General features: G+C 38.7%; 9 protein-coding genes across 18 annotated transcripts; 4 read left to right on the top strand and 5 right to left on the bottom strand.

Annotated features, from left to right (window-relative positions):
* Nucleotides 1-1,455: 1,455 nt before the first annotated feature.
* Nucleotides 1,456-40,541, bottom strand: armc8.L (armadillo repeat containing 8 L homeolog). 2 transcript variants are annotated; one of them, XM_018234640.2, is made up of 23 exons: nucleotides 40,286-40,541; nucleotides 35,715-35,791; nucleotides 34,489-34,560; nucleotides 32,347-32,489; nucleotides 32,157-32,254; nucleotides 31,451-31,543; nucleotides 30,819-30,899; nucleotides 29,357-29,432; nucleotides 27,757-27,847; nucleotides 25,644-25,704; nucleotides 22,476-22,676; nucleotides 19,500-19,640; nucleotides 18,240-18,335; nucleotides 9,986-10,068; nucleotides 9,090-9,171; nucleotides 8,677-8,763; nucleotides 6,774-6,866; nucleotides 6,530-6,679; nucleotides 5,765-5,860; nucleotides 5,271-5,366; nucleotides 4,312-4,384; nucleotides 4,136-4,229; nucleotides 1,456-2,126 (listed from the first exon to the last, which is right to left on the bottom strand). In XM_018234640.2, exons 1-23 carry the CDS (start codon nucleotides 40,337-40,339, stop codon nucleotides 2,093-2,095), a joined length of 2,172 nt encoding a protein of 723 aa, XP_018090129.1. In that variant the 5' UTR covers nucleotides 40,340-40,541; the 3' UTR covers nucleotides 1,456-2,092. The 2 variants fall into 2 exon arrangements, with proteins under 2 accessions (XP_018090129.1, XP_018090130.1); XM_018234641.2 differs by lacking the exon at nucleotides 19,500-19,640 and having other exon boundaries at nucleotides 40,286-40,540.
* A 9,805-nt stretch (nucleotides 40,542-50,346) lies between these two features.
* On the top strand, nucleotides 50,347-63,593 carry rab5d.L (RAB5D, member RAS oncogene family L homeolog). Of its 2 annotated transcripts, none has more exon segments than NM_001368049.1 (6): nucleotides 50,347-50,370; nucleotides 53,275-53,525; nucleotides 54,087-54,238; nucleotides 57,504-57,626; nucleotides 59,420-59,513; nucleotides 62,652-63,593. In NM_001368049.1, coding segments are annotated over 5 exon segments (642 nt in total). In that variant the 5' UTR covers nucleotides 50,347-50,370; nucleotides 53,275-53,365; the 3' UTR covers nucleotides 62,765-63,593.
* Nucleotides 63,594-65,040: 1,447 nt separating this feature from the next.
* On the bottom strand, nucleotides 65,041-71,506 carry LOC108701428. The gene is made up of 5 exons (XM_018236091.2): nucleotides 71,348-71,506; nucleotides 68,585-69,138; nucleotides 67,464-67,542; nucleotides 66,314-66,403; nucleotides 65,041-66,155 (listed from the first exon to the last, which is right to left on the bottom strand). Exons 1-5 carry the CDS (start codon nucleotides 71,401-71,403, stop codon nucleotides 65,600-65,602), a joined length of 1,335 nt encoding a protein of 444 aa, XP_018091580.1. The 5' UTR covers nucleotides 71,404-71,506; the 3' UTR covers nucleotides 65,041-65,599.
* Nucleotides 71,507-71,597: 91 nt separating this feature from the next.
* nme9.L (NME/NM23 family member 9 L homeolog) lies at nucleotides 71,598-91,414 on the top strand (the record flags this gene model as incomplete). Its single annotated transcript, NM_001091578.1, is given in 17 exon segments — nucleotides 71,598-71,703; nucleotides 75,975-76,032; nucleotides 77,666-77,769; nucleotides 78,322-78,393; nucleotides 78,673-78,789; nucleotides 80,406-80,481; nucleotides 80,637-80,719; nucleotides 81,741-81,833; nucleotides 82,304-82,458; nucleotides 83,153-83,349; nucleotides 83,850-83,994; nucleotides 84,370-84,477; nucleotides 85,103-85,254; nucleotides 85,399-85,543; nucleotides 86,871-87,103; nucleotides 88,927-88,989; nucleotides 90,577-91,414. Coding segments are annotated over 17 exon segments (1,878 nt in total). The 3' UTR covers nucleotides 90,621-91,414.
* A 717-nt stretch (nucleotides 91,415-92,131) lies between these two features.
* On the bottom strand, nucleotides 92,132-103,019 carry dpepe.L (dipeptidase E L homeolog). Of its 3 annotated transcripts, none has more exons than XM_041575460.1 (9): nucleotides 102,807-103,019; nucleotides 99,387-99,525; nucleotides 98,947-99,035; nucleotides 97,351-97,425; nucleotides 96,213-96,292; nucleotides 94,832-95,005; nucleotides 94,331-94,390; nucleotides 93,750-93,832; nucleotides 92,132-92,280 (listed from the first exon to the last, which is right to left on the bottom strand). In XM_041575460.1, exons 2-9 carry the CDS (start codon nucleotides 99,488-99,490, stop codon nucleotides 92,217-92,219), a joined length of 729 nt encoding a protein of 242 aa, XP_041431394.1. In that variant the 5' UTR covers nucleotides 99,491-99,525; nucleotides 102,807-103,019; the 3' UTR covers nucleotides 92,132-92,216.
* acadl.L (acyl-CoA dehydrogenase long chain L homeolog) lies at nucleotides 102,083-120,317 on the top strand. The gene is given in 11 exon segments (NM_001093365.1): nucleotides 102,083-102,188; nucleotides 105,388-105,558; nucleotides 108,064-108,201; nucleotides 108,579-108,743; nucleotides 109,565-109,631; nucleotides 109,883-110,047; nucleotides 110,942-111,043; nucleotides 111,182-111,295; nucleotides 113,961-114,088; nucleotides 117,491-117,577; nucleotides 119,013-120,317. Coding segments are annotated over 11 exon segments (1,335 nt in total). The 5' UTR covers nucleotides 102,083-102,084; the 3' UTR covers nucleotides 119,107-120,317.
* Nucleotides 120,318-128,441: 8,124 nt separating this feature from the next.
* On the top strand, nucleotides 128,442-151,747 carry LOC108701427 (KAT8 regulatory NSL complex subunit 1-like protein). Its single transcript, XM_018236090.2, is given in 15 exon segments — nucleotides 128,442-128,538; nucleotides 128,541-129,495; nucleotides 135,136-135,271; nucleotides 136,368-136,559; nucleotides 139,741-139,841; nucleotides 140,910-141,093; nucleotides 141,481-141,643; nucleotides 141,751-141,864; nucleotides 143,682-143,779; nucleotides 144,063-144,220; nucleotides 145,134-145,182; nucleotides 147,037-147,146; nucleotides 147,838-148,000; nucleotides 150,253-150,446; nucleotides 151,105-151,747. Coding segments are annotated over 14 exon segments (2,628 nt in total). The 5' UTR covers nucleotides 128,442-128,471; the 3' UTR covers nucleotides 150,391-150,446; nucleotides 151,105-151,747.
* Nucleotides 151,748-162,824: 11,077 nt separating this feature from the next.
* On the bottom strand, nucleotides 162,825-174,684 carry myl1.L (myosin light chain 1 L homeolog). Of its 2 annotated transcripts, none has more exon segments than NM_001086783.1 (7): nucleotides 162,825-163,295; nucleotides 163,854-163,896; nucleotides 164,369-164,446; nucleotides 164,536-164,709; nucleotides 165,103-165,246; nucleotides 166,877-166,904; nucleotides 174,485-174,684. In NM_001086783.1, coding segments are annotated over 6 exon segments (573 nt in total). In that variant the 5' UTR covers nucleotides 174,605-174,684; the 3' UTR covers nucleotides 162,825-163,295; nucleotides 163,854-163,867.
* A 25,417-nt stretch (nucleotides 174,685-200,101) lies between these two features.
* Nucleotides 200,102-212,248, bottom strand: lancl1.L (LanC like 1 L homeolog). Of its 5 annotated transcripts, none has more exon segments than NM_001088911.1 (10): nucleotides 200,102-201,787; nucleotides 202,931-203,003; nucleotides 203,305-203,481; nucleotides 204,546-204,728; nucleotides 205,112-205,258; nucleotides 205,512-205,659; nucleotides 206,605-206,812; nucleotides 207,267-207,384; nucleotides 207,634-207,725; nucleotides 211,903-211,941. In NM_001088911.1, coding segments are annotated over 9 exon segments (1,209 nt in total). In that variant the 5' UTR covers nucleotides 207,712-207,725; nucleotides 211,903-211,941; the 3' UTR covers nucleotides 200,102-201,710.
* Between the last annotated feature and the right edge of the window lie 19,962 nt (nucleotides 212,249-232,210).

Here is a 232,210-nt window from a genome sequence, read left to right as displayed (position 1 = left end):
TAACCTCAGGCACAGGTACACTCACTTGACTAGCGGGGGAACTTAGCTGAAATATAGCTGTTGCTATATTTCAATTCAATCTTTGAATAAATGATGGCAGCAGGCAATTTCAGCCCCTTTTGCAGATGCTGCCTGCACTCAATCTCCAAATGTTCACCATAAATCTCCAAGTTCATTTGGTGAAATAATCATGGCCTAACTGCCGGGTGATGTTGTGATGGCTGATTCAGTTAATGCCTTTAAGAATGGCTTGGATGATTTTTTGGACAGACATAATATCAAAGGCTATTGTGATACTAAACTCTATAGTTAGTATAGGTATGGGTATATAGAATTTTAATTAAAAGTAGGGAGGGGTGTGTGTATGGATGATGGGTTTTCATTTGGAGGGGTTGAACTTGATGGACTTTGTCTTTTTTCAACCCAATTTAACTATGTAACTATGTAACTATGTAACTATGTAACTATCTTTCTGGGCAACTGTCCAGTTTAAACAGTTATCTGCAAAAAGATCAATAGAATGCGCAATGTTTTGGGAAACCTCTGACACAGCTAAATGTGCAACATTACATTGTAATGCATATTTCATTATGTTGAAAAAGCCAAGGGCACATATTCCAAACATAAACAAAAATGTTTGCAAACAAAAGCTGATTAAAAGACATGTAAAGAAACATGCAAGGCATTGTGGGAACTGGAGTGGTTTAGTATAACTGAGGAAAATTGCCTAATTTCTATGTAAAACAAACATCTTGGGAAAGTTTCATTACCAAAAATTGCACTTTCATGGGATACTCTAGGGCTGTAATTCAACCAGTGTTTTAAATAAGTCAGGGTAACCACTAATTAGATGGTAACAACAAGCTAGTTTTGTCCCTATTGGGACTCAGCAGCAGTGTATATATCATATCAGCATATGCAGGAAGTGGTTCAACATGGAGTCGAAAACCTCTCAAAATGAATCAATTTTCAGTCCTAAAATCCCATTCCCATGAGGGACCATGCAGCTGAAACTCACCCACTAGGTTTCTAAGTTTTTGTAAGGTAATTGGTTCAGCTAGAATCCACTTTGGAGATCCATAGTGGCATCTGTTATTGCTTTAAACTGAAATGAAACACTGCAAACTAATTAACTCGTGACAAATAAGTTACTATATTAACTTTTTTAGCACTACTGGATCACGATCCTGTTAATACAAGAAATAAATGCCAAAGATCAACAAATTCTTGATTAAAACATTATGCAAAAATCTTGATCAGCACAAGCCATTCTCGTGATGAACAAAGGGTTATGCTGACCTTCTAAAGTTAAGCTAGTTATTTGGTTCTTCCAGGCGTTCCAGAAAATTTTAAAAAATTCAGAGGAAAAAGAGAAAATGTAATGAAGTCAGTATCGTCTGAACAGGCAAGTCACCCATATATTTATAGAAAACCAAAAATATATACAAAGACTCATTTCAGAAAAGCATATATTTTACTTACAAATCTGTATGCTCAAAAATTGAGCATACATTTTAGGGGCACTTATCTTCCTGCACATGTATATATATATATATTTATATATTTATACATAGATTTTCTTTTTTAAATAACATTTTACAAACTGTATAGAAGTTATCTGTGTGGCAGATTCTTTGTCCTGTGATAGCGGAATTGTTTTTTTTAGGAAGGACCCACGCACTTGTGAGTATTCTATTAAATGTGTTTGCTACTAAGAAATGAAAAGAAGGGCTGAGGTATTTAGCCACAAACACGAAAAAGGTTGCAGCAACAGTGTAAGAAATCCATATTAGCTCAACTCCAAAAACAAGAAGAAAGAAAAAAACAGAAAAATAGATAGATAGATAGTAGATAGATAGATAGATAGATAGATAGATAGATAGATGATAGGAAAATAATACTAATAACCCCCTTTGGGCTAAAGAGGTTAGACAGAGTAGTCCTTTCTGCTGTGGCCGCTCATTGTCTGCACCAGATGCTGCGTGGAGCAAAGAAATTCCAAGGTGACTGTGTGCATTTAGTAGAAATCCAGGCTATTGTCCATCAGTGAGGAGAAAGTAGGGACAAGAGGGAAGTCAAGATGTGTCCAAGATTATGCAAAATATTGCTGCAGTGCTGTTTTTGCCCTGAAAGAATAAAACAATAAGAAAAAAAATGTTAAAGAGGGGAACCAGCAGAACTGTATTTAGTTCCAATGCTGCCCTAGGCACCAGCCAACAGACTGCTCCAAATGGCACATGCACAGATGGTACTGCGCATGTGTCAACTGCAGAAGAACCAGGTACCCCACCTCAGCTTGCAGTTAATCTGATTCTGGCCATACACAGTAAGATCTACTCCTTCTTAGTCTACATCCTGGGCCAGAGTAGGCCAGTCTGTAGATGACTGCATCAATGTGCCAACGTGACTCCTGCCCAACAATTTTAAACCTGCTTGATATTTGGACCAACAAACAAGGGAAAGTTGTGCTCACCACTATTTTTAAAACCATTAGGCGGGGGTGCAAAGAGGGTGTGACCTCAAAATACATATAGTCAACTACAAGAGGTCCTCTGCACTCAACCCATTAACAATATATTTAAGACAGAGACATTTTGTGCATACTGCTACTAAAAAATGCCTTACCCTTTAAGCAACACAGGGATTGTTTGTCCATATATTGCAATATATTTAAGCTGGCCAACTACGTCAAAGTCATCCCATAACTGGCCAGTCCTACGCTTAATTTTCATCTGATTCATTAAGAATTCAATTGCTTAATTATACATTTTACAAAGTGGTGAGCACAACTTTCCCTTGTTTGTTATAGTTATACAGGAGCAGTGACCAGCTCCATGTTGTAGCTCCCACCCTTCCCAGCTATAGTCAGGTGATCCCACTGGTGTCTAATAAAAGGGCAGCCAAGTTTGGGAGTTTGACTTTGAAAGCAGCTAGTAAGTTGCAGGTAAAACTTAGTCCCTTTGTAAAATGTATAATTAAGCAATTGAATTCTTAATGAATCAGATGAAAATTAAGCGTAGGACTGGCCAGTTATGGGATGACTTTGACGTAGTTGGCCAGCTTAAATATATTGCAATATATGGACAAACAATCCCTGTTTTGTTTAAAGGGTAAGGCATTTTTTAGTAGCAGTATGCACAAAATGTCTCTGTCTTAAATATATTGATAATGGGTTGAATGCAGAGGACCTCTTGTAGTTGTGTGTATATATATATATATATATATATATATATATATATATATATATATATATATATATATATATATATATATATCATTTTGATGGGGGTGCTCAATATCATCTTTTTTTAATGATAGCTCCCCCTTTAAAGAGGTTGTTCACCTTCCAAACACTTTTTTCAGTTAAATTGCTTTCAGATTGTTTACCAGAAATACAGACTTTTCAATTGCTTTCCAATTTTTTATTTTTGACTGTTTTTCCAAATTTGAGACTAAAACTTTAACGTTCCTGTCTGTGGAGTTTCAGTCTGACAGCCCAATAATTCAGATGTAACTATGGTTAAAATTTACTACATTATAGTTATGTGCGGGCCAGCCTGATAGCCGTGGGAGCCGCAGGTTTATACGTTCGGGTCTGTCGGGTTCAGGCCGACCCCGCACCCCCCTTTGTGGGTGGGTCTGGGTTGAGTTCTTCCTCCTGCTCCTGCCACCTTCAACTGCCGGCTTTCGATTTTATAGCCGCGCCTGCTCGCCCCGCCCCTTTTGAGACATCATCGGCACCCCAGGTCTGGTCTATAAAAGGAAGCCGGGCTTGGGCTGGCGCGGGTGGATGGAGGGTTGGTGCTGATTGGGTTTTTCACTACTACATTAGTTAATACATTTCTCAGCAGCATCTCTGGGAATATTAGCAACTATTGTATCAATAATATCAGCTACCTTTTAATGAAAATCAGGGATTCTGCTCAGCAGGGCCAAAGATAAGAAATGTATCAACTGATATAGCATTCTTAAAAGTATACAGAGTCAGTTACCCCCCCTCCCAGAGCTGCTTCCATAAGACATGAGAAAGTGAAAAATGAAACTTTAAACTTCAATTGCAAAAGCATTGGAAGGTGAACCACAGGTCATTACCAATTACAAATCACAAACAACTCCTCAACTGCTTGATACTCACTTATCACAGAGGTTTGGATCTGTTGACTGACTTAATTTGTGCAGGATGTCAACAATACCTATTTCCCGTAGCTTATCTTGACGTTCTTGGGAACCTTGGAAATCAATATATTAATTTGAGTATATTGCAAAGTGCTTTAGCTACTTATATCGTAATGAACTGAGTATCACTCTTACCTTCTTCTTCATTCCACGTGAGGTTTGCAATGCAGAACATGGCTGCTAGTTGAAGCTTTAGGTTGGAATGACCCTGTAATTAAGACAAATGAAGACAAAGTTGAAAGATGAAAGAGAAAATCATATGTTCTAAGTAAGCAACAGAGATTTGTTCTCAAAGTTAATGTACAAAACAAAAACAAATCACCAGCATTACCGTATGTACTGCAAAAGGCCAAACTATTTGAACTTAAACCCAAACTATGGCAGTATTATGCCTTTAAGTGGCTAGACTGATGTTGCTGACTTCCGACAACAGCCGAAGATTGGCCCTAGGTTTGTTGTTCTTTTATTATCAAAACCACAACCAACCATATTTAGTATTTTTGAAAAGAAATATGTTCTCTAATTACAAAAGTAAAATACAGTAGAACCCCCATTTTACATTTTTCAGGGGACCAGAAAAATGGTGTAAAACCCAGAAAAATTTAAAATAAGGGAAACCTATTATGCATAATATAAAGGTGGGGCCACAAAACAACAATGTAATATTAGGGAAAACCTAAAATCAGGGGATGTAAAACATTTTATTATGTTTTAATGGTCACTATAACCAAAATAGAATGCCTAGGGATTGCCTAGTCCTCCTGAGGGCCGATAGATAAATAACCAAACCAGGCCTCACCAACTCTAGGGCAGGATTTCAACAAATCTGTGCTATACTACCTGCCCTTTACGAATACAAAGCACGCAAAGGCCACTGATGCTTAGACCTGGGCAGCTATATAAGCAATAATAATAATAATCAGACAGGGCCTGTGATTGTCCTTACTTTTGCTTTCAGGTTTTTTTATTCAGAGATCTCAGTATTACAGAACAGTAAGGGCATCTAAAAACCAAGGACCTAACTAAAGTTTAATCTTGTATCATTGCAAGCATTAAAGGTTAGCAAAAGGTCACTAGTTCATATGTTCTCATACCACATAATACTTGATTTTCTGCAAGATGTCATCATTCGTCATGATGAGGTCTTTTGCGGTTGTTCCATCTGCTATATTTGCAAGAATGCACAGGGTCTATTGAAGAAAAAAACAACAACCATACCAACTGTTCGATCATCAAGCCCATGCAATGATTTATATAGTGTTTTAGATTGATACACATCAATCAAGTTTAACTTTTGTAGTACACTTAAATTAACCCATTTACCATCAGTAAATATAAATGTCTGCCCATGATCTGATTATGGCAGAGAATGGAATTATAACACAGTAGTAGACTGCAAGGAACACAAAACATTGAATATTAGGGAAATATTCAAATCCGTAAGAGGGAAATATTCAAATCCCTAAATTATGTCACTTATGTTTGTATCCAATGCCTCCTCCTGGAATGAGTCCTTCATTACTTGACATGCTAATTTGGTCACCTGGATTATAACTTTCTACTAGTAGTTAAGAAGACTGTAACATACCTGCTCCTTGACTTCTATATTATGCTCCCCTTCAAGGATGAAGGTCACAGCTTGCATGATCTGCTTTCCATGAGTGCTCATTATCTGGTCTATATGCTTCCAGAAAAATAAAAAATAAAAAGATAGTGAGAATGTTATGATTATAGTCAATAAAAGTCAGGATTTTTCTGCCCATTTTAAGATACGGTAGAGACATAATAGATTGAAAGGCCCTGAACAAAGCTAACCTGAATGTGATACACTTATTAGACAGGACTCTTTAAAGGGTGTCAACTGTAGCGCTGAGTAAAGTAAACACAGCCTATCTATCCCCAGTGTTGTGAGTCAAATTTACCTTCATGAAGCCAATAAATGGAGAATGCTACAGGACAGTTTTAAAGACTTAACACGTCAACTAGAAATCTCATCGCCCAATTAAGGGCAGGACTCGATGATGTGTTTTGACCGACACGTCGCAATGCGACTAAATGCATGCGACGTGTCGGATGTTTTACTGAAAACGGAAGTGAAGGAGAAATCGCATGTTACAATGTACTTGTAACATGCGATTTCTCCTTCACTTCCGTTTTCAGTAAAACATCCAACACGTCGCATGTGTTTAGTCGCATTGGGACGTGTCGGGACAAAACGAATCATCGAGTCCTGCTCTAAAGCTAGCTACATCCTCCATGGAAACATTGGACACAGCCCATTTGGACACAGTTTCACACAATTTACATTAACCATAAGAATTTCTAATATAAGTTTTGTAACTTAACAACTTACCGGGCGTGTTGAAAGCAGATTTCTAAGAAGCCCTAATGTTTTCATCAGCACATTGACATCGGAATCGGAGAGTAGCTGGAACAGCTGTTCTGTGCTCAGTCCTCTAAGTATATCTGACTTTATTTTCTGGTCTGCCTGAAATGCCATGTTCTTTAAAACATAAAAATAAGGCAAATATGGTCTTTAAACAAATAGATTATAAATACATGTAGTGGTTTTAACGTGGCAAACAGAAAATACTCACCATTAAAGCCCAGATGCCATTCACCCGTAGGGCTGGATTCTCACTTAATGTCAAACTACAGAGCAATTCTACAGCTCCAGATTCAAGAATAGGCTGTGGGGGAAAGTGATGTATGTACATTACTAAACCAGTGATAAATAAAAACAGGGTTTGGTCCAATATATATAACAGTGAATCATTAAAAGGAATATAAAAGAAAGCTCTTGCACTTCATGTAAAAGCTCTTAACAGCCCCAATGTAATTAAAGCCACAAGAGGACTATTCAGTGACAATCCTGCCTACTATAATTTTTACCACACTTAAATCAACCATCAGAAGAGCAGCTAGATTGATGTGCAAGGCTACTATCAGGCATGGCTGTATCTTGGTCTGCGTATAAATGCAGGCAAAAAACAACCAATACACTTGCCTCTGGTTCCTCTTCTTTTTGTGCTTCAGATACTTTGTCAGCCTAGGTGCAGACAAACAAAAGCAGATTGAAAGTTCATACTCTCGCATTTTTGCACTGAGCTGTGTTTGAGATACAGCCTCCAATGGAAGAAGAGTACATTTCTCCGGCTATTTAAATAACCTTTACCCTGGCGTCATCTTTTGAGAAAACAAAAACTGCATCTACATTTTATAAATGAGTTTCCTTAACACACAATTTAATTTCATGCTTTTGACCTTCTAGGCTGATAGCTGATGGGCCTTAATTCTAGTTGTGAAGCTCAAACAATATCAGTATTTTGCATTTGCCTAGCTTTTTCTGAAGATGAGGCATTGGCTTTTGGGAGCCAATACTAAAGCCATTTTCATATCAATGATCTTCCATAAAGATGTGTGGTTAAGTAGGGACTGACACACCCATCTCTTTAAACTAATGGTGGTCCTATGCTTTTAAAAATGGGCGTTAGTTTGGGCAATCTCTCCCTCTTAAAAGCCACATACTGGCGGGGGAGGATCTAGCCCTCAGACTGAAACCAAGGTTCAACAAGACACTGATTACAAGTAATGCTACTATACAGAGAAGTAAAAGTCTTTTTATACTATGACCAGAGGTAAACAAGTTAGGGACCACCGTATGGGGTTTACCTTGACGTGCTATGGTGGCTTATCAACTTTATGATCATAACTCTGTAACTAAAAAGCCTTGTTTTGTAAACACTTGCACTTATACTGAATTGCTTATGAGATGGGGGACCAGGGAATGTGCATTAAAAAGTAGCACTTCCATACTTAAATATAATTTAACTTAGCCTTTTGAGTGCTCCCACAACCCCCCTTTTTGTGGACTGACATATTTAAATAAGTATAGGATGCTCCCATGTACATGTGTATAACTATACACATGAGGTTTGCTATTAATCTGATCTCCATACTGAAAATATACATTTAAAAAATAAATGTACATGAATTCATTGCAGTTGGCTTGATGATCAGTTAGGACAGGGACATAGGCCATAAGCAGCAATACCAAATGCAATTACAAACATTAATGTGCAGCCTTTCATACACCTCCCACCTGCTCATAATGAATTAATGGTATTTGCCTTACCAACTATTGACCCACATATTTACAACTACCACTTAAGAGAAAATAGTTGGCATTGGACACTTCCTTGCAAAACCTTTTTGGTTGACAATATGCCTCACTTCAGGAACTGTTTAACTGCAAGTCTGCACAAACAATTCCCAAAGTATGCAGTTTTACCATTTTCTGGTTTCTGATGCACTGCTGAATGCATAGGAAAAGTTACTTTACTTGAAGATTTTCCGTAATTATATTTACAGTATACACACACAATCCATGCCCTATCCACTTAACACCTTTGTGTTAAATTAGCATGGCAGCCTTAACCTCAGAATTTTAAAGAAAGGCAGAGGAAGGCAGCAAGAATGAAAGGCAGATAATACACAAACCTCTTTGCTAGGAGAGAAGTCCAAGAGTAGATTGCATAATGTTGATGAAGCCACTACCAAGATGTCATCAGGAGCATTCTGCAACACCTGAAAAGGCAGAAAGCAAAGTCAATGGGTTTTGTGTGTTCTACTTTTTATTTAACCCCCCCCCCCCCAAAAAAAAAAAAACTTAGTAGGGAATGAGTTTAAGATCCATAGAAATGTATATACTCCACATAATTTAACTACACCATTACTTTGTTCTAGTGCAAAGCATTCACCAATTATTTTCTAATTAAATTCTGATACATAACTTTTACTCAACCAACCACCCCTTGTGTTTTCGGATACTATAGTCAACAGAATGCTTCATGGCTATTGCACAGCATGGATGCAACAGATAATGCTGAAAATGAATGTAAACCAATTTTTACCTTCATTAATGGCTTCCACACAGCGTGATCCTGAAAGCTGGTCCGGAGCTGCTGGACTGATCTGGACAAACTGTGTAAACATCTAGAGAGAAATACGTAATTAGGAACTCAGAAGGCAATAGTTATGTGCAATCTGACAGCTAGTCTAGATGTATGTAGAGTATATCTTGACATACGGGTTATTGAGTGGAGTTATTCATTCTAACATGGGGAGCACAAAGTTTAAAGATTCACCCTTAATTAATCTGATGTGATGGTATTCAAACATAATATGCAGTTGGCTTTAGTGTTTTAGTAGCTTAATTATAAAATAACTTTTTGCTTTGATGTTCTCTAATATACACCTATGTTCATTATATGGTCCTAATAAATGTTTTCTGTATTTTCAATTAACTTGAAATAATGGCTTCTTACAACACCCACACCCCATGTCCCACTTTAAGATATCAGTGGGCACAAGACAAAGACTTCCTTGGTGGGCCCAAACAGCCCAAAGAAATTTGCTATAGAAGAAACCTCAATTGAGTGAATTGGGTGAATAAGTGTAATAAGTACAAACTGTAACATTGTAGACCTCTTCAAGCTGATTGAAATGAATGTGGTGACCCTACCACACTCCTCAAAATAATCCATGTTTACTTAAACAGAGAATAATGATGAGAGAGAGAAGATCTGAATTTTAGGGACCTTCTCTTGGTCTCTCAAAAAGGAATCTCTACCCAAATTCAGTTTTTTTTTGCACAATAAAAGAAAATGTAATTCTGAACAATTTTCTAATATACATTCATAAAAAAATCAATAGCTTAAAAGTGATTTGTAAATGTAATCGCTGCTGAAAGCAGTACTGTTTTTTGGGACATGATATTGTGGGAAAATTACAGACTATAAATTCATACCTGACTGCAGCTAATCGCACCTTGACACTAGTCTCTGACAAGCCATTCACAATTCGGTCCATCATATGCTCAGCCTCAATGATCTGGAGAGAGATGTTAATGCAGCATAAATAACATCACGGAGCCCACGACCGCTTCCTGATTCCTGCTTACAACAGTATTGGTGAACAACTCTAATACTACAGTCAAAACACAAAGAAGCAGGCCTGACTTGCGAACTACATTTCTTGCATTTAACAAAACAAAGTGGCTCATTTATGACTCATATTGGCATGTCAGTATTATAACCTGGAGTTTTCGTTTGCAATGCAAAAAGGCAGTACCTGGCCTGAAAACTATGAAATTGCTAAGCAATGTTACTTAATGAAATCACAATATATTTAGTAATAAACATGAGCTGCAGAAAAAACCTGAAAGCATGACGACCCTTTCAATTTCAAGCCTCTTTCATTCCACCATCCACCCATTTTTGATCTTCTCTAATTTTGCACTTAACTGACACAGTCCAAAACCGTTCAGGAAACCCCTACCAAGGTAAATTGTAGAAACCATATCTTATAGACTCACTAAATACACTTAGAGACAGATTTATCAAAATTTGATAATTAGATGATTAGCATTTACAACAGAAAAACTCACCCAATTTCTATAATTTCTATGGGATTTTAAGAAGCGTATTTAACATATGGTAAATTCTGGCTTTCAACGTATGATAGATAAGTTCCTAAAATCCCATAGGAATGAATGGAAGGTGGAAGAGATTTTTTTTAAATCTGCCTATTACTATTTTGAATCTGCCTATTACTATTTTGAATCTGCTTGTTACTATTTTGAGATGTTCCCAGGACAGCTGCCAAATAAATGCAATGCTAGTCTTACGGCTCACACCAGTAAACATCATAACAGTTCTAATCACTTTGACTAAATCAAGTCTTTGAAGGGGATATTTTTCTTATCAAAACCTGAGGCCACTCCCAGCCAAATTAATAAATACATTTGCAAATATACATTGGAGAGTTAGGAAATGGTCCGGTGAGAAATTAGAAGTTTGTCCAGTTGGCATATTTACTGGAAATTAGCACAATACGATTTGACTCTGGTGCACTTTTAATGTCAGCACAAAATGTTTTAGTTTAAAGGAGCAATAAAATAAAGCTGAATCTATAAAACTTCTATAAATTCTATATGGCAGGCCATTCCAAAAAATAAGAATATTATAATAAATACATTTTAAAATGTGTTTACTTACTTTTAATCAAGAGAGTAAAAATAGGTGAAGAGGACACAGTGACCTTTATTATGTATCATATATTATGAAAAAAATCAAACTGGATGTATGCTTATACCATTGGTAACAGAGGATATGCCACACAGAGAAATCTAAAATTACATGTCAATTATGTGTAAAAAACAAAAGCTGCTTTAGCAAGAAAAATGTTGCCATTTTCATGCAAGGAAAAATGATACTATGTTGAACTCAATGAGTCCTAAGGCAAGTAAAATGTCCATCACTTAGGATTTGCCTTGTCACAGAAAACCTGAACAATATTACCCCCAATACCCAATTAGAGAAGAAGAAAAAACATCACTTAACATCTATACAGTCTTGCTTTCAAAGCCACAGCAAGAGCTTGTTAGGACTGTAGAACATCTTTATCTGATGTATGGTATTTCCTATAACTTCATAACCGAAATTGTAGAACAAGTGGAAAACAAGGGAAACTATGAAAGGGGGGAGCAATAAAATACAGCAAAAGTAATAGGTTTCAGAAAATAATAATGCCTTGACATTTAATACGGTGTTATTTAAACCTTGTTGTGGTTTATTGGTGATTAATGTTATTATTATTGAAGAAGCATTGAAGACTCTTTAGATAAAACCTGTATAGAATGTTAAGGGAATAACTTTAAAGACTGATGCTGATGTCATGTTGCTTTGACATTTACCTACAAAATATTAGCTGGTGATAATGGGAGTTGCAGGAAAGAGAAAAACTTATAAAATAACTGCCACTACAGCATCTAGTGTATGATGCATTCCTGACATTAAATGCATCTGTCTATTTTAAGGGATAGTGACCCTTTTTTAGGTGCCCTTATGCCTTTAGTAAGTTATTGGGTGCAAATCTTATGATTGTGCCCCTTGGGCTTGGGGGGGGTGAGGCTTGTCCGCATCCTATCGGGACTTACTCTTGCCCCCACGTAAGGTCCTTAAACAACCTCAGTTACCTGTGCCAGTAAGGCATGTGCTAAGAGACAGGGACACAAAACACATTTGCATAGGTACCCTAGTAAGGCATAATGACACCTTCTTGATGAAGGTGGAATATGTCACTTACCCTTTAAACGCAAGTTGACATTGTGGCAATACATGTAAACTGTTTAGCAACTTGCTAAAATTACATTTTCTACAATTTCCATTGTGTGCTTAAAAGTGGTTTCAGAAATAAAGGAAACATTCAGTTGTTTTTAAAGTGTGAATCTTTATTTGGAATGTTAGTGTTAGTGAAAAAAAGTGTACATCGCCAAAGCACACACAAAAAAAAAATATCAGTCATGATTATTTACAGATAGCAAAAGAACAAGCAAAATGCACAGAATTAATGAATTAAACATTTCCCAGTGTCCAGGACAAGTTTAGTTTACCTCAATGCATTTTAAAATGCACTAAAGTAGTATAACAGTAAAAAAACATGATCCACACTGTATCTTGTTGGTTGCAAGGCATGTATATACAGTATGTGTAGGAAATACCAATTGCCCTGCATTCATGTTTATATAGCAGAATATGACCGTATTCATGTAAGCAGAATTCACACCACAGTAACAAAAGGGTAACGTTTTCTACATAAATTTCAGTTTATTAGACCAGATTATGTATTTACAAAAGGCAACATACTGGTCAGACGAAAAGCAGTGCAAAGGAGAATGCTTAATACAAAAAAACCTGCATTTACTGCACAAAACTGCACTTTCTTCATATCACTGGTCCTTTAACCTTGTTATTAGACTACAGTGCAAAGAAAGCTTCAATTATAGTCAGTTAGGAAACACCAGACCAAAGAATAAGAAACTCATCTGTAATGTAACATTCATTTGGCCTCCATCTGAGCAATGCATATCTGTAGATATGAATATATATATATATATATATATATATATATATATATATATATATATATATATATATATATATATATTAGTAAATTACTCATAATGGAAATTTGCATCTCGCATTTTAGCACAGATAACAAAAATCAGGGAAGCAAGCAAATTTCAGTGTTTAACCAAGGACTTCAGATTTGCTACAGTTTTTATTATATACAAATCTTACAGAAGTCCTTCTGTAAAATGTGTGTATAATAAAAAACCAGTGCATCACAAAGGGAGTGCTGGTCCTGGAATAATTCCGTATTGGTTATATGCAAGATTTGATCACCCATTTGGCACTTATTATTATACAAGCACCTGAAACAGGTCCCACTGTCCTGCATGTAAATATCTTGCTGTTTAATGCAGATGGATGACAATAACTGTACTTCACATAAAAACACAAGGGGTCATTTACTTCCTATAACATTGTTGCATTCCTGTAACTTTCTTGCAGTCCATTGCACATTAAGCCCTATTCATTACAGAGGTCACTGTGTCAGAAAGTGCTCTTTGCACTTTTGAATAGTTGTGTTCAGTGCCACTCTGTCTATTCTGCCTCCTAATCAAGGACAGTTGATGCAGATCCTGGAGCTACCAGCACTTCTAGATAAGGTGGTAGCTCCAGGGTTCTCTCAGTGCTGTGCATCAATAGGAACAGCACGCTTGTGTCTAAAGATTAAAGTGCACGCATCACTCTTGCACTGAACACTAGAAATTACACCAACAAGACTTAGAGAACATTCAGCACAACTGTTTTCAATTTATAGCAAAGTGTGAATGCAATTGTGTTAATATTGATGCAACACCCCCCACTTGTGGCACAACAACGCTATTATGCTGCACTGCATTATGGGGGGGGGGGAGTCATGGGCTTGCCATCACAATTGCACTTTTCTCACTGCACTTGCAGATGTAAACAACCCCTATAGTATTTTCCCACTGCAGCCATATTTTAATGTATTTTTCCAGCAAAGTTTGTACACCCATGCTCTGGTGATAAAGATTATGGGAAGAAAATCGGTGACATGTTTAGACATGACAAGGTACTAGCAATCAACTAGACATGTTGATGTGAAGCTTATCTAACAATTTTAAAACAAAATGCCTTACCTCCCTACCTTTCTCCAGTCAATTCCCAAACTCCGTTACTTACCTGTATTGGACTGCTACTATGTTCTTGTTCAGAAGTGAGGTCTCACTTGGGGGTGGAGCAAACATGTTTGCCCTGCCCTTAAGCTCAACAGGACTTCTGGAGAAGGCACAGCATACTGTAAAAAAGTAGTGCAGTCTTTCTCTAAAAGTTTACAGTTGCCTTTGCATTCTCAACAACTCTGTGCTTTTATGTGCTGTGCATTTAAGTAATGTTTATAAAAAGCACAGGCAATATGATTACAGTATCTCACATGTGATTTCCTAATGCTGTGGAAAGGCACCATGCAGTCATCATAAACATCTACCAGCAAAGCTAAAAAGCAAAGTATGAGGGCAATAGTGAATAGTTTCTGCAATTCTTGTGCATTTTTTCACACTTGTAATGAGAAGTGCTGTCCTGCTGGCGTTGGTTGAGAAACACATTTCTGCTTCAGTTAAATAAAATTCACCTTTAAAATGGATCATGCTAAAAGTATATTTAGTCATTTTCTCCTACTGCCACCATTAATGTATAATGTATGTATCCATTTGAATGTTATCTTTCTTATCAAATAAATAGCTCAAAAAGGAAGATCACCTGACAATTCTATTTTAGTATAATGTAGAAAATGATAAAGACAATTGCAGTTGCAATTTACTTATGGTTTTGAGTGATCAAGCTTTACCATTAAAAATATAAAGTCATGTTGCTGCTCAAGTACGGTCAAGAAGCAACCATAAATTGGTGCCAATAATGTTGCCCCAATACCATGAATATGGGACAAACTGTAAATAAAATAAACCAAATCTAAACCTCCCAACTCATTGACAGCAGACCGAGATGTCTCTGACCAATGGGGCATGTCCCTTGCTGCTAATGTGAATGCAACACTAAGGGCAATTTGGTAACCTATGGCCTGATTCTTTAAAACATTTGTCCACAACTAATTATACAATCAAATGTGCAAGTGCAACAGAAATAACCTGGGCACTCTGTTTAGGACATCCCAGTACCCATTATATCTAGGTGATACAGTAAGGTACCATGCATACATAAAAGACAATTAGAGATCTATACAGGCTTCATTATGTGTACCTGTAGAATGGGTACTGTGAATCACATGAGGATACATGTGCAAGCTTTTGTACATGTTTAAATGCAAACTTACAAGAACATATGACAGCACTTTTCTCAACAGAATTAGCGTGGTGCACAGCTTGTTAAGCATGGTAGCATGGTAACACCGAACCAATCCCACAAAATATATGTATCCTTAAGCAAAAAGCTGTTTAAATACATGAGTGATAATTAAATATAAAATAAAGAGACCTGAATAGCAGGTTACATCCGGAGATGTTTTGGGCACGGAACATGCTCTTTATCAACCACTAAGGTATATCCTAAAGGCTTAGAAAATGGGTTATTAAAATTATTATGTAATACAAGATTTTGTTATATGGAAAAGGCATGCTTTATTTTATGTTTATTTCCTTAAAACCCTGGTGATGTCTCTTCATATATTCTACTTTTTAAGTCTTTAGGATAGACTTTTGTAAGCTTGATTAAGGGCATGTTGCATGTCCGAAATATATATATATATATATATATATATATATATATATATATATATATATATATATATATATATATATATATATATATCCAAAGAAATGGTGCACTCCGTAGACAAAATGAATACCTGGGTGCCAGCATGGGAAATAAGCAGTGAAAAAGGAATGCGGCACTCACAGGGTTTTAGTGAAAAAACAAAAAAATGTTTTATTATTAAGCCTCAACGTTTCCATCCCCGATCTTCGTCAGGTTTTTGCTCCTGATGAAGATCCCTGTGGGGGATCGAAACGTTGAGGCTTAATAAAACATTTTTTTGTTTTTTCACTAAAACCCTGTGAGTGCTGCAATCTTTTTTCACTATATATATATATATATATATATATATATATATATATATATATATATATATATATATATATTTTTTTTTTTTTTTAAGATGAATAATAATTATCTTTCGTTAGGGAACAGCAACGACATTTTGCATTTTATCTACAAAATTCCATTTTCAATGGAAACAAAACACACATTATTATACTACAGGTATAGGACCTGTTATCCAGAATGCTCAGGACCTGAGGTTTTCCAGATAACGGATCTTTCCATAATTTGGATCCTTGTACCTTAAGTCCACTAGAAAATCATGTAAACATTAAAAAAAAAAACCAATGGTTTTGCTTCCAATAAGGATTATTATATAATAAGGATTATTATATCTACTGTATGTTGGGATCAAGTACAAACTACCGTTTTATTATTACAGAGAAAAAGAATATCCTTAATTTGGATTATTGGATAAAATGGAGTCTACGGTAGATGGCCTTTCCGTAAATCGAGGGCTTTCTGGATAACTCATTTCTACAGGTATACGTTATCCAGAAACCAAAGCTTGGTCTTACCGTAATTCTTTTGAACATGCAAATAGAATGTTGATGTGTTCCTCTGGTCACACTAAACAAACCTGACCATTTTTGTGGTAACTAAAAACTCAAAGTGTGCAAATGATGGCTATTATGACTAGATGATCTGATGCTACACACACACAAAGAAGAATGATAAAATGTGATGTGTATTTAGTGTCACATAAAAGTCAGTAAGCCTGCATAATCACTGCCCATCAAACATTATTAACAATAAAGCTTTATTTGCACAAGAAATGAAAAAGGTTATATATATATATATATATATATATATATATATATATATATATATATATATATATATATAAATACATACATACATACATACACACATATCATTGTACAAAAGCAACACTCCAGACCAGCCCGGAAGCAAACTAATTTGTGCGGTTTATAGTCACATGGTGCATCTAGGCGCAATTCACAAGGAGAGCAATTCCAGAAATGTCTTATTAACAGGGCTGGCCAAATGGTAAAAAGCCATACATGACTCAGCACAGTGTTAAAATGCAACTTTAAATGCATTGTAGATTCATCCATCACTGAAAATACAATACCTATTAAATATTTGCGGCTCCAATTGGTAGAACCCACAAAAAAATATTTCTACTGTCCAAAGTGGCTTACACTTTATTCTGTGAGATGACATTGCTGTAACTAGCTCTAGTGTAACTAAATCCTACTATTTAAAGGCTGATGCAAATGGAGGGTTATTGCTTGACACATACAGAGTGCACTGAAACAAGCAGCTTTCAGAATGACTACATAACAACCAAAGCAATATATGATAAATATATGCTGGCTATTATATATCTGATGGGGCTGGCATGCACTCAAGCATGGCAGAATCTGACAAGCTGCAATCAGTTGTAAAACCTAACATTTTAAAGAAACCATGTTTTTGCCGTTTTTCTTACCAAAAGTTCTGGAGATTTTACAGTTCCATAAATACAGAAATAAATGCTTTCCTCATAAAATGATGATAAATAAGTGCTATTGGATAAGCATACTGAGGCCTCAGAATCATTTAAGAGATTGTAGCTACAATTAACTGACACCAGTTTATGCTCGCCATCAGGCTCTAAGAAAAGGATGATTTATTTATTTATCTATTTTAGAGATATCTGCGCTCAGGATAGCAGCTGCTTTGGACAGTTACAGAAATAAAGGCTTTTGATACTGGACTCCTGACTAAAAGACTGGAATTAAACTCATGCATATGGAATGTGCAAGGTTAGAGATAAGCACAAAAATGAATTCAATTTGTTGGACATCCTTTTTACTCCATCCTATGCTACATTTTAATGGCAAAGAGGCATAGCAACATTCATTCAATCTTCCATTAACCCTCTCAGTCTCTGCTTTTGGCTTTAAACAAGGCAGTCACTGTTAAATGTCTTCCTTGCGGTTTTTTTCAGGTGGGTGTCACACCCTGTCTGCTGGCGGACAGGACTGGAGGGCGCCCCTCTCCCAGACTCACCTTCTTCCGGATGTCTTCATCATTGGCTCCCAAAGAGGCATAAAGCTTGAAGGCCGCCTGGCGGAGTTCATGGGCGTGTTTTAAATCATGGTCAAGCTAAGGTGAGAACAAACAATGAGTTACAGGAATCTATTATATATTGATATTTCAACCGTTGTCAAGTAGAATCATATAGTTACAGTTACATAAGTGGAACGGTTATGCAGATATTTTATGCTTTTCCCAAATCGTCAGAAAGCACCAGTCAGCTGCCACAAGGACCTTATTCAAACAGGTAACCGCAAGATTTACTGACCTAAAATCTCTCCTCTGTACTTCGTACTCCACTAGAGATAAATTTAGTGTGTGCCAACTACATCTACCTAATGGAAACTTGAGTGAAAGTGGATCTTCTTTGTTTTCCAACAAGAATCAAATGGCTACAAAAACATAAGATAAAATTTACGCCACCACTAAACAGCAGTTATTTTTTCTGTGTTGTATAGACCTTAAAGGAACAGTAACAGCAAAAAATGTATTTTAAAGTAATGAAAATATGCCTGTTGCAATACACAGGTAAAACTGATCTGTTTGCTTCAGAAACTGCAATGGCAGAAATTGAAAAAAGGTTATATGGCACATGTTATATAGTGGATAACAGATAACACCATTATGTTCTACAGAGTTTATCTGATATCTGCTATGTAACATGAGCATTTTCTCATTATTGCTACACAGCAGCTTATTTCTAAAAACAATAGTAGTGTTTCTAAAGCAAACAACAATTTTACCAGTGCATGGCAACACTGCATTATATTTGTATTACTTTAAAACACTTACTTTTTTAATGGTATTGTTCCTTTAACCATAAGGAAGATAGTACAAGAAAGTAACTTCTCCCATTAATAAGCCTGCTGAAAAACATCAATCATTTTAAACAGCATACGAAAGCCACACAACAAGCTAGACCACAGTATTCTCTAGACTATATCTGTGCACATTCACACCTAGGACCCTTAGACCTTGTGTCTTTTTCTTGTTGTGTTTCTCTGTCTATATTATTATAAATAAATAATGTAAGGCTGACTCAAAGGAAGAGGAGTTGAAATCGCAATTGAAAGTGTGTGTAGGACTCTTTTTTTTTTAAAACAGTACAAGAGCAGGATCTGTCAAAATCAATCACTGTACACAGAAAATAAATCATTACTAGGTGAGGTAAAAAACAAAAACATCTCCGCAGTCACCTAAGAAGTGAAATATATAAAAACATTATGTCCTCACCTCTTCAGAAGTCAGGAGACAGTCATGTTGAATTTGCGAGACAGGATGGCTAATAGAGAGTGCAGTGCACTGAGATTCATCTCTAGTCCCTCTGGGCTCTGCCTCCTCTGGATCAATGCAAGGCTGCCCTGTTTCTTGGTGCTAGAGCGTTGAACACCAGGGGAAAAAAGAGGGGAGGGAAAGGACAGGTTTGTGCTGACCACAAATGGAGCAGAAACCCTGAGGAACTAGAGAGACTTATATGCAAACAGCCTCTTGGATATCACACACATGGCAAATAGAAAAGGGCTGCCCAGGGATTTAAAATCACAGCAGTACTGCAAACAGACAGATTTAGTTTTGTTTTTAAAGGAGGATGAATGCCTGACCATCACAGGCAAGTTTCTGTTATTCACAGTATGCTGTTTTTATAAAATGTGCTTTTATTTTCAAGCACATTTATAGCTCACAGAACACATAAGCACAAGCCTTGCAGCACTCCAGTATTGATGCTGAAAAAAAGATCAGATGTTTCTCTGAACAATGCACTGTTCTAAGCGAGTTCTAAGCAGTTTTTTGGGACCATCTCCCTGTATCTATTAAAGGAGACATTTTGTGTAAAAAATAAGAATGTACCAGTGTGTTACACTTATTTAGATATAGAAGAATTGTGCTTAAAAAAGTAGTGTTTCGGGCTGATTTATTGAATATGTTTACAAAAACCCTAATAATCCCTCCCTTCTCTTCCACTTCCTGCTCCCTGAATTCCCAGGCTGTGCAGGGCACTCAGCACACTGAACTGTAAGATATGAACCAATCAGCAGCTAGCAGGACCTGATAGGGAACTGAAGCCTGTCTGTATGACTACAGGGCTGTGATTGGCTGTCCCCCTCCTACTGTGCTTCTGGCAGGGACCGTTAGGACATACCCACCCCTCATTTGAAACACAGACAAGGACTGTATCAGATCTATAGGGAGCTCCAATAAAGGGGCTATTTTTAAAGATAATAATTTTTAGCACCATGTAAAAGCAACACCATATATTACTTATAATTGCCTACACAATTAGGTTTAATTCATTTATCCTATATGTCTCCTTTAATATATATCTACAAATATATGCACCTTTATATTTCTGCAAAATAGTCTTCTTAAAGAAGAACCAAACAAACAAATATGGCTAGAAATGCTGTGTTTTATATACTGAACTTAATTCACCAGCCCAGATTTTCCTTTTGTAGTGATATAGGCCTTCAAAGCTGTGCTCAGCAGAGTGCTATCTTAAATTTTCTTAGGCCGCCTTTTAAAGGTTAGTGACAAACATGCTTAATGTGCTGTGGACAGCATTTGAGAGGCTACAGTATGTTTAGGATTTGTTGTAAATTATCAAGCAGAAATTGAGGTTCATAGAAGCTGATGCTGCTGACCAGCTTATTAAATTCTGTTTCTAAGCAGCCAGCCATGCAATTAGAATCTGAATTTCTTATCAGTGTTTTTGCAACTTTTATATTTTATTTAGTGTATATTGGTAGTTATTCCATAAACTCAGGTACCAGACAAAAGAACAGAGCATTTGCTGTAAACATCTAAGAAAGATGATGGGAAGCTGCTGGGGGCATCTTCAGGGGAACAGACCTTTGCTGATGTGGTTACCTTAGGCTGGTACAGAACCCCAAAACATAATGTGGAGCATTTCTGCCCTACTTCTTTGTAAGTTTTTGTTCCCCTTGGCAAACGGCAAAATAATACCAAAAAACTGCTTTGTTCATCATTGGCCTTCATACATCGTCATACTTTGAGTAATGCAAGGTCTTATTTTCTTTCTACATGTACTCCCCTTGGGAGAAGGGCTCCCATGCTTGCACCCAGTGCATACAAAAGTAAACACAGCAGCTTTCTACTCTTTACGAGGGAACACATATATAGATTGAAACCCCCCCAAGTATTCTTTAACGTGCACCAGCAGCCCATCACCTCATGGGGCCACCCAGAACTTAAATACAGGGAGAATTCAGTGGATAAGAAATGCTCTGCTGATGCAGAAGGAATGGCAAACCTGTGCCAATGCAGATGAACACTGCATGCACTCCATCTCTGCATCTGACACAAGCATGCAGCTCATACTGGACCAGTAGTACATTCCGAATAGGTCAGATAAACACACTGCGTCACTCCAAGTTACACAAGATTTGAAAGAGCTGCAGGATATTTATCTTGAAGTTATATGTAGTTTATTGGCAGTGGGACCAGCAGCTTGCACCTGACACTACAACAACAAGGGACTGGTACAGTTGCCTTCAATACTTGTATATTCCTAATATGTCAGTATCCCAGGGACTTGTACTTCACAAAGTGGCTACAGTCACAGATAGGAACAATCCACTCATCTGTAGTGGATGTTTCTTTAATAAATACTCTTTATTATTATTTTTCCGTTCATTTGATTAGATATTTTAATTATTCATTTGCCTACAAATAACATGAACATGCTTATAGCCCTGGACAGATTTAACTTGCCCTAACTGCCAGCATGAGCCAGTCATCTGCAATAAACTACTGTCACACAACATGGTTGAGTGGTTTAAAATAAGATAAAATCTTAGATCTAGGAAGAACACTAATAAATCTTTTTTATCTCAATCCCTTTATGAAAAAATAAAAATGATCTGTGAAACAGAATTATTAAGCATGTTACCATTAATGACAGCTCCCCTTCAACAGGGAAAATACATGCATACACATGCATGTATACACAGAACTGCATGCATATACCCACATGCTTTATTTAAAAACAAAAACTGTACTATTAGAGTATTATTAACACTTTAAACATAATTTTTATGCAGATTAAGAGAATGCCCAGGTCAGATTTTTGTATCTTAAAGTAAGCATTTGCAATAGCAAACACATAAATTTTGAATTATACTATAATTCAAATTTGAGGTTAGCATTTAGGTATAATGAAGAAAACAAACAGAGATGATAAAGTGTACACACCCTCTTGATATCTGTAATGGCACTGACTGAGCTGGGATACTTGAAATAGTCAGCAAGCATGGAGATCAGATGATCTGTGATACTGGCAATTCTCTGAAGTTCAACATCTGGTTCGATCAGGTAAGCAAGGGTTTCAGCACCTTCCACCCGCACCTCTAGCAGGCGTTCTTTGCTGCACATACGTACCAGGCAGGGAAGGGTCTGAGAAATTGAGAAAACAGTCACCAATTTTATAAACTGATCTGATTAATTGTTTAATTTTGCCACCCCAACTGTATATAAGGTGCCTCGATTTCCTACTATATTCCAGGAATGTCGATTACATTTTTTGTCAGACCTGCCGTGTCACTAAATATGTAACTAAACAAAGCAGAAAAGGCTGACCATGTTCCTTCTTAAGTGTTGCTCGGCTCCTAGGCCTATACAAACTAGAAACAAATTTCGAATCTAACGGTGTCCAATAGTGCGTGATATTATATTGTAATTCAACAGTTCATTCAATGCATGTTCTTGGCACACAAAGTCTTTCTTCAGGCCATATTAATGAAATATATGAAAAAACCATGAGAACACACACAAAAAGATTTACAACTTAATTTAGAAAGTTTAAGTGACAATCACTAAACCTCAGCAACTACTCAGCGATAAAGGCTTTTGTGACAAAAGGGAGCACAACTCTTTTGCTATACTTTATATAAGAGCAATGGCCAGCTCCATGTTGTAGTTCCCACCCATCCCAGCAACAGTCAGGAAATCCCCGTGGTGGCCAATAAACGGCAACCATTTGGGAGTGTTACCCTTGCAAGTAAGCAAGGTGCAGATGATATTTAGTCCCTGTGCAAAATATACAGTATAATGAAGCAGTAGAATTTTTAATGAATTAGACGAAAGAGTGTAGGAATGGCCAGACCAGGGGTGACTTTAACTTAGTTGGCCAGCCTAAATATATCGCTCTATATGGACAAACAATCCCTGTTTTGTTTAAATGGGAGAGCATTTTTAGTAGCTTAATGCACAAAATGTCTTAATGTCCTTAATATATTGATAATGGGTTGAGTGCGGAAGACCTTGTTGTCTATATGAATTTTGTGGTTACAGCCTCATTGCACCCCCACCTAAAGGTTTAAAATTTAGTGGTGAGCACAACTTCCGGCCATTTTTTAGCTGAAGAAAAATGTCAGCTGACAACTGATCAACCTCAGCTGAAGAAAAAAGTTGAACTTGTAGAACTTTGTGAAAGTGTGATGTGACAAAAATATGCTCACTTGCGCAGAGCTGTTTCACTAAGGCAATACTGAGATGTGCCCAAAATACACTGAATGCTCTAGTAGAATGGGCCATGACCTTGAAAATTACCGGGTGATTTCTGAGTTGGTACACACTGGTTATATGGAGCTTAATCCATTGGCAGATGGAAGCCTTGGAACCTTTTGTACCACAGTGGGCTTCACCATAGAGGAGAAAAAGAGTCAAATATTTGAAATCTGTTGGCTCTATGGATGTGGAACTTGAGCACCCAGACCACATCAAGGGTATGAACAAGATGTTCTGGTCTGTTGATAGGATATGGCTAGACGGAAGGTAGCATAGTGTCTTGATTAATATGAAAGGAGGACATTTGTGTAGGTAGGAAACCTATGCTATGGTGTGCTATAGAACTTTATCTTGATGAAATATGCAGAAAAGGATTCTGCGGCTAAAGCCACCTATCTCGGATTCTCTCCTGGCTCAAGAGATACACCAGAAAGGCTACTTTCCAAGTGAACCGTTTTAAGTCTGGACAGAGTCCAGAAGTTTAAACAGTTGCATTGGGAGGGCTTGCAGCACAAGATTGAGATCCCATTGGGGTGTTGGGGGGGGGTTGATGTGAGCTGCTGCTTTCAGAAAGGTCTTGATGTCCTGGTAAAAGGAGAGGTACAGTATGTTTAAAAAAATCAGTAATAAAAAACTTTAAGTAAGTAAAATGCCTTTCTCAAGTTGGGGTGATCAGTAAGACTCATCCGAAATAGTTGTAGTCTGTGGAAAGTCTCCAATCAGGGAATTTCCATTCCTTCATAATGGTTTCCTGGACTGTGTCATGCACTGGCAAGCATGTTGTTTTTTTGTGTGGAGCCAAAAAGTATATCCAAAGTTATAAGCCCTTTTTGTTCTTCTTGGATAACCAGCGATAGGATTGTCAGCTACAAGGGCATTCGCAGCCTCAGACTAAGATTTGTGTGTATGCTCAACGGCGTGAGATTTACTACGTTCCCAGTTGCTAAATGACTCTTGCAACACAGCCGACGGAGTAGGGGTAACAACACCCGGTGTAGATGTAGTGGCAGGTGGCCTGTACCGTGGGGGTTCGCTTCACTGGAGGGAGGTCAGTTTGTCAAGTAATGTAGCCATAACTAATATGGTATGGAGTGCAAAGCCTGAAGCCAATCAGACATTTGTGGAGAAGGACTCCGGAGAACCAAGATAGTAGTTCAGTGATTAATTTTATTCATACAGTATGAATAAAATGAATCACTGAACTACTATCTTGGTTCTCCGGAGTCCTATGTTCTAATTGAGTAAGTCTGCAGGTCTGGCGGGGCCCTGACTCTGAAGTGGAACCAGACACAATAACGAAAAGGATTACATCATCCATAAGAATATATATTTGTGGAGAAGGGGCAGCTAAATACCCGGATTGGCTGGTGGTTTTGCAATTTTTGCAGTCTGGACCCTCTCTGTCTCTGTACTGTTCATAGGTCCTTTAAGTAGAGGCCCAGGTGTTTCTTTGCTGTTCTGCCCATCTGATATGTCTGTGGGCAGTGAAGTTGACTTTGACTGATAGGCTGCCATGCCAGGCCAGTTAGGGTGGGGAAAGCAGAAGAGAAAGGTGCCGAAAGGAAAAAAAAATATTTTTAAATTAAAATGGGTTTTAATTGAACCCCCGCCTCCAAAAAAAAAATAAAACAAGAGCCACAATAGGTTTATGACTCTTCAGGAAAGAAAAGAGGATGAATGGACGAACAAACCCTAGTCCCTGGACATGCGCCCATAGAAAAACAACTGCAAGTGTGGAAAAGAACCGGACCATTTGTATTTGAAAGCATGTAAAATGTGTTCCCTATAGTAACGTTGTACAATATTAGGTCTTTGTTAATACTGTACTAAAAATACCAAGGGTTTGATACCTACTTTTAACACAATGCAGTTATCATCAGTTCGAATAGATCCTGCGCGACACATGTACGTTAGACTGAAATACAGAGGAGAATTGCAAATTATACATATGTATACAGGGTAAACTTAATGTACATGATAAAGAAATAATTACCGTATATACTCGAGTATAAGCCGTCCCGAGTATAAGCCGAGGTACCTAATTTTACCTCCAAAAACTGGGAAAGCTTATTGACTCGAGTATAAGCCGAGGGTGAGAAATGCAGCAGCTTCTGGTAAGTTTCAATCTCGTTTTTGGATGACTATTCTTAGGCGCCGGCTACTATTCTAAGGCACTGGCTACTATTCTAAGGCACCGGCGAATATTCTTAGGCGCCGGCGACCGTTTTTGCGCTTGACCAGAGTATAAGCCGAGGTAGAGTTTTTCAGCATATTTTGGGGGCTGAAAAACTCGGCTTATACTCGAGTATATACGGTATGTTAAAAACTGTTGTTAAAACAACCAATGCTGCCAAAAGAACAATAGAAAAAGTTGACTGTATAAACATTTTGATACTGGTAGGTATGCATATTTACCTCACTTTTTATTGATTCATACAGATATTACCGTATATTACATTTCCCCTGTTTAAGTGTTAGCTTACAAATCTTATGAAACCCAAGAGAGCTTGTCATAAGGTTGTCAGTATCACTGTATAAACATTTGTGGCACTGTTCTGAACTTTTCAAACAAAAACCACAACTCCCTGCATACCAAGACTCCCTATTTTAATGAATGCAGACTGGGAAAATGTTTATTACAGCCAGTCCTAAAAGACTGGTAGGACTATAGTAGAAGGTAAATAATAAAAGTATTTATAAATTGAACAAATTGAGCATGTCAGTAGGATTTGTAATTCTCGGCTTCCCCAGTCCCTCTACCTACTTTGAGCCATGTGACAACAGACAATATCCATCAAAATAACTAACATGGAGTGTAAAAGGTTTATACCGATTATTTATTCTCCCTTCGACTTGTGAGAAAATATTCACATCGCTATAATCTGTTATAGCAGAGAATAAACTATTGAGTTAGACGGTTGATTTGCTGTTCAAAATAACTGCAAACATGCATCAATGCTATCAGTGAGAGAAGACTGCAACTAAGAAAGCTATTCATACCCACTACTGAAATCACACTTCTGTGAAATGTAGATAAAAGACACATAATGTCACCAGAATACTACTTTCACAGATAAAGAAAACTATAAAAATAAACAATTAGGGCAGAGCAAGTGACCAATTTTATTAGGGTCTGCTTTACTAAGTGTCAAAAGCTGCACCACGAGAGATTGCCCACAAGCGGTTTTCAGCTCAAGAGCGTATAATGTCCAAATGCCAGGGGCCCTCTTAAAGAGATACTGACACCAGAAATTAAACTCTTTTTTACATCTATCATAATATTGCTTTTGAAAGCTACTTATGACTTTGCCATAAAGTATTTGCACAATGCTTTTACATTATTTGTCAGATGCCCCATGTTCCTGTATGAGGGGGCTGCCATTGTGCATTTGTGCAGCAGGAATCCGTTAGCATTGGAAACTTTAACGGACAGTCTGGTTGGCAAAACAGTCAGGTTTAGGAACTTCAACTAACAATTACAAAAACAAACCTCTCAGCAAAAAACGATCAACATGACCTTTTAATATACTTTCATATTTTAAAAAGTTGTTTTTTAGTGTCAATATCACTTTAAGTTGTAACAAGGCAACATATATGAAAATATTGCTGTAACACACATTTGTAGTTCAAAAACTATCCATCCTCAGTCCTACAATGATGGACATTTACCCAATTGGAAATCAGTGCTTTACACAGATAATATTCTATATATCAACAAGTAGTCTAAAGAAAGAGGAGGTAGTTTAGCCATTCAGATATTTGATTCCAGAACAAGAGAGATACTCTGATCCTGCATAACATCAGTAAGACTAGTGCTTCAAAGCTGGCTACACAGAAGTGGACCAAGCTCATTTATCATAACAAAATAACTGTAGGTCTTATTAGGGGTACATTTTATACAATGGTATTGTAGTAAACATGTCATTGAAGTGTGCATGGTGCCAACAACATAATTATAGACTGTTACCATTTAGCAGCAGTCAGTTGCATTTCAATAGGTTTATCTCTTTGTAGCATCTTCGCAAAGATTTGTGGCAACAATTCTCCATCGACCAGCACTGTAGAAAAAAAAAATAGTAAGCATTGAGTAAAGCTAAACAGAGAATTTGTATAGGATTTATTATCTGGAAACTTGTTACCTAGAAAGCTCAAAAATACAGCAAAACGATTTTCCCATTGCATCTTATTTAAACAAATTCTTAATTTTTGATTGATTTGCTCTTTGATCTTCGGGTCCTTTTCCTTCCCTTCGTCAATTCACTGCACTTTTGGCGCATGCGCAGTTGCAACGAACAGGAAAATTACTCCAACTGCGAATGCACCAATATGGCGCTCCTTACAGATGAAGACTGAAAATCCGGAAGATGGCGCCCATGAGTTCCGCTGTGCTTACTCGGCACAGATATGAGAGCAATGTATTCAGGACACTTTCAGGGGTAATGAACAATGCAGGGAGAAGCAGGAAGGGGGATTATCTAAGGTAGTAGGTAGGGGCTTTTCTTATTGGTGGGGTTTAGTTCTTCTTTACACACCCTGATAAATATCTACTAAATATTATATGCAAAGGATATTAATGATAATAGGGCCCTAAAGGCAAGTCCAAGAACATTCTGCAATTTACAACTCTCCAGATAAACTTTCTACATAAAATGGGGCTCATTATTTACAGAGGGCATATTTGTATCAGTATTTACCCCTCATATAAAAGCACTCTGTCTGTGGATTTTATATGGCCATGACACATTGATGTCTTCTGACATCAACAGTAGTTTTAACAGTACTTTATTCTCAATATGTCAAACATGCCTTTAAGTCCAATCTTATTTTTTTTTTTTTTTTATATCACCGACAAAAATGGATGCCACTGAGATGGCAATTTATTGGAGTCTTGGTCCTCCCTTTATTCTCCCTTCCCTAACCCACACTTATGTGTTCAGCATTATTGCAGATTCTCACGATGCAAAGCATTATAGGAACATTCAGAGAAAATAATGAAAATTCTCAAAACCCTGCAAATAACATTCAAGCTTGCCTTGCCTATAGGTGCTGAATGGGTTAATCTAAAACAGTCAGCACAAATGAGGTCAATGGGAGATAATACAGATGCTTTACAAATCTGCAGAAATGCACTTTTTAAATACAGGTACTGGACCTGTTATTCAGAATGTCGGGACCTGGGTTTTCCGGACAACAGATCTTTCCGTAATTTGGATCTTCGTACCTTAACTCTACTACAAAATCATGAAAACATTAAATAAACCCAATAGGCTAGGTTGGCTTCCAATAAGAATTAATTATATCTTAGTTTGGATCAAGTACAATTTACTCTTATTATTACAGAAAAAAAGGAAATAATTTAAAAGAATTTAGATAAAATGGAGTCCATGGGATCTTTATGAATACTTTATAGCATCCTATCTCTCAGCAATTATGGCAGCATGTGATGGCACATGATTCCAGTTGCAAGCACTGCAGCCTATACAGGAGTACATTAGGTTTTAGCTGTATTCGAAGGTTTTATTACTTTACCCAAAGTGCATCAACAGAAAATATTTTTAAAAACATACCATTTGCAAGGGTCATAGACACCTGGGGATTGTCAAACGCTAGGACTGAAAAGCACTTTAATGCTTGCATACGTACCTAAGATGACAAAGAAATACCCATGTTACCAAGCTGTTTATTGTTATACTGAACAATGAAGTTGTAAAAAAAACAAAAAAAATAAAGATTACTACAAAAAAAATCACTGTATTTTATATAATGAACTTACTGTACCAGCCAAGAGGTTCAGCAGCCCTATACCAGTAATGTTCCATTCAAAGTTGTCCACAGCAGCTCTCCAGCTTTGATCTTGCCATAAGCTTAGGGGTTGTTGAAAATTATCAAAATATTAGCAGAAACATGCTAGGCTGATTATGAGTTCATTCTGTTGCACTCTGGTTTCTATGCTGCCATGTAATGAACAGATTATTAATTAGACTGCCACTGTGAATTTTATATTGAATACTGTATATACTGTATATTGTGGGTCTATGTCTAACCTAAGATAACAGAAAGCAGTCCAAAGCATGTGCTGTGTATCAATAAAAGTGCATGGGGTTCTACTGGTTGCATTTTCAGAGGCACTGGCATTCACCGCTAAAGGGCTGTGTGGCTTTGGGCTGTACAGAAGCCAAAAACAGAACATATAACATGTACAGGCTAATTGTTTTGTCTGAAAAGCATGGTTTTGCTTTCTAGTAGCCAAGAAAGGATGTTAACTATCTGTAACTTGGAGAGTTAAAATAGCCCAATTACAAGTGTGAAAATTTCAAAACCTCCCAGAGCCATTAAATTTGATGCATTCGGTTTCATGTTGTTTGATAACATTCTGCCTGTTGAGCTTCTTTATCCTTTCTCTTGTGCTATGGCATGTTTAGAATTAGTCGGTGCTCACCATTGATAACCACAGGTAAAGAAACTACAAAGTAACTGCTTGGCAGCAGTTTTGCACACCGTTTGCATCTGTCACACTGAAACCAATGATATATAGACCATATTGTCAAAACTTGTAGGAGCTGAGGACAAGCTTTTAGGACCTCTGACTATGGCAATGGGAAATTACATATGCTATGTCCCATGACTTCTGCTGCAGAGGAAGAAACAGGAAGCACAAATGACAGGAAACCAATGGAAACCAATATCTTATGGCAAATGAAATGCCCTGAGCGGTACAAAAATGTTGTCCACATAAGGAACCATCTTACTGTGAGCTCTAAACACCATGATTTTGTCTTTTATAAACATTCATAATAATTTTACTGAGAGGTAAGAGATCTACTTACTTTAGAAATCATTAAATAGTTACACAGGAAGTTAGGTTGAAAATATGACACGTAATTCCATTTCAATCTTTTATGCCTATATAAAACCTGCTTAAATGCTAGTTAATCCCATTTTTAACACATATTATGTTTAAAGCCACAACTACAGAATGCGCCAAAAAGCTTCCATGTCAGAAATCAGAAAAAAGGGTTATTGTCTTACTTTGTAGGACACCGATGTTAACAAATGAGCGATATTCTGGACCACACCATGATTAAACAATATTGTCTGATGGTCTGGACCCTGCAACAAATAAACTCACATCAGTTTTTTCCATTACATTTGAAACGCAAGCTGCCCCAGAAAGCATACAGGCATAGTGATGCTAATCCAGCACGCGTGGGAGTTGCTGCCACCTACTCCATTTGCAAAAGGTGCAGAATGCTTTGTATGGCTAAAGAGGCATATGATGGAGCCACATGGGCGAAACAAAGATAAGTGGAAAGTTTGCCAATCTTACGAATTTCTTCAACTTTAACTAAATGCCCCATGTTTTTCCTAAACTTCAACTAGTCCAGTGAGCAATGTTACCTCTAAGTTGTGCACTTGTATACAAAGTTTGAGGCCAGCACACACTATAAATTGTGGTGTACACAAAGAATTACATACTACATTTGTGACCTGAGCACACAGTATTTAAAAATGCACACACACACACACACAAGTGTGCGCAGAAAAGAATATTTCCTTTTTATTCTTTATTTCCTAAGAAGGAATTTGAGGGAACAGGGAGTATGAAATATACTATTTACATAGGTTTTTCTTATTTTAGTGGGGCATAAAGGTTTATTTACCTTGCAGCAGTGAGCATAAATCTGACATATATACTCCTGGGCATATATTGATCTGCTAAGCAACAACATGAGGTGTGGAATAACCGAAGCATCCTGAAGAGAAAGGGAGAATTTAGATATATAGGCACAATTACAGTTTTTCAATTCACAAATTATACTTTGATAATGCTGTAAATACAACTCTACATGCAATTCTATTATAAAGTTAAAAATGCAAGCCTTTACAACTATGACAGCACTGGTCATTAGCAAATACTGGAGTATTTTATAAGCACAGCAACCCTATATATTACAGACATTCCTTCCACATTAATTAAGCAAAAACAGAAGAAAAACACCATCGATATTTTGCTTATAACTTGGACTACATACCAGTAAAATTTCAATAATGTATACAGTAAATTCATATTTTGTTCAAGTTGCTAAGTCTTAGACCAGGAATAATGAATTGAATAAAAAATAGCAATAATTATAATTAACATGTATTTATAAAGCATCAAGATATTCCACAGTGTTGAACCAAAGATGGGGTACATAATAAAAAATACAGATAACATACAAATATCGACCAATACAGGAGTTAAACGCGTGCCCCGATTAAAAGAGCTTACAGTCTAAAAGAGGAGTTATAAGACACAAGGTTTAATACAAATAACCATGCAACTGAGCAAAATAAGCCACTACTGCAGTAGGAGCGATTGCTTACAGTGTATAAAAGTTCCACTGGAGTCACTGGACTGGTGAAAACTGTACGAAGACATCGAAGACAGGCTTCAATAAATTGTAGGTCTGATGACAACAGTCCTAAATAAGAACAGAATCAGTATAATAGAAATGAAGAAAATCTAGATAGTAACCTCAGTATGTAACAATTTGCTGTACTGATTCCGAGATACCTTGCAGCAGGGCTGGGATTATGTTACAATCTAGCAGGGATTTAACATTGTTTTCTGTGCCCATCGACAGGCTTCCTAGAACCACTGCACATTCAGTCTTCAGCTCTGTGCTTGAAGTCTCTTGTTGAAGCAAATACAATAATCTGTCAAAATAGATTTGAATGTTAGACAACAGCCTGGATAGATCCCAAAGTGTGATAAATGAAAGTATTTGATTTTTTTATATGTAAACCCCTATGTATTGTTGTAGAGCAGTGATCCCCAACCAGTAGCTCGTGTGCAACATGTTGCTCCCCAACCCCTTGGATGTTGCTCAGAGCAGGTGCTTATTTTTGAATTCCAGGCTTGGAGGCAAGTTTTGGTTGCATAAAAAACAGGCGTCCTACCAAACAGAGGCTCCTGTAGGCTGCCAGCCCACATAGGGGCTACCAATAGTTAATCAAAACCCTTACTTGGCACTAACCAGGAACATTCATGCTTGTGTTGCTCCCCAACTCGTTTTACATCTGAATGTTGCTCATGGGTGGAAAAAGGTTGGGGACCACTGTATTAGAGGAACCTCAAATCCAGGATTTGGTTCAGGATTCAGACGAATCAGGTCCTTTTTCAACAACATTCTGTTTGGACCAAATCACCAAGAGCCTGGCTGAACCTGAGCCCTACAAAGTGTTGTTAATTTGCCAATTTGTAAATGCGTATTGCACACACACACACATTTTCACCTGTAGGAAAGGATTTGGTAGAAGGATTTGTGATTCCGAAAAGTACGATTAGGTGCATTCCTAAAATTTGTAACCCAAAAAAAGCAAAAAGCTATGAAATTCAGGAAGTTCAGGAAGGATATATTTTATACAGTCTATTAAAAAGCAAATAACTTGTTTTTTATGATTCCCATTTTCTCTGTTATAATTAAGCAGTAGTGTACATCATACTTGATCTTAATAAGCTGCAAAAATCAATTCTTTAATTTGTAGATGTTTTAAGTAGATTTAAGGTGTGGTGATACAGTTTACAGTTTATCCAGAAAACCCCAAGTCCCAAGCATTCTGATTGATACAGGCTTTACCTGTACAGAATATCCTTGCATTGGCATCACTTATCAAGTGTTACACCTTCTTATTTCTGCAGTTTTTTTCTATCCCCATGTACAATGCCCTAGAATTGTGTATGCTAAAACTCTCTCACCATAGATGAATACAAAATATATTAGCACAGCAATCTTAGATGCTTCACCTCTGTATTTTCAGTACATACAAGATTGCTTAGTAAAATTATCAGATATCTAAATGGATGCCCTGGGGCAGGTTTTGCAGTGCTGGACCCCCATCACTTTCCTGTGCTTACCTTTCCACACAAATGCACAAGAAGAGACAAATTTCAGGTATAATAAATTTTACCAGAAGCTGCTTTTTTGGACCCTGGTCATTTGCCAGGCATTGCCTAAGAGCAGGAGTGGCCCTGCTGTAACATCAATGATATAGTTGGTAAAATAAATTGTTGCATTTTCCTGCTGACACATTAAGATATTTATATTTGAGGTAGAGGTTTATATGGCACTTTTTTCACTCAGCAAAAAATTATGTTGGTTTGTTTCAAAAGTAACATTAGATATGTATCACGTAGCTAGTTGGCGTAGAGAAGGAAAGTCCCAAAGTTGTGCCCGTTTGTGATCACACACGCCTGGGGGGTTATTTATTAGTCCGAATTTATCTCAATATTTTCTACTACAAACTCCGATCAAATCTCGGGTTCTTTACGCTTATTATTAAATTTTCCCGAAAATTTGCTTAGCGGGAAAAAACCAGTTTTTCCCGGATTTTTCCTCCGATTTTCACAATTTTTTCAGATTTTTCCCCCGAGAAGTTGCATATTGCACCAAGCCCTGCACACATCAAAAAATCATTGGGACATCTTCCATTGACTTATATGCAACCTTGACAGGTCTGAGATGCCGGATTTGCAGATTCGGACATTTCCATCTTCGGGGTTTAATAAATTCCAAAAATTTTTCATGATTTTTGCATTCGGAGTTTAGTAAATAACCCCCCTGGGGTTAAAAAAACCCTCAGCAACATATCCACATATTTCATTCTACCTCCAGAACAGCTGCTGTTCAAGTTTGCACAATTTAACTTAACTTACCTTGGCACAGCACCCAAAACAATAAGGTTTGCTTTCTGTTTATTGTTTCCAATAACTGCATTTTTCATGTCTCTGAAAAAAGGCAATGAAATAAAAATATTGTTTTTAAAACAGGATCAATTGCCTTTCACATAGTTAAGTTCAATACTTGAAATTATATACAGGGCAACTAGCATTATTTTAAAACTGTAAATGGCACACACAATGCAGAGGTTTTTACTAAGGTACCATTATTATTAACATTTATTTATAGCGCCATAATTTTTCGCAGCGCTGTACCATTACCATTACCAAGATACAATTGATAAAAGATTAAAGCAGTCATATTCGCTTTCGAAAATACAATTTTTTCTTTGGTATATGAAACTAAATCAGAACTATTCCTGGTCACAGAAAAAGTACATGGGAAAAAATGGGTTTTTTTTTCCAAAACACATCAGTTAATAGTACTGCTCCAGCAGAATTCTGCACTGCAATATGTTTCTCAAAAAAGCAAAGACTTTTTTTACATTTAATTTTGAAATCTAACATGGGGCTAGACATATTGTCAGTTTCCCATCTTCCCCAGTCATCTCCCCCCCCTCCCAGCAGCCTAACAACAGAACAATGGAAAAGTAACCAGATAGCAGCTACCAGACACTAGATAACAGCTGCCTGGTAGATGTAAAAAAAACACTCAGTAGTAAAATCCAGATCCCACTGCAACACATTCAGGTACATTGAGTAGGAGAAAAAACAGCCTACCAGAAAGCAGTTCCGTCCAGTGCTGGCTGTTTCTGAAAGCACATGACCAGGCAAAATGACCTGAGATGGCTGCCTACACACCAATATTATAACAAAACTAGACATTAAGCCCGTTAAATTAACGGGCGCTAGAACATATGTAAAAAATTCGCTAGAGACGGTCCGTGGGGCACATGCGCAGTAGCGCAATCCCACGGACACAGGGACTGGACGCAGAGACACTTCAACTTTATTATATAGGATATAGGATGAACTTGCTGCTTCAGGAATTAAATTTTATATTGTATACTGAATTCTTTGCAGTGTAATTTAAAAATAAAAACATTGTAAAAATCATAACAGAATCCCTTTAAAGTTGTGATCTTTCTCAGACAGATGGTTCAGCAGCTTCTCTTCTGCATAATATGTCCTTATGGGTATGAACCAAGCGAGGAGGAATGGATATGTGCATTTAATACACAAGGTTTGTGACCACAACTTACATGACTCCCTGTAAGACTTTCTGTGGATCTGGGTCAAAAAGGCGGTCAACATAATGACGACTGCTTGCAGTAACCTCCTGAAGATAGAAGGCAGGATGAATAATATCAGTTGATATTCAAAACACAAAAGCTTGCAAAAATCTAACATTTTGATGTGGAATAAAAGACACCGTCAACCCAAAAAAAGAATGTTTTGCCTACTAAAAGAAAACATGATGTTAAGCAACTCTGCAATATACATTCATTACAAATGTTCTATGGTTTTTCAAGTTATTTGTATATGTTAAGCTACTAAAAGCAGTGTTTCTTTGTCCCTTTCTATTCTCTGTCCTGATGGCTCAGACTGTTAATACAATGTAAGACAAGCCTGCTGATTAAAGGGGGTTGTTCACCTTCCAAACACTTTTTCCAGTTCAATTGCTTTTTTAAAAACATACAGTAACATATGTAAGTACCCACAAAATAAAGCCCTATTGAAAATAATGAAATACGCACTATAGCGAGGCGCTTGCAAGCCACCATAAGATGCAAGAATTTGTGTTTTTTAGCAGAAACACCAATACGCCAAGGAAATGCCATATCATTGAACTCTATGGGATCTGCAGGTTGGGAAATAAACTTCACTGAAATATGCTGCATATTTTCAAAATGGCGGCCAAATTGGCGAGCTATATTCTGCATGTAAACTGTTTTCCACGGCTTTTTTTCACAAAAGTTTACTAAACTTCTTCTGAGAGGAACCTTGCCCTAAAGTTTAATGTCCCGGTCTTTGCTGTTTCAGTCTGGCAGTAATTCAGGTGCCGATTCTAAAGTATTACAATTTTGCAACATTTATCAGCAGCATCTCTGGAGTACTAGCAACTATTGTAACAATTCTAACAGCTGCCTTTAATGAAACTCAGAAATTCTGCAACAGGGCCAAATATAAGAAATTATCAACTAAATGTATCAATTTACAACAGTTTATAGGGTCGGTGAACCCACCTCCCAGAGCTGCTTTACAAAGTGAGAATAACACTTTACACTTCAATATTAGAAAAAATGGTCACACAAAGAAAATAATCGGAAAAAGTCCTTATTTTTGGTAAACGATACAAAACCAACTAAATTGAAAAAAGGTGTTTAAAGGTGAACAACCCGTTTAACAGACCTGTCTTTGCTGGGGAACGCTGACTTTTGCAACATTGTTTAAAAAGTAACAACCATGAGTTAAGCAAATGCTGCTTTCAATAGCAATTGTTTTAAAAATAACTTTAAAATCACTCAACATATTTAATGTATACCTGAATTGGAAAGTTGCTTAGAATTAGGTTTTTTTTTATTGGGCAAATTTTTATTTTGGGGTTGACTTGTCCTTTAAGGCTGTCAAATGTAGTTGACAGATCCATGTTTATTTATGTAACACTACCTAAGAGGTATTGCAAAATTCTGAATGACTGAATCATTCTGCATGCTCAGCAGTTTATGACCTGTTTATAACCAGATAAATCAGAGAGGAGAGGCAACTTATAAGAACATCAGAAAAGAAAATATTTGAATTCAAGGAAAATGGTTCAAAGCTATTAACAATGGAGGGAAATACACTTTAATTTTCAAAACAATCAACATATACTATACATACATAAATAATCAACAACATTCAACTAAAACATTTTTTTTTTTCTTTAAAAACCCTTCCTGAACAAAATTCCTTGGAATTAGGAATAGCCAAAGTATTTATTTTGGCAAGGAAGCTAAACACTGGTACAAAGGAAACAAAAGACTACCCTTATTGCAAGACAAAGATACGTTTGCAATGAATTCCTATCAACTAGAGTTTCTCTCTAAAGCTGGCCATACACTACCAGATCCAATTTCGCCAAAGAGTGGCCCTGGGCCCGATTTGGCCACCCACACTGTGGAATAAAGTTTGTTTGGAGCCCCAAACGCAAGCAAATAAGATGTTGACTTAAGCTGGCCATAGATGTACAGATACAACAAATAAAAGTGAGTCACCCATTGATATTGTCTAAGTTTAAAATTTAATGTTCCTGTCTGGTGTTTCAGTCTGGCAGCTCAGTAATTCAGGCGCAGAATCGGTTACAAATTTGCAACATTTTGTTGCTACATTTTTCAGCAGCATCTCTGGAGTATTAGCAACTATTGTATCAATTCTAACAGCTGCCTTTCAAGAAACCCAGGGATTCTGCTCAGCAGGGACAAAAATAAGAAATGTATTAAATAAATTTATCAATTAAGAACAGTTTACAGGGTCAGCGACCCCCTCCCAGAGCTGCTTTAGAAGGTGAAAAATTAAACTTTACACTTCAATATTAGAAAAACTGTCACGCATAGAAAATAGAAATTGATTGGGAAAAAGTCTTTACTTCTAGTGAACTATCTTGCCATCCAAAACACTATAAGGGCAGAGACAGATGAGGAGTTTCGGGGAGATTAGTCGCCTGGCAACAAATTGCCTCGTTTTGGGGCGACTAATCTCCCCAAACTGCCTCCCCGCCGGGATGGCACTCGGATCGATTTGTTTCCAAAGTCGCCTGACGTTTCCTGCCCTAATAGTGTTTTGGATGGCAAGGTCACTGAATCGCCCCGAATCTTCTCATCTGTCTCTGCCCTTAGTCTGTGAGGTTAAAATATCCTTATCTTTCTATCCAGGCTCTTTTCTATTCATATTCCAGTCTTTCTGTCAAACCACTGCCTAGCTGCTAGGGTAAATTTGATGCAAGCAACCAGACAGCTGCTAAAATTTCAAACTGGGCAAGCTGCAGAAAACAAAGCAAAGTAAAAAATAAAATAAATAATAAAGAAATGAAGACCAAATGCAAACTGTCTCAGAATTTCACTACCTGCACCATGCTAAGACTTATTTTAGAAGTGAACTGTGGGAGACATACAGATATGTTGAAACAAGGGTGAGGATTTGATGGATCTGCCTTTAGAAACAGAAAAATAGAACTGGCCACTGGCAAAATGTAAATGCCATGCACAAAGATCAATTGGAGAAGTTACTAAACTGACTGATCAGTGCTATATATGGAAAACTATGTAGTGGGTCAAAATCAGGCTCATCTGATCATGTAGGGTCTATGGAGATCTGTTGGGAGAGGACCACATCAGTAGATTTTCTAACCTGCCCAATAGATATCCGGCTGATTTTTGAATAATTAGACAGGCCAATCACCCAGCTGCCAACTTCCATGGCCAGCTTTATATGAAATTCTTCTAATGACTTCATAACATTATCAATGCTGTTGACGGGAGTTCATAGAGCTTTGTAAATGTCTGTATACCACGCTATGCAAATTAGATACTTCTAGTGAGTGTCCACTGGGCATACTGTAACATTCTGCTCTGCTACAACCCCTACAAGTCTACTAACGGACTAGCTTCGGTTTGGACATCATAAAAATATTTACCACAGAAGATGCCTGGTACTAAGTGGGGTTCATTTCTCAGCACAATTGCACCTGTGTAGTAAACCATGGGAACCAATGCTTACACAGTTCTTACTGCAACTGGCTCAAAAGAACTACTAACTCATCTGTGGCTATAGGTTACAGTGCAAGTCCCCAGTGCTTATACAAAAGCACCAGCAACTTTACAGGGGACAGGGCATGAGGGCAAATCACTGTAAATATTAAAACAATTTTTAAGTTTAAAGGAATTTATATAGGATAAATGAAAAACCCCTAATTTTGTAGGCAATTATAAGTAATATATGGTGTTGCTAGTACATGGTGCTAAAAATGTATATTATCTTTAAAAACATCCCCTTTACTGGAGCTCCCTATAGCTGTTCTCTGTCCCCATCTGTGTTTCAAATTAGGGGTGGGCGTGTCCTAACGGTCCCTGCCAGAAGCACAGGAGGGGGACAGCCAATCACAGCCCAGCAGTCACACAAGCACAGACAGGCTTCAGTTCCCTATCAGGTCCTGCTAACTGCTGATTGGTTCCTGTCTTACAGTACAGTGAGCTGCGGGCTCCCCTGGACAGCCCGGGAATTCAGGGAGCAGGAAGAAGAGAACAGAGGAATTATTATGTTTTTTTGCAGAAATATTCAATAAATCAGCCTGAAACGCTACTTTTTTTAAGTGTAATTCTTCAATATCTAAATGAGTATAACTCGCTGGTTCGTTCTTATATTTTACACACAATGTGTCCTTTAAAAAGACTTCATATATTCTAATACAGGGTCTGTGATTGAAGACTGAACTATAATGGGTGAACTGTATAATCTGAAAGGGTTGGGGGTTGCTGGGAAGTACCATAACTGACCACCTGTGAACCCCCCCTGCCAGCAATGGCGAGTGCTAGAAAAACAGCTACTAAAGGCTCCCAAATAAAGCTCTAGTATTAGTCTCCGAGACGCTATAGACAATAGCGATAGTAAAGTTAATGTCAGAGCGTTAATGTGAGTACATGACAGTGAATACAGCCCGGCAGGCCTTTCTAGAAGAAGTTGCAAGAACTTCTGCCTTTCTGCCCTAACGCGTATGGGTAGGTGACCCTGGACTCTGGAGCGACGCCTCCTGCACAACTGCGCTGCCTGCAGCCTCCCCCAGGCCGGTACTTACAGATAACACGCTCATCCGGAGCGGAGGCTCCAACACGCACGCCATCTTGGTCATCCCGCCCACAACTGCACTTTCCTCATAAGAACAAATCCCTATGTAGGCCGCTAGTGTGGCCTACACGGGCAGGGAATACATCTAGCGCCGATATTAAATACGAATCATATTTATGGTGTTTAGAAGTCTGGTAGTTCTTGTGCTCGACAAACGACGGCTCGGGGGAAAGTGCCTCTGCGAAACGCCTGCTGTTTATAAGAACTGACAGCTTTGGTACTTGGTCATGTCGAAGGCGGAGCTATGATTGTTTGGGCAATTAGGCATCACCGTGCTGTCTGTATAAACTGGCAATGAGTGAAAAGTAGAAGGAAAATAGTAAGACTTCATGCACACACAAGTTTTATCTGCTTCTGGTGAAATGACAATCTATATGCGATGTATGGAATGCTAAATGTAAGCTGAGGGATCTCAGAGACTGTGGCTAGTTAACCTTCAAAGCCCTTCATTCCTCTGCACCTAACTAGATCTCATCTCTTGTCTCTCTATATGTTCCTGCCCAAAACCTCCGCTCCTCTCAGAGCAACCGCTTGGTTGTACCCCCCACTACTGCTGTTTCCCGTATCAAACCCCTCTCTTTTGTGACTCCTTATATTTGGAATGTCATTCCTGAATCTCTCAGGAGAGAATCCTCCTTCAGTGTTTTTAAAATGAAACTCAAAGACTACCTCTGGGAGCACCTGGATAACACCTGAACTGGCACTTATATAACAGTGTAACAAACTGTAACCTACAGCACTTAAACACACCTCCCAACTGTCCCTTTTGTAGAGGGACAGTCCCTCTTTTGACAGCTCAACCTGCAGTCCCTCATTAGTACTGGAAAGTCCTGTTTTTCTCTGCAAAAGAAACCAGATAAAGAAACAATGTTTGTAACTGAATTGGCTTTTGACAGAGAGCCTAGAACAGCCACCAAGGTGCACTTGGAAACTTTTGTAATAATTTCAGATAAGCAAATAAGTAATTGTAACAATATAAGATAACAGGTCTCTTTGGGAAGCCGTGACTCACAGCTTAAAGGACAATTGACCTTCATTAGCAAAACTGTAATAACGGGAAAAAAAATCAGAAATGTGTTCAAACTTTTTCGTCCCTCTTTTTATTTCCAAAATGTTGGGAGGTATGTTGTAATACCCCTCTGAATTGTGTCTGTATGTTATACTCCCATTTAGACTGTAAGCCCTTTTGTCTCCTTGACACTGAGCACTTAATCTGTATTGTAATTATATTTAATATTTATGTGAATTGTATTTCTAATAATGCACTTATTGTTACTTTTTATTTCAATGACGCCTTGTTTGCTACTACTAATTTATTGTTTTGCTGTACAGTGCTTTGCTCTCAAGCAGCGCTATACAAATAAAAATATACATACATATTAAGGGGCGGCCGGCCCTGGCACATTAGTGAACATATTTTATATATGTTCATTATATTTAATATGCAAATTAGAGCCAGGAAAGGAAAAAGTGGGAAAAATTCTTATTTTGTGTTGAAAAGTCATGTGATTTCCCTACATGATTTCCATACCCGCCCCTAATTTACATATGCAAATTAGGATTTGAGTTTGGTTCGGCTGAATCCGAATCCTGCTGAAAAAGGCTGAAACCTGGCCGAATCCCAAACCGAATCCTGGATTTGGTGCATCCCTACTGACATGCAACAGCATAGCTGAACTGTGGTAGGATGAACATTAACCCAGTACAAATAATTGGTAACCAAAAAATCTTCATATTTTGCTAAACTACACAGTAAATAAAACCTGATGTTGGTGATGGATATTGTAGTCCAGTAACATATAGACATTATCCAACTCTCAGGTAAAGTATTGTTTCTTATTCTTCAGAACATCACAGAAATGATTTTAGCCTCGATCATGGCATTAGGATTCAGAAGTGAAAACAAGTGGTGCAGCAGTAACAGGATCACCCGAGTGGTATTTCCACTCAGGTCTGTTGCCAGATAATATCTTAGCCAGCAATTTGTGATGCTGTTGCTGAGTAGGACAAAAGCTCAAAGCATACTGAAGGTATGTCGAATATCTGGCAGATTATATTTCTCAGTTAGGTGTAATGTCAACATGTTTCAAGCATGTGTCTTACTGAGCAACAGCACAGCAAATGACTGGCCAAGACTGTGACAGGAGGGATGCACCAACTCCGAGATCTGTGAAGGGATTTCTCCAAAGCTAAGCATGTTTTTCAGGATTCCATATTGGCTGAATCTTTAGTGCCTGACCAAACCAAAATCCAAGCCCTATTTGTGATGTGACTATAAATTCCGTGAATATACAGAGCCACAGACACTCAAATTTTGCAGTTGGGGGCTTACCCCATTTATTGCTTCACCAAAAGTATCAACGTTTTGGGGGTACACCCTCCCTTCATCAGGATACAAAATGCAGTCCTTTAATTAGTCGATAAAGTAATGGGGGAAATCCAGTGTCCATTAGAAGGCCAATCACATTTTAGTGAGCATGTCTTCGTTACATGCATTTATAGAATGCTTAAAGCAAATATTCTGAATCAAAAAAGTATACTTATTATTATTATAATTATTAACATGTATTTATATTACTTACTGCTAGAGGGCCTGTTAACCTTATATTTACTTTTTATATGGTCCCCCAGCATTTCTTATCTGTGAAATTAAAGAATTATAGAAAACATGTAATTTTGAATAAGGCCCTTAGGAAACAACATTTTTAACCACCACATGCAAATTCCAATATGCCTCTCGTCTTAACAAAGACCTTGTATTTACATTATCTGCCTCTCTATTGACCACCTCCAAAATCTGCCATCTAAGCTTACAGAATTCACCCTGAGGGCATTGAATGCTGTAGGGAATATTTATCCAGGGAAGAGCTGTCAATGCATAAAGTTAATTTACTATCTGATTATTTAGATTTTATTTTAACACGTAATTATTTCCGATTTGCTGCCAATTACTATATACAGGTGCAGGGCACAAGCATGGGCCTAACATGGCACCTGCATATGCAAATATATACATGCTTTTTTTGAACACACTTTTTTATTGAATCACCCAAGATTTAGGCAAAATATTTAGATTTGGCGCCGTTATGTGAATAATATGTTCTTGGGATGGACCGGTTCTTTGGAACTATTGTCGAAATCTTACGAATATCTTAATTTAATACATGACATCATTAAATTTACGATTAGCATCGTTCCACACTAACGGACAATTATTTTGATGTGCGGATGACATTTTGTGAGGGTAACTTTATTACTGACCTGTTTAAAAAACCTATGGATAGAAACAGTATGTTGTGTAAAGACAGCTTTCATCCAGTAGATGTCAGTAAAGGACTTCCTAAGAGACAATTTATAAGGGCTAGAATCACCTCATCGGATGAGTTGTATGAGTCAAGCTGATGTATTTGTGGGTAAATTTAGTGAGAGAGGGTACGACAAGGCGAAATTGTGGTTTACTAAAAACGAGGTACTAGGCCTTAATGGGGGGACCTTTTAAAAGAAAAGGGCAGAGAAAACAGAATGTCAGATGTGTAACCACTTATGCTCCCCACTCTGCTTTTGCTAAAAGGGATATTTTTAAACATTGGCCCATCTCACAAAATTGCCGGACATTTGGTATGTTTAAGGAAAAAACACTCTTTTGTTATAAAAGGGGTAAAAGCATTGCGGATGGCATCATAAGAACTGACATTAGGGAAAGGGTAAACCAGAAAATTACATTTAATAAGGTTGGTATCTTCCCTTGTTATAATTCTGGCCATTGCAATAGCATAATAAAAGGTCAATTCTGTAGGCACCCCAGTCAAGGATATGATATAAGATTGAAACATTTTGCAACCTGCAAATCTATTGTAATTTATCTACTGAAATGCCCATGTGGACTATGCTATGTGGGCCAAACATCCAGGGCATTTAAAGTCAGGATGAATGAGCATAAAATTGTAATAAGGAAGTGTAAACAAGATGAAATTGGGGTAAAAGAAAAGATTAACTGCCCCTCTGGCAGTAAGTATACTTTACGTATTCTATAAATGTATGTGACTTGAACATGCTTAATAAAATGTTATTGGACTTCTAATGGACACTGGATTTCCCTCATCACTTTATGGACTAATTGAAGGAATATGGAACTATGGGCAAGGGAGGTTGAGCTTATGGCTTTAAATGATGTGTGTGCACTGCATTTTTTATCCTGACGAATGGAGGGTGTAGCCCCAAGGAAAGTTGATACTTTTGGTGAAGAAATAAATAGGGTAAGCTCCCCAACTGCATAATTTTAGTGTCTACGACTTCGTATATTCACAGACATCCAGGGACCAAATCAGGTCAACAGATAGCCAACACCACCAGTGTAGTCCTTGAAGTAACAGGTGGATCTATTACATATCATGTGACAATAAAGCCCTGCACAACTTTTTGAAGGACAATTCAATATTTGCTGCTATCCAAAAATTAAGTTCAGGTTTAGGATCTGGAATGCTTGTAACCCATAAGGGATAAGGGAGCTTTCCGTAATTTGGGTCTCTATACCAAAAAATCATTAAAACAACCATTTAGTATTGTTTTGCCACCATTAAGAATTAATCCTTAGTTAGGATCAAGTACATGGTACTGTTTTAATGTTTTAATATTATGTTTTGCCTAATACAAGAAAACATTTCCAATATATATAATGCAAGAAACTGCAATATACATTTGTTACACATTTTCTATGTTTTTTAAGTTATTTGTATATGTATTGCTATTGAAAGCAGTTTGTCCTTTTCTATTCTCTGCCCTGGTGGCTTGAGACAGTGTAAGAAAAGGCAGTTAACAGACCCGTCTTAGTAAGGGAACTAAGACTTTTGCAACATTGTTTAAAAATTAACAACCAGGAATTAAGCAAATGCTGGTTTCAATAGCAATTCTTTTTTACAAATAACTTCAAAAGAATTGAATAAATGTATATTGGAAAGTTGCTTAGAATTATGTTTTATCTTATTAGGCAATTTTTTATTTTGGTGTTGACTTGCCCTTGAAAGAGAAAAAATAAATCATTTTTAAAAATGAGAGTTATTTACTGAAGGGCCGATTCACTATGGGTCGAATATCGAGGGTTAATTAACCCTCAATATTCGACTAGGAATTGAAATCCTTCGACTTCGAATATCGAAGTCGAAGGATTTAGCGCAGATAGTCGATCGAACGATAAAATTCTTCGAAGGATTTTAATCCAACGATCGAAGGAATATCCTTCGATCAAAAAAAGTTACTAACATTGACTTCGGTAGCTTTTAGATGGTGAACTAGGGGGTCGAAGTTTTTTTTAAAGAGACAGTACTTCGACTATCGAATGGTCGAATAGTTCGATTCAAAGTCGTAGTCGAAGGTCGAAGTAGCCCATTCGATGGTCGAAGTAGCCCAAAAAAACTTTGAAATTCGAAGTTTTTTTACCTTCGAATCCTTCACTCGATCGAAGTTAGTGAATCGGCCCCTTAAAATTGGCTCTACAGAACATGGAGTTTGTTGGATGATGAGTCCCTAGTATTTAATGTGTCCCTAGTACAAAGGTGCAAAATTGCTCATGGGCCTGAATGTGGCACAAATGAGAAAATACACCCCTGGACACTATGGATAGCACAAAGAAACAAACCATAACCTCATATACATTCTTAGACTATAATCCCAAAAGTTAAAATATGGAGATTGATTAAAAAAAATACAAAGGAATGTATGTATAATAACTACAGAATGAAAAAAAATGACACATGAAAATGAATACAAATTAGCGTACATGATTTAAGGGCAAGTTGTTTTTATTTTCTCACATCAAATCTATGGTAGTATCCCTAGCCTGTAAAACCAGGAACATACAGGTTTGAATTATTCTTTCAACTGTCCTTAAACAGTCCTTACAGAGTCATAACATTTCCTTGCTGTATCTCACACCCAAGCTGCAGTAAAAACATTGGCAGAGATATAAATGTTTTATTGTTGACTTGACATGCACTGATTGTAATCCTAACAGTAATTCCTTAAAGCAAATTTAAACCCTAAAAATAAGTTAATGTCAAGTTGCTCAGAGCATTCTATTGGCTTTTGCAGCTGTACATTCATTATTTTGGTTTACACTGCTAATATTATGATTAACAGGATATGCATGACTCTGGTGTATTATATAGTGAATAAAGTACTCCCTCTAATAAAATATAAGGATACTAACTTCTAATATCCTCACATTTTGCAACAGGGGGTACTTTATTTATTATAATACACAAGTTTCAGTGAGTGGTGACAGAAATGACATCAGAACTCACCGTTTATAATGATATAATTAACAAGATATTCATGGCCTTTGTGTATTATAAAAATATAAATAACTCAAATTTCATAAATAATATAAAATAAAATCAAATTGCAAATTGTCTCAGAATCTCACTCTCTACCTTATACTAAAAGTTAACTCAAAGGTGCACAATCCCTTTAAAGCACTTTTGAGATTTTAATGAATAATTCATGAAACATGAGCTAATTATTTAACTTTTTATTCAGTTCTAGTTTTTGACATTTTTTGAGCTTGTAAACTGAGAAATTCGAATTTGTAATAAATAAGTCATTCAAGTTTTTTTAAAATGTGAGTTTTATTTAAGTAGAAAAAAACTCTAAAATTAAAAAAATTCAGATTCTTCTAAGTGTCCACATTGTAGGCGAGTTTTACTAAATAAATGTCTAAATTAAATGTCTGTTGCATTTGGCTCTTTCTATATAAAATTTCTAACAGTACTTTTATTATAAATATTATAAATAAAAAGTATTTCACTTCCCTTATTTCTACTCTGTGCATAGCCCTTAGTACTCCCTAGATGGAGGCACTGTTAAATCCCAGCTTTATCGGTGTCTCCCACCAAAACAGGAGACAGTTCCCAAGTATGCCTATTCACCATCAGGTAGTATTGTGCACCCATGGGTGTCCACAGAAAATTTTCCAGGGGAAGGACAAAATCATCAATCTAAAGCAGCCTGTTTTTCTAGACTACGCCTGTATGCAGGTGCTAAGATAAAGGCAGGTTTGTAGAAAATTAGTTTAGTGGCAAAGCTTTGAAAGTCATTCATGAGATGAACTGCATATTATTTGTATTTACATACTATGCTTTGTTGTAAATTGTACCCATAAAGAAACTGAAACAGTTTAAGCAAATGATTTGTATAAATGTGCTTAAACTTTTTCATATGAATACAACTGCACTTTATTATTTTTAGTGATCAGCTTACAAAATTGGCTGTCAAATAAAGGCCGGAAGAACAGCAATGTTGGATCCAATTAGAGCCAGCAATTTATGAGGGTGATGTAGGTGGAGACTGAGGGTGGCAAAATTGCATCAGCAAGATTGGCTTCCATGTCTGCCAACCCATCTAGCCCTTGTATTCACATTAAAAACTGGGGCCTATTGATCCCACCATGAATAAAATATCCTAGAAGTCAAGATTATTTTGCTCAATTTTGGCTATCTTCTCTAAAATTAGCATTTTTGTATCTGTTATTTAGGGTAAGGGCACACCTGGCAATTCGGGAAGATTTAGTTGCCTATGGCATGGCACACGCGGCACTTCGCTTTACGAAGTCGCTTGAGGTTGCCTCATGAGGAAACTTCGGACGACTTAGGAAGCACTGCATGTGCCATGCGGCAGGTGATTTTTCATGAGAGACGGCGGAAGACAGGGTGATTAAATCTCCCCGAATCACCAGGGTGTGCCCTTACCCTTACACAAAAACACTGATATCTTCCAATGCCAAAGTAAAAAAAAAAGCCTAAACAAAAAAAAAAAGTCCAAAAAAGTCAACCATATTTGTCCTGAAGAATATGGCCATTGTTTGCACAAAAACACAAAAAAGCCTAATAATTCAAAATTAGTTTTGGTCAATTTCAACCATTGTCATCTTTTAAACTAGTCCTTGTTTTGTCCCTAAATAGACCTAAATAGTGAAAAATCTGGCCCCCCATTTGCACAAAAAACACTGATACCCTCTGATACCACCGTACAAAAAAAGAGTCTAAATGCTGAACAGAAGCAAGGGAACCTCCACAAGAGGTAAGAGGATGTGCCGTTCTCCCAGACTGCCTTACAATTACTTTTGTTCAACTTCACTTAAAACATAAAAGAACGTCTGTGAAACAGAGAAAAACCCCTGCCAGGACCAGTTATCCCCAACACCCATTTGGGGCTCAGGAGCTTTCTACTGTGGAATGACAGGGAACCATGCAGACTTTGGAGATAGGACCTCAAAAATTATGGCCAGTTTCAACTAGCCTTAAAGGGATCCTGTCATCGGAAAACATGTCACATGACTTGGGGCAGCTGCGAAATTGACAATATGTCTAGCCCCATGTCAGATTTCAAAATTGAATATAAAAAAACCTGTTTGCTCTTTTGAGAAACGGATTTCAGTGCAGAATTCTGCTGGAGCAGCACTATTAACTGATTCATTTTGAGAGAAAAAAAATCCCATAACAGTATCCCTTTAACCTAAATAAGCCATTGTTTTGTTCCTAAATTGAAAGAAAATCTAGCACTTTTGTTTACAAAAAAACCACCAAGAACCTTTGAAGCTAGTGTAAAGGAGGCAGGGGCTGCAAGGTAAGTAGGCAAAGTTGGTGGATATTTGGTAAATAGGCAGGGTTACAGAGTGGGACCTGGGATGGATCGGACTTGGGATGGATCAGACTTGGGATGGATTGACTAGGTATTACAAATTTACCAGCAAGGTCACTGCTAATAAACTGGAAACAGAGAAAACAATGGACTGTTTAGTTGTGGCTGAGGCTCTGTGTCAGTTAGGGTTGTCATCTGGCTAGTATTTTACAGGCCTGGCTGGCAAGTAAAAATGATGCTTGATGCCAATGTTATTAATAGGAAAAAACTGCAAGAATATAGGAAGGCCGGTATTTTTTTCCAGACAAGGTGGCAATCCTACTGGTATAACTAGCAACCAACACACACAAAAAAAGTATCTCAACAGAGAAAAATAATTGTAAGCAGATGCCCCTGGCCTGTCATGCTCCACACAGACTACCTGATGATACTACTAGCATTCATACTACTATATCATGATACTACTAGCATTAATACTACTATATCATGATACTACTAGCATTCATACTACTATATCATGATACTACTAGCATTAATACTACTATATCATGATACTACTAGCATTAATACTACTATATCATGATACTACTAGCATTAATACTACTATATCATGATACTACTAGCATTAATACTACTATATCATGATACTACTAGCATTAATACTACTACATCATGATACTACTAGCATTAATACTACTATATCATGATACTACTAGCATTAATACTACTATATCATGATACTACTAGCATTAATACTACTATATCATGATACTACTAGCATTAATACTACTATGATACTACTAGCATTCATACTACTATATCATGATACTACTAGCATTAATACTACTATATCATGATACTACTAGCATTAATACTACTACATCATGATACTACTAGCATTAATACTACTATGATACTACTAGCATTAATACTACTATGATACTACTAGCATTAATACTACTATATCATGATACTACTAGCAGGATATCTCTGGTCACTTGTCAATACCTCCCAACATTTGAGAAATCCTAGAGAACTGACAACCGATCCTGCCATTTGCCTCTTTGTGTATGTGCTGCATCGCCCTGCTCTTCTATCCAACCCCAGAGGATCATGCCATGACCCAGCAATAGTGCTTACACAGTCCACTGTAAATAACCCGTAAGATCTAGCAGAGCTGCGCTTCTGAAGAACTACAATTCCATTCATCCACCGAAAAGGAAGAGGCCCCTAGCTGCACAACCCTGGGAAACAATCAGGCTTTACTATTGGCTGCGCTGCTTCTCTGTGCCTCACCCAGGGTTATTTCTGTTTGTCCCACAGCCCCTTCAAGCCCCGCCCCCTCCGGTGTTCACAGAGGAAGGAAAACGAGAGGAAGGAAAACGAGATCAGGAGACTCAGGTAGTGTATATGGGGAGCTTGGACTGGGGATACGAAACAGCAGCTTGCCTACTAACCTTAGTGCCACACGCTCTCATGGTATCTAGTATGTTATTATATCGAATCCTGTAGCTTGCTTGCACTCATTATTAGCCACACTGACATAAACTGGATTATAATCACACACTACAGTGCCAGGCTGCCTCCTAATACACTGAGACAGTAGCAGTGCCAATCTGACCCTAATACACTACAGCACAGACAGTAGCAGTACCAGGCTGCTAAAGAAAATAAAAATTCTAAGCAACTATGCAATATACATTCATTACATTTTGTTTATATAGTTTTAAGTTATTTGTATATGTATTGCTACTGAAAGGAGTGTTTGTCCCTTTCTATTCGTTGCCCTGGTGGTTAAGGCTATTGATGTAAGACAAGCCAGCTGATTAACAGAGCTGTAACAACCAAGAATTAGGCAACTGCTTTCAATAGCGATTGTTTTTACAAATAACTTTAAAAGCACTGACACATTTTACTAACCATATATTGAAAGCTTGCTTAGAATTAGGCTTTCTTTTATAAGGCACATTTTTTTTTATTTGGGGGTTAACTTGCCCTTTACGTAGTGTGTTATTCTGGCAGTTTGTTCCTTTACGTATTGCAGCAACAGGGGCCAATGAGGCAACTTACAATGTGACCTAGAACAAGAAGTCACATTTGAGTACTCAGAAGTAATCTAGTTCTGTGTTTACTTTGCTACTGCAAAGTAATAGGAGAGGGTTTCAAGTGTATGAAATCTGAATGTTATCTCTGCTAGGCATAAACCATCCTCTTACATTCACTTAATAGACTTGATAAAACAAAGAGTGAGGCTTCAACACATCCGTGTGTCAGGAGTTCCCTTTGTCGGGCAGACAGTTGCAGTGGCAGATGTTAACCCTTGTAATCTGTTGTTTTTAGAAAATCAGCTCTGTCTGGGCAAAAAGATGAAATTCTGAGTGATTGCGCTATGTCAAAAAAAGATATATGCTATTCCAAGTAGCTAACTGAAATATTTTTCTCATGTGCCCCCTGTTGTTTACTGTTATAATTGATTGTTTTCATTGTACTTATTTTGTTATCTGCTGGTTTGCTTTGATACATGTGAAATCCTCTTATTACTGTACACCAGGCAGGAAGCTTAATATATTTCCTGCTTTCAGCCCAATAGTGAGGGTATTTAAATCTATTAGTTGTTTAATGGATGCCAACCAGGATATTCTCATAATTCTACGGCCATAGTGGGCTGATTCCTGTCCTGCAGATAAATACAGGCTGAGAATCAAGCCCCTACACAAGCCCCTACACTTGATTCGGAGCTCTTCTGTGTCTGCATCCCAAGCCGCTGAGTTGGCCCAGCTGCAGGCACATGGAGCTAATTTCTGCTCCGAAACACATGAGAATGCATTTTGACACCAAAATCCACTCCATTTTCCTGCACGCAGGCCGACACAGTAGATCTCTATTTTGCTTAGGTTGATCCCCTTTAATACAAAAAATTCTTCCTACTGAACCATTGCTCTACTCTGGGGCAATAATCATCTCCCCCACTTTCACGGGCTTCCAGATATAGCCAGATGGGCACAGCTGGGTATCAAACCCTTAAGGGTGTGACTGGTGGTGAATGTAAAACGTATGATTTATTGTGGCAAGTGGTGAACCCCCTCCCATACCTGCTTTTTAGGTTCCTGCAGCGGTGTCATGCTTTCAAAATACAATTCCCTACTAGGCCCATTAGCTTAGCCAAAACTACCCTTGAGACCTAGCTCCACAGACAACATATATTGTCGTCCTTAGGTCTCTCCCCTTTTGGAAAAAAACTAAGGTTAAATGGCCTGGGTTGGGTTGGATGTGATGCTCTCAAAATGGTTCCAGAGACATTCATCTCCATGAGACATACAGTAGATACATACAGATAACATTCTTAAACAGAGCATACTTGACCCCTTACCGTTTGGCGAAAATCTACGACAATGTGCCCGACCTATGTCCCAAGTTCAGGGATGAGATAGGCAGAGATTCTGGGGCGCCGTGTTATGGTTTCTTAAAGTTAACAATGTCCTTCCAAGCCAGAAACTAACCTACATAGCCAGTAGCTGCCCAGAGAAATTCAATGCTACATGGGGTACTTGGTTGGACTTACATTTGTAATCTCTGCCTTAGCTTAACTGCTCTCCTTTTCCTTTCTTTTCTGTTCATTTCTCTATTTGTTGGAAAAATATATATATATATATATAAAAAAAGAATCATTGTCTAGTAAATAAATATGAAGGATTATTACTTAAAAGACATGAATGTATACATGATCTGCAGGTTGTGTAGCCGTTACTCTGCTTCCAACCACAGCATGATAGTCTGCAATTATGTATGTGCCTAGTAAGAAACCCCATTGATTTAAAGTGGACCAAGCTGTCAGGGACTGCTTCAAGTCCAAAGGTACAATTGACCCTTTTGTGTTGCCATTTAGGGTGATAATTGGATATCCTTTTTATAGGGATCTATATATGCAATTTGAGTATGCAAAATAAACACAGATGTGTTCAAATGTTCAACCCCCAAACCAAGCCTCTACTTTTTTGGTGAGTAACAAATTCTACGCTGAAATGCTTTGTGATATCTTAAATTTCAAGCACTGATATTGAAAAGAGTGCTAGGTTGTATGAATGCTTTATGAGCAATTGCAGTCTGATCTAAGCAGCATAGCTAATATGCAATTTAGATTGAAGCTAAAACAGAACTTTTTGGGGAAGGTAGAGTATAACGTACCTTCAACAGGAATGATGGAACAATATTTTTAAAATCCAGGGAGGAAATACTACTATGTATGTGTTTGGTATAGCAAAGCAATATTAAAACTAAAGGGTGTTGTTTGTTTTTATATTGTAGCATACACAAATTGGGACTGGAGTGGCTTTCCATCAAATCTCCTCACATCAGCCAGGGAGAAGAAGACAACAAGGGGTGAACACAGGACACCATGGCCAACAGGGGAAGCACAAGGGCTAATGGAGTGGGACAGACTAAAATCTGCCAGTTCAAGCTGGTGCTTCTTGGAGATATGGCAGTTGGAAAGTCCAGTCTAGTACTGCGGTTCGTCAAAGGCCAGTTTGATGAGTATCAGGAGACCACCATAGGCGGTAATAAAACTGAACGGATTTTTGGTTTGGAACTCTTGTATTTTTTGGTATAGCAGAAAAACAGAATGTAATCCAACCTGCTGCTAGGTGTGATAAGGCTTGCATGTAAAGTCACTTTCCCTTACTGAGCCCCTGCTTGTTTGTTCTCCTGACACTTAATTCACCTTGTCACCAGCAAGGAACTTTGGGAATGCCTAGACCACATCTCATGCCAGTTACAAAACATCACATGATTACAGATAAAAATAAGCTTGGCAGCTTTCCTAGTTAAATGAATAGGCTGTATTCACTGTACAGTGCAAAAGCACCCAAAAGCTACTCTCCTTATCAGCACTAACTGTATAGTACCTGCCTGTATTATGAACCTTTTACAGCAGTGTATTGTAAGAAAATGTACATGATTTTATGAATTCTATGTCAGTGTTTAATTCCGCTGTCCATGCAATATTCAATTCACATTTTTTGCCAAGCTTCTTCTATTGGTATCAAAAGGAAAATAATTTTGTGATCAAAGGAATAAAATGAGGGTTATTTCCTCAAACTGTTTCTGTTTTTTTTCAGCTGCTTTCTTGGCACAGTCTGTATGTCTAGATGATACAACGGTGAAGTTTGAGATCTGGGACACAGCGGGACAAGAGCGCTACCACAGCCTTGCGCCTATGTACTACAGAGGAGCGCAGGCGGCCATTGTGGTGTTCGATATCACAAAACCGGTGAGATCATTAATCTCGTAATGCTTTCATATCTTCCTGCAGTAATACTGCAGCTACAGGTCAGAAAACACTGATTATAATTTTTATATTGAGGTATCTTCATATGAATCAAGCTAGCTTGCCAGCCTCTGGGAATGATGCAATCACCTTTATTTGCACTGCAGGTTAAGGGCCCCAAAGCAGTCAGATGAGTGTTTAGCTTATTGCAAATAGCATCATGAGAACATTAGCCAAGGATATATTGTAGAAACTCCTCTACTTTATTATATTTAGTTAATATTTTAAGTGTAAAGTAGCAAACAACTACTGCAGGAATGATAAAAAACATAATTGTAAAGGTTAATGCATAGTTACATGTTAGTCCACAAACGCTAAAGCATAGAAACAAAGAAAATAGTACAGGTATGGAATCCGTTGTCTGGAAACCCATTATCCAGAAAGCTCCAAATTATGAAAAGGCCATCTCCCATAGACTCCATTTTATCCAAACAATACACATTTTTGAAAATGATTTCCTTTTTCTCTGTGATAATAAAACAGTCCCTTGTATTTGATCCAAACTAATATATAATTAATCCTTATTGGAATCAAAACCAGCCTATTGGATTTATTTAATATTTACATGATTTTCTAGTAGACTTAAGCTATGAAGATTCAAATTATGGAAATATCCATTATCCGGAAAGCCCCAAGTCCAGAAGATTCTGGATAACCGTTCACATACCTGTAATTGTGGTATGTGCCGTTTAGACACTATAGTAAGTCAGTATTAGATGAGCTACAGATGAAATTTTGATCATTTTTTTTCTCTGAACAACCTGTAGTGATTATGGACAAAGCATTAATTATTTAGGCCTCGGGCTTGTCTAGATTCTGCTTTACAGTTATACGCCTGTGATATGAAAGGCTATTTTTAGCCATATGGGATGGTGAAATAACAGATCTGCTCACACTGTCTAAATAGAAGTAATAGGGAAGTGCAGTCCCTTTCACTTTAGTATCTGAATATGTCTCAACACCAGTAGAGAGACATCAACAAATAGGCTGATCAAAGGGATCACAGGACATGTATAAAGTGTCAAGTGTTGTGCCCGTTTATGCATTGATGATTGGGATCATTGGGAAGTAAATCTGAAATCTTACAAACTGCCTTACAATTTCTTTCATCTATGGACACAGTTAGACTTTGTCAGAAGGTGTTGCTTGTCGAAGGGACAGAGTATCTCAGCAGTTATGCTTCTTTGATGTTAGTAGTGATATCCTAAACTCAACTGCATTAAGTTGCTGGAAAAGCAATTAAAGGAACAGTAACACCAAAAAATTAAAGTGTTATAAAGAAATGACAATATAATGTAATTTTACCCTTCACTGGTAAAACTGGTCTGTTTGCTTCACAAATACAACTATAGTTTATATAAACAAGCTGTTGTACAGCATGGGGGCAGCCATTCAAGCACAGGATACGCAGTAAATAACAGATACGTTATTGTATACTACCGAGTTTATCTGTTATCTCCAGGATATCCTGTGCCTTTTCTCCTTTTTCAGCTTTGAATGGCTGTCCCCATGGCTACACAGCAGCATGTTTATATAAACTATAATAATGTTTCTGAAGAAAACACACCAGTTGTACCAGTGCAGCGCAAGAGTACATTACATATTCATTACTTAAAAACACTGGCAATGACTGTTGGTGAGAGAATTCAGTTGTTCACCTGTAGGTGTTTTTGCCTAAATTCCTATAGAAGCACAATTTGGACAAATGACTCGTTTCATTATCAATGTTAAACACAGGTTAACTCAGAAAGAACCACTCTCCAGCATTATTACTGTATTCAGCGTCGGACTGGCCCACCGGGATACCAGGAAAACTCCCGGTGGGCCCAGGTGTCAGTGGGCCCTCTTGCTTCTAACCATTTGGCCTATTTTATGGATATTCCCTATTTCTTTATGGGGGAAACATGCTTAATAATTGAAGAATATAGTAAGTACATATAAAAGACTAGGAGAATAAAGAGGTTGAGTGAGGAGAGGAGGAATAATAGTTTGGAAGGTGGGTCCGTACGATATTTGGTGCGTGTATGGTGGAAAAAGAGCCTACTAATATCGGCAGAAGACTTGGATATCAGTCGGCTTGTCGATCGGGCTTGACGGAAAATTTTGATTGAGTGCCTTTGAAAGCACCCAAACATCGGCCATTGTTAGTGGTGAATCGTCAGATACAGGTAGAATTCTATTGTTTCTAACTGTATATCTGACGATTCTGCTCTACACGTGTGTGTTGAAACGAATGATCTTTCTTGGAATTGTTCCGTCTATGGCCACCTTTAAGATCAGATATTACTGAGGGTGTGATGGGTAGCATCCCCAGTCACCCAAGTTTAGCAAAAGGACCTGTATTCATTTGGTACTTAATATGTTAATTATAGGTGCCACACGACAAAGTTCTTTATAAGCAGCTGTAGCTGATCTCTGACCTAGATTTGTTTTTCTTTGCTTTGTGCAGTCCTGCATCCATCAAGCCAGTTCTCAGTAATTCCTGTGAGCTTATTACAGGCTATTTTAGAAACACAGTAAATGAATAGGTAGACTACACAGTCTGGTTGCTGTTTCAGTACAGCATTATAGGCAGCAAGAAAGTTATTTTCCTTACTGTGCTGCTCTGTGATGCAGTCCCCTTTACATGAATTGCTTAATAATAATAGTCACCCTAAGAAATAATTCTAAATTCAATTTTATTGTCAAGCAAAATAAACTATACATACACCAATTACACTATATAAATTGTTTGTTGCATTATTTTGGAATCTACAGAGTATACGAGCAGGAGACATTTTGAGTTAGCTGTTATCGCAGCAAGCTTTGTATCATCCCAAAATGTATGTCCAGAAAGGTGGACTTGATGCACAGGCCCATACACAGGCTATACTGCATAGACTGTGAGTAGAGAAGGGGCACGTGAAGACTGGTTGGTGTAGAAGTGAAAGTGGTTGCTGTGCCTCAGTATAAAGGCAGGATTTTTTTTTTAAATTAGTTATAAGAGGTATGGATGTTTTTATAAAAAAAAAATTGAAGCTTTGTTTTGAGTGACAGGTTCCCTATAACCTCCTCTCTGCTATATAGCAACAATGAGTTGATATTCTAACACCTCATAGTTTTACTCTCCCTTAACAATAAAAAGGCTTGCTGTTAATGGTTGTCTTGCTTATGTGGTGTAAACATCAACTCGCATTACTGAACCATAATACATTTTTAACCCCTACAGGAGACATTTGACAGGGCAAAGGCTTGGGTGAAGGAGTTACAGAGACAGGCTAGCCCCAATATCGTTATCGCTTTGGCTGGAAATAAATCGGATTTGGCAGAAAAACGGATGGTGGAGTATGAGGTAAGAATCCAAAATGTAAAGTTAGGAAGCGACACTTCTGTGATGCTGCCTGTGATCTTGTTTTAGACAATGTCCTGACTTTTGAATATGAACTCACAATTGATTTCTAGTTAACTTTAACAAGCCCAGTTCCCCATTCTGTTTAAAAATAGAACTAATGTAGTTAAAACCTGTTTTTATATATTGGCAACACTAACTTTTGGGGAATAGATGTTCTAACCAGTGTTTCAGTTTTTTTTTTTTTTATTTCTGTATGGTTTTGACTTATCCTACCCATTTTCCTCTTTCTGGCTTACAACAGCAAATGCTGTCTGGTTGATGGAACAGACTCTGGCAACTAAAAAACAGAAGTACTTTTTGAGGCTTTGGTTTTTCCTTATTATTTTTCTTTTTTTATTCAGGCCTCAATTATTTATCTTCCATCCTAGCTTCCTAATTACCTACCTCCTGGTTGCTAGGACAGTTAAGCTTGATTATTGTACAACAACAAATGTAAATAATTCACAAAGGACAAAAATATAAAAAATGAAAACTAGTTGCACACTGTCTTATAATGTCACATGCTTTACCATGCTGAAAGTTAATTTTAAGGTGAACTACCCATAACCTTATGGCAACACTTTTATGGTGTTTGCCCTTTTGCAGGGAAATATAGGCTGCTTTGGTGGAAGCTACTGACTATTTTAGTGTTTGCATGTTTCCACCTGGTTGGACCTTCCTTCTGATGACATACCTTGCCCCATGACACATCTCGTGCAAGGCTTTTCTAAAAGTGTCACAGCACAATAGGAGGACAATTGGAAGTGATTTGGAAGACCCATTTGAAGAATGGCAGTTTAGAAAGTTTAATATTGCCCATTCTTTGGCCAACATTTCTGTTTTATTGGTTCTCCACTGACTATACAGCAATAATCCAAGGTCTTGTGCTGAAATTGGTGCAATGCCTGCCCTTTCAGGTCCTTGTATGCCAGTTTAAAGCTACAAGGTGAGCCATTTTTTTCTTTTAAACTACCATCAATAAACCGATTGAAATAATTATATATACTATAGTTTTTATATTTCATAAATACAGAGGGAAATTAAAGGTATTCTGTCACAGGAAAACATTTTCTCAAAATGCATCAATAGTGCTGCTGCAGCAGACTTCTGCACTGACCGATTTTTTTATATTTAATTTTGAAATCTGACATGGGGCTAGACATGTTGTTAGTTTCGCAGGTGCCCTCAGTCATGCGACTTGTGCTCTGATAAACTGCAGTCACTCTTTACTGCTGTACTGCAAATTTGAGTGATATCACCCCCTCCCTTTCCCCCCAGCAGCCTAACAACAGAACAATGGGAAGGTAATCAGATAACAGCTCCCTACCACAAGATAACAGCTGCCTGGTAGATCTAAGAACAGCATTACAACACCTTTGGTTACATTGAGTAGAAGAAAAAATAGCAGTTCGATAATGCAGCACTGGTCCTTTCTAAAAGAACATGACCAGACAAAATGGCCTGAGATGGCTGCCTACACACCAATATTACAACTAAAAAAAGATACACTTGTTGGTTCAGGAATTACATTTTATATGGTAGATTATATTATTTGCAGTGTAAACAGTGTAATTTAGAAATACACCATAACCTTTAACACTGATGGTTAAGAAAAAAGGAAGGCAGTATTTTCTAAGGTATAACTGAACGCTATAGAATTACAAAATATATGTTATACATACTGGCTTTTTTCTATTTTTCAGACATGGATACACTGCAGTAACATTGTATGATTTTTTTTTTTCCTCCCACAGGAAGCTCAAACTTATGCAGAAGACACTGGACTCTTATTCATGGAAACGTCTGCCAAAACTGCCATGAATGTAAATGAGTTGTTTCTAGCAATAGGTATGTATAGTATTGACAATGCTGATATGGAATGGCTGATTTTCATTGATTCTACTGATCAGTCCATTGTTAAGCTGTCAAATGACTTTATAGAGGAGCTATTTGTATATGGTCCAACAGATAATTATGAAGTTGGTGAAATATCGTGTTGGATGAATAACCAGACTTTATCTGGTATTTGTTTTATCTGTGAGCAGAAATAAATATACACGCACTCCTGCAGCCGTGACAAGTTGAGGTAAAAATTGTAGCTTTATTCCATCATGTTTAACGCTGCTTTTAAACATGATGGAATAAAGCTACAATTTTTACCTTAACTTGTCACGGCTGCAGGAGTGCGTGTATATTTATTTCTGAAGATTGGTTTCGCCTAAGCTACGGGTTCGGGGCACGGCACCCGGGCCATTTGACAAACGTGGTGAGTGACAAGCAACGCTGAATTTACCTTATTTGCAATAGAACGATTTCTTTCAAGTGAAGGGCTTGGGGTTTGGACACCCAGGCCATCCTGTTCCACTCGGTGAGAATTACCTAGTGGTCGCTAGCTGGTTTTGGTTGATGTTTTTGTTTATGAGCGTTATGCTCGATTTATTTGAAGTATTTAAACATTCAACAATCTAATTAGCAAAATAACAGATTATAGATAATTTGGTCCAATCAGAGATTGGAGCCAGCGATCCGTTTTTGTGCATGTATTTATCTGTGAGCATCCTGAGACTCCAGTGAGTTATTTGTCAGCTTAAAGTGGTTGTTCACATTTGTGTTAACTTTTAGTATGATGTAGAGAGTGATATTCTGAGATAATTTGCAATTAGTTTTCATTTTTTATTAATTGTGGTTTTCGAGTTATTCAGCAGCTCTCCAGTTTGGGATTTCAGCAATTTGTTTGCTAGGGTCCAAGTGACCCTAGCAACCAAGCATTGATTTGATTAAACAGCTGGAATATGAATAGTGGAGGGTCTGAATAAAAGTAGCAAAAACATTTGAAGGCTTACAGAGCATTTGTTTTTTAGATGGGGGCAGTGACCCCCTTTTAAAAGGCAAGTAATTAAAACATTATAGAAAAAAAAAATAATGAAGACCAGTTGAAAAGTTGCTTAGAATTGGCCATTCTATAACATACTAAAAGTGTAACTTAAAGGAAAGCCTATTTCACTGTATGATTGTATAATGTTAGGCACCCATCCAGTGAATGTTTTTTTCCCTGGGCTGGTGCTCCTTTCTAGAGCTGCACCAGCCTTTGGAAAAGTGCTGTAAAGGCACTTCCTTCCTTGCAGTTATTCGGGATTGGGAATTCTTTCATGGCCAGTACATTAAAAGTAAAATTTCCGTAACATCTAAACTTTATGTTGTGTAGCTGTGATTTCCAGCAGAATTACTACTTAGTTATACCAGTGACCAAAAATCACCTGTGCGTTTATTCACCTCTTTTGCTGGTGCCATCCTGAAAATGCAGCATCAGTTATATGTGCAGGCTACGTATGTGACATCTCTTAGGGCAGGGGCACACAGGCAGATTCGGGGAGATTTAGTCGCCTGGCGACTAATCGCCTCTTCTTCAGGGTGACAATCTACCCGAACTGGCTTCTCCCTGCTAAAATGAAAAATCGCCTGCGGCAATGCACTCGCGGTGCTTCGATTTCCGAAGTTGCCTCGCGAGGAAACTTCGGGCGACTTCGGAAATTGAAGCACCGCGAGTGCATTGGCGCAGGTGATTTTTCATTTTAGCAGATGGAAGGCAGTTCGGGGATATTGTTGTTTCGAAGAAGAGACGATTAGTCGCCAGGCGACTAAATCTCCCCAAATCTGCCCATGTGCCCCTGCCCTTAGGAGAGAGGACACCTAAAGCTGGCCATAGACGCAAAGATTCGATCATTTGAATCCTCAAACAATCGGACTTCCCCATCTCCCGACCTGCCACTAACCTTCAGTTTAAATAAAGTAGTAAAAGAACAGATCAGCCTATGTTCTGCCTCTAACAGCAATCGTACAAAAGTTTATGTCCGACAAAGCTGTCTCCACTGAAAATCATACAATCGGCAATACATGCAGAGAAATTATCGGCAGCCGACAGAAATCTTTTAACCTGTCCGATCGACTGAATGACCGATCTCCATGGGAAGAAAAATGTTGGGATTCTCCACACACGGTCCGAAGATCGCACGAATCGAGGATTCGTTGGATCGGATCTTTGCGTCTATGGCCAGCTTAAAGGGATACTGTCATGGGAAAAAAAAAAATTTTCAAAATGAATCAGTTAATAGTGCTGGTCCAGCAGAATTCTGCACTGAAATCCATTTCTCAAAAGAGCAAACAGATTTTTTTATATTCAATTTTGAAATCTGACATGGGGCTAGACATTTTGTCAATTTCCCAGGTGCCCCAAGTCATGTGACTTGTGCTCTGATAAACTTCAATCACTCTTTACTGCTGTACTGCAAGTTGGAGTGATATCATCCCCTCCCTTTTGCCCGCAGCAGCCAAACAAAAGAACAATGGGAAGGTAACCAGATAACAGCCCCCTAACACAAGATAACAGCTGCCTGGTAGATCTAAGAACAACACTCAATAGTAAAAACCCATGTCCCACTGAGACACATTCAGTTACATTGAGAAGGAAAAACAGCAGCCTGCCAGAAAGCATTTCTCTCCTGAAGTGCAGCCACAAGTCACATGACATGGGGCAGCTGGGTAATTGACAAAATGTCTAGCCCCATGTCAGATTTCAAAATTGAATATAAAAAAATCGGTTTGCTCTTTTGAGAAATGGATTTCAGTGCAGAATTCTGCTGGAGCAGCACTATTAACTGATTCATTTTGAAAAATTTTTTTTTCCCATGACAGTATCCCTTTAAGTTCTCCTTCAGCATGAAGCACTGCACATGCTCTATTCTGAGGGCAGTGGGACTCATGTAAGCCCCTCCCCTCTTGCACAGAAAATGTAGACATAGTCAGAAGCTTACTGACCGTAGCAGTGTATGTAGGATCTTTCAGCCCAGCACCAGGGGAGCTGCCCCAGGCCACTGGCATAGAGGAGGATCAAATGCTCTTTTAATCAACTGGCTTCTAATGCATTGACATACTTTCAATGGCAATTAATGGACGTTAGACTTTATATTTAACTCTCATCCCATTCAGCAAAGAAAATGCCGAAATCTGATGCCCAAAACCCCACGCACGGGGCCCACAACCGAGGTGTAAATGTCCAGGGTTCAGAGCAGCAGCCAAGAAGTGGGTGTTGTGGGAACTGATCCCATTCAGTGCAAGACCCTTCAATATGCATCTTTTACACAAACAGTTGTGAACACTGGTCTGCCTGCTGCCTCCTGGTTTTCCACAGCAGGTGAAATTTGTCTTTATATTTTTTTCCAGGTTTTGTTCCTTTTTATATCGTACAGTATTAAGATGAGTAAAGCAGAGAAAAAAACCTAAACCCACTCAGTCTGCAAGCTCCAGAACTAACTTAGAGAATGGGCAGAATAACTGCGCTGCAGTTGAGACAACATGTAATATGCACTTATCCAAGCATGTCCAGTTGGCTGCTAATAACCCCCACAGCTAAATCTAATGTAATCTCTATGCTGCACATGTCCAAATGATCTTTCTGTTATGAGAACACAACTCTGGATTCCCACACAAAACAGCAGGTCCAAGTACAGCTGAATGGTACAGATGAGAATTCAGCAGCTCATCTGGTTTAATCTGGCACAAGTGGAGTGGTGCTTGTGTGGCATATTTGCATATTAAACCTCTACAACTACTGTCCAGTTGACCTTCAAGGATCAGACAGGAAGATGATAGTCCTCTCCAGCCTTAGTAAGGCCACATGCATCTCCCTTAACAAAGAACAAAGCCCTGTGAAATGATGGCACTTTACTTACCCTTTAATACATTTCTGTTTAACTGAAAACCCTGATGATCTAGTCACCTGCGTGTAAATTACCCCACTCACGTTGTAAATCTCAAAAAATAGAACATCTGAACATGACTTTTGTATTTGCACCTTCGGATAATGTTTTACTTGAAATGACTCCTAAATATTGATTTTTAATGTAAGATTAAAGCAAAGTGATGAACAAATCCATCTGGTACAGGCTATTTCTTTCTGATATCTGATAGTAATTTTCAGTGTATAATAGAACCCAAATGCTAACCTGTACAAGTTTTAATCCTGCTTATACCTGACCTAAGACATGGGGCCACAGACATCCCTGCAATTACTGAAGATTACATATTTTAGAGCTTTATACCTGGTGAGCGCAAGAGACAAGCTCCTGCAATTTAAATTTCTGCACATAATTTAACTTACTCCATCACGCCTGAACAAAATCTCACCTCCTCACTCCAACAAATACCCTAGATGCCATCTGACTGAAGCAGACTTCATACACATGGTATGGTCCTGCCATAAGACCCAACAATTCTGGGGCTCCAGTTGTAGACACATTAGACATCCTTATGATACCCACATAGGGGGTAAAGTACTTTGAACTGGCAACTATTATAAATCTGCCATCTCTACTCTAGCAAAAATAAGCAGGTTACTTATCAAAGGTAACATTTTTGAGTTATGTGAGATTTTTAAGACCTTGAATGAACTAGCAACTAGAATGGTTTCTAATTTAAAAAAAAAAACTCAAATGTAAAAAAACTCAAAACAGTGAAGTCGGAGTTAAGAAACCCGAAAACTCGAATTGATCAAGTTTTCGGCAGCAAAAAACACGAATCACTCAAATTGATCGAGTTTTCAGGGGAAACCTTGAACATCATGAAAGCTATTAACATCTTCGAATGATTCAAGGGACCTCTGCCATGGACTACTATATGCCCTTGAAAGGATTTAGATTCAAGCTATTTCCAGAGGCTCTTTTTTACCCAAAAATACGCCCGAAAACAAACTTTTAGTGGAAAACACAACTCTACTCTTAATAAATCTGCTCCTAAATGTAACATTGTAGGGTTGTGATATTTAACTCTTTCACTATAGCCAACTCCAGGCTTCTTTCATGAAAAATATTAGGATTTTTAAAGTGTCATAGGTGCTTGCACACATTCTTCTGGCGGGGTTTCAGCAAATCTAAAAAAGGATCTGAATGGTATATGGTAGTAATACAAGATTTGCAAGGATGGGTGTAGGTGTGCCAACGTCTTTTCTCACGTTGTGCCATAACATAACATGGACACTAAACAAACACCAAGAATACATATGCAGATAAAGGGAACTGTACAGTTATTGCATGTTAACCTAGTAAAACCGAGAGACCAATAATTTGTATGTTCACTGCTTTACATATTGCTCTTCCAGGAGGTGCTATCATAGCACTGCCCTTAGCAATATGGGTGCCCAAGTTGTGGCAGCATATGACATGCTATTCGAGACAAGGTTGTATTACTGCAACAGAGAAATATCTATCCCTGAATGTCTTCTACCAAACTGTGGCAGTACTCCTTTAATACAATCTTAAATTTGCTCAGTGTAGTTAGTGAGGGTGAGTGGACTGTCAAATGTATGAAAAAGTCAATCATGTCTATAAAATGTCTTTATTATAATTTAAGGCCTGTGTATGTGTGAAAGAAGAGAAATAACAGAATAAAATTATATCTGTATCCACAAGGTAGAACTTTATCCCTATTTAAAAATACTATAAAAAAATTTTTTTAATGTACATTGAGTTTGGGGGAAAAAAAAATGACACATGGACATTTTTCTCCAAAATGTTTTCCTGTTACTGGGAGAGAAAGGCGAGTGGCAGCCACAAAGACAACAATTACTCAATTTATTAGCCAATTCTCGAACTTTGGAGACAGACACACACACACAGAGTAGCAAATCCATTTCTACAATGTAATGTAACAGAATACCTTACAACATTTATTTAGGTAACAATCTGTGCTACCCTGAATCAACAAATTATTTTACAGGCAGGTGGCAGACATATGCCAGCAGTGTTGTGATTAATACTTAAAACCAAGCAATCCATTTAAACCAACAGAAGCAGAGAATTCACTTATTGTGCACATAGGGATCAGAAACGGAACATGTTAACAGACTACTAACAATGTTGTTTATGGAGTCAGTGTGAAATTCAGTGCTCTTTAATGGCAGCACTTTTTAAGCATCCTGAATTTAACCGTGCAAGCATGTCTCTAAAGCTGCCTCCATGGACCCAGGAGAAGGGATCTAGGCTTCCTGTTGGGGGATTCTGGCACATTTCCATTTCTGAGTGATGTTTATCATTAGCCACAGGTTCAATAAGAAATGAGCTCTCAGAATCCTCAGAACTTACTCCCTCCATAAAGGACGTTGATGAAGAAAGGTTAGACCCAATTGAATTGTGTGACGTAGTTTGCCGTACAGAAGCGGTGTTGTCTGCAGCACTATGAAGGTTACAAGCAAGTTCACTTCTCATTTCTGCCTTGGACTTTGGCTCTTTAATATCCAAGTCTGCATCTTCATCTTGGCTTGAATCTATTACAAATACAAAAGGTTTTCTTTCAAAGTTCTGAGTAGCATTCATAGATTTTGCTGTTCTTTGAACTTTTGGTTTGGGCTTTAATATAGAAGAACCTCTTTTCCTCTGGCTTTTCCTTTGCCGTTGCTTGAAATAAGCCCGTCTGGCCTTCTTGCAAAGGCGAAGATTTCTAAATTATTGAAATAAACATTAAATATTTTATACAGGCATCAATATACACAGTATTTCAATATTCCAAGATATATATAAAAAAATTATATAAAAAAAAAGGTAGCATATTGGTACTGAAAAAATAAGCAAATGATAGCAGTGTTTCATTTTGCTTACCTTTGAAGGAAGGCATGTGCTCTGGTGCATTTATCAACAGGTACTATACTAACATTGCTTTCAAGAACCTTTAGAGTTATTCTTAAACTTCTGTCAAGAAAACAAAATTTTTATTAAGCTGCGGAGTGGTTTTTTTTTTTTTGTTACAGGGGTCAAAAGGAATAAATCAATAAAACATTATAACATATATCATGTATGATCACAGCAAAATAAGCAGAGACTGCATCTTCTTTAGGGTTTATGGAACTATAGCAGAATAACCGATATGTTTTATCTCTAACTTTGTTGATAGGCTGGGTGTGCATGGACCTCAGAGATTTGCTTTAACTCAAAAATGCTGAGAAACACTGTCCTAGAGTCTGTAGACATTAAAGGGGCAGCATAGCCTTTTGTTCAACTTTGGTTCAATGAATATGGCTTGTGAAGAACACACTTTTTCATCACGTAAACAGGGCAAATAGTGAAATTGAAGCTACTCCACGTTTAGCCCTTGTAAAGAAGATAATTACATTACCGTTGCACAGATAATCCCCCTGTATAATTGATATATGTTTGTGTGGGCAGGTAGTTTAATTACTTACCTGGCAAAGACCAAACATGGAGTAGCATCAGTTTCCATGTTTGCACTGTTAAATAATAAAAACCATAGATTTTTCCTGATTAGGTCTTGTGCTGATGCTGAACTTTTTGCCTGTTTTTCTATTCATGCACTCATGCTGCACAAGGCAGGATACTGAGCCTTTAAATATTTGTCATTTTTTATTCAGTCATTAGTTTAGCTAGTAGAGCAGAGTAAATAGGAAATGTGTTGAGCAAGTCCTAAGGTTGGACTTGACATTTATGTAGTGGTATTTCAAAACAGCAGGAAGGAAAGAGTCCCTAACTGGCCCTACATGCCCAAATGGTTAGGCAGTATGGTCAAAATCAAAGTGGCCAACCAAATCTGTGGATATATGGCCAGCTTAAGTTAAATGTGTAAGTCTTTGGTTGCAGCCAGAATTTGCCAGGGAATACGGACACAACAAACTCTGTGTCCCAATGTACATTAGGCTACTTATAACTCCATACTTCATCCTATCACTATACACTAATTTGACAATAAACCATTGAAAATGTGTTGCTCTAAAAATATTCTTTATTTAATTGTTACCGTCTCCTTCTTGGAATATTATCCACCGATGAAGTCCTGTTCACCATCATCCAAAAGTCACAGCACCAATGATTAGGATCTGAAATAAATGTAACATTTATTCAAAATATGTCAACAGTTTCAATACCTGAAAACACAACTGCCGTCTATATAAGTGTATGTAATACACCACATACTCAAAGGAAAGCTTTCTGATTTAAAACTGTGCATGCAACATGTCAGCAATTGCCTCCAGAAAGCAGTGCAAAGGGCATCCAATGGCCTAACATAGTAGCGGCCAGTCCTGCTGTGGTACTTTGATTTTTTAAACTGTATGCACAAATGGGATAGTATTGCAGAATGTGAATAGGGAGGATGGCAGAAATTTTTTTTTTTTTATACTCATTACATGTTCACTTTCTCTGCACATTCTTTATGTCTAGAAAGCATGAGTTTTGTTTTTTTTAACAAGGCATACTTAAAGGATATGTAAAAAATCAATTATTGCCATTATTTTTTTTTTAATTTCCAAGATATTAGATCTGCTAACAATGAACTTTGTACATGCTCCACCTGCCAGTCAGGAAAACACATTAATGGAGAAAAAAGTGTTGTGATTTTGCTCTGCTAAATATAAACTAGCATACTATGAGGAGCAACATCACAACTCTTATTTTCTCAAAATTAATGTTTTCTTTCCAGACTGTATGCAGCTGACCTATGAGCAGCCAATTGCACTGGTGTTACAAAATGCATATTAGCTGATTTGTCAGTTTCACATTTACTTTTTTTCAAGTATAGGAAAAAAATCTGTACTCCAATGCTTTAAGTTTAGCTGCTTAAGCAGAACAGGGACAGGACAGAACACCGGTAAGGTGGAGCTTCCACACTCTGCATCAAAGTGCCAAGCGGGGGTGAAGATTTTGTGGCACTGGTCAGTTGAGGGGTGCCTAAATTGGAACTCTCTGGTATTTTTTTTCTTTCTTTGATTTGTTTCAATGTTTCTGCTTAGTAAATCTAAGAAGGCACAAAGGGACGTGTAATGAAAGTGAAGGCCATTACTGGGACCCATATGTTATGTAAAAAGATGCATTTTTTTTGCCAAATACATTAAATAAGCCAAGCAAACAGTTCAGACCCACCAAAGATTTTTGGCTTTTTAACAGAGGCAGACTTGTTTCTGATGGCTGTTTTATAAAGTTTCTGACAGGCTTCACACAAAATCTGATTGTCCATGGACTCCTTAACCAATTCCAATACATTAGTAGAGCATTCATCTGTTCCAGACTGGAAAGAAAACGGATCTCCATCATTAAAAGATGATTGCAGACTGTCAGTATCCTCGTTGTATGAAGACTGGTGTGCAAATGACATGTTGCATTCCCGCTCTTCTGAATTTGCTTTAATAAGCTGGGGTTCAGTTCTTTGCTTTCGCTCATGCTTAGAAGTCTCAAAGACTGGGTTGCCAGAATGTTGCCTCAAAGGAGACCCAGCAGGTGTGTAATGATCATGTTTGCCAGTGATCAAAGTTGAGTTGTGCAAGTTCAGTGTGATTTTTTCTTCTGTTACTCTGCTAGAAGTCACACTGCTTCTTTGAAGAGTCAGACAACTTTCAGATCTAGAGAAAACTTTGTAGCTGCTACTTCTCTTCCAGAAGCTGTCGCTGAGGTCTTTATCTTGTACCAGTGACTGATAGCTATGATATGAAAAATAGAAAAATTAGACTGAGAAAATGGCAGGCTGTATGCCTTATGAGAAATCCAAACAATGATGCCTCGGTGCAGTCCACACTGTGGTTAGATAGAAATCATTTGAAGAGGTCGCACTCACAGGTCTTAAAGTGAAAATAAAAAATGTTTATTCAGCTGCAACAACAGCCTTTATCAAAGTCATAAAGGCTTTTGTTGCAGCTGAAACGTTCCTTTATAATAAACATTTTTTATTTTCACTTTAAAGGAGAAGGAAAGGCTTAGTGCACTTGGGGGTGCCAAATGTTAGGCACCCCCAAGTGATTGTATTTACTTACCTGAAACCCCAGGCCGGTGCTCCTATCTGCAGAAAACTGAACCGGCCCAGGGCTATAACAGCGAGCACCACAGAGTGATCCTCTTCATTCTTCAAATTTCCCAGGGGAGATACATTTGCAGTTGAACGAAACAGCCAACTTTTTAGTTAAAGTTCGGCTTTTCGTTCTACTGCACATGCACAGCCGCGCGAAGAAAGAGGAAGACGGAAGTAGATCGCTCCATGGTGCTCACTGGTATAACCCCAGGCCGGTGCAGTTTTCTGCTGATAGGAGCACTGACCCGGGGTTTCAGGTAAGTCAATACAATCACTTGGGGGTGCCCAACATTTGGCACCCTCAAGTGTATGAAGCCTTTCCTTCCCCTTTAAGACCTGTGAGAGCAACATCTTCACATAGACCTGCACTCCAATGTTCAGTGATTCAAGTTATTTTTTATTTTTATTGCATACATCTGTGTATCCAATGTTTCGGCCCACTTTAGCCTTTCTGCCTTTATCAATGATAGATAGATGCAGTGATTTAGTGTTTTGGGGAGGTGTTGAGTATAAATACACAGTCACTGCATTTATCTAACCTTGATAAAGGCCCTAAAGTGGGCCGAAACGTTTGATACACAGATGCATGCAATAAAAATAAATTGAATCACTGAACATTGGAGTGTGGGTCTATGTGAAGATTTATATATATAGAAAGAGAGAGAGAGAGAGAGAGATGTGTTTTTTGTTGTTTTGCTGGTCTATCCGTTATATAAATAAAGAAGAAATCCACGGCACACAGGCTGCTGCAAGCAAGGAACCCCTTGCACGTTTAATGTGGAAGTGAGCAACGTTTCGGGGTCACGCCCCTTTGTCGGTGTGACCCCGAAACGTTGCTCACTTCCGCATTAAACGTGCAAGGGGTTCCTTGCTTGCAGCAGCCTGTGTGCCGTGGATTTCTTCTTTATTGATTCAATTCTGAGGTGGCCGAACCTCTACCACCAAGCACCAGACTTCGCATCTTACATTGGTTGTGCGAGAGCCAGCTTTTGTTCTACTATCCGTTATATAAAACAACCTCTCCAGTAGCAAAAGTACACCACAAATAACATTCTCTGGGGCAGAGGAATCCTGTTTCTGTTCTCACTTTGTCAATGACATAGGCCAGGCATGTCCAAAGTGTGGCCCGGGGGCCAATTGTGGCCCTTTTTCAAATTTACACAGGCCCTCAGCCTCCATCATGAAATGAGTAATAATGAGGCCTGTGTGCTGAAGGTTGTTAGCAATAAACACGTACTGGCATGTAGTGACGCACTGCTCTCGTATAGTTCTTTAGGGCTGACGGTGTCAATAGACGTACTGAGGTGCCGTGCGTGCCAGTACGTGTTTATTGCGAACACCATCAGCACACAGGCAGCAGTATAGACCAAGTGGCAGATCATTTCACTAATGTGCCCAAATATTACTGCTACGGTTAGGCGATTCCTGTAATTTAATGATAATGGTTCAAAGAATGTCAGGCTGAATGGTCGGCCCCCACACATTTTCACCACAACAAATTTGGCCCTCGTTGCAAAAAGTTTGGGCACCCCTGACATAGGCAAATCACTTTACCTGTGTTTAGTCAGGAAAACCTGGTTTACAAGGAAGGGCTTTCTAAATGACAAAAGTTATTTATTTACTTGGCTCTTCTGTAAGGTAAAACTGGAGTTGGCAACCCTGTCGAAAAGAATGTACGAAATAACATAGCACAAGTTGTTGTACTACATAACAGCGATTCCAGCCCCCAGCAGGGTCTATCCCTTCTATTGTTAAGCCTCTAGGCACGGCACCTATTCCCCCTGGTTCTCCCTTTCTCTAGCTTGTTATCACCCCATGGCCCCCGCCTGCCTTCCCGCACTTACACCTCCTGGAACGTCCTTTCTATGTCACTCGTAACCCGCGACCTCCTGGAATCCATCTCCCGCCGCTTTCCTAAAAGCCCACAACGCAAATATCCGAATAATCACTACTGACATCTAATTGGTTGAACTTTTTTTCAAGCTGCGAATCAGAAACTCTCTCGATCGCTGATTGGCTGGAGTTTTTTTTCCTCTTCCGTTTGGGCTGCGTTCTATATCCTGCACGTCTGTCGCCTTGGTAACCGGTGCGTGAGCGTCCTGGTTGCTAGGAAGTGTGTGTTCTGCGAATAGCCGACCTGCTGAATGATAACGTTTGTTGGCTAGACATGGCTGGGAAGAAAAGAGAATCGTCATTGCAGGTAAGGGGACTGTTGCATTCATTTCAGTGCAGATCATATGTGTCACCAACTTTACCCTCACAAGATACAGTGGCTTATTATGGAACAGTGATAAGAAATGGCACTTAGTAGCAAGCTCGAGCTGTTCCTATGTTTAGAGGGTTCGCCACCTAAAACCTATTTTTTGCATAAAAAAATAAAATTTAATTCAAAACAACTTTTTTTTTAGCCTTGTTCTGTATTAATTGTTATCAAACACAGTATTGATCTGGCCGTTATTATTTTTAATTTTAGGCACTGATGGTTCTCACTCCTGAAACAGGGAGCTGATTTAGGCTACATTGTTTCAAGAGTCAGGACAGGAAAACCGCAAGGGACAGTCAAACACTGCTTTAAAGGGCAATCACATTTAAAACAATCTCTAATGTATATTGAGAAGTTTCCAGTGTAGAATTACATTTTATTTTATTATTCCAAAAATAGCTTTTGGGTGCAGAACCCCTTTGATATTGCCCCAGTCTGGACAACTGTAACCCCTGGAAATGACCTTGGTTTCAAATTGACCACAATTAGGGTTGTCCGGCCTTCCTATATATTTACATTTTTTCCCTATTAATAACATTGGGATCAACCATCATTTTTACCGGCCAGCCCGGTATAACACCGGCCAGGTGGCAACCCTAACCACAATATATCAGGCATAATATAGATACATCCAGGACCGAGCCAAGCCGGCCAGGCCCCCAGGCAACCCAGCCAGCCCATCGCCCCCTACGCAGCCAGCACGGAAATGAGCACGCACACACGCACGCTGACTGGCAAGATCACCCCCATCACCGTGCGCACGCACAGGCACGGAAACGAGCAACCAGCCGGACTTTTCAGACTGGACTGGGGTAGGCAGCAGTGAAAGGTACGTTCCTGGCGCCCCTAAAAGGGATACTGTCATGGGAAATTTTTTTTTTTTTAAAATGAATCAGTTAATAGTGCTGCTCCAGCAGAATTCTGTACTGAAATCCATTTCTCAAAAGAGCAAACAGATTTTTTTATATTCAATTTTGAAATTTGACATGGGGCTAGACATATTGTCAATTTCCCAGCAGCCCCAAGTCATGTGACTTGTGCTCTGATAAACTTCAATCACTCTTTACTGCTGTACTGCAAGTTGGAGTGATATCACCCCCCTCCCTTTTCCCCCCCAGCAGCCAAACAAAAGAACAATGGGAAGGTAACCAGATAACAGCTCCCTAACACAAGATAACAGCTGCCTGGTAGATCTAAGAACAACACTCAATAGTAAAAACCCATGTCCCACTGAGACACATTTAGTTACATTGAGAAGGAAAAACAGCAGCCTGCCAGAAAGCATTTCTCTCTTAAAGTGCAGACACAAGTCACATGACCAGGGGCAGCTGGGAAACTGACAAAATGTCTAGCCCCATGTCAGATTTCAAAATTGAATATAAAAAAATCTGTTTGCTCTTTTGAGAAATGGATTTCAGTCAGTGTCGGACTGGGGTGCATGGGGCCCACCAGGAAACCTCATCTGAAGGATCCACCCCACGGGTACAAAATAGTGAAAGCACATGACCAGGCAAAATGACCTGAGATGCACCTACTCACCAATATTATAACTAAATGCACTTGTTGGTTCAGGAATGAAATTTTATATTGTAGAGTGAATTATTTGCATATCATTTAGAAATAAAAATCTCTGAACTCATCTCTATATACTCACCCAATCGCTTACTACGCTCCTCTACTGACCTGCTGCTCAACTCTTCTCTGATTACCTCCTCACATGCTCGCATTCAAGACTTTGCAAGGGCTGCACCCCTCTGGAACTCTCTCCCACGGTCTGTCCGACTTTCTCCCAACCGTTCTGCTTTCAAGAAATCTCTGAAAACGCACTTCTTTCGAGAAGCCTACCCTCACTCTGCTTAACTACCAAACGCAACACCACATACAGTACCACATTTCTCACACACTTAATTCAATCTTGCCCACTCCCACACCTTGTGTATTACTCCCTTCCCTTTAGAGTGTAAGCTCTTTCTGCATAGGGCCTTCCTCACCCTTTGTACCGGTATTGATTGTGATGTATGTAACACCATATGTTCTATGTATATAATTCATGTGATTTAGTTGTATAATCACATTTACTTTACAGTGCTACGCAATATGTTGGCGCTATATAAATAGATGTTAATAATAATTATAATAAACCATAAAAATCATGACAGAATCACATTAAAATGAACTTTTAGTATGACCCAGACAGTGATATTCTAAGACAACTTGCAATTGATCTTCATTTTTTATTATTTGTAATTTTTTAATCACTAAGCATTTTGTTCAAAGCTCTAGTTTGGAATTTCAGCACTGCTGGATGCTAGGGTCTAAATTCCTTAGCAACCAGGGATTGGTGTGAGTCAGAAGGCAAATCATTACTATACAAAATAAAAAATGAAGACCAATTGAAATGTTGCTAAGACATTGTCCATTCTATAACATAATAAAAGTTAACTTAAAGCCTAAAAGAATGTACTATGCGCGTGCTGGGACAGAATTACGGCTGCTTCCTGCCTGCCTCCTGCCTGGCTGTAACGTATAATTTACGTCACGTGCAGGCACAGTCAATCACCAGCAGGAATGGATAGCAGCCTCGACTCGACCAACAGCTAACTATATGGGGCGGAAGAGAAGTGACTGACGCAGGGAGGCGTTGGGCCCATTGCCATTTACAGATCTCATTTACTGATTTTAGTGAGGCCCACGCTGCTCTGCTTTTGTGTTCAAGTTCACCTGAACACACGCGCACGGTATTTTATTAAGCTATCACAAGTCGCGTATTAACTAAAGCAAGGGCCTATGGGCCCATCAAGGCTGGGGCCCACCGGGTTTTTTCCCGGCACCCCGGCATGCCAGTCCGACCCTGATTTCAGTGCAGAATTCTGCTGGAGCAGCACTATTAACTGATGCGTTTTGAGAAAAAACATGTTTTCCGATGACAGGATCCCTGTAAGTTTTGCGCCCTAGGCACGTACCTACTCTCCCTACCCCTAGTTCCGGCCCTGGATACATCTACAATTTCTACTTGGTAGTGTCATTCTGCTTTTATAATCAAGTTCTTTATATTATCATGGTAGGAGGGTGTGGATCAGAATGCCCCGTTTTAAATTAAATGTGTGGTCATGCACCTGCCCTGCAGTAATGTGCCCCTGGAATTGATTTACAGATGACAGAAAGTATATCCCAGTTAAAATGAATGCTATATTGAAATATTATTATTTTAAAAGACATGTAAACTTTCAAAATAAGTTGAAGGGGTTGTTCACCTTTGAATTAACGTTTAGTATGACGTAGAGAATGATATTCTGACACAATAGGTTTTCATTTTTTATTATTCGTGGTTTTTGAGTTATTTAACTTTTTATTCAGCAGCACTCCAGTTTGCAGTTTCAGCAATCTGGTTGCTAGGGTCCAAATTCCCCCTGCAACCATGCATTGATTTGAATAAGGGAATAGAATATGAATAGGAGAGGCCTGAATAGAAAGATGAGTAATAAAAAGTAGCAATAACTATACATGTGTAGCCTTACAGAGCATTTGTTTTTAGATGGGGTCAGTGACCCCCATTTGAAAACTGAAAATAGTTAGGCAAATATTTAAAAAACGATAAAAAAATAAATAATGAAGACCAATTGAAAATTTGCTTAGAATTAACCATTCTATAACATATTAAAAGGTAACTTAAAGGTGAACCACCCCCTTAATGCAAAATTGCTCTAGCAAATTTTACTCTGCCAATAAAATGTAACTGAAACAACTTCTCCATCTACTGGTCAGTTATACTAAATGCCTGACATTCTGGAGAAACTTTTAGCAGAGGAAAAGGGAGCACTTTTTGTTGTTCTGCTTAGGCAAGAGCAGAAAAAGCATCTTTCCTTTGGTCTTTCTTAAGCAGAGCAGTATCAGAACAGTTCCATATTGTTTTTCTTAAGTATTTTTCCAGTTTGGCATGATTGAAAGAACTGGCCAGGAGATGATTGTTTCACCAGCAGCTTTTCTTTCAATTTCATTATATATCAACAGTATAAAAACTCTTGAAACCTAGAATAAAATAAAGTTGCACCATTGCTTAGAAACAAAATGTTATACTCATTTATTGTGAGGGTTTCCATTTCCTTTAAAACAGAAAAACCCTGTTGCAATACATACATTTAGTGGTTAGAGATTGCTATGGTATGCTATTACTATGGTACTTTTTGAAAAGGAGTACTCTTTTTCAGATTGCACTCAGCAATCAAGAACAATGGGAAGAGGCCCTATCAACCAAAGGACTTCAAGGTAAGATGAAAACTTTTTAAGCACTCTATGACTTAAAGGACATGTAACCCCCCTCACAAAAAAAATAATCAGTGAACAGAATCCTTGAAATATTTAGATACCTGCCTTTTAGTTATTAAAAGGTTAACAGTAAGGCTGCAGCATCCCTTAATCACTTAGAAATCCTGTTCCTCCTCTAACCCACTCTGCCCCCTTCCTCAGGAATTTACTTTGGCTGTTGACTAATGAGCATGCTCCATTCTTCTCAGCTCAGATTAATCACCCTCCAGTCTAACAGCCAATGAAGAGATAGCATTGCTGGTTCCCATAGAAACTCTAGCTGTTTGATCCTATTTTTTTCTTCTAACCACCTCTTCTGAGCTCAGCTTAACCATTACAGTGCTCAACCCCAGCAGAACTTTTTTTCTGTCGTGCCTGTGTAAACCTGCATTCTGCATTGCATGTACTTTACAGCATGTCCTGTTTGCAGATGTCAGTGTTACTGATGATGTGTCAGAGGGCAAATGGCTGTCGGGTGAAAGCTGCTATTTGTTTTAGGAAATCAGATGGCACTGGTAAATTCAAGGGGTTTATGCAGTACAAATGATGTGGCTTGGATGGGGAAGATATGCCCAACTTATATACATGGTAGTAAAATGTAGGCTTACATGTCCATACAAGGCAGATTAAAGCTGCCGATATCAGTCCTTTAGACCGATTTGGCAGCTTATTTGCCAGTGTATGGGAGCTTCCAATGGGTCACCCCAATCGATATATGGCCAAGATATCTATCTGCGATTGTTGATTTATCTGGTGATCGAGGACCGCATAAGCTAGTTGATGCAGTCCTCATCCCATTGGTGCTCATTCTTTTCATTGCAATCCGATAGTTTGGTCCTAGGGCTGAAGGTTTGGATGAACCTGATCAAATTGGAAGGCCTAAGAGAGCTTCGTGCAGTGAGTAAACTGGAAAGACAACATTCTTTATATTTCTCTTGGTTTATAGTAGACTACAGTAAGGGGCCTATTTATCGTGCTGTATAAAAAGTGGAGTGAAGCGTTAACAATGATGTTGCTCATAGCAACATCATCAGATCTTTGCTTTTATTTTCTAACTGTTGAAAATGAATTGCCGATTGGTTTCTCTTAGCAATATTATAAGTAATGCTTCACTCCACTTTTTACACAGCATGACAAATAGGCTCCAAATATATACATATTTAATGACTACATTTAAAATTTTGTCACCACATTTGTAATACAACATTTAAAGAATCCATTAGAACTAAAAAAAGGTTGACATTGAACAGTTTGAAGGGTTTGAAACATCATGAAAGTTGAAGAAGAGGTAGCTTGTTTGAGGTCATCAAACTAATACAAATTGTTCACCGATACCCGTTTGAGGGCCCCATACATGGGCAGATAAGTCTGAAGGGACAGCTTAAATCTGCCCACCTTTAGTTAGGGCCAGAAAGAGCTGAAAGCTAAATTGACCAATGACCTTAAGTGTACAAGTCTCCTAGCAAATCATTGCATGAGGTTTTAAAAACTAGAAACGGTTTTGCAATTGTAATCTTTACTAGTATATATGTATGATGGATCTCCACATTAAAATAAAGGAAATTGATATATTCATGCTTGTTTCTATCTTCAGTGGTGGATGTCTACCAGGCCTGGTGTGGTCCGTGCAAACCAACAGTCAGCTTATTTAGAAAAATCAAAAATGAACTGGGGGATGACCTTCTTCACTTTGCTGTGGTGAGAAAATAAAGATAAAGCTTCATAGAGATTACACTGTTAAAAGTTGCCATATCTTCCACAGAGGGAAATAAGTGATTACCTGATTAAGATAAAGTTAAATTGCCTGGCAGCCTGTACAACAATTTGTAAGACCTAAATAGTGGAAAGCCACTAAAGCCCAAAGGGAGCTTTACATCAGGGATTTTTTTAGTTCAAGACCCCCTTCCGGTTCTAACTTTTGTTTAGGGCTCCCCAAAGTTTATAAACAGATTAGAGATATATGAAAACATTGAAGTATCAGTCATTCAGCCATAGAATATGCAAGATTGCAAAAAAGGTTAATTCCACATCTCACTCTGAAAGTGCTTCAAGTTGGGCTCCCAGGTGTTTCAGGAGCAAAGTAGGATTATTTTGAAATCCTCCAACTTTTGATCAGGATCGCACATTGAATATACCAAATTTTTCCAGTTAGGTCAAGCAATTTGCTGATGATAGAAAAGGTTTCATTATTTTCCAATATATGTTCTTTCAGTGAACCAGACTCACTTTTTATTATGTTTCAAACCCCAGGCAGAATCGGACACCATTGATTCACTTGTGAAGTACAGAGGGAAGTGTGAGCCCACCTTCCTTTTTCTTGCGGTGAGTGACTTGTCAATGTAGTGCAAAATTGCACATTTAGCTCTATACCGTAGAACACTATGTTAATACAACATACAGGGGACAAAACAATAATAAAATAAAAATAAATACTGAAAAATATATACAAGATACACTTTATTTAAAAAAACTCAAAAAAAGTTAAAATAAACGTAATAAACACTGTAGGCGTTTGGGAATGAACTATTATTCTTGCTTGGGCATGGCCTCTGGCCTTCTGTCTGGTAGATTGCTTTTTCTAACTCTAGTCCAATTTGACAGGGAGGGGAGCTGGTGGCAGTGGTGAGAGGAGCCAATGGACCTTTACTGCAGAAGACCATAATCGAGCAACTGGCAGCAGAAAAGAAAGTTTTGAACCAAGGCTCAGAGCGCCATGTGGTAATGAGCCATTTTATCTTTAACCATCTCTTACAGACACAATTCTGGTGATTAGAATTTTATGTTTGTGCATGTATGTATCTACAAAATATAACAGTAGCTGGAAGATATGCAGGGGATATTTTTATGTGCAGATGGCACAATCCTTGGTAAACCTAAGTTCCACCTGGAAGTTACTTTTTTTCTGGTAGTTGTAGCTCTGCAAGAGGCATTGGGGAGGCAATTTCTTTCACATCATTTTTTACTATTTCCTAGAGTGGTATATTATCTTCTTCTGTGCTTGTTGAGGTACATCAAGTTTCTGTCCAAGGCCTTCCTTGACCAATTCATCAATTCAATATGGTTTACAATACCAGCTCTACATAATAAATAAATGTATCTCTCCTAATGTCAGGTCTCTTGAAGGAGAAATAAACCCTAAAAATTAATAGGGGTCAAAATGCCATATTGTATATAATGCACTTATTACACCAGCCTAAAGTTTCAGCTTGTCAATAGCAGCAATAATCCAGGACTTCTAACTTGTCACAGGGGTCACCATCTTGGAAAGTGCCCAGGACACTCACATGCTCAGTGGGCTCTGAGCAGCTGTTGAGAAGCTAAAGTTAGGGGTTGTCGCAAATGGTCAAGCAGAAAATTAGGTTGGTCTGTAATATAAGCTGATGCTAAAGGGCTGATTATTAAATTCTGATGCTAGTTGCACTGGTTTCTGAGCTGTCCTGTAGTAATTATCTGTATTAATTACTAATCAGCCTTATATTGTGACATATATATTCTATGCGTACTGTATATTTTGAGTTGGCCCCTAAACTCAGTAACAGTGAACATAGCAGTGAATCAGCAGAGAAAAAGTTGGGGAGCTACTGGGACATCTTCAGAGAGACAAATTTTCACTGTCTCTAAAGGGCTGTGATTGCCTTGGGTAGGTAAAGAAGCCAAAAACATAATGTACAACACTTCTAGGCTACTTCTTTCGTTAGGCTTTCATTTTGATTGTCAAACATTTCTACTCAGTGGTACATTAAATTTAATTTGTGTAAACCAGACATGTTGTGTTGATAAATGTAAAGTTATGCATACAACATATAAAATAGGCAGCCAGGAGCAGATTTTTGCTTTTTGGAGTTCTGGAGAGCAGAAGCCACAAAGCTTTAGAAAAGTGCAGAGAGCAGACAAAGAAGGAGCAGATGGGTTCTGGCATAGCTAGAAGCAGAAGTGAAGGAGCTTTGTATGAGTGGAAAGGACACAGAACAACTGGTATATTTGGGAGGAAGGAAGCAGGAACAAAGTTGTATTACAGAAGTAACAGATATCTATGGAGGAGATGCACTTGGGACCTATGGGAAGTAATAGGAAAAAGACCAAACTTATTTTGTATGAAACCAAAAAAAGAACATTTGATAAAGAAAGGATTAAAAGGGAGAAAATGGATGTGTGAAGGCAAGAAAGGGTTACTGAGAGCCACATTGGAAGAAAAAACATTTTGTTGGAAGGAATATTGAAGGTATGGTGCATAGATGCAAATGCACACATTTCTGTCCCTAAAAACGTAGACCCAATAACTTTTTGACATTATCATGTATGGCTTGTGTTTTAACTGAATTCTATTTATATAGATTAAAGATGAGGTTCTTCTGGAGGAAGAAGATGAAATTGTCCCTGTCCAAGCACAGACTGAGGATGAAGAACTCGGTGAGTGTTTTTGAAGCCAAAAATATTTGTAATTTGTACCTGGTTCTTTTAATTAACATCCATGATTAACAACTGCATTTTTCATAAACAAGTGAAATATAAGAATCTAGCTAATGTTCTTTTGTGCATCCTTTATGTTTCTTTTACAATAACAGTCCCATCCGGCAAATCTTACACTGTGGCAATTATTAAACCAGATGCAGTTGCACATGGCAAAACAGATGAAATTATAATGAAGGTACGTACCTTTTAAAATCAAGTTAAATTAAATATAGAAATTGCTCTCAATGATTATCATCTTCTAGACTTTTTACAGACAAGAATGAGGACAAAAAATGGGAAAACATTATCCAATTGTAATAAAGCAAAGCTGGGTTTGGTAACAATGGGGTGTATACGGCAATGTGGTTAAATAAGATAAGATATATTTCCGTTTATTGATAAAAGGTGTGTTGTTTTAATGTTGCTCACCTGATTAAAACACCTGGCTTATTTGCTAAAAAATATAAAAAATATTGGACTACAATGTTTTTCTTCCTACTATTTGCTGCCACCTCTATTAGGGACGGGTCAACCACATGCACGGCCCTTGTTAGCTCACTATCTCAGAGTGCATGCAGGCATAGGGAGTATCTGTAACTCTGCTCTTACTGCCTTCTCCAGGCAGTCATTAAATACGGGACTCGCTTATACTCCAAAGTACTACAATCTGCACTTTGTGCAGGATGTGCTACAAAAGGTGTATTTCATTATGGATGGGTGCAAGGTGCAGGGTGTGCTAACAGCTGCAATTCTGAGCTCATTAGCACACCAATGCCTGCACCTGCCATTTCATAAATTAACTTTCAACTCTGCAGTTTCTAGTCAAAAAAGTTGGTGGTTGGTTGTTGCATTTCAGAGGATTTATGTGGCACAAAATTCATACCACGTTTGTCCATTTGATAAAGTGGCTCTGGATTTTAACAAAAATGAAAATATGAGGAAGACGCAGGCACATTTATCTCTTATATACAAGTCAACAGAGCACTAATATATATATATGTCTAAAAAGCTAATAATTTATGTAAGGATACTGTACAGAGTTCAAACCTGCTTTACTAATCCTCACACTGCAGCCAAAGGTATTCAATATCCTAAGTCCCCCAATACAGCAAATTACTTTAAATGTATTTGCCATACCATTATTCAATAACTGATAGGTCATGTTGTTCATCATATTCATTACCAGAGTGCTTACCAAATACTTTATATCTTTTTAGATACAAGAATCAGGGTTTGAGATTTTGGCTAATGAAGAACGTACAATGACAGAATCTGAAGCAAGAGAGTTTTACCAGCACAGAGCAGGAGAGGTGAGTACAAATGCACGAGGGAACAAGGAGTAGTGTAATGCTATTTTAATATAATACAACAAATATCAGTGAGTATACTATACCATTTCTTCCTGCCAGACAGTAAACAAATTACAAAATTCAGGAGAGTACAATAGTAAAATTAAGAAATGTGATGTGATAAAATGAAAAAACCTTAAACCAGATTATATATCATCATATAGCTTTAATTCATAATACCTTCATTTTATGTTTTAATAGTACCTGTACTTTTTCATCTAGTAGTGATAATGGAATGCAGCTTGTAATAAAGATTCTACAGAAAGATTTATTAAAACAACTTTATAATGACTCTGTGAAAATGTATATAGTTCCTACAGCACACAAGAGAAATATAAAAACATACACATATGTATTTATATATTTATTTATATATCATATAAATAGATATAGACAATTTTCCTGTATTCCACTGCATATTTTCTTTATAGGAAAAATTCCAGGAGCTTATACAGTTCATGTCTAGTGGCCCATGTCACATCTTAATTATATCTAAGTCGGATGAAGATGAGGATGTGATTCCAGCTTGGAGAGAATTTATAGGGCCAACAGATGTCGAAATTGCCAAAAAAGAAAAACCAGAAAGGTAGGGTCAAAAAACATGGTCAGGCTAGTAAAGGTCAGCTGACATAATTACCTTGTGTGCCTTAAAAATATTTTTTCTTCCAAATCTCAGTGCTAAGCCTTCTGTGGTTTATATGAAGCTCTGGTTTGGCTTTCCTTATTCAAAGGGGACTTATATTTAATCATGTAGCACCACTAATGTATGTAGTGCAAGTGGAAAAGTTGTTTTGAATAGAGTTATTATGGAATAAACAGTGAGAATAAATGAATACAAAGATGCTAGTAGTTTTAATACACCATTTGAATTAGCTCCTTTCAGAAAGGGGAGACAGAATGTATAGTTGTATTTTAAAGACATTATATTTTGTTTTCCAAGTTTAATTCTGTGTAAAGTAAGGCCATCCAAGAATTTGCTATGACCTTATTCATATTATTATAATAATGATTTATCAAGACTGATCTTTGCTAGCCCACAGGTCCGAACTGGGATTCAAACTAGGCCCTGGCATTTCAAGTTCACAGAGGCCCATGGGCATCTTTACAGTAGCTCCATTGGCATTTGCCAGAATCCACAGATTGCCAGTTCGGGCCTCCTGGCCCATATCCAATAACCAATAAATTTGGAGAAATAAATTATTTTTGTGTAGTAAATATTTAGCAGAAATTGGTTGATGCTGCAACTGCCTGCACTAACAGCGGGGTTCTGTCTCCTGCAGTCTGCGAGCTCAGTATGGCACAGAAGTTTTGTATAATGCTGTACACGGGAGCAATGACCGAGAACAAGCTAGCCGGGAGCTGGCATTTTTCTTCCCCAATTTCAAGATTTCCAATGAATCACCGAAGGAATTGACTTCAGTAAAACCAGAAAGAACATTAGCACTGATCAGACCAGAAATCCTGAAGGAAAGGAAAGGTAAAAAAAAAAGTCTAGTTTAAAACTTCTATCCTGGGCACTGGAGAAAGGTACATGCAAGGGGTGATTTCTAGTTGAAAGAGGGGCTTTAGAGATGCTAATGACCATGAAAGGACAAGAAAATTCAGTAGTGACAAGGGAAAATCACTATTTGTGTGTATGTGTAATAGTGATAAAAGAAGGTGAGGCAAGGGCGGAGATGGAGCTAGCGAAATGCAGCAATGGGGATGGTGCAATAAAGGGGGGAGCGATTTGGAAAGAGCCTATGTGGACAATATGGCAGTGGTGGGGTTGTTACGTGATGTGTGAGCAGGGCAAATGCCTTAGTCAGTAATACTGCTTGGCCCGGCTGTGGGCAAAATGATTAATGGCTAAGGTAGATGAATGACTTTCACAGGTTAGATTTACCTGCAAGCCATACCTTCCTTGGTTGTTACATGTATTACATGTCAAATTCTTGGACTGACTGTATATGTACCTATCCCCCTGAATCCTTCCAGATGAGATTTTGCAAAGTATTAAAGATGCTGGCTTCAGTATAGCAATGCAGAAAGAGGTAATGCTGACTGAGCATCAAGTTCAGGAGTTCTACAAAGAACATATTAATGAGGACTATTATCCAGCTCTTCTTAAGCAGATGACCAGGTAAGAGACTTTGCAGCTGATTTACTAAAGTGTTTTGCACACAATGCACCTTGTTCCCCTTTAGATTTTTTGTACATCTTGTACGGGGAGCAAATATTTGCAAATAGTTTGCACGCACACTAATTTGGATTTTCGATTTTTTTATTGTCAAAACTGTCAAATGCGACACGATGTTTCTGCAGTGATGTTTCTGCAAAGTTTTGTGCAGTTGGACAAGGAGAAAATTCACATTTAAATAAATGTCTCCTTTGTTTTCAGTTAAATGTGCCCTTTTACATACAATCTCATCTTCAGCTATTAAACTCATTTATACTTTCTTTCAAAAATGCTAAGGAAATGACAACTAAATATTTTCACGTAATTTCATTTGATTAGTGGTCCTGTATTAGCCCTGGCACTGGTGAAAGACAATGCAGTGGGTCACTGGAGGAATATGCTGGGCCCTGCCTCATTAAGCCAAGCTTTGAGTGAAGCACCAGACAGGTTTGTTAAAATGTTTAAACATATTAATTTTTGTGCAGTTCTTTTGGGGAACAAAGCAAATTTTCAGCTATCCCAGGTATAAGATAATTAAATTCTGTACTTTATTTACTTTATTAAATTAATAAGGCAACATTAACCACAAAGAAAAGTTTTGCTTAGAAGGACAGTAACACTAATTAAAAAAGTGAAATAAAATTTAAATAAGTAAAATAATATCAAATGGCATAAATGTAATTTCTATTCAGTACATGGAAAAGGTTTATTGAGTTGTTCTTATTTATGAGGAAATAAACAGTTGCTTTCATTAAAGATTACCTTCATCAAAAGTCACTTATTGCACTTGCACATAGTTGTGCTTGGTGGCACTTGCCTGCCTTATGGATTGCGTGCAGTGTACCTAATGATACAATATTGATTCATCCTCCAACAATATTCACTCCATTCCTCCCAAGGAGGTAAGATCAAGTAAAAACTGAAATGGGCATGACACTTTTTAGACGTTATCGTTTTTTAAAAATTTAAATAATTACAAAAAATAATGTGCTAATAATTGAATATTCTATGACAGCTAATAGCAAAAATATTTGGATTGTATCAAATTTGTCTCTGTTTCATAACTTCTCAGTTTGCGAGCTCAGTTTGCTCCCAGTGACAGTGAGACTAACCAGCTACATGGCAGCTCAACAACAGAAGAGGCCAAGAAGGAGATCAACTTCTTCTTCCCAGTAGAGCACACTCTAGCAACAATCAAACCAGATGCATTAGAGGAACACAGAGGTAAGAGAAGAAACTGTATTAAATTTCCTGAAGAAAAGTACTAGTTGCGTTATTTTACCGTGTATTTAATGTCACTGACACACCTAGCAAATTATGGATGCATTACAAGCTCAACTAGAAATCCTCTTTCCTTCTTTCCAATAGATGAAATCTTAGAGCAGATTCAAGGGGCTGGATTTACCATCTCTCAGATTAAGGAGGCAAACTTGAACAGAGAGATGGCTGAAGAATTTTACAAAGAACACAAGGGGAAACCATTCTTTGAACAGCTTGTTAATTATATGTGCAGGTGAGAAATCTTTCTTACCAGAAAATTCTATTTTCTTACTTTTTATATCCCTCTTCAAGCACACTCAATGCTAACTGTCTACAAGTCATTAACTTGTATGATATGCGTAATGAGGCAAACAATACCGTTGGGGATCTTTGATACCCCACTGGTTGTTGCACAACACCCAGCACCCCGTTAGATCCCTTACTGAAATGTCTGCTTAACACAGGCCATCTTTGCACTGATGATGTTATTGTGTGTAAATGTGATACCACCAAAGTTGAGGATGGTCCTTTCTCTGTAAGACTGTAACATAGTAACATAGTAAGTTCATCCAGTTAAACCTTTTAACCTGCTGAACTGCCAGCTGATCCAGAGGAAGGCAAAAAACCCATCTGCAGCCTCTCCAATTTGCCTCTGAGGGGGAAGAAATTTCCTTTCCACATCTTCACAGCTCTCACTATAGAAAAAAAACCCTTCCGAATATTTAGGTGGAACCTCTTTTCTTCTAATCAGAATGGGTGACCTTGTGTCAGCTGGAAGGAACTACTGGTAAATAAAGCATTAGAGAGATTATTATACAGTATGATCCCCTTATATATTTATACATAAATAACATTGGCATTGGCCAGTTTATAAACTCTAGCAAAGCGTTGTGTAATTCTGACACAGGTTTTTGTGGATACCTGAAAGTTGTAGTGGTCTGTGCCACATACAATTCATAAAACATATCACTCAAAGCAAGTATTGTGTTTGGTGTATCAAAGGGGGTACATGGGTAAAATGCCTGTACCTTTGCTATTAAACTACAGAGGCACTCACATTCCTTTAGTTAACAGCTGCTTAAATGAGTTATTTATTCAGAGGGTGTAGGTCCTACTTAAAAATGACTAAGTGAAATTATGTACCTATAACTGTGTAGTAACAGCACTCACTTCTTGCTGGTGGGGTTCCAAACTTTCTTACTCACCTTAAAATATATATAGTACACTTAGGGGTCGATTTATAAATATGTGAGATTAGAGCTCACCAGAGAAAAAAATCATCCACTTCCTATTCATTCCTATGGGGTTTTTAGAGGCTTATTTGTCAAATGGTGAACTCTAACTTTCACTTATTGATAAATGCACTTCTAAAAATGCCATAGGAATAATTAGAAAGTGGGTGAATTCTTCTGTGGTAAACTCTAATCTCACATTTTGATAAATCTGCCCTTACTGTAAAACAAACATACAGTCTCAGTTGGGCATTGAAACTAAACCCTGCAATGCCTGCCTCCTTCTAGTTACATATAATGACAACATACGGGATGGGGAATTCTCTCAGTGTTTCTGTTGTCTTTCAGGGGTCCATGTTTAATGATGATCCTCAGCAAGGAGAATGCAGTGCATGAGTGGCGGTCACTTATGGGTCCCACAGATCCAGCCGAGGCTCAGAAAGTTTTGCCTGATTCTCTGAGAGGCAAATTTGCAAAGAGTATTCTGCAGAATGCAGTCCATGGCTCCTCCAACAGTGACCATGCAATGGAAAAGATAAAGTTCATTTTTGGAGACATTGACCTGGATCGGATTGTTCATGGTAAAGACTGAGGATACAAAACTATTACCTGCAGAGGAGAATAATGTTATTGTCCATTTCAGCATTCTAGTATTATAGTTTAGTGTTTTTGTTGCAAGCACAGGTCTAACTAAGAAAAAAGCACAGACAGTCCCCTGCACTCAAGTAAAATGCACATGAAAGTCATTATTCTGACACATCAAATATGTCAGAGGTTATTAACAACCCCATGGGGTGCAAGTTCAAGAACACTACAGGGCAAGACCGTGCCTATTTGCCATCATTTGCTCTCCATGGTTATTGCTCTCTGCACAGAGCACTGGATCAATAATGCAGTTCAATGTACAGAGAGCAGCTTCAGGAGATGCAGTTCTGCCCTGCTCTTAATTCCTGACTTAGGACACACAGTACAGATAGGACCGTTCTGCACTTTGCAGACTGCAATGTGTTCTTGTGTATTTTAAAGCATTTCACAATAACCACATCATTTCTTTTAGGGCAAAATTCTGTAACAAATTTCCCCACTAAAATTGTATGGGGAAAAATACTCAGGCGACATTTTTAAAGGAGAGCCGTCACCCCAAAAAAAACTATTCAAAATCCTATTTGATCACAATAGTCAAGCAAAATGAACTTTAATTACACTATATAAATTATTTGAATCTTACTTCAGTCTGGGATTTCAAAATTATAGCAAGCAGGCAGCAGCCATTTTGTGCACACTGTTATTAAGACAAGCCTTGTATCATCTCAGAATCTTGTTTGTGCACCAGAATGGGGGACCTGATGTCCATCCCCATGCCCTGGCTACACAATTAAATGGTAAAGAGAACGGGGAATGTATTGAGAGCAGTGACATTTAGGAAGTGCTGAATGGAAAGTGAAAGTAATTGTCTGCCCCGCCTCTATGCCCAGGGCAATAACGAAAGGCAGGGCAGACAATATTTGATTGACTGCTGAGATTTTTAAATGAGCTTCTAATAGCTATAAATGCTTTAATAAAAAATAGAAATTGGATTTCATGTTTAATTTGAAATATAATAATATTATACAGATTTTTGTGTCTGGATGACAGGTCCACTTTAAGTAAATACCATAAAAATTTTGCCTCAGTAACTAACGTGAACTTTGAGTTATGCAAGGAGAAAATTTGTTATATACCAGTTGCTCACATGGACCGAGGAATTTTCCTGTCTTTGTCCTGTTTAGTGCAAGACATAAAAAACAATTATTTCTTAATTGGACCAAAAGAAAAAAATGGACGTTGCAAGCCCTTTGAAGGGTAATATGGAATTTGATCTCCAACGGGAGAGAGGTTACATTTCAGTAAATAGTCAGCCAAGTATGTTCAGTGGGCTTTTTATTCACCTAAGAGCTGCTTCTACAAAATACCTGTTTCCACCTTTAATCTGTGTGTCCATCTGAAGCTATAATATTGTTCACATTGAATGGGCAGAGCTTCTCTACCCCTGTATGTGGTTACAGCACTAAATTGCACCCCCAAATTTCAATTATTATGAGCATTTGGTATGGCATGCAGGTAGAAAGTACAGGGTGCATGGATGCAACAGCCCTGGAATGAACCCCTGCCTTGAGAAGGTGGTACTTCCATGGTTCACTTAGCAAATTGCATAATTGACAGTTTGTGCTAAGAGTGACAAATTTAATATGTTTTTATACTTTTTTTTTCTGGTGTTAGAGACACTTTAAATAAGCTTGCGTTGTTCATGTGTTAGATATTGACCACCGCGTTAACCTGTTTTATTCAAACTGTTGTCTAGTTACCAGGTTAAAGAAATCGAAAACTATCCATTGTGAAAAATTTGTTTGTGTTTTCCCCCCAGAATCATTTGGTGAAACACCAGAGACCAGTGCAAGCGATATCAGTAGGAATGCAGCTGCACAAGGTGAAAAGATGTGAAGACTAATTAAAAGCCTGTTCAGTCCTACATTGTGTATATTTCTATTTTATCAATGGGGTCGAAGTTTCTATTAGTGCCGTTTAGCTTACAAAGGTGGACATCCCTTTTAAAGGAGAACTAAAGCCTGACTAAAGAAGTAGGCTAGAAATGTTGTACATTATGTTTTGGGCTTCTGTACCAACCCAAGGCAACCACAGCCCTTTAGCAGGGAAGATTTGTGTCTCTTAAGATGTCCCAGTAGCTCCCCATCTTCATTTCTGCTAATTCACTGCACAATAACTAGCCTTGTAGCATCAACTTACATTACAGACCAACCTCATTTTCTACTTGATAATTTGTGGCGACCCTTAAGCTTAGCTTCTCAACAGCTGCTCAGAGCCCATTGAGCATGTGAGTGTCAGAGACACTTTCCAAGATGGTGACCCCCAGTGTCAAGTTTGAAGTCCTGGATCATTGCTGCAATTGACAAGCTGACACTTTAGGCTGGTGCAATAAGTTCAGTATATAAAACATGGCATTTCTAGCCCTATTTATTTTTAGGTTTATTTCTCCTTGTATGTTAAAACTGCACTGGCCTGGAGTACATCTGTAAGAGGTGACGTTTTTAGCAAACACCGGCCCAGGATATAAGGTGAATGATTATAATCACAATTGGCATCCCCCCCCAGTGATTATAATTTTACTTTTCCTTTTATGGGTTGAGTAGGCAGTTATGTATAAGGTACAAATGTAACTTGAAACTGTCATTGAATGCAATTTACTCCACATAAGCTCTGAAATTTATATAGAGAAATAGAATAAAAGTCCTGAAGTTGCAACAGGTCTTGTAACCAGTAGCAGCCAGTCACCAATGTTTGCTTTTAAACAGGTGACCAGTAAATGCAACCTACTGATTTACTGCTATTAGTTTTTAGACCTGGTGGAAACTTATTACTGTCAATTACATAAGTACTTGGGGTAAGTACAGTGCTGCTCTTAATTTGGTGCAAGGTGCCTATACCATTAAGCCTGCATGGGCCCTAAGAGGCACAATTATTACTTTCCTTAGTGAACCAATGGCAGAGGTAAATTATCCTTAGTAAGTTTCTTTTTGGGGGGGGGGGGAATTTCCGATTTTATGTCAACATTTTCTGCTACAAACTCCGATCAAATCCGCTCAGGTTTTTTACACTTATTTATTATTACATTTTCCTGAAAATTTGCTTTGCCCAAAAACTTTGGGGTATTGCACGAACCCCAGCGCACATCAGAAAATCATTGGGACTTCTTCCATTGACTTATATGCAACCTTGACAGGTATGAGATGCTGGATTTTCAGAATCTGACTTTTCCATCCTCGGGGTTTAATAAATTCCGAAAAATTTGTTATTTTTTAAAAGTCTGATTTTATTTAAAAAAACACAAATTTTTCAGGATTTTTGCATTCGGAGTTTAACAAATAACCCCTAAATGTAAGGTGCAAAAGTGTTGAGAAGACCATTCTGGCCCATTTTACATGTTAAATGGAAGGGTATATGTCCCATATAAAGAATCCATAATGGCACTTCATTCTTTTTGTGTGTTTATCTGCAGGAGATTACCCTGAACAAGATGAGAGTAAAGAGATGGAAGAGTGAGCAATTTCCCTCCAAATAAATTCCTGCGTTATCATTCTTAGCAGTCAACCGATATATTACATGGATGTGTAAATAGATTTAGGATTTTCGCCATTAATGTAACAACAAACTGTAAATGAAAAGTCTATGATTGTATGTCTTGTCTAGAATGGTTTGTTCCAGAAAGGAATAACCTAGATAAAGCACAGAAAGTTGTTGTCTTCAGACAGAGAGTATTGGGATTCTGAATATGCAATCAAATATATTCTCCATTACTTGCAACTGAGCACTTGCAAGCCCCATATTTAGCTCTGGCCTGTATTCTTCAATGCAGACAGAGCTGCAACAAACCAGCGTTGCAAGGGAAAAATAACAGTATTCACAAGAGTCTCTGCAAATACAATGGAACTTCAATTTTGCATTCCCCTAATTTTACACAGGTTTGTTTTGTGGTCCTACCAATTTATAACGCATTATGCATGTCACTGATTTTACATTTTCCTGGATTTTTTCTGGTCCCCTGAAAAAAAAGAAAATGGGAGTTGTACAGTACTGGATAACATGAAGGCTTCCATAGGATACTGGACAGCATTACACTGGTTAAACATCACTGTAGAATCCCATCTGGAATGAACCTCAGGATTGAGTGGATATCTCATTTATTACAAAACACATGGCATATAGCCTTGTACACTGATCAACTTTTCTCTTGAAGGTGAAATATTTCTGTATATTATACAGTATTTCCATTTTCTTGATTTTAGCCCGACTGTACATTCATATGTATAATAACTGAAATAAAGAGTCAAGGCTGAGAGTGCCATGAGTTGTCACTTTTTTTTGTAACATAATGCATTGCAATTGCTGAATAGGGGTCGTAACACTTCCAACCATCCATCATGTGCATAAATCTATCCTGCCCACAACTCATAGTGATGGATTAAATCACACACCTTATTGTACCACATTCCCAATGTGCATCTCTATGCTCCATTCGTTGGTTCTGGAGTGGAGAGTATCCAGATCTCCAACAGGCTACAGAGGAGAATGTGACATTTTTATACTTTATCCTTCACTTAATTGTATCTGCTAGCAGCTAGTTATGGAAGCTGATGCTTGGGTTACACATGGGTGCTGCGTATTTAGCCCCCCCTCCACAAATCTGAAACTATTCTGTTGTAATTTCATAGATTTAATGGGACTCCTGGCCCACAACATGCATTCCATTGCATCAATGAAGTTACAGCAGATTATGTTTGCAAACATTTATCAGATGTTGTTGCTTATAAAGTGGCTTGTAGCATTCATATAAGCTTTCATGTGACCTATTTATCCCAATCTGCTGCAAATTTGTAGTTGTAATTTGTAGTTGCCACTGAACTTCTATATATCTATATAGATATATAGATATATATATATATCTAGCTATCTATCTATCTATATATATATATATATATATATATATATGTGTAGGATAAAAGAGTACGTTTGTACTATAATAAAATATGAACGTTATAATGAAAACCAATTAATGAGTTGAAAATAATTGTAATTTATTGTGTATGTAATAATAAAGACTTAATGAATCTGAAATTCAGTAAACTGGCAACACCTAAGTTAGCTATGGCCTAAAAGAAAGCTAAAGTCGTGGCCAGGTTCATGTTCCGTAGGATTTTTCCCCCTAAAGAAAGATATAAAATAACAGTGATTAATGTGATCATATGATCTTGTATGCTTCATAAAAGGGGACATCCCTGAAACGTTGCATGCTGCATTAAATAAATTTAAAGCATGGGTATCACCCTGCCAGCATTACCCGTGTGCCAGTGAATCCTTTGCCGTATTCAACGATTTGGTTGTAATGGGTTACTGCCCACAGGCAAATTTGCCCATTGTTGATAAATGAGCCCAAGGATGTTTAGTCACCAGTGCTAAATAGGGTCCAAATGTCTGAAAACACCCTTTAATAGGGTTGCTCCCCCTTTGAACCCTTACTTTTTATTTCAGTTGTTTTCAGATAAAGGGGTGGTTCACCTTTAAGTTAACTTTTAGTATGCTGTAGAATGGCCAATTCTATGCAGTTTTTCAATTGGTCTTCATTATTTATGTTTTATAGTTTTGAGTTAGTTGCCTTTTTCTTCTTCTTCCAGCTTTCAAATTGGGGTTACTGACCCCATCTAAAAATAAATATTATGTAAAGCTACAAATTTATTGTTCATGCTACTTTTATTACTCATCTTTTTATTGAAGTCCTCTTTTACTCATATCCCAGTCTCTTATTCAAATAAGTGCATGGTTGCTAGGTTAATTTGGACCCTAGCAACCAGCAAACTGCTGATTTGAGAGCTGCTGAATAAAGAGCTTAATAACTCAAAAGCCACAAATAATAAAAAAATGAAAACCACTGGCAAATTGTATCAGAATAACACTCTCTACATCATACTAAAAGTTAATTTAAAGGTGAACTACCCCTTTAATGTTCCTGTCTCTGGTGTTTGGCAGTTACAATTTGCTACATTAGTTGATACATTTCTCAGCAGCATTTGTGGGAATATTAGCAACTATTGTATCAATTATAACAGCTGCCTTTAAATGAAACCTAGGAATTCTGCTCAACAAGGCTAAAGATAAGAAATGTATCAACTATTGTATCAGTGGTTACCCCCCCTGAGCTGCTTTATAAAGATATAAGGTAAAGAATTATTAAAACGGTTACAAATAGTAAATAGAAAGTAAATGAAAGATTTTTTTCATTCAGGTGAAGTACAATATGACCCCGATTTTACGTTTTCCCAGGGACCCGAACAAAGCGATGTAAAACCTGAGAAAGCATAAAATCCCGGGTACGTAAAAGCAGGGTCCTACAGTATCTGAAAATAACTGAACTGAAAAAAGTGTTGGATGGTCAACTCTTTTATTGAAGTTAATAGGAATTGCTCCCATTAAAAAAAATTTAATAGCTGTCAGTAAATATAACTGACAGCAATTTCCATTAACTTCAATAGAAAGGTATTTTCTACCATAGTAGGTTGGTCACAAGGTGTCACCTGTTATAATCCTATTAACAGAGGCTAGAATGAGGCATGCTTTTGGAAAGATTGTGCAGCCAAACAGGGCCTATAGAGGCTCTTTAACATATGTTAGTGTTACCTTAGAAACAAACGAGCTCTTGTTATACCAAGAAGAGTTGCTTTGTCACCTTCCACTAGCAAAAAGCAACCCTCGCGTAAGCCCTGAAAGAGAAAAATATAAAATCCTTGTTTGAGTAGTCCTGCTTCTAGGAAAGTGTTCATTCAATGTCAATATTTATCAAACTAAAAACGTTGACAGACTGGCCCCTAAATTTCAGTTTAAGTAGGCTATAACTATTATGTGATATGATTCAAACTAGCTTGTACCAGAATATATTTTATTATATATGATCACAATTATATTAAATGTATTGGCCATTTTTACTTCATGAAATGCAAAGGGTAAATATTAAATGAAATGTAAGGCTATGCACTTCTGCAGCCACACAAGGGCCACATGGAAATGAATGTGAAATAGGGTATTTCTGTATCGCTGTCTTGTAACTGGGGGACATTCAGCTGCAGATTCTGGTCATTGAAAAGAGAGGAAATTTCAGGCAGATGGACAGACTGCTGTATAGAGGTTGCTGCAGCCCCATCATACTCATTTCCTCACTATACAATGGATGCCTTATATATCTACTTGCAAGCAGAACTTACAAGGACAGGAGGCGTATCGTGTTCTTCATGATACTGTGTGATCCGCTGTTCCCTTGTCTCCTTCAAAAACAAAAATGGAAAAGATGCTGAAACTTCATAATTAAGGCATCACTTTAATATATGTTTAGCAATTATTATTATACAATGCTAAGAATTCTGCACAGAATCATACACAGAACTTTTCATTTACAGCACACCCATAGCCAGTGTATTTTATAATCTGTTTGACTTCTAAGCCACAGTGAGATTCTGTGACCTGTAGTAAAATCAGTGTTTGTAGTATGCATTAATTTATATACCAGTAGTTGCACACACCTTAAAGACTGACTGCTCCAACCATGTCCTGATGGGCAAATTACTTCCCATACACACCAAAGTAGATCCTACAGCTTGAAGTATTTTCTGTTCAAAGTTGATAGATCAGAACTACAGTACAGGGGTCAAATACCAAGAATCATCCATCTGAATCTAAGCTTTTAGTAAATGCGAGCTTGAACATACCCCCATGTGCTTGCTGTTTCCATCGGGATCCAGATAGTGAGGATTGATGTTGAAAGGCACCAACTCAAGGGCTTTTAGAGAAGGTGGGTATACAATTGGCATATCATTCGTTGTGTTGATGCTAATTGTGGCAACATTGGTACCGGCACTGGATCCAATATAAGGAACCCCATCCTGTGAGCAGAAAATATTTTTTTTAGCTTTTTAAACATTTTTTACGAGTGTAATAAATCATGATTGACATGGCTATATTTTTAAATATTTTGAGCAGGTAAAAAAGGCACAAATTTTATTTACACCTAGATTTTGTTTTCCTTACTCTCAAAGCTTTCACCTGCCTGCTTTATGGTGGCCATACACTGAGAGATCTGCTCGTTTGGCGATGTCTCTCCCCGATATGCCCACCTTGAGGTGGGCAATATCGGGCTGATGCGATCGTGGGCCCTAGGGCCCAGCGATCGGATCCTAACGAATAGCAATGGGCTATTTGGGGGGCCCCATACACGGGCCAATAAGCTGCCGGCACGGTCTGTCGGCAGCTTTTATAGGCCCGTGTATGGCCACCTTTAGTTGGAAGGGATCTCAGGAGCTTAGGACACAAGTAGAGAGAGAGAGAGAGAGAGAGAGAGAAAGAGAGGGAGAAGAGAGAGAGAGAGAGAGAGAGAGAGAGAGAGAGAAAGAGAGCGAGAAAGAGAGAGAGGGAGAAGAGAGAGAGCGAGAAAGAGAGAGAGAAAAAAAGAGAGGTGCGAAGAGAGAGAGAGAGAGAGAAAGAGTGAGAAAGAGAGAGAGGGAGGGAGAAAAGAGAAAGAGAGCGAGAAAGAGAGAGAGAGAAAAAAAGAGGTCAAAGAGAGAGAGAGAGAGAGAGAGAGAAAAAAAGAGGTCAAAGAGAGAGAGAGAGAGAGAGAGAGAGAGAGAGAGAGAGAGAGGGAGAAGAGAGAGAAAGAGTGAGAAAGAGAGAGAGGGAGGGAGAAAAGAGAAAGGAGAGAGGGAGAGGTAAATTGGATGCCAGTACAAAAGAACCAGATGTAATGCAGTTTATGTTTTAACCAGTTAGAGACTCCTGTAGTATAGCAGCTCCTTTGAGTATCATTCAGTGCAAGTTAGTACTGTATTGCTAGAAGCTGTGGTAAGCAAAAATGTTACACGTGCCATTTCAGTTTTGCTATGAATGTTTTTGTTTTCTGTTTCAGTGCAGTAACTTTGCAAATGTTTGGGGTGGTGGCAAAATTAGTTTGAAATGACTTGATTGAAATAGCTGAAGATAGCTGAAACTACTATGACGTATGCACAAAACAGTTTTGCCCTGAGTTTGTGTTTAATTTCAGCACTCAAGGAATAGAGCAATGACAGCTTTTTGTGTGTGCCTTCCAAAATAGGTTACCTCTAACACTCTCTTCCTGATGGCAGCTATCAAATCATTATCATACAGAGCTTTCAGTAGCCGGAATGTGTTACCTCCACCTGTGAGGAAAAAGTATGAAATTAGGAAATGTTTGGTTAATGTTACATGAGCAAGTTTAGCAGATAAACTGGCATTTACAAATGTACAAGTAGAACATATAGGAAGAGACGCTTGAGTCAGTATCTTCTGAGAACCATGCCAGACAAGGAGCCTTTGTGGCAGATGTAGGTCAGATGACACTATTACTAATAGTTCATTGAATTTGGTAATATAAGGTATGTTATGTCTTATAAGGACACCCATTCTCCATAAAGCTCTGGTTTATGGGAAGACCATCTTGATAGACTTCATTTCAAGCAAATAATTTAAATAAATAAAAAAATTTTTTATTTTTCTCTGTAATAATAAAACAGTACCTTGTACAGGTATGGGAACTGTTATCCAGAATGGTCGGGGACCCGGGGTTTTCTGGATAACAGGTCTTTCTATAATTTGGATCTTCATACCTTATGCCTACTAGAAAATCATTTAAACATTAAATAACCCCAATAGGCAGGTCTTGACTCCAATAAGGATTAAGTCTATCTTAGTTTGGAGCAAGTACAATGTGCTGTTTTATTATTACAGAAAAATTTGGATTATTTGATTATAATGGAGTCTATGGGAGACGGCCTTTCTGTAATTCAGCTCTTTCTGGATAACAGGTTTACGGATAACGGATCCCATACCTGTACTTGATCCTAACTAAGCTGTTTTTGTGGCAAAACAATCCTATTGTTAATGTTTAAATGATTTTAGCAGTCTTGGTCTGGTGATCCAAATTATGAAAAGGATTAATTATTAGGAAACCCCCCAGATCCCAAACATTTTTTATCGTATATCCGATACCTGTAGCAGCAGGCCACAACAATAACATTTCCCAAAATGACTGCAGCCTAGATAGGTGTCTCTGCCACCCCAGAGGAATATTTTGCTGAAAAAAGCAAATAAAAAAAAAAGCAGCCCTACGACATGGGATAAAGTAAATAGTCACGAATCTATCACATGCTTTAGTAATGCCACCCAGTTAACTGTTTTTTACAGTAGAATATTACCATGGGAAACAGAACATACTAACCAATGAATATGGCCTCTGCCTTTTTTACAGCGTCGACTGGGTCAGGGCTTTCATGCACACTGTCCAAGCCATATCCTGGAAAAATAATCATAATACTCTTGCATTATTTCATTATTCATAAGTTATTTAAAATGAGGTAAAACGGGTATAAATATTGTATATCAGATGCCTTAAAGTAAACAGCCACCCCATGTTCCCTCTACGGTGTTCACACACAAATGTTGTGGCAAACGCACACACAAAAAATCATGGTGTGCACAAGAATTTTGTGTGAAAATGCTACATTTTTTATTAATTCTGACCTGAGCACACAAGTTTAAATTGAACACACAAAATATTCTTAATGTGCAGAAATCAGACACAGAGTTGTAATCAAAGCCATACAAGGCAGATTTAATCTGCCAATTCGGGCCATTTGGACTAATTTGGCATTTTATCTGCCAGTGTATATGGCCCTCCGACAGGCCCTTTTAGAGAAGGAAGGCAGAAGCGCTCAAACCACCCGCCACACTTTGATATCACAAATTGGAAACCCTTTCTACATAGCGGTCTGTTATATCATTTATTACAAATGCGCTCACCGCTGTTTCAAATTGGCTCGGGTGCACTTGCCCTGGGCCCTCCGCTTAAAATATTCCAATATGGTAAGACTGTGGGTCACTCACCGCTCCTGTTCGGTGGTCCGGGTGCTGCGCCCCGAACCCTCAGCATGGGGGAGACATCAAGGTAGGAAAACAACTGCTTGGCACGCACTCCACAGGACTCCAGGTAGCGGAGTCCTGTGGAGTGCGTGCCAAGCAGTTGTTTTCCTACCTCCGACAGGCCCATCTGACTGATATTTGTCCAAAAATTATACAGATGTCGATCTGACAGGTTTGATTTTCCCATCAAATTTAGGACCACATCAATTTCCCAATGTGATCCTCGATCGGGCTCATATTCCAGATTGATCAGCCCTAGGGCCAACAATCTGATCAAAAGAGACATTATGTGTAGATACAAGAACCTACCAGTGCATTACACTCCTCTAACTTTAGAAGGAATGTGATTAAAAATATGTGCTTGGGGCTGATTTATTGAAAATTCCCCCAAAACCCAACCACTTCCTGCCCACTGAATTCTCTGTCAGTGCTGGGGAGGGGGCATCACTCAGCACATTGCACTATAGGATAGGAACTCATCAGCAGCTAGGCTGACCTGATGGGGAACTGAAGTCTGTCTTTGCTTGTGTGACTGCAGGGCTGTGATTGGCTTTCTCCATCCTACTGTGATTCTGGCAGGGACATTTAGGACACACCTACCCCTCATATGAAACACAGACAAGGACTGTATTATATCAATAGGGAGCTCCAATGAAGGGGCTTTTTTTAAGATAATATTCATTTTCATCCCAAAGTAAAAACAGCAATACTGTGTATAGTATTAATTATTGCCCACAAAATTAAGGGTTTTTAATTTATCCCATATCTCTTCATTAAGCTTGATAGGTCGACATATTGGGGGAAAGCTGTAAACTAGACACTGAAGTTTGCAAACAGCCTTTTTAACAACCATTTTAGAGCTTTAGCTAGATGCCACAAAACATACTCTACTTACCCAATGCTTCAAACTTCTGTCTCGCAGTTTTGGCATAGGCATCTCTGTCATGGAGAGCATACGGAATAAACAGCACTCGTTTCACCTGTCTGGGGGGGGACATATATATATATATTATTGCTAAATAATCACAACTCCTGGCATCCCTGGTCAAGACATACAAAGAAAGCTGGGAGTTACAGGTTATCAATAGAAATGTAAGCATATTGTGAATACGAGATACTTATTGCAGGAAAAGAAAAAAAGTTAAAAACCTCTCCTACAGATCTAGGCTCCCTGTTATTTATTCAATACAAGGGATGTTCACACTAAAGTGACTTGTGGGGTGCAAGAGTGTAGCCCCAAATGCAGCATAGCTTGAATCAGTCTCCTCAGGGATCAGTACCGGGATCAGTGGTACTAGTGCCAAACAACACATAAATCACAAGCAGCATACTTACGCCCCAAGAAACTTTAATATGTGCTCTTGGCAGTGTTCCAGATACCCTCCTCCATGCAATGTGGAGTTAGAAACAAGCAGCAAATGTCGCCTCATGGTCATCATGAATTATATGTCCAAGTCAATAGAGAGACTGGAAGCTGCTGGGACAAGAGGAAGGAAGGAGGTGGGGAAAGCTGATGACTCAATCGCACAAGACACAAGGATAGAGCTGACATCTGCAGATCTTACCACAGCCTCATGAGGTTAAAGGACAAAGTTTTGGCTGCGTGTACAAAGATTTACCTTATCTGCATAGAGAGATACCTTTCAAGGGTGTGTGGAAGAGTTAACCACTTTGTTACCATAATTCAAATATAAACATTAAGGTAAAGCAACTAATAGAATGGAGAATATAGGTGTAGGATGTTTTATCTAGAAACCCAAAATCCAGAAAGCTCCAAACGACAGTAAAACCATCTATCATGCAGTCAATCTTAAGCAAATAGTTAATTTGTTTTTTAATTATCTACTTTATTCTCTAATAATAAAACAGTACTGTGTACTGGCTGATAACTTATCTGCATACATTCATATTGTAGGCAAATCAATCCTATTGTGTTTACTTAATGTTTATATATTTTTCTGCAGACTTGAGTTACGCTGATCCAAACTACAGAAAAGTTCCTTATCCAATAACCCCAAGTCTCAAAATTCCAGGTAATAGATCCTATACCCGTACAAGAAAAGAGTAGGTACAAATAGGAAAGAGTTGAGCTAGGTAACAGTAGAAAATAAAAAAGGATAGACAGAAGGGTGGTTATGGGTTGGAGAAAGTTGGATAGTCTGACCAAATATTCTCATTTATGTATGTTTTGTGATGAAGGTATTGACCAAAGATATCAATATTTTCACTTAGCCCAGTGAGAGAGACATGCATAGCTTATGAGAGAGAATCAAGTTTAGATGTATTATATTATGTAATATGAGACCACTTGATTCATGCTTTGGGGTATACCATGTTTCCATATGCCCACATGCCATGCGGCATTTATATTGCAATATTTAGACAAACAATCCTTTGTTTGTTCAAACGGGAGAGCATTTTTAGCAGGTTACAAAACAAAACATCTCAATGTCTTTAATATATTAACAATGGGTTAAGTTCAGAGGACGTCTTGTCTTTGTCTGTATGAACTAATTGTCACAGCACTCCAGCTTATTGGTTTAAAGATGAGTGGTGAGCACAACTTTCCCTTTTTGCTATAGTTTATACAGGAGCAGAAGACAGTCCATGTTGTAGCTCCCACCCTTCCCAGCTACACTCAGTTGATCCCAGTGGTGGCCAATAAAAGCAAAATCATTTGGGAGCTTTAACCTTGAAAGCAAGCAAATAAAACTTAAGGTAGCCATGTACCAATAAAGCTTATTCGCCAATGTTTTTGGGCCCTCCGACTGGCTTCCCCGATATCTGGCCAAAAACGACCAAATGATTGAGGACCACATCCTTGTGTTGATGAGGTCCTCACACCGACTGCCTGCATTCCCCACTAGGGCCCACAATCGGATCAGTCCTATATCTCCCACGAGGGAATCTGCAAATAAATGGTACCTTTAGTCCCTGTGTAAATTGTATAATGAAGCAGTAGAATTCTTACTGAATCAGATGAAAGTGAGTGTAAGACTGGCCAGACCAGGGATGACTTTGACGTACAGTATAAACACAATGTGGGTAAAGGTTTCTTTTGTTATTCCTTGTCTATAAGGTTCATCACACAGAGCCAGACACCACCACACCTCTCAGACTTCACAAATCAACAATATCACTCTGGAGAACCATGTCAGCCAACCTGGATCAAAGATCCTTCCTCGGGTGAAATGTTGACATAAGCACCTGAGGAAATATCTTTGATCTGAAACACACGGTGCCATTTTCTAAATAAAAGCATCATAGTTTGGCTGACATGGTTCTCCAGAATGACTCTGATGTAGTTGGCCAGCTTTATTGCAATATATGGACAGACAATGTCTGTTTTGTTTAAAGGGGAGGACGTTTTTCGGTGTGCTTGTAGTATATATATGTATAATACACAAAAGCCATGAATATCCTGTAAATGATATCCTTATAAACGGTGAGTTCTGTTGTCATCAGTTATAAAAGGTGAGTTCTGATGTCATTTCTGTCACATCACTCACTGAAACTTGTGTATTATAATAAATAAAGTACCCCCTGTTGCAAAATATGAGGATATTAAAAGTTACCTCGGAGTTCCATGACCTGTATGAAAACACTCGGCCTTCGGCCTCGTGTTTTTATATGGTCATGAAACTCCTCTGTAACTTATAATATCCTTATATTTTACAAGAGGGGGTACTTAATTCACTAGATTTCAAACAAAAATGGACTCCAAAGTTATGATCACACACACTGTGGTCTTCCTCAGGGAAAATCAGTTTATGTTGGATCTCCATTGGACCTTGCAGATATTCTAAGATTTTACGTCCATGTACATGACAGAAATAACATTTTTGACGTGAAATGGACCTTTTAGATTGGCAAAACACAGAAACAGTAAATATATGAGAATCCCCCTAGAGGGCGCTGCGGTTAGAAAACAATCAGTCTGCCCATAAAGGCTCCAGACTCCGCCCTCCTATACATTTGACTACTTCCTGCCCCAGCTGCATAGCCAGTCCGAGAACTGTGTAGAGAGAGAGCAATGGCAGCCCGGCTAAGGCTTTTGGGAAAATCTGTTCAACAGCTGAATGGTATCAGCGGCAAACATGTGTGTGGCACCGCTAGTGCAGTCTCAGTGCCAAACAGGTAAGGCAATGGCGCCATTCTGTTCCCTGTACAGTGTAATGGGAGTTTAGCATGATTCACATTATTTATATACATTCTGTTCTATAGTATACATTAACAGTTCCTGTCTTGTTCCAATGTATGCATGGGCCGCTTTAGTGTGTGTTTAATATGTAAGACAATGGTGTACATACGGACGGACTTGCTGCTGGGTTGACAGAGAGTGTTTTTGACCGGACAGGGTCACCTCGCACTGATCCACCGCTTGTGTTTATCTCACTCACCGACCGATGTGAACTTTGCCCCAGTTTTCGTGGCTAGAGAAAGTGACAGCGAGGCGGGGGGCGGGATCAGGCTAAACCTTTATCAGCGGCGCCGCTCTCTGTCAAGGACACATTATTCACTGGCAAGGATATATTACTCATAGGGCAAGTGTTCTATCTAATCCTATTTCTGGCCAGCTCCCTTCTAAACCCACGGAGAGGAATGTGTTCTCCCTACTGTTCTTTAGCATTTCATTAGAATTCGCAGATCAAGTGCTTTTCTGAGAGTGGGGCACATTAGGTTGTCAGTGTTGTGTCACCTGCATGAGAAACACTAAGTTGCAATTGGCCCTCCCCTCATCTGCACGGTAATTACCTGCAGGGTCGGACTGGGGGGCTTTGGGCCCACCGGGGCTATTGCCCCAGGGCCCCGCTCCGGCCCCCGCTGCTGCTCCGGCGTGCTTCATCGGATGCAGTGCGCATGCGCGCGGCGCCGCATTTGTGCGCACGCGCAGCAATACCTTTGTGCGCATGCGCAGATCCTCTTTTCTACCGCGACCCCCGACAAAGTGGGGTCGCGCAGCCAAATTAAGTAGCGGATCTGGGCCGGCGGGGCCCACAAGAGCCCGGGGCCCACCGGGTTTTTTCCCGGTGTCCCGCCGGCCCAGTCCGACACTGATTACCTGCACCCTGCCCGTGCCATTATTGCCTGGCAAATGCTCACTGCTGTATCGCTGAGTAATAACTGCCAGCAGCTCTCCAGTTTGCTATTTCAGCAATCTGCTTGCTTGGGACCTAGTTACTAGCAACTGTGCATTGCTTTTAATAAGAGACTGGAATGTGAATAGGAGAGGCCCTATACCAGGTCCGGACTGAGAATTAAAATAGGCCCTGGCATTTCAGGTACACAGAGGCCCAATCAGCCCACATAGAGGTCCAAACAGCCCCCACCAGCCCACTAAATACTGACCTTCTATGACCCCTTATTGCAGCACCTCTGGCATTTGCAAGAACCCACAATTTTTCAGTCCGGGCCTGCCCTATATGTTATACATTTATAAAACAAGCTGCTGTGTAGCCATGGGGGCAGCCATTCAAAGCTGAGAAAGGGCACAGGATACACAGCAGAAAATGGACAAGCTCTGTATTATACAATGGGATTCTTCAGATCTGTTATCTATTGTGTATCCTGTGCTTGAATGGCTGCCCCCATGGCTACACAGCAGCTAGTTTATATAAACTGTAGTATTCTTTCTCGAGCAAACGCACTTGTTTTACTAGTGCAGGGCAACAGTACATTATATTATCATTCCTTTAAAAATACAAATTTTTTGCTGTTACTGTTCGTCGGCAGGATGGCACTTGGAATGCTTAGTTTCCCGAAGTTGCCTCACAAGGAAACTTGGTGCAAACTTGGAAAGGCGTTGCGATTTGAGTGCCATCCCACTGGCGATTCACATTCTAGCTGAAGGGAAGGCAATTTGTCTCCCGAAGAAGAGGCGATTTGTCGCTAGGCGACTAATGTCCCCCAGTAGCCTCGTCTGCCACCACCCTTAGGCCCACAGTCAAAGTAATGACAACAGAGTAGTGATGTGCGGGTCAGGGTTTCCCTGACCCGCACCTGATCCTAACCCGCCCTGCTACAACCTGCGCGCATCCGCTTCCGGGGGTCCTTTTATAGACCCACGCCCCCCCCGCCGATGACGTCCCAATGACATTACAAAAGTGGTGGGCGAGCAGACGCAAGACTATAAAACCGGAAGTCGGATGCCGGCATTTGAAGGTGGCGGGGAGAACAGGAGAAGAGCTGCACCCGCCCGCCACCCGCAAGGAGCACTGTGAGGTTGACCCGAACCCGCGTGTATCGGGTCAGCCTGCACATCACTATAACAGAGGTTTCTGTTGGCGTTCCTCCTGCAGCTGTTGTTACAGCGCATCAAAGTAGCAGTTTTATGAATTTATAAAAGAACAAATGCGTTTATACTGGTAATAGAAATCTGATGGGTTTTTTTTTTTTTTTAAACGCGCAAGTCACTTAACACAAATGACATTACTGAGCACCCTTTATAACGGATGACATCACTAAGCACCATGCATAAGTTGATATTTTGCAGGATATTCTGGGCTCTTGTGTATTATAATTTAATTCTACTTAGTAGAGTATTCCCAATGCAATTGACTTAATTTGGCTCTGAGACTTCTGGGAGCTGTGGTTCTGCAGCAGGTGGAGTTCTGTAGGTTTTCCTTATACAAAAAACAATAAACGGCAATAATATCAACTTAATGACTGCATAAACTCCCCTAAAATGTCACAAGCCAACAAAATCAGTCCTTCCATATTATAATTACTGTGCTCAGAATAACATCAATATCCGGTTTATGTGAGCTCTGTGTCCTACCCCAAGGTTCCAGGTAGCAAGGTGAGAGTAAATATGTGCATAGATATAAAGCTAGAAAAAAATCCTTTCATGCAAAAAAAGTGTCAAATATATAGCATATTAATAAAGTTGTGTTCTTGTCCTTGAACAAAAATATATTATCACCTGACCAACCCGAATACAAAGCACACATAATAGTGAGGTCTGTTATTTATTCGATATTTAAATGTAAAAAAAAATATACAGGACTTATCACAGTGGGCTAATACCCATCTAAAGAACAAATACTCTGTTAGGTTACACATGTAATGTTATTGCTTCATTTTATTACTCCTCTTTCTATTTAGACCCTCTCCAGTCTCTTATTCATATCAATGCATGGTTGCTAGTGTAATTTGAACCCCAGCAACCAGGCCCTGCAGCTGCAGGTGGTGCCATAATGAATGAGCTTTTTCAGTGTCTTTTGGTAAAACAGATACATTTCTGAAGATTTTGTGGGGCCATAAAATGTGTTTGTTGTGGTGCCCAGCTACATCTACTAAAGGTACACACATGACACACTTTTCACTGTCTTTCTAGGTACCAGCACAGTCATCCCAAATCCAGTGATGAGAGACCACGCTTAGAAACTTCTCAAGCCAAGTCTTTAATGGACATAGGCACAAGGGGTGTCTTTAGTTCAGACCACGACATCTTCAGAGAAAGCGCAAGAAAATTCTTTCAGCAGGAAGTGGTCCCCTACCATGCTGAGTAAGTAACCCACTTACATTGTCAAACATACTGTGCTTTGGCTCATATACTTAATTTACTAAACTTAATTGGTGTTTTTTTTTGTAGCGAACTCAGAATACCTGGCAGGTGCACTTAGATCATACCTCCCAACATTTTGGAAATAAAAAAAACAAATAAAAATACATTTTTGGCCACACCCATTTTTGTGGCCACACCCCCTAAATACCATTTTCATTTTACAAAATTTGGCAGGTTATGAAAGTTTGAACATATTTCTGTTTTTTTTTTTTCCCCAGTTATTACAGTTTTGTTAATGCACTTTAAGCTGTGAGTCTAACATTTCCCCAGGGGAATTCCTTTTCTAAATTGTATAAATGAATTAATAGTATATTATATAGTAATAGTATATAGTAATTGTATAAATTAATACTAGAGATAAAGGGACAACCACCAAATCGATGGCAGTGACTGCCTGTCAAAAGGAAGGATCAGAAAGCATTGGCAACCAATTGGGGCACTGCAGATTTGTGAATAAGCAGTATCACTTTAAATGGGCAGGGGGAGCTGTATGACAGTCCCTACTAAGGGGATGTAGAAAGTCACAGTGCAACTAGCTTCCCTCCACTGGTTATTGAACAAGAACTCCCAGCACCAACACCCGGAGAGCTACAGCCTTGGCCCAGGGCTAGTGGGGGGAGAGGAGAGGAAAAAACCTGTGCCTGGAACTTTTTCAGACTGAGTGAATAGAGTTGGGATAAGGGGAATGAGTGTGGGCACAGTTGGCATCACACACACAGCAGCAAATGTACCAATCACTCAAACACACGGTAACACACACACGGTAACACACACACACACACGGTAACACACACACACACGGTAACACACACACACACGGTAACACACACACACACGGTAACACACACGGTAACACACACACACACGGTAACACACACACACACGGTAACACACACACACACGGTAACACACACACACGGTAACACACAGTAACACACAGTAACTCGCACACACAGTCAGTAACTCACTAACAGACACACGGTAACGCACCCACACGGTAACGCACCCACACAGTCACACCCACACACCGTTACACACACACACAGTAATACACAGACACACACTCTTTTTCTCAAATTATCAGTGCAGAGAACGTCAGGACTTTTAAGTAGAAACACGGGATTGCGGGTTGAGCTGTCAAAAGTGGGACTGTCCCGCTTAAAACGGGACAGTTGGGAGGTATGCTTTGATACATTTGTTACAATTTAAGATCTTTTATTTATTTATCTATTTAAGATAAGCAGGTCTCTTGGGGAAATTGTGACTTGCAGCTTAAAGGGCAATTCACCTTCATTAGCAAAACTGTAATAACACATAAAACCTGACCCTGAAACTCCCAGAAATGTGTTCAAACTTTCCATAACCTGCCAAATTTTGTATAAAATGGACATGGTAGGGGGTGTGGCCACAAAATGGGCATGGCTACATTTTTCACTGCTATGCGTGTGGCAAAGCTTTTTGTCCCTCTTTGTATTTTCAAAATGTTGTGAGGTATGGTCATGTGTGATATATAACTGATATCACTGATTTTATTTTTTTAAGCACATGCGGAGATGATGCTGATGCACTTCTGCAACTTGGCACAATTAGTTTATTTTATTTTATTTTTTTTTTTTTTAATTTAACAGGCTTAATTTCTAAGTGTGTCTATTGTTGTTTGAGGCCTACATGAGTACACACTTTCCAGATAATATAAAGCTTTTCGTTCATATTTTTTTTTTTTTTTTTTAAAAAATTATATTCAAGATACTTGACAGATACAGATTCCCAAAACATGTTCGCTTATGTCACGTGGTGTTCTCTCTGCTGGCACTTCTAGCCATAATGCTGTACTTTCATATGAAATAAAGCCCCATTTGGTCAATAAGGACTCTGATTTGTAGATGACATAAGATCAGCCACTGAATAGAACAATATTCTGATCAGTGGGACTCTCTGATGGTTCTGATGAATTTGTCTATTATATATCTTCAGGGTGATATATCAATTGAAACAGTATGCACAATAACAAAACAAGTCATTAGCTTACATTTTTTCTGTGAGACTTACAAAGATAAAAATGTCTATTGAACCCAAATGGGCAATGCTAAGTATAGGACTTTAATGTACCTAGTGAGCATGACTGTTCCAAATCTGACCATATATTCAATTATTCGGCAGTGCAACAGACCACAAAAAATTGTCAGAATTATAGACTGTATATAGGAACTTGGAGACACCCCATGTCAGCCCATCTGATAATCTTGAGTTCCTATGTGACATTACTATGATTTTTTAAAGTAATTGGTGACATTTAATGGCTGACACATTCCCAGTATGTCAAATCATAACAGAAAGGACCCCAGTTGATACTTTGATTAGAAATATCTTGAGAACACGTGGCAAAATGAAACAAAATGAAATCACTCTTATCAAAACATACGTTATCTTGTTTTTCACCTATAGGTGGGAGAAGGCAGGACAAGTAAGCCGGAACTTATGGGAGAAAGCTGGTGAACAGGGTCTTTTGGGTACCAGTACCCCTGAAGAGCATGGTGGCATCGGTGCTGATATTCTGTCATCTGCTATTGTATGGGAAGAACAGTAAGTGATAAGGAAAAAGGTCTAGGTTACAGTTCTTAGCATTGTCTCTTTCCATCTAAATATAACAAATGCTGCAAGATTCGTACCCTGACTTTTGGCTTAAATAACACTGCTAAATTTATAGCTGAATTATGATTCTGGATGTTTTAGTCTGTTTTCTTTGCAGCCTAAAATGAGTTTGATGTGGGCAACCCGCACATCACTAGTCAGCAGTTACAAAATATTTCTATAATGTAGATTGACAGTTCAGCACATACAGACAATGAATGTCTTCATATGCTCTATAGAGCATCTTTTTATTCTTTCATATTCCATTGTGGTGAAGAATGCTGAAAGGTTTACTTGATGCTGAATATTTCTGCCCCTTTTCTCTGCAGGATGTATGTGAACTGCACAGGACCCGGTTTTAGTCTTCACTCTGACATTGTGATGCCTTACATCTCAAGATATGGCAGCAAGGGCCAAGTAGAAAAATATATTCCTCAAATGACTGCTGGCAAATGCATTGGGGCTATAGCTATGACTGAGCCAGGCGCTGGCAGGTAATCTCATATTTAAGACATCTGTAAGTAAAAGAATTGCTACATATGACTGCGTGATATACATTTAACTCACATATTCATGTGGGATACGTTGTATTCCATTACATTCATAAATGTTTCAAGATGTTTTTGTCTGTGCAGAATAATATATATATTTACACAGATGTGGTTTGTAACAGCTGAGTGTGCATTTTTTTGTATTTATCATAATGCCAATGTCATAATGGGTCATGTCCAACTATATTTTACTGTAAACTTGCATTAGAATTGGCAAGAAGTAGAATCCAAGAAATGTTTTAAAGCAACAATCTTCAAGTACTTAAAAGGGTTAGCATTGCAGTATTAATATTACACTATGGGGGGGGGGGCAAGACCTCCCTGACAGTCACATGTACAACCTAAAGCAAATAAGTGATTTGTGTATGACTGTTTGAGGTGCGACTAACTGAACTAATTGGAATTGACTATTAACACACAGAACCATGGCAAAGTATTCATCTGATTAGTATTTAATACCTATTCATTTCACTAATAATAACATTCACAGAGGACAAACAGACATTTTTGGAAATATTAGGACAAAATCTTGGTGTAAAATCATAATCACAACAACCACAAACAAATGGTGTAAAATGCAGGAAAACGAAAAATCAGGGTGTGTAAAACAGAGGTTTCGCTGTACAGTATGTGTTTGTGTATATATCTGACCGTTTAACAATATCAATACATCGATCTAGAGAAATCAAAGAGGATATATGTTATAACTAGAGAGATTCGCCTGAGAATATGTAAAATCATTTTTCACTGTTGTGTTTGTCTAGTGACTTACAGGGTGTTAGAACAAATGCCAAGAAAGATGGAAGTGATTGGATACTCAACGGCAGTAAGGTGAGAAACATACTCTTATTTGCTTCCAATGCTCTTCTCCTTAAATCAGTCTTGACAAAATTCACACATATCTTGTTTATAGGTAGAAATCGTTTTTCCATTCTTCCACTGTTTTTGAGTATAATTTATTTTAGCCAGTATACAATATGAGCAAAATAATCTTTGCTTTCCTATAACTACATCATATAGGAAAATATCCTTGTATATACTTTTTGCTGATAAAAATGTGTGGGTTGTTACTGCTTTTGCAGGTGTTTATTACCAATGGCTGGATGAGTGATGTAGTGATTGTTGTTGCTGTGACAAACCGTGAAGCTCGCACACCCGCTCATGGGATCAGTCTTTTCCTTGTGGACAACGGAACTAAAGGTTTTGTTAAGGGGAGGAAACTGGAGAAAATTGGCTTGAAGGCACAGGTATAGATCTGGACTTATGTGGAGAGATGTTTATAGTAGTGGTTCCTAGAATGTGGGACTGGCTCCGTATAAGCACCCACAAAAGTGGCTGGGGCAGCCTGGAGATGTGGGGAGATTTTGGTTGAGTTCTTATATTCTTTTTTGGAATACTATATATGGTGATATTTAGGGGTTAATGTTCAGTGGTTGTCCAAGATATTCTTGGAACTGTGGCTAAATGGATGATAGATTAATGTTTTTATACCTGTAACCTTGTTATGAGATAAGGACAATGGTTCCTAAACTATGGAACTGGACACTCTGAGGGCATTGAGCTCTGATTGGTAAAATTAATTTCCTTTCCTAGATAATCCTGATAATGCACTATCATTATTCAGAGCAAGGTGTTGGTTGAACACATTTGACACCCTAGTTATTCCACTCCCCAGTTTAGCAAATTCTGCTTTATAGGGAGAGAGGGTGCACCATCCATAATTCTTAAAAAATAGGAACTACAGCTCTTAGCCATTTTATTCACAGCCACGAATTCAACATTTTGGGGAGCAAACCCTTTCTTCTTCTGCAATGTCTACAGAAGAGTGCATTGCCACCGTAACAGTGCAAATTGAAGAGAAATAAATCGAAAAAAAACAAAGCCTCTATTTTAGTGTATTTCCTAGATATTTGATGTGTCAGATTTTCTCTACGCCACTTAGTCAGTGGAACACTTATGAGTGGGATACTCACTGCTAAGATTCCATTTTTACAGCTGTTTGGGAACTTTCTTTTACTTTGTAGCCATTTTTAGGGGGAAATTGACCAAACTTAATACAGGACCACTTTGCTTACTACCATAAAATGTACATCATCCTTCCAAATACATTTAATTAGTCTCTGCTTGACTTGTCATTTCAGGACACAGCAGAATTGTTTTTCGAGGATGTACGGCTTCCTGCTGATGCTTTATTGGGGCAGGAAAATAAAGGCTTTTATTACTTAATGGCAGAACTTCCCCAGGTTTGTTTACAAGGGACTATTTATGACAGAGACAAATATAATAGAAATTCTATTTTCTTCTTTTGTAATTGGGGGAGGGCAGCATTTTCATTTAGACACAGGCTCTGTAAAATACAATGGCTCTTATTTATGTTCCAGGAAAGGTTACTGATTGCAGATATGGCTCTTGCTAGCTGTGAATTCATGTTTGAGGAAACCAGGAACTATGTGAAACAGAGAAAAGCTTTTGGAAAGACTATTGCACATTTACAGGTAGGAAAGTCTCAATAATGCGGTGTTATGAACAAATATAAGAAAAATTTTTTGCAAATAAGATTAGGTTACCACTTGTCCTCCTGCTGTTAAATCATACACAAATGTGTTTCCTTCCATCCATCCATGCATGGATCAAGAAATATTACAAAGCCTATTTCAGTTTTGGTTCTGGAGAGTTGCAGTTTTTTTAATAAATTAACACAATAGTCATAGTTTATTAAACTCAATGTTAAATTATAACCCCCTCCAGTAATTGCTACTATACTATATTGATTTATTAGGAATTAAATTTGGTCCAGTAACAAGGTCCGACACTATAATGGTGCACTATAAGGCAATAACATGCTGTTTATCTTAAAGAGCTCAAAAATATTAAAAATAATAAAATCACACAGATCTACTGAGGGTAGTACATTATATACTGGTCCCAGCATTAGATTTAAATGTGCTTCAGCTATGGTCTGTGTCCATAGATCAACCCTTCTACCTGCCTCAGCTGTTCAGTCTTGGCAGTCAGGTCCCACCTCTGAATCAGTAGCCCCAGCATCTCAAATTAACAGCCTGAAGATTGAGTGGTTCTTAATCCAGGCAAAGTGCTTAAAAATGGAGGAAAGTAACCCTGTTGGTGGATAGAAAGGAGTCTATTTCAGAGAAAGACTTTAAATATTGACTCCTTGTTAGCAGTCAGGCTCATTTCTAAACACAGTGCAAATTTAAAGGATATGGAAACCCCCAACGTTGTATACTATTGGGAGATACTTCCGAAACAGAACCACTTAATATATTTGATATAAATTCACCTTTATTTGCTATGACTGCATCATGTTCCCAATGTGCATATGCACAAATCACCTTACACTAACCTATTGCTCAGACAAGCAATTTTATCATTAGCTCTGTTTACCAAAAGTTGTCTGTTGATTCGATATGGACCAAGTTGTCGGCTTATTGGCCCGTGAATCTGACATTCCTGGCAGATACCTGGGCAGATATTGAGCACATAGGTTTAAAAATCCCACTGGGGCAATGATTACATCATAGTTAAATTGGGTTGAAAAATGACAAAAGTCCATCAAGTTCAATCCCTCCAAATGAAATCCAGCATCCATACACACACCCCTCCATACTTTCACATAAATTCTATATACCCATATCTATACTAACTATAGATCTTAGTATCACAATAGCCTTTGATATTATGTCTGTCAAAAAAATCATCCAAGCCACTCTTAAAGGCATTAACAGAATCCACATCACAACATCACCCAGCAGTGCATTCCACAACCTCACTGTCCTCACTGTAAAGAACCACCTACGTCTGCTCGTTGATGTGGCCCTTGTTCTGCATTCCTGTCCGATTGTTTCTCACTGTAGACATGAAGAGCCTAGCTTGTCATCAGTGGTCAAGGGTTAAAACAAATATGTAGAAAAATATCCTGTGCACATGACGTCGAGCTTTCAGGGCGAAATACACGTACCGTTTTAAAGAGTAACTGAAATTAAACTTTTTTTTTTTTTAATGTGTATCATAACACTCTTTGCATGCCCTTTATAATTTTGCTGTAAAAGTAGGGGCTGATGCTTTTACATTATCTATTTGATCCCTATTGTTCCCATATGAGAGGGCTGCCATATTTTTGCTTCAGTAGTCTGCTAGTGTTCTAAATTCTGAGGTTCTGAGAAACCATGACAGCACTTCCTGATTCTTAATGGTCAGTGGGTCGTGGGTCCAGGTTGCGGATAAGGTACTTGCGGGTCGGGTCGGATAGCTGGTCCAAGCGGGTAAGAATGCGGGTATGGGTCCCAAAAAATGGACCCGCGCAGGACTCTAGTTGAAAGGCAGTCTGATTTAGGAACTGATGATGATGTGTTTTAAATTATATTGAAAATGCTCAGATGGATAGAAACAGAGAATATAAGGGACAGCTTTTATTAATTAAAGGGGTTGTTCACTTTTAAATTAACATTTAGTATGATGTAGAAAGTGATATTTTGAGACAATTTGCGATTGGTTTTTCATGGTTTTTTAAGTTATTTAGCTTTTTATTCAGCAGCTCTCCAGTTTGCAGTTTCAGCAATCTGGTTGCTAGGGTCCAAGTTACGCTAGCAACCATGCACTGATTTAAATAACAGACTGGAAAATGAACAGAAGAAGTCCAGAATAGAAAGATGAGTAATAAAAAGCTATATCGATTTATAGCCTTACAGAGCATTTGTTTTTAGATGGGTTCAGCGACATTTGAAAGCTGGAGGTAGTCAGAAGAAGAAGAAGGCACTTCAAAAATTGTAAAAAAATAAATAATGAAGGCCAACTGAAAAATTGCTTAGAATTAGCCATTCTATAACATACTAAAAGTTAACTTCAGGGTGAACCACCTCTTTAATGTGGAAAACTCTGAATTATGCCTAATTAAATTGCAAAATACATGACAGATGTTATCAGACTGCAGAAATGCTCTTGTTATTATGGAGAGTGTATTGGTTGACCTGTGTTAAGATAAGGTGGTGACAAGGGTACAAGATTATAGTATGCAGGTATCCAAGTAATTTGTTTTTAATGTCTACTATATGATTGATGCAAACTTGCACTCACACACATAAAATGACTTATCTGGAATAATTCAGATTTTTAAATATGTATTAATTTCTTACCACACTGCAGACTGTACAGCACAAGCTGGCTGAGCTGAAGACACAGATCTGTGTGGGTCGTACCTTCCTGGACAACTGTCTTCAGCTTCATGCGGAGAAACGTTTAGACTCCGCCACAGCTTCCATGGCAAAATACTGGTATGTATGGGAAAATAAATGCAACAAGCACGCCTAAAATGATATCAAGAGCCCTGCGTTGCACATGGATGTTAAATGAAAAAGGACATTAGGTGCGATTTAGTCGCCTTAATTCTTCTTCATTATTATTATAATGAAGCATGGGTTATTACCAGCAATCTGTTTGTATAGCACTGAAAAGCTCAGATTTCAGGTTCATTTTCATGGTTTCATAAGCCTTGCTGTAAGTAGGCACAAAAAGTCACTATTAATTTAGTTGTTGTGACTTATGTGTACTTTAAATGCCAGGCCTATATCAGACTGGGCTTGTACCTTGACTGTACAGTTGGAAAAACTGGCCAGCAGGTGGTGGTGATGTTACAAAATTCGATTTACAGTTATTTGTGGTTCATAAACAGCTTAGCTTTAGAACGAAAAAAAAAGTAAATTGCAGTTGTGCTTAGAAGTAAGGATCCACCAAATCCACTATTTTAGGATTCATCCAAATCCTTTGTGAAAGATTTGGTGGAATTCTAACCCTATTTTGCATAATTAAATTAGGGAAACGAGGGGGGGGGCAAGAGTAACGGTGGCCATACACTATATGATCCGCTCGTTTAGGAAGGTCGCCAATCGAGCTGATTTTAACCCAATATGCCCAGTAATGGCTTGGCGATGTTGGATGAATCCAAACGTTCGGCCCTGGGGCCGAATGATCGGACTACAATACTGTGAATCGTCTCCAGCGGGTTGCAGGACCGCATCAACTAGCCGGTCCTGGATTGTACAAAAAAATCAAACTTGACCAATCGATATCTGGCCAATTTTCGGTCTGATATGGATTGGCAGGACCCGTCGGGAGCCCCCACACATAGGCAGATATGATGCCGAATCAGTCTAAGGGACTGATATCAACAGCTTTAATCTGCCCGTGTATGGCCACCTTAAAAAAGAGTTTTTGAATTCTTTGTTTTTGGATTCGGTTTGGCCAGGCACTTGGATTCGGCGGAATTCAAATTCTGCTTTTTTTTTTTTTCTGGTTTTGGTGCATCCCTACTTAGAAGAGCACCCTGCACAGTTTTAGATACATTTTTTTAAGGTTTATCCTATAAACATATTATGATTTGCTCTTATCCCGGACAACACATAATATAATCATATTATTTGGATTAGAAAACCAAGGTACAGGGATATAAAGGCAAAATAACATTTCTCCAAATAAAATAATAAAATAGACTGTATTTCTAAGCAACGAATAACTGTCTTCGAAAGCAGTATCTGTTTGTCCCTCTGCATTCAAATATGAAAGAAGCCTTAGCACCAGTTTTTGCTGTGTAATTTCTGTTCTTATTTGGCCAGATATGCCACAATTAACACGTTTATCGTGGAAAAAATGGTTAAATAAAAACAAAATTTAGAAGATTTTTTTTTTAGTGCCTGACCGCATCAGTGGAGGCAGCTCGATCCAAGAAAGAGTACAAAAGGATCATTACATTAAAGTAGGATTTCAGAATATAAAATATGCTGTCATTCCTTTAACTCACTGACCTGTTTCATACTGAAGATCTGCTGGTTAGTTTGGGGCTGTATCATGTAGCTGTGTATTTCACACTAAAAACTGCATTGGTGGTGAGAGTGTTTGGGCTTCACTATCATCATCATCATTTATTTTTATAGCGCCGACAAGTTATGCAGTTTTAACCTCCATTCACTATGCATTCCTAGGCGCTTAACAGTATACATAATCAGGTATTTGCCATTTGCTTAACTGATCCCTTGTTCTAAATGAAGGTCACGGCTCCAAGGTTTTGCCAAACTGGTGCTCAACTGCTATTATAAGTGCCCAGCCTGTCGGCATTATTGAAGAATGGAGCACCTGCTGCATTACCCAGTGATGTGTGGTTAGTTAGGGAAACTGTGTCCTGTCATTATGACTTCATTTGGAGTAGTGTGTTTTGATTTGTGACACATATTGTGGATTATTAATTGCTGTCAGGAAACAGTAAGAGCTAAACTCTTCTACTATAGGTACAATGTGTTCCTGAATCTAGTCCCTATGCACCAGTAAATACACACAGCTCGGTGCCTTGTGATAATTTAGAAAGAGTCTTATTATTTTCCAGTGTGGGTGTACAGATGAGGAAAATGACACGGATGAGTAGTGGTGATAGATCGCACAATATCCCTTTAATGATGGAAAGCAAAATATTTGCTGCCCTGAATTAGTTAAGCCATTTCCCAGAAAGTCCTGGTCTCCATGGAGCTGCCCTTCCAGGCTCTTTCATGAGATTGATGTTTGTTTCCACTTGATCTTTAAAAGGCATTGTCTGGTGAAGAGAAGGCAAACTGTTAAAATTCCACCATTTATAGGCGTATGAATCAAGGTTCCATTGAATACTGAGGTATGTCCTCTGGCAAACTCAAAACTGCCAGGCTGTTTTACAACACATAGAACAAAAAATACTTCAGGGACACATTCCTGCACGTTGTGATAGTTACTCTCTTGTTTCAGCATCTCTGCTGTGTTTTCTTCCAAAGGTCACTTTCTAAATAGATTTGTGATGACTTCATGACTTGGGAGGTGAGGTTACATTTCTAATACGTTACTTAGTAGGAGGAAAAAGCAGTGGAGGTGAATGAGGTAGCAACACCGGCAGTATTTATTGCTGATGGGCGAAAACAGTTAAAAGGGAACAGTCTTTTGACTTTTCTTTTTGCACTTTTTAGTTAAAATGGAAGGTGACTTTTACATCAACTTTTTTTATATGATGGAGTTAAATTCTAAAACAAAGTGCAGTTGGAGCAGCTCTCCAGTTGGAATTTCAGCAGCTATCTGGTTGCTAGAGTCCTCTTTATCCTAGCAACCAGACAGTGGTTGAACTGGAAGATGCACAGGAGAGTTCTAAAAAGTAACCATATTATAACATAGCAAAGATTTTTGGCTGCCAATGTCAGTGACCACAAACAACCAAGCAACAGTTTAAATCGCAAACTGAAGAGAGTGAAGAAAATAAAAAATAATTCAAAACTATATAAAATTAAAAACACGTAAAGTTATTAAGCATAGACATTCTGCCACATTTAACTGAAAGGAGAACTACCCCTTTAAGAAGGAAGACTTGGACTTGCAGGCACGACTACTCATCACTTTTTTTGTGTAAATAATTTACATTATGCTTATTCAAAGTTACAATAATACAAGCACAGCAAAGTTCTATTGTTCCCCTTGTTCTGGCCGACAGTTTGGAACTGGACAGAATTGCAGGAAGTGAAAAGGGAACTGCTGCCTGCTTTAGACTTCTGAGCATGTTGGTGTATAATAATGCTTAAAATTGGTATTGCTTTAAATGTTTATATGTATGTGTTGTTTGTAGCCATGCTTAGTACCTTTAATGTAAATATCTGCTCCTGGATATCTTATAGGGCATCTGATCTACAGAATACTGTGGCAACTCAGTGTCTCCAACTTCATGGAGGGTGGGGATACATGTGGGAGTACCCAATAGCAAAGTAAGTATAGGTTTGAACTAATCCTTTTTTCCCATCTAACTGTCCAGTTTTTTATATGTTTAACAAAAGTGACTCTATCAAAATTCTTATTCAAGGCGCACAGTAAAAAATATAAAACAAATTTGGAAATAGGACCAGCACACTTATAGTAAATTAAAAAAAAACACTTGTTTATTCACATAGCATTTGTGTCCAACATTTCGGTTCTCATTAGGTCCTTTATCAAGGATGCCATGACTAGTGCAAAATTAATATCCCAATCGGGTGAAAATTTCATAAATAATTGCCCCTCTGTATCTGTTTTTAATGTTTGTGTTTTATGTAAGTTGTCAACAGCTTCTTGTCTGTATGCTGTTGGACTTCATATAATTTGTGAGCAGCAAAAAATTTAATTTGGTCTCAAATGAGTTAAAACTTATTTACGTATATATTTAAAAACTTATTTACATAGTTTTCATTCTAAAAATAACAAAACACCAAGGGGTAGATTTATCAAAGAGTGAAGTTAGAGATCTCCACAGTCCGCAGAGTGAAATACTGCCTCTCTCCTTTCATTTCTATGGCATTTTTAAATGTGTAGTGAAAGATCACCATTTGATAAATATGCCTTTAAAAATTCCATAGAAATTAATGGAGAGAGGCGGTATTTCACTCTGCAGACTGTGGAGATCTCTAACTTCACTCTTTGATATATCTACCCCCTAGGCTGCACTCAATCACTTGTAGCACCCATAGCTATGGGTTTATTATAATATTGGATCAGGTTAGATGTGAATTAGATTTAACACAATGAAGTAATACCATTCTTGATATAGTAGAAGTTATGTGAATGCCTGCACCAGCTGTGAAACTTGGTTTTATCCACGCCAGCAGGACTGAGTGCCATAGCAGAACAGGCATGAGTCCCACCACAACTAAATTCATGAGTGGGGCGGTGGGTACAAAAGAATGGTTAAGTTACAGGCAAATTTGATTGCCTTAATTTTCTGTATAACTATTTTCAGCTACTTAGCACACTCATGGCAAATAAATAAAGATTTTCCAGCCTTCAGAAAGATTGTAGAATGATTTGTATTAGGCTTGCTTGCCTGTCCTGTCCTGAAGTAAGATGTTTCTTTCCATTATCACTGCCCTTCACGTCTGAGCAAGCAAGCAAAAAAGAAAAAAATGCCAACTTAAGAGCAGTCAGATAATAGTGTCCTGATAGACCTGCATGAATAAGATTAGAGCTCACTTTCAAAGAAGGTAGAGGCATAGTCTGGAACAGCTGATAATAGTGGTGAATATTACCAATCCTATCAAAAAATAAATAGATTAGAAAAATGCTTTTAAATGTTTCCGTTTAATCTACAACTATAGCAAGTGCGAAGTATGGCAGTTTAAAGCTCAGAAGTTACATCATGATTCATAACTGGCTGTTTTTTATTTCTTGCAGAGCTTATGTTGATTCTCGTGTTCAACCAATCTATGGTGGCACCAATGAGATCATGAAGGAACTTATTGCCAGAGATATTGTAAAAGAAAAGTAGCCTTTCACCACTGAAATTCTGTTCTGCTACTCTGCCTTAACGTTTTCACGTGCCATTCTTCTTCTCACATTTTTATATTGGTTTCTTCGTTTGTTGCGCGGAATGATCCTATTACATGAACACATTTTTCCTGATTGCACTTATGGATGTAGAAATAGAATCTTAAATTCTGACTGTTTGCCAATGGACTGGGTGACTTGAGTTTTATTTTGAATTCTTTCCTTTGTAAATCTGTCTGGTACCTGAAGGATTAATGGTTAGATCTCACTCAAACTTAAAGGAGAACTGACCCCCCCCCAGTAATAAAAGCCCCCCTTAACTGCCTGCCATTTCCCCCCTCCCTTATCCACACTGTGCATTAGTGAAAAAGGCACCCCTGTAAAAAACTTTACCCTAAAATGCAGAGAAGTGCAGCAGAGTTCCCTAGCACCATCTACCTGTTTGACTAATGCACAGTGTGAGGAGGGAGAGGGGAGAAATGGGAGGCATTTAAGGGGGGGGGGGGGTTTAGTTCATATTTAAAGGAGGCAGCAGCAAATACATGCCAGAGGGAATCGTTGCTAAACCATAGCAATCCTTTAAGAACATGTTCTTTACATTTAAAAGAAAAGTTTTAACAAGATATTGGCTCAGGCTGAAATAAAGTGGACATTTACCCTGAAATTAACTTAAAGTATGATGTAGACAATAGTGCTGTAAGAAAGACAGTGGTTGGTCTTTTTGTGTGTTTATGTGTGTGTGATTTAAGAATTATTAAATTTTCGTTCTGCAGCTTTTCAGTTTGGTATTTGGCAGTGGTTCAGTTGGCAGACTGAATGATGAATAGAAGATAGGAGAAGTGAGTGAAAAATTTAAGAATTTAAAATAATAAGCTATTCTTACCATTAAATGTTCTTTCTTCAGATAGAGAGAACCACCAGTATGGCTTTTCAGAATTTTACTAAGTGGCCTTTGAGCCTTAAAAGCTTTTTTCTCTGTGTTTAACGCACGAGTAACCATGCAGTATCTCAATGACCGGTTAGTGCCTGCACATATATTAAACCAAGATTCCGCTTGGCTTCTGCTGGATTCAGGGCTGCAGACTGAATCTGTTCCTGTTTTGTCCAAGTAATGATAAACCGAATCCTTACCTCTGTAAAATCCAGGTTTTGTAAATGACAATATTAATTGCTAATGGGTTTTTTTTTTCAATAAAGCACTATTGAACAGTTTGCTGTTGTGTTTATTAAAAACATTTGTACAGTGAAAGTTCAGCATGTAATTGCATATACATTTCATACTGCTGAATATTAAGTGCTAGTACGCAACATAGTGTGTGTAAAAGACAATGGGAGTATTCTGCTTTCATTATTTTTAAGGAATGTTTCCTTCCTGTTTTCCATAAATATATTCCTTGTATATAAGGAAGGCAAACACCCGATAGTACTAGAAGAATTATTAATATTATTAATATGGTAGGGATAGCGTAATGTTGTTTCTGCACACCTTTCTTTGGATTCAGAAAAGGTATTTGACAGTCCCCTGCCTATGCCTAAATTTCTTTTTTTTTTTTTTGCAATATTTAAGGTCAACTACAGAAACCCTAACTTAAAGGGGAACCATCGCAAAAATGAAAATTTAATATAAGCTTCATCATACTGAAATACGAAACTTAAAACAATCAATTAAAAATTCTGTGCTGTTTCTGAAATCAAGTTCATCTTCACTATTCCTCTCTCAGCATCTGTTTTTATTCATTATCTCTTCATGCAGTAGTTAGATAATAATAGACAGATAGATCCAATTTATCTTATAGGGGGGCTCCTTTTGCCTAGAAGATATATTTGAGCTCACTCTATTAAAATCACCAGACATCATGTCTCTCTACATGCAGAATTTATGCTAAAGGCAGTTATTTTGTTTGTACTGGAATCGGTTATTTGAGTGAGCTCTGATACTTCTGCTAAGAAAGGAAGCTTGCCTATGAGATATTTTGGATCTAACTGTCAATGACCATCTGACACCCAACTGCTGCAAGAAAACAGAATGAAGATCAACAGATTCTGAGGGAGGGATAGTGAAGATGTCTTGATTATTTCAGAAGCGATACAGAATATGTAATTGATTGCATTTACAAAGTTTCTTAGTTCAGTATAATGAAGCTTGTATTAAAGACAGAATTTACAACTTCTGCTCTAACCACCACTCAATTCGTGTTGTTACACACATGGAAAGAGGATGTTATCCACAACAACTGGGAGGGGGGGAGATTGGATGGGGGGGGGTTTATCATTAAAGGCATTCCTACTTCATTATTTCTAATATGGGACTATTAGAGTAAGGGCACACTGAGTGGGTCATCTACTTTCCTTGACCTGCAATGTTTTTGTTTACTAAGATTTATTGTTTGGAAAGAGGCTAAAATTTGAAGCGACACAAGGAAGTGTTTAAGAGTTAGTGTTGCCATGTTCATTTCATGCCATGTAATGTCTATGTAATGTTATACTTCAAAAGCAGAATTCAACACCACACATATGTATGGTATATGTATGAACATAGCAGCTAGTATGTATACTAGTATGGGACCTATTATCCAGACTGCTTGGCTGGGGTTTTCCAGATAATGGGTCTTTCTGTAATTTGGATCTTCGTACTTTAAGTCTACTAGAAAATACTTTAAACATTAAATAAACCCAACAGGCCGGTTTTGCCTCCAGTAAGGATTAATTATAGCTTAGTTTGTATCAAGTACAGCATACAGTTTTATTATTACAGAGAAAAGGGAAATCATTTTTAAAATTGGATTATTAGGATAAATGGAGTCTATGAATGATAACCTACCTGTAATTCGGAGCTTTCTGAATAACGGGTTTGCAGATAACGGATCCTGTATATGTTTAGATCCTTATTTATAGAGTGCTGCAAGGATACGCCATACAATCTTACAATGTATAAAAGTACACACAGGGAGGACCAGTAACATAAATAATACAATAAATGTGTTTATATACAGAGGGGTAAGGGGTTAGAAAGACAGTAGGAAGAAGGTCCCTGCCCCCCAGAGTTTACCGTCTAAGTGGGTGTATAACATAAAGGCACAAACTAAAGGGCACATTAGAGTAAAAAAGATCAACATGACCTTTAGGTAACTTTTGATGCAGATTACTATTTTGAAAAGAACATTTTAAGTGTCCGTATCACTTTAAAGGGGAAGGAAACCTAGTTGGCACAAAAACCCTCCCATGTGTTGCCCACCCTACCAACTCCCCCCTGGACTACCCGTCCCGCTGGGCAAATGCCCCTAACTTGTTACTTACCTTCTGCGCAGGTCCAGTCCAGGGAGTTCACAGACATCTTCTTCCACGCGATCTTCTTCCTAACAAGTTAGGGGCATTTGCCCAGCGGGACGAGTAGTCCAGGGGGGAGGAGGGAGGGAGGGTTTTTGCGCCAACTAGGTTTCCTTCCCCTTTAAATACAGAGAGATTAAGGGGTTAGAGAGAAGTAGGAAGAATGTCCCTGCCCCCCCCCCAGAGTTTACAGTCTAAGTGGGTGTATAACATAAGGGCACATTAGGGCATTGTCCCTTAGGTGCCAGGAATAGACTTGTCTAGTAGTAAAGGTGGCCATACACGGGCAGATAAAGCTGCCGATATCGGTCGTTTGGACCAATTTGACAGCGTATCTGCCCGAGTATGGGGGCTTCCGACGGGTCTTCCCGATCGATATCTGGCCACGATATCGATCGGGAAGGTTGGATTTTTACCCGACTGACCCGTCGGAGCCGCATGGCGCATCGTAATTCGATCGTTCGGCCGAACGTTCGAATTACCCCCGATATAGCCATGCAGTTTAGTGGCATATCGGGGAAAGATCCGCTCGTTTGGCGATGTCACCAAACGAGCGGATCTTGGAGTCTATGGCCACCTTTAAGGTAGCCATAAACTGGCAGATAATGCTGCCGATATCGGTTGTTTAGACCAATTTGACAGCTAATCTGCTCGTGTATGGAGGCTTCCGACGGGTCTTTCCAATCGATATCTGGACATGATATTGATCAGGAAGGTTTGATTTTTCTCCCGACTGACCCGTCGGAGCCCACTGCAATTGTCGTAATCCATCGTTCGGTTGAGGCAACTTTGGGCGACTATTGAAAACACATCGCCGCGTGTGCATTAGCGCAGGCGATTTTGTGTTGTAGCCTATGGGGAAAAAACGCTGAGGCAGTTCGGGGAGATAGTTGTGCAAAAGACGTGGCGACAAAACCTCCCCGAATCTCCTCGTCTGGCCTTACCCTAAGACATTTTGTTACCGACAATATGGTCGCTACAAACCTGACCAACTGCATTAGCAGTAGCCCATCATTGAAGCAGGCTAGCACCACTGCTGTTACTGTTGAGGGCAGCCTTTGCTTTAAGCTTGTGACCCTGCATGCAGGCACAGAGTAATGAAGAAGGTGGGAGGGGACACAGCTAGGGACATTCAGCAATCTCTCTGCTTAAGTATCAAGTAACATATGGGGGCTAGGAAGGGGGTATGTGATGTGGGAGGGCAAATAAATGTACTTGGCTTTGTAGAGGAGGTCTTACTTTGAGGGAGGTCCCAAAGAAGTGTGCTGTGAAGACAGCTATTGGATGAGCTCACTGACAGACAGGTGGGAAGGATCACAACAACAAGGGAGAGTTGTAAGTTGCACAGTGACTCTGGCATTAGCAGCGGGCTGGCCTTGTTTTACAGCAAAATTCCAGCCCCCCCCTCTTGCTCGTATTTGCAGACGTCCATGTCTGTAGCCACACTAAAGCAGGCAGCTTATCAGGCAACCTGTCTCTGACATTACTGGGTGGGCTGGTTTGATACACCGTGAAAGTTTCATGCGTGTTTAGGAAACTCCAGCGATGCTGTGGTTGCGCAATCTCATGGATCATCCTTTCTTGGAGAGAAAGGGGAAAAAACCAGTTGAAGAGGATCGAGCGTGTCAGAGGGCAGCATCTGGCGACTGCTCACCCTGATGTGTACACCCACTGATGTTTTAGGTAAGCACTGGGGTGGGGGAGGTGGGGTGTTAGAGAATATGAAGACTTTCCCCGTTAACCTTTTAGTATGTTAAAGCACCTGATCAATTAGCCTTCGTTTTTATACTTTTATACATTTTTACCTTCTTCTTTTCGCTCTTTCCAGCTTTTAAATTGAGAAGATGTGCTCTGTGAGGCTACAACTTTACGTTCATTTCTACTTTGTATTACTCATCTTTATATTCAGGCCTCTCCTATTCATGTTCCAGTCTCTTCAAATCAATGCATGGTTGCTAAGGAAATATGGACCCTAGCAACCAGATATCACTCTCTACATCAGTTAACCCCAACCAGTAGCTCTTGAGCAACATGTTGCTCCCCAACCTCTTGGATGTTGCTCCCAGTGGCCTCAAAGCAGGTGCTTATTTTTTAATTCCAGGCTTGGAGACAAGATTTGGTTGCATAAAAAACAGATGTACTGCCAAACAGAGCCTCCAGTAGGGTGCCAGTCCACATAGGGGCTACTAATAGCCAATCACATCCCTTATTTGGCGCAACCCAGGAACATTTTGCATGCTTGTGTTGCTCCCCAACTCTTTTTACATCTGAATGTTGCTCACGAGTGAAAAAGGTTGGGGAACCCTGCTCTACATCATGCTAAAAGTTAACTCAAAGGTAAACAACAACAAGAAATATGAATGAAATGCAATTCACAAGTAATATATAAATAAAGATTGTGGAGTGCAGGAGTGAATACAGTTTGTATATCTATCTATATTAATTCTATTTAGGCTAAGGTCACACTGGCGTTTCTGGGAGATTTAGTTGCCTGGCGACTAATCGCCTCTTCATTGCGGCGACCAATCTCCCCGAACTCCTAAAATTAAAAATCGCCAGCGATAAGTACACGCGGCAATTTGTTTTCTGAAGATGCCGCACCAGTAAACTTCGGGCGACTCCGGAAAACGAATTGCCGCGTGTGTTTTGCGCTGGCAAATTTTAATTTTAGCCAGCGCAAGAGTGAGGGAAGGCGTTTGGGGAGATTGGTCGCCACAAAGACGAGGAGATTAGTCAACGGGCGACTAAATCTCCCCGAAACGCCCAGTGTGACCTTACCCTTAATGAAAGGGCCACAAATGTTGGTAGCACAACTTAAGGATCATGGCACTTTTTCAAAATATTATAATCCAGTGGCAGATTCTATTAGAAAACTATATTTTTATGAAACAGTGTTTTACATATACGGTAGGTTGTTTTATGTAATATTTTTATAGAGAGCTGCAATAGCCAGGTATATAGTTTCCCTTAAAATGAATAATTTCTTACATACCCCACGGTGCTGCACACTGTCGGTGTAAGGGAAAAGATGTAAATGGGCAATATATACTATAATGTAATATTATACTATGTACTATAATATTAATACTATGATAATTTGGTTAAATTCTTCAATATTATATTATGAACTAAATATGTTGGTTATTTGTTCTGAACATATAGTTTTCCTTTAATCGTAACTGTATTCAGTTTTAAACAATAGTGAATTACACTTCGGGCGATTTCGGAAATAGAAGCGGCAGGCAGGATTTTAGGGGGGCGGCATGCTGCCCAACCACACCCACATTGATTCTAAAACACTGGGGATGCGCTGGAGATACAATAATTTTTTAAATTTCCCGTGCACCAATCCCCATAATTCTATAACATACTAAAAGTTGACTTAAAGGTGAACCAGCTCTCCAGTTTGAAATTTCAGTAATTTGGTTGCTAGGGTCCAAATTACCCTAGCAACCATACATCGATTTGTATAAGAGACTATGAATAGGAGAGGGCTTGAATAGAAAGAGCAGTATTAAAACATAGCAATAACATTACATTTGTAACCTCACAGAGCATTTGTTTTTTATATGGGGTCAGTGGACTCCCTTTTGAAAGCTGGAAAGAGGGAGGCAAATAATTAAAAAACTATAAAAAAAAAAAGGAAGGCCAATTGAAAAGTTGCTTAAAATTAGCCATTCTATAGCATATTAAAAGTTAACCTAAAGATGAGCCACCACTTTAATATTTATTTAATAGACTTATTCTATTTTCATACAAATATTGATGTACACTTTATTGTGCAAATGCTTTTTCCAAAGTAGTCTTGTGTCAGTATATGGGGGGCCCTTGGTACCCTGGTTCTCTGGTGAGCCCTAAATACCCCTATTTGACACTTCACTTTGCAGAGCCAAGGCAGCAGTTCAGACAGCTACCGCCCTGAGGTGGGTTAGGAATAAAGCAAAGCTGACAGAGCTAAGTCTTGAGTGTGGAGTTCTTAAAATCAGTGGAACCATGCTGATTAGGGTAAGAGTCACTGAGCTGTGGGCTACTCTGTTTGCGCTGATCCGACGGACAGGAGGAGAAGGAGTAAATAGTTATAAGACTCCACTGGCAAGTGATACTGCGTCATACGCAACAAGCAAGGGAAGCAGACACACAAGGACAGGGTTGGTTGCGTGGGCATTTTTTGAAGGAAGGGCAATTGGACCATCGCAGATGGAGGAGGAGCTGTGGCTGTGGGGGTGGTTAACTGCAATTTTGTCTGGGGCCATTGTGGCAGCTTGGCAACTATGAAATTTACTTGGAAACCCAGAACCTGGAGCAGCACCATGTTTATATTATATGGACTAATGAAATTGTGTGATTTACCAGTCACACAAACAATCCAAAGACACGCATACATGCTAGAGTACATTAGCCAATGACTGGACAGAGTCTTTTATTCACACATTTCTTCCTGGTACAGTTAGAGCTGCATTATTTCCTCTCAGGTGATCTCTGAGGGTCACACAGACCATCACAAAATGGTGGCTCAGGGTAAAAGGGCAATATTTACTAGTATGTATGTGGCAATTTGGGAAGATTCTTTAATAGGCCATTTATTATGATTTACAATATCTGTTGCTTAAGTATTCATTCTGAAGGAATGGTTGTCCTTTACGTGTGCATATAATTATCAGTTTGCATCTGATAAGGGCATACCTTCTACCTAAAAGCAAAATTTTAAATATATTGTGGTCATTTTTGTCTCATTTCATTTATTGCAGAAGTAGTGTTTGGTACTCTCTGGTTCCTTGACCAGTAAGAATAATACTTGATGGTAATGATTCTAATACTATTACAGGTATGGGACCTGTTATCCAGAATGCTCGGGACCTGGGGTTTTGCGGATAACTGATCTTTCCGTAATTTGGGTCTTCATGCCTTAAGTCTACTAGAAATTAATTTAAACATGAAATAAACCCAATAGGCTGGTTTTGCTTCCAATAAGGATTAATTATATCTTAGTTGGGATCAAGTACAAGCTACTGTTTTATTATTACAGAGAAAAAGGAAATACATTTTTAAAAATTTGGATTATTTGGATAAAATGGAGTCTATGGGAGGCAGCCATTCCGTAATTCGGAGCTTTCTGGATATCGGGTTTCCGGATAAGGGATCCTATACCTGTACGGTCATATTTTTTTATATTAACATACTCCTTTTCTGATTTTTGTCCCTAGAACTGAAATGAGATCTGCCAAACCAGAATTTATATTTGAATCACTGAGGAAGTAGATCTGAGCCTGGGAAATGTGTAGGGTGAAAGGACAAGTAAAGCAAAAAAACAAACAACACGGTGACAAAAAAACTCCATGGTGGCTTGAAAGGTTATGCTTAAAGGAAAAACAAACCCCTTATTATTAATAAAAAAATTGCCAAATAAAATTAAAAGTCAGTATAATGAGCCACAGTTGTTTCTAGTTTAGTACTATGCAAATTATTAATTTACTGAAATGCTCCTACCACGCGATACACTATTTATGACATTTTCAAACAATAGGAAATTTTATTTACTCTGCCTTAAAAAAAAATGAGGTCATAAAACAGGTCAGATGGGGGGAATTAGCAGTGTGTGCGCAGGGGGGGGTATATTTAACCTACTTCTAATCAGGGAGATGAAAGGATTATTATCTTTGTTATTATGTTTTTATCACCCCTATATGTAATAAAAGTTTTCCCAGCTGCAATAACCCATATCCATCAATGAGTGGATTGCTTTTAAACATGTGACCAGCTAATGCTACCTGCTGATTAGTTGTTGTAGGTTACTGAACCTGGGCCAACTGGGGGGGTCATTTACCAACACTGGGCAAAATCAGACGTTCGCTTTTATTGTTAACATGCAGCTCGCTGATAAAAGCTAATCATTGATTGGTTGCTGTGAATTTCTGCCCAGGTGCAAATTTGACCAGAGTTGATAAATAACATCAGATAACATCATCAGCAACTGACCCACAGCTTTCTAATGTTTTTTCATCCTACAGATCACTTATAACAGCATTTTCAGAAGCACGAATGACCCCTGATCTTATAGAAACAGTCTCAAAGGGGCTTGGGGCTAACCTTGCACAATTCTTTACATTGTGGGTCTAAATTCCAACACCATGGATAACTCCCAATCTGTGGAGTATATTAGCTTTCTGAAAGCTAATTGTCCCAGCGTTGCTCATGCAGACAAAGAGCAGCTTCTCAAAACTGAATTTATGAATGGAAATAACATTGACTGTCAGTCTTTAGGACATTATCAAACAGTCTTTCTTTTGACTTCTTGCACTGCTTTGAGTTTGCCAAATAAAAGCAGTTCTGCATTGAAAATGGAGAATCAAGATGTTTGCAAGCAGAGGTTTCATATAAGGAAAGGCTCCAGCTCATTGCTTAATGGTGTGACTTGTCAGCCTGAAAGGAGAGTTAAGAGAGAACTTTTCCCTGGGCATGTGAGCAAGCTTTTGGCTGATGTGCACAAGCTCTGGGATGTATCTTTGACTAAAACTCAGGGTATTAAAGGAATCTGCTTACCAGAATGTATGTTAAATGAACATAAAGTTGATGATTTCCCACCCATTGTATGTAATAGCTCTTGCCCCTCACCTATTTCAAGTGCTTCTGTACTCAGTGATGCTTCTGTGAAAGAAGTAGGAGCAGACTTGCTTTTGAAATGTCTCAACAGGCAGCAAGTGCTCCTAAATCGGGCAAAAAGGAATCAGAAGCGCTTGCAGTCTCTTTTGGCAAAGCATGCTGTACAACATTTCAGCCAACAGATAAAAGACTTTGTAAATCATCAGATCCATGACAAGCCAGCTGAAATTTTTGATAACCAACCAGCCAAAGAGATGAAAAGGAATCTAAATGGAGGGTCAAGTGGAATAAGTAAAGAGGCAAATGGTAGTTTCAAAAATGAAGTCTTTCATTCAGTAAAAAGTTTTTCAGTTTCTGCAAAGGAAATTCTCAAACAGATTAAAAAAGATGTGGATTCGGACGCCACAGGAAGCAGCTCTGACGATGACTGGGATGAAAAGGATGGACGGAATTTGAATGAGCGGTAGGTGTGGAAAAATTTTCATCCTTCATCTGCCACTGCTAACTAGCAATCGAAATATGTTTAAAAACATATTAATCGTTTGCTGTTTGATAATGTGACCAGTTAAATCTTCCTGCTGATTGGTTGCTATGGATTACTACACCTAAACAAACTAAGGGGCCTTTTTATTATGCTGTTTAAAAGTGGCGTGAAGCATTATCAGTGATGTTGCCGATAACAACCAATCAGCAATTAGATTTCAACAGTTGGAAAACAAAAGCAAAGGTCTGATTGGTTATTATGAGCAACATCACCGGTGATGTTTCGCTCCCCTTTTTATACAGCATGATACATAGACCATTTAGTGTCTTTTATTACATAACCTCATATGTTTGCCCAGGGCAGTATCTCATAGCAACCAATCAACAGGTAGCATTTAATGGGTACCCATTTAAAATCAAACATCCTCTTGGTTGCAATACTTCTCGATATAGGAACAGATACTCCAATGCAGAAACTGTGCTGCTACATCATACCTACCAACATTTTGGAAGTAAAATGAGGGACAAAAACATTTTTCGCAAGTAGAACAGCGATTTTTTTGGCCACTCCCATTTCTGTGGTCACACTCCCTAATTACCATGTTCATTTTAAAAAATTTGGCAGGTTATGAAAGTTATATTTTTTCTCATCTAAACTGTTTTTTGTGTCTCAAAATTGTTACAAAGTACCTTATTTGCACCTATTAGCTGTTTTGTGCTCTGCTAAAAGCCAATTAAGTGAGAAACTTTGTTTCTTTTTCTGGCTGTTCAGTGCAGAGAAAATAGGGACTTTCCAGTACAAATGAGGGACTGCAGGTTAAGCTGTCAAAAGAGGGACTGTCCCTTGGAAAAAGGGACAGTTGGGAGGTTTGCTACATGAATAAATATTCATGTAGCAGCATAGTTTCTGCATTGGTGTATATGTTCCTATATTGAGAAGTATTGAGACTATACACTTTATTAAGGACATAAAGTTGGGGACTGGATACTATAGTTTTTCTGGCCCGCTTATTAAGCAAACTATGATCCTCTTGGTTGCTACTGGCTATTGAACCTGGGCAAACGTTTATTTGTGCATTTTGTTACATATGTGGGAATGCCTACTAGTATAGGACTTTATGAAGTCCTTTGTCAGAGTCAAATCTATCTAATATTGTGGGTGGTTTTCTGAAATATACATTACCCATTTTAAAGCAGAATGTTAGAAAAGATTCTCAAATTATCTTTTCCGCCTCCTTTATGTGATGTCATTTCAATATATAATGGTGGGTAAGTGCTACCAGTTAGCTTGGAGTCCCAGTTCAAGGTTTGTTGCTGCCTCTGATATTATTTAACCTCAGCACAAAGGCAGCTTTCAGAGAAGTATTTTGACTGACAGGTCAGCTCCCCGGTACTGGTACAGGTTTCACAACCCACTGCTAATAAAAGTAAGGGTCAAACATTTTGTTTACCAAGCTCACCATCTGTGAAGTCTTATTTTGAATAATATAATCCTGGCATAGAGAAAAAAGTGAGCATGACAGACTAATCACACTGCACTATATATGCTCTTATTGTAGCAATTACTTTATAGATTACAAGTTTAAGTTTCTTGTGACAAATATTAAAATAGCTTTTTCTTAAATTTTCAATGGGAGGCAACTCATTGCCGTCGCCTGGGCCTACCAACATATAAACTGAACAGTGTGATAAGTGTTTGGGCTGGCTCCCAGTTCTTTCATCTGATACAGTGGTACTACTCAGCCCAGCTGCTCTGTTACCAACCCCCATGCAATGACTATTTGTGCAAAATTTAATTGCTAAGGCAAGTAACAGCCTGCATGTAATCATGGCTTATTAAGCAGAGTTCAGTTACTACAGCGGAATCCATAAAACAAACAGCTTCCCGCATTCCTGAGTCCTGGTGGTAAGCTATTAAAAATTTCTAGAGGAAATAAACTTCTGCTTGTTTAACATGGGATAGGGGTTTTTCTTTGGGTAAGGGATTTTACCATCTAAGCAATGTTTCCATGGGCTCCAACAGCTGCATTTGTGCTACAGTCTTTTTTCGATTCGTCTCAATAGCAAAGAAAAGAACACACAAAATGTGGGACTGCAGAAATTCCAGCACACCTTTCCCTGTGTAAAGTACAATATCATTGTGCAGGTGCCATCCATTCTACAGGTCTCCATTCCCCTACAGGTCTCCATTCCATTTATGTTCTTGCCGAACGACCGACTTTATCGAAGTCCGACCAATCCTTCTAAATTATCGTGCGGTTAGTGGTATTCGAACGATCGTACATCTTGCGATTTTTCGGCCGACATCTGTCAGGAAATTGATTGGCCAGGTTAAAAAATCTTTGTCGACCCCAGTGCAATCTATCTATTTCTGCAGGGCCAAGCAGGCAGCTACCCTTTGTTTTCCTGGCAAATTGGTCTTTTTAGTTGATGGACAATTCGTACGATCGTTCCGAGATAATCGTGGTCTCACGATGGCGATCGGATCTTTTAAAAATCTCAACATCTATGGCCAGCTTTACTCTTATTATAGGGATTTCAGTGTCTGTACTGTACAATTGTTTGGGCTTCTCACATTTTAAAAAACAAGATAGGCGGCATCACCGTGCCCTCCCCCCCAACAATTAAGGTCTCCCATGTAGTTCCACAGTAGATTCCTGCATCGGGTCAGGTACCCGTGGAATACCCGATATCCTGCCAGGATTGTGGGCGGGAAATCATATCCAAACCTAAATGCGGGTCGGTTTTCAGGTCACAACTCCCTGTTCCTTGTGCCCCCTAGATCGGGTCCGGTCATTGTGGGAGGCTGGGAGCGGTTTATTTCTGCCCTGGCTTATTCTGGTTATGATGCAGGTTTGCCAGGCACCAGCTGTTACTTCCTGACTGTGTCTGTGTGCACTGTGAGTCTCGCGAGAGTGCTTGTGATGTCACGATGCACGCACGCTACTTGATAAAGGGCCTGGGAGGCCCGAAACGTTGCCTTTTTGTATGCTATTTTACACTTGAGCACTTTTTGCAAATCTAACAGTGTGCTGCTGGTGATTTTTTCGATGTATGGATGTGACCCTAGGACAGGATAGGGTCTTCCGGTTCAGCACCTGACACAACAACAGTGGTCTACTCTGGGAGATGAGAGCTCCATATTTGTGACAGTGACGCACGCACGCTAAGTCGCAGGATTTCTTGGCGTGCTGTGTGAGTCTGTGCCATTTTCGCACTATGCGGACGAGGCGGAGTCTCAACTTGAGACAGGGCAGCACAACACCTCTTGCAGCCAGAAGCCACACCAGCCATTCAGGTGCGGGTAGCGGGAACATCCGTGTCAAATTGTGTGTCCGGGACCAGGAAGGAAGTATGCGGGTGGGGTGCTGGTAGCGGTTGCATGTGGGTCAAATTTCGGGTACGGGTTCCAAAAAATGGACCCGCGCAGGACTCTATTCCACAGTTTGCACAAATGCTATCACTGGTGCTCCTGCTCTTACGGTGGGAGGGAAATAACAAAAAATTCTTCCTTGCTTGTTAGCAGCATGGACCTGGAAACCGCAAAACTGAATGGTTTTACCAACTTTACCCCTCCTCCTTGTTTTGGCATTCTTGTACTAGGGAGTCAGAGAGCCTCAGGGACCATCTTCCCAGGGTTTTCATGCATGTGTCACATAAAAGTAGAACTAAAGCGTAAAAAAGAAATAGCTTAGAAATGCTTCACATTAAATTTTTTAAACTGTGTGAGCCCAAGGCTACTACAACCCTTTAGCTATGTTACCGGAGCTTAGGGAACACACACATATATATAAAATAAATTCACAATACAAGGCTGATTCTCAGCCTGTAGATAAACGCAGACCTAGGATCAGCCCCTTAGCCTGATAAATCCTTCTGTGACTGCACCATCATGCCTGATGCAGGCATGTGGAGCAGATAAGACTAATTCAAGTCTAGGGGCTGAATCTCAGGCTTGCGTTTATACCCAGGGCGAGAATCAGCACCATTTGGCCGTAACCTAAACTGTGTAGAATTACCATGGTTTTAATACATACACAGGGAGATAAACTGGAATTAAATGCAATTCTTAATTCTTTATTTTACTATATAGTGAAATCCTTAATTATAGATGCTCACCACCTCCTATAAGATTTGGAAGCATAAAGACATGCTTACTGCCAACCAGGGAAGGTTCGCAGTTGACATTGGGCTACCATGTAACCAATTGCAGCCGATATTTGGCAACCTCTCAAGAATTAATGTTGTGCTTGTGTGGCGTCCCAATAATTTTTGCATTTGAATGCTGTAAAAAATAGTCAGGGGACCCATGTGATAGAACATGTTGCCAGTAAACAGTTTATTGACAGGTACAAACACTAAATACAAAGCCATGGAAGCCTCCTTTTAGTACAGGATGATTTATGGGAGTAATTTACCAAAGTAGTAAATTGGTAAATAATTTCCATTTCTGCTGTATTTTTTCTTTGTAACTCAGATTTATGTTTTATTAACAATAACAGAATACTAAAAATCAGATATTTTACTCTGTTATTGTGTAGATAAGAGAATCATAAGGCCATGGGACAAATCAGCACAGATGCAAGCAGACAAGTTGCTTAGCTTAATTGGGCTCTGCGGTGGTATTAAAAGCGCTTACTGTTGTATTAATTGCCAGCTGTGATCTGAGCCGTGTAGATTGCCCTGCCATGGAAACTTACAGTTATCTTTCCATAACCAGCTGGATATAGGTGTTTGTTATCAAAAGCAAATGTTTCTCAGCACCTTGCTCTTCATTATTTACTGGCAAAATGTTTGTGTAATAGATATATCTATAATATAAAATATATATATCTAAATATTTAGTAAGATTTAGGTTTAGGTCGGCCGTAAGCATTGAACTTCAGCCTTCCTCTGCTCTTGTTGATTGGCATATGTATTGAGTGTACTGCTTATGTGCCGATCATGGAAGAGAGAGTTCCTTCCCCTCCACACTGTCAGCAGGGAATTTTTTTAAAAAGCTTTTTTTTATATAGGCGCCTGAGCCCTGCCACCCCTACTTTTTTGGATCTCTATATAAAAAAAGTCAGCCTTTTCACTCTATTTCACATGTGTATGCGGTGCTCATATAGACGTACCCCAGGAGAGTGCAGTTTTCTTCTAACAGGAGCACCAGCATATACCAGGGTATACAGTAAGCTATTATAATTAGGGATGCACCGAATCCAGGATTCGGTTCGGGATTCGGCCTTTTTCAGCAGTATTCGGATTCGCCCGAATCCTTCTGCCCAGCCGAACCAAATGCAAATCATAATTTGCATATACAAATTAGGGGCGGGGAGGGAAATCACGTGACTTTTTGTCAAGGAAGTAAAAACATGTTGTCCCCTTCCTACCCCTAATTAGCATATGCAAATTCGGGTTCGGTATTCGGCCAAATCTTTCGTGAAAGATTCGGGGGTTCCAAAATAGTGGATTCGGTGCATCCCTAATTATAATCACTGGACGTGGTGGTGGTGGGGGGGGATGCTAAGATGTGACTCCCCCAGTGGATTTAACTTTCCTTCTCCTTTAAAGGCTAATCCTTCAAAATCAGAAAGGGTGGAAATCATTGCACTGTTTTCTGTGGCTTTTTTTGCAGCATTTCTGAAATCAGCTGGCTTTCTGACAGAACTAGAGTTGGGAGTCGCTGGGCCTGGCTTCAGGCTCAGATTTCTGAGCTGGAATGCAAAATCCAGAATCTCACAGATCTTCATTCTCAGATACGCAAGACAAAGGTATTGTTTGTTTTTTTTTGTAAATGTGGTATTAACTATATCCAGTTGTTCCAGTGAAAGGACCAATAACATAATAAATATGCCCTATAATAATGTATGCATACTTTATTTACTTTATGACAAGAATTACTTTTTTATATAAAACCTTCTAGGCTTTTCATATATAGTTATAATGCAAAATGAGAAAGAATCCTCCTGAGGCTGAATAATTCATTGTTTGGGCAAATAATTAAAGATGTTTCTAGGAACACGGATAAGACAAGCAGGCAAACCGCACAACCCCAACCTTTAGAACCTGTGAGCAACATTCAGAAGTAAAAGGAGTTGGGGAGCAACACAAGCATGACAAATGTTCTTGGGGTTCCATATAAGTGCTGTGATTGGCCATTTGGTAGCCCATATGTGGATTGTCAAACTACATCTCTGCTCTGTTTGGCAGTGCACCTGGTTTTTATACAACCAAAACTTGCCTCCAAGCCTGGAATTGAAAAATAAGCACCTGCTTTGAGGCCATTGGGAGCAACATCCGAGGGGTTGGAGAGCAACATGTTGCTCACGAGGTACTGGTTGGGGATCACTGGTATAGACTGTGATTTTTGAGTTATTGAGCTTTTTATTCAGCAGCTCTCCAGTTTACAATTTCAGCAAGGGTGAAAATTTCCATAGCAACCATGAATTGATTTAAATAAAAGACTGAAATATGAATAGGATAGGGCCTGAGTAGAGTAATAAAAAGTAGCAATAACAATCCAAGTTTAGCTTTACAGAGCATTTGTTTTTTTAGATGGGGTCAGTGAACCCCATTTGAAAGCTAGAAAGAATTACAAGAAAAGGATAATAATTAGAAAAAAATAATGAAGACTAAATGAAATGTTGCTTTGAATTGCCCATTTAATAATATACTAAAAGTTAACTTAAACGTGAACTACCACCTTTAAACTGTCCTACCTGTTTAAAATGTTGTGTTATAAAGTACACTGCAATGCAACTTTTAAGAAGTTGCCACCAGAAAGTAATAAATAGGGCATGTTTTTTTCTTTGGCATGGATTTAAAATTTTGTTGGAGGGCTTCAATGGATTTATTGTTGTATCTTAGGGGACACTGCAGTTTGAGGAACCCTCTAAAGGCAATTTTAAACAGAAATCACGCCTGCCTGATTCAAAAACACTATTAAGCCATGCAGGGAGGCTGCCAAGGACCCCGCGGCGTACAAATCCGTCGCCAACAAAGGATTTAGACATGTCGCCAAGCAGCCCAACTCTGCTACTGAGGAACATAGAAAAGCAGGTAAGGAAATATAATGTTGTTTGAGGTAATCTATGTGCAGCATGGGGAGAGCAATTGTGATTCACAGAACCGTAAAGGTATTTCACCATGGTGGAAAGAATTCAGCACTTGGTGTAAATTAAATTTTAACTTGTCCTGTGGTGTAGGCCAGTCTAATCGGAGACTACATCTGTATTCACAAAGCCAATTTCTTGTAATGCCTGTTCATATTCTTCACAGCAGTTGTTTTATTGGCTCAACTTATGGCTGAAAGGTTCTGAACTTCACAGGGTTCTTGTGAGATACAATTTTAGCTCTATGTGGCTATACCAATATTCTTATGTTGATATTTACTTTTTCCTTAGGACATTTTTTTTAGCCTAATCACTTTTCCTATGTAACCCATGCATGGGTGTATCAACATAAACAAATGTTAGGTTGAAAGAACATGGATCAGTTAATGGCTTTCCTGAGTTTTGAAAAATTTTATTTTACGTTGTACTTGTTTGTTTAAGGCATTATTTATTGTATTAGGTGGGGATTTTTTAAAAGGAGAAGGAAAGGGATGTAAATGTAAGTGACCCCCCACACCCTTTAGTTTGTGTCTCTGCACTTCTAGTTACTGTAGGAATCAATACATAAAGAATGATTCTTATTTTCAATACTCACTGCTGTATATGAAAAGGCATCATTTTATTCCAAACCAAATCTAAACCACATTATAATATGCAAGGAAATGGCATAGCCTTAAAATCCATGTCCACTCATCTAGAACAAACTCATTTGATTACTGCTGGGACAGTACCACATTTTACTTATCCGTTTCCTGGGAGAATTAATAAAAAAATGTGATACTAGTGAAAAGGGCTATTGTTTCAAAAAAGAAAAAAAAAATGTGCACCGCCTTATTCTGGCAGCCCTCCAGAATCTGACTATTACCTTAAAACCGGTAGTAGGTTAGCCATTGCCAGAGCATTTCTAGACGTCTTACAGGTGGGGATTTTCCATTAGGATTTGGCAGTTTGAAGTGAGACCTCATCTCACAAATATCACAAAATGCTGTGTAAAGGTGAGTTCTAACCAAACGCTATATAGATTCTAGGGTAAAATTTCTGGCTTAACCACGCTACACATAATTATATTTGACTGGGTCTCAGTGAACTAATAATTATCCATTAATATTAATAGTTGTATTTCAGTGAAATTTTAATGGAATGTCCACTCCAAAAAAAAAAAGTCAATGCTTTCAAAGATATTAGTATGCACTTACTCCTGGTTCTGAAACGGAGAATCAGTTCTCATTCAGGTCTGGGTTTTGCTATATTGTTTCAGAAGCCAGAACCAGCAGTGCAGAGATTGCAAGCTCTGTTGAGCAGGTCACTCTTTAGTGCATATGTATATCTGCAAGGGCAGTGAGCATTGGGAAATTTTGACTACAATACCTATGTTTTTTCTCCACAATACAGCGTTTTCCCCAGAATTCCAGGGTCATTTCTGTTGCAAGGGGGTGATGTGTTTGGTGCGACTGTGCTGTGCCTACTGCACTTGCATTGCACATTTCAGAAGCCAGAACCAGCAATTCAGAGATTGTATGCTCTGTTGAGAAGGTCACTCTGGCATATGTAAATCTGCAAGTGCAGTGAGCAAAGTGCAATTTTGAATACAATCGTCAGGTTTTCCCCCAGAATTGCAGTGTCATCAAAGTCCCAAGGGGGCAATGTGCTTTGCAGATGTGCTGTGCCTGCTACAATTGCATCCAATTTCAAAAAATTATCTCTTACTGCGTGTCCAGTTTGATGCATATTGGACACAATTGTGTAGAAGTCAGGATAGTTATCATTTTCAGCCTTCAGCATGCGAGTGACATGCTCCTGATTCTTTAAAGGAAAACTATACCCCCAAACAATGTAGATCTCTATAAAAATATATTGCATAAAACAGCTCATATGTAAAACCCTACTTCATGTAAATAAACCATTTTCGTAATAATATACTTGTTTAGTAGTACGTGCCATTGGGTAATCATAAATAGAAAATTGCCATTTTAAAAAAACAAGGGCCGTCCATTGGGATCGTATGATTCACGGTGCACACTAATAAACCAAACAAACCATACTTGTTAGGTCACATGAGCTAATTAACAGGCAGAGTTGTGTCTTTTACTTCCACACTTCTTCCTGTTACAGTTAGAGCTGTAGTATTTCTGGTCAGGTGATCTCTGAGGCAGCACACAGACCATCACAAAATGGTGGTTCAAGGCAAGAGATGTAAAATGGCAAGATTTACTTAAATATATATTCCAGTTTAATAAGTTCCTTTAATATGTCACTTAAAGGAGAATTCAACCCCTTTGGCGCTAAAATTCATCCCCCCTCCCCTGTGTTTCCCCTCTCCCTCCTCCCCCCCGTGCAAATGCCCCTAACTTGTTACTGACCCCTCTGTGCAGTTCCTCTCCTGTTGAGTTCACAGCAGCGATGGTCGCCCGTGCGCTCTTCTTCCTGTATTCACCGGCATTTGGTGGCGCATGCGCAGAAGAGGGATTTACCGGTAAGGATCTACTGTGCATGCGCCCGAAAGTCACAACGTTTCCGATTTCTTTTTTCGGAAACTTCGTGACTTTCGGTGTAAAAGTATTCATTTTGGGTTTATAGTTTTCCTTTAAGTGCAAGTGCGCCGTGTCTCTATTGATTCTGACCTCAAATTTAAACCCATGGGATAATTATTGTAATACATGTATGGGACACATTATCCAGAATACTCAGGCCTTTCTGGATAAGGGGTCTTTCCGTAATTTGGCTCTCCATACCATAAGTCTACTATAAAAATCATTTAAACCCAATAGGAATGTTTTGCCTCCAACAAGGATCAATTATATCTTAGTTAGTACAAGGCATTGTCTTATTATTACTTAGAATTATTTGATTAAAATGGACTATGGCCTTTCGATAATTCAGGGCTTTCTGGAAAACTGGTTTCTGGATAACAGATCCCATACCTGTAATAATATAATGCAGACATCTGCTTTCAATAGCAAAGACATTTACAGATACTGTTATTTTAAAAGCTCTGGCAATGTATAAATAATATTTTAGGGAAAGTTGCTTAGAATTAGATTTTGTTTCATGCAAAATTTGTTTTTGGCTGACAGCTCCTTTAATATGGTATGCAAATGTGTATCTAAATTGTGTGTCTTTTGTTTCAGAGTGCTCGGCTGACTGAAATAGTCAGCAGTCTGACTGTTTCTCCGAATGATTCTGCCAAATCCAGTGGGTATAAAAGATTGGCCAGTGGATTTTGTGATAGGTAAATTATAGCACAACTGGTACTGGGTATTTAATTTATTAGAAAGGCAATGTGGTTGCAGCATAATCAAAGGGATACATGCACCTAATAGACAGTAGTTGTGCAAGCTTTGTCCTCTGTATGGCACAGGTATCAACAGCACTGCATTCTTAGTAGCTAGGTAACATGGTGTGGGCTTGAAAAGTGTGTAATGGAACATGGGATTTTCTTTGGTGTTTTGGTTTGTCCTAATTAACCTTAATTCTTATTATTAGTTGTATTTATTTTTTTGTTTTCAATTTTTTTCTAAACTTGTTTACAAAAAAAATAAGCTTGGTTGTTATTCCTGTTTTTTTTTCTTGATCCCTTGCATATTAACAATAAGCATCAAAACAGAAAAAAAATCAGTTATAACAGAAATGGCAGAATCCATTTATTTCTACATATTAGACAAAATATAAAATAGGTTGAATTTTGAAAAGATTGTGAAATTAGCCCTTTTGAATACCATGAGGTTTCTCAATTGCATTTTCAAAAAGGATGACCAAATCTGGGATTTGGTTTGGAATTTGGCTGAATCAAAGCCTTTTTCAGCAGGATTCGGATCTGGCTGAATCAAAGAGCTTATCTGAACAGTATCCAAACCGTTAAAAAAAGCAGCATAACAGGGTTTGGAGCATCCCTAATTTTCAGAAGTCATGCTCCCCATTGGAAAGGAGATATTTGAATGATATAATATTTTTCATGTAATTAATACCGTAACTAAAATTGTACTAACTGGAATGCTTTAGACCTGGAGTTTTTCTAATAAGAGATCTTGTAATGTGGAGTATCATACCCTTGTTTCAAGGGTTTTTCAACTTCTGAGAACAAACATTTTCTAATACACAATTCAACAGATCACTCTGTTTTTAGTTTAACATAGTAATTGAAAGGTGAACTATTGCAAAAATGAAAAAAAAAATATAATCAATTAAAAATTCTGCCCTGTTTCTGAAATAATGAAGTTACCAGTGATTAGATCTGAAACAATTAATCATATAAGCATTGTGTAAATTCTGAAAATGACAGCTAATTTTTGCCTTTCAGGATGCATACTGATGGCTTTCCCTCATTTAATGGATTCTGTGAGCAACAAGTGAAACGAAGAAAAAAAGTCAGAGTAAAAGCCTCCTCTGCATTGGGAAGCAGCCTGAGCAGCTCAGCCAGAACCAGGCCCTTGCAGGCATTAAAAAAACGGAAGCTCTACAAACTGAATCCAGAATATTCTGATGTAAATTAAATGAGTTATATCATATACAGCAGTAATAGTTCAAAAGAATTATACAGAAAATATTAGTCTTTAAGTAATGTCAAGGCTTGGATAACCCATAGCAATGAGAACTTTGCTTCCATTACTCATACTGCAACAGATAATATATAATAATTCAGATGTTTTTAGATTTATAAATCTCTTCTGATGCATGTAAAAGAGTTGTCCAAATCATTTAAAAGAGTTATCTCGCTTTACAATTCGTATCAGAATTTACAATGAGGGGTGTTATTTTCAATGGTGCACAGTATACTATATGATCATCCTTCCAAATGAGAACTTCATATATTTTTTCTTACATTGTGCATGTGTCATGTTCTCATGTGCCTGTCTGTCACCTTGGTACAGGTGCATCTCTCCTCCTCATCATTCAGGTATGATGAGCTGCTGTATAATGGAAACCACTACTCTACATGGAAATGTCCCGAGGTGCTGTACAGGCCCTGGCTAATGGAACAAAATGCCTGTGAAGCAGATCCATGCTTTCATCCTGTCTTGTCATTTACTTATGGTAAGTTACTAATGCTGTCTGCTAATTGGTTTATTCTGAATTCAGTACTTACATTTCTAATCTTGTTTGCACATCGAATGGTAATAATTGAATTCATTCATTCATAGAACTTCCCTTAAATTTACACCTTGCTGCATTGCTGATGAAGAATCACAACATTAAGACGAATTCAGTGGACTCCATATTGCTCAGAGAGGAGGTAGATCTGAACCGATCATATGGTAAGTCCCACCATTGTTTTCTGTGTGCATGCAAATTTGAGGTTGTGTTTGAAGGACATCTGCTTTCCCCAAATTTGCATGCATCTAGCAAGTTGTGCATTGCACTGTGGTATGGCTGGTAGCAGTTGCATTCCCTTTATCATCCACCCATGAAAAATTGGAAGAAAAAGAGCAAGTGGAGTAAACCCACAGCTTCAGTGAGTTTATTATTTTAAATTAACATTCAATAAAACTAGTAGCTTCAGGATATGAGCGTGGAAGAAAAAGAGCAAGTGGAGTAAACCCACAGCTTCAGTGAGTTTATTATTTTAAATTAACATTCAATAAAACTAGTAGCTTCAGGATATGAGCGTTTATTCAGTATACTTGTTTTTCTGCCTTCAGAGATTACTTAGAGGCTCATTTATTAAAGTCTGAATTTATCTCATTATTTTCTGAAAACAACTCCGACCAAATCTGCACAGGTTTTTTCTCCTTATTTATTAATACACTTTCCTGAAAATTTGGTTTGCGGAAAAAAACACGGAAAAAATCATGAAAAACGAATCTTATGAATTTTTCGCCCAAAAACCACGGAATCTTACGATTATTGCACGAAACCCAGTGCAGATCAAAATATCTTTGGAACTTCTCCCATTGACTTATATGCAACCTCAGCAGGTGTCTTTATATTTACAAATGTTTTGATAACTTTTTGAAACAGAAATGTCTTTAAATAAAATTAGGATAATGGAAAAACCAAACATGCATTTAACATAGATATACTGTATTTGTCTTTTACTGAAAGATTTTAAAAGTAAAATAAGGTGTTTGGGATATTATCTTTGAAAAAATCTTAACAGTTGACAATTATCACTATCCCTGTATAAGAAAGCATATTGCCGTACAGCAGTGACTGGTATTCAAACACCAGAGAAACCTGTTTTCTCTATGCTGGTGGTCCATTTGCAAGATTATGCTTGCACTCAAGACTTGCTTCCTGAGGCCTGTAATAAATCTCTAGACTGCTAGAATCCTTCCCTCTAGATTTTTTTTTAGGTTGATTGGTAATTTTAATATTTCTGTAGCATTGTATTGAATACAAGAAGAGTAATCCAATATGGTGTATTGTTTACAGTTGCTAGGGCTCATGTTAAGGCTTGCTAAACCCACATGACGAGGAGATAATTGATGATGTTTGTAAATTCACTCTGTAATGTAAAAGGTGCCTTGTTTGGTAAACCCTTTACCAAAGTAGGAATATATGAATTGAAATGTGGCATGTGGGGCTGTTAAGTGGGAAAAAAATGAAAAACCACAAATGGATTAATCTGGATCAGCAAAAAGTTACAAAGTTTCCAGTTTCCATGAATATCATATGAGCAATTTATGACTTTTTAGCAGGATGTTCTACAACTACCCTCATTATCATTAAGTGCCCTTTTGGTTTGCTTCAGTTGAAAGTCCTGTTTCTAAAGTTTTTTAGGGGTGGCCTCTGTTTTTCTCTTTCTCTGTATAACAAAAAGATCCACTACTTTCTGTCTATAATGTCCTCTAATGTACTTGTAAGTAAAGATGTGCACACAAGAGACACACTTTGCATTTAATTAATGCCCTGCTGCATTTCTTCAAATGAAATATAAATACATTTTCAATGATAAAATCTGCCTCTTGGCGCATGGAATGCACAACCAGTCCCCGAACTACAAACTGATGCCCGCAGCAGGGAAAAAAGGCACCACAGTGAGCCTGAAGCTGGTCAGTTCTGGGATTAAAGGGAACTTGTATTGCATTATGCATCTAAAAAGTAACTTTAATATCTTACTCCTGTGCAACAGATCCCAACATGCCAGTGATGTTAAACTCGTTAATGGATGCAGCCTCATCTGAGAGTGTCCTCATGACTCCAATTTCCACTCAGAAATTCTCTGCCCAGGTAGGAATGGCATCCAAATGATAGAAATGATGTGCAGAAGTGATGTTCCAGAACTGCTATGTATAAAAGGGGTAATTTACTGATGGGGTGCAAAGTGCAAAAAACAGATTCAAGCTGCACCTAGGAGACACCCACCCTTCCCCCAGCGATGTGCTCTGCACTTCACACTGTAATCCTGATGTAAATGCATCTGGGATCATCAAAATAACAAAAAAAATTTCATGTGTGCATCGACCTTAATGCTGTTCAGCTGATTATTTGATTATTTTTTTCCTTTTATCAGCAATTTCTAGAACGTGAATCCAGCAGCATGGTCTGTGCAGCGAGGCGCCGGTTAAGGAGTGGAAATACTTATGACATCAACAACATTGTGATCCCGATGGGTCTTATTGCACCTACAAAACTGGAGAAACTGAACTACAAGGAAATCATTACTCCTAGGTGATTTTGCAAAGAACAATTTTAATTGTTTTAATTGTTTTTACCAAAAGGGGGGATCTAATGAAAGCAACTTTCAAGTGTACATAAATGAAACATTTTCAGTGGGTTTTAAAGTAATTTGTAAATGGAATTGTAATTATTCTATGGGTCTGATTTTTAAAACAATGGAACAAGTCGCCTCTGTGTTAATCATCTGCAGGAGTGCAGATCATGTAAACAGACAGACACTGCTTTCAATAGCAATTAAATTTAAAAATAACTTTAAATCATTGTAAATAAATATTTAATGCATATTTGAAAGTTGCTTAGAATTACAGAATTACAGAATGCAGAAGTAGTGGAGGATCTCCTTAATCAAACTGAGCAGGGGCATGGTAGCAAAAATGATAAATAGAGGAAATATACAAAAATTGAAGCTGTAACATTAATCTAGTGATAGGAAAACTTTTTCTGCTTTCTTGGAGAAGTAGGGTATATTTTTCCAACTTCTAGATATCTAGCACAAGTCTTGCATCAATAATGGTAAACTCAGTGCTAATGTAGCTTAAAAAATTGAAGGGAATCTAAAGTAAAATGGGCACCATCTCTCTACTTTTAAAATACAGAATTGTTACAGAATAGATGATTTATTATTTATTATAATTGTTATAAAAGTTTTTCTAGTAACAGTATTCCTTTAACAAATGGAAACTTTTGCAACATTTAATCACATTATATTTTTGCTGAGATTAATGAGACATTTGTAATTTAATAAATCATTCATTGTCTGGATTATCTATGTCCGAAAAGCTCTTGCATATATAGTAGAAATTAATATAACATTTTAATATATACTATAAAACTATAATACTTATGTCATTCTGTCAAAAGCTTTAGTATATTTAAATATCAACTTCATTCCTTTTCCATACAGCTGGAAGGAGATGGTGCTAGAACCTTTGGAAAGACCTGCTGATCATTTGGTAAGATGGAACTTGCTAACACTGCTTTTCTCTGCTGCACAGTATAACATCTGTGTAAATGTCAAGATAGAAAAGGACTATGTCCGAAAAGCTCTCACATATATAGTAGAAATTAATTTTACATTTTTCAGGGGGCCAGAATGTATTGTTATTGCTATGTTTTATTACTCATCTTTTCATTCAGGCCCTCTCCTATTCATATTCCAGTCTATTATTCAAATCAATTCATGGTTGCTAGGATAATTTAAACCCTAGCAACTGTAATGCTGAATTTACAAACAGGAGAGCTGCTGAATTAAAAGCTAAATAGCTCAAAAACCACAAATAATACATACTTTATCCACAAGCCAATAAGACTATCTATCATAGGAAAAATGGAGCAAGGACAGTTCTAAACTGTTCTGTGTGTATTACAGAAACTTTTGAATGGATCATTTCATTTACATCGTTTTGTTGTTAGATACTATTTACTTAGATTGGCACATTATTGCATGTAAACGTTGGATGTTATACATGAAGCCATAAATTTACATGCAATTCGAATTACAATGTTCATTGCTGCATTTGTTCCCCCTTTTGCCAGGGTGTTTTTTTCTCCTGAATAATTGCACGAATGTTTTGTATTTTTGAATAGTAACAGAGCACTGTTTAGATTTTCCACATTTTGTTATAAAAAATGCAGGCAGCAAGTGGTGGGCTACTGGCAGTGGTTTCCTTTTACTGCTGTTGCAACTCATATCTAGAGGAGGAGGCAGAGAATTAGAAAGACAGAGGTAGCATCAGACATTGCTTTTGCTCTTCCTGTGAATGTCCAGGAGACAGCTGCCCGTGCTAGGATGAGAATTCCTAGGAATTTGTTTGGATGGGCTGGCTTTAACTCTTGTTATGTCTTCCTTCCATGAACATTTGTATCTAGACTGTTAGAATGTTTGCTAAAATTTGATAGCTTTTGTTTCTGTACTAGTCGTTTTCAAAGTTCCATTTACAGGTATGCAACCTGTTATCCAGAATGCTCGGGACCTGGGGCTTTCCAGATAACAGATCTTTCCATAATTTGGATCTTCATACCTTAAGTCTACTAGAAAATCATGTAACATTAAAAAAAAAAACAATAGGCTGGTTTTGCTTTCAATAAGGATTATTTATATCTTAGTTTGGATCAAGTACAAGCTACTGTTTTATTATTAAAGAGAAAAACGAAATAATTTTTAAAAATGTGGATTATTTGGATAAAATGGAGTCTATGGGAGACAACCTTTCCTTAATTCGGAACTTTCTGGATTCCGGCTAATGGATCCCATACCTGTATAACCTTTTTTGACATGGCAAAAACATTGAGAAAATCAAGGAAACACATTTTTTTCGGATATTTTCAGATTTGGATTTTAGGAACTTTGGGATATGATATGAGTTTTTTTCCCACCAAATATTTGAGCTTTCCCCCTAAAAACCTCAACCAGAAAGAAATGAGGTTTAATAAATGGGGCCCCCATAATGTGAGTGAAGTATAAACCTGTAAATGTAGCACTGTTTAGTTGGTAATACTACATTGAAAAAAAAAAACCCTGAAAAAAGCAGACCAACCTCAAAAGCAGGCAGTCAATATGTATAAAAACCCATTCAAAGAGTCAATTACTGACTGTATGGACTGAGTAAGGCATAACATCACCATTCCATACTGGAATTTGCATAGGATTTGTGGAAATGTAGAATTTTTCCTGTTGACATTGCTAAATGCTATGCATTTAGAAATGAATAATATGAATTTGTGATCCATCAAACTGAAAATTGCTTATACAGAGCCCATAGTTCTATCTATGTAACTTTTGGCTAACAACACTTATGTAATTGCAGCTGGAAGACTTATCAGATGAGACTTTCATTTCCCGTCATGAAAAATACGAGCTGAAAGAAAAGTCCCGGTGGTCATTGTGGGAGAAAAGAAAGTGGCCAAAAAGGAACAGGTTTGATGAACTCAATTTCCAACTTTAGCAGTATGATCAAAAGGTTATATATTAAATGTAGGAAGTTCACTGGAATAAGAGATCCTCCACCACCACAAGCCAATCAATCACATACAATTATAACAAGCTACTTGTAGTAAACAAGTGTGGCAATCATGTAACAGGTGGGAATTGCACTCAGGGTTTATAAGGGCTCTTACAGACAAGCGTTTTTAGCTGCGCTCCCCTGGTTCAGGTTTAATGCATTTAGCCGCAGGGGAGCGCAGGAGTAGACACACTTATTTTCAATGGGGCTGTACTCACAGCTAGTCTGTAAGAGCCCAAAGCCAATAATCAGAGTTTAGTTTTCTAGTGTGTGAAATATATATTAAAGGACCAGAAACCCCAAAATATGTCAATACTTAATTCTTTCAAAAATTGCTTTAATAGGTAAGGGTCCTTGGATTTTTTTAAAACCTTCAGCTAGAATTTTACTTTTACAAAATGGTCCTTAGCAGAAGTGCGAAAGGGCAAAAGGTAACTTGCATTCCTCTTTGTATCAAAGGACCTTCAGCACCTAAGCTTTTTATCAACATCTTTGGGGTAATGATGTGTAAGAAGATTAAGCGTTTCAGCTGGACACCATTTGTGTTGAGAAATCCAGCAGATATAATTAATGTGTGCTAAAATGAATGTGTATTTCTGCTTTTAGATCTTCAAGTTATAGTTTTGGCACATCACCAAGAACTGTGATGCCTTCATGTAAACACAGCTGTAGCCCAAATGACTACTCTCAGGGTCCCTCAGAGGCTCCTTCTAGTGATACAGCAGAATCTGGAACCCTGCAGTTTTCCCATGAAGCTCCAAAAGGAAAGGTAGAATATTTCAGCACTTTCAAATGAATGATGCCTTCAGAAAAAGGGATTTCTGAGAATAAAGTTGCATGGAAAACCGTTCTGCTGCTTTCAAATGGGAGACAATACCAGCTACCACTTGGGCTGTTACAGCAAAAATATAGTTAGTAAAAAAATACTGGGTTGAAACATAAGGGCCAGTGTCATGAGGGGACACTGATGATGGAGGTCTCATGAGATACCAGTCCATGTGATATAGGCATTGATTATTATTATCCTTTATTTATAGAGCTCCAACAAATTCTGTGGCACCTTTCAGTTACTATACATCATTCATGTTAGTACCTGCCCCAGTGGACCTTATAGTCTAAGACCACCTGTCAGACTTACCAGTATAATCCAGTCGTAGAAGGAGCTGGAGCGGTAGATAATGAACCCACAAGCGCCTCACACAACCGCTACCAACCTGGAGTGGAACAGGGAGCAGGGTTGTGGAGAGTAGCCAGTGAGACGATAGCGAAGTACAAGGGATGAGGCAGAGTCGTGGTCAGGAAGTCCGAGGTCAGAAGGCAGGCAGCGATATCCGTAAACGATAAGACAGGCCAATAAGTCGAGACAGGCAGCAAGAATCACAGTCCAGGTAGAAGCAGAGGTCGATAACAGGAATTCAAGAAGTGTAGCAAGCTAGGATTTCAGTTGAAACAACCTAATAACCAGGCAATGCATCTCAGTCAGAATCAAGTTTAAATACTGCTACTTTGGCGCCAAACTGGCGTCATTCCGCTGGCGTCGCAGTACTGACGCCAGCACGTCCGTCTTGGGCGTTTTCGCCTCGCGCCAGCGACCGGCACCTTCGTGCCCGCGTCACGCGCCGGCGCGTATTAGCGCGCCCGCGCCGGACAGGACGCAGAGCCAATTCCTCACACCACCTTTATATCACAAAATAATTCAAAACGTTTGTTCAAACACCTTCCACCTGTGTATAGTGCTCTCTCTCTCCAGTCAGGCCACACAGCGGACCAAATTACAATTAAGCCAACGTGGAATAGGATGGAGCACACAATCTGCAGGCTCTGCTGCAAATTAATTTATTATGTCACAACATGTTTTGGGTCAGATGGATTTTTTTTCACACACTGATGGGCCCCATGGGAAGCCCTGGTGCAGTTCCCCCTGCCCCCCCCCCCAGTAGTTATGCCACTGCTGTTGATTCTAAGCAATCCTTCCACAGCCAATACAATTGCAAAGGCCATTTGGAATATTTTTAGTATTGAGCAGTATTGTATTTTTGCCACACCTCCCAACTGTCCCGTTTTTAGAGGGACAGTTCCTCTTTTGACAGCTTTCCCTTGTTTGTACTGGAAAGTGCGTTTTTCTCTGCACTGAGCAACCAGAAAAAGTAACAATGTTTCTAACTTAATTGGCTTTTGACAGAGCCCAGAACAGCCAGGAGGTTCAGATAAGATACTTTTGTAACAATTTTTAGATAAGCAAATAAGTAATTGTAACAATATAAGATAACAGGTCCCTTGGGAGAAGTTAGGCTCACAGCTTAAAGGGATACTGTCATGGGAAAAAAACATTTTTTCAAAATGAATCAGGGGCAGCTGGGAAATTGACAAAATGTCTAGCCCCATGTCAGATTTCAAAATTGAATATAAAAAAATCTGTTTGCTCTTTTGAGAAATGGATTTCAGTGCAGAAGTCTGTTGGAGTAGCACTATGAACTGATGTGTTTTGAAAAAAACATTTTCTGATGACAGGATCCCTTTAAAGGGCAATTCACCTTCATTAGCAAAACTGTAATAACTGAAAAAAAACACAGAAATATGTTCAAACTTTCATAAACTGCCACATTTTATAAAATGAACATGGTAATTAGGGGGTGTGGCCACAACTTTTCGTTGTGGCCACAAATTTTTTGACCCTCTTTTTATTTCCAAAATATTGGTAGGTATGTTTTTGCCCTTCAATAAACATGCCCCTAAATTGAATACATTTGCTCCAAATACCTTTATGTCCACAAAACTGTGGACTGTGCAGTTAAAAAGTCATGCTTCCTTAGTACCCTAAATATTGTATTTGGTATACTGGGGAATTCTAACATACCAATTGTGAAATCCTAAACTGTTTGCAAGCACTGTAACTGTGTGTGTATATATATATATATATATATATATATATATATATATATATATATATATATATATGTGTGTGTGTGTGTGTATATATATCTGTAATTTCTTTAACACTTTGTCACTTTAACTGCTCAGACAATTGACTGGGAGCGCAGAGTCTTCCCTTTGACAGAAGAAGCTGCACTTGAACTACTGGGCAAATGCCCTTTCCAAGCCCAAATGAGCACAGGGGGCAACCAGCAGTGCCAGAAAAATGACTGTGAATACACATGAAGGTCTGATTTATGATATTTACTCCAACGCTGCTTTATAGATGGAGGAGTAAAGAGGTAAATATGAGCTGTGACTGGGTGCAACTTTCATTGGTCACTGTTCTCATTTTCTTGACAAACTGTCATAAAAATCTGTTTTGTAATATGTTGTGTAACGTAAGGAAACAAATTATGTATATATAGCATTTTCTATTTCTTGTTAGTGTGAGACTGAGAGATTTAGGTCCCTCCCAGCACTTTCTGGTAACAGAATACTTGACACACATGAAAACTGATAGGACCCTTTCTTCATTTCTATGCAAAGTAGAGGGAATCCTGGGAAGGAAACCCAGTTTCACCCCTAAAATTTACACTTCCATGGAATACCCTATAGGCTAAAAGCACAGCCACGCATTTGCTGATTAGTTCCCTCCTCAACAGACTGATTTCAGCTTTTTCAGAAAACCCTGCACTACACTTATGAGCCCCAAAAAGAATCAAACTGATCTGTAGCTAGGATGTGATCACTCAGTAATTGCCCTGACTGTGCTTATTTGCACTATCTCAGTTTTAAACTTGAGCCCAAGCTGATTGGCCTGGGTAATTTGAATCACCAATATAATTTGCTCCTTAGAGATTTTCAATTTGATTGTTTATATGCATTGGTGTGGAAATATGACTGCATTTGACAAGGTTATACATTTTTGTGTGAATTAAATCTGCTTTTCCTTGTTAGGTGGAGCTGCAGAAGTAGCTTTTCCAATCGAGACAAAAGCCTGTCCCAACTATTTCTTCTGTTCTCCAAGTGCCTTAAGAGTAATCTGGCAGTGCACAGAAGGCAATACAGTATCAGCTGCCCAGATATATGTGGCTAATGTTGATGCAGATCTCCATTCCGCAAAGACCACTGAAGCATTTTCAGAGTTATGGAACATAAATTAATTTGATGTTGATTTTGTTAGCAGCATAAGAATTTCAATTTCAGATTTTCATAGTTACTCTGCTTGGTTGTACATGTACATATGAGGATGTTGCTGTTTAAAGCCAGTAATACAAAGAGGAGATGATTGTGTTGGTGGAAGTATTTCTAAAAGCTCTTCTGGAAACCAACAACTATCACCTGCTCTACTTTTCACACTGATAAATGTCCTGTGGTGCCCATGTTCCCTAGATAGATATCACTTTTCATTTCCAGACACATCAATGTGAACGGAACATAAATGTCCTTTAGTCATGTTTATAGAAAAGTGTCTGAATGGACATTTAGGGGCAGATTTATTAAGGGTCGAATTGAAAATAAATTTTTTTTTATGGTCAAAACTCTCAAATTTGAATTTTGAGATTAGTCAAACCCTGGCACTTTAAAAATTCGACTATTCGCCACCTTAAACCTGCCGAGTTCATGTATAATTCAATGGGAGAGGTTCAGGGATCAATTTGAACGTTATTAGCCTTCCTGACAGAGAAAAAAAATAGATTCAAGTTTAGTCAAATTAGATTCAAATTCTATACGAGTTTTTGGGTCGTTAATATACGTTCGAGTTTTAAATGTTCGTTTTTTTATTTTGTTGAATAACCCCCAATTCGATTTTCGAGTATATTTGAATTTATTAGAGTTAAAAAAAATTCCCATGAATTCAAAATTTGACCTTTGTTAAATGTGCCTCTTACTGTATATGCTGGAATTACATATAAATGTCCATTCGGGCACTTTTCTATGAAAACATCTTATGACAAGATTTAACACTTGAGAGTTGGGACTCTCTGGGTAGAGGAAGGGTGCCCCCCCCAAAAAAAAAGTCGCAAGTATGTGGCTAAATGCCTGAGTTTATGATGATTTGCTCTTCCTATTTTGCTATGAATTTAAACAACTGGAATTCCAGCACTTATGCTTTGTAAGAAGTTATAACTTGGCAAGCACTCTAGTGTGCTTTTTTCATATGCAATATAGAGTACTCATGGGGCTACTTTCAGATGATTTTTAAGTGTCAAAAAATGTGTGTTAATGATCCTGTTCTGTTTAGACATTTTCATTTGCATTTAGAAACATTCAGTAAATCTGCAGGTCGAATTACTGGCAGTTCAGATCTAAACTGTGAGACAAACTGTTTGGTCTCTAAATTATATGAAAAAGGGCACTGCAAATAATATTCTTTTAACCTACTTCTCATTCATTTTTAACTACTATAAGTTTTAAAGGAAGCATCTGCCAAAAATAGCACACCTATTATTGTAATAAATTATATATTAAATGATATATTTTTGATAAAATATAATATGACCCCCTTTAAGATATGGGTGGGGAAATATTTTATTAGTCTTTTTAATAAGTGCCTGGCTTTACCCTTCTCCCTATATGCAAGCACACCAATTTCAATATAAATATGAACAAGATGAGACTCCTATCTGCTTGGTAGGCACCCAGCTTTGTACACTCAGACTTATAAAGTCATGTTGTTTGCCAGTGTGGCGATGGTAAACGACACCAGGGCGGAAAGGCGAAAACAAATCTTTTTTGTCTCTCCATTCCTGAACTCAAACGAAAGTCAAGAGGTGTCATTTATTTAAACCTGGTTCTCATTCACAAACAAATTCTGCCCTGTATCTGACTGCACTCTGCACCTTGGACCAGATTTTCCTATCTGGCGTGAAGTGAAGAGTGATGCACAAGTTACAGTGGTGCGTGGGAGGATGTCTGTGTGCCTTCCCAATAATACTGCACTGCTAATTACAGGTAGCACTGTATTTATAGGGGCTGCTGCAGGCCTCTCTGCTTCAAAGCATGCAAAATAAAAAATGTAGGATTGCACTTTTTTTTATTGTTTCCAAACTGCTCGTAAATAACCCCCTACGGTCACACAGCTTGGGTGACACAGGAGAAAAGTGCCGTAAAACAAAATTTAAAGCACATACGATAGAAAAAAGAGAAAGTCTAAACAGAGGACCCTCCTCTTATTGCTGGAGTAGGATCTAATAAATGGGCATTAGCAAGTATTAACCCTTTCTCCAGAATTTGGACCAATGAGTATTTAAAATACTCACGCACAGAAACCTTGTCTCTCTCTCTCTCTCTCTGTAATTATATGTCCTGATTATTGTCTTATTTAATTAAAAACGTTATTTTACCAATACTGCTATTTCCATTTGAAGTGATTCTTAAATATTTATTGGTTCCGAGATATAAACTATAACAAAACATACCTCAAGGCCACAGTTTCCCAGCGGCTGTTTGTACAATAGTCAAAACACTTGACTGCATGTCTAAATGGTGATAACTATGAAATTTTTATTATCCTTTCCCCAAATAATTACTGTTTTCGAAAATTTGTAAACCAAAAAAACTGTGATATTGTCTTGATCTCAGTCTTAATGGAATATTTTAGCTGTTGCCCTGAAGACCAGTACAGCGCCATCCTGATCTTTTTCTCCCCAGTTCAGCTGAATCTGGATTTTGTGTGGTCTGAGCCCTGAGCTATAATGTCTATTCTGACCCAGGAGCTTCACCGGTCAAATGAGCGTTTTTGGACAGCTTCACAGCATGCAGTATGAAGTAAGTTAATCACTGAACGAGGGTCTTCACTCTTCATAACTGCACTGCCGGATACAATCATATTTGCACCAGCTTGTAAAATAAACATAAATGACACCAGATCGGCCTATACTTCATACAAACCAAATAAGCTATAAAGCTTTGTTACATTTACTTTTGGGACTTTATGTAGTAATATTCTAGTCCATACAACTTGGTGTGTAGGAAACAGTTATAGATTGAAATTCACTGCCAGATACAAACCGCACTGGAGCTAAAGAAACTTTACACAAATAGGTTTTGCAATGCCTATGGCCAAGGCATAAAGCAGCAGTTGAGCAGTTAGATGCTAATATTGACAGATATTACCTTGATCATAACCCACAGCACTTTACATTACATTTGTGTAACATACATAAAAGGTAAATGCATGTTATTCAATAATTCTTTTACTGTTACTCCTACTTTTGGTGTAACCCCATAAGCAGCAACTGATGGCCAATTTGACTTTAAAATGCACAGATCTGGGCTTTCAGCAGTTGCCCCAATCATCACAATACTTGCAGGCTCCCAACAGACTGATCTTGTGTGTATTTATTTAACTCTTGAAAGAATATTTTATTTTCTCCCAAAGCAGTCTTTAATTAATTGTGTAGAAAATACCAAGTGATGGGTTTGACTACTTCCTTACCTACTACTACACTGCACTATGAAGCTTTACCCCTCCAATGATGTTCATGCTGCTTTCAAAAATGTCTTTGACTAGGGCCCCAGGGTTGCTTGTGGTCTCCAGGTGGAATATATATAGGATACACAGTCAAGGGAGTAAATAGAGAGATACACAGTCAAGAGAGTTCCTTGCTAGTCACACACAAGGGAAAGACAGCAACCTTGAGTGCAGCATTGAATGGGGTGCAGTTTTATTACAACAACTGCACCCTTTTTATAAAGTAACGTCCTCTGCTTTTGATACTACTCTGCTTATAAATGGGCAGCAATAATTGATGAGTTAAGGGTGCATGGACAGATGAGAAGGGGCAGAATTTATTGTGAACCAATAAATGTTAGTTGCTGTTTGGTCTGTTGACCCTCTCTTAAATGGGTCTCTCTTTTGTGCATTGCATGTTTCTCCCTACAATCTGTGTGTTGCCCCCTTGGGCAAAGGTTTGTAAGGAGTAGTGAGATTTCTGTTATGTTAGTATTGTTAGTTTGATTGGTCACCAGATGGCACTGTTGGGTAAGGACTGGAACAAGGATGAAGCAGAGCACACTCTTCAATTCTGTAAAAGAAGCCCCGGTGCACAGCGTAGAGGGTGCGGCAATCCCCAGAAGAATACTTCAGGTAAGAATACACTGGCACACGAGGTACAATGCAATGCAGGGTGACCCCTTGCTTATTTATTTGTGCGGACGTGCAACGTTTCGGGGCGAGCCCCTTTCTCAAGCATGCTTGAGAAAGGGGCTCGCCCCGAAACGTTGCACGTCCGCACAAATAAATAAGCAAGGGGTCACCCTGCATTGCATTGTACCTCATGTGCCAGTGTATTCTTACCTGAACTGTTGGGTAAGTGGAACACCTCAGAGAGGTACTAAGGAGATGCATTAGTTAGGTTAGTGGTAGGACTGTGTGGTGGAGATGGAGCAGCTGAGCTCCAACGAGGAGACAGAAAAGGACCAGTGTCCTGGTGGTACATCACCCAGATTAGGGACCAAAACGAGAGGAGACTATGGTAGACAGGGTCTAGTTCCTAAAGGTAATGTGCAGTATACATATGCCCTGGATTTTAAAGGGGTGGTTCACCTTTTAGTTAACTTTTAGTATGTTATATAATGCAAAACTGTAAATAACTTTCAACTGGCCTTTCTTTTTTATATAGTTTTTGAATTATTTCCCATTTTCTTCTGACATTTTCTTTCTTCTGGCTCTTCCCAGCTTTCAAATGGGGGTCACAGACCCCATCAAAAAACAAATGCTTTGTAAGGCTACACATTTATTGTCATTGCTACTTTTTATTACTCATCATTTTATTCAGGCCCTCTCCTATTCATATTCCAGTCTCTTATTTAAATGAATGCATGGTTGCTAGGATCATTTGAACCACAGCAACCAAGTTGCTGAAATTGCAAACTGGAGAGCTGCTGAATAAAAAAACGAAATAACGCAAAAGGCACAAATTATATAAAATGAAAACCTAATGCAAATTGTCTCAGACTATCACTCTCTACATCATACTAAAGTTTTTTTAAAGGTGAAAATCCCTTTAAGGCCTTGCAGAGAAGGTGACTTTTCTACATGCCCCCCCACCCCGGAATGTCCTCCCAAAATGGCCTATGTTGGTAGTAATATTACTTTCAGTCTGACGTTAAAATCACTCTCTTCTCCCAGTAACTAGTTTAGCATTAAACTCCAAAAACTGCAAACAAAATCCCAGAAAATAAAAAAAGATAACCAATAAAGAATTTTTGTAGACTAGGACCTAGCAACCATGCATTGATTTAAATAAGAGACTGGAATATGAATAGGATAGGCCTGAATAGATGAGTAATAAAAAGTAGCAATAACATTTGTAACATTTTCAGAGCATTTGTTTTTTGATGGGGTCACTGAAACCCATTTGAAAGTTGGAAAGAGTCTGAAGAAGTAGCCAAATAAAAAACCTATAAAAAATAGATAATGAAGACCAACTGAAAAGTTTTTTTTAGGATTGGCTATAACCTTCTAAAAGTTCTCTTAAAGGTGAACCACCCTTTAAGCTGAGAATTTCAGTCTACCAGCTGCTGTGTTAACTGTATGGGTTCAGTTTAGGGCAAGGGCTTATGTATTATTCCTACTCTTCTTTCCTCCTGTGGTTTGTAATAAGGCAAAGAAAAGCGGATCCGATCTAATCAGCAGCTCCCAGTAGCTATACTGATAGACACAGCTTTGGCCTGATTGCAGCTATAGGATGCGGAGATCAGCCAAAAATAATTGCTTTGCTTTGCCTCCCTAAGGCAGAACATATATACCCTTACCAAATAAACTTGTATAAGCATTGATTGTGGTTGTGTGGTTATTATTATAAGCAGGAAGCTAGTAAATTAACATGGAGAGGGAGGGGCTTCTGTGGGGTTTTAAAGATTCAAATTAACTATTTGCTACTTGTCCTACCAGGAGACACTGGAGATTAACACTCTCTTTGTATGTATGTTTGTATGTATATATATATATATAACACCTGGAACACCTGATATCCTTATAAATGGTGCTTAGCAATGTCATTTCTGTCGCATGAATCACTGAAACTTGTGTATTATAATAAAGTACTCCATGTTGCAAAATATGAGACATCATCTAGGAGTTCCATGACCTGTATAAAAACCTGTAAAAAGTCATGGAACGCCTTGGTAATTTAGAATATCCTTGTGTTTTACAAGAGGGGGTACTTTATTCACTATATATACAGTTAGCTAGTGTTTAGGGTTGACAGCTCTGGAAATCTGTAACACAGATTCAATATAATAATGTGAAATTCCTAAAAAAGACATTAAATTGGCAAAACACTCTTACTCAAAGTAAAGTAATGTTGGTGTAGACAGAGTGAGGGGAGTTCACAAAGGTGGAATAAAACTGAAACTAGAGTAAGATTTTTTACGGAGTTAAATTCTCATTGAAAGAACATCGAGACCACAAAAGTGTTATATTATTAGGTGAGTATAAAGTTATTGGACACTTTTGACATAAATTGTTATTATGGCAACTATTTTTATGAATTTGGAATTTTTCAATATAGATAAATAAGAGGTTATGAGAGGCATTTACTTATGCCAAGCAGGAGCAGTAAGGGGCACAAAATCACATCTTCCACCTTGCCTGTGCTTACTGAATGAGCCCTCGGGTTATATCAGTGAAATTGCATTTAAAAATTTTTGACATAACATTTTGGTATAGGCTGCCATAAAAAAGTGGTGATTGGATAATTGTAACTTTGTTGTTCAAACCAGTAGTGTAACTCATATGCCCAGTTCCAAAGCTGAAGAATTCTTCTACTTCCTCTATAGCTTCGTTGCTGATTCAATCATGTTTAGGTTTACTCCAAATGTGTCTCTATGTCACTTGTGAATTTGCCCATGTTAAAAAATATCTTAACATGCAGCTAAGACATTTGTGAATTTGATGATTTTATAAACATGACTCTGCAACACTGCAATTTAATGATGGTTCCACATTTTCTGAATTACGCCCATAGTTTAGTAAAATACTTCTTAGTTACAGCTCATTAACACTCCCACTGGCGTAGACACATATATAAAACATAGTAAAACAGTTAAATAGAGAAAAAGGTCAAAGCAACACTGGTTTTGTGCAACCAGCATGGGGTCCACAGCTGAGTACAGAAGGATCATCTATAGGGTAGGACTGTGCTAATTAGCGGTAGCATTTTGTTTATTCTAATTTTACACGTACAAGTTACAGTTTCAAATCTCAACACTGAATTCAGAAACTGATTTGAATTTCAGCAGGATTTAAATAAGACAAAACAGCTGCTACTTTGTAGTAAGTGTAAATGATGACTGCCTCTGTCCCTAAGTCTGCAGTAACAGCTGTTGTTTCTGCCTGAGGTTATTTAGCACTACAACCATGGAAAGCTGCCATGATTGTACTTTTTAATCTAGATCCATGCATCTTATATTCCATTTCAATATGTTTCAGCTGGCTGGAAGTGTATATTTATACATTGTGTTGTTACTAAAGGTGCTTTAACAAAAACTCATTGAATAAGTTTCTCTGTTTTAATTTTTCACAGTAGTTTGCAGCAAGCAGACACCTGACGGATACTATCATGCAGCCTGTATGCATAACCAGGGGACAATCTGCAAAATAATCAAGTAGTTTGCATTATCTTACCATTAAAATAAAGCAATAATAATGAATGTGAAAACATAAGGATAATGGCACACGAAGCAATTTTGAGTGTTATTGCCAGGTAGAACACAGTGTGGTCAATGCCACATTTGAAATTACCCTTATATTTTCCCATGTATTTTTAGAACTTTATTGCTCAGTGACCTCAAGTGGAGGTCTATATGAGGATGGTCTTTTGACCACCACTGTGTCCACATGATGGCAGCAGCATTAAACATTATATTAAATATCAAACCGTTATTTGTTATCCTTTATCATGCAGCAAACCAGGGCTAATGAAGGGTTGCTACATTTTGCCAATGGCAAAACTGGCCTTTGTGGACAATTTTCTTGGCAATTATGTAAGCTGTGGGCTAGGGGTGAGGAGCTATGATGTAGAGGGGGTGGCGCTGAGACTTAGCCAGACCAGATCAGGTGGAGATTGGGTGAGTAGGCAGGCTCAGATAGCTGTTAGAGTTATATTGAGAGGCAATTAGGGAAAGCCAGGGGCAAAAACACTGGGGATTACAAATTTACCAGAAATGATGTGAAACATAGAACCAACACACACTAGATAAAGCTCATATGTGAGTAACGGGCGCTGTAACTTCCCTGATGCCCCATTGCTGACATACAATAGAGGATCTCTTCTGTCTTTATCGCTCGTAGTGAATTGGCCCCATTCACTTGGAGCTCACTTAAGGTGGCCGTCAATGGGCCTATAAAAGCTCCTGACTTGGTCCATCCAGTATGGTGTATGGTGCCGGCTGACAGGCCTGGACATCCAAAGTGGGCAAAATGTGGGCAGATATAGATCAGGTACGTTTGATTTTGCCATTTGATTGAGTACTAAGCATAGCAAATGTCATTAACCTAGGGTTGCCACCTACCTGGTATTTCACAGGCTGAGAAACTTAAAATACAACCAGGGCTGGAGCCAGTATTACAAAATTTATGAGCAATGTAATTTCTGGTAAGATGTAATTGCAATTTATGTTAATGGGTGTGGGACTTCCTGTGTGGTTTCTTTAATATTTGCTCTTGAAACGTCACATGGATGCAAAATAAACATCTAACTGCAGTTATTCTACTTTGTAAGATATACTCTGCAGGGGTGCCCAAAAGGTAGACCTTTAGCTGGTGACCAGTAGATCTCAAGACACTTGTCAACAAACAGCTTGTCTAAATCACCCTCAAATTTAATTATTTTTATTCAGATATATATTATATATAATAGGAAGGCGAAGGAAAATCTGGCGAAAGGTTCAGTAAAATTCGCATCTTACTGAATTTGCGGCGTAACAAGCATTCACCAGAGGGAAAAGTCGCCTGGGGAAAGAGTGCGAACGAATGCTAGCGACGGTCTCATTCGTTAGCGAATTGTCCTCTAAACCTGTTAGTGAATTGGTGATGTCCCTGCAGATGAGATTTCTGGCGAATTGTCGTTATCGAAGGCCACTTTGCCCTTTCGTGAATCTGCCCCTTTGTCTACAGCTGTACTCAGTCACAGAATTTTAATCTGAATAGTGATGTAACTAGCAGGGGAGCAGCGGGTGCAACTACATTAGGGCATGTCCCCCCAGTAGCACCCTACTTGGATGGCCTAAGATAAGAGTATGTGGAGGGACTGGGAGCATGAGGGCAGGCTAAGGGGGAGCAAAAACTGCACATCAGACAGTGGTCCCCAAGTTACACCACCAAATCTGTATCAAAGATCAGTAGTATATGAAAGTTTTCTGGGAAGCTATGAGCTACAAAGTGTAAGTTAGGGCTATGACACTCTTTGGTTTGAGATATTTTGCACCTAAAAACACAATATCAAAACCCCACTCATGTTGCTCTGTATGGGAATCAAGGTGAGGTCTCCTCAACATTTTGAAAAGTGGCAGTGTAACTTCCCTCTTTCCAATCCTAATTCCTATTTTACATTTTGCATTTCTACTAGAGGAACCTCTTTACAGCATCTTTATCTCTTTGAGAGTAAATAACAATTATGCTATCATATTATTATTATTAAGTATTGTACAAGTTTAACACGTGTAAACCCAGTAAAAGACTTCATGGTGTTCTGATCATTACTCTCATGGGAAACATTAATGGGCTAGCTAGAGTGGCAGAGGTTAAAACACATCGGATAGTTCCATCTGCTAATGAAATTTTGTCAGTTGTCATCCTGTATCACTGAGGAATGGGGAACAGCTGAGTGTGTGGACAGGTGGGATTCTTCCTCTTTAGGATTTGTTTGTTGGATAGTGCCCAAATAATTGACTCTCATCTCTCTTTCCCTCTCTCTTCTCCATGTCTCTAAAATCACTATGCAATTGTACATTGTATTCAATAAAATGTATTGAAGGAAGACACAAAAAGGGAGTAAACATGTCTAAACATAACATCTTACATTAACAACCTTTGTGCCAAAGCCTATCTCACTGCCTGACAGCTTCCACATCAAGCAAAAAGAGTAAATGGCGAAGAAGAATAAAATGTACATAATCTGTAAAAGACACAACTATAATTATTTAGCAGTTTTGGGCTTGTGATGCATAGGTGCCTGTTATGAAAATGTTGCCATGTGACTCTCCATACTGCATACAAATATATTGGGGCTAAACTGAAGAAATTGCAAATGATCCAACTGGTAATTTGAAGGGGATACAAGGGTCTAACAGCAGGTTTAGCATCTGCTGGACAGGAACATACTGGGTTATACGGGTCATGGGCTGATGCACAGTTTCTGTGAGTTTAATTTTCCGCCAGGAAAGTAATGCAAAGCAGCATTAACTCATAAGCCACATAATACTTGCTGCCTAGGAGGTGTGGGTAGTGTAAATTACTTCACAGGAATTCAGTTGAAGCCAAACTAATGTGATCTCATGAAAAACATTCCTGCACTAGCTAGAAACACTGCACACAGAAACTTGTTTGGTCACAAGCTATAGGATCTATTATCCATAATGCGTGGGACCTGAGGTTTTCTGGATAAGGGATATTTCTGTAGTTCTCAAGTCTGCTAAAAATCATTAAAACATTAAATAAACCCAGTAGGATTATTTTGCCACCAACATGAATCATGCAACTTGGTTACCAGCAAATACAAGCTAATGTTTTAATCTTACAGAGAAAAGGGAAGTCATTTAAAAAATAAAAATAGAATTATTTGCTTGAAATGGACTCTAAGCTCTGAGCTTTCTGGATTAACATATTTGCTGGTTTCAAAAGGTAAGGTGTATTTTATTAAAGATTTCTACATCCGACAAGTTCTAGAATGGTGGGTGCATTCCAATGCTAGGGGTACTGCCAGCATTCTGGTGAGTTTATGGAGTAATACAGTAGCAAAACCCATAGTAACCTAGTAAGAGTTATCTTTGACCAGTCTGGTGTCCAGCCTCTTATTCAAACGGTTGCTAGGGTAATTTGGACCCTAGCAACTAGATTGCTAAATTTGCAAACTGGAGGGATGCTAAATAAAAAGCTAACTATCTCAGAAACCACACATTAATAAATAATAAAAAAAACAATTGCAAATTGTCCCATAATATCACTCTCTACAGCATACTTAAGTATATAAGTATAAGTATATTCAAAGCTGAACAACCCATTAAAGACCCCATATACAGTAATTTAAGGGGTTACTGTATTACCAGTTAGACCAGATACTGCACCTAATTTGAGATCCCAAACAAATATGACACAGCACACTGGGTTCATCTGAGCCTACCAGGTATCAGAACACAAGAGAATGAAGAAGTTTAATCTAACTTGATAAAGTGCTGGTTTACAAGGGGGTGACCAAGCTTGTGTGCTTTAAGCTGCTGTTGGATGAAAACTGCCACTTCAGCAGCAGGAGGACTGTATAATGAGCACATCTATTATAGGTATGAAGTGCAAGCAGCCTTTTTGAAATTCCTTATGACTGATGCCTATCTCATAAAACTCCATCAGCATTCACATGATTAGTTTGTAAAAGGCTAAATATTTAGTACCACTTCATGTCAGCTCTTTTATAATTACTGTGCTCAAAACATAATGAAAACATACAAAGCTTCTTTTAATAAAACTTTATTACTCTGAGTACAGAAAGAAAATAAATTAATAACTCCACTATCAGAAGGGCCAGTTACTGGAACCCCTGGTAGTGCAGAATTGCAGTGATCTTGAGAAACTGGCCCAAAGCCTTTGGCAGATGAAATAAAAAGACTTGGTAGCCACCAAATTAGCAAAGGTGTTTATTGACATGTCTTTTTTTTATTTTTACAGTGCTCCATGGTATGGTACACAGATCTGCTTAGAAGATTTCGCCGCCAACTTTGTCGGAGGTTGAATCGTCCTGTTTGATCCGTTTGAAATATTAGCAGGGTTCATGAAAGTAAATTTCAAAATTCCAGTGATGAAAAATAAAAAAAAAAATTGGTGGGTGTATTGTACAGTTCAGTTCCATATAGTTGGTTGTAACCAGTTGCTGGTCTTTGTACAGTTCTGATGCCCCCCGTTGTTCTGAGACATTCTGCTGACAGTTCTAGAAGGAAGAAAGGATAGAAGAAAAGAGTGTCACTTGGAGAAGACACAACACATGGTATGTAGAGAAGCAGATGCTAGAAGAAATGGGAAGAAGTATATTTAGTGTAGTGCATAAGGCACAAGTACAGTGGAACCCAGGAGGGCAAAAGCAGCAGATCTCTATTTATTCTCTATATTTAATCATGCAAAGTTAAAGTGCATCAAAGCATTTTATGTTAGAAATGTAAGTTATACTATATTAGACCTATAATTTTGTGGTTTTCAATATTCACTAGCTAGATATACAGTAGCTAGATTGTTATAGCTTATGGGCAAACAGCCCAAGCATACCCAGGACCCACCAATGTCCTGGGTATGTATAATGCTTGGAAAACAAACTTCTTAATACTAATGGCTCTTGTGGCTTCACTTAATACAAAACGACCTATTCTCTATACATGCATTCATTATGAATTTGAATACCCATGAATAATTACTTAATGCTAAATTATTGAGCTGCTCTGTGTAAAAATAGCCCTAGGAGCTTTGTTCATTGAAAGCAAAGAAAGCCACGTACCTTGAGAAATCCGCTTAGACGGACATGATGTGTTTCACAAAGGCTGTGGATAAAAGTAAGAGGAAAAATTATGTCATACATTCAATGAGCAACTCACAAATAAAATAATTCATTAATGATAATATAAAATAATAATGCTGCTTCTATTGAACTGTAATTTTCTAGACTTCAACCCCAACTGCTGTGACTTCCCAACATCCTCAGCTAGATGCATGTTCAAAAGCTCCTGGAGAGCTGTAGGCTGCAGATGCCTGTCCTATGTTATGCAAAATATTGGGCATGGCAAATAGGATTAGTTCTGTGATACTGATAGCTCTTCATAACAACAATGATATCCATCAAACATGTAATATTAGCCATAATCCTGTTAAAAATTCCCTTTGGGGTAAGTCAAAAAGTTGTTGGGGTTAACATAACATAGTACCAACATTCATAGGGGTCAATATTATGGGAAAATAACAGTAGGTGAAAAGGCTCCCCCTTTCTTTTAAAACTTGCAGAAAATGAACAGCTACCTTCATAGTTGATACAGCCGTTGGAGTCTTCCTGACCAGCCAGGAGAGATTCTACTTCCTCCTCCCTCATCTTCTCACCTGTTTGGTTAAAGTAAATGCATCATATTAGTTATTGTTTTTTTATAGACATTGAAAGCAGCACTGGCATGTAGAACCAGAGTCCTTACCCAGAGTGGCCAGTACGTGACGAAGCTCAGCACCCATAACTGTGCCATTGCCTTCCTTGTCAAAGACACGGAGACCCTCAACAAAGTCTTCAAATGAGCCCTGGTCCTTGTTGTTGGCAATGGCCTGCAACATGGGCAGGAACTGCTCAAACTCAATCCTCTTGGCGTTCATCTCTACAGGAAAGAATAAAAGATACACATGAGATTTGATGATAGTATAGGAAACATAAAAAACATGTGGAACCTAGTGTACAACTCAGGCTGCTGGGGCTGTGATGGAATATTTTCTGTAAAGCATTCTGTAAATAACTGTTTACAGGGGCTTTACCACTACTTATAGAGTCAAAAGTTCCCAGTATGGAGCATCTACTACACTGTGATATATGCCAAGGAGCATAGTATCTATTATGGATCATATATTCCAACTATATATGGTTCAGCTACACCCTGTATTCAGATTCTTTCTAAAATTATAACATTTATTCAGTTTTTGTCTCATTGAACTCTGTGGCTTTTACATTATAGCTTTTTTTTTTCATCCCCAAGGATCCAATCCCCTCTACTCACCCTCAGCACTGGGGTTGCCCAGGATCTTCTTGACCTCAGCATTTGTGGGGTTCTGTCCCAGAGCTCTCATCACATCAGCAACCTGGTTGAGGGCGATTTTGCTGTCTCCTGTCCTGTCAAAGAGCAGGAAAGCCTCTTTGAAGTCTGCAGAAGAAAAATAAAGACAGGACATTAGATTAATGGATGTCTATATACAAAAGAACTTTGCATAATTGGGGCAACAATTAGATCATCCTAGGGCACATTGGCAGAAAAGACTGCATCGATGTGCTGAGATAATCAATCCGCACCCCAAAGGATTTTTAAATCTGCCTGGTTGAAATCTGGCCAATGAGCAGCCAGATACCAGTCATGACATGGGTTTGCCCTATACATGGTCTTTGTCAAGCCTCAGTATACTCAACAGTATATAGTAAAATAAAGAGGTAAACAAATATATATTTTTTAAATCAAAAGGACTACCATATAAAAATCTGTTTCATAAGCCCATAAGCAGAAGCTGCTCTGATACATTCATAGAATATAATTGTTATCGGATGGTGGATTCAGCCTACGAGGAACACTTCAGCCAAATCAAGTATTATGGTAGTTCCTGCTCTTTGACTACATGGGCATGTTCTCCAAACATAATTAAGATCTGTTTTTAAATCGAAAACAAATTAAAGACACATTCTAGTTCCAAATAGGGCAAACTGTTCAGTTCTATTAGTGTCCATACAAGCGCATGGAAAATAACTTCTATGTAGGAAAGAGTATTTTTTTTTGCGTGCGGCAAGGCTTCTCTTTATTTAGGATATCTGAAACTGGGTTATTTTAAGAGTAGCAGTGATGGGTGTCCAAATGTAGCCAGAGAAGGTTTTACAAGCCCTGTAAAAGCTGCTAATGTTAGAGAAGGGTCAGGCCTCCTGTAACTGGATAGCCTGCAGCAGAGATCCGGCAGAGAAGCAGAGAAGCAGAGCTGTAACACGTCTGCTGCTGCCCAGTATGATAATTGCAATGCTTGGCATACACACCTGTCAGCACTGGCCTCTTCCCTATAGCATCTGCCTTCACAAGTACAAAGTGACAGGCAAGGTGGGGAATCTGGCAGCTTCATTTAGAAGGGAGCTAAATATTCCACAGCATCACTGACACTTATCTTCTGCCTTCACACCTACAGCTCCAGGGCCCCATGCAGTTCCAGCAAACGGAAATGATTTAGTTAATGCAGCAGGTTACATTTGGGGCCCTGAAGCTGTGGTCAAATACATATTACCAGCAAAGCACAACAGTCCAAGCTGGTAGGGGATGCTGGGAGTTGGAGTTCAGAAGAAAGTGAGGTCTCAGTAAAACAGCATGGAGTCATTCAGGAATAGCAGAACTCCAGATGATGTTTAACTGTAACACCCAGATCAAACCACCCACCACAGCCTTGTTCATTTATGAAAAGTTTCACCTGTTTGGCAGAACTTAAAATACATAATATTGCATATACAATTTTCCAGCATGCAGGGGGAATCCATTTCTATTGTACTCCTCTCACTCTCAGCACAATGCTGTGAGTGGGACCCTCTAGGAAGGGAAGAGTACAACTGAAATATCTTCCCCTCTTGCATGTAAAATTAAATTTTAGCTTCAGTTGTATAGCATTTGTATTAACATATTTATTTAAAATCAATTCTGCATTATTCTATATAGAAGGAGAGCACCTAGTGGATAAATTCATGATTGGCTCAAAATCAGAGTTCCTTATATACAGATTCCTAACTCCCAGTCTGCCTTCCTCAAAACTTACCATCCTGTTGATCCTGAGAAAACTCGATCTGTCAAAGAAAATCAGCCACAAAGAAAAACATGATTTACTATGGCCTGTTGTATGTTTAGGTTCCCAGCATTCCGAAGTCCAAATGTGAAAACTCATGCAAACAGGACTGACAGACAGCTGGAACCCAGACTGGGCCGCTAATAAAGGCAGGACCTGTGTCCTGTTGTGTCTGTTTCTTTTTATTGACACTGACAACTTCTTTTGGAAAGACCAATGAAATCAATAAATAGATGGAAAAACCATAGTGAGTTTAAAGGCTTTGCTGTAGCTCCAGCTTAAAGGAACAGTGCACTTACCAGCAACTTCATCAGCAGAGAAAGACTGCAAGGGAGAGAGAGAAAAGACAGAACTAGTATAGTTGCCAATGCACTGACAGAACGGAAACATTGATTTGTAATGATAACCTGTCTGAGGTATGGGTCCTGGAGCTGCTCTTTGTTACCTGTAGGCTATACTAATAATAAGTATCTAAGCGCTACACTTTCTCATTCTGCTATTTAGAAACAATGAGTATATATGATTTGTGTCTGGCATCCATTTAAAGTGCTTTCTCTTACCCTAAGGTTCTCAGATGTTGTTGGACTACAGCTTCAAGCAATCTTCAACATACGCACAAAGGTTAAGGCATACTGGGAGTTGTAGTCCAACAACATATGAGGACTTGAGGTTATTTAAAGGGACAGTAAAGCATCAGTATCAATAGGTGTTGATTGCATTCATACACACACATATATATATATATATATATATATATATATATATATATATATATATATATTATATACACATACATCCATATGAAGGCATATGAGCCCATTGCCAGATAGTGTTACATGTTACACGTATGTAACTGGCTTTATATCAAACAGTATGTCACAACATGTTATTTGCTATAAAGTTTTGTTGTGCCTTTAAGAAAAAGTACTATCATAGCAAAGGTTACTCAGGCCTAAAATTGCTGATAAAGCAAGTTTCTATTTTTGCAAAAATATAAAAGCATTCTCCCTTATCATACAAGCTTCCTCTCTATTTGAATGGGAAATTATTAGCAAACGTAATGTTCCCTAAATGAGCAAATTGTTGATAAAAAACAGTGTTAGAAGTAGGATCTAGGCTTAAACTGGGCCATCCAGTTGAATTCTGGTTCTAAGTTTTTAGTAATCCCATTGAGGCTGCAGTTTCCAAATGTGATAAAAAGGAAGAGTTAGAAAAGAAGAGTAATAATTGCATTTAGCAGACAACATAGTTGTAGTTTAACAGGACTCTGCTTAAACTCTTCTCCTTTTAGCACTTGGAAGAACATGTGTGGCCTATAAACTAAAGCTGTAGAGATAAGGGCCCCAGAGCTTGGGATGCCAGAGGAAAGCATTTGCACCCACCATGTTGAGCTTGGCTTGGGGAGACGAGCAGGGAGCTGAGGAAAGTCCGAGCGAGGGCAGAAGTGTGTGGTCCTTCAGCTCTGGCCCAGCTCCTCTTATTTAACCGGGGGCAGTGACATGCCTGTGCGGATCGGGTGTCAGATGGGCAGCTGGACACGCCCCCTGGACACTTTTTAGCTTTCTTAGGGCAAAGGAAAAGGAGGGATCTCGTTCCACTTACACCAGTTAGGAGAGTTATTATTAGCCCGGCCAGTGACTGACTCGCTTTCATGCCTTTCATCATCATCAGCACATTTTCTCCAGGGAGGAACGTTTAGACTTTTGCCTGGATCAGGGGCGTAACTACAGAGGAAGCAGAACCTGTAGCTGCAGGGGGGCCCAGATGCTATAGGGGGCCCCTGAGTCCCTAATTTATATAAAATTTCTATAAATATTAAGAAGTCAACCTCTAGACATTTTGGGGGCCTGAAAAATAATTTGCTATGGGGCCCTGTAATATCTAGTTACACCACTGGCCTGGATCTGCTAGACCCCATTGAACCAACGAATCATTAAATATCCGCTACTGATAGTTTAGCAAAAGCCCTTTGGTACATTCTAATCACTTCTAACCGGCCGGCGCTATATTTACTTAGAAAAGTGCAATTTTCCAGCCATTGTTTAGCCATTTATTGCCCTGTTTTCTTTAGTTTTGCACCACAGCACCTGTTGGACTTGACACCCACAAACATCTCCCTACAGCTGCTTAATAGGGGTGATTCTTGTAGTTATTTGCCTCTGTGTGAGTGTAGAACTCTGAGAGGACTTGATTATCTTTAAATCGAAAAATTTATGTCTGTGGCACGTGCAATAAAAAGTATATGGCATTTAGCATTTAAAATGCTTATATCTCTTGAACCTAAACCCAAATAGAATGGTTGCGTGCCCCTCCCTTTAATACAACGCTATCTATTTCTAGATAATTGTATTACCATGATGTATTACTGTATGTGATTATTAAAGTATTAAGCATGCAACCTGAGCTAAAAATAGATCCATTATTACATAATTAACAAGTTTTGGTTGGTCAGTCTTCCAAGGTTTAGAAACGTCTGAACATGAAGCAGGAGAGAGGCGCCATCTTGTGTCCATAGTGAAAGCTTACAAAGATGCACAGTTTTAGCAGATTTGGGTGAATGGGGATGGGGACTATTACTTTGTGTTTTGAGGGATGGGTGTGCGGTTATGGGATGTACATTTCTCCAATTAAAGCTTGCACTTGCATTTTATTGACTCACTTCTGCTTTAAAGCAAAATGATTTGTGAGGCCACCAGTAGTGCTGGGTCACTGGACAAATGTGTTGTTTTTGCCACCCCCAAGAACCAAATGTTAAACAGATGTCACATTTATATATAGATTTTTGTGGCTGTCACACACATTTGTCTATAGATAGTCATTCTCATTTCTGCTCATTTAAGGTAAAATGGCCTGAGCTTTCTTTAACAGCAGATGGATGCACAGGGGATGGCTGAATCACACTTTTGCTGCAACTGAAAAGGGTTAAATGACAGATACTATTCTGTTGTGTGGGACCTGAATTCATAATGGACTCTCTATGTATACATTTATTTAAGTACTAAATACTTATTATGAGATACAGCAGTGATCTCAGCCAGGTAGCCGTTGGCTGAGAATTCTGGGACTTATGCTTCTGGACTAGTAGATAAGACACCAGTTGGGTTTATCTTGCTTTATAGAACTGGCGCTGGAAATGTGCACCACTCACATGGAAATAAGGCTGAATTTGTGGGTAAAACTGATGATATAGAAATACAATAAAAGGGATATCATTAAAGCTAAAAACACTAAGCCCCTGAGTCTGTTCATTGCACTCAATTTCAGCAGATTCTGCTAATGATAAGTGGCAATATCAGCTATGGTGTCATGCCTTTCCTTTATTGCAATCATTAGTAAAAATAGTAGCACTTTTATGACAGTGCCTTGTCTTTTTTATATGAGTGACTGGCACTGCATGTTTTGGAAGAGACACTCGTAGCACCACCTTTATGTTTAAGCACAAGGCAGGGATGCTAGGAGTGCATTATATATAAATGATTAATTCCACCGATGGTTAAGTGCAACCTCTCCTTAGACTTAAATTCCATGACCCTTCCTTACATGCTACCTCCTTGGTTTTGCTGCTATAGAATGCATATGTACTATCTGGCTAATTGTGGTTCAGGTTCTGTCAGTGCATTGTGCCATGAAATGAACAGGTTCAATTCTCTCTTTTTACCAACCGTGCCGCCTTCCTTCACCGACAAGTCACCTGGCAAGTGAACAAGTTAGAAATACAGAGGCACACCACATGCTCAACTCAAAACCATGCACAAAAACAAAAAGCCAAATTGATGGTAGGAAAAAGTTTTGACTTGGTATCAACAACCCAAGGTACCCCCCCAGCTACTGCACAACTCCAATTCCCAGTGTGCCCTCTGCTAAATAAGCTCAAAAGGAATGCTGGGAATTAACGTTTAGAAACAGCTGTTCTGGCATATACTATTGCCCCTTAGTGTACAACATGCGGTACTAATATTCAGTATGCTGTCAAAATTAGATTGGAAACAATTAGTATCATGATAAATATAAAATTATTATTAATGAGTAGGATTTCAAGAGGTGGGGTTTGGTGGGTGGGGCTTACAATTACTGGAATCCTCTTTAAGACAGAAATTAAGCAGGGACTAGGAAAAATGCATTTATTAGACATGCCCCGGAATTTTTCAAGTGATCTTGGTAATCCTAATATAAAGGGTGTTTTGAAATATGACTCGCCTTATATAATAAAGGGTCATTAGGGGCATTTGCTCATGGGGTGCCATTCTCAGCTTTTTCATCTGCAATAGCTGGATTGAGAATGAGAAATTGTTGTGTGATTGCTAGGGTTTATATTTTTTTTTCTATGCATACATGCTAACTTTAAAGGGGAAGCATGCCACAATATCTGAAGGGCTGCTGATCGCCCCCAATACTGTGGTCGATGCCAGACAGAACAAAGGCCTTTCCAGGGAAGATACATGCCAGGCATCTTATAGTGCCAGCCAGAGTAATCCCTTTCCCGAGCCCTTTTATCTCTCGGCATGTACAAACCAAGTCTGGCTATGTGGCTGCAACAACTTAACAAAACCAAATGTAAATGAAACCTTCTGCCTCTCTGTTTATGCCATGAACATAACTAGCACTACTGCCATCTGTTACATTCCATTTCAGTGGCATGTTCCTGGCACTAATGTACAACTTCTGCACTTCAGCTGTTCCAGAACTACAACTACCAGCATCACTCACCAGCTCAATTGATATAGGAAGGAGTATGGGGTTTTAGGAATTGTAGTTTCACAGTACCTAGAGTGACAAAGGTTTCCTGTTCCAGAACTAATCGCTTTATGCTCCGTGTCTCTGCACTGGTTTATTATATTAGCAAGTGGCTAAAAAAATGACAGTTAAGTTGTTTAGACTGGAGGCCTGGTGTAGGGTGCTGCCTTCTAAGATTTTTTTATATTTACTCTTTTCTATGGGATCATTTTTCATACACCAAGCTTATGGCGTAGTGGATACATGTAATAGTGTAAGAGGAGGTTTAACTTAAATTCTTTAAGCAAAATAATTTTGCAGTGTCCGCAGTTAAAAAGGGATGCCTTGTCCCCCTGTTTTCATCACAATGGAAATAAAAAAAAATATATATATAATGTCAAACAGTAGGCCCAAAGCTCCTCTGCTGTCAAAGCTGGCAGTTGGCCTTGCCAAATCAGAGCAGGACAATAGCTATAATAGATAGACATCACAGGCAGCACACCTGATGATTAGTTGAGATACATTACACGGGTCTCTATATTGTTTTATGTATAAGTATGTGGTATGCAACTAAACAGATTATTAATTAGCCTTTCAACGTGCCATATTATAGTTTTCCCGGAAGGAAATGGCAATTCCACTGCTGATAAAGTAAGAAGAGACAGCAGCTGCTGGGAGTCTCAGGGGTTCTGTGTGTCATATAAAATGTACATAATGGGTGGCTGTGGAATGTGTCACTCTGCACTATGCTTTTTAAAATGGATGTCACCATTAAATAAGAGGGTCTGCTAACCTGATACATACTATTGGGACACACTCTTGCATACACTACCTGACATGACCAGAAGATGGCAATAGGCGACCCATTTTGCTCTAAAAGTCTTCCTACTGAAATTTCCATGCTATTTTTTTCAAGTTCACCTTATAAACTGTTACTGTACCTCATATGAATTTAAATAGATTGCAATTATGAGACAAATCATTTGTGTCTAATTACCAATAACATTGCTTTTGTGCTTATCATTTCCCCAGTGTTGGATGGCTAAAAAGAAATAACTGTGAGGTCCAGTACAGGTATAGCATCTATTATCCAGAATGCTTAGGACCTGTTGATTTTTTTTTTTTATATAAGTGACATTTCTGGGTAAATAAAAGTCTGTGGCATATAGGCTGGCGGAAACAGTAGCAGAACTATCATTAGTAAACAGACAGTAAAGTATGAGTAAGTACACTATACACAAATAGCACAGAACATTTATACACTGCATTAAATACATTAACCAGCCTCTGCTGAGGCATTCAAGCTGCTCCATCTAGTGTTGTAATACATGTAGTACTGCTTTACGGCTGTCTGTTTAAAAATGGCAAGCAATATATTGCAGTTTTAACCCAGATTTATAAAAGTATAAAGTAATAAGTAAATGCTATATGTAACAAAAGTAGACCCAACAAAGACAGGAATGGAAAAAAAAGAGAAAATGCACACTGAAGCTGGGAGGGCCTTCTAATGATGTTTAGTCCACCCAGCATCCAGGTTATAACACATTAGTTGTAATCTGCCAAATATTTGCTGCTTTCTGCTCTTCCCAAATTCATGGATTTAGCAGCTATTAGCTATAGCGCTTAGGGCTTTGCTATGCAGATATAGGACAAAAGCTCCAGACCTGCCTTTAATATTCCTTATTAGGAAATGTCCCATCAGACGCAGGGTGATCCTCATTTAAACACCAATCAGCCAGTCAAGGAGGTTGGGTTATTTTGGGAGGGTTAGCGGAATCATCTTGCCACCTGTCATTCTCCACCCCACACACTTAATAACATTTCACAAGCAGTAGAAGGAACAAGCTGTCAGACCACACAGAATGCACCAATTCCAGCAAACACTTGCAGTAAGGATATGTTGTGTGCAGTCACTGGAATATATGGGGCAACAATGCCCATTTACTTTTCTAACTCAGGGCTTACACACTGTACATAGTACCAGAGCTTTTCAATTTAACCTTCAGCAATGGGCTCTAACTGTACTTGTAGCTGTTGTGGAAGGGGTAAGTAAAATGAATTTCTAAAATCTCCCCCCGTGGTTCAACAATTAAATATAATAAATAAAATATTTTGCATATAGCCATTAACACATTGTTTTCTTAAATGGGCCACTAAATAAATAATTGTTCTAATGTTTACTGGTAGCACCCCAGGACGTTATCCTACTGTTACACTGTTTATAGCAAGCATCCCAAAATTGTGTTACGCTGCTTACTGTGAACACCCCAAAAATATGTTACACTATATACTGTGAATCGTCAAATCTCTAATTTTACCCTGCATACTGAGATCACCCAAAAAACTCTAATGTAACCCTGCTTACTGGGAGCACCCAAAAACCTCTAATGTTAAGCTGTTAATGGGAGCAGTTTCACCCTGATTACTGTTAGCACCCAAAAACTCTGTTATCCTTCCTATTTTGTGCATCCCAAAATAAATGTAATCTTTATCAGGCATAGATACGCTAAGCAGCAAGTTGAGAACATGCAGTATCTTCAAAAATATTCTCTGCTGCAAATAGAAAAGCTGAATATGACTGGGGTATCACTTCCACAACAATATAGACCCCGTTAAAATAAATAATTATTTATCTTGTCACTAAATCCCCATTGTTTAGCAGCAGAAGTTTGACAGTTTGGGGTAGCTATTGGCTGCTTTCTTGCAAAAGTATTGCCGAGTCTAGTTAGAAATCTCCCCAGCCCAATGACTGGGCAAAGCTACATAAACTGCCCATAGTTTTGCCTCTTTGAGTGTGAGAAACCTCAAGCTCCTTGTCCCTGACTCTCCAGTAACCACACACAGCACATCTCTTGCAAACCCTGTTACCTTAACACTGGACAGATCAAATGCAGGTGCTTTGGGCTTTTCTGGTTCTGGAGCTGGAGCTGGTGCTGCGGCAGCAGCAGGTTTAGCCTCAGGTTTCTTCACATCCTTCTTGGGTGCCATTGTGCTGGTTTTAGTTTAACAAGGGTAGAAATAAAAAAGGAATCCAAAAAGCCCAAGTGTTTCTCGAGGGAGGAGGTAAGACCAGGATGATCTTCAGCCCAGAGCTTAGAAGTGGGATCCAATGTGTTTTTCACTATAAGGCCATATTTATATTTCACTCAGTACATAACACAATCTCCACTCATGCTGCTGGATTGGACAGTTCCCCAGACAAGGAGGATGTCATGAGGGCTAAGTCTATAAATGGAATATGAGGGTCAGAGCAACATCAACCGATGGGACCTATTTTTTTTTTTAACCTCCACGGGTATTTAGGATGAGCAAAGGACAAACACACATGATAAAGAAGCCTGGAAAGCAGTTATTGACGTTTTGTTACAGGTGGGAACATTCTGCTCCCTTTCCCCCCCCCCTACTGGAATTTATTACTTGCCCATTAATCATGAATATTCCCTCCTACACCTCCCTCCTCCTTCACCACCTCCCCTCATTCCCAGCAACTAACACTTTAAATATTCCTAAAGCCTCTCAATAGATTTGATTTCATTCAGGAATTTTTTACCTAAAGGATTGGTATGTAGCACCCGAGTTATAATGGACCCCCCCAATCCTCCCTCATCCTAAAATCTTCTTCCTCCTCCCCCCAATTCTCTTCTTTTTCATTTTCAGAAACTGTTGATCAAGCAGAGAGAGGCAGCAGAAGGTTTAAAAATAAAGGCAGACGTATATGGCAAGTCGTCCTTGTCACCTCCTCCTGTTTCATAGAGAATGTACTGTACGCACAGGCCCCATCCTATCGGACGCCTCCTGATGCTGCTGCTTTTTGTATATTAATTACATATCGAAAAGGAGCTTTATTAATTTCATATTGTGCATCCTACAAGATGAGAGTAAAGCCACAAAGCAAGTATTGAAGAAAGGATGAACCTTCGGTGTAGGATACAATTATCTAGGATGACATATACATAAGTACATATAATTAAAATATATATACACACACATATATATATATGGTATGTACAAAGTATATATTTCCATGTATGTGTGTGTGACCTTAGTGTATGCTTGCGTGTAGGTAGAAAGACTTCCCCAATGTTAAATAACATAATTACATACAGGGATTGGATCTATAATCCTGCAATCAATTATTCACAATTCTCCAATTCTCTATTTATGCAAACTGTTCTTATTTTTAACTGATTTCCTTTTTAGTAGGCATAAGACATGGTGCTCTAATTAACTCTTCGCCAAGAAAACACCAGGTCCCAAAACATTCCAAATAATGGATTCCATACCTGTATTTCTATATAGCATCATACTGCATCAGTATAAGTGCATTCTGCACTGTTGCCAACTTTATCCAATAAAATATGCAATGTATTGGAGTGTTCTATTGCAAGAAGAGAATGACACATCCGTTAATAAGTGCCCGGTGCAGTGGTGAGTGACATGCAGTGTGTGCCCCCGTGTGTGTGTTTGTCCTGCCCCTGTACGTGTAAAGAAGTTGTGCCAAACCCAATCACTCTCATCATCTCTCCCTGTCTGTGAATGAAAAGCTCCTTGCTCAGCTCCTTCCCAAGACATGGATTATTTTCTGGTGACTTTGGGATAAAATAGGGCTGCAAACTCCAGCTGTTTCCTCTAATATGTGCACAGCAATCACAGCCATAATTCATGTCCTTGTAAATCTGTGCTGAGAAAGGTTTTATATTTAGAAAAAAACCTTTGGCATCTTTGTGCCAACATCTTGTTTCAGTCCTTCCCAAAAGTATTCAAGTTTTATGCTATAACTGGCCCTTTGTAGTCAGCCAGTTCTCCAGAGCAGGCTATTAAACAGTTAAAAAAAATATTTGACTGGCAGCATTGATTTATCTTTATCTGACATTATCATGCTAAGTTCGAAATCCCAAAATCACAGAAAGAAAAAATGCATTTTTGGAGAGTGAGCCATTACTTTAGGGGAATTAAGTCCAGGTAGGGTGCACTCAAAACCAGCCAACAAACGCCTGGGTGCAGGTTAAACAAAACATTACAATTCATTAATAACAAACCACACTCCGAGGACTTTATCCATGAAAAAATCTAAAATTTTTGATTTTTTTCACGGATAAAGTCCTCGGAGTGCGGTTTGTTATTAATGAATTGTGTATATATATATATATATATATATGTGTGTGTGTGTGTGTGTGTGTGTGTGTATGCATATAACAGATGTGTCTCATGAAATCATGGCTTTGGTTTATATGATTTCTGGCATTTTAAAAGCAGGGTATATACATTGTGTATTTGCTATTTCACACAAATTAGAAATGCACTTTAGTTAAATCACACAAAGTACAATTCATATTGTGCAAGGGAGGATGGTGGTAACCCAGGAAAACCCTGCTCCTCTCCCAAGTGCTTTCATGGTATGTCAGCAAGATGGTAAGAGAATGCCACTTCTATAAAACAGTCCTGCCTCTTGGGGTTAGGTGCATGGGAGTGCAAGGTTATATTGGAATCAAAACATTAGGATACAGGAAGGTTTCCCCAGATGCAGGTTATATAAGCTCCTGAGTGCATTGCTGTTCAAGTAAAGATTATAAGCCTACAGATATACATATCCCCTATCAGTGTTGGACTGGAGTCTGGGGCTGCCGCTCTAGGGGCACCACACCCATCCTGGGCTTCTGCCCCAGCTGCAACCCCCCCTACCCCTGCAGTGGCGCCATGCATACCTTATTTCCTCTTCCTGTGGCCGCCAATGGGACTAGGTGGGAGGTCAGGTGGCAGCAGCTGTAGTACAAACGTTTCTAGGAGGGTACCAGGTCTGGTCAGTTGGGCCCACAAGGGCTGAGGCCCACCGGGATGAAGGATTTTTACTATCCAGGGCCTGTAATCATGGTACTCTTACACAACAGTACACAGTAAGGTAATAATGTTTTTTTCTTTACAGACATAGGTGGTTCAGCCGTTACTATTCCCATGAATTGCTACATGCTAAACTGCAAAATAGTTTAGGAATGTGGGCAGTTTACAGCCTCCCAAAAGCATAAGATATCCCTTCTTTTTACCCAACATGATATTTTCCCACTGATCCATTGCACTTCTGTGTCACATTATTACATAGTAGGTCTGGGCTTGTCTTTCAGCTTTGTGAAGAACACTTTAGGTGTTTTACTGTATATAAGTAATTTCAAGCAAAAAAAGGCACACAGTCCATGGATCAAGCCGTAAACAATGCCATCGTTTGTTCCATGGTATTAAAGGGAACAGCAATATGTATTTCATTTGCCGAAACCAATTAAATTATTAAATACTCATATAGGTTTTTTTTACAAGAAAGGGCTGGCAGATAGCTAAGAGCTGAAAAAATACTTCACTTAGCTATACACTAATCACAACTAACACTGCCGCTGAGCCGTGCACCAGAGAGAAAATCCCTGAATCCCAGTGCTCAGTAGTGAAAAGAAGTCCTGTAATCAACACCAAAAAAAGCATTAAATCACAGAACTTTTGTTTTGGTTTAAATAAGGTCTTGGTTTAAACAAAAACTTTTTTAATGAATCATCATCAACAGCAAATTTTTATGTGAATACAAAAATATAATGTCCATTTGATGCAAGCAATAATATTTTAGAGACTTGTGTGTACATCTTGTAACACATACTATCCTGGGTATATTGATGCCTTTATTTTAATGACCTTCACCCAAAAGTGATATCAGGGTTCTCCCATTGGATGTGCCCTCGATAATTCTTAAGCAGATGCTCTACTTCTGCTACCCAGTCTGCCTGCTACTTGCCACATCAGATTACTCATGTACCTCTTTTAATAAATCTTGGATTGTAGTTTGACCTTTCTGTGGACACAATGCATTTCCCTCTGTTTATCCCTGGATCTCTGAGGAATTAGCACTTCGGGTTGCAGTCAGTGGAGACACTTGAAGGCAGACGGAGAATATTTTGTAGTGCCTGGATAACGACTCTCATCTATGTGAGCACTGAAAGAAATTCTAATGAAGGATTATCACACTTTAGTGCATAATAAAAAAACATTTATTTTCCTTCTGGGCACCTGCTTTGCTTCTTCCGACTCTCGTGATCTACTAAGTCTTTATATAATAGCTTGAATAAAAGCTGATAGCTGAATGAATAAGATCTTAGTGTCGGAGATTGCCAAGGGATGTGTATGTGACATGTTTCAGCCACTGGGAACTTTTTCAGCATTCCTTAATCTTACTATTATAGAGCACTAATGCAAAATATTATGTTTTTCTCAGAATCCATACCTCTACCTTTGTAAACAGGTTCATTTGTAAATCGAGATGTCTTGCATGAACAGTTCCCACAGTTCCCTAAAATGCAACCTTTATTAGATTTCAAGATCAGGGAATTAATCATTTTTCAATATACATAGGGCATATCTGTGTAAAATAGAATGGTAAATTGTTTTACGATGTACTATGTACTTTTATGCAAACTCTTATGCAAAATTCAATTGTTTGAATTTGTTGCATTGGGCAAGCAGAGTCAGACTTGGTCTGCCAGAGTTTTAGAGCATCTCCTGATGGGCCTCAGCCAAAGACAATTCCCATCATCCATCTTTCCACCACATGACTCACATAAAATACACTGCACATTTCTGTACATTTATATCTACAACACTGCAGCTGTTATAGTGACTTCTAGTATTTTGCATCCCTTTAAAATTGTGAGCTAAATTCACAGTGTCAGTTATATTCTGGCCCCTGTGCCTCAGGGCAGCACAGGGGACAGAATCGCCCCTAAATAAAGACCATAATGGTATAACCAGAAGGCACAGGGCCCACAGCTAAATCAATGTAAACTTCTAATGTAAGACTTTACTGTAAGTCAGAGCCCCACTATACCTCCTTGACTCCTCAACAGTCGCAGGGTGTGCTTCCTCTACATTTATGCCAACAAAAGCAGATTTTCTTTTTCTTCAAAAGCTCAAAAATATACCATAAAGTTTCACTTTATAGAAAATGTTACCAAGTGTACCTACAAAGCAATACTCACACAACACATAAAAAAACCAGGAGTAAACTGAAATGCAGTTGTACTTTGCTGAATAACTTTGTTTCTAAGGGCAATATATTTATCACAATTGCATTGCACCCCAAAATGTTGCTGTAAGAAAAGCAAGGGTCAAGACATGAGAGAAAGGAAGAGTGGCTGGCATATTGCCAATATTTTTAAGTAGGTGTCAGCACAGGGAAATGAGAGTCATGACTGGTTTTATGAATGACCACATGCCAGCTAGGGAATATACTGGCACCCTTTCCCTTTATTTACAGATAGGTCTCTTTTCAAGAAGGAATGACTTACAATAATGCAATTTCCCACAGATAAACATACTTTACATACTTTTTGGCACATCTGACTTGCAGCATGTATAAAACAGAATTATCATGCACCTCAGTCCCTAGTGATACACATTGATACACAGACATACAAGAATCCCCATTTTGTTGGTCCCCTGGTGAAGGGTAACCAGTTGCCTTGCGTGCCTTACAGTGAGCAATGCACATGAGCCTGGCAATGTTTTCTGCTGTGCAACCATTTTAGTGCCTCATAATTTTGTCCCCTCCTTGTTTCTACACATTTAGATTTTTCGGGAACCATGCAGTAGACCTGGTGTGTATATCATGTCATTCTAAGAGATTTGGGGGGTTTCTTTTTTCTACTGGCAGAACTATCGAACCTGTAATTAAGCACTTCTATCATTAAATGTATTATGTCATGATTTTTATAGTATAGTTTTTATTACTAAATTATACTGTGTACATAGCTGTAATATTGGTGTGGAGGCAGCCAGCTCAGGTCATTTTGCCTGGTCATGTGCTTTCAGAAAGAGCCAGCACTTCACAATGGAACTACTTTCAGACAGGCTATTGTTTCTCTTAGTCAATGTAACTGAAGGAGTCACGACTTTGGTTAGCAGGACTTGGATATTTACTATTAAGTGCTGTTCTCATATCTACCATTAGGTGGGGCATGGGAGCATTCTTTTCCAGGTGTCAGGAAGCTGTTATCGGGTTACCTTCCCATTATTCTGCTGATGGACTTCTGGGGGAAGGGGATGGGGTTATTTCACTCCAACTTCCAGTGCAGCAGAAAAGAGTGACTACATTTTATCAGAGCACAAGACTGGGGGCACCTGGGAAACTGACAATATGTTTAGCCTCATGTGAGATTTTATAATTAAATATTAAAAAAATCTCTTCTTTTCTGCTGTTTTCAAAAATGGCTTTCAATTCAGGATTCAAAAGGCCCATGGCCATCAAATTTATCAACATATATGTCATGTTATTTGTCAGCATGTGCTAGATAAGATGCTGAAAGTTCTTATGAATTGGTTAAGAGACAAGAATTTGTTAGTTTGAAGTAAAATGATAAAATCCTTTTATCACACTGACTCTCTCACTGCAACCTGGTGCTCAATAAGATTTCAAGACTCTATAATTTGCTGAATGTACATGATGACACATTTTATAAATATTCTTGTTATCAGTTGCTATGCATAGCCATGCCCAAAACTGGTCATCATCTTACTGGTGGTGGTGGTGGAAGGGAGAAACCTATGGAACCACAATGGAGATGATCTTTTTTATTTCAAAATGTTTTTATTATTTTCAAATTAAACAAGCAGTTTTCCACTGAAAATATCTCTCAGTATGAAATGTTATGAATATGCAATGAATATGAAAATTAGCAACTCAAGATCCCTAAGGTTGAGGGAGCCCAAGGCAAGCCCCTGCCCCAATAAGCCCAACATGACCTTACCCCCCATGCTTGTCTCCTTGGCATTTGGACCACCACTGTTCCCCCACTGAATTCTGGACCTACAAACAGGGCAAAACTAGGGTAATTCAGGCCAATTAGTATATTCACTGCACCCCTAACAGTTACCCATTCCTTTTTTCCGTACCCCTTGTTCCAGCCTTTGCTGGCGCAGGAGGTTATATAGTTGATGCCAACATGCCACCTCCAACTTAACCCTCCTGAATACAACACAGTCAAATACATGCAGTCCTTGTACTCTATTTGTTTTGTGGAGCAGGGTACAAAACTGTAAAAAATTGGCCTTTTCTTGCGCTTTGGGCCATGAGCTGCACTTAATTAATGTTTATTACTGTATTATGAGATAGTTCTGTATCTCCAAGATGTAGATAATTTAACGTTCATCATATGTATATATACCTTTATGCTAATAATATGAAGACTAAATCTAGACTAATAATATAAACGCATACTAAACTGGAAAAGTGTTATTCAAATTTGGGGCCCAGGTCAAACTCTTTTCAGGGTCCCCAGTCCAACACCCTTTATAAAAAATATCTATACACTTATATTAAGTTTGTCTGTCAGTCAGGATTCCTACAAGTTTCTCTATTCTCTTGTGCCCTCAGCAGACACTGGCCCTTCACTCTGCATTATGATCAAGGCTTTGAGTGGAAGTTGCCCTATTGTAAGTGAATAAAGGGTCTTATTTCATTAGCAGTTTTTTTCCAAACATTGGACAACATAATTAAATTAATGTCTTCTAATTATATTGGCCTGTCACATTAATCTAATAGAGGTTAAGTTCTGAAAGATTGCAGTGACTGAGGAAACTATCTGGGCCAAGCGTTTACTGTCTAATTTGCTGCCTAATTCTCTGTCTAATCCGCTGCTAGAGGCGCTTGGAGACTGTTGCTCTCCTTGCCGGTGTGACATGACAACCTGGATGTGTTTCTGAAAATAATGGCAGCAGCTGAAGAAATGATAGCCCCACTAGCAGCTGGCATGTTCACTTCGACCTTCCCCCACCCCATGTTTGCCGCTTCTTCGCATTTAACTCTACTGCTCCTTACAAGGTTTTATTTTAGCTTCCGAGCAATGGGAGGGAGAGGGACAGCATTTACCGCAGTGTTTAAATATATACCAGGGTCATTCATTCTTCAGCTTTCTAAGCAGATGCCCTGCAGGAAGATGCCACTTAGAGAATACTGGGGCGATATTTGTTCAGTTGTTGGGAAGGTAAATTTGCAGTTATATTTGTGAAAACAAGTGGGAAAGAGGCAAATATGCCACTGAACGGGTGAAGGAACCCATCACAGAAATCAAGGCAAGGACGGGGGAATACCTATACAAAACTACTATACAATAAGGGGAAAATGTTATATCTTGTTTCTCAGAACGTTAAAGGAAAGGACAGAATCCAGGAACAACATTTCATAAAAGCCTTTGCTCAAAGTATAAATTAATACAACACTGCTTGGCACAGGGCTGTGACTAATACACCAGGACCTATTTACAACAAAGGGACAGTGTTGCTCAGTGGCGTAACTAGTTGTTACTGGGCCCCATAGCAAATTCAATTTAGGGCCCCAAACTATTTATAAGTTGGCCTATTTTACCAAGATATATTAAAATTGCTAATTAATTAGGGTCTCACTGGGCCCCCTACACTCCTGGGCCCCCTGCAACCGCAGGGTCTGCTTCCTCTATAGTTACGCCCCTGGTGTTGCTTGACATCTGAGACATAATCAAAATCGAAGTCAGTCTACCAAGACTCTCGTTCTAAATGCTACTCACAGCACAACCACATGTTTGCTCAATGGCAGGTGGCCATTCCAGGGTTCCTGTGTAGGGAATGACCTTGAGTCTTAGAATTGCAATCCTTCCAGTAAATGCGTATAGCATACTTCCGCTCCACAATCTTCTAGCAGAAGGTAAAGCACAAAAATGATAACAAATTATGTTTGTATTACCTACAGCACACACCGGCTAGACCCCATCACTGCCAGACAGCTTGTAAACCACAGAAAATGAAGAGCAGCTTATGGTCAGATACTCTTTGTCGTATACGACCACCCCCATATTCCATTATCTTAGTTTTGGATATATTTATAAATGTCCCAGACCTGTAGCTGTTATACTCACCCACTAAGAGGTATGAATTACATTTATGAAAATGTACTGCAAATGTAACAGCTGGATAAAGCCAAGCAAGCATTTCCCCTATTTCCTGATTGTTGGTCCACTGTTGTATGGAGGTCTTTTGATGACTGGTTGATGAAATATATGGCACTTCCAATGCACGAGGAACCAAAAAAAAACGTTCTTTATATTCATGCTGTTATAAAAATTACATTTATTGTATCATATTAAAATATTAAAAATATCAATCACCCCACATGGAGCCTAACGCGTCCAATGCATGAACATAATGTAAATAAGAAGGCAATGTCTCTAGATTTTTCTGAATATTTATTAAAATTAATTTCCTATTATGACTTATGCATGAGCATATCATAATTACTCATCAGAGAAGTGCAGTGCCTTACAATCAATAAAGAATTTGAATGTTTATCTACATGTAGTCAGTAAGTTTACCCAATATAAGTATATCAGTCATAAAATATAACCCTTCTAAGAAAGTAGAGATAACAAAAAACAATTATTTAGTTGGATTCCAAAAGTGCTTGTTCATAGATGCAAATAGGAAATAAGGGATGCAGTGCCCAGTTACATGATCCGTCCAAACCACCATGCCTTTTTTTGGAACCATTTTGCCTGAACTGTTGTTATTTTGATTACTGGATTCTGGACCATCAAGATGGAGGGGTGTGCTACCTTCCATGTGACTTTTATGCCCCCTGTAGGAAAAGTTCTTTTTGAGAAAATGCCAATTTGCTATACCAATACTATAACCAATATATTAAATATGCATCGAAAGGAATTGCATCAGCCAAACACGCAAATTCCTGATGGGGTAAAAAAGCCAAAAAACGCAGGACATTTTTTTTAGCTCTCTGTGAAAAGTGCCATTAGCTTTCCATGAGTATTGATTGCAATGCGAAAGCAATTGTAACTATCACACATGGCAGAAATACAGTATATTGCATTTTTCGAGATAATACCAGCAATTCTCAAGAGAATGTGTCACTGCATCGTTACATGGAGCATCATTATTAATGGTGGCCCAGTGTCATTATGTTTAAACAATGATTCAATGACGCAATGCATCATAGGGAATGAGAAGTTATTGATGTTACTGATAATCATAATAGAGTACAGGAATATAAAAAAGCTTAAATTAGCTTGTTTTTAATTGTAAGGTATTTCATTGCTCAGGGCTTTAATTAATCTGAAATTAACTCAAGAGGAAATTTATAGCTTTAGGTAGTGCTGTGACATGCAGAAGTAGACACCAGAAAGGAATTTTGTGACACATGGTAGAACAGAACAAAATGAAAGATGAGGAAGGTAGGGGAATAAAGGCAGCATTCAAATGAATCAGGTTTCCAAGAGGCATGTCATAGGGTGAGGAGGAGCAAGGAACCCAAGACAAAGCCTTGATGAATACCAACAAGTAAAGTGGATGATGGATAGATGATGTGCTGGCAAGAGAACCAAGAGGAGATTCAACGGATACCATTATTTATCCTCTGTTATAGCAGGACAAATATATTTTATTAATGGCATTTAAGGTCATATTATGGCTTTCTTGGCTGGTATTTGGCTGATCATCAGCATCTTATAAGTTAGGAAGTTGAGTTGGTATGCCAGGGTTGAGGTTTCAGTAGATGTGTGGAAGGTGGTGGGAAGAACAAGGGTGTCAAGAATTGATAAGAGGGTATTATTATAGAGGAAAGCTATCATATTCAGACTGGAGGGTATTCATTTGAGCAAGCTTGGGTACTAGTGATGCCTAAAATTGTAGTGGGTCTATTACTACATATGCCTAAGCCTATTAGTGTAAAGCAGAGATCCCCAACCTTTTGAATCCGTGAGCAACATTCAGAAGTAAAATGAGTTGGAGAGCAACACAATCATGAAAAATGTTCTTGGGGTGCCAAATAAGTGTTGTGATTGGCCATTTGGTAGCCCCTATGTGGATTGTCAACCTACATTGAGGCTCTGTTTGGCAGTGCGTCTGGTTTTTATACAACCAAAACTTGCCTCCAAGCCTGGAATTCAAAAATAAGCTCCTGCATTGAGGCCACTGAGAGCAATATCCAAGGGGATGGTGAGCAACATGTTGCTCACGAGCTACTGGTTGGGGATCACTGGTGTAAAGTAATAAAAATATACATTAGATAGCATGATCTGGAAGGAGGGTAGTCGATTAAATAGAGATAATAGCCTAGAATGTGGCCTTCAGTGTGAGTAGAGAAAGGAGTTCAGTGTGTAAGACTGAATGAAGCTTCCACTGAAAGCAACGAGAAGAGATTTTCAATGGGATATTTAGAAATCACCTATAACACCCCACAGGGGTGTAAAACAAGGGAGAGAACCACGCAGAAAAGTAGCTGGTTGAGTATATAAGAAGACCAATCTTTCAATGGTGATACTTATAAATGTGGCTCCATGGGACGTGAACTTACATGGGCTTGTCTGTTGTCACACGTATCTTTTTTGTTTTGTGAAATGCAGGAAGATCTGTATATGCTATAAATAGGATGTTCCATAGCAAGCAGGAATTCAGTTGCAAAACGTTTTGACAGGTGGGAAAAGACAAGGACGCAGTTAATCCCTCAATACTCAGGTTAAAGCACTACATTAACAATTATGGATACAGTTCCAATGAGAGGAGATGCATGGGGAAATAATGTATCCCATACTGTGTAATAAAAGGATATTAGAGGTAACATATGATACAGGCTCAAAGCAGCAGGCCCCTTCCCAAGAATCAGCTGGGTTAAGACAGTTCTATGACCTGTGCCAACTTGGTGGGGATAGATGTATGTGAAGGTCATCAAACTCTAAGATCACATCTAAGTCACTTACATTTTAAAGTTTTTAAAGTTTTTATTAACAAGCAATATACGTAACATCACTAAGCACATAACTAATGATATTAGGCATTAAGTATAATTAAAAGGGGTGGTTCACATTTAAATTCACTTTTATTATGTTATAGAACGTCCAATTCTAAGCAACCTTTCGTTTGGTCTTCATTATATATACTTTGTATACTTATAATGAAGTATACTTTTCTAATTTTTTGCCATCTTCTTCTGAATCTTAGAATAAAGTGAACTTGTAATAACTGAGGCTGATGTGTTGGACTTTGTTTTTTGCAAATGTTCTGCTTCTATATGGAAGTGCTATAAATGTCCCTGTCCAAGCACCTAGTGTGTTTTTTCATGCTGTAATATAAGACCCATGATTTTGCTCGTGATTTCTGTAGCCATATGAATTTGTAATCAGCATATTGATTGGCTAGTTAGCCTAGGAACACTTGTATTTTACTGACCAGGGTGTTCCTGTTATGTGACACCCAATGGGCCAGGCCAATATCCAGTTTCATGCTGGAATGAGGCTTCCAAGAAGCGTAGTTTCATCACTTCAGTCTATTACCCTGTAACCGCTAGCACTGATGCTAGTACTGTACATGTTAAGTCACAGAGAGACTCTTAAGAGGATGTGCAAGATGCAAAAAGAGGGAGGTCCAACAAAGGACAAGGTGTCATAATGAGTGAGTTTGAATTAGAGTACAGTGATACAATTATCATCTTAACAACATATTATGATACCACTTTAAAGAAGGCTTTTAATTCGCTTTAGACTACTGTCACTTTTTCTCACTTTCTGATGGCTTTTTAAACACTTGTCAGTTCCCTTTTAAAACACATTTCAAACTCATTCTCATCCTACTAAACAGACAGCCCCGGCAGTATCAGAATCTATTTATGATCATCATTGACTGTGGATAGATACCATTTGAATAGAAGAATGCAAGGGATGAATGAAACATCCTATCTATAAATGGTGTATATTTTCAACACAGACTCAGAGTGCTGCAGGAAAGTGTCAAAGTGTCCTCAGGCAATTGGGAAAATGATAATTATGTGTACTGCCTGGGATGTAGTAAGCATGCAACTATTTTATCTTTAGGTGATCAGTCTGCATGAAAAAGCCTTTTTTATTTATTTTTTTGAAAAAGGTAAGTTAGATTGTATTTTTATTAATATTATATACATCTCACTGGGTATCCATTCCCACATTCATATAGGCTGCCAAGATAATGGCCTGGTTATAAGTACAGTTCATTGTCTGTTACAAGTACAGTTCTTCCCAATGCAGTTAAACCATCACTGCCAATGTGGCAGGTGTCAGATTTAATCGGCATATCGTAAAGCTGCTGTCTCCCAAAAGTACACACCTATGCCCTATATATACCGACCTATTGTAACTATTCACATATTGCTGTCAGCTTAGTTAAATCTACACATCACTGGAATAAAATCTCCCCTTTCTTGTTTAGACTGTAAAATCAGCAAATTCTGCCCCCGCAGTATAATAGCTATCTCCAACCTACATTGTAATATAATGCAAACTTGTGCCCATAATACTACTGCAGTTTATCTGACGCGCATTTGTCATTGCTGCACTGTGCACAGTTTCCATGAAATTCAACTGCACAGCTAGTCCACGTTGTCTGTATGCTGTGTGCACATGCAAGGTATAGCAGCAGTGTACAGTAAATTGGGGAAACAGAGGAGTAGGTATGTGCAACTATAATTAACGACTTACACAGGCCCACCCATCTCTATGTGAAATGACCATGAACGATCATTTTTGCACGCAGAGTGTGGTTCTTGTTTGTTTCCAACAATAACTAAAGACAATAGAATGACAAGAATCACAGAGCTTTAACGCCTGACTGATGCTTTATAGTCCTTGGGCTGTTGGTTTGTCCATTTAGAGGCTGAGAGTGGGAGAGAGGTGGAACAACTGGTGAGGCTCATTATAGCTCACATCTTGCTTAGCACCTAAGGCTCATCCGCTCAAGGAGTTCTAATTCAGTCGTAGTGAAATGCGTCTCCAGGCAGCTAGGGGAATGCCAGGCATTCTCCTCCAACATAAGTTGCAGATCCAACTGGGGAGCTCTCCAGGGACGGTCAGTTCAGGACTCCGTTAACTCCTTATTTGCTAAGTAGGCTGTTCCATGTATGTGGATGTAGGTCCTCATGATGGCCCTGAGCCAAGAATGAATGTTCACAAGTTGTATGAGAATCTTGTGTCACACCAACATGGCTAAAATGACTTGTCTTATATACTGTACTTACAACACACACACATAATAAGTGACATGTAAACTAAATTCTGATTCAAAGACAATCCTATTCATGGACTATGTAGGCACCAAATTTTATGTTGTATATACTGCTATATCAACTTTGGGACTCCTGGGAAACCAACATATTGCCAGGGAATACTGGTACCAATACTATTCTGTAGGCTCTGGGGTAGCACTTCCACTGCAATCTTGTAGCTGCCAGTGAATACCAACACTACCTTCATGATCCCTAAGAATACAGATCTACACTGCAGACTCTTCTAGTGCTGTTTCCAATTCTTTCCTGAAGCTGCCATACAAAATTACTTTCAATGAGGCAATATATCCAGAAGATTCCGCAAAACTGTGAAGAATACTACTTTTAATGGTAGCCTGCACCCACCAGGCAATACCACTTTTAAAGCTAAACAGCAGCGGCCAGGAAATATCCCACCATCAGTGCCACCCACTAATTGCTACTTGGCTGGGCCTTAACCTCGGGTCAAAAATTTGTCCAGGCCGCTGACCACAGTCCCCCCGTACCTCCTTGATAGCAGCCCTAGTTATACATACAATAAGTGTAGAAGCTGCCGAGTTGCTTCTTCAAAGCATAGAAATCTGCAGCTGCTAAATATATATTTATACATAGAAAATAAAAGCTTGGATATATCCGTATCTGCTTTGTGTGTTAAAAATAATTACAAGCCAAGATGCATTTATTAAGCATATTTTCCCTTTAAGTGTTTTATAATTGTGGGCAATCATTCATCGCCCTGTCTTGTTGGAAATATGTTTAAGTTTTCAAGGTTTGACCAGCTGCCAAGCAGCCCACATACCAGGCGCTGTCAGCATACAATGCATAACTCCAGAAAATACTAAGTAGAAACTTGAGCAATTGATAAGCGACAATCGTCTATACCTTTTTTTTCTTGCCAAAAATTAGGCTTTGTTAGTTATTTTTAATTTTACGTTTCTAAACGAAACTATGATAGCCAAAAGGATCTATCACTGGGAAAATGAATAATATGTAACAATTATGTGTTATTGTTAGACTTAATTCTTTCATATTATAACAGTTGCTGCAAGATGCTCCCCTTTGGAGCCTAAGGTTTACCTTTTCTATTCTGTTGGTCATTCTCTGGGCCAGTTATTCGCTAAATATACATCAAATTTTAGGAAATTCCTTGAAGCTATGGCTATTAGCATAAGTCATTATACCTTTACCTGCCAGCACAGTGCTTCATACTTGGATTGCACGTTGCCTAAAATGTATGTATCCCCTAGACTTGCATTAAACTTGCAAATGTTGAATCTATGGGGCAGATTCACTAAGCACCGAATTAGCGATAGCAGCCACTTTGCAACACTTCGTCAGGTGTAGATTCGCCAGGACAACGCTAATTCACTAAACTAACTTTTATTCTGACAAAGTAGGTTCTCTGTTATCGACAAGCTAAGGGTCAAGCAATCCTCTGTGAATGGTTTAGGAATGATGACTTGCATACTATCTTGCAGCTGTTTTTAAATCATGCCAGTGTGTGTACTACATAGTGCTATACACATTTTCATACATTTTGTGACTGCCCAGTTGTGATTTTTTTGAGCCCCTCTGTAACTCACTTGTGCCTGTTCCTTCTGAATAAGGAGCACAACGTGCCTAATGCTTGCTAGGCTGTTTCTCTAAGCTATTTATGGCACTATTCCATAACATGGTGGGAGTTAAACCATATCTGGGATAGAAGAACATAACATAACATAAAAGGTCTGATGGCCTAGTTTCAAATAAAATGGTTATCGTGAATAATTTTTGCCTTTTGTGCTAAAGTCTCCCTCTTGTTCTGCATCTGAGGCAAAAAGTAATGTTCTCTCACGTCTGTTTGTAATGCTGACCCTCTCTAATTTTGCTGACCATATATCACAGTGAAGGGATGCCCACATTCTTAGCTGCCAAAAGCAATTTCAGAGGAATGTTTAGTAGCTCCATAATCATTATTCCAAAGCCCACAATGTGTCTAACTTTGATAACTGTGTACGTTACTACTAAAAGAATCACTTACTCAGACCTATTCCCAAACAGAGGAGCGAAACTGGCTTGTGCAAATAGCTTGTGCAGTCCAACAACTTGTTGTACCTACATTCTTTGTAATCTCATTTTTTGATAGCTTTTTGAAATATAATGGTTTCCTCAACCTATTATTTTTTTCCTACTACAAACTACCCAAATATGGTGTTTTCCATTAGTTCAAAGTTAAATATTGACTCATACCAGAACCAGCCAGAAGGTCAGGAAATCACAGCATTTGTGCGTTGGATAAAGCTACAAAAGTTAGGTCCGGGCAGTGGTGGGCCAAGTAGCATTGGTGTCCAAGACAATACTACTTGAACCACTGTCCTGTGTGCCCCCATCCCCTGTTGTATAAACCCCAACCCTCCCCCCAAAGTTGCTGCATGGCCAACACAGCCCCTTTATTCCCCAACTGCTTTCTGTTCTCTCTCTTCCAACCCCCCCCAACTGCACCCGAGTTTTACACCTGCCCCAAGGCAAGTTATGTACAGTACATTGCTGCCTATCCTATTAAATGTTCTGCAAACCCCCCAAAAAAAAACAACATTTTATCCAAGTTTCTGAAAATCTGATACCAGTGAATACCAACACTAACTCTGGTAACAGAGGGCTCCATGAAGTAAGCCCAATGTGAAAAGTGCAATTCTTAGATGCAAATCACTGTTTTTACAGACAAATACAAGAGGTCATTAAGATATTTTGGGCCTTAAGCTACATAGGCGCCCTTCTCCCACCCCTACTTTGGCCCTATGGCTGCTCTGTGCTGCCTGAAAGTAAATCGCCTCTACAGTGTTTTTTTTATAGCAAAAAAATTTAATTTCTATTAAATTAACACTATTTGTGAAAATACACATAATCCTTTCCCACCCCCCATTTTCTCAAATACTATTGTCTTTTTTCCCCAAGACTCCAGTCTGTTGGCTTTGCCTAAAATTAGCTGGAATCCTGCAACTAGATTTCCAAAACGAAATCACTTTCAGTGTTCTGAAATGAATGAGTATTGAATATATGGAATACAAACCAAAGCAATGAACAAGCTTCCTTGTATAACAATATGAGACTTGAGTGAGTATCTGTAGCCATCAGGCGGTGTGGAGTCCCTTTTGGCAAAACACATGTATGAACTATAATTGGAGTTTTCCATACATGGATGCCTCGGATATGGCTGAATGTATGGCAGCGAGGGGAGTTTGCACTTGCAATGAACTAAGGTTAGAACAGTAGTCTGTTGCAAGATGACTTCTCTAGAAAGAACGAAAGATAAAAGCAGTACATAATACAAAATGAGTGAATGGATTCATTAATCTAGGAGCTTTGTAAATCAATTGAGCCTTGCAGTTCAGTAATTCAGTAATTTACCATACTGCTATTTTTAACTCTTCAGGGGCTCTTACGGCACTTATTCAGCGAGTAAAACATTATGTCACAACCATTGTTCAGATATATTGTTCTAATTCTTTACTGATTTTATCTTGTTTTAATATTCAGGAATCTGTCATAATTCCAGTGGACCCTGCTTGGTGCTGCATACAATCTAGATCTTGCAATAGTAAAAGCTGTCCTGTGACTTTAAATTATTGTCCACTGAAGCTGATGATAATCATATAGTGATGAAAGTGCTAAAAGATTTCACATGCTGAAAGATCATTGTTAAAGTTTCAGTAATGTCTGAATTCTGTTCTAATCTCTTATAGGCTATGTCTGCAGATTTTAAAAAAACTGTCTGTGCATAGTGGTCTCTGGCCTAGTTAATAAAATAGCAGCCAGTGCTGATATCACAAAGATGCTGACAATGTATTTGCTGGTAAATTTGTAATCCCCATTTATTCTGCCCCTATCCCCCACTTCTCCTCTATTCCGCCTCTCCATAAACTTGCCTCCAAATAAAATTTTTGGTCTGTGTTGGCCACTACGTCACAGCCCCACCTAATTGTATCATAATCCTACCCCACGTTGGGTCATAATCCTGCCTTGTACAAAATGTTGTATGTAAACTAGTGTCATACAGTAACGTGTGAGTGTATGTCCAAGTGCTTTGCTTAGGTGGAATATTATTAAGGACTTGGTACCTTGTGTAACCCCATTCTGCTACTAAAGGAAGTCCTGCACTGGATTTCCACTATTTGGTGTTTCAGGAGGCCTGTGTCTCGAGAGCAGGTACAATATAATTTTGTGTGCCTTCACCCTGGGTCAGGCCCAGCTATCCTTATCCTTAGGGTACTTCTTGGGAATGTCTCTGCCGAGCCCTGACTTACTGCCTGCTATTGGGTAGGGGTTAAAGACTGAGCTCTGTTGTGGGGTGTGCCTTCGGCCGCTCCCTAACTCCTTAACTAAACTGATGCCTACATGCCTCCCCCTCCTGCCTCTCACCAATGCAGAGCTGACTCACACAATCAGTTCCGTATTCAAGGGGCTTGCTAAAAAAAGCAAAGCAGAATGCAATATGCAAAGTGCAAAAAAAACCTTTCTTTTTGCACTTTGCATACTGTGATCTGCATCATACATGATGCCTAAAGGGACCCTTTTGAAGTTTCTCTGCATTACAGAGAATATGTGCACCTCCAATCAAAGACAATGGAGGGACATAAACCCCAAAATTCAACTCTTCAACATGGAACAGGGGGAGGGGTTCAATGACACTGTGAGGGTTGAGAAATGGTCCCTGTGGGTTAGAAGTAGACTGTAATGGTTTCTTCTCAATCTGAGAAATCATATATGTCTGATTGAGTTTGTCAAAAGGGGGGATTTTTTCAACTGACATATTAGTTGCTAATAACCTTTGCCTGTTATATTAAATGAAGCTGAAAGTGTGACACAGATAACTTGGATATAAAATGTTGTGAGTTTACATTTTCCAACAATTTAATCCAATTCTTAAAGCCCAAGAACCCAAATTATTATATTCAGATATCTGAGGCTGGATGATTCTGCAGAGCAGACAAATCAGAAATGTTAGGGGTTGGTAGCACTGTTACTTCTAGAATGAAAACGATGCAGCCATTCAGTCTTTACTTGCCTGGGATTTGATCTACATTGTCAATTCTCCAGAAGCATCCCTAGAGTTATTTATGGGCCCAGCTCCAAACATCTCTGATCTAGATGACCAAATCCCATATTAAATTACCACTAGCCATCACTGCAAAGACTGCGACAAAACCCATTGACTGCACAACGACAAGAGACGACCAATCAGAGGCTCCTGCAGACAAGGAACTCTCCAGCCCCATTCATTCAACTCCCACCCCTTCTAAATGTTAGTTCAGAGCAGATGGAAGTTAACCGATTCAGAGGAGAACCAGCTGCATGTCATTTCAGTGCATGTGAATGTACTGAATCATAAACAAAGTGATTGCTTGCAAAAGTGGGATCTGATTTTGGTTTGAGAAGAGGTAATGTTTTAGGCATGCCTTTTGTCTGGATATTCATGTACCCGTGACTCCAGATGCAACTAGTGGGGCAAAATGCATAGATATGTCTCCATTTGATATTCATTCCATGGTCTTGACCTTTTTACATGATTTCTTCAACTCAGAAATTAGGAGGGGCAAGGAACAGATCATTTTAGGTTTGTAAATGGGTCAACAGCAGATCTGGCAATGCCAGGCTGTACTTCCATCAGTTGGTTGGATTAAAAAAAGGATCAGTTCAATGCGGCTACTACTCGTATTTAGCCTGCGTAGTTTCCCTATGCAGCAAGCACAAGTGTAAGCAGCATACAATATAAATGGTAGGATGATAGTACTTTGGCCTAGGTTTGGGATGGGCTGCTGAGATAATAGAATATACTGTTTATTATTATCATCTATAGATTTCATAGCAATTGAAGAGCAGAGCCAATTGGCGCTGAAGCCAATGGGCTAATATCTGCCACACACAGTAACACACTATTGCCAAAAAGGACCATCTTGTATTTTACACCATTTTTCAAGTTCCCTCCTATTAAAGCTGAAGCTTTCCCCATGTTACTACTTGTGCATAGGGTTGCCTCCTTTTAGATCTGGCCCTATCGGCTGGTGATGAAGAGGGTAGGGGTGGACCAGAGAGGGGCGGGGTTGTGCCATTTGGGGGGCAGGGTTTTGATGTTTCAGGGGCAGTCACAGAGTTTCGTCAGGAAGGGACTGCAGCCCTTAGATTAGGTGAGTAGGGGCGCAGGGGAGAGGGGCGGATCCGAGGCAGGCCAGGGGAGGAACAATATGGATTACAAATTTACCGGCTAAAACATTGACGGTAAATTTGTAATTCCGGCCCACGCTGATATTTTACCATCTAGGACAGTGAAATACCGGCCAGGTGGCAACCCTACTTGTGCATAGGCAGAAAGGAGTCCCTGTCTATAAGACTGCACCTTTGTTAAAAGAAAACAGAGACCATCATGCACTAATTTACTCTAATTTGCTATCTCTGGTGGTCAGGTAACAAACATTCACAACATTTTGTACACGATATACTGTAGTTCTTTGCACTTTGCCTATTTGTTGAGACCAATAATAAGTGGTTTAATGGACATTTTAGTTCAGGACTGAGTCTTATATTTATCAATGGACCCCATAGGCTACAGGAAAAGAAAAACATTGATTCATTACCCATACCTCCCAACATTTTGGAAGTAAAAAGAGGGACAAAAAATTAGCGCAGCAAATTTTTTGACCACACCCCTTTCTGTGGCCACACCCCCTAATTACCATGTTCGTTTTACAAAATTTGGCAGGTTATGAAAGTTTGAAAATATTTCTCCTTATCTAAACTGGTTTTTTGTGTCTCAAAATTGTTACAAAGTATCTTATTTGCACCTGTTAGCTGTTCTGGGCTCTCTGCTAAAAGCCAATTAAGTGAGAAATTTTGTTTCTTTTTCTGGCTGTTCAGAGCAGAGAAAAGAGGGACTTTCCAGTACAAATGAGGGACTGCAGGTTGAGCTGTCAAAAGAGGGACTGTCCCTCCGAAAAAGGGACAGTTGGGAGGTATAATTACCAATATTTCTAAGAACATTAAAGAAAGTGTATAAGTGTTAACTCCAAATCTCCCCCAAGAAGGGCTTCCAGTGGTATCTCATAGAGGCAATATAGAGGAAGCAGACCTTGCAACCCATAGGAACACTGGCTGATATGCAGTCAATATACATTTATGAAAAATATCTTATTCTCAACAACAATGGCATTAAAGTGATATTGCTGTGGAGCGCAGTAATTTCAAGTGACTACACACATATGAACTCATGACAAAGTGAGCTGTTTGGGAACAAGTTATATTTATACCGGACAAAACTGGTGGTGGTGGAATGCAAAAAAAAAAAAAAACCCTGTTAAATATGACAAGTCATGTTTAAATACAGTGGATACATTTTATTGCAGTTCAGTGATTATGGCTAACTGCTGATTGGTTGCTATGGGTTACAACTCCAAATTTCTCTAGTAACCAAATAACTCAATTATTCTAGGTTTCCAAATCTGTTCCACCCAAAAGCAATTTTGAAGGATAATAGTTTTTAATACAAGCTGTTTGTAAGCTGTCTTGGTGAATTTACTGCAGCTGGATCGAGCGACCAGATAAAAGGCTGCCTGAAAATTTACCAATGATAGCAAGGCATTCAGGCAAGCTAAGATTCTGTACAAAGAGACATTTATAAGTCTGTAGTGACATTTTACGAGTTTGATTGACGCAGACAGCAGAGCTAAAATTCCTGATTTTCTATGGGAGTAACTGGCCCATGTAGAAGCAGCACTTATTTCCATGTAGCCCCCATAAATAGTCACTGAAGTATGATGGCAGAGATGATTTAGATTCCTTCCATGCATGTTTGCTTTAATACCTGCTTTATTGTTACAGCACTTCATGCTATGTTGGGACTAAATAAAGGGAGTTCCTACGGGCACCCATGTCTGAGCATGGGAGGGAGAACTCTTCTTATTCAGGGAGGAGCAACGATTGACAAACATAATTTAAACCTGAAATTGGATCTATAGCTGCCTAAAATGTTTGTTTAAACTACAAGTCCATTTAATACTAGTCACATATGTTAAATGGGTTGTTCATCTTTAACTGGTTTAAATAGTGCTATATGAAGACAATTTGCAATTGGTCTTAGTTTTATGTTGTGGTGTTTGAATTATTTGGCTATATGTTCTGCAATTCTCTAGTTTGGAATTCAAGCAGTTACTAGGGAGCAATTTACCTTAGCCTCACACAGCAATAGGATTTAGGGCACCAGCGTGTGTCACCTCCATTTGAAATCCAGAAAGATTTAGAAGCGGAATGCAAATCATTCACATACTATAGAAAATGAAGTCCAATTTAAAGGTTGCAAAGAACTGGCCATTCTATATCATACTAAAAGTTTACTCAAGGTGAACTAAAAGGAACACTTTACATAAAAATGTTAATTCAGAGTGTGGCTTTTGGGAACATGAAGTTCTTTCATTCTCTCCACTAATCTTGCTCCAGCTTTACTCTGTTCCACCTTCATGAAGAACCGAATGGGAGAGGCAGGGTTGTGTCTATTTCTCAGCTGGTTTAAAGATAGCATTCCTGCCATTTACTTTAAGTCACATATTGATCGCCCTTCCCAGTAAATTTTAATGTGATGATAGTGGACTGCCAAGATATTTAGTACAGCTAGCAGCCCCCTAACACTGTCTTTCCTTCTGAATTCATCCAGCCAGCCCTGGATATACCACATGGGTATCAACACAGTTCTGGTGTGAATGCACATACCGTTTTCTTTATCTTAATAAATTCAATACAAATGTGTTTAAAAAAAAACTGTATTGAACTGTGCTAAAACATAGATTCGAATGCTCATGGGTACAATAATGCAATATAAACTGAAATCAATTAGCTCAAAAAAGGGTCAGTTTTCTCTGCTTGGTTGAAAAAGCTGTCAGAGAAAAGTCTGATCTGTTGTCTCTGTGTTGTGTAGTGATGGGCATGCTATTGGCTTGTCAGTTTATCACGAAAACAAGTTACTTTTTATGCCTGTGTGCATACACATCATGTCCCACTAATAGTGTGCACTAACACTAACTAACAGCCGCAGTAGCTAGCCTTGTTTTCACATACTATCTTTACACTGTGATCAAATTTGGGTTAAAACCTTGCTATCTTGAAAAGCCCCTGCATCCAACTACAGCAAAAATATGTATAATATCTAGAGTCATTTAAAGTCTCACCAGGATAAAGGTAAATGGAATAGATGTAATGAGGGAGTTTGATTATAAATTGTAGAGATCAGCAGTATTCTCATGATGCTATTTTAATCAGTTTTTAAACACGTCTGTACAGGCAAAAATTCCAGACAGTTCTTCAATGCAGACCTTTTGCAACACTTGTTTCATAGTGTAAACGTATCCCAATCCCAGCTGGTGTGAAGCTGCTTTAACAATTAGCATTCTTCTTCAGCATACTGGTTTGTTTCTTATGCCCTCTGCTGGTGCATAGCATATCTACATGCCGTCTAACTACACGTATGGCACCTGTTATCCAGAATGCTCGGGACCTGGGGTTTTCCGAATAATGCATCTTTTCGTAATTTGGATCTTCATACCTGAAGTCTACTAGAAAATCATGTAAACATTAAATAAACCCAATAGGCTGGTTTTACTTCCAATAAGGACTTATTATATATTAGATCAAGTAAAAATGTTTCATTTTTACAAAGAAAAAGGAAATCATCTTAAAAATGTGGATTATTTTGATAAAATTGAGTCTATGGGAGATGACCTTTCCTTAATTTGGCACCTTCTGGATAACGGGTTTCGGAATAATGGATCCCATACCTGTATTATAAAACAGTTTAGCAAGTGTCACAGTTTAGCAAGTGTCTCCACGCATACATAATGGATTAATGGATAATGGACATGGACTAAAGGCTTAATTCTCAAGCCCACGGTATGAGACATGCAGAGCAATGGTTTTAAAAATGTAAATGGATGTAAAAGAATTTCAGGAGCGTGAGGAGTAACAGCTGGGTAACAGGCACGTTCAGACAGATGCAGTTGAACTACAGACTTTCAGCTTTAATTCAGTGGGTTGAACAAAAAGATTGCATGAGGAACTATAACCTTTTTTTTTAACACAATTGCTTCATTTCAGGGGCTCAAAGGTAATTGGACTAATTAAAAAACTGAAGACAAAATGTTCATTTCTAATACTGTACTTGGTTGAAAACCCGTTGCTGGCAATGACAGCCTGAATCTTGAACCCATGGACATCACCAGATTCTGGGTTTCCTCCTTTTAATGCTCTTTAATTCACTTGTCAACAAGTGAAATGCAGCTCAATTGGGTTCAGATCAGGTGACTGACATGGCCATTCAAGAATGTTACACTTCTTTGCTTTAATAAACTCCTGGGTTGCTTTGGTTGTATGTTTTATGAAACACCTCGCAATCAATTTGACTGCATTTAGCTGGATTTGAGCAGACAGTGTCTCTGAACACCTCAGAATTCATTTGGCTGCTTCTGTCCTGTGTCACATCATGGATAAACACTAGTGTCCCAGTGCCACTGCCCAAGCCATCACACTGCCTCCGCCATGTTTTATAGATGATGTGGTATGCTTTGGATCATGAGCTGTTCCACGTCTTCTCCATACTTTTTTCTTGCCATCATTCTGGTAGAGGTTGATCTTGGTTTCATCTGTCCAAAGAATGTTTTTCCAGAACTGTGCTGGCTGTTTTAGATGTTTTTTAGCAAAGTCCAATCTAGCCTTTCTATTCTTGATGCTTATGAGTGGCTTGCACCTTGCAGTGCACCCTCTGGATTTACTTTCATGCAGTCTTCTCTTTATGGTAGACTTGGATATCGATACGCTTACCTCCTGGAGAGTGTTGTTCACTTGTTTGGCTGTTGTGAAGGGGTTTCTCTTCATCATGGAAATGATTCTGTGGCCGTCCAGGTCTTTTCGTTGCTGAGTTCACCAGTGTTTTCTTTCTTTCTCAGGATGTACCAAACTGTAGATTTTGCTACTCCTAATATTGTAGCAATTCCTCTGATGTGTTTTTTCTGTTTTTGCAGCTTAAGGATGGCTTGTTTCACCTGCATGGAGAGATCTTTGACCACATGTTGTCTGTTCACAGCAAAATCTTCCACATACAAGCACCACCCCCCTTAAATCAACTCCAGGGCTTTTATCTGCTTCATTGATAATGATATAACAAAGGAATTGCCCACACCTGCCCATGAAATAGCCTTTGAGTCAACGGTCCAATTACTTTGAACCCCTGGTCCAATAGCTTTTGAGCCTCTGAAATGAAGGGATTGTTTTTAAAAAAAGGCTTTAGTTCCTCACATTTTTATGTTTTTGAGACACAATTATGATAAATGTCAGCAATCTCCTTTTGTACCATCTGTGTATATATAAAATATATTTACAAACACTGCGCATAATAATTCAGCATGTTTATTTTGAAAATAAAAAGCATAAAATGCAGCTGCATTTAAAGCATACTTAATAAGCAGAATGGAATCAATTAGCTCATGCTCTGAGGTGCAATCCATCTTGTATATATGCATTTATATGTTTGTTTTTGCATGTCCTACTGGTAACCATTCCACTCAGCATTGCATGGATTATTGCAACCACCAGCTACCAGGTCCCCCTCATGTGATCCTACCATTGGTCTGGAGGCTGACCAGTCAGCCTAATTTGGGTAGTCAAATAAAACAGGGATCTTCTAGTCGATGAGTAGATATTTATATCTACAACCAACTTTAAAATGTAATTCTAAAACCAGTTGTGCAGACATTTCACCCAAGGGACAGCTTGTTGAATTCTGCTGGTGCACCAAGTGTCCCATCATCAAGTGTTCAGGGTGCCCTGAACCTGAAAAATCAGACGGTGCAGTGCAGAGATCATGGGAATGCAGATTGTTGAGATTGCATATAGGACTTGCAGCAATCCAGTCATTTCTGACATATACCTGCCCATAGCCTGGAGCTGGAAGGTGGATAAAGGCTTGGCTATTTATCATGGCAAGGATATTTCCATCCTATACACTATAGGACATTGTTGTGTGTGTGTATATATATATATATATATATATATATATATATATATATATATATATATATATATATATATATATATATATATATATATACACACACATACACACACAATATTAGATTATAATTTTATAAGGAACCCCATTCTGTATATTCAAATCATTAAAACATTTAAAAAAAAAAAAATAGTACCGTACATAGGAAATCAGTTACTAGAATACTGAACTAAATTTTGAACTTTTATTCAATATGTACATAGTCCCTTAAGTATTAGGGATGCATTGTGGTGTGCTAAACCACAGCCTTTACCCCTTTTGGGTAATAAGCCAATGCCTTGATTTCAAATACAACCACCCAAGTCGGGGTGTGTGGCCTCAGGAATGCGGTTGTTCAATTTTCCTTTCTGAGACTGAGAAATGACATCTAAACAGCAAACATTTTGTTACAAAAGAATAAAAGTAGTGCATTCAAACCTACCAACATTCTTTTAGCAAAGGCGGAATACTGCAACATAGCTTATTAAAAGCTACTTAATGAAGCCATAAACGCTAAACCTAAAAATTGATGTATATGCTTTGCAGTCAGTCTAGTTATGACAGGAGCATGTCAAGTTATTAGCTTAAGGACCACACCCTTTGCCTGCAATTTGCTTAGACGCTTGATCTGTAATTTGTTTTTTATAAAGCAAACAAAAATGTCTCCGTCTGTATATAAAACCGCATTCCTACCACAGGCATGTCTTATTTTGGAGCTACAGCTCCCTGCAGTATTTTTTAGGTGTCAGGATAATGGAATAAAACATAAAAAGCGAGGGGACATCCCTTGCCAGTAGGTACATGCACATGGCATTGTTATATAGCTATGTACAAAGCTGGATGCTGTCACTAAATACATTCATCAGTAACACACTCAGCTGCCTGCACCTCTCACCCCAGGCAACGTTTGGGGACACTGCGCCGAGTCAAGGAAATACAACGGAATAACATTTTTACATTTCAAAGGACGGGAATTTCGCTTTTGTTGGCTCCAGTAAATCAGAGAGGAAATATATAGTTCCAGCCATTCCTACAAATGGGAAAGAGGGGGAAAAAAGAAAAGCAGAGAAAACTCATATTAAAATGGTAGTACGCACTAGAATTTCATTTTCATTATAACAATCTCGGAAATAGAATGATACTATGAAAACAAATTTCTGTAAGTATAAGTAAATTAAATACTATTTTCGCACTTGAATAACATGGTGTGTCATTGTACGAGGTCCCTGTGCAATTTAAGGTGGGGCCCAATGACCTTGTAATTCAATTGAAATATGGAGTTAAAGGGGTTGTTCACCTTTGAGATACCTTTTAGTATGATGTAGAGAGTGAAAGTCTGAGATAATTTGCAATTTGTTTTCATTTTTTATTATTGAAGGTTTTTGAGTTATTTAGATTTTTATTCAGCAGCTCTCCAGTTTGCAGTTTAAGCAATCTGGTAACTAGGGTCCAAATTAGCCTAGCAACCATGCATTGATTTGAATAAGAGACTGGAATATGAATAGGAGAGGGCCTGAATGGAAAGATGAGTAATAAAACATAACAATAACAAAACATTTGTAGCCTTACAGAGCATTTGTTTTGTAGGGGAGTCAGTGACACCCATTTGAAAGCTGCAAACAGTCAGAATAAAAAGACGAAAAACTATAAAAAATAAATAATTGCTTAGAATTGGCCATTCTAGAACATACTAAAAGTTATCTTAAGATGAACCACTCCTTTAATTCTATTCCAGCTCTTGAGACCAGATATCCTCAGTGTCCCATTCAAAAAAGACATTGAGAAACACTGCTCTGTATATTTATATCTATGCAGAGAAAGACAGCAAGAGTGAGAATATACCCCCTATTTTAAAGAGTATCCAAACTCATATATACATCCAGCTGGGGTGCGCACGGTTATAATATATATCCACGAATATCAAAAAACTTGCACACCCATGTCAAAAATCTTCACCTCTTTATTTTTTACATGGGTGTGCCATTTTTTGATATTCGTATATAATGTGTATATATATATATATATATATATATATATATATATATATATATATATATATATATATATATATATATATATATATGGTACATTATTTATATTTAGGGTACATTCAATTTTTAACATTGAAAAGATCCTTTCATGGAAGAGATGTAGAAGATTTATTTTACGTTACCTTCAAAAAGTGAGTAAGGGGTGTCTGCAGTTCTGCAACCATGTGTCCCATAATCCATGCACCACTCTGCAAACTACCAGCAAAAATACATATTTAAAAGTAGCAAACAAGTGGCACATTTATAATGAGAAACATATAAAGGAAAAAGTTTTTTTTTTTTTTTTTGGATTGTAACCACTGTTGCAATCCGTTTTTTTGTACTGGTAAAACCAGTTTTGCTTTTCAGAACAGCCACAAGTTGCCAATGTAAAGTATTATACTGCAAACAATGCATAAAGGCAACATGCAGGGCTTTCGTCACTAATTATTGGAAAAAAATAATAAATGGTAAAAAAAAAAAAGTTAAATGCTGATAATATCCATCAGAAAGATACCTTGCAGGCTCTATAGAGGAACTTGACATCCTGGGTCTGGTTATATAGTGCCAGGAAACTGTATGCATTCCCTGCTGCTCCGTGGCACAATCCATATCCTTTCTTCAGCAAACCATAATGCCAAGCGACCTCAGCACATTGAAGAGCATCTACCAGATACTGCGGTTCACCAAAAACCTTTGGGGGAAAAAATCAGTGTTTACATTTTAAATGTTAAAGTATTATGGAGTTTATTACTATCGCATGCTCAATTTTTTAGGCTTTATATTAATTATAAAGAAGGGCAACTAAGCTGGTAAAAGGTATGGAAAATCTTAGCTATGAAGAAGTTCACGCTGGAGAAGAGACGTTTAAGGTGTGATATAACTATGTATAAATATATAAGGGGATCATATAATAATCTCTCTAATGATTTATTTACCAGTAGGTCCTTCCAGCTGGCATGAGATTAGAAGAAAAGAGGTTCAGTCTAAATATTCCAAAGGGGGTTTTTTTTTTTACAGTGAGAGCTGTGAAGATGTGGAATTCGCTCCCTGAATCAGTGGTACAGGCTGATACATTAGATAGCTTTAAGAAGGGGTTGGATGGCTTTTTAGCAAGTGAGGGAATACAGGGTTATGGAAGATAGCTCATAATACAAGTTGATCCAGGGACTAGTCCGATTGTCATTTTGGAGTCAGGAAGGAATTTTTTCCCCTCAGGCAAATTGGAGAGGCTTCAGATGAGGTGTTTTGCCTTCCTCTGGATCAACTAGCAGTTAGTAAGGCAGGTTAAAATACAGTTAAAAGGTCGAACTTGAGGGACGTGTGTCTTTTTTCAACCTAACTTATTATGTTACTATGTAATTTTAAGTGCTATCATCCACTAGGCATTTTGATTGCTACTGAGAAGCTAGAAGAAAGAGACTGGAAAACACTATGCACATGAAGGTTGTGTCATAAAAAATACATTGGCAGGAGTTTTCCTGACAAAAAATGTGCATCACCAATATATTACGCAGCATGTTTCATTTTCTACTGAATGGGTGGCGCTATTGAGTTTGCTGCAGTTCTCTCTTAAATAGATTGCAGCTAGCAAAACAGGCATGTGCAATAAGTGGATCTTCTGGGTCTGCTACCATCAGGAGCCCTGAAGAAGATCATTCGCTATTGTACAATACTATGTGCAATTACCTTAAGTGGTATTTCTATATCTTTTTCTATTTGCAGTTTTCATAAGAAATGAAGCACTTGTCTTTTTACCTTGTAGGCCTGAATAAGCATGTAAATGACACCAGGAGCCCCATGACACCAGTGTACGAGCAGGTCCCGACGGTCACCAATGCAAGGAGGGAAGTTGCCAGTCGGGAACTTGAGACAACGGACATATTCCATGCTGGGCCGAACAAGGTTCTGTAGTTTCTCACAACTGACATTACACTCCGGCTGAGGAGAATCATGGACATACATTGGCTGTGTAGATTTTCAGTGATCCAGGTCATGATACACAGGATATAAGAAAACATTTCACCACTTGCCAAGTGGCTTTTTCAGTTAAATTGGAAATGAATTATACTGACCTAGATCTAGCCATGTATCATTATTAACCCACACAACCCTGCACCCATCCAAATTCACTTCTCTCAGCTAGGCAACTTTGTATTGTAATCATATGATGAATTCGAATTTGTTATAATTATAATAGCTTTTCATTCTTTTCTACGCTTCTAATGATTTCAAGCTCATATGCTCCAATTAAAACATATACACAAACATATAAACATACACCCATGCATCCCTCCTGCTGCTTTCTAGGGCAGTTTGCTCACCTGCATTAAGAAGTAGTATATTCCTGCTAAACCATGGGCAGGTCCCACATAGTACTCTCGGTACCATTCATGCATCAAAGGGCTCTGGGACTGTAGATTCCTTCTGCCTGCCAGTCTCTCCCCAGACTCCAGCACAGTGCTACACACCTGGAGGAAGAACATATTGCAAAATTCTAAACAAGCAGCAACTGAAAACCCTAGAATTTTCTTTCAGGCCCAAAGTAACCAAAGCTTTTGACCTATTGCCATGATTTAGTGTTCTTGTTTTGTATCGGCATATTTAGGTGAGGTCCACTCAGATTGCAGCAATAAAATTCAATAATTCACTTTTCAGTTCATTATACTGTTCTCAGAAATGCTAGACATTTTATGATACTTTAACAGAAGATATTGACTTTACCTGTTGGATGTAGCTAGAGGGGATCTTCTCCTCTCCAAACTGTTTGTTGACAAAAAGCAGGGAGTACAAGTATCCCATACGCCCATAGAGAAGCTCATCTGGAAGTCCAGAGTCTGGCCTTACCACAGAAGGATGTAGCTGAAGGAGGCTGCAGAGATGCAGGATGTTGTAAGTCTGATGACAGGCATTTAACAGACTAAAGTCGGCCATAGATACCCATATTTGGTTGGGCCAATTCTAATTATACTGCCTGACCAACAGGCATTTTCATTTTCACCTAAAAAGAAGTGAAGGAGTTCTCTGCTGAAGAATTGCCTGCTAAACTTTTAAATATGCCATTATGGGCATGGCTACCATGGTACATGTTTCTGTTCCAATAATATAGCTTTAGACCAACTAATAGTTATTAATGCCACCCATAGTGAAATAGTATGTATGCAGCATTTAAACCACAAAGCTCTCAGCTCCAAGCGAATAGCACTATTGGATTCCTTAAATAACATGACTCTTATTTATGCAGTCTTATTTTATTTTTTTAGGTATTTGCCTGCTTCTCTTTTCTCTGCTGTCACATAGATGATCTTTCTCAGGGCACTTCCTCACTAAGGTTGAAGATTATTTTAGGTAGATTGTATGCAATGCTTTCTTTTGTCTGTGAGAGCTAGGAATGCACTGAATCCACTATTCGGTTTGGTATTTGGCTGAATCTTTCACAAACGATTCAGGATTCGGTCGAATACCAAACCAAATCCTAATTAGGGAAATGAGGGGGGAAAATAACTACATGGCTAAAAAATATTTGACTTTGTTTGTGTGACGAAAAACCATTCGATTTCAGGATTCGGATTCAAATCAGAATCCAAAAACAGGGCCTAATCTTGGCTGAATCCTGAACCAAATCCTGGATTTGATGCATCCCTAGTGAGAGCAGAGTACCATCCACATGCAATACAAATAGAAAATCCAGCTCATTGATATGCTGGAGAACAGAGCTGTTTCAGGCATGTACAAGCACCAATAACAACAAAACACACAACAATGATATGCATAGTAACTAGTGCTGACAATAGCATCCCATTTCAGATGGTGGTACCTTTTGACACAATCTTCTGCTTCCTTTGTATGCCCAAGCTTCTGAAACACAACTGCTCCCACCGCATAAGGCCCAGCATCTCCACACAGAAAAGTGACATCACGTCTTGTCAGGCAGCGCAGACTCTTGCAGATGTACTCATGGGCCTTTTGCAGAAGGGATGAATCCCCATACACATCAGACAAATGCAAATACAAAAGAGCAATGCCTGAAACACACAATGAATAACTATAGAGCTGCTAGAAGGACCACGTAACTAACAAAGGTCAGTTACCTTGGTCAGGTTTGCTTTATGCATTAAAATAAATATATTTATTTACTAATTATTTCACATTAAAAAACAAATAACACAAAGCTGCGCAGTTGATCTGAATTTACATCCTCCACTGCAGGTTGGATATGTTTAACTGGGCACAAAGCTATCAATACAGAAGTATGAGGATGAAACACCTAAAATGCTTGTGCCATGCGGAATTTAATTACTGGAAGTATAAATTCATATTTGTGTAAATTCGTGCATAGGAATTTATAGCTACATAATAAATGCTCCAGAAACCATATGCATTTCAATCTGAGTTTTAAGTCAGCCTTCTTGTTTCATCTCAGCAATAAATGCTTCACCCTAAGTTTGTGTATGACATTCTCTCCCGTGAATACACTACCTGCCCAGCCTGTGTACACGGTGCAGTCTCCGGGGTCTGCTGATTTGAGTCCCTTTTCCATAGCCTGTAGCAGCTCCTTGATCTTATTGTTTAGACAATGGACAAATTCAAATGTCAGCTAGAAAAAAATAAAGAAAACCAATATGTTACTAACTGTATTTAAATTCAAACTTGGGAGCCCCACAGCAAAATTGCCACACAAAACTCTTCTCTGGGAAGAGAAGAAGTCTTATAAAGGGGCTGAAACTGCAAACTGATCTCAGTTGTACTGACCCCTCTAGATTCCTGGTCCCTCCAGGAGCATTTGATAATTTCCCATTAAACTATTATAGATGCACAACAAAAATAGATTGTTTGTACCACTTACTTGACCTGTGGAGTTAAAGGCTGTCGAGGCCTGGTGGTTGTAATCGGGATAGGGGTTTTGAAAACATCTCTGCTCCATGATGGAACACAGTCCTAAGGGAAAGACACAATATCAAAATATTTATAAAGAATTTTTTTTTTACCAAGTTTGAATGGTGCTGGCAAATCAATGCAACAGAACATATATGTGTTCAACTCTCTCTGTAGAGAAGTATTATGAAAACAGCGCTAAATAAAGTGATATATGAACGTCAGGAATAAATGAATGCTAATTAAACATATAACTACAGTTATCAACATTTATTAAGTCTACCGTATGTGCTTATCTTCCCAGGCACCTACACCCAGTTTGGGTGTGGTTAACTAGGTGACAAACTCAATATGTACAAACAAAGCGAAATTATAGGTGCCTGGTCTAACCACGTTGTAGTGTTGATTGGGTGTACTGTCTTCCCACAGTCAACAAAGCGCAAAAATGGGTGAAGAATGCCTTCCCTTCTATTTTGCCTTAAACAATTCTTATGCTTTACCCTGCTCACCTCAACTAAAAGGATTATGCAGGTCAAAATGCAATGATGGCAAGGTGTGGTGAGCTATACTCAAGATGAAAAACTACAGTGGAACCCTGGTTTTATGTTCCCCCCCCCAAAAAAATATGTAGAATTTGCGAAAAAGTAAATCTTGGAAGAAACTAATGCTGCTTAACTGCCCCAGACCGCTAAGAAATAACGTCATATCCAGGAAAACAAATTTCTGTGAGCATAAAAGCGGGGTTCCATGGTATTTTCCATTTAGGTTGCTGCTGGCCGCCCTGAAAAACTTGCTGCCCTAGGCCCAGGCATTTGTGGCCTCATCACAAATCCAGGCCTGTTCAAATGAAAATTTACACCATAGCAACCCTTGCAATTGGAAAATTGGACCCAGAAAGCTGCGGAAAGTTGAAGAGCAGCTGAACAAAGAGCTAAATAATTCAAAAACCACAAACAAAAAATGAAGACCAATTGCAAATTGTCTTAGAATATAACTCTCTGCATCATACTAAATGTTAATTTGTAGGTGGACAATGCCTTTAAATGACAAATTGCAGAAAACCCCCAGGATTTCCAGGTAAGAGGTGCAGGTCTCATTGTAGATAACATTTAAAGGCCAACATGTGGTTCTTGCCTCTATTAGGACATTGTTAGAAATCATAAATCACTATTTAAGTTTATACAGTATAACAATAAACCATGATCAACAGTATAACCTCTAGCTATTAACATCAAGGTTAAGGCTTAAATATATGCTGGAGTGGCTGGGGTCATTTGGGGTGGACTGATGATTTTGCATACTTGCAGGACAGAGTTTGTAAATAAACCTTTTCATGGATTTATATATGAACATTATATGTATAATTGTTTCATATATAAAATTAATAGTAAGAATTCTTATTAGTAATTAGAGAAGGGAGGGAGAGGGTAGGAAGAGAAGAGACTCTGAGGAGTAAAGGCCGGAACACACATCTGGTTCATGTTAGATAATAAACTAGGTAACGTAGATTATTTTCTTTATGTGCTGTATTTGGTTATAATTAATTAAAGCCTAAAGAAATGAAAACACTCTTTCTGTATGAAAACTTCTGTGTACTTGTGGGTTTTGAGGGTTTCCAGATAGTACCCTCTGTTCATCCATCAATCTTTCAAATAAGTATAAAATATGAAATATTAATTGAAGGATAATAATACACAACAGTACAGCACCAACTCTGCTGGAATTCTGCTCCATGTATCGTACTGGAAGGCTATCAGTTGTTACTTTTCATTTTCCCCACTTCAGACTGTGCCCTCCACGAATATTCAGAAGTTTTCCAGAGGAACATATAACCCATTAAGTGTAATATGGTGGCAATTGAATTGTGCATCCATCATTTCTAACCTGGAGAATTCATTAGTAAATTAACCTGGCCCGTCTGGGCATGACGGAGATCCTAGAAGCCTAAACCCTGATTACTAGGCTTAAAGTTATGAACTCACACCCAGCAAGCTGAATTTGCTCCAAAATAACTGTGGGAAATGTCACTATGCACACACCTCTATGTGAACAATGTAATCATTTTGAACAATTTGTATGTATGTATGTATGTATGTATGTATGTGTGTATGTATGTATGTGTGTATGTATATTTTTATTTGTAAAGTGCTCCTTGAGGGCAAAGCACTGTACAACAAAACAATAAATAGTAGTAACAAACAAGGGGTCATTGGAATAAAAAGTAACAATAAGTGCATTATTAGAAATACAATTCACATAAATATAAAACATATAATTGCAATACAGATTGAGTGCTCAGTGTCAAGGAAACAAAAGGCTAGAGGACCCTACCCCGTAGGGCTTACAGTCTAAAAGTTTTTTTATCTAACTCAGTGTTGTTATAGCTTTGGCTGTAAAAGTATACATATATTATATTGAGATGTGAATCGCAATTCTAGTAGTGTTAAGGTGGCCATACACGGGCCAATGAAAGCTGCCAACAGACCGTGTCGGCAGCTTATTGGCCAGTGTATGGGGCCCCCCTGACGGGCTTAACCGATCGAGATCTGGCTGAAAGTCGGCCAGATCTCGATTGGATGGGACAAAAAATCCCGTCGGATCGCGGCCGCATCTATTCGTTGATGCAGCCCTGCGATCCGACCATCCATTACTATTCGTTAGGATCTGATTGTTGTGCCCTAGGGCCCACGACCGGATCAGCCCGATATTGCCCACCTCAAGGTGGGCATATCAGGGAGAGATCCGCTCGTTTGGCGACATCGCCAAACGAGCGGATCTCTCCATGTATGGCCACCTTTAGTTAAGACTTATACACCTCCAGGTGCCTTTTCCTCCTTCAATCTATGTAAAGGGACATTATAACTACAAACTGTATATTGAAAACAATACATTTACCATTCAACCTACTTTATGGTCAGGTATGGGATCTGTTATCCGGAAACCCACTATCCAGAAAGCTCTGAAGTATGGAATGACTGTTACCCACAGAATGCATTTTATTCATGTAATCCACATTTTTAAAAATAATTCCCTTTAACTCTATAGTAATAAAACAGTACTTTGTACTTGATCCAAAATAATTAATCCTTAATAGAAGCAAAACCAGTCTATTGGTTTTATTTAGGTTTTATCAAGGGTCGAATTTCGAGTTAATGGGAGTTTCTAAAAACTCCTATCAAGGCCCATAAATTTAAAATTTAAAAAAAAATACCACCAATCGAAATCTATTTAATTTTTTAAAAAAAAACGTATAATTAGGATCAAGCTGCAAACGCGAATCAAATTCTATTCGAGTTTTTTCACAAAAAAATAAATACACAGTGATACTAAACTCTACAAGTAGTATAGATATTGGCATATATATATATATAGTTTATGTGAGAGTATAGATGCTGTATAAATATGCAAATAACCCCTGGTGCAGTCATACCCCCTGCAGTTATGTCCCTGGATTCATCCAAGTCTGAAAAACATTTGCAAACATTTTACAATACTGTATTTGGTCATGGGCCATTACTTCGCCGTAGGCTTGCCAGATCTAGTTTTCAAAACCAATGACTGACAACCACAAAACTAGCCAAAAGCCATTTCAAAAGTAGCCCAATTTACACACTGAAAAAAAAAAAACCTATAAATGAATCCAATGATATATGTGAAAGTAGCCTTTATCTAGCATGCACTGATTGTTTTTTTTTTTATTGAAAAATATACAGATTGTTGATATACTAAATACTTAAATACTGGGCTGGGAAACAAAGGCTCCATAGAAAATTCAAGTAAACCTTTGGCAGCTATTCTAAGATGTAACCTGTGGAAGGGTGTAAAACCCATCCTAAATGTGGGACACATCACTGTAAAAACCAGCTGGAAGTGCCATTTTTCCAGGTCTAGAGATCGATAACAACCAATCAGATGAGAGTAAAGCCAAGCTGCTGATTGGTTGCTATAAGATACTAGCTAGAGACTAAACATTGCACCTTTTATGATTCTGAGATGTCAGACAAGTTTTAGATATACAGGATTGACACAAACACTGCCTTCCGCAGCTGTCCAGCTCCCTGTGAAGCGGCAGTTACCGTGACACGCACGCGTGGGTTTCTGCAAGTACAAAGAACACAAGCTCGGGCCAGGCCTGCACCATTACACCAAAAGGGGGTGTAACAGTCAGGCAGCGCAAACACGCAGAACTCGATAACACCGCGCACATCGGAGACGCCTGCTGAAATCCGTCGCAACTTACAGTCAAGAAGGCGACTTCTCTGTCCACATACAACAAGCCTGCAGCCGAAGCTCGTAATGACAGCTCACCACGTGATTGCTCGTGCACTACGGTGTCCAAATTAGGACATCTCTATAAAAAGTCTATGTGTCCGTATTGCTTAGAAATCCTTATCACAGCTTCTCACTGCTGGTACCAGTTAAGCGATTTTCTCCGCTTATTTTGTGCTGACCGGTCCCCTTCCTCCTCCCTGCTATATCATTTGGGCTCTCTACGCTTACTTTTTCCTGACAGGTCCCAATTTACCAATTAATCCACCCCCCTGTGATGTTATGCCTTGGTTTTCCTCCATCTTTCTTAGGGGCTACGGAATTATTGCTCCTCCTTCCGCCCTGTTTTCTCATTCCCACACAGACCTCCCCCTTGTGACGTCAGGACCGATTCCCTCCTATTTCACTTTTCATTTCACTAAAGCAATCCCTGTACAAAATGCAGCTGACGCTCTCGGGGGGAGAAGGAAAATGCGTTTCAATTTTCAGCGTATATGTCCTAAACTGGACACAGTACGTTGGGTTCAAACATGACTTAGTCCTTAGCTATTTAGCATATACTATAGAGACGACAAGGAGAATTAAGAACAGGCGCAAGGTTTCTCTCAGGTGAAAGAGCATTTGGAAGCAATAAGAATCTCAAACATCAAATGTATCAATACTGCTGAATCCTGTCTTCAGTAGAAGTGGAAAGGACTTTGCTTCTTCTTTCGCTTACAATATTGTATTTGTCGTACTTATAACGCGTGTTGTTGCAAATATCTGTGTTGCCAGCAGGTGGCGCTGTAGAACTGAATTTTAAAGGGGTTCGCTTTGGATTTAACTTTTAGTACAGGCCTGGAGTGGGAGTCAAGTACACCGAGGCCCTAACGGCCCTCCTACCAGCCCACTATATGGTAACTTTCTATGAAACCATACAGCAGCCCTTCTGGCATTTGCCAAAACCCGCAGATTGCCAGTCCGGGCCTGTTTAGTATGTCGATGGATAGATATGTAATAAAAAGTAGCAATAACGATTCAGGCGTAGCTTTACAGAGCAATTGCTTTTTTTTTTTGATGGGGGACCCCAATTTGAAAGCTGGAAAGAGTCAGATGAAAAAGACATAATTAAAAAAACTATAAAAAAAATAAATAATGAAGACCAATTGAAAAGTTCATAGAATTGCCCATTGTATAATACACTAAAGGTTAACTGAAATGTGAAGCACCCCTTTAAAGTAACATAAGCGGATCCCCCCGAGAGCTTGTAAATAGCTCATATTATAATGCTAAAGGCTCTTACATGTAGGACTTTTATGCATTTGGCGCATGTTTGAGTGCACATAAACAAATGCATTCAAAAGTCAGTAGAATAGAGGTTTGCTTTTGGAGCTCACAAAAATGCATTTGAGTGTAAAAAAAAAAAACGAAAATTAAATATATACTTTTTTTTTACAGTCGCCATGTGTTTGTAAAAGCATAAAAAACTCCCATATGTCAGAGTTCTTATAGTTCCATTTAAAGATATTTTTTACTACAATGTAAACAGATATTCAGCAGTCTGAAATAAGACTTAATATTTTATGTGCCCTTTTTTAACTGACTATCTGTAACCTGAATTGTAACATTGTCTCTGGTTATTGGGGTTACTGACCCTTAAAATTATATCGCACATGTGAATAGACTTTAAAAAAAAAAAAAAATTATTAAATTCAGACCCTAATTTGTCCATTTTCTAATCTGCTATAAAGTCTAGTTGCTAGGGTAAGTGGGATCCTAGCAACTAGACAGTTTTATTTCTGAACTTGAGACCTGCAGAATTAAAAGTGTTAATTTTATTAGATTGTCTTTGAGTACCACTGTCTACATCAAACTGCCTCTTTAAAATGGCAAGACCAATGCTTCAGGCCTTAATCCATGATCTCCCGACCCAGACATCATCTGACCTGATGTGCCTGATCTGTTCATTTCTGACCTTACCAGAGGGGGTGTGCCAGGCACGAGTTTATATAATAAGGAGGCAGAACGTTATTAGACCTGGCCCGGGGAGGAAAACCACTCTTAGTGAGGTTCCTGGACAGAGTTACCCAATGAGTAATTAGTCCGTGCAATACTACTTACAGATGGATAGTGTATGATGTGAACACACATGCTTGTAGACAAATATAATGGCAATACAGGTATGGGATCTGTTATCCAGAAACCCGTTCTCCAGAAAGCTCTGAATTACGGAATGGCTGTTACCATAGACGCAATTATAATGAAATAATCCACATTTTTAAAAAATGATTTCCTTTTTCTGTAATAATAAAGCAGTAGCTTGTACGTGATCCAAAATAATATTTAATTAATCCTTATTGATCGCAAATCCATATTATTGGGTTTATTTACTGTTTACATGATTTTCTAGTACACTAAAGGTATGAAGATCCAAATTACAGAAAGATCTGTTATCCAGAAACCTCAGGTCCCGAGCATTGTGGATAACAGGTCCCATACCTGTACTATGGTCAGATCTAAAAAGCAAGTCACATTTCCTCATTTGCCAAAGTATTATGCACTCCATGATAACTGGGAAAATGTTCAGGCTGGACAGTCTGACTGTAATCTGCAAGGTGCCCAGATACAGGGCTATTAAAACAGAAATATTCATTAGTATAATGTCCCATAGGGGACATGTGTAGTGTTTCTGGTTGTGGATTACATACATTGCCCAGTGCAGTCCTTGGCTGATTAGACTTGCCTCACAGGATGATCAATAGCTAAATAAAACTATTTTTATCACGATAAACCTGCTCCATAACCCCATTTGCATTTATATGTATACCATAAAAAGCTGCTGTATTTAGTAATGGGTTCAGATCTTCCTCTGATGTCTTTATACTGTACATCTCAAAGGTACTCATTAAATTAGACATGAATGAGTATATATATATATATATATATATATATATATATATATATATATATATATATATATATTGTGGATTTGTTTTTTTAGATTCATATTATCTATTGAAATTTGGATTATAGTGACAGTGATAAAAAAAAAAAAAACAAATCCCCCTGATGTCTAATGTGTCCCCAGGAACCATAACCATAACCATACATGGTACATTTTCTAAAAACATTTAGTTTGAGTAGTGTAGCCTTTAGAAGTCTTATACAAGAGCATACATTAAACCATAAGGGTTTTACAGAACAAGAGGGTGAGGAAAATGAGCAGTTAGTGACTTCTAGGGTTTCTATGAGTTTGTGGTAAACTAGAGTGTTTTGGAGGAGAAGGTTAATTAACAAATAGTTAAAATAGTCAAGATGTGGCATGACAAAAGATGAAGAATAATGTGTGAGGAATGGAGTAATTGTAGGGATTTTTAGAATGTGGAAGAGATTAAGGGGCCGATTCACTAACTTCGAGTGAAGGATTCGAAGTAAAAAAACTTCGAATTTTTGTGCTCCTCGACTATCGAATTGGCGTAAATTCGCCTGAGTAGAATGATTCCAATAGATCGAGTGCAAAAACACTGCGACTATTCGCCATTTGATAGTCGAAGTACTGTATCGAGCGCAAAAACGCTGCGACTATTCGCCCATTCGATAGTCGAAGTACTGTCTCTTTTAAAAATAATTCGACTGCCTACTTCGCCACCTAAAACCTACCGAATTGCTTTAAAAGCCTATGGGAAAGTCCCATAGGCTTGTTTTCCAAGTTTTTGATCGAATAAAAAGGCATTTGATCGAATGAAAATCCTTCGAGCAAATATTCGATCGAGCGCCTATTCGCCTGGCGAATATTCGCCAATTCGACTATTCCCCAACGTGTAAATTCGCCCGAATTGCCTATTCGATTCTATTCCCCAGTCGAATTTCGAGGGATTTAACCCCTCGAAATTCGACCCTTGATGAATTTGCCCCTAAGTAATCCAAGACAAGACCCAAGGTAGTAGTCATTATAGTAAGGTGTGATGGTGTTATCAGGATAATTGATTGCAACTACAGCAGTGTTAACCTGGTTTAATATTACATTTTTATATAGGGGTGTCTGAGCAGAAATGCTATTTTGCTCCACTTTCTCCTACAAAGATGTACTTCACATTCTACCACATTCACATTCTCCATTTCTACCAAACTACTTTCTAATATCACAACCTGCTTTTTCCCATCATCCTCTGTCCTTTCATCTCAGCTGTATGAAAACACACACCTATAAAATATTATTATGCAATCTCCAAGGCAAAAGCGAATCCCCCATTTTTTATCTGTCCATCTTCAGATCCTAGTATGTTGGGACATAAATACTTTTAACAGACATAGGCTAGTGTTAGACAAGTTCAGGAACATTAGTACATTGTAGTTTGGGAACTGAGGGTCACATGCTTACAGCCCTAGCACGGTTCTCACAAGAATAGAGAGCCCTGATCTAAGGTTCTCCTCCTTGCATTTCCTAAAGCTTCTCTCTCTAGTATTTAACTATCCCTGTGAGGACACTGCTATCATCTAACTTCCAAAACCAACAATCAGAACAAACAGATGTTGGAACGGCAGTCAGCCGATTGATGAAGAAATGAGACTAAACTTGTGATAAAGTTGTAGAGTACACTTTGTGGTGCAAGGTCACAAAATAACAGCTTTCCATTTTACACAAAGCATAAAAAGGAATTGTGTCTACATTTATATATCATCTGCTTTTGAATACTTTATATTTCATGTAAGTATTAACAGTACACTATTATATTTAATTTGCATGCTAATAAAACAGGATTGCACAATTCAGCAGTAATGATGTAGTTTCATTTAGATACATACAGTTATAGGATCCCTTATCCGGAGACCCGATATCCAGAAAGCTCAGAAGACTCCATTTTATCCAAATAATCCAAATTTATTAAAATGATTTCCTTTTTCTCAGCGGTAATAAAACAGTAGCTTGTACTTGATCCCAACTAAGATATACTGTAATTAATCCTTATTGGAAGCAAAACCAGCCTGTTGGGTTTATTTCATGTTTAAATGAATTTCTAGTAGACTTACGGCATGAAGACCCAAATTAAGAAAAGATCCATTATTCGGAAAACCCCAGGTCCTGAGCATTCTGGATAACAGGTCCCATACCTGTAATCCATTCTACAAACAAAATATGTCATTTTGAAGCACCAGAAACCCATTGCAGCTTTGATTTTGACTATGGCAGGCATTAAGTTCAGGGGGCTTATTTATAAACTTTCCGAAGCACAGAATGATTCACACAGTGAACATATTTGCCCCGCACGTGTTTATATATATAAAAAGTCGGGCAAGGTTGTTTTTTTTTAATGTGCAAACATAATTGCAAATAAGTAGAACTAAATCCAAAAAACGAATATGGTGAAAATGCCATATTCTACAGACTGAAACTTATTGTACCAGACTAAAGTTTCAGCATCTCAGTAGCAGCAATGATACAGGACTTCACAATGGGTCACCATCTTGGAAAGTGCCTGCGACACTCACATGATCAGTGAGCTCTGAACAGCTGTTGAGAAGCTAAGCTTAGGGGTTATCAAAAATTTACAAGCAGAAAAAGAAGTTTGTCTGTAATATAAGATGATGCTACGAGGCTGATTATTAAATTCTGGTGCTAATTGCACTGGTTTCTGTGCTGCCATATAGAAATTCTGTATTAAATACTAAGCCTTATATCGCCTTATATTGTGACATTTCTAATCTGTATATACAGTATATTGTGAGTCAGTATTGTATATACAGTATATTGTGAGTCACTCCCACACTCAGGCTTTGGAGACACAGATCTTCCCTGCTAAAGGGCTGTGGTTGCGTTGGGCTGGTACAGAAGCCCAAAACATAATGTACAACATTTCTAGCCTGCTTCTTTAGTTAGGCTTTAGTTCTTCTTTAAGAGATTTTTATATATGTCATCACAAATCCCAAATATTTGTTTGGACAGTTTGCATGGTGCCACAGCTTTGGTGGCTGGAAAAATAGTTGCTAAACAGTTTGTTACATTTATATTTACAAAATTACAGTCAACAATATATTTGCCCACAGCGACCGCATACGGTCTACGGTGGCTACACTACACTCATGCAAACACCCATGTTATTTGCAAATATTTGTGCGCAATGGGTATCTCACCATAATTCTCAAAAAAATAAAAATTCAAGAATGTAACATGTAATCATCTAGGGAAAAACACATGCAAAATAACCTTATGTAAATAAATACGTGCTGTGCGAAGTTTATGTATGTATATATTTGTAAAGCTATATAAAGCTCCTTGAGGGCAAAGCACTGTACAGCAGAACAATAAATCAGTAGAACAAACAGGGGGCCATTGCAATAATAAATACAAATAAGTACAAAAATACAATACATAGAAATATAAAGCATAGTTACAATATAGATTCTAAGGGGCCGATTCACTAAGCTCGAGTGAAGGATTCGAATGAAAAATACTTCGAATTTCGAAGTATTTTTTGGGTACTTCGACCATCGAATGGGCTACTTCGACCTTCGACTACGACCTTCGACTTCGATTCGAACGATTCGAACGGAAAATCGTTCGACTATTCGACCATTCGATAGTCGAAGTACTTTCCCTTTAAAAAAAACTTCGACCCCCTACTTCGGCAGATAAAACCTACCGAAGTCAATGTTAGCCTATGGGGAAGGTCCCCATAGGCTTGCTAAACTTTTTTTTATCGAAGGATTTTCCTTCGATCGTTGGATTAAAATCCTTCGAATCGTTCAATTCGAAGGATTTAATCGTTCGATCGAACGAAAAATCCTTCGATCGATCGAACGAACGTTTAGCGCTAAATCCGTGTTTAATGTCAAGAAGACATGGATGGAAATCCCTGCCCCGTAGAGCTTACAGTCTGAATGGGAGGGTACAGACACAAATTTGAGGGAAATTAAGTGCTGTAGGTATATAAATGGCTTCCAATGAGTGGTGCAAAGTTTGCTCCAGTTTACGTTTTTTTGTGTGTTTTAAGTTTATGATTCACAATGCTGTGACTACATCACACCCAATTACATTAGCTGCTAATGTGATTTTTCAGTGTTAATTGCTGCATCTAACACATAACAGTTTTTATGAAAAGAAAAATGATACTTTTGCTGTACTGGTGATCCTTGTAACAACTGACCATAGCAGATCAGATAACATTCTTACAAAACCGACTACATTTGGACAAAGGATTATGAAATAGTAAATTCCACATATTGTGCCAAGAACAAACTATTATTGAAAAGGCATTTAGATAAAGAAATAGCCAATACGACTTGTGGGAATAAGACACACCTGCCTCCAACGGTTTTCAAATACAAATGTAGTAATTTATAAATAAATAAAATGATTGAATGCAACTGTGAGTTTGAAGAGACTGCAAGCGATAATTCAAAGAAACTTGGATACTGATCAGCTACATATAAATTCAGACCCCGTATTGGGGATGGCACTCGTGTCTGGGGCATGGCACGAGTGCTAACATTTCCTAAGTGCTAAAATTTCTTAACTGCTTAGAAATGACAGTTAAACAAGGCAGTTGGACAAGGCATTGACAAGGCAAAAGGAACCGGATTCCCCTGCAATCAACAGTGAACCATCTGGGATAAGAAGAAAACAGATTTGCTTGTACCTGCTAGTTTGTTACTTCTTACTCCAAACATGCTTTATCCTGCATTTCTCCTCCTTTCACTCTCATGCTTCATAAAACATTTTTCACTACCTCCTCCGGCAAATCCCAGTTCTATACAAATCTCAGCCTCTCTACTCTCCTCTCCTTCCCTCTCCACACATGAAGTTTATAAAGTACTCTGTTTAGCTATTCCACGAAACTCCTCTTTTTCATACAAACTAAGAACTTACAAATCCTGCTCTCAGTCTATCTTTCTTTTCTATTGCTGGCAGCTGGGGACATTTCCCCAAACCCTGGCCTTTACCCCATCCCAGTTATAACACGGCCACAAGCTCCTTCTCTTCGGTGCAAATTCCAACAGTACAGAACTCTTACTCCTATACCCAAAAACCCAGTTAATCTTTCATGTGCTCTCTGGAATGCCAGATCTGTCTGCAACAAACTCACCGCTATACATGACCATTTCATTGCAAATTCCTTTAACCTACTCGCACTTACTCCTCATTTGAGGCTCACTGCATTAGTCTCTTTTCTCCTGTTTCACTCTGCATTGCTGTTATATATCGACCACCAGGACCAACTGCACAATTTCTGGACAACTTTGCTGCCTGGCTTCCTTACTTTCTTTCATCTAACATCCCATCCATCATATTAGGTGACTTTAATATACCCGTTAACAACTCTTCTGTCTCTAAACTTCTTTCACTAACCTCCTCCCTAGGCTTATCTTTGTGCTCAGACTCCCCCTCTCACTCCAATGGTAATGCTCTGGATCTCATATTTACCAGACTCTGTTCAACCACCAATTTTACTAACTAACCATTTCCCCTCTCTGATCACAATATGCTCACATTTCAACTCTCACTAACTCCCTCCTCACCCCCTGCTATTCCCCAAACACGTACTTACCGTGACTTGCAAGCTGTAGACGTGTCACATCTCTCTTCTTCCTTTGACTCTCTTCACTCTAATATCTCAGCCATCTCATGTCCTAATGTGGCTACCTCTGTCTACTATAGTACTCTCACCACTGCCCTTAAAGGACCAGTAACATCAAAAACATTTTTTTAAAAATTCGTTAGTATACAACAAAAAAAACACCAAGACAAATTAAAATTTCAAAATTGCAAAGCCTTTATTAAGAAATAACTTACCGAAACTCCACTTCCTGTCCTCTTCAGAAACGGCGATATGGCGACCATCCATAGTGCGGTGCTGGATTTGTCCTCCCTGGCTAGCTCCCATAGTATACTGACAGCAGGAAGACTGTGCTGGAAAACGGACGGCTGGATGAAAAGCTGAAGTGCACGGTGTGCCTCTGGGGAGATCTTGCGGGGACTCGGCCTCCTACTAACCCGGCCCTGCAGCAGCAGGCGATTCTTAGCGAGAGTGCCCCAGGCGGGTGGCAGGGCACACAGACATCGCATGCATCGCCGATTGTCTCTTCATCCCCTCTGGGCGCATCTATCAGCGCAGGAGAGTTACATCGCTCAGATACAAGAAGCGTGTGCGCACACCGACACCCGCACACTTTTTTCACAGGCAGCAGCGGCACTCCCCTGTCCCCTCCATCGCTCCGGCTTCAGCTCCCGGTCACTGCCACAACTGCCGCTTGCATGTGAAGCACCCAGGGGCCCAGGCCTGTGGCACTCTCGCTAAGCATGCTGATAAACCTGAGGAGGAGGAGGGGAGCCCCGGAAACCAAAAGGCGGAATCGGTACAATCCCAGCAGCCTTTCTCCAGAGCGGGACTAAGGAGGCTTCCGGGCAGCGGCGCGATGCAGAGTACAATCCGTGCATGAGAATGGCCGAGTGCTGCTGCTGCTGCTGCTGCCTGTGAAAAAAGTGTGCGGCTGTCGGTGTGCGCTCACTCTTGCGCCTCACACAGACACCGGCACCAGCCGCACACGCTTCTTGTATCTGAGCGATGTAACTCTCCTGCGCTGATAGATGCGCCCAGAGGGGATGAAGAGACAATCGGCGATGCATGCGATGTCTGTGTGCCCTGCCACCCGCCTGGGCACTCTCGCTAAGAATCGCCTGCTGCTGCAGGGCTGGAAGCCGAGTCTTTCAAGATCTCCCCAGAGGCGCGCTGCTCTGCACAAGGATGTTCCGGGAACACACCGGGCACTTCAGCTTTTCATCCAGCCGTCCGCTTTCCAGCACCGTCTTCCTGCTGTCAGTATACTATGGGAGCTAGCCAGGGAGGACAAATCCAGCACCGCACTATGGATGGTCGCCATATCGCCGTTTCTGAAGAGGACAGGAAGTGGAGTTTCGGTAAGTTATTTCTTAATAAAGGCTTTGCAATTTTGAAATTTTAATTTGTCTTGGTGTTTTTTTTTGTTGTATTCTAACGAATTTTTTTTAAAAAAAATTTGATGTTACTGGTCCTTTAATGAGCTTGCTCCTATAAAAACTAAACGTTCTTGACCCAAACCCCTTCAACCTTGGCATACTGCTCATACAAAAGCGCTCCAAAGACACTCACGTGCACTTGAGCGTCGCTGGCGCAAATCCCATTCAGAATCAGACTTTTGGAGCTACAAATCTGCCCTGCGCTCCTTTAACACCAGCCTCTTCCAAGCCAAACAAACATACTTTACTTCACTCATTAACTCCCTTTCTAAAAAACCAGCACAACTTTTCTCCACCTTTAACACTCTCCTTTCCCCTTCTCCACCCCCTCCATGCACCTCTGTCTCTGCTCAAGATATTGCTGAGCACTTCAAAAACAAAATTGACACTATCAGAAGGGACATTACACTACTCAACCCCCCTAGACTTCCACCACCCTCCCTCCACGCTCCCCAGTCTCTCCTGTGCTCCTTCACCCCTGTCACTGATGAGGAAGTCTCAAAGCTTCTGGCCTCTTCTCACCTTACCACCTGCCTGCTTGATCCAATTCCCTCAAAACTTCTCCGCAATACCAATCCTTGTCTAATCAAAGCCTTAACTCACCTATTTAATCTTTCGCTCTCAACTGGACTGTTTCCTTCTCAACTAAAACATGCTCTTGTCACCCCCATTCTGAAAAAACCCTCTCTTGATCCCTCCAATCTTGACAACCTCCGACCTATCTCTCTGCTACCTTTCATCTCTAAACTACTTGAACGCCTAGTCTACAACCGCCTAACCTTATTCCTCTCTGACAATAACCTGCTGGACCCCCTACAATCTGGTTTTAAGCCACAACACTCCACGGAAACTGCCCTGACTCGACTAACTAATGACCTTTTAACCGCTAAAGCCAACAATCACTTCTCACTGCTAATACTGCTTGATCTCTCAGCCGTATTTGACACTGTAGATCACCCTCTTCTCCTCCAGTCCCTCCAGTCACTTGGCCTTCGTGACACAGCCCTGCCCTGGTTCTCTTCTTACATCACCAATCATTCCTTCAGTGTCTCCTACAATGGAGTATCATCTTCTCCCCTACCTCTTTCTGTTGGAGATCCTCAAGGCTCTGTCCTGGGACCATTACTATTCTCCATCTATACTTCCTCCCTTGGCAAATTAATAAATTCCTATGGTTTCCACTACCACCTCTATGCTGACGATACTCAGCTCTATCTGTCATCTCCTGATCTTAACCCAGAACTCCTAACTCGCATCTCCTCCTGCCTGTCCGCTATCTCTACCTGGATGTCGCAACGCTACCTTAAATTAAACCTCTCTAAAACTGAAATGGTTCTCTTTCCTCCAACTAACACCAGTAGCACCCCCTGAAGTATCCATCATAGTTAACAATTCCACTATCACCCCCTCTCCCCAGGCCCGGTGCCTTGGGGTTATTCTAGATGGTACCTTCCCCTGTCTATCATGCAGACATTGTAACAGCTGTGTAAAAGGGGATATAGTATACCACCCCCAAAAAGGTACTGTCATAAAGATAAAAGGATATCATACCTGTCTGTCAACCTATGCGGTATATGCCATAAAATGCCCGTGTGGGCTGATGTATGTGGGCCAGACGACCAGGCATGTAAAAGACAGAATTGGGGAGCATAAAGCAGATATTAAAAGAAATGTGAGACAAAATCCAGTAGCAAGTCATTTTGTAGATATGGGCCACAAGGTGGCACAATTAAGATTTCAAATTTTACAGCATATCCCCAGGTTAAGAAGAGGGGGAGATAGAGTAAAACAACTTCTGAGGTGTGAAGCAGGATGGATTAAGAGGTTGGGAACTCTAACACCAGGAGGCTTAAACAAGGAATATGAGTTAAATTCTCTTATATAACTATGTGGCTTCAGTATATGTAAGGAGTTGTTTTTAATTGATTTTAATTATTGCCTTTGTCTGTTTGTTTTAATCTCTAGTGGAGATCAAGAATCAGCAAGTGGAGTTTATAGGCTACAAAGCTAAGTGAGCTCCAGCTTTATAGATTTATACATATCTGAGTAGCTAATGCAAAAAAAAAAAAACCCTGACACATGTATTTTAAATGATATGTTATGACCACTAGAGGGCATTATTCTTGCTGCTATATAAGGAAGCTGTGGAAAATATCATTTATATTTTTGTCAGCTTGAAAAAGGACCATTGTAGGTCCGAAACGTTGCTGTTGTTGCCATGATATATGTAAAAGAATAAAGGCGGTTTTATACTACAACTGGGAGTGCTGCCAATTTCGTATTTTGGTTCCATGGAAGCATGTGGAGGTGAACACATGATGTGGCGTGCACCCTGCCATTAAGGAAAACAATTACTGAGGAGCTGGGCCAACAAAGAAATTGTTATTCTAGATTCTGCCCTGTCATTCACTCCTCATATCCAGTCACTTATTAAATCATGTCACTTCCACCTAAGGAACATATCCAAAATACGATGATTTATCACCCAAGACGCTTCCAAAATTCTTATTCACTCTCTCATCATATCGCGTCTAGACTACTGTAACTCTCTTTTAATTGGCCTCCCCCTCCAGAGACTGTCACCTCTCCAGTCCATAATGAACACTGCTGCGAGGCTCATACACCTCAGCAACCGCTCCTCCTCTGCCTCGCCATTCTGTCAATCCCTGCACTGGCTTCCATTACCTTTCAGAATCAAATTCAAATTAATGACACTGACTTTCAAAGCACTTCATAACTCTGCCCCACCCTACATCTCTGAACTCATCTCTATATACTCACCCACTCGCTTACTACGCTCCTCTACTGACCTGCTACTCAACTCTTCTCTCATTACCTCCTCACATGCTCGCATTCAAGACTTTGCAAGGGTTGCACCCCTCCTCTGGAACGCTCTCCCACGGTCTGTCCGACTTTCTCCCAACCTTTCTGCTTTCAAGAAATCTCTGAAAACGCACTTCTTTCGAGAAGCCTACCCTCACTCTGCTTAACTACCAAAGGCAACACCACATACAATACCACATTTCTCACCCACTTAATTCGATCTTGCCCACTCCCACACCTTGTGTATTACTTCCTTCCCTTTAGACTGCATGCCTATGCATAGGGCCTTCCTCACCTCTTTGTACCTGTATTGATTGTGATGTTTGTTACTCCATATATTCTATGTATGTAATTCATGTGATGTAGTTGTATAATCACATTTACTTTACAGTGCTACGCAATATGTTGGCGCTATATAAATACATGTTAATAATAATAATAATAATAATACTGATAAATACATGATATAAAAGCCTTACCTGAAAAACACCAGTGGCCAAGTGGCCCCCACTCCCAATTAGCCAATGGAGTGGGGGAAACAAAACTAAATTGTTTTTGATGTTGGAAACCTTATCAACCAACCATATATTAACTCTGATCATCTAACTAAATATTTCAATCGCTTACTATAGGTTATGGTTAAAACATAGTTTGTGACAGTTTTATGCTTGGCTACAGTTATTCACATTACATATTAAGGCTTAAAGGCAGCAATGTAAATTACTCCCTATTTTATCTTAGTCCCTCCTGTATGCATACTTTTTAGAAAGGTTATTTTTATTTATCAATGAAAAAAGAGATAGCCGGAGAGCACTTGATTCTTTAGTTAAAAAGTCATCTCTTTATTTGCAGACATTTACTGCACAACATGTTTCGGCTACAAAGGCCTTCATCAGGTGCATAAAATCAACTGACACAGCAAGCTATTTGACCCCTCACCTCACCAACAACTGCATACCCGCTCAATAAAATATGTCTGCAGACACCAGGGCTGAAAATGCACTGCAAAGGAAAACAGGACATCTCCTTCAAAGAAAACAGGATAGCATGATCAAATGTGTTATCCATTAAATAAAAGACAAGACATTTCATTAAAATATCTGCAGCATTTAACTCATTTTGGATTCAGATATTGTACAAACAAAACTGTGTACTGTAACTGTAATAAAATGAAAGCAGGTCATGCTGAACATTTTTGCTGTAGAATGGTTGGACCTTCACCCCTCAGCATGTGCAGTTGCGTGAGTGCATACATTAAGGTTGCCCCTGACCTGGTTAAAATTGTAATACTTCTGTCACATGCTAGCTGACGTCTGTGGCAAGCTGATTGCAAAAATGTAAATGGTTCAGAGTTATAATTGGTAGAAAAAAGTTTTGCGGGGAGCCAGGTTTTTGCAGATGTACTGGGACTCTGGGGTGATTGTGCCCCCTGGTGGCCACTGGGTGCCCCTTCACTATTGTCTAGGGAAGGAGGAGAGAGCAGGTAGAGAAAGAACAGCCTACAGCCAGTTCCATTCTTCCCAACTCACAAGTGTATAGATGATAGAATCATTGATCTACTGCATATATGACCACAGTAAATTTATAATGAAGCAATAGAATTCTTAATGAATCAGATGAAAATTGAGCGTAGGACTGGCCAGATATGGGATGACTTTGATGTAGTTGGCCAGCTTAAATATATTGCAATATATGGACAAACAATCCCTGTTTTGTTTAAAGGGTAAGGCATTTTTTAGTAGCAGTATGCACAAAATGTCTCTGTCTTAAATATATTGATAATGGGTTGAGTGCAGAGGACTCTTGTATTTGAGTACGGTATATGTCCATAGACCACACATGCACACCTGACCTCTCCTCTGAAGTTAAAGGGGTGGTTTACCTTTAAGTTAACTTTTAGTATGATATAGAATTGCCAGTTCTAAGCAACGTTTCAACTTGTCTTCAAGTTTTCTTTTGTATAGTTTTTTAATTATTTGCCCCATCTAAAAAACAAATGCTCCCTAAGGCTACAAATTTATTGTAATTGCTTATTTTTATCACGCATCTTTCTGTTCAAGCCTTCTCCTATTCATATTTCTGTCTCTTATTCAAATCAAAGCATGGTTGCTATGGAAAGTTGGACCCTAGCAACCAGATTGCTGAAATTGCTGAATAAATATTGTCTCAGAATATCACTCCCTGAATCAGGAGTGCCCTTACTTTAATAATGTGAGGTCCCATTATGATCTACATCCATAAAATCATTGCTGGCATTCTGTTCCATGGGAAATATTACTTAAATATTATATTGATTTATGAAATAATCAGACTAGTCCCTGGATCAACTTGGACTATGAGCTATCTCCCATAACCCTGTATTGCCTCACTTGCTAAAAAGCCATCCAACCCCTTCTTAAAGCTATCTAATGTATCAGCCTGTACAACTGATTCAGGGAGAGAATTCCACATCTTCACAGCTCTCACTGTAAAAAATCCCTTCTGAATATTTAGGTGGAACCTCTTTTCTTCTAATCAGAATGGGTGACCTTGTGTCAGCTGGAAAGACCTACTGGTTGTAACCTTAATATAATAAAGATCTGAATGAAAAGCATGAAATAGGAAGGTAATTTAGTCAAGCTATGTCTTGAGATCCACTGATCACCAGCTAAAGGTCAACTGATAGATCCCAATCTACCTTTTGGGTACCCCTGCCCTACATCATACTTAAAGTGCATTTGAAGGTGAACAACCCCTGTGTAACTGTGGTGCTGTAGTGTTTAGGAGGGTAACAACTCCTTTTATCCACAGATCAGAGATTTTAGGTCAATAGAACCTAAAGGGTTAACAATTAAATTTTACATTTAGCATTTGAGTCAGGAACAGTCTATTGTTTTCTTTAAAAATTCATGTTTTATTTCTCTAATACTCTAAAAATGTGAGATTTATTAAGCCTAAACTCCAAAAAAATCTCGTCCATGGAGTCCTGCCCTTAGAGAAAATGATTTTAATCGTGATTTCAAAAAGCTCATACACCACTAAAAATTTGACCTTTAATAAATAGGCCTCCAAAAGTGGCAACGGGCAAATTCAATTATGGTTAGAGGTCAGGGTCTCAAGCCCTCGTGAAGCTCACAAATGTATTTTATGAAAGGGGCAGTGAAACCATAAAATAAAAAATAGCCGAAAGGGCTTATTGGCAAGTACAATATTTGCATTTGGGATGCACTGATTCCTGAATTCAGTTCGTGATTCAGCTGAATGAGAGCCTTTTTCAGCCTGATTTGGATCTGGCCAAATCCAAGGGCCTGGCCAAACCAAATCTGACCCCTTAAAATCATGTGACTTAAAGGATAAGATCAAGGGCGTCATCTTCGGCTCTTCGGTAAGTAAGTGCCGTATCAGCGCATGCGCAGTTGTATGTATGTATGTATGTATAACTTTATTTGTAAAGCGCTGTTAAGGCGCCACAGCACTGTACAGTGCATAAAAGTACAATATATATAAAAGTATACATGGGGGAGACAAATCACTTAATAAATATATACAGTCTAAATCATAGGACAAAGAGCTTAAGTGCTATGTGGTAAGAGACAATGGGGCAAATTCACTAAGATTCGTAGTTGTGGCAGGTGTAACTTCGCCGCACTTCGCTACACTTCGCAAGGCGTAGTTTCGCCAGCGCTCCGCAAATTCACTAAAATCCGCAGCTGCGCTCAGGGGTAGCGTAAGGTTGCAAAGTTGCGCTAGCGTTGATTCGCTAAGAGAAGCAAAGTTACGCTAGCGATGGTTATTTTGCATACGGCGCCAAATTCAAATTTCAATGGAGGAATACGTACAATCACTACACAAGCCTGGGAAACCTTCAAAACATCAAATAAAATTTTTTTTTTGCCCTACACATGTGCCCACTGTATAGGTAAGTTGCCATGAGTTAGGAAATATAGGGGGGAAGGAGGGGAGCCCCAAAAAATGTTTCGATCTTTTTCAGCCTATCACCCATAATATAGAAAAAACGCCAGCGTTTTTTGGGATTTAGAAAAATTTTTAACTTTTTTTGAAGCAATCCCTATCTACTCTATTGCGCTTCGCCTGGTCTGAGGTGGCGAAGGAAGTCTAGCGTAAAAGGTAGCGTTCAGTACAATGTGCGCATTAGTGAATTTGCGTAGTTACGTCCGTTGCGCAAATTCGCCAGGTGTAAGGGTGCGAAGTAACACTAGCGAATTTACGCCAGCGTTCGTTAGTGAATTTGCAAAGTAACGAAAATGACCAACGCTAGCGAATTGACGCTAGCGTTAGGCGCTTCGGCGCATAGTGAATTTGCCCCATAGTGGGAAGGAGGTCCCTGCCCCGTAGAGCTTACATTCTAAGTGGATGGGAGGCTAACATACAGGTACAAATTGGTAAATCCGCTAAATGATAACTGTGCATGCGCTGAAAGTGAAATTGCCGAAGGGAAGGAAGAAGACCCGAAGATTACTGAAGTGGCGGAAGATGGCACCCGTGAGCTCTGCTGCACTGGATCTGCAACAAGGGGTAATTACAGGATTAGGGGCATTTACAGGTGTTAAAACCTGTACGGGGGGGAGCAGGGAGGGGGGGACTATGTAGGATAGGGAGTAGGGTTTTCTTTTTGTTGGGGGGGGTTGAATTCTCCTTTAAGGTCACATGATTAAGGGGATCACTCTTATGTGTACGGGTTTCCTTGCATATGCAAGTTAGGGTTTGGATTCAGTTCGGCATTTGGCCAAATCCTTCATGAAATATTTGGGGTTACATCCCTGCAATAAATCCTTTTTCTTTTCATTTCTCTTGAAACCTAAAATGACTTTGCTTGTCATGTGAGGTGAGAGCTCTCGTGACCAGCAACCTTAAACTAGATTGCAAAATGTGCTTTCCAAATTATCTTTCAGTTGGATTTACTGTGGACAGTCTCCAAATCTCTGCCCTGTTCCCCCCATACACATGCAGCCAGATTTGCTATATATTTACAAAGCTCTCAGTGTTCTGCACAGTGTTCTGTTCAGCTTTAGAACAATCCCATAAAAACAAAACCAATAAAACAAAAATATTTTCCTAAAAAGAATATATGCAACATTTGTAGTAGTTTATGTTTTTGCCTTGCACATACTAAAACATTGTCCAGTCAGTTAAACCCTAAAAATGAATATGGCTAAAATTGCCATATTTTATGTACGGAGCATAAATACATCAGCGTAAAGTGTCAGCTTCTCAACAGCAGCAATGATCCAACACTTCAAACTTGTCACAAAGGGGCACCATGTTGGGAAGTGTCTGCGACACTCACATGCATGTTGTGAGAAGCTAAGCTTAAGGGTCGTCGCAAGTTATCAAGCAGGAAAATGAGGTTTGTCTGTAATATGTATAATATATGATGCTTCAAGGCTGATTATTAAATTCTGATGCTAATTGCACTTGTGTCTGAGCTACCATCTAGTAATTATCTGTATTAATTATTAATCAGCATAATATAGTGGCATTTAGGCTGTTATTTACTAAAATCCGAATTTATCTCCTATATTATTTAAAAAAAAACCCTACCAAACTCCCATGCCTGATTTTAGCTTATTTATTAATAAAAAAAAACTAATTTAAATTGGATTGCGGAAACATTTTCCATGGTTTTTCTCTGAATTGCTCAAATTTTTTGCATGAATTTTCAGGCTAAACCCAACACAGAGTGTCATGGTAAGGTAATCCGTGGCGCTGATGGCGGAGCCCACTCCGGCACGGCGTCTCGTTGTTGGTCGCTAGGTCTCGCGAGATTTCGGCAACTTGCCCGAAGCTTGTATCAGAAAAGACAATTTACTCACGTACAGAGCGCTGACCAAGTCATGTCAAGGGACGCCTTTTGTAATATCAGTGCGGCTTTATTTCAGCATACAGTGCGTTACATGCAGTGGGTGTGTAGACAAATCTTACGTGTTTCGTGCCTCTATACCAGGCACTTCCTCAGGGTACAGAGTGCATCACGTGTGAGAGTGTTTAAATAGTCTTACAAATTCATTCAATCAACCATTTAAAGGTAAAGTACATGTGGACAGTGGTTGGTACCTAATCCAGAAGACCCCAATATGCTGTTTCACTCCCTTATCCTAGGTTCAATTGAATCCTTAAGCCACTGCCCTAAGAGGAAAGTAAAGGACTAATACTAAGGACTAATACTCTACCTCCTGTATTGAGGGCCCCCTATAAAGCGTGGCAGACCGAAAGAAGGCTGCAGCACATATCAAATCCCTTGCTCACTCCATATACGTCATTTTGGGGCAATTCCCATCTTCCCCATCTCCGACAATTGCCTGATTTCATATATTGGCCCATTCATAAATTAAAACCCTTGGAGACTTGTTGCAACATGGATCATTTCCCACCTTTCAGCAATTACAAGATTCTATAGCTCCCATGAGCTTGAATGTGTTCCGTTTTATGCAACTCCAGCATGCTTGTAGGGCCCAGTTTGGTCCAGGTCAGATAACTTATCATACCTTTTGGTTTGAGAGCATCCTTAGAGTAGAAAGTTCTAGACAGCTGGTTACTAACTTATACAGAGCTTTGCAAGACCTTGGACCCTCTCCATTTGACTCTGCCCACCGTAAATGGCAAACACTACTGCCTGAGCTAAGTGATGATATATGGGAAGAAGCCACTAACTCTAGTTATAGATTCCTTATCTCTACCAGAGATAGATTGATACATTTTAAAGTCCTTCACCTATATTATTTTACACCCCGCAGACTGCACAAAATATTTCCAGATAAATCTTTTATTACATGTTCTTTTACAGGTTTTGTGGTCATGTCCCAAAATTGTTCGATTCTGGCATACAGTGGTTGAATGTTTGAGTGATAACCTGGAGTTGCCAGAAGTCCTCTCTCCTGAAGCCTGTTTTTTGGGAGTCGTGGATGATATGGTTCCACAAACCCATGTTAGAATTCTATATCGTACTTTGCTATTTTATGCTAAAAAAGCCATAATCCTTCAATGGCTTCAGCCTGCGCCTCCCTCAGTTCAATACTGGCTTACCTTGGTCAACCGCACTTTACCACTCATTAAACTCACCTATGAAGCTCGTGGCTCCTCAACTAAATTCGAAAAAATCTGGGAGAGATGGCTTGAAGTATACCCCAACCCTAAAGTTCTGAAAATGATTCCAAACCTGTCCTTGATGAAAACAATGTTTTATTTGTGCACCTGCTTGCATATTCTATGTGGACTGTATATTTTTGATCACACTTGTCTACTTGATATGTACAGATATGTCAATTTGCCTTTTTTGTTAAATAAAAGTGAACTTTTAAAAAAAAAAAAAAAAGTACATGTGGACAGAATAAATATTTAAAAATGTAAAAAGTGTTACATACAAAATAGTGAAATACAAAAAACCAGCAATGTGATTAGTGCATAGATTACTTAAAGTGCAAGTGCTATATGATAATGTATTGTGCCATATCTTATACTATTTCTATAATGATCTAATCAACGC

Source organism: Xenopus laevis, chromosome 9_10L, assembly GCF_017654675.1.
Source record: "Xenopus laevis strain J_2021 chromosome 9_10L, Xenopus_laevis_v10.1, whole genome shotgun sequence".
Taxonomy (NCBI): Eukaryota; Metazoa; Chordata; class Amphibia; order Anura; family Pipidae; genus Xenopus; species Xenopus laevis.
This window is presented reverse-complemented; position numbering and strand designations above follow the sequence as displayed.

Excerpts from the sequence above, each read along its gene's own strand:
- armc8.L (XM_018234640.2), bottom strand. The coding sequence starts at position 40,339 with ATGACCAAGATGGCGTGCGTGTTGGAGCCTCCGCTCCGGATGAGCGTG. Across the intron at positions 35,792-40,285 it reads TCCGGATGAGCGTGTTATCT|GAGGTTACTGCAAGCAGTCG; the intron begins GTAAGTACCGGC and ends TTCTATCTTCAG. Across the intron at positions 19,641-22,475 it reads CCATTACAGATATCAAGAGG|CACCAAGAAACAGGGCAGCC; the intron begins GTGTGTACACTT and ends TCAACGCTCTAG.
- lancl1.L (XM_041575538.1), bottom strand. The coding sequence starts at position 212,233 with ATGGAGGAAAACCAAGGCATAACATCACAGGGGGGTGGATTAATTG. Across the intron at positions 207,726-212,187 it reads ACAGGGGGGTGGATTAATTG|GACTGTGTTCCATCATGGAG; the intron begins GTAAATTGGGAC and ends TCTTTCCCTTAG. Across the intron at positions 204,729-205,111 it reads TATACTACTTCTTAATGCAG|CCGGAGTGTAATGTCAGTTG; the intron begins GTGAGCAAACTG and ends GATTCTCCTCAG.
- LOC108701428 (XM_018236091.2), bottom strand. The coding sequence starts at position 71,403 with ATGGATTCCAGGAGGTCGCGGGTTACGAGTGACATAGAAAGGACGTTC. Across the intron at positions 66,404-67,463 it reads AATATTCCAAGAAGGAGACG|AAGTTTAAGAATAACTCTAA; the intron begins GTAACAATTAAA and ends TTTTCTTGACAG. Across the intron at positions 66,156-66,313 it reads GCACATGCCTTCCTTCAAAG|AAATCTTCGCCTTTGCAAGA; the intron begins GTAAGCAAAATG and ends TCAATAATTTAG.
- dpepe.L (XM_041575460.1), bottom strand. The coding sequence starts at position 99,490 with ATGATGACCATGAGGCGACATTTGCTGCTTGTTTCTAACTCCACATTG. Across the intron at positions 95,006-96,212 it reads TCAGGAAGAGAGTGTTAGAG|GATGGGGTTCCTTATATTGG; the intron begins GTAACCTATTTT and ends TTCTGCTCACAG. Across the intron at positions 92,281-93,749 it reads AGAGCTCGTTTGTTTCTAAG|GGGGAAAAATCCTACGGAAC; the intron begins GTAACACTAACA and ends ATCTTTCTTTAG.
- rab5d.L (XM_041575525.1), top strand. The coding sequence starts at position 53,366 with ATGGCCAACAGGGGAAGCACAAGGGCTAATGGAGTGGGACAGACTAAA. Across the intron at positions 54,239-57,503 it reads TGTTCGATATCACAAAACCG|GAGACATTTGACAGGGCAAA; the intron begins GTGAGATCATTA and ends TAACCCCTACAG. Across the intron at positions 59,514-62,651 it reads TGAGTTGTTTCTAGCAATAG|CAAAGAAAATGCCGAAATCT; the intron begins GTATGTATAGTA and ends CATCCCATTCAG.
- myl1.L (XM_018234068.2), bottom strand. Across the intron at positions 164,710-165,102 it reads GGGCAACCCCAGTGCTGAGG|AGATGAACGCCAAGAGGATT; the intron begins GTGAGTAGAGGG and ends TCTTTCCTGTAG. Across the intron at positions 164,447-164,535 it reads TCACGTACTGGCCACTCTGG|GTGAGAAGATGAGGGAGGAG; the intron begins GTAAGGACTCTG and ends TTAACCAAACAG.